Source organism: Balaenoptera ricei, chromosome 4, assembly GCF_028023285.1.
Source record: "Balaenoptera ricei isolate mBalRic1 chromosome 4, mBalRic1.hap2, whole genome shotgun sequence".
In the NCBI taxonomy this organism is placed as follows: Eukaryota; Metazoa; Chordata; class Mammalia; order Artiodactyla; family Balaenopteridae; genus Balaenoptera; species Balaenoptera ricei.
Genome location: NC_082642.1, coordinates 149011184 through 149262954, shown reverse-complemented (window position 1 = coordinate 149262954; position 251771 = coordinate 149011184). Strand labels below are relative to the sequence as shown.

The 251771-nt window shown below is 47.1% G+C and overlaps 4 protein-coding genes and 1 pseudogene across 13 annotated transcripts in view; 2 read left to right on the top strand and 3 right to left on the bottom strand.

Moving 5' to 3' along the window:
• Positions 1 to 37292: 37292 nt before the first annotated feature.
• Positions 37293 to 120932, bottom strand: EVA1C (eva-1 homolog C). 7 transcript variants are annotated; one of them, XM_059922266.1, is made up of 9 exons: positions 120319 to 120932; positions 85646 to 85842; positions 82573 to 82696; positions 74375 to 74527; positions 57118 to 57261; positions 48239 to 48319; positions 46437 to 46526; positions 45778 to 45896; positions 37516 to 37864 (listed from the first exon to the last, which is right to left on the bottom strand). In XM_059922266.1, the coding sequence occupies exons 1-9, from the start codon at positions 120527 to 120529 to the stop codon at positions 37601 to 37603; spliced, it is 1383 nt and encodes a 460-aa protein (XP_059778249.1). In that variant the 5' UTR covers positions 120530 to 120932; the 3' UTR covers positions 37516 to 37600. The 7 variants fall into 7 exon arrangements, with proteins under 7 accessions (XP_059778252.1, XP_059778254.1, XP_059778256.1 ...); XM_059922268.1 differs by having other exon boundaries at positions 74375 to 74524; XM_059922270.1 differs by having other exon boundaries at positions 120370 to 120931.
• A 10667-nt stretch (positions 120933 to 131599) lies between these two features.
• On the bottom strand, positions 131600 to 133032 carry LOC132364453 (elongation factor 1-alpha 1-like; annotated as a pseudogene).
• A 7668-nt stretch (positions 133033 to 140700) lies between these two features.
• URB1 (URB1 ribosome biogenesis homolog) lies at positions 140701 to 206495 on the top strand. Of its 4 annotated transcripts, none has more exons than XM_059921440.1 (39): positions 140701 to 140942; positions 143262 to 143401; positions 144124 to 144275; positions 145189 to 145321; positions 150472 to 150568; positions 152600 to 152685; positions 154242 to 154367; positions 156637 to 156761; positions 160302 to 160497; positions 161996 to 162133; positions 164642 to 164815; positions 165376 to 165505; positions 166218 to 166334; positions 167503 to 167615; positions 169486 to 169605; positions 171010 to 171126; positions 171590 to 171728; positions 172505 to 172675; positions 174019 to 174212; positions 175947 to 176201; positions 177786 to 177965; positions 179408 to 180263; positions 181175 to 181376; positions 182064 to 182247; positions 184117 to 184175; positions 185772 to 185965; positions 186890 to 187000; positions 187095 to 187158; positions 188972 to 189143; positions 189524 to 189626; positions 196396 to 196556; positions 197005 to 197116; positions 198885 to 198991; positions 199513 to 199653; positions 200630 to 200739; positions 202142 to 202339; positions 203526 to 203767; positions 204190 to 204759; positions 205805 to 206495. In XM_059921440.1, the coding sequence occupies exons 1-39, from the start codon at positions 140801 to 140803 to the stop codon at positions 205984 to 205986; spliced, it is 6813 nt and encodes a 2270-aa protein (XP_059777423.1). In that variant the 5' UTR covers positions 140701 to 140800; the 3' UTR covers positions 205987 to 206495. The 4 variants fall into 4 exon arrangements, with proteins under 4 accessions (XP_059777423.1, XP_059777422.1, XP_059777424.1 ...); XM_059921439.1 differs by having other exon boundaries at positions 199510 to 199653; XM_059921441.1 differs by lacking the exon at positions 205805 to 206495 and having other exon boundaries at positions 199510 to 199653; positions 204186 to 204301.
• Positions 206496 to 207805: 1310 nt separating this feature from the next.
• MRAP (melanocortin 2 receptor accessory protein) lies at positions 207806 to 224747 on the bottom strand. Its single transcript, XM_059922265.1, is given in 4 exon segments — positions 207806 to 208349; positions 208351 to 208453; positions 210703 to 210802; positions 224568 to 224747. Coding segments are annotated over 4 exon segments (588 nt in total). The 5' UTR covers positions 224674 to 224747; the 3' UTR covers positions 207806 to 208070.
• Positions 224748 to 246086: 21339 nt separating this feature from the next.
• MIS18A (MIS18 kinetochore protein A) overlaps positions 246087 to 251771 on the top strand; it is a 12681-nt gene continuing 6996 nt past the window's right edge. The window contains exons 1-2 of the mRNA XM_059922264.1: positions 246087 to 246438; positions 250252 to 250318. Of these exons, the coding sequence (XP_059778247.1) occupies positions 246096 to 246438; positions 250252 to 250318 (410 nt within the window). The 5' untranslated portion in view covers positions 246087 to 246095. The remainder of the gene's footprint in view (positions 246439 to 250251; positions 250319 to 251771) is intronic.

Genomic DNA, 251771 nt, shown 5'->3' with positions numbered 1-251771 from the left:
CAATTCTCAATCTTGTTTCAGAGACTGACAGGGGGTCTAACTGTAGCCTTGCGTCTCCCAGCTTCAAAGGTGAAGTTCACCCCTTGGCTGAGACCTGGCTGGTCTTGTCTTCCAGGTGTAAAGGCTGCACCTGTGATGGAACTTGGGTGGCCAAACTAGACTAACCTTGAAACTGGACAAATTCTTGTGTAGTTTCTGGGCTTTTCCTGAAAACTAATGCAGATCCTGGTAACCGATGGTTCTCCCCGTGGGCTCACAAGAGCCTGCAGCTCTTGTCCTGCTGAGGTCGGTACCGAGGCTGACAGATGCAAACGTTGTTGGCTCGGTGGCCATCTGGCCACAGGACACACTGGCTCACCTGTCGTCCTGACTGGTTTTCTAGGACATCTTTGATTTTAAATTCTCCAACTCATCATCTCTGCAAATGCTGACGTTTCAGCAGCTCAAGTACATCTCAGATTGTGCAGCGAGAAGTGGCCTAGATGTCTCATCCAGCTACATTTGGTCTGTAGAAGACTCTTCCCCTAGTTGGAGGAAACGCATCACGCTCACTCTGAGGAAAAGTGAAGTGACAAGGACGCTCCCTGCCCTGGTCCCCCTGTGCCCACTTCTCCTCACCCACCACGGTGCTGGAGCCCCCCTGTACTCACACAGCCACAGGAATGGGGCTGGGGGCGGGGCCGGGACCCTGGGTTCCCAGACCCGATTCCACTGTGGAGGGTGAGGACCGTCCACGTCTCCCCCAGCCCTTCACACATCAGCGAGACCCCCTCAGAGTGCCCTCACCTCGAGCGGAGGCCTTGGCTCCTGGCAGAAACTAGTCCCCCTGGAGAGCATCCTGCACAGATTCTTCTCCCAGAACCTTCTGCAGCCTGTCCTCATCGCCCCGCAATCTCCAAGTTACTTAGGGCCCCTGCACTGACTACCTACTAACATTTCTGCTGTCCTCAAAACAGCATTTTTCTAAAGTGGCTTGTAACCGACTATACGTCTTGATTGTGCCTTACTCTTTTGATTGTCAAATTTTGTAAAATCAAGTTTGCATCTGTTTTCTTTTTGACTTTCATTCTTATTTTTAGCGAAGTAGAGTTATTATATTAGTTTCAGGTGTAACTTTCATTGTGATTTTATTTTTTTTCGTTATAATTTTAAATGTCTCTGTGGAAAGCTTCTGTCCTTGGATGATACAAAGTTTGCAATAAGACCCTGTGATTTTATGTGAGGAGCACCCGCTCTTGTCAGTGCATAGTTTATGTGCGTGCATGACGGCCATACTGGACTTGCAGAAAATGGTAAGCCGCATGATCGCAGTAGATCTGCTTAAGAATCACTATTTCCATATCATTAGGAATTCTTCTTGACTCAGTGGGATTTCAATGCTTTCTGTGGCCATGACGGTTACTCTGTTGCTTCGCATAATCACCGGAAATTGTTAACCAAAGGGCCACTGGCTTTTTTTTTTTTTTTAGATTTATTGATTGATTGCTATGTTCGTTTCTGTGCAAGGGCTTTCTCTAGTTGCGGCAAGCGGGGGCCACTCTTCATCGCGGTGCGCGGGCCTCTCATTATCGCGGCCTCTCTTGTTGCGGAGCACAGGCTCCAGATGCGCAGGCTCAGTAGTTGTGGCTCACGGGCCCAGTTGCTCCGCGGCATGTGGGATCTTCCCAGACCAGGGCTCGAACCCGTGTCCCCTGCATTAGCAGGCAGATTCTCAACCACTGCGCCACCAGGGAAGCCCAGGGCCACTGGCTTTTGAGTACAGAAATCACTACATTACTAACATCACACTACAGCCCTTTATTGAATAATCAAGTAAAACGCACAGTCCTATCCTCATAACCCCTGAGCTCTATCCGTTCTGACATAGCGGCTCCTTAGAAGGGCAGTACGGGAGCTGCCCCTTCACGGCCGTCTGTCTATAAGGAAGGGGGGCAGGCAGTCCCTGGGTGACTCTGTGCTAATGTGGGTTGATTCACTTCGCATCCACCCCCTGAGAAAGGTGGTGGTGACCTCAGATGGGTGGCCTGGCTCATCCGTGGTCGCCTGGCTAGTGAGGGTAGAGCCAAGGGCCACTCCCAGGGCTTCCCGAGAAATCAACTTTTCAGCAAAAGTCATCTTGCCAAATGGCAGGCTATGGATCAGCTTAAGTATGCAGGCTTGGGCTTGGTGTGACTTTTTTTTTTTTAATCCCATACATCTGTGGATCAACATCAAGGAAACGCAGTGCATGTTGTCTGTTGCCAGGCTGGGTCTGCGGTTTTGTCCTGCATAACTTGTCTTCTCACACGGTTGTTTCAGGGAGACCAGGAATGCTCGTAATAAAACTTGTCACCACCCAAAACCCTTTCCACCGGCAAACCGAAACCCCGGGCAGTATTTCTGTCACAGGATTACTTTGTTCCTTGGCAACCGCTCTGCGAAGACTGTGCCGTCAGGCTTGAAATCAGCCGCCACAAGCTGAGGGCATGGTGGCCTTGAGCAGTTCTCCATGAAGCCTCAGGAAACCACCTCCACCGCCCACCCTTCGTCACAAGATCCCAGGGGTCATCACTCTGTTCCTCCAAGTCCACTGGCCCCAGAGAGAGTGCCAGGAGAGATGTCATTGGTTCCCAAGAAAAGTTCAATACTGGATGTCAGAGTACGGAGCTGTTTCCCAACTACCAACGTGCCAAGTGCTTTACGTGTATTTTCTCATTTACATCCTCTCGACAGCCAAATCAGGAAGAAACTAGTGTTATCATTTCACCAATAAGGAAGCCAAAGCCCAGAAAGGTTCTTTTGCCCAAGGTGAAGCATCTAAAAGCCCACCTGCTTGCCCCAGAATCTGCCACGAACTGTACGGTAAGTTTCCACGTATACCTCGTGTAGATGCTAAACCACGTGCTAGGGAACATCGGGGAGGGAGCGTCCACGGAACACACCCCTGTGAAGGGCCCCAAGCAGGAGTGCTCTCTCCAGGGTGGGCACACGGCAGCCTTTGGTTATTTTACTTAGTCTGAGGCCGATAGTGATGGGATTACGGGTCCTAAGATGGCTTCAGTTCACCAACCACTGAAAAGGGGGAAAGCTGTGTGAGCCCACCCATGAGATGCTTTAAGCAAATAGACACTTGGCTTGATCTGAAAGCACTGCCCAGAGCGAAGAAAAGAGTCTGGGGTCGTGTCCCAGCTAGAGAAGGGACCCCAACCTGCTCTCAGGCCCAGCACACGCGGGTCGTAGGACACTTTGCCGTAGGGTTCTGGGCCACACTAGCATGGATTCAGAGGTTATTGGCTGAACAGATTCCCACAGGCTAAGTCCCAAGCTATCATTACTTTGAATAGATTGAACTCGCTGCATTCAGACCAAGAAAATGACAGCCACAGCTGTCTTGCTGTTCCAGCCATGGGACAGGATTCCAGCATCGTCATGAAATGCAGAATGGGAAGTGCCAGCAACTCCGTTTGCAGTTTTGTCACCTAAATCCCTGATCCTACAACCGTCTGTGTTGGGTGGCAGCCCTGCTCGGCAGCCCCATGACCACAGCTGTGTCCCTGCCGTTCCCCTGACCCCACCCCAGTGCGCTTGGTACATCCGCCCAAGGTATCCAATGCGTTCTGTTGCTTTTCCTCGGCTCGTTGAGAGAGGCCATCGCACTGCAGGTGCCCTGGTGGCCTCAGCACAGGCCTAATGAAGGTGAGGATGGTACCTGCCCCTTCATTCTGCCCCTTCACCTGTCACATCATTTTTTGTTGTTGTTTTTGATGTTGTTTAATATTTATTTATTTATTTGGTTGTGCCGGGTCTTAGTTGCAGCAGGTGGGCTCCTTAGTTGCGGCTCACCAGCTCCTTAGTTGTGGCACTCAGGCTCCTCAGTTGTGTCATGCAAACTCTTAGTTGCGGCATGCGGGTGGGATCTAGTTCCCTGACCAGGGATCAAGCCTGGGCCTCCTGCACTGGGAGCACGGAGTCTTCTCCACTGCGCCGCCAGGGAAGTCCCTGTTGCATCGTTATGAAACAAGACAAACCCTGCCTACGAGTGGGTGACGGGACTACAGGGCAATAAATGCCCACGGGTCTCCTCTGTCCCCTCCTCCCTGCCTGCTTACTCTCCCCTCCCCCAGCCCCACCCCCAGACAAAGTAGGCAGGTATAATAGCAGCATTATCCTTCCGTTCTCATTTCTCATTTTGCGTCTCTGTTTGCATTGCGCTGGACCAGGTCCCATAGGCTCAGAGCAACTGTATGTTTCAGTGGTAAGTAAGCAAAATACAAGCTGCACTCAAAGCTCCTACTGGGAATTCCCTGGTGGTCCAGTGGTTAGGACTCCCCTGGTCGGGGAACTAGGATCCCACAAGCCTTGTGGAGGTGGGGAGTGGCTCCTGCTATCAGAATCCTGTGTTGTAACTAAATCACTTATTGTAAAATAAAAGAGATGGAGATAAAACGACTAAGGGCATTAATATGCAAATCAGAACCCCCAAACTGAGAGCTGCTCTGAGTTTAACTCTTAGACCTTCACAAAAGGAGCTCAGCTCACGTGAACAGGTGTCCACCTTTTCTTGCAACTATTTTCAGGTCTGAAAACGCTTGGCATTTCTAGAGGTAACTTAGCATTGAACTGAGGAGAGAGTTTTCCAGTGGCACAGCTGTTGATTTTTCCCTGGGAGGTAAATCTGATTTAAGTTATTGAATATAGGATTTTAGTAGCTTTACACTAAAGGAAGTCAAAAATTGGTGCACATGTCTAGAAAATAAATGTCACAAATTGACTGTTAGCAAGTATAATTTAATCTAATAAAGTTCAACTGAAGCTGTCTGTATTAGAAAATTCACCCTGAGCTGAGATGGAGGAAAAAGGAAACATTACCTGGCCTAAAATAGCAATTTGTTAAAAACAGAGAAAGAAAGGGAGAGAGAGAGAATTTCGGAGTGTGTGGACATCCCATGCTTGTTGAAACAATTAAGACCGAGGAATTGGGCATTTTTCTTTTTCTCAAAGCAATACGTTTCCTATAATGCTTCAGAACGGACTACCATGGTTAGAATCTATCCCTCTGAGCGACTTGTAACTCAGTATTTTTTTTTTAACATCTTTATTGGCGTATAATTGCTTTACAATGGTGTGTTAGTTTCTACTTTATAACAAAGTGAATCAGTTATACATATACATATGTTCCCATATCTCTTCCCTCTTGCATCTCCCTCCCTCCCACCCTCCCCATCCCACCCCTCTAGGTGGTCACAAAGCACCGAGCTGATCTCCTTGTGCTATGCGGTTGCTTCCCACTAGCTATCTATTTTACGTTTGGTAGTGTATATATGTCCATGCCAAGTAAGTCAGAAAGAGAAAAACAAATACAGTATGCTAACACATATATATGGAATCTAAGGAAAAAAAAAAAAAAAAAGGTCATGAAGAACCTAGTGGTAAGACGGGAATAAAGACACAGACCTGCTAGAGAATGGATTTAAGCTGTGTAACTCAGTCTTTATTTGCATGTCTGTCCCCTGAACGGACTGTGAGCTCTTGGCGGCAGAGACGCTGTTTTACTAGATTTTGACTCTTTCCCCGAAAAAGCAAGTATTCTGACACTTCCCCCGACCTTTCTAAAGAAGGTGAGGCAGATGTGGAGTGAACAGACAGCACTCCCATCTTAATTCAAGAGCTGCTTTGCCTTTTTGCTCGTGGATTATCGAAAGGGGCGATGGGGCCAGAGTCGGGCAAGGCGGGGGAGGGGGGAGGTTAATTCTTTGCAAGTCTGCGCCTCGGCGTCAGTGGTAAGGTTCCACAGCCCTCCGCCGGGAGCTCTGGTTTTGGCTGGAAGACGCTCCTGCTCCCGCACGCTGTGGCTGGATGTGGACTTTCCTGGTACAGGATGCAGTTTGGGGATAGCGCTAGGTTTACAACCTACCGTGTGTGCCTCTGTCACCACCCAATTTTCGGCCTGGGGAAAGTCCTCCGTGAAGGTCAGCCTTACAGCTTTTGTGACTGGGGAAGCAATGACAGGATCAGACTTTCACTTTCGGAGAGGGGTCTTCAGCAGAGCGCGGGACGTTCTGTCATCACACAGAGCGCACCGTATGTAATCGATCATCTACATTTTTTTAATGAAAACATTTTAGGGACAAACATTTATAATGGATCTGTTCCACCCAGCACCGCTTGCAATGGGGCACACAGGTTCTTTTTGTTCCTGGAGGCCTCCTCCAGGCCTGTGTTTCTCCAAAGGGCCGTAGAACTGCTACCAAATAGAAAATTCACCGAATATTTGTAGAACATTTTCAGATAGAAGAGAAATGTCTCTGGGAAGCTTCCTGCTGCGTATGTGGAGCTGAGGTGTGTAGACACCCACCCTACCCTCAACCCAGGGATGTATCTTCCAAAAGGGGGATGAGGCACCCTTCCCCCGGAGACGGTTTGGGGGCCTGGACCCTCCTTTGACCCAACAGTGTCAGATATGCTGCAGGACAATTGTTCCTTTAGAGCTTTCCTCACTCCGGCTGAAATTTGGTCCTGTCTTCCTAAGGCCACATCACCCATCTCACCCACCTCACATCTCTGCACTGTCCCTCCCTGAGGTCAAGTGGCCACTTCCGGTTACCTGTCATAGCTCCTGGTGAGGGGAAGCCCTACCAGCCAAGGCCCAGGGAACCCAAAGTGGCTTCCAATCAGCACCCAATTATCAGGTTTTCTTTACTTTTTAAAATGCATATTTAACTCTAAAAATAGTATGTGCTTAGTTTTTAAAATTTGGGGGAAAAAGAGGGAAAGAGTAAAGAAGGAAATTTAAAATAATACCACCCTCCAGGGAGAGGCTGTTAACTTTTTTTATCATGAAAATTGAAATTTATCATGAAAGTACAAAAAATAAAAATTAAGATAACCCCCCAAGTACACAACCACTCAACTTCAAAAGTGATCAATGTTTTGCTAATCTTGTTTCCTCCATCCTCCCAATGCCCCCCTACTCAGGTCCTTCAAAGAAACTTCCAGACGTCATTTCACTTCATCTGTAACTTTCACTGCATCTAACAGATTTGCACATAGAAGATTCACAAAGAAAATTTTTAAATTTCCTGAAATATACAAATACAAACAGCATTGTCTGATCACAGTGCCAAAAACAAAAACAAAAACAACTAGAAATTAACATCAACACCACCAAAAGGCCCTCATCCTGTAAATTAAACGCATACTATTAAGCTACTCTTGGGAGAAAGAAGATTTTTCAAAACAAAGTTGCATAATTTGTAGAAAGCAATTATAATGAAAGAAGAACATTACAGAATTTATGGGATTCTACTAAAACAGAATCTAGAAAAATACACAGAATTAAATACCAGAAACCATAAAAATGAAAATAAATCAATTACACATCTAAATAAGGAACTAGTAAAGGAGCAACAGAGTAAACCAAAGAAAGCAGGAGGAAGGAATTAATGAAGTTCAAACCAGAAATTTAATGAGTTGTAAAAGAGTGTAACTAATAAGTCAAAAAAGTGGTAGTTTGAAAAATCAACAAAATTGGAACACCATTAGCTGGCATAATTTAGAAAAGGAAAACCACAAATACACAATGTAAGAATGACAAGAGGGACTTCCCTGTCAGTCCAGCAGTTAAGATTCCTTGCTTCCACTGCAGGGGGAGGGGGGTGGGCGAGGGGTGGGGGTGGGCACGGGTTTGATCCCTCGTCCGGGAACTAGGATCCTGCATACTGTGCGGTGCGGCAAAAGAAAAAAGAAAAAAAGAAATGACAAAAATAACCGAACAGAAGAATTTTTTAAATTAAGATAATATTTTGTACTAGTTTCGGCAAATAAATTTGAAAACAGATGAAGTGGATAAATTTTTAGGAAAATAAAATGCACCAAAATCAACCCAAGTAGAGATAGAATATGTACACAGACAACTTCTATAGAAGACAGAAAACTCTAAATTCACACATACAGAATCACCAAGGTATGAAACCTTTAAAGACCAATTAATTGCAAATTTGCATAAACCTTTACAGAGCATAGAAAAAGAATGTAAGCTTCTAAGTTACTTTTATGAAGCTAATATAATATTACTATCACAACTGACAAAGACAGTCCTATATCAATAATAAATATTAAGGCAAATTTTATTTATTTATTTATTTATTTTTAAAAGTATTTGTTTATTTATTTATTTATGGCTGTGTTGGGTCTTCGTTTCTGTGCGAGGGCTTTCTCTAGTTGCGGCAAGCGGGGACCACTCTTCATCGCGGTGCGCGGGCCTCTCACTGTCGCGGCCTCTCTTGTTGCGGAGCACAGGCTCCAGACGTGCAGGCTCAGTAGTTGTGGCTCACAGGCTTAGTTGCTCCGCGGCATGTGGGATCTTCCCAGACCAGGGCCTGAACCCGTGTCCCCTGCATTGGCAGGCAGACTCTCAACCACTGCGCCACCAGGTAAGCCCTATTTATTTATTTATTGGCTGCATCAGGTCTCAGTTGTGGCACGTGGGATCTTTCGTTGTGGGGTGCGGGCTCTTTGTTGCAGTGTGTTGGCTTCTCTCTAGTGGTGGCGTGCGGACTCCAGAGCGCATGGGCTCTGTAGTTGTGGTTGCGGGCTCAGTAGTTGCGGCACGCGGGCTTAGTTGCCCCACGGCATGTGGGATCTTAGTTCCCCAACCAGGGGTTGAACCGGCGTCCCCTGCATTGCAAGCGGATTCTTAACCACTGGACCACCAGGGAAGTCCCAAGACAAAATTTTAAAATAAAAATATAAGGCAATTGAATCCAAAAATGCATTAAATATGATATTTCACAACCCAGTGGGATTTATTCCAGAATTGCAAGGATGGTTTAATGTTAGGAAATCTATCATATTAACGGAGCGAGGACAAAAATCATATGATCATGTCCATAGATGCCTACAAGGCATTTGACAAAATTCAACTCCCAGTTGACTCCGGCTGTAAACCACAAACCACACTGTACAGATGATTTGCGTCCTGCCACACTTCATCATGCTCTTAGACATTCTAACGAAACATGACAAGGATGAGGTTCCACGGGGGTGCTCTGGAGGCCCCTCTCCCTGGGGAGGCTGAGTATGGAGGGTGAGGTGGAGGAGCTCAGGTCAGACAAGGAAGCAGGGTTGACCGCAAATGTGCAAGCAGTTGAGGAGGAAACAAAGACCCACAGTCCAATATCAAGCTGGCAGATTTGGTGTCTTCCAAGGCCTCTGCGCTGGGCTTGCACGTGGCCACCTTCTCTCTGTGTCCTCATGGTCTTTCCGCTGTGTGTGCACATCCCTCACAACTCTTCCTCTTCCTATAAGGACACGAGTCCTATTGGATTAGGGCCTCACCCTTATGACTGTGGTGTAAGCCCTGAAAACTAGGTTTTCTCTTTTTTGTAATGCAAGTGCCAGATTTAAGCTTTGATTGAATAAACACATTGCCAGCCACAGGACTAGTTAAAGAGCCAGGCCACCTTCCCCCACTAAGGCTCCTTTGTTTTAGAGATCTTGATTGACTTCAATAACTGACGACTTTGGGCCACTTGTTTTTTCTTTTCCCTTCCTTTAAATTCCTGCTCTTATGTTTTGAACTCGGCAGTAGTGAGCCCATGAAACCCTAGGCCCCCACCCTCACCCCTATAAAAGGAGAACCCCGGGCCTGTGCTCACGCACTCTCTACCCACAATCTTGCGGTGTGACCCCAGTTGTGCCATGTAATTTCCGGGTCCTGTAAGTAATACATATTTTTTTTCAGAGTTTCCTGATGGTTATTGCAGTTTGATCTCACACCGATTGTGTTAAATGTTTACAAGGACCGGAGGACTGAAGCCTGTTCTCTGGAGGAAATAAAGAAAATATGTTTGGAGGAAAAAAAAAAAAAAGATTATGATTGTGTCTTGCAATCATAATAACCACAAGGGCTTGTCCAGCCACAACATTGGTTATTAGCAGGCTGAGACTGGCACACAACAATGACCTCATTTAACCTTGTCTCCAAATGCAGTCACATTCTAAGACGCTGAGGGTTAGGGCTTCACCATATGAGTTCTGGGAGGACACAGTTCAGTCCATAGAGGCTCTGTCATTTCAGAGCCACCAGGCTTTGGATAATTTTATTAACATTATACGCTTCAGTCTCCTCCTCTATAAAAGGGAATAATAACATTGCCTATTTCATCCATTAGGACTACAGTTGGCTGCGTGTACCAGAGACATAATCACAGTAACTTAGCCAAATAGAGGTTACATTTTTCTCAGTATCCAACTACTTGATCCAAATCTGTCCTGGTCAAAATTGAGATCTGGCATCTCCATGTGTTTCTGATGCTTTGACTTTGGGCCTTTTCTGGCCCTGGAGGGACTGCCCCTCCCAGGGTTAGCTGATTCCTAGAGACAGCAAAGAGCTCACCTGGGAGCACACCTCTTGTATACAAACCAACCAATCCAGAGGCAGACAGTTCAGGGTTGGGGCAGCTGAAGACCCAGGCTCCTTCTGGCTTCCTGCTCCATTATCCATGGCTTGAAGCTTTCTTCTTCATGCTTGGAAGTTGGCTCTCATGCCTCTAAGCACCCAACTTTTATATTAGGCAGGAGGACAGGGGAGGGGCAAGAGGCAAGAAGCTGCAATGTGGATGCCACTTGTGTCTTCTCCCTCCTGAAGAGGTTCCTAGGGCCTCTTTCCTTTATATCACATTGGCTAGAACTGGTTGTTTCAACAATGTTAGCTATTAAGGAGTATGAAGTGGTCAGTGTTTTAGCCAGGGTCATTGCTACCTTGAACAAAATTGGAGTTCTGCTAGTAAGGAAGAAAGGGAAAGTGAATATTAGATAGTTAACTACTCATATCTGCCGTACCTAACCTCCGGGTTGTTGAAGGATTAATTGAGATAATTTGTTTGAAGCAAGACAAATGAATAGTGGTGATGATATAAAACTTAGCCATGAATTCAACATGTGAGGTCCAAAAGCATCAAATGTGTAAAATGTAGGATTGCATTACTGCAAGACCAAGGAAAGGAAAATGACAAGGCTGGGCAGCCAACTGGCTGAGCATCTCAGGGTCCAACTACTTGATCCAAGTCTGTCCTGGTCAAAATTGAGATCTGGCATCTCCATGTGTTTCTGATGTTTTGACTTTGGGCCTTTGCTGGCCCTGGAGGGACTGCCCCTCCCAGGGTTAGCTGATTCCTAGAGACAGCAAACAGCTCACCTGGGAGCACACCTTTTGTATACAAACCAATCCATCCAGAGCCCACCCAAGTGACCTCCTTTACTGAACTCTCACAGGACGCTCACACTCAAGGCCACTTATCTCCCTGCCCTAATCACCCAGGGCTAGGTACCAGACAGCCCTACCCTCCAGAGCGTGCTGGAATTATTCAAACTAGCCAGTCTCAAGCCTGCTTACCCTGCCTAGCCCATTCCTTCCAGTTAAATCACAGTAAAGGCTCTGTTCACGTTTCCCCTGCACTCCCTCCATCTCCTGACCGACCCTCGTGCTTCCCCGTGTGGCCCTGCATGGGGTGGTGTGCCCCCTCCTCTTAGGAACTGTGAGTAACAAGCTGTCTTTTCAGCAGCAGTTGTCTCCTGATCTGCTGCCTTCACTACCCCCAAATAATAATACAACCGATGTTTTAACAGGAAGAGGATAACACAAAAATATAGGCAAGTACAGGCAGTTTAGAGAACTGCTCATGCCTGGGGGCGTGGCTGAGATCCTGGTGTGCAACTCGGCCTCAGGTGGGCTACCTGCCTCTGCCCAGCTCTGAAGGCGCCACTTCTCCCCTCGATACAGGATGCACAGGAAGCACGCGGACGCCGGCCCCTGCCTCCGGGCGTGGCCCTTCTTGGCAGTTCTTCCCCACATCACTATCTGACCCCTGCCCCACTGCCCGGTCCCCACGCACCCCACCCTGGTCACGAGGCTGTGGGGTGCAGCGACTGGACCTTTGGATTCCCAGAGTGTATGCTCTATCTGAACCCATATTTGGGGAACAGAGGGGGAAAAAAGGCTGCTAAGTTTAGAATCTCAAAGAAAGGTTCACAGCTTGTGAACCCAGATGCGTTCGGGCTGTTTCAGTAAAAGGAAGTTTATATAAAGCTGTGGGAAATATAGCACTTCCTTGGATACAGACACAGCCCAGTTACATGTGAGCTCAAGATTTTGCCATCGTGAGAAAGAGTTTCAATAGCTGGAGACCAAGCAGACTCCCAACAGGAACATGTGGTGGCCAAGTGAAGTCAGAGGAATGGGCTGGTTCTCAGCGGCCCCAGGTCCTCGGCTTTGGGGAACCAAGTGCTTCCCAGAGTGCTGGAGCTTGGCTGGGTGCGGGGAGGTCATCATAAAGCAGGCCCACAGGGATAACCGGGACAGGCACGTCACACGTGGGGCAGAATCTCCAAAAGTCACCTCTGAAGCGAGACTCTCTGAGTGCCTGGCCAGCTGTCCCGAGAATTGCGAGGTTTTCCGGTCTCGCTGGTGGAACAGGCATCTCTGCTCCTTGGAGGGCTCGGGATGCAGCTTCTGCTAGGTCTTGCCTGTTTTACCCACCCCCCTACCCCAGCCTCGAGTGGTTCCCTCACAAGCACATGTGATGAGCTCTCAGCCGCCTTCTCGAGGGGCCTCTGCTCACCCCTGGGTTCTCTCTCCCTGTGCACCCCTCTCCTCCCCGACACTCTGTCCTGGGGACTCTGGCCACCTTGGTGTCCCTGGATGCTCAGCTCCATATCTTCAGCTCAGGTCAGCCACTGCCCACCCCGCTGCCCCCGGGGCTGCCCCGCCCTACGCTGCCCCCACGGCAGTGAGTGGGGCGAGAACTGCCCCTCCTTGCCTCATGTCCAGTGTCTTGACGACGTTGTTTCACATACTTTTTAAAGTGTTTGATTGTTGCAGGTGGGAGGGTAAATCTAGTCTCTGTTCTCCATTTTGGCCAGTAGCAGAAGTCTCAGGATACTCTTTTTAATCAAATATTATGCTCACTATAGATCTACAGTCATTAAAATACCAATGTTTAAAGAATTAAAATAAAGCACATCAATCACTGGAAACTATACTAAATATGATTTGGTTTGGGGTGATCAAGAAGGTGACTGGGGGCATATAGTGTTCTATGGTCTCTGAATTGGACCACCGCCTCTAATTTCTCTCTGCTCTGATTTTGTCTGAATCCCACCACAAGCCCCTCACTCGTTGGAGTCACCCCTCTAAGGCTCCCCTTTGACTTCACAGTTCAGTTCAAACTCCTCATTCAAGCAGGAAAAACCGCTAGAATGGGTCACTGTGGGTGCTTAAAACCCATCCCGCGACTGGCTGGCGTCACGATCTGGGCCCAGTTGGCCGTTCGTGTTTCCCCGCCCCCGGTGACACAGGGATCACCATCATTCCCTTCTGGGTCCCCACGTTCCAGCTGAATGGAACTGCCCATCCTTCCCTGTGATGGCCACTGCTGAGCACAACTCCCTCCCCCACCATTTGCTTAAGTGGGTTGATGCGCCCATCCCCCCATTGCTGTGAGTTTGGCTGCTAAATTCCCACCACCACCCCATTCCCTGGGGACCTGCTCTCTGCCAATCAGGAGCCACCTTGATGGGGAAGTTGGCCTCTCTCCCCACCAAGTTCCCCACGCCCACGACCGACTGTGGACCACTCCTGTGAACGCGCTTCGCTGCAGGGCTCCAGTGGGGCAGGCTGCATCCACAGCCCTGCTGGGCTCTCTTCCTCTGCTCCATTCCCCTTCCCCCTCCCCTCGGACAGCCCGCCCTTAATGAATCTCTTGAACAGGAATCCCCATCTCAGGTCCTGCTTCTAGGGATCCTGACCTAACACGTTCCCCTAAGAGGCTCGCATCTCTGGTGTCCGCCCCTCAACTCCTGTCGCTCCCTCACCCCCAGAAGACCCTCTTCCCGACACACTTCTACCTGAGCAACTTCTACCTGTACTTCAGGGACCTGCTCAATGACCCCCTCCTCCATGAAGCCTCCCTTCATGTATAATGAGACGAGACAAGAGCAGACGCCCTGGTCGTGCCAGTCTCACTCTTCCGCGATGGAGCTCAAGAAATCCTCACTATTCTGATTACTGGGTATGAGATGGAGATCTGTCCAAAGAACGTTCGAGATTCTGCGCTAAGTGCTTCACGCATCACAGCAGAGGCTGTAGCGGTCCCCCACTATCTCCTCTACTTCTTTAATAATTGAAACCCCAATATTCAGCTGGTAGCAGGACCCTCCCAAATAAAATCTACATTTCCCAGCTTCCCACTGAAGCATAACCTTGTGATTTCTGGGTTACAAACAAAAACTCTGTGTGTGACTTCTGAGACATGTACCTTCTCACCTGCCCACCCCTCTCTTTCCAGCGAGCTGGAATGTGCAGGTTATTTGTCCCTGGAACTCCAACACCATGGACCATAACCTGACCTTGAGAAGGGAGTCACATCTTGGAGATGGATGTACCTGCCGTCTTGAGTAGGGGGAGAAAAGAAACTGGTATTTTTTTAAGCCATCACTCTCTTGGGTTTTTCTGCTTCTCAAAGCTGAGCCTAATTCTAACTAAACCGCATAGGTTATCTCTCCCTGAACTTTCATAAGAATCCTGAGATAGGTGTTATGATTCTCTTTAGAGACAAGGAAACTGAGTCTCAAGAGGGTCGTCATGCTGCCCAAGATCGCCCAACTCATAAGTGCGAAGCCAGGATTTGACCCCAGGTTTATCTAAATCTGAACCTATGTTCTTCACTGCTTTGCTCTATCCTCTCCAGCTTGGCAGGGCGGAGGGAGGGCCCACATCAATGGGGCAGGAGTACAAGGTACTCCTCACACTTGGGAAATAATCAGTAATGGTTGTTTGGGTGACCAGAAAACGTGATGCCAGCCCCTAGTTTATATCCTCTTTATCAGGGCTGCCGTTCACAGCTGTTCAGGTGGTACACAGCACAAATGGTCCTGGCTGTGTGGGTGCTGAGATTGAGCATGGAGCTGCATCTCCCCAGAGAGAGCACCTTTTTCTTATTTTTTTTAATTGTCACAGAGGCAACGTCTGGGCCAGTAGGGGCCCTGAACCTGACCCAGCTGAGACTCCTCCTACATGGGTGGCTTACTGAGCCTGGGGAAGCTGGGCTATGCATGGACACTTGTAATAACTGGTCTGAACTCATGAGAGATGGGCCGAGTCCTGAACTCGACTTTCTGTGACATTGTCAAGGATCCTGCAGTGATTAGCTGGGTGTCAGAATAAAGAGAGACAGACAGGGATCCCATAGTGCTGGGCCCCCATCCCTGGCACGATGAACTAGAGTGGACCCCTGTTGAATTGGCCAGGAGACAAATTTAACATCTTCTTTTTACCGTTTAAATAGCACCTCCCTGTGCCTCCCACCTTCAGGCTGCTCTGGGGGAGGCAGAAATCACCCTTAGACCCACCACCTCTGGGCACTTTGCTTGCATATGCTTACCCAGCATAGCTTGTCCACAGATCCCAGCACCAGACAAATGTATGTCTCCTAGTTCTTCCTGAACCCATGGCCTTGATCTTCTTCCTTATAATACAGCAGAGTAACTATAACAAAGCCAGACATTTGCCTCCCAGTTGCAATTCTTTCCTTTTCTCTTAGCAAAAGAACACTTTTTTTTTTTAAAGCTGGACAAGGTGCTGCCAGCTAAAACACTACATCCCCCAATATTCTTCACATCTAGAGGTAGCCATAGAAGAAAACTTTGGAGAGAGAAATTAAAGCGAAAGGGTGGAGGTAATAGTGGAACATCTCTTTAAAAGTGATTTCTTCCTCTTCTTCTCTTTTCTGTCACCTGGAATGCAGTGGTAATGGCTGGAGCTCCAGCAATCATACTGGACTATGAGATGACCTTGGAAAAGAAAGCCACGTGTGGCAGAGCAACGAGGTAGAAGGAGCCTGCATCTGTAACACCATGGGCCACCGTACCACGCAGGAAGGTCTATGTGTGTTCTTCTCTACAGGTTAAGTCACTGTTTTCAGGATTAGGTTACTTGCAGATGAACCCAATCTAATTGGTATAGCTACACAACCCATCTCCATCTTCCTCTTACCTCATGGTGGCCCCATTCCTGCAGTGCTTAACAATGTAAACAAGAGAAACCAGAGAGGCTTCCCTGGTGGCGCAGTGGTTAAGAATCCGCCTGCCAATGCAGGGGACACGGGTTCGAGCCCTGGTCCGGGAAGATCCCACATGCCTCGCAGCAACTGAGCCTGTGTGCCACAACTACTGAGCACGCGTGCCACAACTGCTGAAGCCTGCGCGTCTAGACCCCGTGCTCCGCAACAAGAGAAGCCCTGCTTGCTGCATCTAGAGAGGGCCCACGCACAGCAACGAAGATCCAAGACAGCCAAAAATAATACGTAAATTAAATAAATAAATTAAAAAAAAAAGAGAAACCAGAGCCAGAATTGATGAAGTTGCCTCAGGCTGTGGAAAATCGAGATGCACTGAGCCAATGCTTTGTGCTGGAGTGTTGAAAGACTGAAGGGCACATGCCTGCCAGAGGAAAACAGAGGAACACTTCAAAGAGTCTTCCCTAGTTCCACACTCAAAAGAAGACCCGAGCCAGATGGTTCAGCGCTCGACTGTCAGACAGACAAACGTGGGAATCGCTCATTGCTCCTGAATCAACATCTAATCTGGCAACTTCTCTTTTTCCTCTACTGAGCATTTTCTGCCGGCAGTTTTGAAATGGTAAGTCACCACTGCAAGCACCATTTGGCCATTTAACTGAGAGAGGTAGAAACAATGAGAGCTGATCACTGAGTGGGTGACTATGGGGGGAGGATGGGGAGTAACTTCTGAATCGAAAGAAAAATCTTTTCATCTCCAGAGTTGGGGCAATTGAGCATCGCCCCTCTTCTGCAGACATGTGTCAGTTTAGGCTTTTTTGGTGCTTGCCTGTGCTGGTAGCAGGCAGAGCAGCTTGGGTGAAGATCACAGGCTCATGTTCAAATCCTGACACCACCTCTTGCTGGCTCTGAAATCTAAACAAGTTACTTTACCTTTGTCTGCCTCAGTGTCCTCACCTGTAAAATGGGAATAATAATACACCTAACTTCATAGGGCTGTTATGAAGACTAAATGAAATACTCCCTGTAAAAACACTTAACGTGGCACAGAGAAAGAGTCCCAGAATTTTCAGTTACTGTTCATAGTTTCAGGAGATGTGATTTGAGGACAGTCAAACCCTCCAGAACCAAGTGATAATTGAGTTCTCCTGGATCAAGGGAGGTGACGGACCCAGCATATCACGGTCTCAATCTTCGGACATAGCCTCCCCAGGAAAGAAGTCTGTCAGGTTTGGGTCCAGCTGGGGTTCTCTCATGGTGTCTGCCACAGGGCAAATTTTAATAGAAAGTTGTTGAGTGAGGAACTTCACTAGAATGTAGAGGGTCCCAGGCCCCTGTGATCTGCTTGGGGACCATTCTGGCTGGTCCCATCATGCCCTTTATTCCCATTTTTGATGGTCCCAAGAAGCCCAAGACTCCTGGGTCTCTCATCCCGACCCCTACCATTTGGCTCTGGAGAGCCTGTGGTACATCCACGAAAATCCCTCCTATGCGCAACCTCCCCTTCAGTGTCTCCTTCTCTCTGTCGCATCGAAAGCCTGACTCTCCCCTGAGGACCGCTCTCTGTGCACCCTGTGAAGTGGGGACCAGTTTCTCCCCAATCCCCCGATTCCCAGATGGGTGTGGATCGATGTCCTCCTGGCTGTTCTAGATCATAATCCTCTCTCCTCCCTCAAAACCCTGCCTCTGACACTTCTTCAACCCCTCTGGGTCTTTGTACAGTTCTGCTTGCTGCCCCTTCACCACCCCTGCATCTGAACCCCCCCTCACAGACCTCAGGGCGCCTTTAAACCCCCCCAGCAGGCCCAGTCAGCTCCCACACTCGGCCCTCTCCCTTGGGAACTTTGTTTGGCAAAACCCCAACCGCTGTTAAAAACAACATTCCAAAACAGCGTGATGGAGAGAACACCACGGTCATGGTCATAGGGAGGGCACCCCTGGTCCTTAGATTCTCCCCTTAGGCACCCATGTCACGTCTCCTCTCTCGCCAGATCTCTGCCCTCCTCCCATCCTCTCTTGCCTCCTAATTCACAGAGAAGACAGAAGCCCCTATCAGAGAGACGGTCCACACGCTACTGCCACCCCTTTGCCTCCACCTGGCATCTGTCCCCATTTCCGTGGACAAACTGTCCGGGCTCCCGCCAAGGCCAGGGCCTTGTCCCCCGCCCAGGACACAGCTCTGGCCGACCCCCCTCTCTCCTCCACATCACCATACTCCCTACAGCATCGTCCATCCCATTAATCTATAATTACATAATGGTCCCCATCTTAAAACAAATCCTCTCTGTCCGCACAACGAATTTGGTGTCAGAAGCGTCTCTTCTCTTTTTTGCTTCCTCAATTGAAAAAAAAAATTTTTTTTAAAATTTTTCCTTCCATTTCTGTTTTTATTTTTTGACTATCTGATTCTAGGTTTTCTTTTTGTTATTTGTCCGAATGAGTCTTGTGCTTTGTAGTTGGTTTTAGGGGAAGAATTTTCATCTACCGAAATGTTTTAATTTGCATTTTCTGTTTACTTTTTTTTTTTAATATTTATTTATTTGGCTGCGTTGGGTCTTAGTTGCGGCATGCAGGGTCTTTTGTCATGGCGCGTGGGCTTCTCTCTAGTTGTGGCGTGTGGACTTAGTTGCCCTGCCGCATGTGGGATCTTAGTTCCCCGACCAGGGATTGAAACCGCATCCCCCGAATTGGAAGACAATTGGTAATCCATGAAATGAAGGATACATTCTCATCATGATAAAGAATAAAGAGCAGCTAATGCCATTTATTTATTTATTTATGGCTGTGTTGGGTCTTCGTCGCTGCGCGCGGGCTTTCTCTAGTTGAGGCGAGCGGGGGCAACTCTTTGTTGGGGTGTGCAGGCTTCTCATTGCAGTGGCTTCTCTTGTTGTGGCACACAGGCTTCAGTAGTGTGGCACGCAGGCTCAGTAGTTGTGGCTCGCGGGCTCCAGAGTGTAGGCTCAGCAGTCGTGGCACACGGGCTTAGTTGCTCCGCGGCATGTGGCATCTTCTTGGACCAAGGATCGAACCCGTGTCCCCTGCATTGGCAGGAGGATTCTTAACCACTATGCCACCAGGGAAGTCCCAGCAGCTAATGTCATTCTTTTTTTTTTTAACATCTTTATTGAAGTATAATTGCTTCACATCTAATGTCATTCTTAACCTTGACATATGTGACCAACACTTCCCAAGTGAGTCCTCAGAAAAGGGGATCTGGTGTTTTTATTTAAAAAATAGTATCATGGCGTATTAGGGTAATGTGACAAAAGCCAACATTTCAGAGTCTTAATACAATAGAAATGCATTTTTTGCTTCTGTAATAGTCCCGTGTGGATGTTTCTAGTTGGTGGACAGTATTTTTCCACTTGGTGGTTCAGTGACTCATTGATGGATTCCTTCCACCATGTGGGCTCTACCATTTCCCAGGGCCTTGAAATTGACTTCTAGCTGGTGGAGAGGAAAAGAGAAAGTGGAGAATGCACACCCTCTTCTCACTTCCCCTGGATGCACACATCACTTCTGTTCACATTCCGACAGCCAGAGCTAGATTTACAGGCTTCACCTGCTGGTGAAATGTGCATGCGTGAGACCAGGTGGGGGATGGGAAGTCGCCCCAAGTGGGGGATAGGCATTCTTGTTTATAGCTGGCAGGAGCTGAAATTAGGACCACCCTGCTGAAGGGCATTTTGGTAAACATCTATCAAATTTTAAAGTATACTTATCCTTTTAAATCGTAATTCCACTTCTAGCAATTTTCCTACAGATATAGTCACAAATGTGTGTAGATTTACGTTTTGAGGATATATTTATTGTATTTGTTTCTTGTGGCTGCTATAAATTACCACAAACTTGGTGGCTTAAACAACAGAAATTTATTATCTCACATTTAGGAGATAAAGTCCAAAACTGGTGTCACTGAGCCAAAATCAAGGTGTCAGCTGGTCCACACTCTCTGAAGACAAGTCCTTCCTTGCCTCTTCCAGTTTCTCATGGCTGCCAGCATCCCAGTTTCTTCTTCGGTCTTCACATCACCTTCTTTCTGTGTGTGCCTTCTTCTCTTCTGTCTGTACCAAATCTCCCTCTGCCTCTCTAAGGACACATATGATTTCGCTCAGATACAGGTTTCCCCCCATCATCCAAAAGTAGAGCATTGCTATGAAATCTTCCGTAAGCCGAACTGGCATAAAGTAAAGAAGCAATTACCTTAGGACACATCTTGTTAATGAATGCACAAAGTAAATTGAGCACAGATGCTCAGACAGTTCAAAGCTCTGGCGGCTTGGTGCTGAGATGCTGAGTGGAGTTCCTAGGGAAGGAGCTCGGTGGTACCACTCTAGCTGCTCAGGATGACTACCTCTATAACAGCTCGCTGCAAAACAAATGCTGAATGCTATTTTTCAATTTTTGCCTTTTTTCATATGAAAATCCTCTTCGAAATTCTTTCGGTTAGCAAAAACAGGTACTAACGTAGGTCTTTAGTAAAAGCGAAGTGGCCTAAAATGAACTTTCAAAAAGTGGGAGATAGATGTAATCTAGGATCATCTCTTCATCTTGAGTCTTTTTTTTTTAAATTATTTATTTATTTATTTATTTATTTATTTATTTATTTATGGCTGTGTTGGGTCTTCGTTTCTGTGCGAGGGCTTTCTCTAGTTGCGGCGAGTGGGGGCCACTCTTCATCGCGGTGCGCAGGCCTCTCACTGTCGCGGCCTCTCTTGTTGTGGAGCACAGGCTCCAGACGCGCAGGCTCAGCAATTGTGGCTCACGGGCCTAGTTGCTCCGCAGCATGTGGGATCTTCCCAGACCAGGGCTCGAACCCGTGTTCCCTGCATTGGCAGGCAGACTCTCAACCACTGTGCCACCAGGGAAGCCCCATCTTGAGTCTTAATCACATCTTTAATCACATCTTCACATTTTTCCCACATAAAGTAACACTCCCAGGTTCCAGGAATTAGGACTTGATATGTTTGGGTGGCCACCATTCAGTCTACTACACCTAACAACACTGTAATAGCAAAAGATTAGAAGCATCTTGAATGTCCATCAAAAAGGAATGGATGGATAAATTATTGTACATCCACATCGTGGAACACCTGCAGCCATTGTTAGGAGCAAGGACGTGATATGTGTACTGACTGGGGATAGAAAAATCAAGATACAAAACTATGTGTATGCACTCAACCATTTGTTTAAAAAGAAAAATAAATACATAAATGCTCATATACTCATAGACTGTTTGTGGAAAAATCACAAGAAACTGGTAACTGTGACCACTTGTGGTTAAAACTGTAACGAGGAGGGGGATGGGATGGGAGGAGTCACGCTTTCGCTACGTGCTCATTTGTACCTGTTGAAGTCACCTATCCAAATAAACACGAAAGCCAACTGTAGTAGTACACCATGCTCGTAGCATCAGCCTTCACAGCAGCCAAAAGGCAGAGGCAACCCAAGTGTCCATCAAGGAATGAATGGATAAACAAAATGTGGTCTATCCATACGATGGAATATTATTCAGCCTTAAAAAGGAAGCAAACTCTGACACAGGCTACAACATGGATGAAACTTGAGGACATTCTGCCAAGAGACATGACTCAGACACAAAAGGACAAATACTGCATAATTCCACTTATATGAGTTTCCCAAAGTAGTCAGAGTCAGAGGCAGAAAGCAGAGTCGTGGTTGCCAGGGGGCTGGGCAGGGGAGGAATGCAGAGTTAGTCTTTAACGGATACCGAGTTTCAGTTTTGCAAGATGAAAAGAGTTCTGGTGGTGGATGGTGGTGATGATTGCACAAAAATGTACTTTATACTCCTGAACTGTACACTTGAAAGTGGTTAAAATGGAAAATTTTGTGTTATATATATATATATATATTTTTTTTTTTTTTTTTTAACTTTGGGTTTATTTATTTATTTATTTTTATGGCTGTGTTGGGTCTTCGTTTCTGTGCGAGGGCTTTCTCCAGCTGCGGCAAGCGGGGGCCACTCTTCATCGCGGTGCGCGGGCCTCTCATTATCGCGGCCCCTCTTGTTGCGGAGCACAGGCTCCAGAGGCGCAGGCTCAGTAGTTGTGGCTCACGGGCTTAGTTGCTCCGCGGCATGTGGGATCTTCCCAGACCAGGGCTCGAACCCGTATCCCCTGCATTAGCAGGCAGATTCTCAACCACTGCGCCACCAGGGAAGCCCTGTTATATATATTTTACCACAATAAAAAATAAAGAAAAAAATTTAAAAGTCAGTTGTAGAAGTACAGTAAATAACATGGGAAGATAGTTGTAATGTATTGTTGCCACAAAGTGGCTTACCGAAATTACATATAAATGTGACTGCATTTATGTAATAAATAAATTAAATAAAAAATTTAAACAACATATTAAAAAATCCCCTCTTGACCTCCCATCCTTCTCTAGCTATTGTCTCCTTTCTCTGCTTTCCTTTATAGCGAAGCACCTTAAAACCATCGTCCACACCTGCTGTTCCCTCGCATTTTCTCTTGAACCTACTCCAGGTGGGCTCTAGTCCACACAGCATCACGGAAGTGGCTCTTGTCACACCACCGTTGACCTCCATGCTGTTGGAAATAGGGTCTTTGCAGATATAATCTAAATTAAGGACCTCGAGACAAGATCATCGTGGGTTATCCAGGAGGGCCCTAAATCCAATGACGTGTCCTTTTAGAGACACACAGAGAAGGAGACACCGAGAGAAGGGAAGGGCATGTGCAGAGGGAGACAGAGACTGGAGTGATGCAGCCACAAGCCAAGACCACCTGGAGCCACCAGAGGCTGGAGGAGGCCAGGGAGGATCCTCCCCTAGAGCCTTCAGAGAACACACCCCTTGCGACCCCTGGATTTCTGGCTTCTAGGGTGCAGAACTGTCAGAGACTAATTTCTGTTGTTTTAAGCCACTTAGTTTGTGGTATTTGTTACAGCAGCTGCAGGAAATGGATCCACAACCCAAAGCCAAAGTCCTTCTCAGGGGCCTACATGGCCCTAAATGACCAGCCCCTGCCCTCCCCCAACCCGACTCCACCACCCTGACCTCCTGCTCTCCTTCAAACAGGCTGAGCATGTTCTCTTCCTCGGGGCCTTTGCACTCACTCTGCCTCTTCCGGGAGCCCTCTTCCCTCTGCTTTGTGGCTTGTTCCTTCACTTCCTTCTGGTTTGTGCTCAAATGCAACCTTATTAGCGAGACCTTCCCTGACCATTCTTGTAAAATAGCATCCCAAGGTCTCTTCCTCCACCTTACTCTGTTTTATTTGTCCCCATAGCATTTATCACAAGATGGCCTACTGTGTGTTACTTAGAACATAAGATCCATGCGGGTGGGGTGTTTTCTGTTTTGTTCAATCCCTAGAACAGTGCTTGGCACAGAGTAAGCCCTCATATTTTTTAAAAGTCCTTATCTGACCAAGATCTAACATCCGAAATATATAAAGAGCTCTTAAAACTCAACAATAAGAAAATAAGTTTATTTTGCCAACTAAAAATAGGCAAGAAATCTGAACAGACACCTCACCAAAGAAGAGATGGCAAATAAAAAAAAATTATTGAATGAAGAAATGAATGGAATTTAATAAACTGGGACATTTTCTAATTTCTCAAGGAAATTGTCTGGGTCCTTTTTTTAAAAAGTAGTCAGCCTTTATTTACCCGTATTTTTTTTTTTTCCTTTTAAATAGATTTTATTTTTTTGAACTGTGTTTGGTTCACAACAAAACTGAATGGAAAGTACAGAGAGGCCCCATAACTACCTGCCACCACACATGCACAGCCTTTCCCATTATTGAGACCCCAGACCAGAGGCGTACATTTGTCACAATCAGTGAACCTACATTGACACGTTATTATTACCCGAAGTCCATAGTTTACATTAAGGTCCACTCTTTGTGTTGTACATCCTATGGGTCTGGGCAAATGTATGACATGTATCTACATTACAGTATCATACAGAGTATTTTCACTGCCCTAAAAATCCTTTGAGCGCCATCTATTCATCCCTCCCTCTCGCCTAACCCTGGCCACCACTGATGCTTTCACTGTCTCTGTAGTCTTGCCTTTTCTAGAATGTCATATGGTTGGAATGATAGCATAGGCAGCCTTTTGAGATTGGCTTCTTTCACTTTGTAATACACATTTAAGTTTCCTTCATATCTTTTCATGGCTTGAAAAGCTCATTTCATTTTAGCACTGAATAATATCCCGTTGTCTGGATGGACCACAGTTTATCCATTCACCTACTGAAAGTCTTCTTGGTTGCTTCCAAGTTTTGGTGATTATGAATAAAGCTGCTCTAAACATTCGTGTGTGGGTTTTTGTGTGGAGATAAGTTTTCAACTCCTTTGAGTAAATACGGAGAAGCGTGGTTGCTGGAATGTCTGGTGAGGTTGTCTGGGCCCCTTTAGACTCCAATTTCCTACCTATCCCGCTTGTCCTGCCACACTCCCCTGTGTCCCTGCACAGCCAACACCCTGAGACTCCTTTCATTTGTCTGTTTCTCATGGTGGGCCTGAATATGGGGTTTTCCCACCATGGCTTCACCACAGGGTAGAAAGAGCTGCAGCCTTCATTCTAGAAGGATGTACTCCGGCTGTGAAACGCAGGCTGAGCTTGGCTGAGGAGCCCTGAACCAACCACTGGCAGAGTCACACAAGTATTTGGTTTCATAATGTTAGCTTTTCATTTTTAAGTATGAATATCAATGTTTACGTATACTTTTTGACTTGTGGTAAGATACACATAACCCAAGACTTACCATCTTAAACACGTCCAAGGGCACAGTTCAGTGGTGTCAAATACATTCAGATTGTTATGAAACCCATCTCCAGAGCGCCTTTCATCTTGCAAAACTGAAACTCTATACCCATTAAATAACAACTCCCTCGTTCCTCCCACCCCCAGCCCCCGGCAACCACCATTCTACTTTGTCTCCATGGATTTGACTACTCCTATAAGTGAAATTACACAGTGTTGGTCCTTTTGTGTCTGGCTTACGTCACTTAGCATAATGTCCTCAAGGTTCACACGCTGTAGCCTGTGTCAGAATGTCCTTCCTTTTTAAGACTGAATAATATTCCATTGTGTGGATAGACTACATTTTGCTTATCATCTGTCAGTGGACACTTGGGTTGCTTCCCCCTTTTGGCTCTTGTGAATGACACTGCTATGTCAATGTTTATGTTTTTATATGTAGGAATGACACTGCCTAGCACATTCTAGTAGATGTTTTTTCTATACACTAATGTGTTACTTTCACTGTTTTCCTAGATGAGCCTTAGAACACAGGATTTTTCAAAGACTTTCTCCATCCTGTGATCTCCCTGAAGGGCTCTGGAGGGCTGGGCGGGGCCGGGTGATGGGCTGTGGTCTTGGGGATGGTGGGTGGGCTCCAGCGCTGACCAAAAGGGAATCATTCTTGGGGCACAAGATGACATGAGCCGGGCCTTCTCCAGGGAAACAGCCCAGGTGGCCGAGAGGGCCCCTGAGCCCAGGGCCTGGCCAGCTGTGCAGGGACAGGGATCCTTCCAGCCTTTATCTCCTCTCTGTTTTCCTTTTCATTAAAGACAAACTTCCTAGGAATTCTGTGTGAATAAACTTCCCACTTTCTTGACCAAAGCCAGGCTTTTCAACAAGCAGTGAGGTTGGAGGGTTGCCTGTGAGGGTGGGAACACCTGGAGAATCCTCAGGACAGGGGCTCCCGGCTACCGTTCCCCGAGCACTCTGACATCTGGGCCCTGTGCAAGCCGTTGGCGCTCCCAACCTCATTTACTTCCCGCCACAGCACTCTGTGGTTGTACTACCGTAATCTCTATTTTCCAGAGGAGGAAACAGAGGCACAGAGGGGCCAAGCAAGCCACCCAAGGTCACGCAGCTACCGAGTGGCAGAGATGGGGTTTGATCCCAGGTCAGCAGAAACCGGCACCCACCCTACTGACCTCTACGCCAGCCGGCCGCTAATCAAACTTATATATGAAGACCCGCAAAGTGGAAACGACACCTCATGCCCTGGCCACTTGGCAACGTGCTTTTAAGGGCAGAGGGAGAAAAGACACACATGCATGCACACACATGCATGCACACACACATGCACACACCTACAGACATACATGCACGTGCACACATGTGCATACAGATACACCCATGCACGCGCACCATGTTCTCTTTGTCCTTCAAACAGCTAGTGATTCTGATGGAAAGAACAACTGAGCAAATGAAGATCTGAGAGGATGAAAGCCTGGTTTCTGCAGCTCTGGGGCTGGGGAGCCTTTGTGACGGGCGGGCGGGATGCGGTGCTCTGTGCCTGGGTTGATGGGGCTGGAATTTGAAGGTGCTGATGGATCCTCCTGGCCCCGCCCACACGAGGGCACCTTGTGTGAGACCCAGACACACTTTCACGCTGGAATCGGGGTGAGGGGCTGAAGCTGAAACGAATGACGCTCGTGTGTGAAAGGAGTTTGAACAGACCCCATGAGCAGGAAGGGTCACAAGGGGGTAAGATGGGAGCAGCCCCAGGGCAAGGCCGCTGGACCGGACCCTCCCAGAACCCAAGTCCGCCAACCAGCCTGGGCAGCCTCGCAGGCCCCAAGGAGCCCACGACTTTAGAAGCACCGCATTCTCCTTTCTTGTTTTCTAGGGTCACATTCCTGGGATCGCCGAATATGTCAACCTGACATTTCATGATTCAGGCATCCAAGCGCAGAAAAGGGCATTATTTTAGACTGAAAAGGTGCATTTTATATTCACACACTTGACTTTCAAGACCCTGAATAAATTTTGCTGAAATAAATATTCACCTTTGGGTCTAGTCCAAGTATGTGAAGTTTTAGTCCCAATGGCCTTCTCTCTTTCTTTCTTTCTTTTAAAAAGAATATTAAAAGTGACTGAAAAGAAGGATTTAGAAATGAATGGCAGTTTTTCAACATGTCTTATAAAATGAAAAAGAGCAAATGCTATAATATTTCTTTGGGACATGGATTTAAGGAAAATGAGATTTAGAACCCAGTGGCTGTTCGTTGCAATGTGAGATTTCTATCCTTGCACTGCCTGGTCAGAAGGAAGGTGAGAATTAGGGTGACCACCCGTGTGTGTCCACCCATCACGACTGCCCAGGATGACGACCCTGGCTTTAGCACTGAGACTCCCGCATTGCAGAAGACCCCTTGGTCCCCAGCAAACCAGGATGGTGGGTCACCCTAGCTGAAATTACTACAGATATGAGAAGTGCTTGTAAAACCCCACTCACCTGAGCTTCTCACCAGCCCTGTAGGCAGACACCCAAGGATACCCACTGGGTCAGTGGGAGCTTTTAGACAGGCTTACAGGAGGGTTTGGGATTTCTGGAGGTGTGAAGTTGACCTGTCTTCACCTGCTTGGCTTCCTGCCCCCTGCCTTTCCCAGGTCAAGGACCTCTTGACCCGGGGACCAGTCCTGGTCCTCAGCCCAGGCCATCTGCAGCCCCCGCCCAGGGCTCTTCACGTTGCCTAAGAGGATAGATTCCAAATCCCCACCCAAGAGCCACTGAGTCTCAGGGGGCGGGGCCCGGGAATCTTCATTCTTATCACAAGCTCCCCTGCGTTTCTTTCTTTTTTTTTTGGCCGTGCTGCACGGCTTGTGGGATCTTAGTTCCCCGACCAGGCATCAAGCCCGGGCAGTGAAAGCGTAGAGTCCTAACCACTGGACCGCCAGGGAATTCCCTCCCCCGGGATTCCGACGGGCAGGCGGCTGAGAGGCCCGGCCTGGCCTCTGCCTGGGCTTCCTGAGCCCTGCCATCTACCTGCTTATCTCTTGCAGCGCAGGTCCCCCCCATATTTGGGCTTTCTGTTTGCCCTTGTACAGAATCCCTTCCCTTTGCTCTGACCCACCTGCTCTCCACTCTCTTCCAGCCTTCTCCACCCTGTTTCACCACAGTGCCTTGTCAACCATCCTGACTTCCTATAGGGCTGGGCCCCCAGCAGGAGATCACATACTTAAGGCTGTTGGGAGCATGCGTGGAACAAAGAATGCACACAGGAGCCGTGTCGTCCACACTTAAGTATGTGAGGCCCCTCCCAGGGAGGGACAGAAGGGAGGTGGGACGCGAGAGGTGGGTCAGGGGCCAGAGTCTGAGACCAGCCCCCTCCTCCCCATGCAGCTGTGTTGCCACATCAAACCCTGAAAAGCCTGAGAATTCTAAGTTTGAACCTGGGCTTCAAAGTCGTTTTAAAGGTATACTCGTCAAGGAAGGCAAGAGAACATTTTTTTATATAACTTTATATTTTCGGCCTGATGTCTATAACATTTTAACGCTTGGCTGTTTGGTATGTAACACTTGTTCCTTCTCTCCGACCTGCAAATGTGAGAGGCAGACCTATAGATTTCTATGCATACACAGAAAAATATAGTTTTATGTGGGAGTCTTTTTCCTTTACATAATGATATCATAATCTATGCATTATTTTCCAGTTTGCCCTTTTCACTGAATAAGACTTCAAGAAATTTTCACGTCTGTATATACAGATCTACCTCATTTAAAAACACAGTACAACACGTCTTTATTCTAATTTTTTCCGAACAGTTGGAATTCTTCCCAAGACATCTTCCATAAGAAAAGAAGTTTTCCACGTGCCTGAGCTGAGTGATGTAGGCAAGTCTGATTTAACAGAAGCCTCGGAGGAGGCGAGCCTGGCTAGCTCCTGTGATTTCCCCCTCTGCTGACAGCACATGCCTTGGTCTCCCAGGGTCCAGAGGCTTTACAATCAGAGGTCAAGTTCTAAGGAAGGAAGTTCGGGAGCTCAGAGCTGGGAGGCAACTCACTGGGTTTGCAAATGCTTTGTAGATTCCTAACACATTCTCTTGCTAGTTCATGGTTAGTGGGTTGGGAACATTTTGCTTTTTCTCCTTGAGGGAGGTAATATCATGATTCTACACATCCCTCTAATTGCTACTCCCTCCCTTCCTCGGAAACTAATCAAGCATTTTCCAGGTCAGATTGCTGTTTAGTCATCTGAACACGAGTCCCCTTCCTCTTGCCTTAATCTTTCCCAGGCTGGATTTTGTCTTTGAAACAATAGGAAATGACAAGGTCTATTTTTCTTTTCTTGAAAGAACTCCATCCATGGAGTCATGAGTTGCAACAAAGTACGGGGAATTAATATGCACCCCCGATCGGAAGTGACCAGCTTTCCTGTCTTTGTTCTACCGAGTCCTGCAGTCTGAGCTCATGATATCGTGGGCAGTTTGCTTACAAGCAGGAAGGCTGCATTTTCACCTCAAGATAAATCCCCAATTGGATTTTCTGTCGGACCCATCTGAAAGAAGTGCAATTAGGCCGTAAGCAATCTTCAAGCAAAGATTGGGAACGTTCCAAAGAAGGGCTCTGCTACAGATCATCTGTCGGGTCTTGGACATATATTTGTACCATTGGAGAAGTTCATTGCATCTTTTTTTTTTTTTTTTTAAGATTTTTTTTTGATGTGAACCATTCTCAAAGTCTTCAATGAATCTGCTACAATATTGCCTCCGTCTATGTCTTGGCTTCTTGGCTGTGAGGCATGTGGGATCCCAGCTCCTCCACCAGGGATCAAACCCACACGCCCTGCACTGGAAGGCAAAGTCTCAACCGCTGGACCACCAAGGAAGTCGCTGGACCGCCAGGGAAGTCGCTGGACCACCAGGGAAGTCCCCGCTGCATCTTCAAGCACCCTTGCGAGTCAGTCCCTGGAACAGCTTTCTAAGAACGTTGTTTAATTTCTCCAACAGAAAATTAAGCTGTAATTTGGTAACTTATAAGGTAGAAGACTAACTAGATAGTGATCCGCAACGTTAAACTCAGGAGCAATTACTATTCCAAGAGTTCGAGGCCCAGGTTTGAGGCCAGGCCCAGCCCGTTGCTGGCTGTGGGTGCGCTAAACAGGCAAGTCCCTTACGTGCTCTGAACACTGGCTTTTGTTTCTTGGAGACGGAGCGATCCTGCCCAAAGTGGGTGGTGCCACCCCTACAGCCAGTCCTGCAGCCTGGAGACCAGACCCAGCTCGTGGTGTTCTGTACCCCGTCAGCCTGACTTCCCATGGCGCCCCTCACCCTGGCTGCTCCCCATTCCCAAACATCCCCTTCCCGTTCCCACCTCCTGGCCCACCTGCTGCGGCTCCCCTCTCCCCCTCTGGTGTCCCCACCTTCACCTTTTAAAATTCTGCTCGTTCCTGAGGACCCTGTTGAGCACCGTCTCCATTAAGCATCTCCAGCCCATTAGGTAGAATCGTTCTCTCTGGGCTCCCATGGCCATTTGGTTTGACCATTTAATGTCATTCTTTTTTTCTTTTTTCTTTTTGGTCCCGCCCTGAGGCTCGCAGGATCTGAGTTCCCCGACCAGGGATTGAACCCAGGCCTCAGCAGTGAACTGGACCGCCAGGGAATCGGGCTAATGTCATTCTTATACTCTGTCTTGTGAAGCTAAAACCTCCAAAGGGTAAAGAAAAGGGCCTCTGCTGACTCCACTCACAGGTTTAGCAAAAAGATGGAAGATCCTGAAGGTTAAGAGGAAGAGGAGGGCAGGAGGTACGGGCCTGGTGGACTAGCCGCTGTTGCCTGGGAAACGGGGAGACAGGGCCTTGGTGTGAAGAGGGCTTGGCCTGAGGTTTCTCTGGACCGTTCCTGGGGGGGCCGCTAGCCTGCTGGGCCAGGAGGAAAGGGGGCTGGCTCTTCTCGGAAGGCACGCTCTTCTCAGGAGGCAATAATACAAGGTGAATTGATAGCAGCAGCGGTGCCCAGAGGAGTGCTGGTGGCAGCAGCTGCGGCAGGACAGGTGGTCAGAGCAAAAGGGCGCCATGAGCTGTGTGCAGCTGGGGCAGCAAAGGTGGACACGACGGCTGCGGGTGCGGATCTGCAGGGGTTGGCGCCCGCAAAGGCTGGGCCGCACCAAGGTCTCCCGGCAGGACTGAGCCCTGAGGGCTCGGAGACTAGGGACGTGTGAGGGCATCCCCAGGAAGGTGAGCCAGGATGGGCGTAGGCGGTACTTTATCCCATGTTTCTGTGCCTGGGATTTTGATCCGATTTCACCCTCGGTTGGCAATAAAATATCCACTCCGTTTCATTGCAGTGAGTTGGGCTTTTGTCTCCGAGTCTGACTTAACACGCTAGCTCAGCATCGCCTAACAGAACTCTCTGCACCGTCCAAGACGGGAGCCACTGGTCACGTGGCCACTGAGTGACTAGCGTGACTGAGGAGCTGACTTTTAAATTTTATTAACTGGACTTCCCTGGTGGCGCAGCAGTTAAGAATCTGCCTGCCAATGCAGGGGACACGGGTTTGAGCCCTGGTCTGGGAAGATCCCACATGCCGCGGAGCAACTAAGCCTGTGAGCCACAGTTACTGAGCCTGCGCTCTAGAGCCCGCAAGCCACAACTACTGAGCCCACGAGCCACAAATACTGAAGCCCACACGCCTAGAGCCTGTGCTCCGCAATAAGAGAAGCCACGACAATGAGAAGCCCGGGCACCGCAACAAAGAGTAGCCCCTGCTCGCCGCAACTGGAGAAAGCCTGCACGCAGCAACGAAGACCCAATGCAGCCAAAATTAAAAAAATTAAAAATAAATAAATAAATAAATGTTATTAACTGGTTTCAGTTTAAGATTAGCTAAGCACACGTGGCTGCTGGCTCCGCACTAGATGATCAGCATCGTGATTAGATACCGTCTCATTCATTCTCCAGGGAGCCCAGCACTGCCCCCACGGGGAGGTGCCTGTTAATTTGAAATTCCTACAAAGAATGTGATGGCCTTGGACAATTATTAGCTGGCTTCCTGAATTTTCTCTTATCTGGTTGATGTTATCGTGCTTCTTTCTTGCCTTATTTCCAGCTATAGGCCAATGTGGCTTCCAACTGACAGGGCATTTTGTTGGAGTATTTATTTAGGATTTAATCTCTGAGGCTACCGTCCAGTCATGGGATGGAGTTTGGCCAACTCTGCATTGGTGGTCAGGCTTACAATGGGCTTCTGAAAACCCAGTGACCATAGTTCCGGGTTTACAACTATCCTGCCAAAACTGGGCCTGGCCGTTCAAGTCCAAGTGTGGGAAACTTCACAATGGACTTGGCTGAAGACTCCAAGGAAGGTCAGGCCTTGACACTTTCCTTGGAGCTCTGCAGACAGTCATTCCTCCTCCAAACTCCCCTCTGTGGCAGGGCTGGAGGGGCTGCCTTGTTCTCCCCCTCAGCAGCTTGTTCTTACCTTGCCCTTGAGCTCTGGCTGATGCCCTGAATGCGGTATAACGGGTGAAGTTTTGGCCCTGCTGGATGCTGACCCTCAAGAGGAAGAAATAATTGAAGATAAAAAAGCTTTCATTTATGGTGGTTCTTATTAGGTGTGAAGCATGGTCACTCTCCACACCACTAGGGAGGAGTTACTATTATTGTGCCCATTTTACAGATGAGGAAACTGAAGCACAGATAGATCTTCCTGAGACCAAGCTAAGACCAAGTCAGACAGAAGCTGGGAAACAAGAGGGCAGTACAGCGGGAGGGGGACCCTGAGTCCGGGGCTGGTGCAGAGTCATGTCCAGTCTGGTTGACATCGGTGTTCCAGGGTCTGGGTGGGGCAGGGAGTGGGGTGAAAGCTTCAGGGCAGTGATGTTTTCCAGGAGGCCGCCACTAGACAATATGGGCTGCCGAGAGTGGACCAGTCCCGGGGAAAGTGGATGCGAAGGCTCATGCAGCTCCCGCACCTGCCAGAGAGGACTCAGCGTCAGGCCTTAGTTCCCCAGGTAACTTGGAGCAGGAACAAGGGGTCACCACCCATGGAGAAGGACAGGGACAGATTGAAAGGGGGCCCTTGTGGGCATCACTTTTCTGAGACTCACCAGATGCCAGATGTATATACCAATGGCTGACTCTTCCCTGACATCACTTGCTAATGGGGAGGCTCCCCGATGGTCCTTCCACTCTGGCTCCCCCAGAGGCTGCGGGTGACATTGTGCCAGCAGTGTGGGCCGACAGGGACCAATATGTACCCCCAGGCCCCTCACACTGGATGTCTCAGGTCAGTTTCCGAGACTCTTGAATGAGTGGTTTATTGAAACAGTACTCTCAGGAGAAATACTTGTAAGAAAAGTGCTGTGGTCTGAGTGTTTGTGTCCCTCCGAATTCACACGTTCACATCCTAACTCCCAAAGGTGATGGTATTAGGAAGTGAGGCCTTTGGGAGGCTTTTAGATCAAAAACATCATGAGTGAGATTAGTGCCCTATAAAAGAGAGCTCCCCTTGTGCCTTCCATCACGTGAGGACACAGCGGGAAGTCCGCAACCCAGAAGAGGGCCCTCACGCCACCATGCTGGCACCCTGAGCTTGGACGTCCATTTCCATAACTGAGAAAAAAAATTCTGTTGTTTATAAGCTACCCTGTGTGTGGTATTTTTGTTATAGCAGCCCACGCAGACTAAGACAAAAATGGTGAGGGGGCAATTCTCTGCAAAAGAGGGCAGCTGCGGGCCGTTCAGTCACCCTCGCAGCAGCTGGGGCAGGTAGCAGGCCTGGTGCAGGGATCTGGGCGGGCACAGCACCGCGCACTGCCCATCTGCGGGGTCGGCAGTGGGGCTGCTCACGGCCTCCCAGGAACTGCTTGGTCCCTGGGTAGGCACTGCTTTTTCGTGAAGCGGCAGCAAATGCCCCAGCATCAACAAAGCAGGAGCGGCCCTGCTAACAAGCTCCGTGAATCCAGAAGGGCTGAATTTTACAGCAGGCGGCTTGCATTTTGAAAGTCAGCATTTGCAGCAAGTAACCGAGGTAGTGACATGTGCAAACCTCCCACCGAGAGCTGGCCTCTTGGCACAGGACTTCCGGAACCCCACAGCTTGGAAACAGTGGGGTGCCTGTGGCCCAGAGAAACGCAAAGCTTAGAAGCATCAGCCACGTGTGCCTCACACTCCCCGGGTGGAACTCCACCTGGGAGCGTCCACCAGCCACCGTGCTCCGCCAGCAGCCCTTCATCCAAATCTGCTTTGGTCCTTTGCCTCCTGGGCGTGGTGCCCATCCAAACACATTCTCAGCAGGACCGCTCAGGCTCCTTCCATGAGAAGAACGTGGCATTCTTCTCTTGGGCTCAGAAAATGCAAATAAACAACTCGTTGCTTTTGCTCAGGCCAAAGACTGCCCCTCGCTTTGGGCGGCCTGTCTTCCAGCTGCCTCCTCGGGGTTCCTGGGAGGACTGTGCACGTGGGTGGGTGTTGGGGGGAGACACAGATAAGGGGAGACCCTTCGTGGCATTCAACAAGAGCTTTGAGACTGAGGTCAGTGTGGGCACAGCTCTTCCTCCAACTGGAAAAGTGAAAACCTTCAGCTGGCCTGTTCTCTTTAGCGCCACAAGGTCATCAGAAGGACAGCGGTTATGTTCATGGAGCCAAAGAAGATGCTGCTTGGGGATTAGAACCAGAGACCGTGGCGGAGGCTGTTCTGGGACCTGAGACAGTTTCAAAGTGCTTCTTGCTGAGCTCAGGAAATAAAAGGACAAGGATTCTCTTTGATGAGAACAAAATCCTCATGAAGAAGTTAGACAGTGGAGCCATATGTTCATTCTCTGCTATGACCTACAACAGATTTATCTCTAATGACAGATTGAAGGCGAGTCATCTTTGCCCTGTCAACTTCTCCCAATTCCCTACATTATAGATGGAGGACTCGGGGTTCCTGGAGGTGCTGAGGCATTTCAGCTCTGCCCACACGACCCCAGCCTGTCCGTATGGCACCTCTCTGGACCAGTCTCTACTCTCCCACCTTCGCAGGTAAGTGTAAGCGAAGCACACTCTGAAATTGGCAGAAGCGGGGGTGAGAGAGGGGGTTTCACTCTGACTCACCTTCACTCCCTCTTCCCTCTGTTGAATGGAATCCACGAGGTATCTCATCAACTTTATCTGCGGTTGCCATTTTATGTGTAGTTTCGCTGCTGTTAAAATACCACACGAGGGACTACCCTGGTGGTCCAGTGGTTAAGACTCTGTGCTGCCAATGTAGGGGGCACAGGTTCGATTCCTAGTCAGGGAACTAAGATCCCACATGCTGCGCAGTGTGGCCAAAACATAAAAAAGAAAAAAAACCCACACATGAATGTTTACAGCAGCACTATTCACAGCAGCCTAAAGTGGAAGCAACCCAGATGTCTACCAATGGATGAATTAATGAACTCAATGTGGCCTATACATATAGTGGAATATTATTCAGCCATAAAAAGGAAGAAAGTACTGATTGATGCTACAACATGGATGACCTTGAGGACATTATGCTACATGAAAGAAGCCAGTGACAAAAGATTACATTTATATGTGTGATTCCCTTTATATGAACTATCCAGAATAAGTGAATGCGTAGAGACAGAAAGCAGAGAGGTAGTTGCCAGGGGCTGGAGGGAAGGGGGAATGGGGGAGTGACTGCTTAATGGGTAGGGGGTTTTATTTTCTGATGTTGAAAATGTTTTGGAACTAGATAGAAGTGGTGGTCCCATGACACTGTGAATGTACTAAAAGCCACTGAATTGTGTGCTTTAAAATGGTTAATCTTACTTCATGTGAATTTCAACTCTGGTGTAGACCAAATGTTTGTGTTCCCCCCAAACTCATAGTAAATCCTAACGCCCATTGTATTTGGAGGTGGGGCCTTTGGGAGGTGATCAGGTCACGAGGGCAGAGCCTCCTTGGATAAGATTAGTGCCCTTATAAAGGAGACCCCAGAGAGCTCCCGGCCTTTCTGCCACGTGGGGACCCAGCAAGATGGCCGGCTATGAGCCAGGAAGCCAGGCTCTCACCAGACCCTGGCCCCTTGATCTTGGACTTCCAGCCTCCAAAACCGTGAGAAATAAATTTCTGTGGTTTATAAGCCACTCAGTCTATGGTGTTCTCGTTATAGCAGAATGAATGAACTAAGACAAACTGAATTTTAAAAAACAAACAAAACTGCAGCCCCTCCGCCCTCCAGGCAGCTGGGCTAGTTGAGAGACAGGCCCCTCCCTCCACACCACCCCCTCCTCTGGATTCCTCAGATGGGCCCTTCGCCCTCAGCATCTGGAGACTGAAAGAGAAATGCCTTCTGTCCTACCTGTCATTCCTGGGGTTCCTGAGGGAACAGCTAGTATTTCCTGATCACCTTACAACTGAGCCAGGCTCCAGCACTTTGTACCGTGTGACTTGGCCCCAATACTGTCAGCCTTCAGCTTCCTCATCTACATATGCCTGCTTGCAGGGCTGATGATGAGGGAGACCTCATTCGTAGCCGACACCATCATTTTAATGCTCTAAGTCCCCTAGGACAAGAAAGAGAAAAAAATTCTTTTCTTATTCTACTCCACAGCTATAAGCCTCCTGTCCACCAGGGGGGGCCTTCTAAAAGAAACCATCACCAGTTCTCCCACCAGGAATCTGTTTCCTTAACTTCTTTTTCTTTTACTTCTTCACCTGCCCCTCCCCCTATTATGGTAGGACCTATTTTTTTGCAATAATTTGAAAGGTAGCTCTACTTGATCCTTGCCCACAGGCTGCTGGGGAATCTGGTCGACTGTTTTTTACCACTAGAAACTCTGTAGTTTTAATCTAAGTCAGGGGTCAGCAAGCTTTTCCTGCAAGGGTAAATGTTTTAGGCGTTATAAACCATAGTTTATTTACAAAATCAAGAGGCAGGCCAAATCCGGTCTACTGCCTGTAGGCTACTGGGCAGCCCATGAGCTAAGAATGGCTTTTACATTTAAAAATAATTGATTAAAAAAAGAGAAATATGTGACATACGAAAGTTAATTTCAGATTGCAGTTTCCACAAATAAAGTTTTATTGAAACACAGCCATGTTCATTCATTACCTATTAGCTGTGGCTGCTTTTGAGCTCCAGTGTCAGAGGTGAGTAGTTGTGGCAGACCTATCTGACCTACGATGCCTAAAATATTTATTATCTTTCCCTTAAAAAAAAAAAAACAAACTTTGCCAATCCCTTCTCTAAACAAATTATGTTAGTGATTAAAGTCTACCACCAGTGAACATGGAGTGACTGAACTCACGCTTGCCATTGTGAATATTAGTATAATTCTTTTACGGATAGATAGGGATCTTCTGTTTACCCATCTGTAAAACGATAATGACAGCACCATCTCACAAAGTTGTCGTGAGCATTAAATGACTTAATACATGAAAAGCAGCTAGAACAGTGCCTGGCATTATAAGTGCTCAATAAATGTGAACTCTAGTTCTGTTAGAATATAGACATGAATTTAAATAAATACAGAAAACCAAGACTTCTTCCCTCCATATTTATTTTGAAATGTGCTGTAAACAGTTTGAAATGTCCCTTTAAGAGCTTTCTGGCTTCCCCAGTATTGGACGACATGACAAATTCTCCTTCATAGAAGGTACGAGTGAAACAGAACTGGAGGGGCATTTTCAACCCTTCCCTCTTCAGAAAGTGTGATCACATCAAGATGCATCTGGTTTTCAGTAGAACTGGCCCATGTTTCTTGGGAGTGAAGTGTCCAAACCACTGTTCATCCATATTTCCTGGATGATTTGCTCCCTGCGCTCAATCCTTTCTGCCAGCTCTGCAGCCTCTATGGAACTGCAGACAGGATATGTAGTCCTACGAAACTCCGACAGTTCCCCTGGAAAATCGGAGTCAGAGGAGTCCTCCTCCCCCTCCTCATCCTGGCTGTCCTCCTCGGCTTTGTCGCTTCCTGGCACCAGGTGCTCCCTCGCCAGCTGCAGCTCCTGGAAGTCCTTGGTGCAGGACACTCTGATGACCAAGGCACACAGTGTGAGTGCCAGACCAATGCAAACACTGGACACGAACAGCAGGGCAGCTCTTTCAGGGTGGGCTGTAAGGGAAAGAGAACACGTCAGGACATGGAAGGGCTGTCAGTCTTCACCAGGCCAAAGTCCCATAGAAGCAGATATATGCAGTCCTGGACAGCATCTCTGAGACCATCCACACCTAACTGATCATATACCCCCACTAATAAAAAAGAAAAAAAGGTTTGGAGCATATATAGTCAATATATGTATGTTTATAAGAGGACACATAGCAAAGGACCTGAGAAGCTGGGCCCTCCTGAGACCAAATGCAGATCTGTCATTCACTAGTAGTGTGACTTTTGGCAAATTACATCACCTCTCTGTGCCTCAGTTCCTTCGCCTGTAAAATGGAGCCAAAAGCCCCTTTCTGTCAGAGTTAATTCCTGTGAAGCTCTCAGAACACTCAATGACATGTAACAAATGTTCAATAAACTGTTAGCTATTATTAATAGTAGTAAATTTTGAAAAATTAATTTACATATAAAATATATATATGAATGTAAGTACTAATATAGTAAATGTTACAAAGCTTAATTTCTTTTAGATTAAAAAATAAATATAAATAAAAGTTCTGGTAGTAAAAGTTCAACCTCCAAATGACTGTACAATAGAAATAGAAATAATGCTAATTTGTACTATGTACCCTGGTCTAAATCTTTACATATGTTTAATCCTTACATTAACCCTGAGTGGAAAGGACTATTACTTTTCAGCTGTGTACCCCTTGAGGTGTGAGCACTCCCATTTTGGGAAGTAATGATCCAGCTAACTTCCTCATAATATAGGTCGGGAGTTGACAGATTTTTCTGACTCTTCTGTCAAAAGGTCAGATAGTACATATTTTAAGTCTTTGTGGGCCATACAGTCTGTGTTGCAACTACTCAGCTGTGCTGTTGTAACATGAAAGCTGATACAGGTGTGGCTGTGTTCTAATAAAACTTTATTTACAAAATCAGCCCGTGGGCCGTACTTTGTGGATCACTGATACAGAGACTCAAGCTGAGGTGTAGCGGAGCCACTGTCTGAGCTCAGCTGGCCTCTTTAGGTGGAGCCAGGACAGAAATCCAGCTCCTAAGCTGCGAGCAGCTTGTGAGATGTGCACTGGCATTTGCTCCTACGTCTCGATGGAACCAGCCTCCTCCAAGGCACGTGGCCTCCTCGTTCACTAGACTTGAATATAATGATGACTGTTGTCTTCACTGCCTCGGTCCTTCCCCAGAGGTGCAGACTGGAGGTTCAGAACTTGACAGTTGTTAAGTTTCATGTACAGTCAAGGGATCCAGCCGCTGTGATCTGACGGGAGAGATCTAAGTGGGACACGTTATCTTCTTGAAACATGCAACTTCCCCATTCGGCTTCCTTCACTCGCAGCTCAAGTCACTGGACTCAAATGTCCTTTGTTGCCGTCGCCCCTACGAGCACCATCTCATCACTCTCTCTAAGACACAGAAGTCTGAATGCAGAACTGATTTTGGCCAGGGGAGGGGCAGTGAGCTGTGTCTGTAGTGCTATTAATAACGATATATTTTTCCTAAGGGTCAAGGTATTTTGAAGATTTGGTCAGATAGAGACACACATCCTTTGTGTCGTGTTCATTTCTGCGAGTGGTGGTAGAACAGGGAATGGGAGACTGGCATTTGGGACACAGTCATTAAACGGTAAAGCACAAAATGATGCTAATACCCGAGGCCCTGATCTGATGGGGCAAATCGTTTCTCCTTCTCCCCCTGCACATCAAAGCCTCTGCTGGGAGTGGACTCATCACTCCCAGCTTCACTCTCACCTCCCTTTCCTTTGAATCCTCCTTTCCTCTCCCCGCTGCCTCCGCCCCCCACCCCCTTCCCAAGCCTCCTGGCCACGGTCCTCTCCAGCCCTTCCTGTCCTCATGGACTCGGATACGGGCTTTCTGTGCAGCACAACTCATCTCCTCCTCCTCCCGGGAAAGCGTAAGCCTTGAGCCCACTGACAGCCACGCCTGTAGCCATCACCTCCTGCAGTGCCTGTAGGGAGCGCTGCCGATGGGCGAATGGAGTCCCATCCACTTGTAACCGTTTCCAGCCATCCCCGTTCAGGACAGGGCCAGCTCCAGGCAGAAAGATTCCACGCTGGTCAAGCTTCTGGGAGACAATGATCACCCACAGCCCCCTTCTCTCCTCGCCCACGAGACCATCACTCCCAGCGGTGGTCTCATGGGTGAATCAGGTACTCAGGCCAGGATCGAGGAGGATTCAAGGTCTGGCTCTGCCCCAGACAGGTGGGTAACTATGGGCTAGTTACTGCCCCCCGCTCCTTTCCCATCTCTACTTCTTTTTAAAGACTCCAGGTGGACAGAATTAAACTCACCATAATCCTCAGGATATGACACATTCTCTTTATCCATCAATATGTGGCCTTCCTTTATGTTTATTTATTTAATGAATTACTTGAAATTCTGTAATCAGCACCCGCGCTGTGAATAAGCCCCCCACGTGGGAGTTAGAGCCTTGACAATAACCCTGTCTAACCTGTGGGTTCCCCTCCCCCCCAGCCTCCTCCCATCAAGGTAGCTACCACCTGAATTCCATGCTCATTACTCCTCCACTGGTCTTTTTACATAGCTTATCACATCTCTATGTATTCCTAAAAACTTTATGAAAAAGGTGTAACGTTACAGTGTTGGGAGTTTGGTGTTTGTTTTTAACTTAACAGTATACTGCTGCATGTTATTCCGCTATCTTGACTACACTGTGGTTTATTCACTCACTCTCCTGCTGATGGGCATCTGGGGGGCTGCCAGGTTTCTGTATGTGGGCTTTGTAGCTGTGACCATTCCTGTAAATGTCCCTGGTGAATACCTGCAAGTGTCTGTCTCGGGTACTGACCTAGGAGGGCAATTGGATGAGTTGTAAGGCATGTGAATTGGGGAAATACTGCCAACGCGGTTTCCAAAGTGGCTGCAATGCACGAGGAATCCTGCAAATCCTCATCTTCTCCAGCACTGAGTATGGACAGGCTTCTAACATTCTTCCAGTCATATGAGTATAAAATTGTATCTCACTACGGCTTGACTTGTATTTCCCTGATCCCCAATTACGTATACATCTCTTCAGATACTTACCTAGTCCCTCTTCGCAAAATGCTGTCTCATGTCATGTGCCCACTTTTAAATGGGGTTGTGTGTGCTTTTCTTCTTACACATAAAATATATCTCTATCTATCTATAGTTTCTATATATTCTTGATATTGATCATTAGACAGTATATACATTGTGAATATCTCTGGGTAAGTGGCTTGTATTTTCCTTTCATTAAGGTGTCTTTTGATCTAGTGAATTTATCTGAAAAACAGGAATGATAACACTTCTCTTCTCCATCCTCCCCAACCCCAGCTGGTCTCCCCTCTCCTCTCTTGCCCCTCTCATCCATCTTCCCCACTGTGGCCACTGTAATCTTTTTAAAAATGCACATCAGATCACATCATTGCCCTACTTAAAACCTATAAACGGTCCCCCTCCTCCCGTAAGGTAAAAATCAAACCCAGACCACTGCCTACGAAGCTTGCTAGGACCTGGTCCATGGAACTACCCTCCCCAAGTTCAACTCCAAAGACTCATCCCTCTGCTTTCTGCTTTCCCACCCACGGGCCTCTCTCCATCCCTCACAGGGGCCAGACGGCTTCGCACCTTGGTGCTTTTGCACGTGCTGTTCCTTCTGCCTGGAATGTTCTTTCTCCCTTCTTCATCCAGCCCTCCGTGACCCCACCCCCAGTCTGGACCAGGTCTCCCCTGTCATTAGGTCTCATAGCCTCTGGAATGTCACTAAGTTGCTGAGTGTGTTTTGTCCTCCCCGCCCCCCCCCCCTCCCCCCACCATAGAATGCAAGCTCCGTGAGGACTGGGACTGAACTGCCTTGTTCTTCACCAAATCCCCAGTGCCTGGCCCAAAGCAGGGGTGACACAGCTATCTGCTGAGTGCTTGCAGGGAGGGGTCGTGGGTCTACGGCACTAGGCTTGGTGCCCTGTGGGTCAGGGGCTCCATAATGCTAGTTGCCTTTCTTCCTCTCTCCCTCTGCTCTCGGGGAGGGAGGGTCTGGATTCTATTGCCAGGAGCACTTCTCACTCATCAGACCCTAGGTGCCTCTTGGCTCAGGTGTACCTCCTGCCAAGTGATCACTCTTCAGGCCATGTTTACACCAAGTCTGCTAAGATCCAATAATCAAAGATGGAGAATATGGCAACTCTTGGAAAGCCCGTTGGAAACAAGGCTTCCTAGTCACCTGAACCAACTAGTCTGATGTCACAGAATCACCAGATCTTAGTTAGATGGAGCCCTGGTGGTGAGCTGGCTCAACTCCTCCTGTCACAGCCATTTAATCCGTCCACAGCCGCTGCTTGGCTGGGACCCCAAGCTCGGGCCAGGGTTCTCTCCAAAGCCCCAGGCTTTAAACTAAGGGGATACCACCTGTTTTCTAAAATCAATTGGACCACTTTAGGCTATTATACTGAATGTGTTCTGTTAAAATAAAGGCATTAGTCTCCTTGTCAAACAGAATCTTCACACTGTGCTATTGTTGGTCTTATTCTCATTTTAGTCTTAGTTCATCACAGGCTCAAGTGAATGGCTTTAATTTCATCAGCGGTAGCAAGCCCTCGGGAATCTCACCATGGTGGCCCGTGGCCTTTAAGGCCCCTTGACCCTTAGATCCCTGGTCTGGAGCCAACACAAGCTCCAGTTCAAACTTATTTGTGTCCAAATAAGACACCGAGAGGCTGGGGCGAGGGTTCCACCCCTTGGGGCCCTGCTACCGTCAGGTGAAAGCACAAAGAGTATTGGGCCTGGTCTGACAGCACTTAGGGACGTGATAATAACTTTCTGTCATGGAACCAAAGATTAGAGGCCGTGGGAACACTTCAGAATCCACACCTATGTGACAAGGTGGCGCTGATTTCCCATCGTCCTCCCTGACAGGGGATCGTGTAACTTCAACTTTGGAATGTGTTATGATACTTCTATTTCAATGGGGGTTTGCCTGATAGCCTGGAGTTTCTTTCATATGAAACAATGATGCCCTCCCAACTCAGGAGAAGCACTGCTTTCTCACCCACGGCCCCAGTTACCCCATGCACCCCGCAAGTCCACAGTGAGCGCTTCCAGAGGCCGAAGACACACACAGGCCCAAGCCCAAGGCAGGGGCTGAAATATTGGGCCACTAGGGCACTCAATAAAACACTAACTAGGTGGAATGGAGGACATCAAGTTCTGAACCAGGCTGTCTAAATAAGTCTCCTTCAGAACAATCTGCAGAGGTACGACGGCTGAGCCAGCTAACTGCCTTCTGCAAACCTCCAACACACACACACACACACACACACACACACACACACACACACACAGGCACCTCTTTCCATTTCCCTAATATCAAAAATTCTCTATGAGTTTCTTCAGACCCATGATCTAAATTCTAGAATGAATTCAAGGAGTAGGTCTATATTATTGAGAGGAGGGTAAATTCTAACACTCCTAAGAAAATGTCTCACAGATCATTTAAATGGCCCAAAGCAAAATCGTTCATCAGGGACCCTTGGATATCCTTGTGTCCGTTCCACCAGCCTCTGTGTCTCAACATCCCAGGACAGGCCCCTTGATTCTGGGTTCTGCTCTGCTGGTCCTCCATGTGAACTTGGCTGCACTAATGCAGCAAAGCTACCTACAGCCTGACCTGGGGAAACGTCCTTCTGGATTTGCTCAATCTACTGTCTATTTAGCTGATTTTGCCAGAATCTTCCCAGCTCACTCTTGGCGGCTCCTGTTGGAGTCCCTCCTGTAGGAGGGTCTCCTCCCTTTGGTGGGTGCCCAGGGACCCCAGTCCAGCCTTCAGGTCATATCCCTGCAACAAGGATAAGGATGCCACTGAGAGTTGGCTGGGGCACCGCTTTCTAACGACGATGAGGGTGACGCTCTCAATGTGTGACGCTCGTGTTGAAACAGCTCAGCCTGACGTCCTGCCCTTCACTGCAGTGTGCTGGCCTGCCCCGTGAGGAGGACGAGGTGGGCTGGGGACCTCTAGAGTGACCACCCAGAGAGTGACATGCCCAGGAAATGCACCAGCAAGTGCAGATGTCCCTGTTTCCCTAAGACTTCGTGAACCTCTGTGATTTGACAAATGAACTTCTATAGCAACTTCATTTCACTAACACATGACACCACACATTCAGAGCCTCTTTCTCTTTGACATGAAATTTCGGCTTGGTTGCGGCTTGCTGAGTTGAACGTGCTTAAACATCCCTCTATAAAACCAAATAACAACCCACCAAGTCCTTATATGCTTTAAAAATTGAATACCTACAAACAGCGAATACAGGGTGATGATTAGGTACAGGATAGCTCATGACACCAGAGGAGGACTCTTCATATGGTCATTTATTAACTACTTACTGTGCATCTACTCTGTGCCAGCTCTGTCCCAGGCAGTAGGATATGACAATGACTAAGGTGACAAACATCTGTACTTGAAATAGTTAATGTCTAGTGGAGAGATGGGTGTTTAACAAATAAATCTCTCCAACAACTTCTGGGAGTGGTGAGTGTGTAAAAGGTTAGACAGGGATGGAGGCAATCTAATTTAGATCACTCGAGGTCATGAGTCATGTCCATCCTTCAAAATTCTGAAAGGCATACGTCTCTCTTGGAGAAGCTGGAGGGCAGGTTTTATATCTGCTGAGTCTGAATCCTGCCCTGTCGCCAGCCACTTGGTGTCCTCAGGCACCTGGCTCAACTCCTCTGAGCCTCGGCTTCCCTGTGTGCAGAATAGGGGATGAGAGTCCCTCTCTCAGGGTCACTACTATGGACTGTATTGTGTCCCGCCCAGATTCATGTGTTGAATCAATGTGACTATATTTGGAGACAGAACCTATAAGGAGGTAATTACAGTTCAATGGGGTCATACGGGTGGGGCCCTGATCCAAAAGGATTAGTGTCCTTATAAGGAGAGACACCAAGGGGAACCTAAAATATGACATAAATGAACATATCTATGAAACAGCAACAGACTCATAGGCATAGAGAACAGACTTTTAGTTGCCAAGGGTGAGGGAGGGTGGGGGAGGGATGGACTGGGAGTTTGGGATTAGCAGATGCAAACTATTATATATAGAATGGATAAACAACAAGGTCCTACTGTATAGCACAGGGAACTATATTCAGTAGCCTGTGATAAACCATAATGGAAAAGAATATGAAAAAGAATGTATATATATGTAGAACTAAATCACTTTGCTGTACAGCAGAAATTAACACAACATTGTAAATCAACTATACTTCAATTAAAAAAAAAAGAGAGAGACACCTAGAGCTCTCTCTCTCTTTCCCTCCCTGCTGTGTGAAGACATAGGGGGAAGGCAGTTGTTTACAAGCCGTGAAGAGAGCCCTCACCAGAAACCAAGCCTGCCAGCCCCTTGATCATGGCCTTCCAGCCTGGAAGAAAATACAGTTCTGTTGTTTAAGCCACCGGGCCCATGGTATCTTGTTATGGTTGCCTGAGCTGACCAAGACAGTTGTTGAGAGGAACTGACAGGGTCCAGAATGGCCGCATCACATAAGCAGCCTCCTAGTTCCTCCTCTGTGTGAAGGATTTTCATGATGTCTTTCCTCCAAGGGGCTCTCCGGGGACTTTGAAAATATGTGATATTTTCAACAATAAAAATCCTTACATCTCTTAACTTTGACAATTGTCCGGAACAGCAAGAAACAGAAATGGGAGGGTGGTTAGAAAAGAGAAGATCCTCAACAACCACACAACCACCACACAGGGAGGATATTGGTAAGAAGGTCCCAAGACTGTTCTATCTCCTGTGTTGAGATGTTTCCTTAAGCCTTTATTTTCTTCTGAGGAAGGCTTACTCCAAACAGCCCCAGCTCTGGCAGGTCTTGAGTAAGTAATGCCGTAATGCATTGTATTACCATGTATTTTACAAAAGTCTTCAGAGGTTTTGGCTCTCTGAACAGAGTCAGGCAGGCATTGTCGAAAGTTGCAGAGTTGACATTCCAAAATACGGTCTCTCCAGAGGTGAGCAGCGAGGCTGGTGAGGAAAGGTAGCATGCACCATGAGCAATTTGGGCTCTGCTAATTAAGGAGGGCTGAGTCTGATTGATCCTTAAGGGGAAGATTATCAAGGGAAACCTTGGAACCGTGAGAAGTAATGCTGGTCACTCAGAAAGGGGCTCTCCTTTCACAGAGCATGACCTGTTTTGTTCACTAAGTCATCTTTCAGCCCAATTTTCTTCCAGCCAAGGGTGGAATTCAATAATCCTATGCCCTTCCCAAATTTTAGAGCTGGAAAATGCATTCCTCAGCTTCCTACTTTGCAAAGCAGAAAATTCCCATGGAGCCCAACTGCTACATAGTGTGACTTTAGCCTTTGCTACTTCCCTATGTGGTTCTCTTGTTGGTTGCCAGTGGCAACCATACCTAAATTCGGGCCTCTGTTTCTGGATTGTAGAAGATTGCAGTTGCTGTGTCAAACTTAAAGTCCTTTTTCTTTAGCCATCCAAGTGTTGTAATTAAACAGAGCATTTGTGAGTAAGAATACAGTAAATCCATTATTAATTCACTGACCTACCTCGAAGGTAAGCAAATGCTGCCAGGGAGTGGCTGACAATAATTCCATCTTTCCTCAGAACTCTTGGTTTCCTCGGGTCAAAGTTTATACCTGTTTCGTAAAAAATGCAAGACCGATTAATCACAACTGTTCACAGTATGCGTTTTTTCCTAATCCAGGACTGCCATCATAAATAAAAAGTCATAGAGATCCAATAAGTGGGCCTCTGACAAAATTGGGGAAGACTAAGCCAGGAAGAGCATTTAGTAAGCAGTCTCTGAAAATATTAAGTGATAAAAGGGATTCAGAAATTCTAAAATGTGTTGGTTCCAACTTCATTCATCTACTCTACTGCAGAAGGGAACACATTTATTTTCCCATTTTAAAGGCAATGGCATACATCATGCCTCTGGGAGATTTAATAATGTCCCACTTAACCACAGAGCTGCTGTCTGCTCTGTTGACCACAGATAAGAAGGCCTGGAATTATGGAGGTAGGTTGTGTTGGGCTACTTTTTTGGAAATGAAGCAAAATACAGGGCAGATCTGGCTTCGGACGCCTGGTTAAGTTGCTGTGATGGAGCTTAGGGAGCCCCTGATGGGGTAGCCTAAGGGCCCTGGGGACCCCTGGGAATGTCAGACATGGCTCTCAGGCCTCCACTCCAGGGGGACCAGGATATTCATGGGATCTGGGTGGGAGCCCTGTTAGAAAGAGCAGAGGGGCTGGGAGAGGCTGGGAGAAGCAGAGCCTGGCGGAGAGCTGGAGGGCTGGAACTAGAAGAACATAGGATACTAACAATAGTTATCTCTAAGCTTTGAGACTAAGGGTGAGTTCTATTTCTTGGTGCTTTCCTGTGTGCTCCATAACAAGCACACTTTAGTTTTTTTCTTAGGGGGAAAAACTTCATAAATGTAATTAAAGTAACACAAGACAAATTCTCAACCTGCAAAGTGCAATATCTTATATAGATTGTCTTGGGGGGCCTCTGTAATTTCTATCAAGAGCCCCAAGGGTCTGAACTCCATTCTAGATTTGATAAGAAAACCAAAACGTTCATCCCCTTATTTACAAAAGTCCGGTGAAAACCTCAAGAAGAAGGGCACATGTGGATGGAGGCCCGCAGGTCCAGCCTGGGTGTGGCCCACCCAGGTTCCCTATGGCAGAGGTCCCCACCCCCTGGGCCACAGACTGGTATCAGTCTGTGGCCTGTTAGGAACTGGACCGCACAGCAGGAGGTGAGCGGAGGTGAGCAAGTGAAGCTTCATCTGTATTTACAGCCGCTCCCCATCACTTGCATTACCGCCTGAGCTCCGCCTCCTGTCAGCATTATGGTGAGTTGTATAATTATTGTATTATATATTACAATGTAATAATAATAGAAATAAAGTGCGCAATAAATGCAATGCGCTTGAATCATCCCGAAACCATCCTCCCCCAAGCCCCGGTCTGTGGAAAAATTGTCTTCCACGAAATCGGTCCCAGGTGCCAAAAAAAGGTTGGGGACCACTGCCCTATGTGATCCTCTTTCCAACGAGCTTACTGGATAATCCAGGAACCCCAGATTTATTTCTGAGCAGATCTTTTTTCAAGGTGATTTTTCTTTTAGGAAATAAGAGAGGGAATGGAAGGGGGATTTATCCTACTTATAATTTAAAACACAAAATGTTGGTCACCATTTGCAACCATCTGCCACAGCACTGCCATTCTCAGAGCTGGCAGCTCACACACCTTCCATCCTAACCAGTATGCACCCACCTGCTGTCACATGGGTCTGTTCACCTTTACTTAAAGAGAAATGCTGGTAGTAAGCCATAAACCTTACCATAGTCACCGTCTTTCTGTTTCACAGAAGGTTTTAGATTAGCAACGGCTGGATCGATCGCTGTGAGTATATTCTTGGGAACTAAAAACCAAAAAGAAATATTTTAAATACTTTGTACACATAATACAACTTTAAAATGCAATGTAGATAAGACAAAAAAAGATCAATTTTCAAATCAGTACATAAATCACTCTGCTTGTCCAATACACTCACATACATACACCAACGGTACCCATGTGATCATCAAATGTCCCAGAAAGGTTAAACTTTAGGCCTATCTTGCAGTATTAAAAAAAAAAAACATGGAGAACAAATAAACAAGATATGGCATATCTATCCAATAGAATGATATTTAGCAATAACAAGGAATGAAGTACAATCATCTTTCGGTATCCTTGGGGGATTGGTTCCAGGACCCACCTTGGATACCAAAATCCAGACACTCAAGTCCCTTATATACATGGCATATGATTTGCATGTAACCTACGCACATCCTCCCGTGTACTTTAAATCATCTCTAGATTCCTTACAATACCTAATACACTGTAAATGCTATGTAAATAGTTGTAAATACAATGTAAATGCTATGTAAATAATCGTCAGTGTGCAGGAAATTCAAGTTGTGCTTTTTGGAACATTCTGGAATTTTTTTCCCGAGTATTTTCAGTCTGTGGTTGGTTGAATCCACAGATGTGCAACCCACAGATACAGAGGACCGACTGCACTGACACCTGCTACGACACGGATGAACCTCAAAAACATTATGCTCAGTGAAAGAAGCCAGACACAGAAGACCACATATGGTATGATTCCATTCATAGGAAATCTCCAGAAAAAGGTAAATTTATAGAGACAGAAAGTAAATTCGTGGCTGCTGAGGACAGGGGTGGGGATGGGGACTGACCGCAAATGGGCGTGAGAGAACTTTGGGGATCTTGGAAATGTTTTAAAATCGGAGTGTGGTGAAGGCTGCACATCTCTGTCAATCTACCAGAAATCACTGGATTGTTTTTACTTAAAACGGGTGAATTTTAAGGTATGTAAATCACACCTCAATAACGCTGTTCACTCTGAACATCAACTTCCCTGAGATACAGTGAAACAAAATGAATGGAACCAACTCCAAACCCATCACTGACCTCTCCCAGCTGCGATTCCACTTTTTGTTCACCCTCTCTAACTCACTGCTTCCTTAATAAGCCTGCAGAGAATTAGAAGTCTCTGTGCTAGAATGCAGCTCTCAGTATTATAAGAAAGGATGACAGAAAGATGAAGACAGAGGGCAGTGAAATAGACTCCTTTGGAAGATGGTTAAAGATTCTTCCAAACGGACCCTGAGAATAAACCATCCGGATCTCAAGACCCTCCAGGCAAAGCGGACGAGATGGTAGCAGGAGCCGAGCAGGGGGGCAAAGCAAGAATTCTGAAGGCCCAGCGCACTGCAGCCAGCTGGGAGAAGGGAGAGGAAACCAAATGTTTTTGCTGCGGAAAACTATTTTTGTTTGTTCTTCGGCTCAGCTGGTATCTGGGAGAAGTGGCAACAGGAAATAGAAGTGAAGCCAATACAAACCGGGCAAGTTGAACTGCACTGATTTTTTGGAAAAGAGCTGGTAAGCCATCTTCAGCAGCAAGAAAACCTCATTTCCTTTCTCAAAGTGCTTAACAGAAGTCTTTTGGGGATGTCCCAGGATCAACAACCAGAGGACGTTCCTAAATTGTGAATTTTCCACGTGCAGGAGGCCCTGGTGCCTTTGTGACCATCAGCAGCGAGGGTTACTTTCCAGGGCGGCACAGTGATGGTGACAGAGGTGGTGGAAGCTGTCCACTCCTCCCCCCAGGAATGCCCCGTGGCCGACCAAGGGGCAGGCACAATGCTGCTCCTGGGACGCCGGCGGTGCCCCAGACAGCTGGGCTGTGCTGCCCCAGGTGCTTTCTGATAAGCAACCTCTCCATCACTTCTGCGCCCTGATTCCCCGGCAGGAGTAAGTCCTCTCTGCAGGAGTGGTGCTTCTTTCCCACGTCTGCCTCTTGGCTTGTAGTCAAGATACAGCCGGAGGAGGGCTGGTCTCCCTACAAATGCCAGGGGCTTTCCAGCGCGAGAAGGAGGAATTGCTTGGAGAGGAATGAGCTTTGCAGGATAAAACATTAAATCGCCTGTGTATGCCGTAGGCTCACGTCAGGGAACTTGCTGATTTACTATGTGAAAATGGCTCTCGTACTGGGAGAATCTTTTAGGATCTTTAAGGTAACAACAGGTGTCAACACACCTGTCAGATTCTCGTATCTCCTGTTTCAAACTGATTCCGAACGAGGACAGGGAGTGGGTGTCATTTACTACCACCCCTAAACCCGTCCCTCTCTGCTTGAGGTCCATTTGTGAAAATGCCAGCAAACCCCTTTTCACGGAGCTCCCACCACGTGCTGGACCCCGTGCTCAGCGTTTAAACAGTGCCTCTCGTGCAGTCCTCTTAGTGACCCATGAAGATGCGTGTCATTCCCATTCCTGCAGATGGGAAAACTGAGGCTCAGAGATGAACCAATCACCTAGCAAAGGGCGAAGCTTCAACCCCTGGTCTCACTCACATATGCCCTTACTCTTTTCTGTGATGTTGGGACGTTCGGCCTTTGGGAATCGGATAAAGGATTGTTTTAAAGGATTATAAAGATGGCAAAACAATTCCCACTCAGATAGTCCCTCTCAAGCCTGTTAGGTGAAACCAGAGATGATGATTCTAATGGGCTCCAAAGGTTCGCTAAATTTAGGCATGCCCCCTTCCTGAAAATTTTTTTCCTGAATAAATCCGTGTCAAGCCTGGATCCGGGTAGACTTTAAGAAAGAAGCCTCCACAGGTTGAAATTCGAGCCGCAAATAATTTTTCACATCAGAGACAAAAAAGATCTCTGCTTTACTGTTCCTCCCTCTCAATAGGTACCCAGATTGCATGAGCACCTCCGAATCCTGTCACTCCCCCCATCCCGCCTGTCCCAAACCTGCAGCACCTATTCCTCCTGTCCCCAGTTCTGGCACCTTCTATTCTTCCTGTTCCCCAATCCTAGCACCTACAGAGGGGGGTACCCCAAATTCTGGTACCACCATCCCTCTTGTCCCCAGATCCTGGCATCCATTCCTTTTACACACAACCCTGGTACTGAAACAGAGCAGGACCTTATGGTCTTTGTCCCCTGTGTCCTCTGCCTGTCCTTTGTCTGTGGAAAAACTTCAGGCAAAGAATAAGTTTAATCAGAGAAGTGAGAAAATGCAGAAAGAAAGGAAAACAGTCAAAGGAGACCAAATAATAATAGTTTAGTCATTAAGCATAGTCAAGGACTTTTAGTTCCTTCTCAAGGGCTATAGATGATATTCTGAGCCATATCCTGTGAGCTGTCTTATGGATACTGAAACCCCCGCCAGGCGGGAGAAGTTAACTACGTGATGACCAGACTGTAGCCATGACGTAAGGTGTCATAATTCCGAGAATTGGCCTCAAGGAAATGGGAACAAACCGACCCTGGAAGTGAAGATTAATTGTACTTAAAACAATCAAGATGACGCTGGTCAGACCATCGATGACCAAGTTCAAGATGACCGTCAGAGCTGCCTGTGCTGTTTCTGCATGGAGCTCTCTCCTTCAGCCTATTAAAGCTCTTGCCCCCTGATTGTCATTTGTGGGGGGAGTCGGCCTTTGGACCGGCATCCCCTCCCTCCCGCCCCGCGTAGGTTGCCGGCATCCAAAAGAAAGCACGCTTCCCTTTCCACCAACCTGGCCTCTTGACTGGCTTTTAAGCAGCAAGCAGCCGGACCCCACTTTCGGTTACAGTACCACCATCGCTCCTGCCCCCAAATCCTGGCACCCATCTCCTGGGAGGAGCTGCAGGCCCCCGGCTGAGGCCCACGTGTTTCCTGTCCCTCTCAGGAACTGTCAGGGCGGGGATGCTGGCTGTGCCTCTGTCTTGGTGACCCTCAAGGACCAGTGGCTGTGGACCCAGCGAGAAGCCCTCCCCGTGGGGATGAGGGGAGAGCGGGCCGTTCTCCAGGTCTGCCTCCTCCTAATAGGAGGAAAGTCTGCAATCTATCCTGTCCAAGGAATGCGGCTAATAATAAAACCTGGATAAAAATTGAGAGCGAGGACCTCGTCTAGCCATGCATTAAAGAAGAGAGCTCCAGCCATGCATCTCCCAGCCCAGTCAAAGACGAGTGCTCCGCTCTCCGAGGGGTTTGACATCAGCCAGATGCACCGCCTACAGTTCAAAAAGCAAAAGGCCCACAGCCTGAATCATTCCCCTGAGGGTACACCAAGATGCGGAAGTTCTCCACCCAGCCTACGAGCAATGAGGGAGGGAAAGGCAGGATTAAAGGAAGCTATAAAATAGGGAGGAGTGTTCCTATCAAAATGCAAATGACTTATGTCCCCAGAGAACACCCTCCAAGGCTCCCTGCTGCCCTGAGGTACAAGCCAATCCTTAGTCGCCCATCCCCCAAGGTCCCTCTGTCCTGCTCCTGTGCTCACTTCCCAGCCTTTGCCTGCCCTTCACCTTGCTGACTCCTTACACACCTGGTCTCACTTGCCTCAGACGCCACTCCCCTGGGAAGCCCTCCTGGTCCCCCAAGTCACCAGGGCCTGGAATAACCACATAGCTCGTGAGGGCAGGGACCACATTGCTCACAGCACTGATGCACCCTCCCCCCAACCCAAGGGGTTGGGTATTTCCTGGGTGGGCACAGCAAGATTGCTGGGCAGAACAGCAAAGCCCGGTTGGACACTGCAGTTAGAAGCCAGGTGGTGGAACAGACGTCCATGGAGGTGGATCTTCCATGAACCTCTTAGGTAAGAGCATCTTGATTTGAGTAGGGGGCTGGCTGGGCCCCTCTCTAGCAGCCATGTTTATAATCACATCACATGGTCTCTGGCCAAGGCAGATCAAAGGAGGGGGCTACTGGACCCCAGCCCAGCCAATTAAATAGCTCTCTGTTAGAAATTTGGAATTAAGTTGCCAGATTGCCAGTCTTCATACTGTTCGAACATAAAAATCTAACAGAAGAATCACTCGGGCTGTGGGGATGGCTGTATGGCATTCAGCCCAGGGTCAGAGGGCTGTCTGCAGAGGGGAGGGGGGGAGAGAGAGGGAGGGAGGGAGGGGGAGAGAGAGAGAGGGAGAGGGAGGGGGAGAGAGAGAGAGAGAGAGAGAGAGGGAGAGAGAGAGGAAGAGAGGGAGGGAGAGAGAGAGAGAGAGAGAGGGAGAGAGAGAGGAAGAGAGGGAGGGAGAGAGAGAGAGAGAGAGGGAGAGAGAGAGGAAGAGAGGGAGGGAGAGAGAGAGAGAGAGAGGGAGAGAGAGAGGAAGAGAGGGAGGGAGAGAGAGAGAGAGAGAGAGGGAGGGAGGGAGAGACAGAGACAGAGACAGAGAGGGAGAGGGAGAGAGAGAGGAAGAGAGGGAGGGAGAGAGAGAGGGAGAGAGAGAAGGAGAGAGAGGGAGAGAGAGAGAGCTGTGAGGGATGGCTGCCATCGCCATGAAGTCTCCAGCTTCAGCCCACCCTGAGGCCTTGCTTTCCTGCCCTGGCTTCTGGAGATGGCCTTCTAGCCACAGGGTACCTCCCCAACCTCAACCCCCTTTCAGCTTAAACCAGCTCAACTTGGTTTCTTCATTCATATCCAGAGAGTCCCAAGTAAGACAGATTCGCTTAGAAATTAATTTCTGACATCCTCTGTTTTTGTATCAACTCCCACATCAGTAGAACTCATTTTTTTAAAATGTAAAACCTTTCATGCCCATTTGGTAATCTAAAAAATATGCAGACATTGCAAATCATGTTTTAATGATTCAGGTTTCACAGTGAAGGGCCATCTGTCAGGGGGAGAAATAATTTTAAAATGTCAGCCACTTAGAAGGTGGTTAGCAGTTGCCTTAAAAGGCGTCTGCTTGGACGGTCGGGGCTGGGCTGGGAACATTAAGTTGCCTCTGACTGAGAGTCACCACCGCCCTTTGCGATAACTCCTGGGGAACCACGCTGACGACAGGGGGCCACTGTCCACGGTCCCACACCCGAAACCAAGACGCAAAGCCCCCTCTCCGACCTCGGCTTCCCATCCTCAAGCGGACTCACTTGGATGCCTCCCTGTGCCATCCTTCGACTTCATCCAGACCCTTCCCTGTTGCCCAGCGAGGCTGGAGGAGCCCTCTCTCCCGTGCCGGCCCTCAAGCAGCTGGTCCTGAGGGAGGGACCCACCACCGGGCAGACCAGGGTCCCCCAGAACGCTGACCGCTAACCCCCCGGGCTCTCAACGCACCCAACACCGTCACCACCGCCCTTTCTGAAGTCAGCCTGCCCTCTGGTCCCCACGGCCCTTACTTCAGACCTTCTCCCATCTCCTCAAACCCCTCTCCCTTCCCCCCAGTCCTCACAGCGGACCACCTCAGCTCACACTTATTCTGAGAAGGTTGAGAAGACAGGGGCCATGCGGTTGGAACCCCAAGCCCTCCCTCCATCCATTCCCAGAGCCTCTGCCCCACCCCGCTGTGACAAGGGACAAATCTTTCCCGCCCTTGTCACCTTCTCTGGACCCCAATCTTTCCCAAATAGGTCAGGTCTCTCCAGCACCTCGAATGTCTTCCTACTTTCCCAAACCTCTCAAATCCACCCAGTTTTGACCACGTCCTCTGGCGCCATTCGGGTCCGAGTCATTGCCTGCTGCCTTCTAACTGGTCTCTGCTTCCATCCCGCTCTAGCCCACCCTCCACCCTACAGCCAGAGTGGTCCTCTAAGGGTCTAATCATCACCAAATGACTCCCTTACGTAAAACCCTCCAGTGGCACCTCCTCCCAGGACCCTGTGGGATCTGGTCCTGGCCCCTCCCGTGCCACCTCATCTACCTTCCTCCTCACCCACCGCCCTCCTCTCTCCCACTCAGCATCTGCCAGCTCACACCTGCCCACCCCTCAGGGGACAGGGGCAAATTCACCCCAGAGGAAAGTTCTCTTTGGAAGACTTCTCCGTTCCCCCACCTCCCACCAGCTAAAAGGGCCCCTCCACTGTTATCCTTCCACATGACATCCTGTCCTTGTCAGAAGCATCATTTATCACAGTGGGTAACGACACATTTCTCTGGTTATTTGTTTAATGCCCATCTCTCTCCCCCAGCTGGTAATTCCATGAGGACACGGACAACGTCTCCTTTTCTTTTTTAACTAAAACACGCCCACAATGTGCTGAACGAGTGAATGAGGGAGAGGAAGCTTGGACTGGAACACGTGACCCCCCAGGCTCTGAAAGCCCACCTTCTCTTAGCGAAGAGGAGCCCCAGCCTGGGAACTGCTCTGGCCTCGCCTGTGAATGCACACCAGAAAATCCACCTTATTTGCAGGTTAATGTCCTGCCTTTCCTTCAACGCTCAGCTGGAGAGGCCTGAACTTACTAGAACTTCAGAGTGATCCGTCTGGTATCTTGGGGAAACTCAGCCAGAATGGGCTCCATGCTCCCCAGAGCTGCTTTCCATGGGAGCCAGAATATAGACTGGAGAGCAAGTCAAACCAGGCTTCCTGGGATGTGAGTGTGGGTGCTATTATTTTGGGAATACAATCATGTAGTCACTTGACTGTGCCTATTACAGCTTTAATACTGCAGAGGACAACGGTTTGAGCTCAGGATAGAAAAGGCTGGGGATGTAACAAAATATTATTGGGCCATAAAAAGGAATGAAGTACTGACACATACTCCAAATAGATGAACCCTGAAAACATATACTAGGTCAAGAAGCCAGTCACAAAGAACCACATATTGTCCGATTCCATTTATATGAAATGTCCAGAAGAGGCAAATCAGTAAAGACAGAAAGTGGTGGTTGCTTAGGGTGGGACTGCAGGGTGAGGGGTGGGTCGGGAGGTGACTGCTAAAGGGTCCAGGGTTTCTTTGGGGGAGTGACGAGAAGGTTGTTAAATTAATTATGGTGGGAGTCGCACAATTCTGTGACTCTACTAAGATCACTGATTTGTATGATTAATGGGTGAATTGCATAGTTTGTGATTTATCGCTCAATAAAGCTGTTACCCAAAAAAAAAAAAAGAAAGGCTAGGGGTATCTGGCAGGGTGAAAGGGGTTTCCATGAGCAAAAGTACTGGGTTCTTCAGTTATGATGTTCTTTGCTTTTCCTTTGCTTCTATACTTATTTCAAAAAAAAAAAAAAAAAAACCTCTAAAAACCAGTTCACATGTCAGGATTACAAACCAGAAATCCACGGCACCCTGTGAGGGTAATTAACACCTGATTTTTAAAGGCAGCTTTATAAAATTGGAATCGAATGAATGAGCAATTTCATTTTATTATTTGAAGACACTAGGAAAACAAAGTGATGCTGTCATGTAACATATTTAATGGCTGTGGGGTAAGCATTTGATCTGTTGGCTTAACCCCGGGGGTACGTCGATAAAACGGCTGTCAGCAGTATGGAGAATTAGTCATTTTACAGCCTAAAGGCTGGGATGGAAGATTAACTAGGAGTCAAGCAATACTGAGTGAACTTGTGTGACGTACCCATAAATTTCAGAGCCTCCTAAGAACCCAGATTAAAATCATTCTTCTCAGTGACATCCATTTTATCCCATTTGCTTGTTCTTTTCCTGCCCACCCCGCTTGCTGCCAATCTGATTGCTAAAAGCACTTTTAAAACAAATGTGGACCAGAGACAATTCGATCGCTTATCTGAGGCGAGTGTCATAAACAAGGATAAAGGATAGGAGAAAAGGCTCGCGCATATCTGGGATGACAACACAGTTTCAGGGTAGAGTGAATGCAATGGTTTGTTGCTGGAAAACTCCTTCTGTTCACATGCTCACCACCTCCGCAAGAGGCAGGGTCTCCAAGCAGCTTGTGGAGGGTGGGTTCTTACCACATGCGTAGGCGACGGTGAGGTATTTCTTCACTCCTGGAAGACAGGGGCTCCCGAAATGGTGATTGTTGACGAGGATTTTGCATCTCTGCTTCCCATAACACCTCCTGGATAATACTTGCAAAGCCGAGTAAGACAAGCAATCTGAGAGGCAAAGAACATCAAGAACTTCATGTTCGTTGGATTCCATGTATGACCACCATGTAGCTTCTGTTATTTTCTGTAAATAAGTGTACTGAGCTGGATTTCACATCTCATGCAGATTGTTTCTCTGATTCTTTTCTGTCTCATCAAAGCACCCCGCATGGGCTAAGTATCAATACTACACAGGCAGGCCTGGAAGGGCTTACTTTAATCAGACTGCTCTAATGCTCTGCTGTCACTGGCCGGAAATCCTCACGTATTTTTGAACAAGGGGCCCTGTATTTGCATCTTGCACTGGGCACTGCCCCTGTCCCCCCGGCCAGGTAACGGGCCCTGCATACAGAAGAGGCAAAACATGTAGAACGTTGAATAAAGATTCGTATTTCTTTTATGAGCGTTACCTCTCTGAAATATTTTAGTTATTGGGTTAATTTTGAGAATCCTTCTCCCCTGTTTGAACATAAGCTCCATGAGGACAGGGACTCTTTCTATTTTGTTCCTTATCTAATTCCCACAGCCTGGTCCACTGTGGAAATCCAATAATAACGAATGAATGAATGAACAAAAGGACAGAGGGATGAATAAACATAAGGACATGGTTTTCAGCACCCTGGCACGATGCCATCACAATTAGTAAATATTAATTGAACACGTACGGAGGACAAGGCACTGGTCTAGGTACCGTCTGAAAAACAAGTCAGAAGAAGCCTGCCTTGCATTCGCAGGATGTCGGATGGGGCTGGAGAGACAAAACCCACATTAACCTGACGGCTAATAAAGTGAAACACGGAGTGAGCGTCAGCAGTGATTGGTCCAGACAAGAGGTGATGGGGTCGGAGGCAGGAGAGATTGCTGGGGACCGGAGTGGTCAAGACAGGCTTTATGGAGGAGAGGGGCTTGGTCACGGGAGAAGGAGCATGAATTGGACAGAGGCAGGCAAAGAGAGAAAGGTAGAAACACCAAGGCAAGTGGGCCAGAAGCACTTAGTGGGAGTCTAGGGGCTGAGCGTGAGCTGGAATAGCGGGCGTGGGCAAGGCAGATGCAGTAGATGAGCCGGAAAAGCAAAATGGAGCAGGACCAAGCTACCTCTGAACGCTGAGCTAAAGACTTTCAACTTTATTCTGCAAGCCACAGGGAGCCTAAAAAATGCCCTGATGCTACTTCCTTGGGGGACAGTGTATGAGATGCCCTGGGAGAGAAAAGGAACCAAAGGCAGGGAGACGAGTTTGGAAGCAATTTTAATAACACACGTTGGCAGGAGTTAAGGGCTTGAAGAGAAGGGAATGGACAAGAGAATTCTAGAGACCTTGCAAAGTGCAGCTCACTATAACAGCTGACATTCTGCCAGGCTCTGCTCTCAGCACTCGTATGTGAACTGATACAATGTTTCAACAACCCCATGAGATAGGTTGTTTATTATAATATCTTATGTTTTAGAGAGACTATATATAGGATATGATATATTAATATGTATCATAAGTTGCTTATATAATCTATAATAGGTTAGTTAATATCTAATAGGTTGTTTATATTACATATATGTTTATAGATATATATATATAGAGAGAGAGAGTGTGGGTGTGTATATATATAAAATATCAATTTTGTGAATGGAGACACAGATGTGTGAGAGGTTACGGAACCTCATACAGCTAAAGAATGAGGACAGCAGGGTCTGGACGTGAACGCCGGGGAAAGGCCCCCAAGTCTGCAGGTTTAACCTTTTAACCTCTGAGCTCTACTCTTCAGGCCTCCAGTGGAGGGGGGGGTGAGGGCCCCACTGAGGATGAGTCAGAACTTCAGCCTGGGGACAGAGGAGATGGCGGTGCCATTGCCATGGACAGGGGAGACCAGTAGGAGTAGGCAGTTTGGAGGACGAGATGGTAAATCCATTAAAATAAAACAAAACAAAATAAAAAACTATTCTGCATTTCAGAGGGGAAGGACCATTCAAGAAAGTTTTCAGACCCTGAAATGCCCGTGGGATGTGCATGCCTGCAGAGCCCAAGGGCTGATGTTATGAAGCTGGTCTCAGGGACAGCACAGGGGCCCAGCGGCAGGAACCCCAGTCACAGGACTTTTCTGTTTTGGGCTACACCACGTAGCTTGCGGGATCTTAGTTCCCCGACCAGGGACTGAACCCGGGCCATGGCAGTGAAAGCGTGGAGTCCTAACCACTGGAGCGCCAGGGAAGTCCCCTCACAGGACTTTTCTTGTGCTGTCTGTTCATGTCTTACAGAGGACAAACTCCTCTGCCCTGTAAAAACAAAACCCCTGCAGTCCAATCCCAGAACCTCTCTCCAGCCTTATCGCTTTCCTTCACAGTCGGGATTCTGGAAAGGTCCTCCATGCCCCCCACCTCCGCTGTGTCTCCCTCCACCCATGTCCCAGCCATTCCTCAATGTGTCTCTGCCCTCCACATACCCTGACAAGGGTCCCTTCCCTCAGATCACGGGGACCTACTACTGTCCTAGCAGAGAGATGTGGCGGGTCCTAATCCTTGCCCATCTCCGTAACTCTGGGTGCCTGAACACTCTTGCTGGACGGTTCCCCCCTGACCTTGGCTGCCTGGTGCCCTTCACCCCCATCTGTCTGACTGTTCCATCCCAGAGCCCCCTGCAGGCCTGCTCGCCCCACAGGAGGCCCCTCCTCAGCCTGGGCTCTCTTCTTGCACCTGCACACGCCATCTGGGCCCACGTCCACCTGGACCATCGGAAAACTGAGGACCCGCCCGCCTCCAGCTCCCGTAATGGACTGCCTTCACTGTTCCCTCAGGAACCTCTCGCTCCTCACGTGACATTCATCATGTCCCCCGCCCCCACCAACACCCAAGCGACCCAGCACGAGCTTGCTTTTCCCCCACATCCTGCTCTCAGTCACGCTGCGACATCCTCCAGGCAGACCAGCCAGAAGCCCCGGCTCCCTCCTCCGGGTCTGACGCTCGGTCCTAGAATCATCCCTCCTCAGTTCCCAGCCACAGCTTCAGCTTCGACCCTGTCACTTCTGCAGGAAATCTTTTAACTGCTCTCCCTCCCTCGTTGTCTTCCACTTCCCATGCTTCTCTTCTTTGCCCTCAGAATGTTCTTCCCAATCCTATCACTCGCCTGCTTAAGATCTGGTCCCCACCCGCCCGACCAAGAGATCAAGTCCAACTCCTTAGAACCCAGTGTGACTCACCTCCTCTCCCCTCGTTTAGCTTCCTTGGCTGCCATTCTCCCGCCGCAGCCTGGGTCCCCAGCCCGCAGAGCACCCTGCCTCTCCAGAAGGCCAGACTGTGACCCTCCTTGTCTCTGCACCTTTGCATATGCTCTCTTGCCTGCTCGCAATACCCCTGTCCCCTGTGTCTGCTCAGCGGTCACTTCGCCATGGCTCCCACCCCTCAGGCTGCAGTTAGCAGTTTCCTTCTCTCTGCTTCTACTTCTCCTTGTATAGCTCTCATCACACAGCTCTACTTATTTGCTCCTTAGTCTGTCTCCAGACTAGATGGGCACCTCCTGCTCCCGGCACCTTCCACGGAGCCTGATGCTCAAAGAATTACAGAACAAAAGAACAAAGGTAAGGTTACAACCTCCATCCCTTCTGAAACTCCCCCTGGGCTCTGGAGACCTGCTTCAGATGTCCTCACCACCAGGTGCTCAGAGGAAGAAAGTCTTGAAATAGATTACTCAGGAAGAGAAGGGAAGGGGTCAGTCAGCAGTGGGGTACAGGGGTGCACAAAGGCCAGTGGAAACGGGGTGCAAGAAGGACTCAGAGGGAACCAGAAGCAAGAGAAACCATATATTGGGTTGGCCAAAAAGTCCGTTCAGTTAGTGACTATGTTGTTCAATAAAGTTCTTGGTGAAAATGAAAAATGTATCTCTTATTGCTACTTAAAACCGAATGAAATTTTTGGAAGCAAATGAAATTTCTGGCCAACCCAATACATACATATATTCACACATATGTACATATATATATACACATACATATATGTTTATATGGCCCATATATATATGCTTCGTATATTTTTATATGTGTAGATATGCAAAGATGAGGTGTGAGCTTTCCCACCTTTCGCTAGCTGCTCGTCCCTGGGGTGCCTCCTCAGAATCCGGGGTTCTCTGGAACACAGTTCGAGTGTCAGTGCTCTCAGAAGAGGAACTAGCATTTACTTATTTGAGAGCTGTTTGGGTCAGATGCTCTGCTAGCCCATTTGACTCACGTGTTTAGCCCTTGTCTACAGGTGTCGGCCTTTCAGGTTATCTGGGCCGTGAATTTGTCTCTTACTAGAGGCGCTCGCTTCTCTTTTTCTGACCCTTTTCTCTCGGAGACTCATCGGTCTATGGTTTTGGCCCCGAACTGTCTTCCGTGAAGGCATCTTAGGTCCTCATTTCCCCTCCATCAGGCCTGCTGGGCATCGCCCTGACTCTTCGCCACCCACCGCGTGTGCCTCTATCCACAACCGGCCGGAGGTACCACCGGGACACGCACCTAGAGAAAGGTGGGAAAGCTCACATCTCAGGGAAGCTCCACCTCCATCTCTTATGTTAACTAGAGATCCGTGAAAGAGTCCAGTTGAAAGGAAGGATCTGTTTGGAAATTCCCTGGAGGTCCAGTGGTTAGGACTCAGCACTTTCACTGTTGAGGGCGCGGGTTCAATCCCTGATTGGGGAACTAAGATCCCATAAGCATCACGGTATGGCTAAACCAAAAAAAAGGAAGAAAAAAAAAGAAAGGAAAGATCTGTGGTAAACACCACGAAGCTGGAAAGACAATGATCTTGAGGAAAGGACAATTAATGAAATAAATACACACACACACACACACACACACATACATATACATGCACACACATATATAAAATATATAAATTATATTTGTTTATGTAATATGTGTGTATTATATATTCACACATATAAAAATATATGGACCCTATAAACATATATGTATATATGTATGTGTGTATGTGTGAATATATATGTGATATATCTAAATGTATGTAATATGTATATCTCAACAAATGGTGAGGAACATTATTATAAAAGCACTTGATCTGAATATATTCATGAAGGTTCTGATTTATTTTGCTAAGTCCAATTCCATGATGCCCGATCACTGGTGTGTCGGGCACACAGCAGGCACCCAACAACGATATATTTAATGAATGAATTAGTGGACTGGCATGGATACGAGGGAATACAAACATCCCATCTATCTGGCTTTAGAATGTGTTTGGTACGTGTGTGTGTGGGGGGCAGGGCGGGGTGTGATCCGTGAGTTCAAATCTGTGCTGAGAAAAGCTGCCTGGAGGGGCTTCAGGAAGCTGTCATCCTCCTGTTGGTCCCTGGGTCAGTTCTTCTCTGCAGCTCGCTCTGCCCTGGAATAGATCCATCTTTTTTCTGACTGCTTCTGAACACTCCAGTCTAAAGGAGGCATCTTGCTGGACCTAATTTGGTGCGTTCTTATGAATGAAAGAAAAGTAAACAGCAAGTCAAGCAGCCAATGAAGACGGAATGAAATGTTTTAAGCGCCTGAGCATCAAGTACGTCTTCGTGAAGAGTAAAGAATAGTAACGTGAGCAGTGGGTATCATCAGGGTTCTGGCAGGCCACGCAGCGCTCAAATCGGACAATGTAAAGCAAGCTTGATACAGAGACTTTACAAAGGTGTGATGTGAATGGGATGTGAACACCTCGAAGGATGGTGCAGCACCCCGGGGCAAGGAAGAGCAGTGAGATGCTACCACCCCAAGCCTAAGGGGCAAGGGCGATGGCGTCCAGAGCACAGAGGGGGATGCCCCATGGAGAGGGCTGCTGAATGGAGCTGGGGTCTGCGGTGGGCAGTCGTGTTGCTTACGGTGTGTTGTGTTGTGTTAGGTCAGCTGCTTTTGTGCCTGGATCTCTCGCTGGATGAGAGCTCCTGGAGGGCACGGGAGTTTCTCTGCTGTTTGCCCAGCACCTGGCATCTGCTTAACTCACTGAGACTCTGTGTCCCTCCTGCGTAGCACGAGGAACATCTTTTTCACTGTCTCTCTGTGAGGTTTGTATGAAGCAACTGCAGAAGTCAAAGCCCACATAAACGTGAACTGTCCTCACCAGCTGTCTCTAAGGTTGAATGGAATACCTCCTGTGGTTAAGAGTCCAGAAGACCCTCTCTCTGTGGCAGCTGCGAGGAGGAGGATGGGGCAGTGGGTACCTCAGCCCCCTTGCTAGTCCTGTTTCCTCAGCTGGACAGTGAAGATACAGGGCTGACTTACTGGTTGGCGTGACCATTCCACAAATGCTACGTTTAGAGGGTCCAATGCCAGCACACAATGTATGTCAGTTACCATCACTGACATCACGCCGCTTACGTTAGATGGGAAAATGGTACTTCTGCAAAAGGCCTTTGGGACTTAATTTATAGTCTAAATTATATGCCTTCTTTGGTCCTGTTAAGTGAAAACAAGCATATGGTACAATCAGACCTAAATATTAAAGTTTAACCTGCAAATAAGCAAAAATTTAAAAACATTGTAAGGAGAATCACCAAGATGGTAACAGGGGATGTTTTTGGCTGATGGGAAAGTTTTGTTTTTTTTCCCCTATCGATTTTAAGATACTTTCCAAGTTTTTGAGTTTACATTGCTTTGAAATGAAAGCGTACAAAATGAACTTTCTTAAAAAGAAAAATAAAATTCATGTCTGGATAGAAGACAGCTTTTGAATACGAGGGTCTCTGGGGCGATTATTTTCAGAAATGTAAATTTTTCTGCAAATGTAATGATAAACTATTCTTTTGTATAACTCAGTTTGCCCCAGAAGCCATGAAAAGTTTACCTAGGAGTAAAGATGTGTCCTTTGAATTTTCTTCCAGTTTATTTAAAAAGTTTTTTATTGAAGTACGATTAATTTACAATGTTGTGTTAGTTTCAAGTGTATAGCAAAATGATTCAGTTATACATATATACATATATATTCTTTTTCAGATTCTTTTCCATTATCGGTTATTATAATACAAGATGTTGAGTATAGTTCCCTGTGCTATACAGTAGGTCCTTGTTGTTTACTTACTTTATATATAGTAGTGTGTATCTGTTAATCCCAAACTCTTAATTTATCTCTCCCCAGTCCCCCGCAGTTTATTTTTATTATTATTTTTCATTGCTTTGTGGATGCACAGGGTTGATTGTGAATATTTTTGCTGTCTTTAGGAGCCTCATTATTATCTGAGGTTCTTCTCTGAGCACATTTATCAGTTGAAAAAAAAAAAAACCCTTAAATCTCAAGAGATTTGAGAATGCACTGTATGATTTCTGTATAAGCCACCTACATTGGGAATAAGTAACAGTATGAATTATGAAGTTATTCTTAGAAGTCCTATAATAACTATTATTGTTTTTTTCTGTAAACTATTATTTTCTTCTGTTTCAAAATAAAAACATGTTTGTAGTTGAAAACTTGAAAATCACAAATATGCCTAAACCAGGAAAATAAAAATCCTCAGTAAATCCCACTAATAAGAAAAAAATGGTTAACCTTTAAAGAACATCCTTCTAGCCACTTTTCTATGTTTAAATGTCCTTCCCCCTCAATGGGATCATGTACATATTACTCTGTATGCTATTTTTTCTCATTTATTAATATATTTGTGAAAATTGTAACATAAGCATCATTTTAAAGAGCTGTAGAGATTCTCACTTTATGGATGTATCAGCTCTATTTACAATACCCTATTGGTGGACATTCTGATGTTTTCCATTGTTTAATGCTATAAAGAATTCTATGTGAAACATCCTTAGAGATAAATACTTGCACACAGGCATGATAGTTTCCAATTCTTGGAAGTAGACTGCTTTGTCAAAGGGCATTCAAAATGTTAAAGTTTTTGATACACACTGCCAAACCGTTATCCAGAAGAGTTGTACCAATTCATGCTCTTGCCAGAATTGTATGAGAGCCCTGGAAACTTTATATTTTCTTAGGACATGTGCCTGACCATACTCTTTAAGGCTAACAGAGGAAGGGCGGGGGGAAGAGACTCCCATTTATAAGACTACAATCCTCTTGGACCCAGGAGGTCTTGTGACCAGTGTGATTTACAGAGCCATGTTTCTACACTCATAGCTACCCTGGGAGTGAAAGAATTTATCTTGGTGAGAAGGAAAGAACCCACAGTGTGTTTTTAGGAGGAGGCCCAAGGTAATTCAGGTCCGATTCAGGTCTGACCATTTCCTTGTTGATACTGAGCTCTGAACCATTGGCAGGATTCTTTTTTTAAAGTGGTTATTTCCCTCCCAGGCTGATTCTGTTTGCACCTCTCTGCCTGGCAAACTACCCTCCACCCCAATACACGTGATAACAAGATATTCAACTTTTTTTGTGGGGGGGGGGGCTACTGTTTAACACTGAAACTGAAGTTAATCACTCTTTACAACCTGTGTTTATTCAGATAATTAGGCTGGTTGCTCTTAAGAGACTTTCTTGGTAGTGGGAACCCCTGGCACCTTGATCTTTGGCTGAAAAGTCCAGGCCTGCCCACACTTGGCCTTGGGGTGGCCTTAGCCCAGCCTTTGACATCCATTGTGTCGTTTTTCTCATTCTCTTCTTAGGGAAATAGAATCCCTGGAGCCCACCCAGAAAATGTAGCTGCAGCAGGAAATGACGTCCCATAGTGGAGGCCCAGCCAAGACAGCTTTCTGGAGGCCTGCCTTCCTAAGTTCATGCCCGGGTCTGTGGGAAGGTTCAGTCCTTTCTGTGTTAGGATGCTGCTTCACTGGTGTTTCTCTGGAACCAACGCTGATCAATCACTTCCATACCTTTCTTTCAGTTTCTCTTCCACTAGAGGAGCTGTAAGTTTTTTTCCAAATTTTTTGGCCATGCCGCGCGGCATGTGGGATCTTAGTTCTCCGACCAGGGGTTGAACCCACGGCCCCTGCGTTGGAAGCACGGGGAGTCTTAACCACTGGACCACCAGGGAAGTCCCAAGAGGAGCCGTAAGTTCTGAGGGATCTGACTTGCTTTAAGATCTTTCAGAAATGTCTTTTGGGTCACCACCCTCAAGAAGAGACACCAGATCTATCTGTGTTTGAACCTGTGTGACAGTAAAATGTCACTTTTTGACAGCTGGCATGGCCATCAGCCTTGCTGCTCTGGTTTTCTTTGCTTGACAGCTGTGACGATCAGCCTCTGTAGTAGTTTATAGGGCTGTGGTAGTGAGTACCACAAACTGGGTGGCTTCAACAACAGAACTTTGTTTCCTCTTGGTTCTGGAGGCCGGAAGTCCAAGATGTCAGGACGGTTGGCTCCTTCTGAGGTTTCTCTCCTTAGCTTGCAAATGGCTGACCTCTCCCTGCGTCCTCACATGGTCTTCCCTCTGTGTGTGTCCCTGTCCTGACTTCCCCTTCTTATACGCAGTCATGTTGGATTAAGGCCCTCCCATGTGACCTCGGTTTAACTTAGTCACCTCTTTAAAGGCCCCATCTTCCCAAACAGTCACAATTCTGAGGTACTGGAGGTTAGGACGTCAACGCAGGAATTTTACGAGGACACAGTTCAGCCCATAACAGCCTTCAAGATGGCCCCCAATGGTCTCCACCTCCTGGAATTCACACCCTTGTGTAGCCTCCTCCCTCAAAGAATCAGCTGGTCTGTGTGACCCATAGAGTTGGGTGGAGGTGACGGTGTGTGGCTTCCATTTGCTCTTCTGCATCTTGGGCTCTGAGAGAAGCCAGCTGCCATGTCTCAAGGACACTCAAGAGACCTATGTGGGGAGAACCAAGGTCTCCCACCAACAACCTGCACCAACTTGCCCGCCATATGAGCGAGTCACCTCAGTCACTTCCCTTCCTGAGGGAAGTCCAGCCCTCAGGTGACTGCAGCCCAAGCCAACATGCTGGCTGCAACCATGAGGCACCATGAGGCCCTAAGCAAGAACTTCCCTACTAGGGTACCCCAGAATCCCTGTCCCACAGAAACTGTGTGGTAATAAATGTTCATTTTTGTTTTAAGCCATTAAATTTGGGAATATTTCATTACTCTGCAATAGAAAACAAATACAGTAGATGCAAACTATTACATTTAGAATGGGTAAACAACAAGGTCCTACTGTATAGTACACAAAAGTATATTCAACATCCGTGATAAACCATAATGGAAAAGAATATAAAAAAGAATGTCTACATGTGTATAACTGAGTCACTTTGCTGTACAGCAGAGACTGGCACAACATTGTAAATCAACTATACTTCAATTTAAAAAAATTAAAAAAAAAACAAATACACATTTAGATACTTGGAAGTGGGTTGCTGGGGAAAGAAAATCCTAAAACTATAGGAGTAGCTTTCGGACTGGGCAGTGGGCATAGTTGGGAGGACCTTGAGGAGATGGTTAAAGTCTAAAGGCCTTGAAGAGAATCCCAGCATCAGTAACCTTTGCACCCTGAGCCAAGTGCATCTTCAAGGCAGAGCTTCCCAACTTCAACAGTGAATGCAGGGACTTCCCTGGTGGCTCAGTGGTTAAGAATCAACCTGCCAATGCAGGGGACACAGGTTCGAGCCCTGGTCCGGGAAGATCCCACATGCCGCGGAGCAACTAAGCCCGTGCGCCACAACTACTGAGCCTGTGCTCTAGAGCCCGCGAGCCACAACTACTGAGCCCACGTGCCACAACTACTGAAGCCTGTGCACCTAGAGCCTGTGCTCCACAACAAGAGAAGCCACCGCAATGAGAAGCACGTGCGCTGTAACAAAGAGTAGCCCTTGCTCGCCGCAACTAGAGAAAGCCCACACGTAGCAACGAAGACCCAACGCAGCCAAAAATAAATAAATTAATTAATTAAAAAAAAACAAACAGTGAATGCACACAGGTACGCTGAATGTTTCTCCTCAGGCCTCCAGGCTTCCCTTTGACTCTTGATTCTGGGAATGGGCAGTGCCTCCCTTTACCCCTCTGTGTCATACAAATATAATTTTCTGTGTGTGATGATGTGGGAAGACTGGGAAGCCCTGTTCAAGGCCAGGGTGTGGTGTGTGACCAATGCCTCACCATGGCTGCGCCTGCCTTGATACATTCCAGATGGGACCAGCTTAGAGTATCACCCATAGAACATGGAGGCTCTGCCCGCCCTCCTCCCAGCCCAGACCCGGAGGCCTTGCCGAGGACAGCACGAGTACCCTCATATCCTTGGGAATGTCCAGGAGAAGCTTGGGTCCCACTATGGCAGGTACTGACAGCCAGGCCTTGGGCAGCCCTGAGGACGCTTGTGGGAGCATGATGGTGTCACACCATGACTCGGGGGCCACGTGTACCTGCCCGACTCCCACCAGGGGCGTCCCCCTCTCCACCACCACTCAACCCATTCCCCTTGAACTTATCCTACGTATGAAGTACACAGACGCAACCAGCCCTATATAGCAAACCCAGACTACAAGTTCAGAAAAAACTATACTGTGGCATGGGAAACTTCCAGCAGAAAAAAATGTATAAAGGGTTCATATCTTTACTCTGTCTTGAGCTCCTCAAAATTAATGGAAAAAATAAAGATCTCAACAACAACAACAGAAGGACAAAGGCTAGAGACACAGTGTGTGCAAGCACAAATACAATAACCACAAAAACAAGGGGAAAGGTTCAAGGTCATTCATAAACAAAGAAAAGCAAATAAAAAATATACAGAAAGGCCATTTTATACCTATTAACTTGGAAACATGAAGAAAAATCATACAGAATGCTGCCAAAATTGCAGGGAAACCCACAGTTCTACGTCGCTGTTTACGCATATAAATTGGTACGAAAAGGTTTTGGAAAGACCTCTGGTGGTACATGGGAAGAACTGTAAACATGCCCATGCTCTTTTGGAATAAAACTTCTGGGAATTTATCCCAAGGAAATAATCCAGAGGAAAGAAAAAGCTACAAGCACAGGTTCCTTACACATTGTTTATGATATTTAAAAATCAGAAACAATGAAATAGGGACTTCCCTGGTGGTGCAGTGGTTAAGAATCCGCCTGCCAATGCAGGGGACACGGGTTCGAGCCCTGGTCAGGGAAGATCCCACATGCCGTGGAGCAACTAAGCCCGAGCGCCACAACTACTGAGCCTGCGCTCTAGAGCCCGTGCTCCGCAACAAGAGAAGCCACCGCAATGAGAAGCCCTCACACCCCAATGAAGAGTAGCCCCTGTTCGCCGCAACTAGAGAAAGCCCTCACGTAGCAACAAAGACCCAATGCAGCCAGAAAATAAATTAATTAATTAAAAAAAAAAAACAATGAAACAGCCACCAAGGAATGGGTAAGTAAGGTATATACTGTATCCCTTTAACAAGAGAGTGATTGACTTTGTCAGGATTTTGTTGGTCAGGTGGAAAACCACACATGATATAAAGTTAAATTTCAAAGCAGAATTCAAATGTATCTACTTCAGAATTGCCATTATGTAAAAGTTGTTTTCTGCTCATCATACACCAGGACTTGGAAGAGATCCTGAAAAGAAAAATCTTTTCATTTGATGGGAAAAATCTGTGACTGAATCTTTTTCTTATTTCTGTTCAATACAATGACGGTGCTTGTGCAGAACAACAATCATCACAACGATTATCTTTTAGAAAGAACTGGAAATGCTCTTGCTGGGTATCTGAGTGCTAAAGCCCCGCTCCGCTCTGCTTTCTGACCGAGTATGGGGAGCTGCCCTCGGTACCCAGACTCTGAGCTTGTGGGGCTGCACCAGACTTTAGCTTACATGCAAGAGTAAAAGCACACACATCCCGTTTCAGAGGCCCAAGGTGAGACCCGACCACTTGGCCTTTAGGCAACCATCCTCCCAAGCTCACGCCAGGTTCCGGGGTTAAAAATAAACAGCCCTTTCTCCTTCTTCAAAGTGCTGAGGCCCAGCTGCAGTAATAACTTGGAACTGAGAGCAGGGATCACACACCGGCGGCCCATGGACCGGATGTGGCCTGTAGGCATGTTTTGTTTGGCTCGCACGGTGTTTTAAAAGTTGAAAAATTTCACATTAAAAAAAAATTCAGATTCCCAGCATCTCACGAGAGGTTGGAAGCTGTGACAACACCAGGCCCACATTCCAGGCCGGCAACCATCCACCTGCCAGAGGCCAGTGTGGGCGCCTCACTTAGGAAGGGGGGGCTCTGATTCATTCACGGGGCTCGAGATTCACATGGGCACCTGCTCTGTGCCAGGCTCTGCTCTGCTTGCTGGGAATTCCACAGGAAAAAAAAAGACACATCTCCTCTGCAGTGCTGGCTTTCTCCAGGGGAGAGAGACCATATGCACATAAGTGACTATTTCCATGTTATGAAGACAATCAAATGGGGACAGCTCGAGTGGGATGGCAGGGACAAGGTTCCGTGTTGGCAAGCTGCTTCGGAAAACCTCTCTGAAATGACGCCTGAGTTGATTCCCGAATGACGAGACGGAGCTGGCCATGCAAAGATGTGGGGTGAGATCATTCTAGGCCAAAGGAAGAGCTTGTGCAAAGGCCCTGGGGTATGAATGAGTGTGGAGTGCTCCAGAGGTAGTGAAGGAAGGAGAGAGAGAGGCGGACCACAGCTGGGAGACTGGGTTTATCCTACAGTAGACAGAGTGAAGGGCTTTAAGTGGGGTGGGGGGATGTGATCTGATTTGATTTAAATAAAATCCCTCTGACTGCTAAGTGAAGAAGGGGCTAAGGAGGGTATGGAATCGAGAAGCGAGGCCGGAGACCAGTCAAGAGGCAGCCCAGATGGTCCAGGTGAGAGAAGCCCTGAGTGGGCTGGGAGCAAACAGTCTGGATACTGGGTACGGGGAGAGCCCACAGGACTTGCAGATGCAGTGGATGGGAGACAGGGGGTCAAAAGAGGGTGCTTTTTAAAGTGGGTGATATTAAAGTGTGTTTATACCAGAGGGAAAACTGATGATTTTTGTGGGGCGAACACGCCAAATTCAGTTTAAAACCCTTACGTACAGTTTACCTGGGCCTAGGAGTGGAGTATTTCTTAGCATTCAGTTAGATCAAGAAAATTCATCAGCACAGGCAGCCTGGGGTTCATATTTCGGCACACATGCACGGTTCTGCCCTTAAGTGCTAACCCGAAAGGTGAAACCAGAGGCCTCCACGTAAGGCTGGGGGACAAGATGAACGGGGACCCGAGACGGTGAGGTGAAGGGGGACCCGAGACAGTGAGATGAAGGGCACACGAGATGGTGAGATGAAGGGGGACCCTCAAGGACCCCTTCCCTTTCCCTTGGACCCCTTCACACTGCAGAGCCTAGGGCCAGAGGCCCTCTGGCATTAGGGTGGTGGTTCATGAATGCAGTGAAAAGCTTGATCCTCGGCCTCTCGGGTACTCAAGGGGCCGTGGGCAGAAGCACGCGGCTGTGAGGGGAGGGAGGGGAGGGGGAGAGGGTGAACAGGCTGTTTCTGCCATGTGACTGGCCAGGGCTCAGGATTTTGAAACTGAACAGCCAAGCAAGGGCCACAGTCTCCCGTTCACAGACCTTTCCTGAGTCAACAAGGCTTATTTACGGCTGACCTGAGGATTCCTTGAACTCTCTATGGAAACCTGTCTTTGAACCACGGGGTCTGCTAACGTTTTCTCTGGCTGATGACTTTTCCCTTTAAACCAAACTCCCATCCAACCTCCCAGGAACCTAAGGCAGTGACGTACGGAACGTCAGTCATTCAGCCTGCACACAGATCTACCTACCTGGCTGACCAAGTTCTGCTCAAAAGCACTCCTAAAATAGATGTTACTTACTGCTGTCTCCCAAAACACACATGGCTAAGCTAGACTCAGTGAGAAAGGGGATGTCCCACACTGATATTAAGAAGTGGAGTCCCTTTCTGTCGAAAGAGGTCAGATCACCAAGGGTGCCTTGTCCAGCTAAGCAAACCAGATAATACAGGAAGCCCCTGCAGGATGGCCAGGAGGGCAGGGATCAGATTTGCCTTTTAGAAGGTACCTCCGGCCAGCCAGGGGAGAAAGCCATGCCTAGGGACAGGGGGACTCCTGCGATGACCAGGCAATGGTCCTTTGACCTAACGCAGCAGCAGGAACAAAGGAGAAGGGGGTGGAGACATTGTGAACACGGGCAGATGTTATATGGGAGGGAGAATGGAGTTTCCAAACTCACAAGTCACTTGCTGGAGCACCGGGCCCTACGGACAGACAGCAGGAGCCACCCTCACGAGGGTCTCTCTGCCCACGTGGCAGGCAAGCCTGTTAAGACGGGAGCTGATTAAGAGCGGCCGGATGCCCACTTGGGCCTGCTTCTGCTGTCTGCCTCAGCTGCCCTGCAGACGACCTTCTACCTTCCCGACGCAAGGGCCTTCCTTCCCTGAACGCTGGGCGAGGGGCCTCGGAGACACATGTGACACGTGTTCCTTGTGAATTGCTTTTTGGTTCTCTCTCCAGCCTTGCCTGAGAGTGTGCCTGTGTAGCTAGGTCACTTTACGTTCTTCTTCTTCTTTTTTTTTTTTTTTTTTCAGATCCAAGATATTAGTTATGTATAAACTTCTTTCTTAAATTAATGTTTAATTTCACATGTGATCCAGGAATCAATTGTAGCAATTTAACACATTAAGGAGCTCATTTCAGGTTTGATGAATAAAGTGCAACTTCTTGGGCCATTTCACAACCGGTCTGTTCTCTCTGGTAACACGGCGGGTGGAGCTGAGGCCGTTTCACCGCCGCAGATCGGGGCGTGTGATGGTTAATTTCATGTGTCATTTTGGCTAGGCTACAGTGCCCCGTGGTTTGGTCAGACACCAGTCTAGATGTCATTCTGAAGGTATTTTTAAGATATGACTAACATTAGACATAGAAAATAAACTTATGGTTACTAAAGGGGAAAGGGGAGGAGGGATAAATTAGGAGCTTGGGATTAACAGATACACACTACTATATACAAAATAGACAAACATCAAGGACCTACTGTATAGCACAGGGAACTATTCAATATCTTGTAATAATCTATAATGGGAAAGAATTTGAAAAAGAATACACACACACACACACACACACACACACATATACATGTATAACTGAATCACTTTGCTGTACACCTGAAACATTGTAAATCAACTATACTTCAATTTAAAAAAAAAGGTATGACTAACAGTAAATCAGCAGACTTTGAGTGACGCAGATCACCCTCCATAACGTGGGTGGACCTCAGCCAACCCATGGAAGGCCTTAAGAGCAAAGACTGGGGTCACCTGAAAGAGGAGTTTTTCTCCAGGCCGCAACATAGAACTTCTGCCGGGGTTTCCAGCCTGCTGTCCTGCGGAATTCAAACTCTAGACTGAACATCAAATCTTACCTGAGTTTTCAGACTGCCAGCCTGCCCTGCAGGTTTCAAACTTGCCAACCTCCACAAATATGTGAGCCAATTCTTTAAAATCAGTCTATCTTTCTATCTATCTATCTATCTATCTATCTATCCATCTCTCTATCTCCTATTGGTTCCGTTTCTCTGGAGAACCCTAATAATAATACAGGGCGACTTTGAAGGGTGGGGCTCTCAGGTGTGTCAGGCCATCATCTTAGCTCCGAACTGTGGACTTCTAAGAATGACTCGCTGAGCTCTTCTCCACCCTGAACATAGCCTCAGGGCCTTAGCATGGGCTCTTCTCCCCACCTGGACGCCGCCCCCAGGACCTGCAGGCTCCCCCCCCCCCCCCCCGAGTCTCTGCTCAGCACACCCATCACTCCACAACGCTGTGCCTTCCTGCAGCACCTTCCGCGTGCTCACCGGCCTTCCCTCCCTCCCTTCCTCGTGTGCTTTTCCCTTTAATGCTTATGTGCACCTGAAGTGCGACACATTAGCTCATTTATTATCTGCTTTCTCATGGCCTCCTCGTCCACTGCTGGAAGGTCAGCTCCAGGTAGACTCTGTGCTGGTCACTGATGACTCCCCCATGCCTAGAACAGGCCCTGCATACAGCAGGTGCTCAGTAAATACTCGGTGTAGACTAACTGAACAACAGACGGATTCCAGAATGTGGGGCAGAGGGAGATAGGACCCTGGGGGGTGGTTTCCCCCTGCCCTTGACTTTCCCTCTAGTCCTGGTACCAGCCAGCGCGTGGCCTCCTTCCTTAGGGACCGGAGCCCTAATCGCCTCCGACAGCACCCTGAGAACAGCCACATAAAGACACATACCAAAGGGGGGGAGCCACGTGGCTTCCGAGGAGCAGACGTCCCTCTCCTGGGTCTTCCTGCCATAGGTCGCTGAGTAGATGTTGAGAAACTTGGATTCGTGGCAGTGCAGCTTCAGCTCGTGGTCTTCACACACAGTTTTGTTTTTTAATTCATCTGAAGCAGAAACAAAAATCGGTGGCACCATCAGCTTCCTCAGAAGGAATCAGCAAGCACTGCCCGCGTCCCGGCCAGGTCCCATCCCCCGTGGGGCTGCACCCCAGGAAGGGGAGAGTCGGGATGGCCCTGCCTGCCATGGGCTCTCTGACCCCGCAAAATCCTCTGCAGGAAGAGGGTCAACAAGTGCAAAGACCCAGGAATTACACTAAGGACCAAACGGAGGAGGAGAGATGCCAGGGTGAAGACAGCAGTGCTCCCTGGGACAGGCCATAAAGGGAGTTTCTCTCTCTCCCCGCTTGAGGTCCCACGTTCCTTAATTGAAGGGAGCCTTTTCTCAAATGCCATACTGGGACTCACACAGGTAAAGACCAGGAATTACCTGATGGAAGATTAAGTTCAGGAGAGAGTCCAGCTAAACCTCACCACCCAACTTCATAACGTTCTAGTATTCCGTTTGTGTATTTACAAAGAGAAAGAGAAATGATAGGAAAGTAAATTATTTCCTTGTCTAGGAAAGGAAAAAAAAACAAGGCACAGTGTCTGTGAAGGATCACTCTTTGAAACAACAAGGTCCTACTGTATAGCACAGGGAACTATATTCAATATCATGTAATAAACCATAATGCAAAAGAATATGAAAAACAATATTTAAAAAAAAAGAATCCCTCTTTGAAGAGGTGTGAAGAGTTGGCCCCAAGTCAGGAACAACGGGCCCTTGGGCTGGCGTGGGTCCTAGGAGAGGACGATTCCAGCTTATAGTTTGTTCCCAAAGAATTTAGGAAAAGTTTGTTTATTTATTTGTTTATTTGTTTATTCTGTGTACCACAGTGAAATTTCCCTTTGCAACGTCATACAGAGTTGACATTATAAATGCGCCCTGGAGAAAATATAGTTCATTGGTTTTTTTTTAAAAGAGTGTCCCCCAAAACCATTCAATTGACTAAAATGTTTAATAATGATTTGATTTTTTAAAGTAATAATAGTTAACACTGCAGACACAGCAGACTACCTAACGTATGATTCTATTTCTGTGAGCTATCCAGAAAAGGCAAATCTCTACAGACAGAATGAAGATTAGTGGTCTTCTGAGACTGAGAGTTGGGGACATGAAGTGACAATGGCAAATGGACACAAGGAAATATTTTCAGATGGTGGAAATGTTCTATTGCTGGACTCTTGCGGCTGCACAACTCAGTACATTTACTAAAAACCATTGAATTGTACAGTTAAAATGGGTGAATGTTTTGCTATGTAAATGATACCTCAACAAAGATATTTTTAAAATAACAATAGCTGATGTTTACTGAGCACAGTCTCTGAACTTAGGCCTTGTTCTAGGATCTTTAAATGTATCAGTGAATTTACTACTCAAAACAGCCCTTCCGTGAGCCACCTCTTCACATCCTTTGCATGTTGTGTTTCAGATTTTTAGAAATCATTTGTAGGAGTGATTCATAGATTCTGGATGCTAACTTTTGAACTTTTGTCTCTTAAACGTTATAAATGTCCTTTCCTAGCCTCCCACTTATTTTACACCTTGCAAAATAAAAGCAAAGCAAAACATAAAGGGGACCATGGTTATTTCTTTGCATGTGTGGTTCTCTCCCTCCCTCACCCAAATGTTTGTATAAGAAAAATCATGAAAAAATGCTAGCCCCACTCTATCACCCCAGTCCTACTTTTTTCTACTTTGAGGCACATCTTTCAGCCAGACAAGCATTGGTGTCAACAGCAAACAAGAGCTAAATTCCAGGAGCTGCTCAGGGTGTCATGGGCTGCCTAGGATGGGGAGAAAGAGGAAGGAAAACTAGCCCACACCCTCCATCACCCTCACAGGCAACCTGTCTTTCACTTCTCTCTCCCATTCATGTTTTTGTTCCACTTTTCTTTCCTGGATTGGAGGTGCAGCCTGATTCCCTGAAACCAAAGTTTTCCAATTGTCATTTGAGGCCCATTAATAAGTCATGAAATTAATTTGCTGAGTTGTGATTAGAAATTTAAAAAAATAAAGAATAGTTCAGAAAACATCAAAGTGCATCACGCAAAGTAAGGATAAACACTAGTTTATAAAAGATTTTTTCAGTCGACTGTGCATTATGTAGGGCCAAAATGTAAAATGTTTTTCTCACTCGGGGTTGTGATCAAACCAATCTGAAATTCCCTGAAGAAGAAGAAGGCGTGAGCAGTAAACATCAGGGCAACGGTGGCCAGTGGGACCTTCACATCCTGGAATTGCTGATGCTTAAGTCCCAAACTTAAAACATGAAAGAAAATAATGTCCTAATAGAAATGCCACCTTTCGGTAACTTGTAAATTCCCATGCCTTTCTCCTGAAAACAGAGAAGTAGCAGTGAGGCCAAACTTTTGAACTGCTTGAAGGAAAAATTTTAGGATCTCAAGATTACCATCAGCTCTGGTGCTGGAAAACTTGGGCAATGGTTCTTTAAAACATGATGATGGGAAGATTCATGAATGAAAGGTGCACAGCAGAAGCCAGGTTTCAGATGCTCACAGAATCGTCATCCTCTCTAGTATGTGAACATAGCTGAGGACCCATCAGAGGAAGGAAATGTCAGGTGATGACTAAGCAAATGTTTAGGAGGCCCTTTACCCACTCACTGGAATCTTAATATAACAGTTTAAACTTAGAGCCAAGAAAAGTTTTGTTTTCTTTTTCTAAATAAAAAGAACACTGTGTCTGACCTTGACATTGGAGGGTTTGATTTCGGTGAGTCATATCCTCACTGGTATGAGTTTTTCAGTGCTTTTGATGAGTAAACACTAAATCCCACCAACACCCGAAATATTGCCTGACTTCAAAGGTCCAGCGTGAGCAATGGCCTTTGATGCAGAACAGAGGGCCTAGTAGACACACCAAAAGAGCTCAAGTACCCTTCCAACTAGAAGAATACCAAAAATGCTAAGAATTTTTGGTGAACCGCCTTCCATCGGCAGAGCTTGCCAAAAAGGAGAAGGGGGAAAACAGGACGAAAAGCAAGCCTTATCTCTGTAATCCGGAAACTTTTTAACACGAATGGTTTCTTTCTTTTTTTATCAGAATTTTTATAAATTAGATGAGCTTTTTTAAGGCATGTCATGAAATGCATTTAGTAGCCCCCATCTCTCTGATTTATTAAGACACGTTCATGAAAGGTTCCAGCCTCGGTACCAGCCAAACTCACCCAGTAACATGACACTCCCATGTTAAGGCCTCCAGTGATTTCTGTCCCCAGAATATGGGCAAATCATCTCCTGGAATGGAGGGGCCTGGGAGTGTCACATTATGTGCTTGGAGGTTACCGCTGTCTGATGTTGAGTCCCTTGGTTCCTTGGGAATGTACTAATTCACTGTCACCTGAGAGTGACATTTCTGGGTTCTAAAAACAATGGGACCATTAACATAATTGCTGCTTTTCTCAGAGAACTAGAATCTGTGTTAGAGCTGGGTTAGAGTGTGGGCAGCCTTCCAGAAATGGGTTGCCAACATCTCTGTGGGTTTGGATGGTTCACCCAGAAGCCTGGGTAGAGGTAGAACCATGACTCTGCTTAAAGGACAACAGAAACAAATTTTCTCTCCTAATTAGAGGTCTTTGTGTGCGATGCATTCCTCTTTAACAATGCATATGGACTTCCCAGGTAACGCAGTGGTTAAGAATCCGCCTGCCAACGCAGGGGACACAGGTTCGAGCCCTGATATGGGAAGATCCCACATGCCGCGGTACAATTAAGCCCGTGTGCCACAACTACTGAGCCTGTGCTCTAGAGCCCGTGCTCCGCAACAAGAGAAGCCACCGCAATGAGAAGTCCGCGCACCGCAACGAAGAGTAGCCCCCGCTCGCCGCAACTAGAGAAAGCCCGCGTGCACAGCAACGAAGACCCAATGCAGCCAAAAATAAATAAATAAATAAATGTATAAAAACAAACAAAAAACAATGCATAGACACATCTGCATATCAGCAGTGGCCTTTCAAAGATGGGCATGTGGGGTCATCTGCCATGATGCGAACATGTTATTATTGACATTATTTACGACTGCCAGTGCATGGCAATGTTAACATGCAGACAGATACTTGGTCTCTTTTATTGTGTTTTTAAATTCTCAGCAGACAGTGCACCCTGCTATTGCCTGAACTCAGGGCAGACCGCACCCCCCCACCCTGCACCCCCAGCCATTGGTATATCACTGCCTTTCAGTCATTCACACCTTTAGCAAGAATTACTTTAATCTGCCTCTTGGAATAATAGCTACCAATCCCTGAGCTCAACTCCACGACAGGTGCTGTGCTAAGCATTTTACATACAGCACTGTATTTTTAGCCTTTACAACAGCCCTAGGTAGACGGTGCTTTATCTTCATTTTATAATTGAGTTAGGGAGCCTCAGAAAGTTTCCCTCCTCTGCCCAAGGTCACACAGCAGCTCCACAGCAGACAGGAACATGAACCCTGAATTCAAAGACTCACTGAAACCAAAATTCTCTGAAGGGATGATATTTAGGGAGGAAGTGAAGCATGGCACACGATCGGGGAAAAGAAGATTCTAATGAGGATTGTTGGTAAAATACTCTCCAAGAAACATACAAGCAAGCCCTGATTTGTAGCCTTAGCCAATTTCCCTGGTGTAAGTACTTCCATCAGGGCAGATTTCACTGCACAGAGGCACAGGTGGGAAGAGATGGGTATAACTGGCTCTCACGGTAACTGCTGGCTCCATGCGTACCTGGGTGCAGCCGTGGGGCCTTTGGACCGTCAGAGTGTTAGGCGGGGGCTGGAACTGGGGCCGTGGAGAAGAGCCTCAGGAGGTGACAGGGTTGCAGAAGAAGAGGCAGGAGGGTGTGGGGACCTCACGTCCACCCCTACTTCACAGCAGCAACAGGTGCTGCCACCTAAACGGCAGTGCTTCAGGTCACCAATGTCCAGGTCACACGAGGGGCTCTGGTTTCTTTTATTTATTTATTTATTTATTTATTTATTTATTTATTTATTTATGGCTGCGTTGGGTCTTCGTTGCTGCGCGCAGGCTTTCTCTAGTTGCGATGAGCGGGGGCTACTCTTTGTTGCGGTGCGCGGGCTTCTCATTGCGGTGGGTTCTAGGTTCACGGGCTCAGTAGTTGTGGCTCACGGGCTCAGTAGTTGTGACACGTGGGCTCAGTAGTTGTGGCACGCGGGCTCAGTAGTTGTGGCTTGCGGGCTCAGTAGCTGTGGCTCACGGGCTCTAGAGCGCAGGCTTCAGTAGTTGTGGCTCACGGGCTCTAGAGCGCAGGCTTCAGTAGTTGTGGCACATGGGCTTAGTAGCTCTGCGGCATGTGGGATCTTCCCGGACCAGGCCTCGAACCCGTGTCCCCTGCACTGGCAGGCAGATTCTTAACCACTGTACCACCAGCGAAGCCCAGGGGCTCTGGTCTGAATGTTTGTGTCCTCGTACAATTCATATGCTGAAATCCTAATGCCCATGTGATGGTATCAGGAGGTGGGGCTTTTGGGGCGTGATGAGGTCATGAGTGCACAGCCCCCATGAATGGGATCCATGCTCTGGTACACGAGACCCCAGAGAGATTCCCCTCCGCCATGTGGTTAGAGCAAAAAGGACAGCCGCCTATGAGGAAGCAGGCCCTCAGCAGGTACCAAATCTGCACCTTGATCCTGGCCTTCCCAGCCTCCAGAATTGAGAGAAATGAATTTCTGTTGATTATAAGCCACTTAATTTATGGCATTGTGTTGTAGCAATTCAAACGGACTAAGATGCAAGGGCTCTGCCCCTCAAATCCGTTACACACAGGGAAGCCAGAGGGGCCTCTACCACCCCAGCTGAGGAGCCTCCCTGCTTCAATGCTGCCCTACAGGAAGACTCCACCCCCTTCCTGGCCATCAGGGCCCTGGATCGTGCTCCAGCTCTCTGCCTAGGGCTCCTTTTGCTCCTTCCGGCCCCTGCACCACCCTGTACCACCCCTGCCACAGGCCTCTGCAATGAGTCAGCTTTCTGTGCCCTGACTCCACCACAGAAGGTCGTCACCATCTGCCGGGAAAGCCTTCCCTGAGTTCCTGCCGAGGTCAATTCCTCCTGTGAGCTTCTTGCACAGTACCAAGGGCGCAGGGGTCTTCTTTAGGTATTTTTTTGGACAGAGAAGGTCCTTCTGGAGAAAGGAGCTCTTTGGCCTAGAATCTAAAGGATGAGAATCAACTGGCTATGTGAAGATCTCAATAAATGCTCGCTTTATGAAGGGACATTGGAAACCACCCAAGACAGAACCACCATCCAGGAATCCTCTGTGAGATGTGAGTTCTCTTCATAACCAAAACGTGGCCCACACCTGTGCAGAGCAGGTGCTTAATAAGTGTTTGAGGAAATGAAATTAGCAAACAGACCTAACTGCCCACTGTAGAAACAAGGCTGTGGCCCAGCACTGGCTTATCCAGGGTCCTGCCAATTTCATAAGGGTCTTTTCACTTCTTCTAAAGGCTGTTCCTGCCCATCTTTTTATTATGAACTATTTCCAACATATAGAAAATGTGAGAGACTATCACAATAAACGGGCAGAAGAGAAAAAGAAGGCAAAGCTAAAGCAGTCAAGGGTGCGGCCAAGGGCATGGCCAGGGCGTGGTCAAGGGTGTGGTCATTTTTTGAGATTCAGCAGAGGGAGGAAGCCACTAAAAACGTGGGGATCTAGAAGTGATTTTCCTGAGTCTACGGGGTGGGGCAGGAGTTGGTGAGAATTCCTGGGTGGGGAGCAGGGGAGTTTAGGCTGTTCTGCAAACTTTGGGCCTGCTTGTGAGAGCTTGTGATTGTGTGTACTTGTGAGTGAGTGTGTGTATGTGGTATGACTACATGTGTGACAGTGCATACGTGTATAACAGTGTGTATGGGCGTGACAGTGTATACGTGGGAGAGTCCAGGTGTGTGCATTGTGTGTGATAGCGTGTGCATTGTGAGTGTGTGATAGCGTGTACACGGGTGCACGTGTGAGTATGAGTGTGTGTTTGGAGGCACAGTAGGGGCGCTGAGCCATGGGGCCGTTCTAAGGTATCTGGGTCCCAGCAAGGAAAGGATTTGAGACAGAAGCCTGGATATTTGCCAAAGCATCCAGGGCTTTCTCTGAAGATGTGTGCCTGAGACCGTTCCATGCATATGGCTGATGCCTCACCCACCACAGGAACCCAGGCCACCAGTGTCTTGGGAGATGCTGGGCTCCAGAGGCAGAAACCAACACAGAACAAGATGCAAAAAAATGAGAACCATTGCATTGTTGTGGCAGTACAGAATTTTACAAATTATTATCCCTGATGTTTGGCTAAATGTTGTTGCTAGAACACTGCTGTCTTTCAACAAGTTTTCCAAGTATTACCAGGAACCTGTAATTACCTATGGCTTCTCTCAGGCAGACCCTCCAAGCCTGGAGGTGTGACCTCCTCATGGAAGAGCAATTATTTTTAGCCTGCAATGGGTTAACCACAAAACTGGTGTGCGTTAGAAATGGCGAGAGTTAGTGGAGAGAAGTGCAAGAATCAGAATAGAAGAGCTTGCTCCCGCCAAGTCCTCTTCCTCTTGCTTTCTGCTTAGGAAACACGCTGCTTCAGGAGCCCCCACTGAAGGTGAAAGTGGGAAGAAGCCAGTCTGTAAAGATCTGGAATCGTGGGCTCAGGTGGCAGCTGTGCCAGCAGCCCCCTCAGAAGAAAAAGTCGCCCTGCAGCCGGGGGAGGCGGAGCCTCATAACAAGCCTTTCTCTGAAAAGGACAGCCAGCTCCTCATGTTGGGGAAAAGCCATCGCAGTCTCTTGTCACCTGGCATCTTTAGCATCAGTACAACCAAGTTTTACATATTAGGAAGGATTTTTTAAAATTCAGGGATTTGCAACAATGCACACAGATCGGTGCGCGTGGGCACACAACACGCACACAAATACACACAAACTAAAAAACCAGGTGGGATGGGGCCCCGACATTCCTATGAACAAGAGTTTCAAAGCTGGACGAATGTCAGCTGGCGGAGCATTTTTGTCAGGGAACCCACCCCCTGCACACGCTGTGCCCCTCGCAAGTTACTTACTAGGTTGGCATTTAAAGGAGACCAGGAGGTATTTACTGCTTCCTGGACAAAGGTCAGGTCCAAAAACACGGCTATTGACCAGGAGGTGGCAGGTCCGCTGGTTCTGGCATTCGTCCAGCACCTTCTAAAATGAGGGGGTAGAAAAGGGATAGGCTTGAGAACCACACACAGTGTCTGCGAGACTCCACACCTGGGCTGCTCTGGGCTCTCAGGAGGAAGGGCACCTGCCTGCCTGGCCTGGGGCTCACGTTTTAAAACCTTCTCGCTGGTACCAGCTGTGTCTAAGATGGAAGCACCCACACGCGCCTGATCAGGTCGGCTGCGTGTCTCCCCATGTCTCCCCCAAGACGAAACCTGCTCCAAGAGCGCCAGGCCTCCCTCAGAAAACCAGCCTCCTATTTGGCTCACCTGGCACCATCGCTGACAGTTTTGGCAAGAGTGCCGCATCACGGAGGCTCCCAGGGCCGGGGGCAAGATCAGGGTACCGCAGAGTGCGGACCGGAGGGGACTCGGAGGCCCCCTTCCGGGAAGGCTCCCTGATTTTAAGGCTGACAGAGGGCTCTGGGGAGCGGGAATCGTAACCACAGATCCTCGTCCTTAGAAACACCTGACGCTGGCCACAGGGGAGCTCAGCATTTGGGGGACGCCTCGGAGACCCCAACCCAAAAGCAGGCCAACCAATGAAAATTAAAAAGCTGATTCCCACCCTCGCTAACCTCAAGGACGTGGGACCCACTTTTCCTGGTGGAGCAATTTTCTGGGTGGAATAGGCAGGCTTTCTGTTGAGCATTTGGCTTAAAACTTTTCCTTCTTAAAAAAAAAAAAAAAAAAAGCTTTCCTTCAAATCTCCCCCGACCTCTTCCAGGCAGATCACACCTTGGAGAGTGAGTCTGCTCTGTGGAAGCTCGGGGAACGCCCAGTACTGGGTCGCAGGTGGGCCAGCGTCGCGCTGCTGCCCTGCCAGCTCCCAGACGGATCAGGCCCTGCTGACGACAGACACAGAGGTCCTCCACAACAAGTACAGTAAAAATGTTCCCAAGAATCTACTTATTACCATTGGACGGAATTTAGTGCAGATTCCCGAGCCTGTCTGAGTCGCCATGTTCTCATAGTGGCTCGTGGAGTATCTCTGCGAAGGATGCTGGCCCTACCAGCTATCCCCCGTCACCTCAGGGGCCCCGCGGATGCGCATAAGATCAGGAAAAATGCCCAGGGAAACCCCAAGGACCCCCAGATGATGGTGCATATTCCATGGCTGAGGGTATCGTGAAATAACTCAGCCCTCGGATGGCTCTTGGTGTTACAGCCATGGAATGGGACCCAAGGGCAGAGCTCTTTCCAAACTGTATTACAGCTGGAGATTGCAGAGAGGGGACTTCCTATAGCCATTTAGTCGTGGGCTAGATCAGGTGAGGTGCTCCGGTGTGGACATCAACCTGTTCTCTCCTACGTTAAGCAACTGCCCCCTGAGGAAGCACCTTGCCTCAGCTCCCACACACAGGTTAAAAGACAAAGTACAGGATCTCTCAGCACGCGGGGATGTTTCTGGCAAACAAACCCTCCGCACAACATCAGAATCGTGTTCACAAATTCTGACTTGTCTGCCCGGTTATGGCAACATCCTCTACCCTCGGGGATGCCTGGCACAGACAGGTGCCCGTGTTGGAGGGTGAGGTGGCCGTGTTTTGGAAACGCAGGATGCCAGGAGTTCATACTTTCACAAAGCAGGCACTATCGCCCTGGTGGCACTGGCCACGTTCTTTTTATGCCCCTAGGAGGGCAGCGGAAAGCCTGGGTACCAGGGATAGGCGGGCAAGAGTGTTGGGGGGAGGAAAGGGAACATTCTCAAGGTACAGGGAAGGACTGGGGGTAGGGCGGGGCACACAAGGAAAGTAACTGCTTGCCTCCCGAAGACACACGTGGTCTCTCCTGGGGGTGGGGGGTGTGGAAACCAGGGGATTCATTCAAACACATTCTTTTGGCTCCTCAGTTGGTGTCTTTACCAATCACATGACCACCCAGGTACTACAATGCTTAGCTTGGAAGCAGTAAATAGTAGACAAAATAGAAAAATCCTTACATGATCATTTTATGTTTGCTTCTCCTCTTCCGGCCTTAGGGAGAGCTGCACAGCATTAGAGCTAATTCCATCTCTCCTCAGTCCTCCTAGGAAATTTACCATTACCCACATTTCCCACAACTGACAAAATCAAGCTGACATCTAATTTGCCACCTATCTGCTCTAACCACCGTGACTTCAACGGATTCATAGGGAACTTTGGAGGCATTAAAAAAATCCAAGGCCAAGTGACTCCATAATTTTAGCTAACTAGTTATAAATGTTGAGGGGCCTGGGAGAGCAGAATAGAGGTTGTCTGGATAATTGAAAGCCAGAATAGTCTAAAATCATCATTGTTATATTAGTTTTGACCTCCCCGTAGACCACATATTTCCCCAATGCCGACTGAAAAAAGAATGAGTCAGCCACCCCCCACCCCTAATTCCTGGTACTATCAAGGACGAACCAGCAGAAACTGCCCAAAATAGCTCCAAACGAGAATAACATGATTATCTACCACTGGAGAAGCAAACCATAAAAAAAAAAAAAAAAAAAGATAATTAGTGATATTCCCCTTCCTTGAGTGCATTCTCTAAGAATTTGATCATGACTTCTGATGTCTGCCTTGTGGTTTCCACTAAAGAATGCACAGCCTTTCCTCTCTCCCGGGGTACTGATGGGCAACGTAGGTCTGGAGGTTAAAGCCCAACATGATGATACTTTACTTTATTGCAGGGAAGAGTGTGCCTATGAATAAATTCATTCTGCAAGTGTATTAAGGGAGCTCTCCTATAAGCAGGAATTCTATTTAGACTCGTTTGGTAAAGAATCCTTCTGAGAAGCAAAGAATAGCTCGCCTGCAAAATTCGTGATTTGTCTACATTGAGATTTTCATGGAGCGGGTTTGCTTTGAGTACACTACAGAATCACAAGTATATACACAGAGAGAGGGACAGAGAGGGAGAGAGAGAGGAACCCATTTTGTCATCTTAAACCATCTATGAAAGGCAATACCTGCAGGGTGGTGGGCGCCACACAGGTTAAGCTGTCTTCTCTCTGGGAGGCAGGCTGCTGTGCGCTACACGTTTGGTAATCTTGCCCATAAAACGCCGACTGGACACTTATCGTCGAATGCCGAGGGCACTGCAGATCCAGATGGTCCCCATCACAGGCATAGGCGGTGTGGTTTTGCAGGAGTTTGGTTAGGTAACCTGGAAAATATTCAGCCGGGTTACAAGAGGCCCAGGAGCTCAGCACTCCTTCATGGATTTTGGAGCAGGAGGACCTCGGTTCCCCGGAGGGAGGAGCTGGTCAGTGAGGAAGGTGTGGGCGGGGCCTCCTCAGCAGCTCCCTGGACAGGACACCAGACAGGCCCGGAGCTGGGGCGGAGGGAGCGGATGCTCGTTTTTCCATCTGGGCTGGAAACCTTGGTCTGGAATGGCCCGTTGCAAGCCTCCAAGGGCTCCTTCCCTCCAGGAAGCACTAAAGGACGGGCCAGGAGCCAAGAAGTCCTGAAGCATCTCTATAAAGCAGGAAAAAAATGCAAGTAGGTGTCCCTTGGGCATGTAGATGCCTGTCCTGGAGGAGACTCGGGTTCTCTGATCTCCCACTAGCTGGGCCAGGCCTTCCTGGGGCGAGGGGATCCCGTTTTATTTTAGGAAACCACTCCTGGGCCTGCCTCAGTCCTGGAGAAGAAAGCAAGGCAAGCTCCCTGCATGGGATAAGGGCCTTCTCTGAAGGGAAGGGAAGGGGAGGATGGTGGGGCTCTGTTATGGGCCGAATAGTGTCCCATCCCCCCAAATTCATGTTCACCCGGAACCTCAGAATGTGACCTTATTTGGGCAGAGGGTCGTTGCAGACATAATTAGTTAAGATGAGGTCAGACTGGAGTAAGAAAGGCCCTTAATCCTGTATGACCCGTGTCCTGATGAGAAGAGAAGAGACACGGAGGGAGACAGCCATGGAAAGACTAGAGTGATGTTCCTACAAGCCAAGAACACCAAGGACTGTCGGGAGCCATCAGGAGCTGGAAGAGGCAAGGAAAGACTCTTCCTTAGAAACTCCAGAGACAGCACGGCCCTCCGGACACCTTGATCTCAGACTTCTGGCCTCTGGAACTCTGAGAGAATGTATTTCTGTTGTTTTCAGTCACTCAGGTTAGTGGTCATTTGTTACAGCAGCCCCGCAGACTCATACAGGCTCCCGAGCCCTGCGTCTCCAGCTGGCCGGCTGCGCTGAGCAGGGCCTCGGGCTCGGAGGAGCTGAGCGGACCGCCTGACAGGCGCTGGCGGCCTGGACTTTTTTTCAGAAAGGAGGAGGGAAGGTTCATCTGAAACTCAGATTCCTTTCCTCCTTCTCACACCTCACGAGGTCAATCGCAAGGCGGCTGGGAGGGAAGCCAGGGACTTTCTGGTGAGGTGTGTGGGAGACGGTTTGGCAGCCTTCGGCCTCCGAGGGGAAGGAGGGGGAGTGGAGGAGGGCAGCCTTAGAGCTCCCCAGTTCCCACACGGCCAGGCCGTGTTCTAGCTAGTCCTGCTTAGGTTTCAAAATCCTCTCCGGGCCGTAATGCTCTGCAAAAGGCACCCAGTCCAGCTCCCTGGGCTTCCCTGACAGTCACAGAGAAGGGACTGAGATGCTCTGCTGTAGGGTGGGCACACCGGTCAATCCACATCTGCCCGCCTGAAGACGGACACCGGGCGCCCTCGACAGCACACTGCATCCAGACTGTAGGTCTTTCACTGCAACTCCTTTTTTTTCTTCCCGCCCATGACAATCATCATAAGAAAGGCCAAGACATCAGCTACCCTGATTTAACTTTGCTTAGAGAAGCAAAGTCTAGCTTGAGCAGCAAAACTGCCATCAGGCAGCAGGCATGTGAGTCAAGGTCCTGCTTGGTGGAATGCTGTCACTCATAAGGTGAACCCCTCAGGCCACCAAGAGGGGCCAGGAAGAGGCCCCTTGGTGGTCCTAGGGCCCCAGGTCAGTGTCATCCTGTAGGATACACAGGTGAGCCCTGTTTAAGCCATGATTTGATTTGTACAAGATCATTTGTGGGGGTGTGTTATGAGCCACACCAGGGAACTCACAGTGGCCCTTAGGCTGCTCCCAGGCCAGCACCCACCCTGAGGCTTCCCAGACTGGTACCCCCATGCTTTAGCTTTGTCATTAAAACTTTCTTGTCCATCACCCATCATTCATGGAGATGATCAGCTGACTGAAATGTTAAATTAATTCTGGGAGCATGACTTCAGCTTCATGTTTATGGTTTGTTCAAAAGGCCATGTGTTACTCTGGCTAAATGAAGGTGATGATAAGGCCTTGGGGCAGGTGGAGCCACAAGATGGAAGGGGCCTGGGTCCTGGATTCATGGAGGGAATCGCTGCCTGCTCCACAGATTGTCACATGAGTGAGAAAGAAACTTCTGCTGTGTTCAGGCCATCATCTTTCTTCATCCTATTTGTCATGTACTCTGTACCCGGTAAACAAACTTGATCTCCGTGGGACCATTTACATCAAAACACAACACCATGCAGCACAGTGGCCCGAGCCCCCCTGCATACCGTATTCATATTCTGAGTGATATTCTGGAGGCAGAAGCTCAATGCACAGAATTGACTAACTCGAGGTCTTTCAGGCCCTTCTGCACTTTGAGGCGGAAGGGGAGCCTCCTTCCCGGTACATCAGTCCTAACACTAATACAAGTTCCAAGAAGATACTTCAGCAGTAAAACTTGCTCTAGACTCGGTCCAATTCCTTCTTCAAAAACCTATGCCTAGGTCCAGCAATGGAATACTATTCAGCACTAAATGAAACGAGCTATGAAGCCACAAAAGACACAGAGGAAACAAACGCATATGACTAAGTGAAACAAGCCAATTTGAAAAGGATCCATACTGTGTGATTCCAACTATACGGCATTCAGGAAAAGCCGAAACTATGGAGACAGTGAAAACATTAGTGGTTGCCAGAGGTCTGGGGGGAGAGAGGGGTGAATAGGTGGAGCACAGGGGAATTTTAGGGCAATGAAACCATCCTGTCTGATACTATACTGGGGGATACATATCATTATATATTTGTCAAAACCCAAAGAATGTATAACATCAAGAGTGAATTGAACCCTAGTGTAAACTATGGACTCTGGGTGATAAACAGGTGTCAAAGTAGGTTCACTGATTGTAACAGATGCACTGCTGGTGTGGGATGCTGATAGTGGGGAAGGCTGTGTGTGCGGCGGGGACAGGGATATACGGGAAATCTCTGAACTTTCTGCTCAATTTTGCTGTGAACCTAAAACTTTTCAGAAAGAAAGTCTATTTAAAAGGGCAAAAATTTAAAAACCACCCATGCCTCCCCAGGATAGCATGACCTTTGGGAAGAGAGGGGTTAGGTGACAGGGAGGGGACGTGACAGGGAGTGCGTGTGAGCTGGCAAAGCTTTGTTTCTTGACCTGAAGGGTGGATACGTGTTTTACTTTGTGAAAGTTCACCCAGCTACACACTTAGGATCTGTGTACTTTTTTGTTGGTAGATAAATGTTTGTTTAGAAAACCTTTACCTGCAGTTTTGTGACCAATACTTTACACTAATAAAGAAAGTCTAGATACTGTGGAGCCTGTGGTTGATTTATAGGGCACGGAGAGCCATGGAACCCCGTCTTCTGCAGCTGACCCCATCCACAGTAGATCCTCCTCCATAGTGACAGAGGAAACCCTCATGAGGACAAGTCATTGGCCCGCCCACCTTATGGCCCCCATAGGTGCCTTCCATGCCCCATTCTGATTGGCCGACTAAGTCAGGAGCTGCTAAGAGGTCCAAAGAAGGACAACTAGAACTACCCACTGCTTTCAGCAACATGGAGGGCATCAAGGACCATTTGGAGAGGCATTAGGGATGGTGAGTGGGGAACAGAAGCCTGTTTAGAAAAGGTTGAAAGTGAATGGAAGTTAAGAAAATCTAAGATAGTTCACCTGGTAGACAGAATAATGGCCCCCCCCAAATGTCCACAGGGACCAGTCCCCAGAACCTATAAATATGTTGCTTTACATTACAAAAGGGACTTTGCAGTTATAATTAAGTTAAAGATCTTGAGATGGCAAGATGATCCTGGCTGATCTGGGAGGGACCAGTATAATTCCAAGGGTCCTTATACGAGGGAGGCAAGAAGGTCAAAGTCAGAAGAAGGAGGCGTGGCAACAGAACCAGAGGTTGGAATGGGGCAGCCAGGAGCCAAAAAATGTAGGCGGTTTCTAGAAACTAGAAAAGACAAGGAAACAGATTGTGCCCTGAAGCCTCCAGAAGGAATGCAGGCCTGCCAACACCTTGATTTTAGACTTCTGACCTCCAGAACTGTAAGAGAATAAGCCTGTGCTGGGTAATCATTTATTAAAGCAGCCATAGGAAACCAAGAGTTTATACAGATGACCTTTACAACAACTTGATGAAGATAAGGAGAGAAATAGGGCTATAGTCATAAGAACTGATGTCCAGGGAGAGATTTTTAAATAATTATGATTGTTTTAAAGTTGGGATAGGTCTATGCATGTTTGTATGTATGTGTAAAAATATATGTACATAAGAGTCTGAGGTCATATGTAAATTATACTCCTTACTGTAGATTAAGGTTCAAAAAATATGAAAGCGGGTGCTAGCAAGAGAGAGCTTGAAATGATGGACTGTGGGCTCCAAGCTAAATACAGGGAAGGAGACGATCACGGGAGAGGCCCAAGGGAACACAGAGGTCCTGCTGAGATCCAGCAAGGTCAGAGTGGAGGCAAGCACACCAGCAAGCTGGAGAGGGAGGAGCTCGTGCCCAAAATTTGTTTGAACAGATTTCAAGACGGAGCAGTTGCAGGTGATGAAGTGGCCACGGAAGTGGCCATGGAAGAGTGTGCAAGAGGTCAGCGGAGGAGAAGATTCTTGGAAATGAGGATGCCAGGAGCTGGGAAGATGCCCTCTGGATCAGGCATCTCCCAGGATGAAGGCAGGAACTGGGGTAGAGTAAGAGCCTTCAGCCAAGGTTGACCTTGAACAAAGGGCAGATGACAGATGACCCGCTCCCAGTCCAAAGCCCCTTCCAGCGTGCTACCCGGCTTCCCCAATGAACACGTGCGCTCTTTCCAATGTGTTGTGTAGAGTCAACACGTTACTTAGTGTCTTAGTCCATTCAGGCTGCTCTAACAAAACACCACAGACGGGGTGGCTTATAAGCGATGGAAATTCGTTTCTCACAGTTCTGGGGGCTGGAAGTCCAAGATCAAGGCACCAGCATGGTCACGTTCTGGTGAGAGCCATCTTCCTGCTTCATAGCTGGCCTCTTCTCACTGTGTCCTCATATGGTGGAAGGCGCAGGGGAACTCTGTCGGGTCTCTTTTGTAAGAGATTAATGGGATTAGTGAATCCCATTCATGAAGGCTCAACCCTCATGACTTAAGCACCTGCCAAAGGCCCTACCTCTTCCCTTTGGGAGTTAGGATTTCAATACATAAATTTAGTTGTACAAATACATTCAGACCACAGCACTTAGCTTCCCCACACCTTGGTTTCTTGGCTGGTTCAAACGGGATCTTTTTTTTTTAATCAACATATGGCCAATTTTATTTCATTTATGCCCTCACCAACTTTCAAATGGGATCCTTTTTAAAGATGTAGCTTTTTGTTAACAGTTCTCTCTGGATCAAATGCCCCATTGCGTTGGATCAGTCAAAAATGCTTTATGTGTTAATACTCTCTGCCAGCATTTTCACAGTCTAACTGTATATTTGGGGGCAAATATTTGCTACCCTGAAAGAAGGCAGAAGTACACACTCTGTTAAGAAATCACCTCTCAGAATCTGGCATGGCCTGTAAATGCTCCGTAGATCCTTGTTTAAACTGGGGGAGAGGGGGGAGTGGGAGGGTGTAGATGCTTCATCAGCTGCACACAGCCCAGAGGCCTTGGAACAGCTTCTGTTTAACTCCAGGATACTCTCTTCCCTGGTGAACCCTCCACTGTGTATCAGCAGAAACTCCGGCAGCCACCGCCATGGCTCAAACCTTCCTCAAAGGCACATCCCGAGAGGCTTGGGTTGGGCAAATCTTAGAGTAATTTAGATAAAGGCTTTTATGCTTCCCTGTTTCTAAAGGTAGGTGAAAAGTTCATGGGAAATGAACCCCTAAGAGGGGCAGAAGCTCTTCTCTGTCTTCAGAAAGATATTCTTGGGATCATAACCCCCATCGCATTTACAAGGAAAACCCATTTATACACAAATAATCCAGGGACCACTGAAGGACCAGAGTGTAAATGACTGATTTTCAAAGAATGGGGATGGGAGGAGGCAAAGCATTCTATGGGAGGAACAGGTATTACGCAGGGGAAAAAGAAGGGTCTATCCGAAATAAGCCTGGAATGTATGGGTTCAACCAAGGCAAACAGTTCTTGCCCTGCAGGACTCCACAGAACCACAGAGAAGCCACTGTGCACTGGGGCGTGAGGAGGGACACAGGAGGTAGAATCTCTCGCACATATTTGACCAGACTGCCCCGTTTTTTTTTGCATGAAGTATCTGAGGGTTACTGTTAAGCACATCATTCTGAAGGGAATGTTCACTGAGTCTGTAAAACACGGTCAGTGCTAAGAGCTGCATCTAACTTGGATGATTTCAGAAGGCATTTCAGAATCCCATACTGCTGAGGAATCCTCATCCTGAAACAGGGGGACGGACAGGGAGGAAGTGGGGGGAGCAGAGGATTAAAAGCCCTGAGACCAGGGTTCAACCTGGGATTAAAGTGTGTGACTGTGACCATCACCTCTCAGAACTGATGTCCTCATGTTTTACTGTGAGGATCAAATGACATAATGGGCAGAGTATCTTCTATCAACCATAAACCATTGCACAACACTAAGGTATTGCTATTATAAGGTAAATCTTGAAGGACATGAACTTACTCATTGATGCAATGCAAATCACACCCCCAGTCGCCCCTCTCTGCTCTGAGCACCAATGGTTAGACGGTCAAGTCAGAGACAAGCACACAGCCCAGTAGATGTCGTCATGGTCCAGAAATGTCACTGCTGAGCTTGAAGGGAAAAGAAAATTTTCCTCCCTTCCTTTCTCCCTTCCTCCCTCTCCCTCCTTCTCTTCCTTCCTTCTTTCCTCCCTTCCCTTCTCTCTTTCCTTCTCTCTCTCTCTCTCTCCGGTTTTTAAATCAATAAGGTTTAAAAACTACTAATATTTAGAAGATGCCAAACGGGCTGCAAATTCTTCCTCTTTCTTTTCTGAAGCCAGAAGCCGTCCACAAAAGTCCAAGTTTCCCAAGGGCTGAGGTCGCGGGAGTCACCCCAAGTGCAGGATGTAAGTACATCAGTCCCCGGTCCCACACCCGTGTGCTCAAGTCCCCTGTCACCAGGGGCCAATTTCACAACCTTACTTCTGGGAAGAGAATGGAATTCAATTGTGCTGTTCTTGCTACCCCACACCCCCATTTTCTTAAAATAAAGCAGCACCCTCCAGTCGGTTAATACTTTAGATAAGAGACCACACCCTTTTACTCACAAATACTCAAAGGTGTTTCTACATGTTTGAAGTTCTTTTCCAGAAAAGGGTACTTTTCCTTTTGTGTTTGTCAGTGTGTTTGGAAAACTGGCTAAAGCGTGAGGAGGGGCAGCCCACGTGGCTTTAGAGCAATGAGTCAGTGAGTCTAAGGATGCAGGAAAGGCCCTACAATGGATAACGGGCTCATGACTGGGGACCACACACCCAAGAGCACTAAGATCAAAAAGTCTATTTAGACTTTAAGTCTCTTCTCTAGTCCCAGGTTTGGCATGAAGAAGTTGACTCTGGAGGTTAATTATGAGAAGAACTAGAGCCATCGGACTGTTTCTTAGATGTCTGGGGGGGAATCACAATGACAGGGATGACCAAGGTAGCTGTGCTGCTCTTACATGATGCATTCAGATCCTGGTCCCAAAACAAACCAGCAGAGGACAGAGGTAAAGTGAGAGTCCAGATGGGGCCGAGACAATACATTTCTTCCTGAGTCCATGGAGGAGCAGGTTTTCCAGGCCTCCTGACAACATAGTGGACCAGTGGCAAGTTCTGGCCAATGGAAAAAGGGCAGAAGTGATGCTTGCCTCTTGCAGGTCTGGCCCTTGAGACCCTGTGTGACTCTCTACTCCCTCTGTCTCCCCATCTGCTGTCACATGTGGAAGAGAGAAGGGACAAGGACAGATTCTGAGGACCCAGAAGATGGGGGAGGCACAAGACAGAAGGAACCTGGGTCCCTGAATGACCTCATGGAGCACAGCCTCGTTATCCCAGCGAGATTTGGGAGTTGTTGGTTTCAGCAGCTAGCCTACCCTAATACTCCAGCATTCTGTCAACAGGTACTTGTGTTAAGTAGGAAGCTGGTAGGTCTTTGAGGAGTATCAAAAACTTTCACCAAACACATCTCACTGATTTGTGACGGTGTTGTTGACACCATTTCACATGACCTTCAATCCTCATTGGGATAATCATTTCTTTGAGCTGAGACCTTGCTGCCATTGAAGTGAGTTAAATTACTAAGGAGCTAAAAAGAATTAGAGGTCTCATTACTCAGCCTACTAGTCACCACTCTTCACAATGCCACTGACTTTTTAAAACTTTAAAAAACGGCATTAGCAAAAGAGGAAAGCATAGACTAAGTGGGCTTTTATGGACTGCTCACAGGTAGGCAAGTTTCCATGTCCTGATGAGTGTGGGAAGGGGATGGGACTGTGGGCAGACTGGTGTGGTGCTCCAGAGAGCACTGGCCCAGGATAAAAGTGCCAACGCACAGGTGTGGAGGCCACAGGTTATGATGCAGGGAATTCAGGCTTTGAAACCCCTCAGATCAGATGCTTTTCAGGCACGTTAAATATAACCCCTTTAGATCTCAGTTTTCTCATCTGTAATATCAGAGACTTATACCTACTTTACAGAGTTGTTGTGCAGCCCATAAAAAATAGCATAAGTAGAGCAGCTTACACAGTGGCTGGGCATGTCAGTTTCATTCCTTAAGAACTGCATGGGGGCTTCCCTGGTGGCGCAGTGGTTGAGAATCTGCCTGCCAATGCAGGGGACACGGGTTCGAGCCCTGGTCTGGGAGGATCCCACATGCCACAGAGCAACTAGGCCCGTGAGCCACAACTACTGAGCCTGCGCGTCTGGAGCCTGTGCTCCGCAACAAGAGAGGCCGCGATGGTGAGAGGCCTGCGCACCGCGATGAAGAGTGGTCCCCGCTTGCCGCAACTGGAGAAAGCCCTCGCACAGAAACGAAGACCCAACACAGCCATAAATTAATTAATTAATTAAAAAAAAAAAAAAAAGAACTGCATGAGTGTACTAGGAGGAAAAGAGATTGGGAGTCCAAGCTCTATGGAAAAGGGAGCCCCAAAACAAGCAAGGACAAGCAGCCCCAAATCCACTGCTTCCTAGCTGAGCCTTGGTTTGGATTTAGGATTAAGATATCTGGTAAAACAGTAGATGATATTCGCTTTCACATTCTATAAAAATGCCCCAAGGACAGGCTCATATTCATGATGGGGATTATACCATTAATCATTTGTCCCCAGGTTTGAGGGTGCCATGGAAGCATTTTTTACAGAAATGAGCACAACACTCCCCAAAAAGAACCAGCTGAGTGCAAATTTGGAAAAGTTTGCTGGCTTCTGATATGTTACTTTTGAACCTACAAATTCCAAAAATCCAGTTTCTGACCCCTTTTTCTCAACAAACTCAAGCTATTCTCTTTGACAATAAAGCTGCTTGATTTTCTTAAAGCCAAATAAAAATACTATTTCTAAAGGCACAAAACCTGCAAAATTTTCCATGCCTGCCATTGTTTCAAGAGCATTTAAAGGAACCCCAAAGTGTATGGGATTAAAATACTTTCAAATTTCTGATCAACAATAATGGAAAAAATAACCCTGGAAGTTGGCTGCTAACATTTGACAAGAAAAGTGACAGCCGCCCGGCTCTTCTCTGTGACTTTTCTGCCTAAGGAGTGAACATTTTTTCATCTTTCATGAGTGACACGTGGCATCCAGGTCCCATTTTTCCACTTCCCCTGGGCTTTGAATTCTTGTATTTAACTCTGGTTTCTGACAATCACTTAGTCAATGATCTCTTATCTTGTTAGTTTTTCTCCCAACATCTCCTTCTTTTCCCTTTCTGCACACTGACCCTCTGATTCACCAAACCCCATACTTTCCCCTATATATTCATATATATTAAGCGGATTTTTCTGTGTGGATGACCAGGTGTGTATTTATACAGATGGATCAGATCCTTGTGCCTGTCTAAGCATTTGTTTACACGTGCCAATCCATTATTTGGCTTTTGACTCATTCAAACAAAAAAATCTTAAGTCTTTATGAGATCGAGCCCCCTTCCACTACCCACCTGACCTCATCCTTATAACTCTCCTCCTCAGCTCCAGCCACAGTGATCTTGTTTCCCAAAAATGCCACACAGGGACTTCCCTGGTGGTGCAGTGGTTAAGAATCCGCCTGCCAATGCAGGGGACATGGGTTCGAGCCCTGGTCCGGGAAGATCCCACATGCCCTGGAGCAACTAAGCCCGTGCGTCACGACTACTGAGCCTGCGCTCTAGAGCCCGCGAGCCACAACTACTGAGCCTGCGTGCCACAACTACTGAAGCCCGCATGCCTAGACCCATGCTCCGCAACAAGAGAAGCCACCGCAATGAGAAGCCTGCGCACCGCAACGAAGAGTAGCCCCCACTTGGTGCAACTAGAGAAAGCCCGAGCACAGCAACGAAGACCCAATGCAGCCAAAAATAAATTAATTAATTCATTAAAAAAAAAAAAAAGCCACACATACTCCCACCTCAGGACCTTTGCTTCGGCTGTTCTGTTCACCAGAAAGCTTCTTCCTTCGAGTGTCTACTTTCTCCCTCCCTCCCTGCATCCTGACCTTTGTTCAAATGTAACCTTATCAGACAGGCTTTCCCTAGCTGCTCTGAGAAACATGCACTTCCTGCCCCACTACCCCTGATTCTGCTGTATTTCTCTACATGGAGACACTGTCAGTCTGGTAGGAGCTCCTTTGTGCCTTTTCAACCCAAGATGTCACATCCTATAAAAATGAACACCTTATTCGGTAACGAGGTACCCACCCCAGAAAGTTACTCAGCCAACACCACCTGGATTAGAGCTGTTTAAAAGTAACTGGATCAATCCCCATTTGCCTGAAGCCTTTACACGGAATACTTTTTCTTTTCTTCGGGATGCAGAGTTACCCCCAAACTACAGAGCCACTTGGCGATTAAGGCAGGATGGAGGTGCATTTGATAACTTAATGCAACTTTTAATCCGCACTTAAAACTCAGATGTGAAATCTACACTTGATCTTTCCTGCTTGGAATTGGCCAGATTAGTGGCTCTATCCCCACGTACAACAAAAGGCTCTCAGAAACACTCAGGGAGGCCGACCAACCAGAGGGCCCAACACAGCCCAACACATGGATGTGGGGGCAGAGAGGTGCTGCCTCTCCAAGAAGCCCCTGAAACAGCCTTTCAACTCCAGACTGTTAATTTCCCGACAGCCCACGCTCAGGATGTGTAGGATGATCAAGGTGGCTTGATGCGCTCAAGGTAGAAAGACTTCTGGGCGTGCATTTTGAGCTTTATTCAGTTAACTGGAAAATTACATAGTGATTTCACTGCTCATAATAATAAAACTTTTTCCTTAAAGATGATGACTGGTGAGCAGTACTGTAAACCTCAGAAAGCTATTTGGGAGGTTAAAATGATTGGATTTAGGGGCAGGACAGATTTGCTGTACTTTTGACTAAACACGCTTTGTTCCCTAGGCAGTTAACAAAACCAGAGCAGGGAATTTTCTAAAACTTGCAACAGATGTAACCTTCATATCCAAGAGGCTGTGCTGAACAGGCCAGGTGACCGACTGTATCTGTTACAGCCTCCTCGTGGGTTTAACAGGATTTTGGGCAGGTCATTTCGCTTCCCCCTTCTTTGGTTTCACCTTAGAATTAGGGGAAGTAGCAGCATTTCTTCTTTTGTATTTTGCAGAAACAGGGGAGGCTGGCAAATGTAAAGAAATACGGGCGCCCGCATGGTAATCAGGCCGGCCTGGCCTTAATCATTATATTCATCCTTAATTGAGTCCCTGGCACGCTGGCCCCTGGTGTAAACCTTCTCCAGTGGACTCAGCTTCACTCAGTGGCCCCAGGGACCCACGCTTTCTTCATTCTCCTCTGAGCTCTCTATTTACTTTTCTGTATCCTTCCCTGGCTGACACCTGTTACTTCTGACGGCCCTCAGCTTACACTTGCTATTCTGGGTCTGTTGCCTTCTTTTATACACAACTGTTTGGCTGACAGTTGAGCGATTACATCCCGTTATGTCTACTTTATTCACCACCATGCTGGAGTCTTAATCTACCGATTGGCTTCTGGCCATCTTCTGGATGGCTAAGTAGAGGAAAATCCAACCCTGGTTCATTGGTATATACAGCTGACCCTCATGATAATTCGCAATGTTTTTTGCAAACTTGCCTACTAATATTTATTTGAAACCCCCCCAAATCAATCCTCCCAGGGCTTTCCTAGCCATTCTTGGGAGAATTTGAGTCACCCAGTGTGCGTGGTCCCAGCCGAAGTGGAACCAGGTGACGCTCTGCCTTCTGGTTTCAGCTCCCATACCATAAACATGTGTCCTTTTCATAGTCTACCTAGTGCCAGGCTTTTCACATTTTTGTGCTTTGTGCTGGTGATTTTGCTGTGTCAAATAGCCCCAAGCACGGTGGTGCAGCACTGTCTCATGTTCTCAAGTGCAAGAAGCTGGGATGGGCCTTACAGAGAAAATACATGTGTTAGGGGGGCTGTGTCCAGGCATAAATCACAGTGCTGTTGGCCGTGAGTTCAACGTTAATGAATCAACAATGGGTATTAAATAAGGTGTCTTTCATGGAAGCAACCTAAATGCCCATCAATAGAGGAATGGATAAAGAAGATGTGGTACATATATACAATGGAATATTACTCAGCCATGAAAAAGAACAAAATAATGCCATTTGCAGTAACATGGATGGACCTAGAAATTGTCATACAGAATGAAGTCAGACAGAGAACGACAAATATCATATGATATCGCTTATATGTATAGTCTAAAAAAGGGTACAAATGAACTTATCTACAAAACAGAAATAGAGTCACAGATGTAGAAAACAAACTTATGGCTACCACGGGGTAAGGGAAGGGAGGGATAAATTGGGAGATTGGGATCGACATATACACACTAATATATATAAAATAGATAACTAATAAGGACCTACTGTATAGCACAGGGAACTCTTCTCAATGCTCTGTAATGGCCTACATGGGAAAAGAAGCTACAAAGAGTGGATATATGTATATGTATAACTGATTCACTTTGCTGTACACCTGAAACTAATGCAACATTGTAAGTCAACTATACTCCAATAAAAATTTTTATAAAATAAGGTGTCATTAAGCAGAAACATGTATAAAATTAGGTTGTGCATTCTCAGAGGAACAATGTCTCAATATTTGCTAATTCAGTGCTATACATCAGGACTCTATAGAACATACCACCTCGAATAATGACAACCCAGTGTATTTCTATATTAAGGATAGAGTGGGATTTACACTGCGACAAAAGCGCTAACCTTTATGGGTAATTCAAACATGCAGAACTGGGATTGCCTTCAGAACAAGTCTCCATGTGGCAGAACTTGGTCTTTGCTTCAAAATATATATATAATTATTCATTCTTCCTTTTTATAAAATGTTCAACCTTTAATAAAAGCCTTGTCATCTCCTAGCTCAGGATGGTCCTCACGACAGCCCTCTGAGATGTCAGGGAAGTATTCCACTTTCGGCGGCACAAAAGATCTCACGCCCCACTGGTGATGGGGACCAGGGTGAGTCCCTGCTCTGACTCTGGGCCTGGGTCTCTACTCCAGGTTCAAGGGCCCCTCATTACCCCTGCCTGAGTCCAGGACGCCGAATAAAGGAGGAACTGCTCACCACTTCTCTCTCTACACTTTGTCATAGTATTATGCTCAGAGTGATATTAAATGCTGTGGTAGAGGAGCACAAGGGGTGTCCGGTGGGCAGGGGGCAATAACAAGAGACATCTGACCCACCCGAGAAGGAGGCGAGGAGGGTTTCCAGGTTGGAGGTGATGCCTGAAGAAAAAGCAGGAGGTAACCAGGTGAAAATGAGCCTCAGGCAGCAGGGGCAGATGTGCAAAGGCTCAAAGGGAGCTAGACATTCGGCGTGGCCAGTGTACAGGCTATGAAGTCAGGAGGGAAGGCTGACGAAGTCAGCAAGGTCTTCTTACGGAGTTTGCATTTAACCTGAAGTCAGATGGGAGCCACTGCAGGCTCGAAGGCAGGCAAGTGATGCTGGTCAGATTGGCAATTCCTGAATCCAGTGGCCTGTGTTAGATGGACTGCAGAGACCTATGAAGAAATTAGGGTGGCTGCAGTCCTCTGGGGGACAAGGATGAAGGCTTGAGCTAAGACAGTGGCAGGGGGACGGGGAGGGAGGGATGGAGATCAAGAGTCGACATCGTGGGTCTACGACCCGCGCTGGTGCACAGAGCCAGCCCCAGGCTCAGAAAAGCCCAGCTCTTGGTTTATTGCTCTGCTGTGACCACCTTGAAACTCTTTAATAATTTAATCTTTGAACTTGTGTTTTGTAAACGAAGCTCCATAGGCCAACGGGGCATGTGCTTGGGCAGAGGAGACCCCCGTAACCTAGGTTCCCACTGTTGTTTCCCACCACATTGCCAGGTAGTGTTTGACATGCCCCGAGCATAGAATTCTGGCAGAAGTGCGATCCGACCAGCAAATCTCAAAGTGAGCATCAGGAAAGCGCGTTACATCTCCAACTGGATAAGCAGAGAGACGGACAGCTCTGAGAGGCCACGCCCTCTGTTAGAACAGGAATCTGCTTTGAATGAGGAAGGATGGCAAGGGCATCGTAAGAAATAGGGACAACCAAGAAACCCACCGAATCTTTTTTCACTTGTGTTTACATTAGCCAGATACTTACACTGAAAACGATGACATAGAAGGAAAGGGAAAGACAGAGGAACCCACAGCTTCTTTTCCTTTCAATCATTCCTTACACATCAGTAAGAGACAAGGTAGACAGCAGTAGCAGGAAGGGCACTACATACACAAAATAAGGACGTGTCATTTCTGTAATTCCATATACCTGCTCGACGCTCTTATATTTGTATTTAAAACTGGCATAGCCTAATATGAAGATGATCGATAAAATCCATGCTAATAATTTAAAGTGTCCACTTTTTTTTTCACTTAGAACATTGAAGAGCAAATAAAAACCAGCGTGACAAGAAAACTTCATATTTTAGTGCCTTTAACAGCTCTTTCCCCCTGATTTTTGAACAAGGGGGTCCCTATTTTCATTTGGCATTTGGGTCCTGCTGATTATGCAGATGGGTCCAGACTGAAATGACAGTGATTTAGCCCTAGCATCGGTGGGAACGGGGGATGGGGGTGAGGGGCACAGGGACAAGGGAGACTTAGGGATGCCTCCCAAGTTTTGAACTGGTGATGCTGTCCTCTTGGGAAATCCAGCATCAAAAGCAGGGTTTGTGACTCTGTTCTGAGTGCCCGTGGGGCGTCCCAGCGGAGTGTCCAGAGTCAGAAGCTCCAGAGAGGGACCTGGGAGGAGGGAAACCAGGAAGTGATCAGCACACAGGTGAAACCTGAGGGAACGGCTAGTGTGAGAAGAGTCGAGGGCAGGGACGTTGGGGAATGCAGACCTTCAAGAGGTAGAACAACAGAGAAGGCCCCTTAGAGGAGACCGAGAGGGAAGGAGGACGGGAGGGAGGAAGAGGTACAGGGTGGCTGTGGAGGAGAGGTGAGAAGTAAGATGACAGCCAGAGGTGGATATTACAGGGTTGAGTAAAGCGGGGTTTTACCAGCTCAAGGGACCTTGAGCAAACTGCCCGACCTCTCTGAGCCTCAGACAGGCATCTATAAAATGAAGGTAACAATAATAACTCCTATCTCAGGGGACCGTTGTCAAGATTAACCGAGCTATTATGTGCGTAGTGCTCAGAACTCTGCTGTATTAATTTCCTGTGGCTTCTGTAACAAGGTACCACAAATTCGGTGGCTTAGAAGAACAGAAATGTATTGCCTCACAGTTCTGGAGGCCGGAGATCCAAAATCAAGGTGTCGACAGGGCCACGCTCCCTCCGAAGGCTCTAGGGAAGGCTGTGCTCCAGGCCTCTCCCCTAGCTATGGTAGTTCCTTGACTTATGGCAGCATAACTGTACTCTTCACATGGCCTTCTCCCTGTGGGTCTCTCTGTGTCCAAATTTCCCCTTTTTAAAAAATTTTTAATTTATTTATTTTTGGCTGTGTTGGGTCTTCGTTTCTGTGCGAGGGCTTTCTCTAGTTGTGGCAAGCGGGGGCCACTCTTCATCGCGGTGCGTGGGCCTCTCACATCGCGGCCTCTCTTGTTGCGGAGCACAGGCTCCAGGTGCGCAGGCTCAGTAGTTGTGGCTCACGGGCCTAGTTGCTCCGCGGCATGTGGAATCTTCCCCGACCAGGGCTCGAACCTGTGTCCCCTGCATTGGCAGGCAGATTCTCAACCACTGTGCCACCAGGGAAGCCCAAATTTCCCCTTTTTTAAGGACACCAGTCATATTGGATTAGGGGACACTGTAATAACCTCATCTTAACTTGATTACTTCTATATAGACTCTATCTCCAAATAAGGTCACAGGTACCAGGTTAAGACTCCAATATCTTTTTTGGGGGGGACATCCAGAGTCAGCTGTGCATAAACATTCATCTTTATTATTATTATTACCTCCATTAGTTGTTGTTTGGTTCAACGGTATGAGGAAGTGACCGAGGGACAGCGTGAGTTTGGGGAACTTAAATTTGTTGTGGCCACTATCTCCATGACAATGTGACGTTTCTCCAACAGCCCAGGTGAAGGTAAATATATGAAGTAAGGAGAGGGAACAAAGAAAAGGGAATGACACATTCTGATAATGAGCCAAAGACAACCATGAGCAGAAATACTGACAGCAGTGCAGGAGGGAAACTGCTTGCTACTCAGGGGCCCTCGGGAGGCCTGGTATACCAGATGGACAGAAATAAACACCATCTCCTGCTCCACCTCAGTCAATACACTGTTCCCTACATGTACACACAAGGAAAACCAAGTTTTGATAATTTATTAAAACAAGTAATAGGCTTCATCTGTGGAATAAGAAGGTCTTCTGAGCCAGAAGCAAAATGGATGCATTCCATCAGTTGAAGTTCTAGTGCTCTTTGAAGTGGTAAAAACCACATCTGATCTGAAGATATGCAACAGATAATAAACAGGTTGAGTTACCAGAAGTGTCAAGCTGGTCATGATCTTAACAGGAATTATATCTGGGGCTAAACTGGAAGCTATCGATCCCAAAGGAAAAGACAGATGGAGCTGCGAGGTGCACCAAAGCTTAGAAATAGTGAGTTGCTCTGATTTAGATGGAGGATTAAAAAGGAACATTTCAGTCCTCACCAAAGCCACAAGTAAGCAGTCTCTCCTCTTGCCTCTCTCCCTAATCCGAAGCCCCTTCCAGAACAAATGCTGTCCTGTCACTTCATCCCAACGCCAGCAGCAACATTGGCAGTGCCTTTCCTGGACCAGTTCCCCTTGCCAAAGCTCCAGGTTCCAGAACCTTTTTATTCTTTCCCCTCTTCTGCTTTAAGACTTGCTTCTCCTGAGTTCAAGACCCTAACAGCTTTGCTAGATATATTGCTACCTACAGTAACTCAATTTGTGTGAGGATGGCTGATGATGGCGTCTGTCATCCCAAAGACACCTTCACCAAACATCAAAGTCACTTCAGAGTAATGGGGTGACCGACATCCCATTCCTCCCCATGCAATGCACAGAAAAGAACACAGCTTCATTGCTGTAACGTCCTGCCCAAATGCATAAGAATAAAACATCAGACAAATCCAAACTAAGGGACAGGCTATAAAATGACCGTCTCATAATATTCAAAAATGCCAATGTCGTGAAAGATACAGACTGGGAGCCATTCTAGGTTGCAAGGAGACTAAAGAGACATGACAACTGAAAATAATGCATGAGCTGAGGTTTTCTTTTGCTCTAAAGCACATTATTGGGACAACTGGTGAAATCTGAATGAGGTCTGTAGATTAGAAAACAGTATTGCGGCAGGTTCATTTCCTGATTTTGATCATTGCTCTTGGTTATGTAAGAGACTGTCCTTGTTCTTAAGGAACACATGGGAGTACTTGGGAGTAAAGGACATCTTACCTGCAACTTAGAAAAGAATAAGGCGAATGTGATAAAATGGAAACGTTTAAGGAATCTGAGTGAAGAGTATTAAGGAATCTGAGTGAAGCGTATAAAGGAAGTCTTTGGACTAATATTATAAATTTTCTGTGTCTGGAAAAATAATAATAAATATTTAATATTGAATAAATATATGGACAGATTTAAAAGTGTGCCATGCTTTCCAGCAAGTGCCAACCCTGACTGAATATCAGAACCACCTCGGGAGATTTAAAAATATCAATGCCCAGGTCCCAGCCCAGAGATTCCAATTCAATTAGCCTGGGGAGGAGCTCCAGACATCAGTATATTTGAAAACACCCCCAAGGTGATTCTAGCATGAGCCCAGAGGAATAATAAACAGCCAGTTCAGCCCGTGGTATTATCAGGGCAGGGGAGAGTTCTGGGCTGGGGTCTTTCTGAACCCCTCATGTCTGCTCCTTTTTATTTTATTATTATCGTTTTTTTGTATCGAACCTGGTCCCCAGCAATGAGAGCACTGAGTCCTAACCACTGGACCACCAGGGAATTCCCTCCTCTGCTCCTTTTGAGAGCTGATCCTGTGGGCAGCACGGTGACTCCAAACAGGAGCCGAGTCCTGAGTCCAATCTTGGTCCTGCCTCTAATAAGCTGGGAGACATCCTGGCAGATCCCTTACTGGTACCTAGCCTGTGTTCTCTCCGCTGTGGGCTAAGGTTAACCAAGAGCAGCCTCTGGGAGAAATAAGCTTTCCAGGAGAAGGATGCACAGTTCAAAAACTCTTGCACCCCTGAGCCCCGATGCCTCGCGGTGGGTTTGCACAGGATGACAGCCTGAAATCCTTGTGATGTCCACGTGGCAAAAAGGGATTAAGGCGAGTAGGGCTGATCAATTTCTGGTATTGCTGGAAGGTTCTGTTACAGTTTGGTGACTCCCGGCAGCCCTCTCCCTGTCCAAGGACAGAAATCTAGGAGGATTCTCGGGAAAGGGCTTGGAGGAAGCATGAGGACACCAATCCTCCTCCACGCGGCAAGGAGGCAAGCTGGGGAGGCCAAGCTCCCAGGGAGAAATTGGGGCAGCTGGCACTGGCCCCTTCACGAGGCAGCCTGACGGGGGCTCTGTGAGAAGAAGATGCCCTCACCAAGAGCTGAGGCCTGAGGCTCTGCGCTGACCCCCGACCTCAACTCTGCCCAGCTCTAGACATCTATAGACTTCCATGCCCTGCTCAACCTTCTACCACTGTGCTGCTCAGTATGGCGGCCCTGGGCCACACGTGGCTACTGAGGACTTGAGATGCAGCCAGTCTGAATTGAGATGTGCTGTAAGTATAAAATACATACAGCATTTCCAAGTCTTCATAAGCAAAAAAGAACATAAACTATCTCATTAATAATTTTAAAAATACTTATTAAGGTGGAAATGATACTTTGGGTACATTGGCTTAAATAAAATTTCCTGTGGAAATTCATTTCACCTCTTTTACTTTTTCTAATGTGGCTACTGGAATATTTAATATTACCTACATGGATTACATCATATTTCTGTTGGACAGCTCTGTTTCTAAAGTCTGCATATTGTCCTTTCGTGACTTAATTCCTTGGTGATAATTGTATTAAAATCCAATCGAGGAAGGATTTAGTATGCAATGGCATCAGCCCTGGGCCCCGAATGCCCTGCAGTGAGAAACGCTTAACCCTTTCCCCTGGTTCTCAGGCTTTGGTGATTCCAGCAAATTCACTCTTCCCCACAGCCCGCGGAAGTGCAGATATGGTCAGGTAAAGTCCATACCTCACAGCTTGCTGGAATAATAATAATGATGATGATGTAAATTTAAAACTAGTACTTAGCCCTGCAGTTTTAACCCAATCTGTGAGACTGAATCACAAACATTTGACATTCTTAACGTTAAGACTCTCAGTATATCAGACTGCGTATACTCCACCTAATAATTTACCTTGCCAAAGAAAGAGAATACATAAGTGGGTAATGAAGATGAATGGTGCAGACTCTCACGAAAGACCCTGAGGCAGTAGCAAGTCACATTCCAGAAGGTTCCAGAAGGTTCCATGGAAGACTGTAGTTTGAGTTTGGTTCACATGTCACTGTCTGACTGCATTCTGAGAATGAAAGGCCCCTCACCTGTGTGTGTGTGTGCGCACACACACGCATTTAGCTACACACACAGGAGCAAGTAACTAAGACATTCCCTTTGGCCAGACCTTCCTCACAGTAACAACCTGGGGCTGTGGAGAGTCATGGTGGGTTTATCTGTGTTCGGTTTCCCGGGACTGATCTTCTTGTCCATGATCTGATTTTATCTTGGACCCAGCCTGGGGCAATCCATGTTGCATATGGGGTCTACATGTTAAATTTCCCATTATTAAAAAAAAAAAAACACCTTAATTTCAGTGACTGTCCAGGTCTTTAAGGGAGTTTTCTAGAAACCAGGAAGAAGGAAATAGAGGCTGTTTTGCTGAGGACCGGTGGCGTTGGAAGCAGGGAAAGTCACTCCCGTAACATGGACTGATGCTTGGCAACATTGTGAGAAATTTTCCCAGCCTAGAAGCTTACAACCTACTCATGGTTCAGCTGAATCCAATGGTTGAATAGAATCCCTTGGTTCTTTGTTTAAAAACACAGTATATAATCTTTATTAACACAGAGACATAGAGGATAAATGTGTACTCTATATTAACATGTCTATGTGATGAAAAAAACACTGTTCACTGTTTAATATCCTGGGAAGAAAACAACTAGGAAAGAGCATCTTCATAAAATGTTTTTTTCTGCTTATTTTTATAACATCTGTATCTGGAAGTAAATACCAAATGCATGGAGCATTTGGGAAAATCAATAATGTCTCTAGGCCTACATTTTCAAAAGTGCATTGTTAAAACAGAGACTCACAGACACAGAAAACAAACTTATGGTTACCAAAGGGGAAAGGGAAGGGGAGGGAAAAATTGGGAATTTGGGATGAACAGATACACACTACTATATATAAAACAGATAAACAACAAGGACCTACTGTATAGTGCAGGGAACTATATTCAATATCTTGTAATAACGTATAATGGAAAAGAATCTGAAAAAGAATATATATATATACACACATATATACATATATATACATAACTGAATCATTTTGCTGTACACCTGAAACAGCGTAAATCAACTATACTTCAATTAAAAAAGAAAAAAGTTATAATTTTTAAAAAGTGTATTAAAAAAAGAGATCTGGCAAGAAGATGCTCTGTATATGTGCATAAATATATATACACACATAGAGAGACAGTCAAAAAATCAAATATACACATATAGTCAAATATGTTTTTACTTTTATTGCAGGAAGTCATATTCATTTTAAAGACATACTGTACTTTGCTTAGGAATGTGGTGCCTTTTTATTAACATGGTGTCAAGGGAAGATGCTTCAATTTCTTAATATAAACGGATTCTGAACACTCAAGTTCTCTCACACCAAAATGGGCGGAAATGAGAAAAAGCAGCAAAGCCCTCCCGTTGGATGGCATTCTTACATCACCCACTTTAAAATTAAATCTGAAACAGAGTTCTGACAGGCCTGCTATTTTCTTCAGTGCCAAGAGCCACACAATAGACCTTTTTTTGGACAAAGCTCTTAAAATGCTTGGAGATTCAGAGTTACTGAGTCACGAAACTTTACAAATATTGCACACCCATTCCTGCTGGTGCCCCTGCCTGCTCTTTTGGAAACAATACTATATTTTCTCTGTGTTTGGCAGAAGGAAAGAAATATTTTAACTAGTGTTGCAACCTCTTTGAAAGAAGGGTGACAGAGAAAGGCAAGCTCTGACAGTGGGTGCCTGTCCTCCAGTCTGGTGGCCTCTGGGCACGGGTTGTATCTATCATTTCAGAGGGATCTGTTTGATTCTCCTTCTACTCAGTGTGGGCCCTACAATGATGCCCGGTCCCATGATCACAGAAGCTTCAAATGTGGCCTGATAAGGTGATAACATTCAGCACAGAGGGGTGGGGAGGGTTGCACTGAAATAGCACTAGATGATTCATCCATGCAATTAACACTCTTAGAACCATCTCTGAACAGGTCTCTTTAGAGAGTATATAACAGGCGGCACAGATGGGGACACGACTTTGCACAGAAATGTCAGCGGGTATATGTGCTGCCGGTCTGTGGGTGCAAAGGTTGGGGGGGGGTGGTTAGACAGGGTGCAGGAAGAAGGGAAGCAGGAACAGAGGAGGAAGAAAGTAGGGGGAGGCAGTGAGAGGAGCCAAGGAAAAGCAGATCTGAGCATGGTTTTCAAGACTTGCTCTCTTCCTTTTAAAAATTCAAATCAAATTGCCCCCCCCCATCCTGCCCCGCGCCTAGGATTGTTTCAGTGAAGTTGTGAAATAATTGAGAGGTGTTGCAAACGCATCCTCACGCTGCGAGCGAGCAAGCGACTTCAAGTCTAAACACCTCTGCATCCAGAGGGCTATTTTAGATTGACATTAACGATGGCGAGTATTTGAGCTTGAAATGAGGAGGACAAAAGGGCCAAAGACATAGGCAAGTTCCATAGAGGAAGCTGGGGGTGAGGGGAGCCTGAATAAAAATTTCCTGGATGAGAGCAGTGCCTGGATTGCCATGTCCTTGGCTTTGAGGAACTGAAGACTTTTGGGTGGCTGCAGAAGGCAAGCTGGCCTTGAGAAAAGCATCGTGGAGCCATCTCTAGGTTTTCCAGACTCAACCTTGGTTTTTAAAAAATTTTCCCACCTTCTTAAGATTCCAAACTTGTAGAACATAAAGCCATGGCATGTTGTCTTGTCTGGCCCAGCATTCCTCAACCTCAGCATGAGGACCGAGGACCTGATCATTCCCTGCTGTAGTGGCTATCCTGTGCCACTACACATGTATGTGTACTATCCTGTGTCAGACAGTGACATGTGAACCAAACTCAAACTACAGTCTTCCATGGAACCTTCTGGAACCTTCTGGAATGTGACTTGCTACTGCCTCAGGGTCTTTCGTGAGAGTCTGCACCATTCATCTTCATTACCCACTTATGTATTCTCTTTCTTTGGCAAGGTAAATTATTAGGTGGAGTATACGCAGTCTGATACACTGAGAGTCTTACGTTAAGAATGTCAAATGTTTGTGATTCAGTCTCACAGATTGGGTTAAAATTGCAGGGCTAAGTACTAGTTTTAAATTTACGTCATCATCATTATTATTATTCCAGCAAGCTGTGAGGTATGGACTTTACCTGACCATATCTGAACTTCTGAGGGCTGTGGGGAAGAGTGAATTTGCTGGAATCACCAAAGCCTGATGTAAGGATGTTTAGCAGCATACCTGGTTTCTACTCGCTAGATGCCAATAGCACCCCTAGTTGTGAAGAATCAAATTGCCTCCAGACATTGCCAAATATTCCTGGGGGGACAAAGTCTCCCTGGGTTGAGAATCATTGGTTTATTTCTTTATTTTTTTATTGAGATATAGCTGATGTACAATATTGTGTTAGCTTCAGGTGTGCAGCACAGTGATTCAGTATTTTTGCCGACTATAATCCATTACAACTTATTACAAGATAATGGGTATAATTCCCAGTGCTATACAGTAACTGCTTGTTGCTTATCTATTTTATATATAGTAGTTTGCATCTATTAATCCCATGCCCCTAACTTATCCCTCCCCTGCTTCCTTCTGCTTTTTGGTAACCATTAGTTTGTTTTCTAAGTCTGTGAGTCTGTTTCTGTTTTGTATATACGTTCATTTGTATTATTTTTTAGACTCCATGTATAAGTAAATATCATATAGCATTTGTCTTTCTCTGTCTTATTTCACTAAGCATTGAGAATCACTGGTTTAGATTAAACATTAGGACAAGCTATATTTTCCTTGAGTGAAGATAGCCATCTACTATAAGGACCACATGGCATTTTTGGTGAAGACTGACAACCCAAATAACCGGGCTTGAACAGCCAGAAAGAAATGCAGAAGTCTGAGACAAGAGGAGACCTTTTTCCTCAAAGCACTGGTTTATGGCTTTAGGGATCCATAACACTGTTTACACATAATCCTGGGGACAAAAATCTTGGAGCCCTTTGCTTAAAAAAAAAAAAAAGTAAATCAGAAGAAAGGGACCTTCACGCTTAAACGGAGGTTTAAAGAGGCAAAACAGAGAAGACCACAGGCTCCGTTCTGTAGAATTCTCCACAGCCTGCAGGAGAGACGCCACACAGCAGGTCCTGCAGCACCGGGGCCTTTGAGGCCCGTTTTCATCCTGAGGCTGCAGATGGCACCTGAGTCTTTATATCCGGTCTGACTTGTCCACAAAGCATTTGGCATTGTTAGCTTTGGGAGGTGTGTTTAGGCCTCACAAAATAGAAGAAGGTGTTTAAAAACGACTGTCCCTTAACTTCACCATCAAATGGACAGAAAAGAGGTGTGTGAGCCTGAACTTGACTCAGTGTACATTTTTATAATAGAAAGGAGACTATAATTGCATGCACTCCTTAAAGTGTATCCCTCAAAAGCTGTACAAATTGGCCTTCTAGATAAGATCGTGCGTTCTCATCTCCACCTGTCTCCCGCTGAACAAACAGAGAGGAGAAAGGGCTCCGTGACCCAGGTCCCTCTCGTTCCAGAGTACAGTACTACGATTGATTTATGATTTCTAAGCCTGAGACCTTTGGAAGCTGCCAAACATGAAAAGAGGGAAAAATCTTCTAAGTCAAGAGAAAAAAGGGAAGGACTTGGTAGCAGAGCGCCCTTCTCAGACTCTGAAACACTACTCTGAAGGCTGTCATGAGTATGCGTCGTTCAGGCTCTCACAGACAAAAAGGGTTATTTTATCCAGATTATTCCCCCACATTGCAGGGGAAAAAGGGACTCATTTGTAATCATCAAAGGAATGCTGACAGACTTGAAATGGGATTACATTCTATTATCCTCATCCAAATTAAAGATTTGTTTTGGAGATCATTCTTAGGTTTCTTCCTCCCTGCTCCTCCAACCCCAAATGAGGTGATTTGTATTCATGGGACATCTGAGGCAGACATGAAATCAGACAGTTTGCAAACATACATTTCAGAGTCAGTGGCCTGAGTTTTGAATTTTAATGTTGCTTGCTTCTCTGTGTATAGAAAACTTGACTCTCAGGTCCAAACTAACCCCAAGCATCGCTTCGTTCCCTAATTTGTTAATGCAGAAGAAATTCATCTTCAGGAGCCTGAGTGAGCAAGTGATACAGGTGTCCTGAAATGCAGGTGTGGAAATGTAAAACCTATACATGGGCAGTGTCAGCTGGTAGGTCTATGGATACACTACTAAACCCTCAATTCCAAGCTCTGTGCTTTGGATACCATTTGGAGAATGTGACCTGCCAAATCTATTCTTCATCCCTCAAACTGCTTTGTTATCTGTGTGACTATGAAACCACTGAGAAAGAAGCTTTCTCAGGACAGAACTGACTCTTTAGAGTAGGCCTATATGATACCTAGCACAGCATCTGATACCTGCAAGACTTGAGAACATTTCTTGTTCTTTCATACAGACCTTCCCCTGTGTACTCACAAGGGAACTGATGCCCACCTGGGAAGGGGTCTTGGGTACCCTCAGGATGAAAGTCATAAGTCAGTGGAAGAGTTCAACTGGGTCAAAAAGCTATCTCTTGATTTTAGCTGCCAAAAGGACAAGATATCCTAGAGAACATCTCTCTCAAGGCAAGGAAATGACACTCTCTAAGCAGACAGACAGCAAAAAATATAGGTAAAGTGCATTAGAAGTTATACCATTTCTTTGCTCATCATTTCTTTTCTTTATATCTCAAGCCTTCCTTCTAGACTCAGTGTCCTTCTTCAGGAAGTATATTCTTTAGTAGTTCTTTCAGTAAGGATTTATTAGTGGTAAACATGCCCTTATTTCATACTCACTCTTGAAGATAGTTTAGCTGGGTATATAGCTCTGCACTGACAGTTCTTTTCCCCCAGAACCTGGAAAATATTTGACTGGCTTCTGGCTCTCACTGTTATGGGAAAGCCTTTATAGATGAAAATTATTTTCTCTCTGATCATTTAAAAACTGTCCCTTTGTTTTAGTATTTTGTAGTTTTAATATGCTAGGCATAAATTTATTTTTATTTATCTTGCTTGGGATGCTTGAATCTGAATCATTCATCAACTCTTGAAAATTGACTCTAAGGTATTATCACTTTGAGTGTTGCCTTTCCCTCACTTTCCCTATTCTCCATTTCTGGAATACTGATCAGCTGTATGTTGAACCTTCATTCCATTTTCCATGTCTTATAAACTTTTTTCCATGTCTTTATCTCTTTTGTGGCATTCTGGATAATTTTCCCAGCTTTATTTTCCAGTTCACTATTTCTCTCTTCAGCTGCATCTAATCTACCCATCAAGCTTTGAACTTCAATGAATATATTTTTCATGTTAGTACATATATTTGATTCCTTAAAAAAATACGCCTTATCTTTCTTGATAGCCTTTCATTCTTTCTTCATGTTTTGGATTCTCTCTTTTATTTTTTTTATGTTTTATATTCCCTATTTTATTTATTAAAAACTCTGTTGTTTTTGCTGCTGACTATTATTCATATAGTGTAATTTTGGATACTGTGTTCATAATCAGAATTTTATCTATCAGAATCTGTGGGGCCTGTGTTGATGTTTCTATGCAGGGAGTATTTGTGTGTTTTTCCCAGGCACCCTGGGGCACTACTAACCTGGGATAACTTTTTTAGTTTCTCAGCTTGGGTTTCCTGGTAAAGGCAATGTGAATTCAAAACCCAGACTCTTGAAAAGGCAGACCTGTGGTTACATAGTCTCAACAGATTATTTTTTTCCTCCAATCCTGAACCTAAGCTGAGATGTTTCCTTGTCATCTTTCTTTACAAGAAGGCTGATTTGTTTTTCATGCATCTTTTTATGAGTGTTTAGCCCTTCCATGTCCTGGCCTTATAAGGAGATCTTTATTCCAATTTCTCACTTGACATTGGTCTAATGTCTTGCCTCTTACCCTCATGTACCTATTAAATACTGGTTGTAAAGCTCATCAAAGGCCCCAGTGTAGCCATAGGGTTGGTGCCAGCTAACTTCTTCAGTTCTCTGATCCCTCTTCATTTTTGTTCCCTGGCTACTCCTTGCATTTAGTCACTCACTCATGCATTTAAAGGATGTTTGTTATGTTTTATTCAGCAGCCCTAAGTGTTTTGTTGGGGAAATAATTCCAGAACACCAGTTCCACCATATTTCCAGAAATAGATTATAGATCCTATCCTGTAATCAGTTATTTGGGGCTGGACGGTGCTATCTCTAGACACGACATGGAATGAACAATACCTGTAAGTCCTGGGAAAGATTTGGATCTGGTATATTAAGAGATATACATTACAGAAGTGGCACTGTTTTAAACAACTTGTAATTTATTTGTTTTAGTATTAGAGAAGCTGCCTGCATTCAAATCCCCAAAAGTTACTTAGCCTCTCTTGATGCTATTTCTTCAACTTATCATAGCAGTATTCCCTTCGTAGGTGAGGATTAAATGAGTTAATAAACATGAAGTTCTTAAAGCACTGTGTGCCACACAGTGCTTTATGTTCTTGATACACTACAGTATTTTTTTTTAGTAAATTTATTTATTTATTTATTTATTTTTGGCTGTGTTGGGTCTTTGTTGCTGTGCGCAGGCTTTCTGTAGTTGCGGTGAGTGGGGGCTACTCTTCGTTGCTGTGTGCGGGCTTCTCATTGTCGTGGCTTCTCTTGTTGTGGAGCACGGGCTCTAGGAGTGCAGACTTCAGTAGTTGTGGCACGTGGTTTCAGCAGTTGTGGCTTGCAGGCTCTAGAGCTCAGGCTCAGTAGTTGTGGCACACGGGCTTAGTTGCTCCACGCATGTGGGATCTTCCCGGGCCAGGGCTCGAACCCATGTCCCTTGTATTGGCAGGCAAATTTTTAACCACTGCGCCACCAGGGAAGCCCTACACTACAGTATTTTTAACTAACTTCTCTTACTTGTGCTAAGGGAACCAAGTAAAGAATATACCCCTTACGATGGGTCAGAGCTTAAACTGAGATGGTGCACACATAGGGGCCAGCTAAGGGGTGGCAGAATTAGAGACCCCACAGGGAAAGAGAGAAGCTCAGAGAAAGAGATTAGAATCACTTGGTCGGCCACCCTCCCATCTGAGAGTCTCCTTCTATCGCTAAAATCTATGTGACTCTAGGACTGATGTTATTCAGGAAAGCTATTTCCTTCCAGAAAGATACAAACACACCAGCCTCATTGAAATAGTGGCTGAGGGCTTCCCTGGTGGCACAGTAGTTAAGAATCCACTTCCCAATGCAAGGGACATGGGTTCGAGCCCTGGCCTGGGAAGATCCCACATGCCATGGAGCAACAAAGCCTGTGCACCACAACTACTGAGCCTGAGCTCTAGAACCCGCAAGCCACAACTACTGAGCCCAAGTGCCACAAATACTGAAGCCTGCGTGCCTAGAGCTCCTGCTCTGCAACAAGAGAAGCCACGACAATGAGAAGCTCGCGCACCGCAACGAAGAGTAGCCCCCGCTCATCGCAACTAAAGAAAGCTCGTGCACAGCAACGAAGACCCAACACAGCCATAAATAAATAAATAAATAAATTTTAAAAATAAAATAAAATAGTGGCCAAGTATCATAAAAGTTCAGAATGCCTCGCCCCTAGCTTCTACGTCCATTACTTAGCTTGAATGACAAGAGTATGGATTTTTGAAACAAGACAGTTACGGGATTCACATCCTGCCTCTAAATTTTACTAGCAGTTGTTAAGTGGGGTAGTGGGCATGGTAGGGGTAGGGCTGGGTCACATGGGAGCAGTTGTTCTTTCAGTGTATGTTATTTCCAAAATGGTGCCTTTTCAAGAATTTTAAAGGTGCTGACAGGATGGCTGAGAAGACCAGTGGTCTCCAAATTTTTAAAATCATGAACCCCATCAGTAAAAATATTTTGAGAACACATCTCCAATATATTACATTTAGAAATTATGTTATAAATCAGCTATACCTCAATAAAATAAATTTTTTAAAAGAGATTATGTATTGTTCTACTGTCAACTTGTATGTTGTTTGTTGTTTTTTGTTGTTTTTGGCCACATGGCATGGCTTATGGGATCTTAGTTCCCTGACCAGGGATTGAACATGGGCCAAGGCAGTGAAAGCATCAAGTCCTAACCACTGGACAGCCAGGGAACTCCCTCAACTTTATGTTAATTATAAGCAAACCATAACTTCTTTTTTAAAGATAGAAAAGAAACAAATAGAAAAGAACAGAAGTTCTAACATTTTTCTCCTGTATCCGCTAATCACCTTGTGCCTGTACCTACTATGGATGAATTGTGATGAGAAGATGCGGAAGGAAGGAATGGGAAAAGGTCAGTCTACTCAGAGGGCAACTGAAACCACCACGGTCAATCCAAGGACTACATAGAAAGGTTAAGCAAACTGTGGCACTTTTTCTCTGGCTTTGTCCCCCACTCGGCACCCACACGGGCCAAGCCCCCCCAGCATGGCTCTACTCCTGGGCTGGAGTTAGGCTCTGCCTCTGCTCTGCTTCCTAGCTGGGGGGTCTTGGGCAAGTCACTTAACCTCTCTGAGGCTGGGTAAAGTGAGACTACTACTTACCTCACAGTGTTGCTATGAGGATGAAATCAGATAACCCTGTGCTCAATTAATTTTTACTCCCTTCCTTTCTGTTCCTTCCTTGAAACGGCAACTAGGCTGCCCTTTCCAATAAAGCGCCTGGGAGACCAAAGCCATCAATAGCAGGATCACTCCCTTACCCAGACTCCTCTTCTCGGCTACAGAAAGAGCTGGGAGAACACTTTTCAAACGTTGTTACTTTCCATGGAAACAGACTAGCCCTTTGAGACACTTACTCTTCATCCCTCTTCTTCTGTGACAGCTGGACAACTCCTTCAGATATTTGCTTTGTTTTTTCTTTCATTATGAGCTGGCTTTTCGCTCCATAAAAGTTTTGAAAATGAAGACAATCCTGAATAAAAGGATGATGTGACCAAGGCATAATAAAAAGCAGAGCTGTGTGTGTGCACATAGGCACACGTGCATGTATGTATAAGTGTGTGCATACGTGTGTGCTGTGATGCAGTGGCAAACTGAGAGCTGGGAAAATACATCCTGGTCTCCCTGGTGGTGAGCCCTGGGGTGGGGGGATGGGGGTGAAGGGAGACCCCGTCATGCTCGTGTCCCCCTGGATGAACTGACACAAAGACAGGAGGCAGCCCTGCCCTCTGACACCAGAGCAGTGGTTCTCAACTCTGGCTGTGCACTAGAATTGCCTGAGGGCTTTGAAAAAGAGACCAATGCCTGGATATCCCAGATCAATTAAATCAGAAGCCTTGAGTTGCTGCTAGAGCATCCATACATTTGTTTGGACTCAAGCGGTTCTAGTGTGCAGCCAGGGTTGAGACCCACTGCCTCTCTGAACAGAACAGGAAGATTCAATCTCTGCTAAATGGGCAACTCCATCAGGACCAAATTCCCACCCCCGAGCCCCCAAGATCAACTGAATGACCATTTTTCTACATTCTGAAATTCTTGACCAATGAAATAAGGAGCTAGGATGGGGCTTATTTGCTGGGCTGCAAATGATCTGATAACAAGCCCCACACCTTGTTTGCTTGGGCTACTGATGCCCGGGGCAGGAGGTAGGACGTCAGCCCAGAGACCCACTTCTCTCGTGCAGTGCCCTTTCTTTGAGGTCTGAGGACATTTGGGTACAAGGAAGGCTTTAAAAGCTGCTCCACTCCCCTTGTTTCTCACCTCCTTTCCTTTCTGCTTCCCACATTTACCACTACATGCTCTAGGGTAAAACCAAACGTGTGAACATGTGGTCGTGACGACTTTGTCAAAAGTCAAGAGTTTTCTAGGAATCCAAGTGGGAACTTGATGAATTTTCCATCCTTTCCTTCCCTCTCTGCCCATCAGCCCATCCATCACTTCGAACCTCTTTGAGAAGAAAAGAAAGAAAAAAAAGAGAAAACACAGAACAAAACAGAAGAGGGAGAAAGGGAAGAGCAGAAGACTGTGCCTGCTCTCGGCAAAGAGTAACACCGCCAAAAAAATGAACGAGACCTGAGGGACATGGCAAACTAAGTTCAGGGATGCACTGAAACATCACGCTTTAAAGCAGGACCAAATGTAGAGGATCCTTAGCGTGTTATGGCTGGAACCAAAATGGCACCCCTCCCGCCCCTCTGCCCTCATCCTGCCTTGTTCTTTGAACAAAGATGATGCTGACATTATATTTCTATTAAAAAAAAAAAAGCAGTGATCAGTTTGGACCTCTCAGGCTAAATCCTCAATTTGGGAATCCAGTCAAAAGAACAGAAGACCATCCCAGAGGAAAGTGGATGAAAGCCAAGCGCATTTGAGTTTGGGATTAAGGATCAGAGGCAGTAATTTTGCATGAACTGTTCTTGCCTTCCTGGGATGTGTTTTTAATGCAGTGATGATAGCCTTCCAGTGGCCGCTGGCAGCATCTCAATGTCTTCAGGGAGGAGAGGGAAGGGGGTGTTTAGGGAGCCTGTTTCCTAGCAGGCTTGGAGGTGATTAGCACAAGTCACGAGCATGGAGGGGGAGGAGGAGGCCCCGATGCAGCCTCTGGCTTATTAAGAGTGAGATCCGATGCTGGAATCCCTGGGGCAAAAAAAATCAATGACCCAGGAAAACTACACCAGCTGACAGCCTCAGGAAAAAGCTCAAGGAAGAGTTGCAAAGAAGAGAAAGGCTTAAGTAACTTTCCAAAACTCTGCACTGTTAATCTCCCGGGAGGCCCTATACTATACAGACAATAGCTGGGACCCCTTTCATTTTGGCACTTTCTTTCACCTGGATTCACCATCCTTCTTCCATCCCCTTCTTTTCCAAGGTTGAAGGGGTCCCAAGTTCCCTCCACCCTCCCTCGGTCTGGCTTTTTGATGTTTCCTTGTTTAGAAGAACAAGCAAGTAACTACATTGTCAAATGCTGCTCTCCAGCTCTCAGCTATTGCTGTCAGGCTCCGACAGGGAGGGTCCACTGTCCTTTTTCAGGCACTGGTTTGTACACACCCCTCCAAGTGCGGGAATAGGACCTCCTGTCCCCAGGAAAGCAGACATCAGGCTTTGAGGCCACAGTGGGGGGTGGCAGGGGCGGGGGTGTGTGTTGGAGTCACGTGATCAGGATCCACTGCTTGAACGAAAACATTCAACTGAAGCCTCAGACTGTCATCTTTGGAGCTTAGGAGTTTTCCTCGATGCCGTATGTCACATGGTTAGGAGGTCCCTAAAGGTTCATTAAGTTTCAAATCAAATGAATCAACTTTGAAGACTTCATCCTTCTCCCTGAGTCTTTTCTAATATTTCCCTGATGCCACATAAGATAGAATTTAGATCTAAACCTGAGTGTGTCTGTGGTTTCAGAGAAGCTTACTTTTCTTTTCTTCTTCCCAAAAGGCTCCCGGGCACTTTCTCCCTGGTCTTCACATCACTGAAGAGCAAGGCTGACCAGAGGAAACATGGGAACTCCTTGTGGATGCACCTGGAAATATCACCGCCGACCCAACGCTGGCTCAGGGAGTCTTAAACCCTGGAATTTAGGTTCCCATCAAAAGCAGGAGAAAATTCCTTTTATTGTTTAGTCATTTAGAAAAACATGTATGAAAACATCCATTTCCCAGGGCAGAGCATCCCTGCTTGATAGCTCAAGTTCACCCTCTGGAACAGTTGCTCCTTACAGACAATTCCAAACTTGGGTGGTAACCTACAGACTGCATCAAGGCTTGTAACTGCTTCACTAAAGAAACCAACTCTAAGTGTCTTTAATCTATGAAAACAATCTAATGGTTACACCGCCGATTTACCTAAAGCAATATTTGTTCAGTTACAATGATGTCACAAAAGAAGGGCTTGTTGGCTTTCAGTTCTTTCCTTAACAATATTCAGAGCTTGATGGTGGCTGAATTCAGAACTGCTTTCCATAGCTTAAACCAGCAAAGAGAGAACTTTTCTAGCAGCCAAGAAAGTTCTATTACCAAAAAAAAAAGTCAATAGCACTTGATATTCAGCATTTTCCCAGCACATTTACCATAGCGCTCTGACCCTGTGGTGCTGGATTTTAAGGACCACAGTTTCCTTGCCAAATAGACATATCTTGGCTTCCTTTGCTAGGTGGAAACACTGCCTTGATATTAAATATTCAAAGCAAAGAAACTCTGACCCAAGGGCTCTCAGCTAACAATGACATTCTCTGTAAGTAAACTAGAAACCCAACTCAGCTTCTGGTTTGCCAGTGTCCCCTGCCATGTACTAGTCTAGTGCACAAATAGGGTTGAGGAACGACTCCTGTTTACCATGATTATACCGCAAAAGACCCTCAGGCAGGGATGCGGGAAGCCTGGACTTGGCAGAAGATGTTGGAGAAGAGGAAGAGTAGGATTCAGAGCTGCTTCCTGGGCAGGGCAGGGGCGAGGAAAGGGTGAAAGGCCTCCAACCTCGCCAGACGGAGACCCAGGTCCGATACAATTGCAAGGACGTTGTTACTCTAAGCAAGCGTAACGTAAGAATGCAGCTCCTATAGCCCTCGTCAACCCAGAAACTTCTCTCACTTTGCTGCGCCACACCTACAGCGCCAGAACTATCTGAGATCAGCTGAGGAAGCCTTGGTCGCAATCCCCCCAAAGAAAAGCCTCATCCTTTACTGGGAGGGGGAAGTCGTTATTTTTTTGTTAAGGCAATGGGGGATGGGCAATGGGGGATGGAGATGGGAGACGCTGGTGGTCAAGACCACCTTTTGGTGGTCAAGTCCTACCCCTCAGTCTCCTCTCTGTTCTGTAAGCTTCTACTCATCTTCTTACTGCGTCTCCACCAGACCTCCCATCCCCTTGGGCTTCCCTCGTGCCTGTCGGCGCAGACTTCAGGTCAAGTGTCCTCTGGGCTGGATTCCTTACGTGGGCACCTGAGAGGCTGGCTGGGGCACACCCGGACTATGCGGAGAGCAAACCAAGTGCAAAGTGGACCACAACACGTGTTCCAACAGCGCTGAGCGCGGCACAGGGCTCAGTTTAAGGTATTTTAAGCCGGCCCGCATCCATCGGAGTCGGGTCCCTGACCCTGGGAAATTGACGAGGAAGTCAACTCACTGAGGGAAAAACTCCAAATACCCTACCCATCCTTCCTTCTCGGGGGGCTCCCCTGCCACCACCCCACATGCGCAGCTACTGAATATGCTAAGGGCTCCTATTATCAGGCAAGAAAACTGGCTCTGAGCGCGCTCCAACTTTAAACCAACCCGGCCTTGCCCCCTCGGGCGCCTGCCCCCAACCGAGGGCTCACCTGGGCGCCCCGCGGCGCCGGGGGCGCACAGCGAGGGAGGTCGCTTCTTACCGGAGAAGTCCGTGAGCGCTGCGATCTCTTTGGAGCAAACCAGGACGGTGCAGTAGAAGAGGCGCAGGAGCTGCCCAGGAGGCTCCGCCTGCCTGCGGAGGCCGGGATGCTGTGCTGGCTGGGGCGCTGGCGGTGGGCGCGCGTGTCCCGGCAGGAGCATGGTGCGCGGCGCCACAGAGCGCGGGCGCGGGCCCGGGGCGCGGGGGGTCGCTGGGCGGCGGGCGGCGTCACATGGCAGGGCGAGTTGGTAGCCAGCGGCTCCGCGGCCCCCTGCCACCTCCTGGCCCAGGCTGCCAGAGCCTCCTCCCCGCCGCGGGCTAGCACCGGCTCCCCAGCAAAGAGGAGGGGGCGGAGAACTGGGGCGGGGCGAGGAGCCCCGGGAAGAGTCCGCGTGGTTTCCCCGAGAGGAAATCTCCGCTGCGGCCGCGCGGGAGGAAGCGAGGGCGGGGGGCGAAGGGAAAGTGTAGCCTCTCGCGCCCCGAGCTGCGGAGGCCGGTCCCTGGCGCGCTGCCCGCCGCGGAGGGCGCCCCCAACAGCGCGCCGAGGGTCGCGCAACTTTAGCGCCTTCCACGCCCGGGTCCCCGCCCCGGAGACGGCTCAGCGCCCCTGGCCTGGCCCGCGCTGGCCCCGTGCCAGCCTCGCCCTGGCCGTCTGTGGAGTGCGGCCGGTGCCCGTGACGCACTTAGGAGCCAGAGCCGCGCTTGGAGCCTGGGAGCCGGGGTGGGGGCCGCGGGAAGGTGGGGTACTGGAGGTGTGGGACCGCAGCACTGACGTCTCTGCGACCCAGCGCGCTCCACGTGCAGAATCACCAAGCACGCACAGTTAGCCCCATTTCACAGAAGGGAAGACCGAGACCCGGAGCATTGCCCGACGCCAAAGCTTACACAGCCAGGAGGGGAACCATCGCGGGGCTGGGGGGAGTGGGGGAGGCGGGGAGGAGGGATGTGCATTGTGCTGAAAACGGATCAGATGGCTCCAGAGCCGGTTTCTTCTCGCTGCGACTACGTTTCCTTTGGGTACTGGTTGTCCGCCGGGCTCAGAGGATCTGACACTGGACCGGCACAAACAGCCGCCGAACGCAATAAATGGGCTTTGTTTTAAAATGGGCCACAGCATCTTTCTGAACCTCTCGATTACGCGCGGTGTAACCTACGTTTGGACGCCCAGCCCGTGGGCGAGGAGCGGGCTGCACGGCCCGGGCTCGGGGGAACCGAGGACAAGTACTTGGGGGCTCCGTGGCTGCGCGCCGGGTGGGGTACCTGGGGTCCAGGAACCCAAATCCCGCGGACTGCGCGGGGCGTCCGGGCCAGGCGGCGCCGGCGGGAAGGAGGAGGGCCGGGCGGGCGGGCTCTCGGCACAAAGTGTTCCCGAACACCGCGGGAGGGCATGCCAAGTTCGCGGCGGGCCTGACGCGGAAATGTAGATCATGAGGCCCAAGGGCGGGCCCGGGCGCCCTGCGCCGGCCGGCTCTGAACTGCACCGCGCACGCCGCAGAGTGCGGCGGGGAGGCCTGGACGGAGACAACCGAGCCTCGCTGGCCTACCTGGGGGAACCTCTTAGAGGTGGGCCGCAAGGATCCCGGAGAGCTGGATGTCACTGCGTCTCACACCGTGCTCCAGCAGGCGCAGGGGCAGGAGAACTGGGATTCCGGCCATTACCTCCCTGTCTTGGGCTAGGGGTGGGAGGGGCAAATGCAAACATCAATATTTGTTAGTGGGACCCAGTCTGCCAGACACAATGACTTTTAAAATTTACATTAAAATATTCAACCTTCTCAATAACCCTGGGACCTAAGTATTCTTGTGCACGGTCTAGGCTGGGGAAACTGAGGCAGGGAGGGTGGGTAAGGATGCCCTGCACTTCGCAGCCATTCAGTAAGTGACATTCGCTTAAAACTCGGTTCCCTGATGTTCTTTCCATTCCATTCATCCATCTACTTTAGATATGAATTAGGTACCTATGTATACCGGATCCTCTGCGAGGAGCTGGGGACCCTCCTAACACAGGAAGGGAACCATGCTCCCTCAGGGCTGGTGGCTGCCACCACTGTCCCGTAGGGATGCGCTGGTTTCCAGTTGCCAGTGTGGACACTGCTACTGGTGTGATGGCATCCCCAGGCCTCCTTACCCGTAAAGGCGTCAGGCTTATTGTGAGAATTGAATGAGTTGAAACAGGTGACATGGGTAGGACAAGGCCTGGAACGAGTAAGTACTCAGTCAGTATTAGTCATTGGTACAGTGAGGAAGACAGACATTGAACAGGTAATGCCAAGGGAATGCCAAGGAGCCATGGGAACGAGACCCAGGTAGGGAAGGAGGTGTTAGGGACCTTTTTAAGACAAGATGTGTGAGAAAGACGGGAAGAGTTGGCCAAGCAAAAGCTAGGTATCAATATCTGGGGAGGATGAACATCTTAGGAAAAGGGATCAGCATATGTGAAATCCCGAAGAAGCATGGCTCCAGAAATGCATGCAGGACATGGAGCAGAGAGAAAAGGGCAGGGCAGGGTGACATGGAGAGGTCAGCTGCCAGAGCTCAGGGACCCAGAGACCTTGGTGAATGCTTCCATCTTTTTTTTTTTTGGCCACACTGCACAGCTTGTGGGATTTTAGTTCCCCAACCAGGGATTGAACCCGGGCCCTTGGCAGTGAAAGCGAGGAGTCCTACCCACTGGACCGCCAGGGAAGTCCCAGAACACTTCCATCTTTATCCTAAGCCCTTGTGAGCACTTCCGTCTTAAGCCAGCAAAGGGTTGTAAGCAGATGAGTGATGCAATCAGGTGTGTGTTGGTAAAAGGTGACTCTGACTTCTGAATGCAGCTGTACTGAAGGGGTCAACAGTGGGTCCAGGGATTATACTCCTAAGAATTGGAAACAGGGACGCCAAGAGATATTTGTACACTCATGTTCATAGCAGCATTATTCATAATAGCCAAAAGGTGGAAGCAACCCGAGTGTCCATCAGTGGATGATTGGATAAACAAGATGTGGAATATTATCCAGTCATAGAAAGGAATGAACTTCTGATACATGCTACAGCATGGATGCACCTTAAAAACATTATGCTAGGTGAAGTAAGAAAATGATAAATATTGCATAGTTCCACTTACATGAAGTATCTAGAATACACAAACTTATAGAAACAGAAAATAGATTAGAGGTTTCCAAGAGCTGAGAAATAGATGGTGGCGATGGCTGTATAACACTGTGGATGTAATTAATGCCACTTAATTGTACACTTAAAATGGCAATTTTTATGTCATGTAGTTACCACAACTTCAAAAAAATTAATAATGTAATATGCCAAAACCCACTAAACTGTAAATGGGTGAGTTGTGTGGTATGTGGATTATATCTCCATAAAGCTGGGGTGTTTTTTTTGTGTTTGTTTGGCTGCACCGAGCGGCATGCAGGATCTTAGCTCCTTAACCAAGGACCGAACCTGTGCCCCCTGCAGTGGAAGCGCAGAATCTTAACCACTGGACCGCCAGGGAATTCCCCCATAAAACTGTTTTTTCGTTTAAATGTTTTTTTTTAAATTTTTTATTGAAGTATAGTCGATTTACAATGTTGTGTTAATTACTGCTGTACAGCAAAGTGACTCAGTTACATATATATGTATATATACTATATATATATATTCTTTTAAAAAAATTCTTTTCTTTTTCATATACTTTTCCATTATGATTTATTACAGGTTATTGAATATAGTTCCCTGTGCTATACAATAGAACCTTGTTGTTTATAAAGCCATTTTTTTAAAAGATCAAACAAAGACCACAAAGTGGGTCCAGGGAGATGGTCAGGAGGGGAGGGTAGCCTGAAGGGTGTGACTGAGCATTGGGCTGGCGCTTTGCAGACCCAGAGAGGAGGAAGGAGTGGCCAGATTGGAAGTGTTCGGGAAGGATGGAGAGCGCAGTGTGCCTGGGCGCTTGTGGGATGTGAGTGACGAGGCTGGAGGACCAGTCCCTGCCTGCCCTCTGCTGTGCCCCTCGGCTGCTCCCTGTTAAATCAACTTACTCCTAATCTGATGTCTTTAAGAATTTTGGAATCTTGCAAGAAAATTAAAGAATTCCATTTATTTTCCCCTCTGGTCCTCATACTTTGTGTGCCCCCGACAAAATGGAAGCCAGTTACTTCCCGCCCCCATTTCCCTCTCTGAAAATATTATACAATCAAATACCTAAACAATGGGGTACTAACCAGGACCAGCTACAGAATTCACTGGCCCAGTGCAAAATGAAAACGCATAGCTCCTTGTTGAAAAATTATCCCGAATTTCAAGATAGTGATAGCAGGGCATTAAACCCAGTGTGGGCTCTGAGCACAGGGTCCTGAGATACTACACAGGCCACATGCCCATGAAGCTGGCCCAGGCACTATCAGTATCTCCTGTCTCAGATATGGAAACCGACATCACGACCCTCACAGATCATCTGTGGCAGAATTTGAAGTCCTCTTAAACTGCAAAGGTACAGAAATTAGGGGATGGATGTCAACATGGAGTAAACTAAAAGTGTTCCTTTCTATGTGATGGCACCATTGGCCATCTTGCCGCTTCTCGCATGTGAGTTTGAGAAGTGCCTCTGTACCTGGAGCATTCATTCTGTGTGTAAGAGGTATCCTTGCAGGATACTGTAAATTACACACCTTGATTCCTGCCTTTTTTTCCCTTCCTTTTGAAGCAACTCTGTTCCTTCTTTCCAGCTCTAAGTTACATCCCTATTTTCCTCCTTCCTTGAGATCCTGGCTACTTCCCTCCCCACACAGCCAAACCTGCTTTGAAGGATGTTTGTGTGCTGTGCACTTGAACTCCAGCCTGAACCTGTGCTCTCACTGGGCTATCAAAGTAAGGCTTTGGGGCTTTCAACAAAGATGGGCTGCAGCCGTTCTGAGAAGACATAAGCCATCATTTGTCAGCTGCAAAGAAACCAACCTTTCAGCTCAGGATACTGAGGCCGAATGTTGTCCAGAGCTAAAAAGGCTTATTTTTAAAAAGCAACAAACGGTGGTTTGTTCATAGAGCTGGCACCAAAGAGCCACATCAATAGCAAAGAGCTGCTCACTGAAGATTGTGAAAGCTGGGGATGCACTTGAGAGGCCGTGAGGGGAATGTTTGGCCCAAAAGCCTATGGAAGGAAACCTTTAAGAATATGAGCTCAAAACTGGTGTCCGTCCAAGGTCAAAGGCATCAAGTGCAATAGCCTGTCCTCTGCCCCTGACAGACAGCCACTGACGGAGGCATTGGACCTCCCTGACTTTCATCTGCAAAATGAAAATGGTGGACTCAAAAAGTCCATTTTGGCTCTAAAAGCCCACAGCCTATTTAAATTAGATGTAGGATTTCAGGAAATTGGGCTAAATCTCTACTGGTTCCAAGACATTCCTTAATGTTTTCTTAAATACGTATTTTCATTTCTTTTTTGCTCTCAGTTTGTTTTTATGTTGTTCATATTTTTCTCTTTATAGAAGAAGAATGTAGCATGAGCAAACTTGGGGGGGGGGATTCCTGGAGCATTGTGAATGATTGAATTCTGATTCTTGGGCGTTTTCAGCGTAAGCATTCCCAAGTATTCAAGGTGGTAAACTCAGTTTCTGGAGGAGAGCATGACTGCATCCTGGAAGGAACAGACACCGTTTTCCCCTCTGAGGCTGGAAAGTGCTGTTCCCACAGAAGCCCTGAGGCTGCTCCCTGCTGCCAGTGACACAGCAAATGCCGCAGGGAATCCAGCCTGCCTGGACCGCACCTGAGAGCAGGGACGTTTTCTCCGGAGATCACAACCCCCTACTCTTCCTACCTCGTTCTGTGCCATCAGAAGGGAAAGTGTGCTGATGGAAGGATGTTCCCTAGTGGGTTGGAAAGAAACACATCTAGCTCTGAACTACCAAGATTGCCCTGCCAGATGACATAGCGTATGGCAGTGGGTAATTGTATGGCCTCCATGGTCAGAGCTCAAAGGTTCGAATCCCAGCTCTGCCACTGTCGGTACTTGAGTTGTGGATGGTGGTACAGTTTAGAGTGGACATAGCTGAGAGGCAAGTCAGAGCAGAAGCCCCATACACGGTAATAAACATAACCATCTCATGGCCTTAGTGTATTATTATTGCTCGAGCATAAGACAGTGTTTGGTTTCCATTCAAACTCCTAGGGATGTCTTTGTGATCAAATGCCCTTTGCCTTGTTAGGTAATGATGGAAATGTAATAGTTTCCGACTTGTTCCTCTGGACGACAGTGGCCCTGGTCCCCTGTCAGGAAACCGGGCTGGGTTTTTACACCAGAATTTTGTTTTTTTCTTTTTGTGAACTCTCCCTGACCCTGGTTTCTGAATACCCCGTTTTCTCCCCACCTCTGGCCCACTCTGTCAGCCTCCTCACCCTCTTCCTCTGCCCGGAAGCATTCCTGTCCCCCAGCCCTCTGTGACATACCTGAGTTCTTGGGATCTCGTTTCCCTACAAAATGTTGGTTGAATCTGGCATCAGCTCTTCCAGTCCTCAAAGGCCTGACACTATATAACCTTTCTTTTCTTTTAAAATTAGTTTTTACTGTGGTAAAATATACATAACATACAATGTAGCAGCTTCACCATTTTTTTTTTAACATATTGGAGTATAATTGCTTTGCAATGGTGTGTTAGTTTCGGCTTTATAACAAAGTGAATCAGTTACACATATACATATGTCCCCATATCTCTTCCCTCTTGCATCTCCCTCCCTCCCACCCTCCCCATCCCAACCCTCTAGGTGGACACAAAGCACCAAGCTGATCCCCCTGTGCTATGCATCTGCTTCCCACTAGCCATCTATTTTACGTTTGGTAGTGTATATATGTCCATGCCACTCTCTCACTTTGTCCCAGCTTACCCTTCCCCCTCCCTGTATCCTCAAGTCCATTCTCTAGTAGGTCTGTGTCTTTATTCCTGTCTTGCCCCTAGGTTCTTCATGACCATTTTTTTTTTTTTTAGATTCCATATATATGTGTTAGCATACGGTATTTGTTTTTCTCTTTCTGACTTGCTTCACTCTGTATGACAGACTCTAGGTCCATCCACCTCACTACAAATAACTCAGTTTCGTTCCTTTTTATGGCTGAGTAATATTCCATTGTATATATGTGCCACATCTTCTTTATCCATTCATCTGTTGATGGACACTTAGGTTGCTTCCATGTCCTGGCTATTGTAAATAGAGCTGCAATGAACACTGTGGTACATGACTCTTTTTGAATTATGATTTTCTCAGGGTATATGCCCAGTCGTGGGATTGCTGGGTCGTATGGTAGTTCTATTTTTAGTTTTTTAAGGAACCTCCATACTGTTCTTCATAGTGGCTGTATCAATTTACATTCCCACCAACAGTGCAAGAGGGTTCCCTTTTCTCCACACCCTCTCTAGCATTTATTGTTTGTAGACTTTTTGATGATGGCCATTCTGACCGGTGCATCTTCACCATTTTTAAGTGGTGAATATATAGACCATATTGGCGCCTCTCATAACTGTGTCTCTCCGAGAAGGAAGAAAAGAGAAGGGTGGTCATGTATAAGCCAAGTCTGTTTCCCTTTGGTCAACAGCAGTAAAAATCCTTTAGCAAAAGCCTCAGAAGGGTGAGGGAGAGGCTGGGAGGGGGAGGACTGCTGCACAGGTGCTGGGAGAGGAGAAACCTGCAGCTTCAGACAGTACAGTTTCTGCAACCCACCAAGGAAAGGTACTAGGAACTGACAAGGGCGCCCTCTGTAGGTGAGAATCTTAATTTGTCTTAGGACTAATAACTGCGGTCCATGAATTTCATAAATCATTTTTTTTTTTATTGTGGTGAAACACACATAACCTAAAATTTACCGTTTCAACCATTTTTAAGTGTGCAGTTTAATGGTATTCAGTACATTCACATTGTTGTACAACAATTACTTCCGTCCATCTCCAGAACATTCTTCATCTTCAAAAACTGAAACTCTGTCCCCATTAAACAAGAACACTCCATTCTCCTCTTTCTCTCGGCCCTGGCAACCAACATTCTACCTTCTGTCTCTATGAATCTAAGTACTCTAGGTCCCTCATCTAAGTGTAATCGTACAGCATTTGTCCTTTTGTGTCTGGCTTCTTTCACGGAGCCTGATGTCTTCAAGTTTCATCCATGTTGTAGCATGTCACAGAATTTCCTTCCTTTTTAAGGCTGGATAATATTCCATTGCATGTATACACCACATTTTGTTTATCCATTTATCTTTGGATGGACACTTGGGTTGCGTCCACGCCTTGGCTATTGTGAATGATACAGCTATAAACATGGGTAAACAAAAAAAAGAAAATTTTAATTTAAATGATCATTCCCAAGGGGAAGCTTAACGCTACCAAAAACAAAAAACAAACAAAAAAAAAACAAATTAAAGTCCATTAACAGGAATTCAGAACCAATGAAAGTGAATTCCATTTAAGGGTATAGAGCAGAGGTTCCCAGACTTTCTCAGTTCATGGTGCCCTTATTGTCCCAGTGATTTTGTGCAGGGCCCCTAGGCCAAAAAAAATTATTGAACTGTTAAAAATTTATTAAATAGCTAGATCCAAACAACTTAGCAAGTATTTATGTTCTAACAATTAATTAAGTAGCTATTTGGGGGAAATGTATATTATGTAAAAGAAAAAATATTTTTTATTTTATTCTTAAATAACCGCAATTCTTTACTAAGGGGGTATGCACTCCCATTAGGCACATCGCTATGTCTCCAACCTTGAAATCAGATTGGACACTGCCACCCTTATTTTCTGTTTCATGTAGATTTTTCTTGGTACTTACTTTTTATTACAGTAACCACTGAAATCCCAGCTTTGTGAAGCTCTGACATCTTTGATAGAAAAATAGCACAAAAAAAAAAAGAAGAAGAAGAAGAAAAGAAAAAGAAAGAAAGAAAAGTAGCACAGGGACTTCCCTGGTGGCACAGTGGTTAAGAATCCGCCTGCCAATGCAGGGGGACATGGGTTTGATCCCTGGTCCGGGAAGATGCCACATGCCGCGGAGCAGCTAAGCCCGTGTGCCACAACTACTGAGAACGCGCTGTAGAGCCCGCGAGCCACAAATACGGAGTCCATGTGCCACAGCTACTGAAGCCCTTGCACCTAGAGACCGTGCTCCGCAACAAGAGAAGCCACCGCAATGAGAAGCCCGCACACTGCAGCAAAGAGTAGCCCCCACTCGCCGCAACTAGAGAAAGCCCGCATGCAGCATCGAAGACCCAACGCAGCCAAAAATAAGTAAATAAATAAATAAAAATTAAAAAAGGGGCTTCCCTGGTGGTGCAGTAGTTGAGAATCTGCCTGCCAATGCAGGGCACACGGGTTCGAGCCCTGGTCTGGGAAGATCCCACATGCCGCAGAGCAACTGGGCCCGTGAGCCACAATTACTGAGCCTGTGCGTCTGGAGCCTGTGCTCCGCAACAAGAGAGGCCGCGATAGTGAGAGGCCCGCGCACCGTGATGAAGAGTGGCCCACACTTGCCGCAACTAGAGAAAGCCCTGGCACAGAAACGAAGACCCAACACAGCCATAAATTTAAAAAAAAAAAAAAAAAAAGATCTTCTTTAAAAAAAAAAAAAAATTAAAAAAGAGAACACAATGTGACTGCAGAGGCAGAAAAAAAAAAAAAGAAAAGTAGCACAATCTAATGCTGAAATTATGAACTACCTCGACTTCATGGTTTGCAATAGATGTCAGGAATTGCTGTATTTCCCTCAACTTATAAAAATCTTCCAGTATGTGAGTTTCTTGCGGTACTCTGGGCAGTTTGGTGCCCAGTTTGGGAACTGCAAATCTAGACAATCCAAATATTATGAAGACCTTACTTTGTCAACAAGAACTGCATAAACTGTGTCTGGCTGACTCTCCAACTGACCTCATTTTTACCACTCTGGCCCTCCCTCCCTTGCAGACAAAATGGCCCTTTTGCTGTTTCCTGACCTCTCTGATTACCTTGCTACCTCAGTGCCTTTGCATTAAATATATATATATATATATATATATATATATATATATATATATATATATATATATATATATATATACATATATATATATTTATTTATTTGGTTGCGTTAGGTCTTAGCTGTAGCCATGCGGATCTTTTCGTTGCAGCATGTGGGCGTCTCTCTAGTTGTGGTGCACAGGCTCCAGAGAGCCGGGGCTCAGTAGTTGCGGCTCGGGTTTAGTTGCCCTGTGGCGTGTGGGATCTTTGGGATCTTGGGATCTTTGGGATCTTAGTTACCCGACCAGGGATCGAACCCTTGTCCTCTGCATTGGAAGGGGCATTCTTAACCACTGGACCACCAGGGAAGTCCCCTCAGTGCCTTTGCATTTGCTGTAGCTCCTACTTGGAATGCTCTTCCCCCATGGGTTGCTGCCCTAACTCACTCAGGGCTGTCCGCTGGTCCCTGTGTACACCAGTCACAACCCGCCCCCCCCCACCACCGCCCCAAGCCTTTACTCATCTCCAGAGCGCTCAAGTTGACCTGCCTACCATTCTGCACTTTCAGGGGTGATTTGCCCCACACAAAACCTCTTTGAAAATATAATTACATTTGGAATTAGTGGTCCAGGATTACTTCAATAGCAGCAAAGTAAAATTGCAGTGTTGATGTAGTTAAAATGTTAACAAACACCAAAAAAAGTAAACTGAATAATAAAGACCAAAGAAAGTAAAGGAAATAATGAAAATGCACAGAACTGTCATAATTTGAACTAGCAAGCCAGGAATACTCTGTGGTGGCAGTGGTACTTGGCTGCTGAGACCTCTAAATCCAAACTGTTCCTGGATGGGTGAAGAAACATCTCCCCCTCCGGAGGAAGGAACTGCAAAGTCTCATTGCCAAGAGGCTTGCGTTCTAGGCTGGGAGGGATTTGTGGATGAGCTTTGCAATGCACCACACCATCTTTTTCCCATTGATCTTTGGTGCCATTGTTGGGTTTTTTTTTTCTTTTTTCTCATTAAACTTTGTTTTAAGGGGTCTCAAAATTCTGTGCCAGATGTTTGGTCAAGTTGTTTCCATTAAAAAGTGCTGATTTTAAAAACTAATAACTTAAAACTGACACACACACACACATGCACACAAGCCAAACATTCTCTTTCCTTCTGAAGGCTTTTATGATACACTGATATTATTAACCAGTTTAAATGGCCAATTGAGACAAACAGTGCTGAGATCATTCTTTCACCACTGGTTAAGATGGGGGTGGCAGGTATTGGGGATCATATTAATTTAGCCTTCTGAGCTTTCTGGGCAGACTTGGTGACCTTGCTAGCTCTAGCAGCCTTCTTGGCCACTGTTTTGATGACATCCATAGCAACTGTGTGTCTCATGTCAAGAACAGTAAACGACCCAAAGAGGGATCAGAGAAGCTCTCAACACACATGGGCTTATAGGAACCATATCAACCATGGCAGCCTCACAAGATTTCAAGGATCTGGGGCCATCTTCTGGCTTCTTCTCAGAACGGCAATCAACCTCCTTCAGCTCAGCAAATTTGCAAGCAATGTGAGCTGGGTGACAATCCCACACAGGTGCATAGCCAGCACTGATTTGGCCTGGATGGTTTGGGATAGTCCGGAAGTCAGCTGCTTCCATTGGTGGGTCATTTTTGCTGACACCACCCACATTGCCATGGTGAATATCTTTGACAGACACCTTTTCGATGTTGAAGCCCACATAATCCCCCGGAAGAGCTTCACTCAGAGCTTCATGGTGCATTTCATCAGACTTGGCTTCAATTATAACGTTGACTGCAGCCAAGGTGACCACCATGCTGGGTTTGAGAACACCCGGCTCCACAGGGACAGTATCAATTCCGTCAATTTTGTAGATGTCCTGGAGGGGCAGACAAATGAGTTTGTCAGTTGGATGAGTTGGTGGCAGAATGCAATCCAGAGCTTCAAGCGGTGTGGTTCCACTGGCATTGCCATCTTTATGGATGACTTTCCATGGCTCCAGCATGTTGTCACCATTCCAACCAGAATTGGCACAGATGCTACTGTGTCAGGGTTATAGCCGATTTTCTTAATGTAGGTGCTGACTTCCTTAATGATTTCCTTGTATCTCTTTCTGGCTGTAGGAATCCCTTTTGTTAACACCAACAATGAATTGCTTCACACCCAGTGTGTAAGCCAGAAGGGCACACTCATGGGTCTGCTTGTTCTTGGAACACTTGCTGCAAATTCACCAACACCATCAGCAACAATGAAGACAGCACAGTCTGGCTGAGAAGTGCCTGTGATCATGTTTTTGATAAAGTCTCTGTGTCCTGTGGCATCAATGATGGTCACATAATACTTGGTGGTCTTGAATTTCCACAGGGAGATATTGACGGTGATACAACATATCAATGGTGATGCCACACTTACATTCATCTTTCACTTTGTCCAAGACCCAGGTATCCTTGAATGAGCTCTTTCCCATCTCAGCAGCCTCCTTCTCAAATTTTTCGGTGGTTTTTTGGTCAGTCCCACCATATTTGTAGATCAGATGGCCATTAATGGTAGACTTGCCTGAATCTAAGTGTCCAGTGATGACAATGTTGATATGAGTCTTTTCCTTCCCATTTTGGCTTAGATTCAGCCGTGGGTTTCATGACAGCTGTGTTCTGGTGGAAAACCCGTTGTGAAAAAAGTAGTGCTACCTTTACCATATGTCAAGTTCCTGTATATGCAAAGGTCTTTGTTTTCTTTTGAATCAAGTTTTAATTTTGGAATAATTCTAGATTTGCAGAAAAGTTGAAAAGAGGAATTCCATACACCCTCATCCAGTTTCATCTAATATCCATATTTTTCATGCTTATTTGGGACTTTTGTTAAAACTAAGAAACCAACTTTGGTACATTGCTATTAACTAAACTCCAGACTTTATTCGTATTTTACCAACTTTTCCCCTAGTGTCCTTCTCCTGTCCCAGGATCGAGTCCAGGGCATCACAGAGCATTTAGTTGTTATGTCTCCCCACTCTCATCTGCTCTTTGACAGTTTCCCAGTTTTTCCTTGTTTTTCATGATCTTGACAGTTTTAAAGAGTACAGGTGATGTATTTCTTAGACTCCCTCAATTTAGATTTGTCTGACGTCTTTCACATGATTGGGCTGGGGTTATGGGTTTGGGGAAGGATGCTATAGACGTGAAATGCCCTTCTCATCACATCACGTCAAGGGTAACTGATAGCAACAGCACTTATCACTGGTGATGTTAACCTTGATCACTTGGTTAAGGTAGTGTTTGTCATGTTTCTCCACTCTGAAGTTATAATTTTCCTTTTCCATACTCTAATCTTTGGAAGTTGGTCACTAAGCCTACACTGGAGGAGGTGGGGAGGGAGTGTTTGATCTAAGCTCCACCTCTTGGAGCAGGAAGTAACTACATATATTACTTGGATTACTTTTGTAAGAAGATTTGTAAGGAATCTTACCTTGTAAGGAAGATCTTCTCCCCATTTATTTATTTATACAATCATTTAATATCTGTATAGACATGTACATTTATTTTATACCTGGGATTATAATCCAATACTATGTTAATTATTTTGTCACTCAAATTGTTCCATTGGGAATTATTTCAAGTTGGTTCCTGTGTCCCTTTGACATATCCTCCATTTTTCGGGAAACATTTCTTACTTTCTGGTACTACAAGATGCTCAGGGCTTGTTTAATATGTGCTCTGTCCCAGCCTTAGAATTTGCCATTTCTCCAAAGAGTCCTGGCTCCTTTTATTTGGTAATGGTATTAGAAATCAAGATGTGGGCACTGGGTGTGCTCATTGCCACTGGGGTGTCACTGCTTCTAGGTTCTGTCAGTGAAAAGAGCTAGGAAATATATACACGTGTACAAACCCAGGTATAATACATATCTATACTTATTTCTGTATCAATCTATCTCTGTTTATATTAAGTTAAATATGCGATCACAGTGATATCTCCAACTCTTATCAGCCTCACAGGGTTCATTCTAGCCTTACCTTCTTGTTTATAAGTAACTGCCCTCTTCAACAGTGAGAAACCTGACCCCCACCATTTTCCATCCATTTGCTTGTTTGTTTAATTCCAGGATGCATAAAAGCAGTTTCAGAGTTGTTAACCTATACCTCCACGACACAGGTCTGTTTTTGAGTCTATATTCTGTTACACCGCTCTATTTGTCTTTTTTTTTTTTTACCACTACCATTCTAATTTGACTATTATAATTTTAAGATATGTCTTCATGCATGATAAGGAAGTATTTTTGACTCAGCTACTCATAGACCTTTATTTTTCCACACAAATTTATCATGATTTTTTTTTGAGTTTCTTAATTTTGACTGGAATGGCAATAATTTGTTTTATAGCTTAATTTAGGAAGAATTAACTAACAAATATACACTGTGAAGACATTCTTCCTTGAAACATTTTATTGTCTATTTAGTCAGATCTTCTTTTACAATTTTCTCCTTAAAGATGTTGTGCAGTCATTTTAGTTTAATTCTGAAATAATTTACAGGTTTTTTTTCCTTTGTGATGGTGTCTTGTTTTCTGCTACATTTTTAAATTAGTTATTGCTAGTGCAGAGGTAATGATACCAATTTTGGTGACGTGATCCTATATCTGACAACCTGGCTAAACTTTTATTTAGTTTGTATTTCTGTTGAATTTTATAAGTAGATGACAGTTTTGTCTCTTCTAATTCTTCCATATCTTGTTTCTTTGTCTTACCTTATCTCATTAACCAGGACCTCTATTAATAGACAGCAGCATAGTGTGAATTCATCTGTGTCTTTCCTATTGTTCCCAGGCATAATTCAAATGCATCTACAATCTTTCCATTATGTAAAATGGTTACTGTAGGTTTTAGGTACATATAATCTTTATTAAGTTAAAGAAGCTCCTTCTATTCCTAGTTTTATGAGAATTTAAAAAATCATGACTAGGTATTTTTTCAAATGCATTTTTCCATCTATTGAGATAATTTATTTTTCTCCTTTAATCTATTAATGTGGTGAATTACATAGACATGACATCAAACCATCCTTGTATTTCATGTCTTTTTTTCAAGTGCAGTGTTGGATTAGGTTAGTTAATATTTTATTTACACACATCTATGTCCATAAGTGAAATAAGCCCATCATTTTCTTACTTTGTATTATCTATAGTTAGTTTTGTATTTAAGGTTATATTAACCTCATAAAAGATGTTGGGAATCTTTCCTTCTTTTTTGTTTTATGAAGCAAACTGAATAAGGTAGGGATTATCTGTTTCTTAAAAGATTTCAAGAACTTACCTGAAAATCACCTGTACCTTGGGAAAGGTTTGGTTATCATATCATTTTATTTAACAATTATTGGTCTATCCAAATTTTCTAGTGTTTTTTGTGTCAATTTTGGGATTTTCACCCTTTTCCAGAAGGGTAATTTGTTAACTTATTTTTGTTTTGAAAGTTTTTGTGAATAGTTGTTTCTAAATACATTTATAAATATATTTAAATATTTACTATTTAAAATCTATGTTTGTATACTGTTTTCCCCCTTTACTCCTGTGTCTTGTTGTTTTGCAGTTTTTCTTTTTCCTTCCTCATTTATCTTGCCACAGGTTTGTTTACTTAATCTAAAAAACAAAAACAATCAGCTTTTGGTTTGTGAATATTCTTTATTGTTTTTCTCATTTTCTTTATAACTGGGTTCTCTCCTTATCTTTGCTACTTTTTTCTTCTTACTTCTTTGGGTTGATTCTATTGTACTTTTTCCAATTTCTTGATTTGAATATGTATTATCAGTTCATTTGTTTTCAACCTTTCTTGCTTTCTGATAAATGTACTTAAAGCTACAAATTTTCCTCTAAGACCTGTGTCCCACAGACTAAGCAATGTAAAGTGTTTGTTTTATTACATTCCAAGTCTTTCATAATTTCCCTAATGCTTCCCAAGGATTATTTAGAAGTTTTGTTTTTGTTTTTGTTTTCCCTCTCCCAGGCTTTTTTATTACATTACTTTTTTTGACTGTGTTGGGTCTTCGCTGCTGCACACGGGCTTTCTCTAGTTGTGGCGAGTCCGGGGGCTACTCTTCGTTGCGGTGCGCGAGCGTCTCATTGCGGTGGCTTCTCTTGATGTGGAGCACGGGCTCTAGGTGCAAGGGCTTCAGTAGTTATGGCACGTGGGTTCAGTAGTTGTGGCTCTCGGGCTCTAGAGCGCAGGCTCAGTAGTTGTGGCTCACGGGCCTAGTCGCTCCGCGGCATGTGGGATCTTCTCAGACCAGGGCTTGAACCTGTGTCCCCTGCGTTGGCAGGCGGATTCTTAACCACTGCGCCACCAGGGAAGCCCTTTAAGGGATTTTTAAAAACCTATCCTCTTATTATCAAGGTCAAATTTTATTGCCTGATGGTCAGAGAACATGGTCTGTATGATGTTGATTTTTTTTTTTTTGGAATTTATTAGGGCCTCCTTTGTGGCCTAGGAGGTAGTCAATCTTTATGACTGTTCCCTGTTATTTAAGAACATGTATTCTGTTTGTGTGCATAAAGTTCTCATACCAGCTATTAATTTGAATACATTGTTATTCAAATTTTCTATATTTTCTCATATTTCTGTCCAATGACTAAGATGTTAGACTAGTTTTCACAATAGCTTTGAAATTTATCATTGATATTTTAATCTCTTAATTGGGTATGGATTTTGCTACATTTCACTGTTCAAAGATTAGGGCCATCAACTCAATAACCTAGTATTTTTGAGCAGTCTGATCTGAGACCCTGGTCTTCAACACAATACATATTTTTTGTGGATATGACTCTTATGGGAATTGTCCTAGTAGGATGAGTGCATACTTCCCGAATGGATTTGAAAGTATATTTTTAAACACAGGGGCATACCCCCCCCCAACTATAAAATATGGGATAATGTCTGGAATTCACAGGCAGATTCACGCAGAATGTTCAGAAGCTCTTTGCCTCCTGGCCCGTGACCTGCCTGTTCGTACCCCCACTCCAGTTCCCATTCAATGTCACAGTGACTAAAATGCAACTACTAGAAATTCATTGGGGGAGCTGTGATCTCCAAATGCCCTCTTTTAAAGTGTAAAAATATTCATGGGTTGGCTGCAAGTTGATATTATTCTCCAACACCTTATGGTAAATTCACCAAATTTCTCTATTTTCTGATAGCTAGCTTAAAACAGCTTTCGTAAGGAAACAGGTTAAGGAGAAAGTGTGGGGAAGAAGGGGGACTTAGCATAGGGAGGGAGGCAGAAAAATGAATAATTCTGGAGGAAGCATTGTCCCGGGATATAAGTTCTGGGAAAGCTGCAACAACTGGGGCTTTGGGAAGATGGGGGCAGCGAGAAGGTGCTGTGTGTGGATGTGTGGGGAGGTGAGCAGAGAGTGGACTTGGGGAAATTTAAGAAGACAAGCATCATCTATGTTATGATTTTTATCGACTGGCCTCACACTTTGGCTAGTTCCATATTGGACAAGAGGGGAACATTTTCTGCTCTTCTTCAATTTTGTCTCAGAGGAGAAAAAAAAGACAAATATGATGCTTCCGTTTTCTTTGATTTACTATCATTTCGGTAAGAAACTCACAACAACCTAGCCTGGATCATACTAATGTGATGTATTTATTGCTCAAATAATTCATTTGATAATTATTACATGGCCTTGTAGCATCTCATATCATCTTGGGTTCTTGGTTAAATTCTTTATTGTGATTGAACTTATCAGGTTATCACAATGATACTTATCATCCCAGTGATACTGTAAATCTCTTGAGGGTAAGTCTACCATGTAATACTTTTTGGAATCTATTATGGCTGGTTGTATAATGCAATGCACACAGTAAATATTGCTGTAGGTTTACTTATCTCTTCTAGCCTATGGACACTGTCTTTCACTGGAGTTCACAGTGACTGTTTTTGAGAGAATGTTTCATTCTTCCCACTGCTAAATAAGCAGATAATGGAACAGTTTTGAACTCGGGTAAGTGTCATACTAAAACATTCATCACTAAAGAGACTAAAACTTGTATCAGAATAGAGAAAGGAATTCCATACCTCTCCTCTCTATAATGTGATTGCATTAACAAGCATTTAACCAGATGAAATAATGCAGTGTAAACTGTCAGCTTGTGTACAGCAATATATCATTCTCACATCCTGAGAGTCCATGATAAACATGCTTTAATATGAACTTGGTATGGTCTTTGATTGAGCTTCTCCTTTTACCCATTTCCAGAACTTGAACTTAACCTTGTAAGATTGAAATGGGAATAAATAAACACACTCACTTAACATGTGCCAGATGTGAATGAGAAATATGGCCAGTGGAGATGAACTGGTTGGCTATTAGAGGCTGGACTCTTCCCTTGGCTAATTCACCACAGTCCAGGGGCCAGTTCATAAGCTTGTAGATTTGAAAACCTGCATCCTGAGGCTTTTTGACAGCATACTTAGTCAACTTGCCTTTTAGGATAGATTGACATTAACCAAGCTCAAGACCCAGGTCTCTGTATTCATTTATATAGACACTTATTTTATTTTTTTGACTGCGTTGGGTCTTCGTTGCTGCACGTGGGCTTTCTCTAGTTGCAGCGAGCAGGGGCTACTCTTCATTGTGGTGCACAGGCTTCTCATCGTGGTGGCTTCTCTTGTTGCAGAGCACGGGCTCTAGGTGCATGCGTTCAGTAGTTGCGGTGCACAGGCTTAGTTGCTCCACGGCATGTGGGATCTTCCCGGGCTCAAACCCGTGTACCCTGCATTGGCAGGCGGATTCTTAACCACTTCGCCACCGTGGAAGTCCCGTTTCTTTGTTTTTAAATTGGGGTTAGGACACACGGGGTGAGTGGTCCACCACTTATCAGCTGGGTAGTACTGCCAAGTTCTCCCACTCTGTCTTTGTTTGCCCAAGGCCACACAGGCAGAAACTGAATAGTTTTTGACTGTTTCCTACCTCTCCCTGCTGTCTCTTTGGTCAGGTCCACCCTGGTTGAAAACAAACCTGGTGGTTGGCAATTAACCACAGAAGAGAACCCGTGTGGACAATTAGTCAGAATTAAGTCTGTCTTTGCTAACAAGAGTATTGCCCTTTACAGCCATTTTGGGCATATCCCTTTCTCTTAGTACCGCTCCAAGAGCTCAGATCTTTTCAGGCCACTCCCTCTGACCTGCCTACAAGGTAGACATTTCCACAGGCACAACAGTCCTGTCAGGTGAGGGACTCAGGGTCAACCCCATAGACTTTTTCTATAAGAGACTCTGAAACTCCAACAGGCCACAAAAAATCCATGGTCTCAGATGCTCACTACAGATCTGCTTACAGAACACAGGAGGGTACTTCCTGAAACTAAAGGACAAGCTGACAGACAATTCCTGCAATCACCAAATTACTCATCTAATGGTTCATGATTTATTTGAACACATAACCAAGTATTGATGAAGTTGTATTAAAAAATGCACTAGCCTGTTTTTACTTATTTATTTATGCCTCCATTTTATTTCAGAACATTTAATGTGACTCTCAAGTCAATTAATAACATCTTACAAAAACACACAGTACTTTTTTCCCGTCAGAGCAGTTTTTCTTGCATTGCATCATTTTCTCCGCTCAGGACAGCTGGCTTTGCTGTCTCCATTTTAATGACGGTGGCTTAGATGTGGAGGCCGATGTGCTGTCCATGAAGGATTTTCACAGACGTTACTTCATTTGATCCTTTCCTCCCACCCTGCACGGCCGGAAGGTTGCCCCTCCTCCCATTAGTTTGGGGGAAGTGGAGGTCAGTCTGGGGCGACATCCCACCAAACAAGCTGGTCTTGGTCCGAGATGTGAGATACGCTAGGGGTCAGGGTTAGGGGAATCCACACGACTTCGGACCGGGTGTCTGACCAAGGACCTCCCCGCAGAAGCCCGCCTGGCATTTAGCCAGGGGCATCCACCCTCCCGGCCAACCCGCAGGGCCTCGAATAGGCAAAGCATCGAATCCCGCTGCATGTCAATCAAGTTCAAGAGGCTTCATCAGAGCGCCCTCAGGTCAAGAACTGATCTGACTGTGCTGCTACCACGCGTCTAGGCTCGGGCCCTCCGGGAGCGAAGGACCTGGGGGTTCTTCCTTCCAAGAACGCTCGAGAAGGCCGCCGATGGGCCTCTCCCCGCCGCGGCCGAGCGGGGCTGTCGTGGAGTGTCGGCTTGCCCCGGGCCGCCAGCAAGCCAGCTGGACCATTAGCACCAAAAGGGAACCCAGGACGCCGGGTTCCCGCACCTTCACTACCTGCTTCCCGTCGGACCGCCCTTCTCACAGGTCCCGCCCCTTCCGCCGACCTCCCTCCGGAGGTCCTGCCTCTTCCGCCAGCCCCGCCCTTTTCAGCCCACGTGTGGGCCTGAGACACGCGTCGGTTGTCCGCGCGTGTCCTGTTGTCAGGCCCCCGGCTGTGTGGATCCCGGCGCGCCCCCGCCCTCCCGGCCATGGGGGCCCCCAAGAGGAAGGCCCCGGGCGGCCCGGACGGCTCGGCTCCCCCAGCGGGCGCAGCCAAGCGGGCCCGCACCGAAGAGCTCACGGGCGTGCGCTTCAAGGCTCAGCTGAGGGACCCGCAGGGCGCTGGGCCGGGTGAGTGTGGGGCTCGGAGGAGAGAGTGCGAGCGTGCGAGGCTGTCTCCCGGCTTCGGTCTGGGTGGGGCCTCCGTGTGCAGACACAGCCGCTCCTTTCTGCAGAGCCCGGTCTCCCGATTTGCAGTCGGGAAACCGAGACCCGGGTGCTTTCGAGTCCAGGGCCCCGACTTGCTTGATTGTGACAGTTCCCTGCGACTGTATGCTTCCCTCTCCTGGGCAGCATCCCTCAGCAAGCTCTAAAATTCTTTACTGCAACCGCTAGGAAAGTGAATAACTGTACTACTCGTTCACGCCACAAATTATTTGTCGAGTCCTGCCTGTGAGTCAGCTCGGGGCTGTTCAGTGAGCAGGTTTGCTACTACCGTGGCTGTCAGCTCTGTTTTCCGTAGCTCTGATTCTCCAACGCTCACACTGACCCGATAAGAGGTAATAAGCTATCACATGAAGCCACCACAGGACTTGTCAGTTGACCCGGATTAGACTAGTGACTGATATGAAGCAGATTCTATAATTTCACTTTTTGAAAAGTGTGACCACCCGTCACAACTCCTTGTAATCCATTAGAAAGTATTTAGGTTACAAGGACAAAACACAATTGAATATGCTAGTATGTGGAAACACTGGCAGTGTGTCAAAATGAAACAGTGACAGTGTTTCTGTCAACTGAAAAATTATTAAGTTAATGGCCAGAATATCCTCAGTTTCCAGTTTGTCGTCCACAGATTTTGTTTTTAAACGTTTGGTACCTGCAACTTCTAGCCAGTGCTAGGAAGATGATACCTACTGTAGCTCAGAATTATACATTTCATACATTCATTTGTTCATTATTTACAAGGGCTTGTTATTTGCTAGGGTAGAGGTAAAATGGTGAGTAAGAATCACGTGGGCCCTGCCATCGTGAAGCTTATGAATAATCAAGTGGGAAGGCAGATATCAATCCGTAAAATCACGTACAGACTGTTCCAGCACAAGTCCTCTAAAGGACAGGGATAGGAAACTTTCTGGTGGAAGAAAGAGCATGTTTAATTATTTGAAGGATTGTAACCTTAGACACGTTCGTGGTTTTGCCCAGAGCTCTGTACTTTTGGGAGCTGCATTTGAACTGATTTCAGAAGGAAACCAGGGTTGACAGGCGCTGGGTGCAGATGAAGGAGTTGGGAGGTGTGGCAGGGCTGAAGGCAGTGGGTGAAAGTGTGAATCCCTTGTGTGAGGCTCTGTTGGATTTGTGTTTGAATCTGGTCTCGGGTTCTCCCTCCCTTTTGATATGTTCTTGTAACTTTCTGTGGTAGGATCACCTCACTGGACCCATCAGAGAGGTGGATCTGATCAATGTTAGGGGGTTTTGTTTTCATCCAGGTGTTAGGGAAGGTTTTTTTTCTGTTGTGTTTTGTTTTTCCAGCTTTATTGAGATATTATTAACATATAGCATATGTAAGTTTCAGGTGTACAATGCGGTGATTTGATATACATGTATAGCGTGAAATCATTACCCAAATAAGGTTAGTCAACACTTCCATCCCCTCATATAATTACCACGTTTTTGGGGTGACAGCATTTAAGATCTGCTCTCTTAATAACTTTGAAGTATATGATACAGTATTGTTAACTATAGTCACAATGCTGTACATTAGATTCCTTGGAACTTATGCATCTTATTGCTATAAGTTTATACCCTTTGACCAACATCTCCTCATTTTACCCATCCGCCGGTCCCTGGCAACCTCCATTCTACTCTCTGTTTCTATGAGTTTGGCTTTTTTAGATTCCACATATAAGTGAGAACATAACAGTATTCGTCTTTCCCTGTCTGACTTATTTCACTTAATGCCCTCAAGGTCCATACATGTTGTCTCAAAAGGCAGAGTTTCCTTCTTTTTTAGAGGCTGCATAATATTCTGTTGTATACATTTCTGTATATAGGTATAGATAGACCACATTTTCTTTATCCATTATAGTCCCTTCATGGTAGTGGGGGAGGGGTGGGTAGGAGGGGAGAGCAGGGTTAGATTGATAAAGACCCAGAGGGTGCTCAGGAGTGGGTGAGTATCAACATCGGGGAGGATACCTGCATCAGGAAGCGTTCTGCTCTAAACCAGTGCCCTTGAAAGATGTTGCCTATGACTTAGTGGTGATGGAGGAAAGACCGTGTCCTAACTCTTGGTCTCCCCATCTCCTCCCTGCTACTCTGTTCTCCATCTCAGTAAGTGGCACTTCCAGTCACCTGGATGTTCCTGCTGAAATCTCCCTCTGTTGCAGTAGCGGCTGAGATTGTTTCTAGACTGTCCTCGTTCACATTTGATCGTAACTCTCATTTCAGCCTTGGAAGCCTTTGTTTCTGCGGCCAAGAAGCTGCCACGAGAAGATGTGTATGATGTCGTGGAGGGGTACATAAAGATTTCTGTTGAGTGTGCAGAGATTTTCCAGCTCCTGAGTGGGGAGAAGCACCCTGAAAGTGAAGTATGCTATTTCTTACCTGGCCTGATGGAGAGAAGAAAAAGTTAATGCTACTGTTGTGTTAAGCTTGATGAAGAGAAATGTGATATAAATTTCCAAGACATTACCAGCTTTCTACAGAAAATGATGCTCTGTGCCTGTGCTGTAGGGATACGTTCATTTTTGCATTATAACCTTTGAAAGCATTTTAGTGGAAAATAGTAACTTGTTATTGGTGAATAATACCAGAAGGAAAGATCATAGATTCTTAATCTAAATCCACTTAGTCTCACCATGGTTTGCTTTAACAAAAGGGAAATAGGTAAAGACTGTGTGTCACAGGTACAGACATATATTGAGTTGACTGTTGTTTTCTGGTTCCAAAGAGGTTCAAAATTTAGGATATTTATGAACCTGTTGAAATCTCAGGATTATTGCCGTAAGGCTGTAGACCTGAATATCGCCAAAGCAGTGAGGCTGAATCGATAGCAGAAATTTCTCTTTTAATATCATTTGGTTTAATTGTAAGCAAGCTTATGTCTATTTAGCTAGACTATTGGGACAAGACTAATTCCAGAGCCTGGGGCCTGGCAGATCCCTGTGTTTGGCTTGGGATCTGGGTAGGCGTCATCCTGCAAGTTGAAGGTTTTAAACCTGCAGGTGGCTGTGGCTAAGACTAGAGGAGAACATGTAGAAGAGGAAAAGAAAGGAGATGGTTAGTAAGCATTTCAGTTCTGTCTTTGCAGATGCTTTTAATATTTCAAGTTTTCGAGGCCATATTATTGCGGACAGCCAGTGACCTTTCCCATTTTCGTGTGGTGGGAACCAACATCGTGAAAAAGCTAATGAATAACCACATGAAGCTCATCTGTGAGTCCCTGTATGCTTCGGGTTACAGGTAAGTTGCCCGCCTTTCCGTGGCAGGACTAGCCTTGGGCTTGGTCTGCCTTCAGCGCTCCACAAGTGCACTTGACCTTTCCTCCACTCACAAACAGAGCGGAGCAGTTTCCGAGGCCGTCAAGACTGTGGCTCTGCCCCTCCTGTTGACCGGCCCCTCACCGAATCCTCTGCCACCAGGTGTCCCTCTCCTCCCGCCCTGCTGCTCTCCCTGCTGTCTTGGGAACGCTTCAGACCTCCTTCAAGCTGCCTGTCCTTTTGTCCCGACAGCTCTTCCCCGAGGTCCTCACGGGCACCCTCCCTCTCCGCCTTCAGGGCTTTGCAGAGGTGTCATCTCAGGGAGGCCCTCTCTGGCCGCCGCATCCACAGCTATACGTGTGACATAATATCCGTATCGACGTCTTGACTCGCTGTCTCCCTCCCCTAGAATTCAGGGTACCTGCAGGTGGAGGCCTTGACCGTCCTGTAAAACGCCATCCTCCCAGCACCTAAACGGTGCCTAGTATGTAGTAGGTGCTCAGTAACCGTGAATTTTGGGTAACTGCAGGATGGGAAGGCAGCCAGGAGCTCGCATTTGGAGACGCCCACCGTGCAGAAGTGTTCCTCGTGCCCTGCAAAGGCAGGGGTGGTGTGGGCCCAGATACATGACCATTTACTGGCCACAGACACGGCCATCTTCTTCTGACCTTGCCTTTTGTGTTCTTGGATCCTACTCAAACTCAGATTTTTAGCTTTCTTTGAAGATTTCCTGAGGGTTTTTTTTTAAAGAAAGAGCGTGTCTGCATGTCTCCTTCCTTCCGTTTTCTGGTTTGGGGGTAGCAGACCACACAGCCGAGTGTGCAGCTGCTTCTCGGGGGGTGGCTTTGTGTTTCTGCTGTCCTGACACACCTGGTTTCCTTCTTGTCTCTGAACAGGATGGCTCGAGCCTGCCTGAACCTGATGGCCGCCATGGTGACCCAGGGTCCCGAGGCTGCCAGGGACGTCTGCAGCCATTTCGATTTGAATAAAAAGACCTTGTACACGCTGGTGACCAAGAGGGATTCAAAGGTGAGGCGCGCCGAGCGTCCTTTCCCTTTGAGGGGGCAAAGTGTTTGACGTGTCCTCCTCTGTCTGGCCTCGGTCCTCGCGTAGATGGGGCGGGAGGCCCCTGTGTGGAGAGACGTGTGCCTCGGCGGCCGCTGGAGCCTGTGAGGAAGGGAGACCTCACTCCCGGCTGGCGGTGAGGGTCCGGTCGCCTGCGGGGCCCGAGTGCCAGGGACGTCTGAGGCCAGCCTCCCTGGGGGCTCTGCATCGCAGTGCCTTCCTGGCCTGTGAGGGTGATGTAGCTTGCGAGCGTCTTCACAGAGCACTGGAAACGGTCTCCGTGTGCCTCGTGGCGAGGCCCTGCTGGTGGCCTGGTCCTCCTGTGCGGGGTCCGTCCACTTTGTAGGAGAGCCTTGGGAGGCCAAGCCAGTGACCTCCTCAAAGAGGACATTTATGGCTTTTTACCATGCTTCTTGCGCCTCCCAATTATAAGGCTTACAATGAGTAGGGGCTGGCTTGTGCCAAAGAGAATGGACATGTAAATGCTTGGTTTTCAGGAGAGCTGTTAAAAAAAAAAGTTTCCTGGTGGCTCCAGAAGTTTCACTTGGGTTTGGAAAGGTTCTTGAGGAAAGAATACGAGTTTCAGGACTTGTAGGCTGGAGCAAGGGCACCCTCCCGACACGTGTGCCAGCTGCAGGCTGCCGAAGCGCCTCTTCCCGTTCGTGCGTCCACTCTCCCAGCCGGTGCCCCGGTGCCAGTGCCACAGCCGCCCGGGCTCCGTGCTCCGCGCCCCCGTCCTGGGTGCCGGGACCAGGCCGCAGAGGCCCAGCCCTGTCTGCCCACGTGGAGGAGCCACGCTAGAGTAAGTGACTTCTGCAGCCAGGCGTCACCTTGTTCTCCAGCGCTTCCCAGGGCTTAAGAGTTTCTGCGTTGCCAGGTAATAGATGAAGGTTAATCACAGTCACAACAGTGTTGAGGGTTTTCCTCAGTTATGAATAAGGTTTTCTCTGAGGAAAAAATTCCAGGTCTTAGTGTTTCATGGATACTATGATTAACGTGTCAGAAATTCCATTTAGTGAGTGATGGCTCCTGGCGTCTAAGTGCGTATCTAATAAAAGGAATGTGTGTGCTGTTTGCACACTAGGGCACATATCATGGCTCTTTGGTCTTCCCTGGCAATCAGCCTGGCAGTAATTACCTGTCAGAATCCCTTCCCTTTCCCACCCCGTGTCTTGACCTCAGCCAGCCCAGCCATCTAAGTAAAGTACACGTCAGTGGACAGGCCAGTCGCCAGGACACAATGTGGGAAAACCCAAGCTGGGCTTCCCGGCCTGGATCCGGCTGCAGGCCGGCACATGTGCTGCTTCATCTCAGGGCCTCGCAAGTTATTTTACATCTCTCTTGATCTGTAAAACGGCAGTTGTTGAAATGAAAGTATATTTACTTTCTTTAATCATCTATATCAAGTATCTTAAATACTCTGTATATTGTAGGAAATGGTTTCTAGACATTAAAAAATTTTTCTAGTATGAGAAATATCAGGGACATTCAAAGATATAGAATGGGGCTTCCCTGGTGGCGCAGTGGTTGAGAATCTACCTGCCAATGCAGGGGACACGGGTTCGAGCCCTGGTCTGGGAAGATCCCACATGCCACGGAGCAACTGGGCCCATGAGCCACAACTACTGAGCCTGCGCGTCTGGAGCCTGTGCTCCGCAACAAGAGAGGCCGCGATAATGAGAGACCTGCACACCGCAATGAAGGGTGGCCCCCACTTGCCCCAACTAGAGAAAGCCCTCGCACAGAAACGAAGACCCAACACAGCCAAAAATAAATAAATTAATTAAAAAAACAAAAAAAGAAAACAAAAAAAAACAGCCCATCTCAAAAATCTTAAAAAAAAAAAAAATATAGAACGGCACAATGAATTCCCACGTACCTGTCATCCAGCCTCGGACCCTGTCACCCCTCCCACCTTTTGGGTTGTTTTGGGGCAGTCTGTTACAGCACATCCCACATATATTTCACCATCAGTATTTCAGTGTGTATCTCTAACAGAAAGAACATTTTAGAAAACAAAACCATGGTGCCATCATTGTACCTAACACCATTAATAATTTCTCAACATCATCTAATGCCCAGGGTGGCCTCAGCTTTTCCCTGACTATCTCAAAAACGTCTATACACTTCGTGGTTCAAATCAGGGTCCAAAGAAGAGCTGCACATTGTGTTGGTTGATACCTTTCTTAAATCTCTTCGTTTCTTTGAGTTTTCTGCCTCTCCCCCACTTTTTTTTTTTTTAATGCCATTTAGTTATTGAAGAAGCTGGGAGATAAATTTTTTTGACATTTTAACATTGTTTTTATGTTAACATTTTATGTTTTTATTGTTTTTATGTTTTTATGTTAACATTGTTTTTATGACATTTTAACAAATGTTTTTAGCATTTCGGAGGGACTTATTAAAGCTTCATGAAGAAAGAGGATTATGAATATTTTTTCATCCCAAGAAAGCATTGTTAAAAATCCTGTGCCAAAGAACAGTTTCACCAAATATGTTTTGGTCTATTTTAGACAGTGTTTTGCAGAACAAGCCATAGAGTTCAGGATGTTTTCTTCCTGGGATAATAACCCTGTGAATTCACGGGGTAGGAACGAAGAGTAGGCGTGTGGCCTTCTTGCCTCTGATGGCGTTTGCTGGAGGTGGAAGGTGGAGGCGCCGGGGCAGCGAGGGGCTGTGGTCAGGTGGAGAGGCCTGGTGGTGGCTGCTGGAGAGGGGCAGGGGCTACGTCTCGGGGGTTTTGTTCTCCACAGTGTCAGGAATCTGAAACTTGGGGTTCTCTGGGATAAACAAGATGGATGCCAGCAGGTGAGAGCTAACCTCTGTTTCAGTTCAGAATCCATTGCTGGCACCCCTGAGAGAATCTAGTCCAACTCTGCTGTGTTCGCGCAGGATAGAAAGACCTGCAAGGACAGGTTGGGGCCAACATTCCAGGGCCCTGACTCCCAGTACTTCAGTGGAGGAAAAAACCCTAAAACTTGTGGAGCATTTCCTACTCTCTGGGAAAGGATAAAACCTAATTTAATTTTATAAGGCAAGTTTTAGCATTTTGCCAGAATTCTTTTGAAATGTAAGGTGTACGTAGACCAGGATAACAAGTTAACTGTGCTTGAATTAGGTGACACGTTTGTTTGAACAGTGAGACGTCTGGATGGCTTGGGAGCAGTTGTTACTTTAAGCTTCCTAAGGACAGGGGCAGTATCTGAGTCACCTTTGCATCCTCTCAGCCTGAGTTTATGGCATCTTGAGTGTAATTGGTGTTTTATTAACATCGAGTTGGTGAATGAAGCACTGGAGCGTTGCTGACAGTCTAAGGAGTGCAGCTCACTTTCAAGACTTTAGCCATCATTGTACCCAAACTCCATATTGTGAAGAGGCCCACAGGTTGGTCCCCAGAACAAGAGGGTAGTTTGGGGCTCTTAGTGTATTTGGAGTAAAGCAGCATTGATCTTGTAAGGTCTTGCTGACGTGTGTTCTGTGGTGTGGATGGAGTGTGGTGTGGATGGATAAACTCCATCAGTACGAGGAACGAGCAAGGCCTCCACCCAGATGTTACAGACCAGGGGTTGGGTGCTTGTTCTTTTCTGCAGAAGAAACATATCCAATAAAACAAGACAGAATTAATTAAATACATAGAGGCCTAAATGGTGCCAACTACGGTCCTTGCACCTTCAGAAAAAGTGGAACGAAGATGCCATGGTACCCCCGAGAAGAAGGAACTTCTCTGTAGGCAGATGTGAAGTTGGGCATGAAGCAGTGTGTTTGTACAGGTATTTCGTATCATTCCAGTTCCAGTACTTACTCACTTAGTAGTTACGTCACCTTAAGTGAGGTTTTTAAAACCTCAGTTTCCCCAACTGTAAAATGGGTATTGTGGGCATCTGTACCTCAGATCGTTATAAGGAGTAAATGAGATAACAGATGTGTAGCATCTGACATAGTGTCTGGCACATAGTAAGTGCTCAGTGAACGTTATTGATACCATCACCATCATCACCATCACCATCATCACCATCATCACCATCACCATCATCACCACCATCATCACCATCATCACCATCATCATCATCATCATCATCATCATCATCATCATCATCATCACCATCATCACCATCATCACTACCATCACCATCATCACCATCATCACCACCATCATCATCATCATCACTACTGCCCCCACTAAGTGGAACGGGACTCTTGGAAGGCGGAGACTCCTTAGTTTTTTCAGGCATTCAGGGCAATGATTCTCTGTGATGTTAACTTACTTCTTGTCATCAAATTAGAGTACCTTTGGAATAACTGAAATAGGGAAAAGTTTTCGGTGTAAGCAGTGGAGGATCTGAGCATATGTGCTAGTTCTGGTCCAACTGACGAGTGACCTGCGTGATCATATGCCGTGGGTTCTTTGGATGTAAAAAGGGAATGTGAGACACGGGTTTGTCTTAAAGTTACTGGGAGGAAAAACTGATCAGGTGGCCCTAGTGGTTTCCCCTGAGGTGCTGGCTGTTGGTCATGGCCTTTGGGCTGTCACTGAGGATGCTCTCCTGGGTAATGGCCGATGCCTGCGGGACAGTGTAGATTGCAGTCCTGGGAAGACCATGGTGGGTTTGTAATGAGACAGCATCTGTACTTTGGTGTCTGATGTAAATTTATAATATAAAAGCCAGACGTCACCTCATTGATGTCTCATCAGAATCAGCACAAGCCTTTCCATTATCTCTGGATTTTCAAAAACAGATGTATTATTTCATTACACAAGAGTAGGTCATATCTAGACAGGCTGAGAGTCTTCTGCTCTAAACCAAAGTGGTCCGTGAACTAAAAATGTGTATATATTCCAGTCGGGGAAGGGGAGACCTATACTTTTGTATTTAGAGAGAGTTTGAAAGAGAAGGAGAAATAGAGTAGAAGATTGAGGGGAAAGAGCAAAGAAAAAAACCCTTCATTTACATGAAGAGATGACCAGTGCTTTTAGACTTAGACCTGCTAATGGCACAAGCCTGGGAGGCCTCTGTGATACTGGGACGGGCGGGGCGTGCCTGCTGCGTGTTCCTGCTTCCCCGGGGGTGCGTGTGTGGATACGCACGTGACATGCGGGTCTCCTTTGCCCCCAGGGAGTGCATGACGTCCGGCTGGCCTACATTCAGTTCGCTCTTTCCTTCTTGATCGCAGGCGATGACAGCACAGTCGCACAAGTGCTGGAGTTGAAAGGTAGGTGTGTCTCTTTGTCTCGGGGCAAAGCCTGCTTGTGACTGTTTTGAAAAACCTACCACAGAGCATTTTGCAGGTTAGTAAAAGTCTGCAGCCTTTGCAGCTGCCGTGTACCCTAGGGTAAAGGGTGTGTGTGGCGCGAGACTTTGGTCAGTGCGGTTTTGATACCGCTGGTCAGTGCGGACAGAGGTATCCCTGTTTCGCTAGCTGGATGCTGAGCGGGCCTAACAAAGGAGAAGTGCAAACTTCAGAGACTCATGCAGACAAAGGAGGCTTTATGGTTCGAGAAAGCACATGGATTCATAGCCGTGGCTACCTTGCTTTTCTTAGTAATTGTGTTTTAGAAAAATGCCTAGTGTTACCAGAATATTAGTAGTAGAGCTTCAGAGAATTCCAGCAGTACCACCTTCGGGTGCCAGTGTCTCTAGAGCAAGGCTTGGCATAGTTTAATCTATTAGGGCTACTTGTGTTTTATCAAGACTGTGAATGGCAGTGCGGAGAGGGCAGTTGTCCAGTAAGATCCCCCAGGATCAAGGCCCGTCTGGGGTGAGGAGCTGGTGTCCCAGCTGGGGCCCAGGGACTTGTCGGGGGAGGGACAGCACGGGGCCGCCAGCCTTTCCCACACCTCCCCCAGCGTGGGAGCCCAGAGCCCCCTCCAGAACGAGCTGCAGAGACCGTTTACGAGCAGGTGCGGGTACTGTCCCTGTGTGTTGTCAGCCTGGTCTGTGTAGCAGCCCCTTGGAGGCGATGCTTCCTTCGCGTGGTGCAGTGGGCACGTCCTGCTCGTTGCCGGGCCCGTGCGGGACGCCCTCTGCAACCGGGGCTGGGCGTTTCTTCAGAATCCTTCTGGGTCTTCTCGGCGTCTGGCCATTTATTAAATAAAGGACACTGATTTGGGGTTATCCATCCATGCTGCTGAAGGGGCGGGGATGCACTTCTGTTAAAGTTTCTGCAGGGCGGTTGGGCTGGTCCAGACATTCCACATCGCGTCATTTATACTAAGGGAATAATTAAGGATGTGAGCAGAGGTTTTGTTAGGGGACGTTTTTTCCTATTAGCTGAAAATTGGACTCCTCCTAACTACCCACCAGCATGGGATTGAGCAAATTGAGGGCTGGTCGTAAGGAGGAATGCAGCTATTAACAATGATGTAGAAATATGTATATAGATGTCAAATTTTTTAAGTATATAGGATTGGGTGTAAACTCAGTTATAAAACTGGTAAAGTATGATCCCATTTTACTAAAAGTTAAATTTAACAGAATATGGATATATCAGAAGGTTAACAGTTAACTGGTAACCCAGACATTAACAGTGTTAACTTTTGGGTAGTGGAGTTATGGTTGATTTTAAATTTCTGTCTGGTATTTTCTGATTTTTTTTTTTTTTTTAAGAGTAATGAATTTGCTTTTGTAGAAATTATGTGTGCCCATTAAGCATGTATGGAGGAAGAGAAATTGTAATTGCTTTGCTGCTTTTTACCAGTGTCACCAGTATGTTAGTAATGATACAGCTTCAAGCTGTGGAGGCTGAGTCCTTGGTGATCCCAAAAGTATGAAGAGAAAGCAAATAAATAAATCGGTCCAAGTTCTACCACCAATCAATAAAGTGACGACCATCACTTTAAATACATCTCTGAGCAAGTCTAAGTGAAGAGAGAAACTTTGGAAAACTGTAATCGTACCATACATTCTCTTTCAAACCGTCAGTATTAAATTAATTTTACTGAAGTTAATGAGAAAAGCAAAGTAAAACAGAACTAAAGGAACTATGGAACTTTAATGGTTCAGTCACTGTTTTGCCTTTAGATATTTATTTCCTATGTCACAAAAATAGTTTTTCCTACTGTGAACTTGTATAATTAAAAAAGACAAGACTTAAAAAACAACAAAAAAAGGCAAGTAAATGGCATTGTTTGCTGTACCATTTTAAGAATGGTACAGCAAACGAACATTTTAAGAAGTAATGTTCTCTCATCGGTTCTCATTCAAAGTATTTTTGAGTCTAATGCTTTGAAACTTTTACTTTCAGAATTTATTCCTTGCATTTTTAGCTCAGGCATGAAGGAAGATAGGATCTCTACCATCAATATTTTGTTATCCACACTGAAAACAAAGGTACGTATTTGGTGATCAATGTTCCTGTCATTTGTTTGCTCCAGTGTTTTACAGGACTTTAGAGCTATGACATCGTAGGTTATATGGGTTGTTGTATAGGTTGAATGGGAAACTGTTTCTTAAGCAGAAGCTTGGCGGTGCTGAGCCAGTCCTGAAGGTGACAGGCACTGAAGCCACCACTTCAGTTCAGGTGAGGCTGCTGTTTCGTCACAGCAGGAGAAAAGCTGCTCCCTGCTCCCCGCTACTTCACAGGAGGCCACCGGGGTAACTGAGCTGTAAATACCACTCTTTTTCATTTACACACCTGGCAAAATGTTATTTTGTGTCATCTTGCATGTTTTGCCTTTTACATGCATCTGACAGAAATTTTAAAACTCGCTGAAAGGATAACTTTCTTTGATACAGAAGCCCCTTAAATGATCAGTTAGAAAAACTCCATGAGCCTCCCAACATAAATAGTTGTCAAAAGGCCTTGAACTGGCAGCCCACGTAAAAATGGCTGATTAGCGTAGTATTTAGTGCTTCTCGACCGGCGCAGTTCTGCCCTCCACGGGCCATTTGGCAGTGTTTGGTTGCCATAACTGGAGAAATGCAGCTGACGTCTGGTGAGTACAGACCAGGAATGCTGCTCAGCATCCTACAGTGCACAGGACAGCCCCTCACAACAGTTATTCGGCCCAAAATGTCAGTAGTGCCGAGGTTGAGAAACCCTGATTCAAAGCAGTGCAAGTGATGAGGTACAGGTCTTTTCACCTACCAAATTGGCATTGACTTTTCAAAACAATGAGATTCAGTGCCAGCAAAGATGCTTTGAGTCAGGTACTTTCCTGGAGGAAGTGTTGCAACCCCTCTGGAAGACAGCAAGTCTAGCAGTATGTGTCAGAGGTTTTAAAAACGTTTGTACACCTGGAGTGAGGGATGGGATTGCCACACAATCACCCGGGGAACGTATTTGAAATACATAAACCCTCAGAGATAGGAGCTAGGGAAGGGTAGGTTTGTGTGGAGCTGAGAACTGATGCCACAATTCCAAGTCCAGAGTCAGGGACGCAGGGCAGGCTTTGTACAAGGATGCTGCTAATGATAGCCAGAGTTTGGAAGCAACCTAATTACACACACCTGGGAAATGGTTACATAAGTTATAGTTGCTCATAGGATAGAATGATGTTCAGCCCTCCAAAATGATGTTCTAAAGGAACTTTTAATGATGTGGAGACAGCTCATGCTGCATTAAGTAAAAGCAGGCACAAAACAATAATTAAATATATTCTCAAAGAAGCCAAAAAAAAAGAAACCCCAACAAAAACCTAATACATACACATGTATATTTTGTGTGGTTGATGGGGGCAGGGAGGCTGAAAGGAAACATACCAAAATGTGAGCTGTGAGTATCCTAGGGTGGTGGCAATATTGGTGAATTTTTTCTCTTTACTTTTTTTCTTTTTTTGGCTAAATATTTTGCCGCAGGCCTACATTATTTTTATAATGACGAAAGCCAATAAACACGATTTTAAAAAATCAACTTCCTTGAAATTCATTTGTTTTATTGTTTTTAGGTAGTTCACAATAAAAATATCACAAAAACCCAGAAGGTGCGTTTCTTTACTGGGCAAGTGCTGAACCACATAGCGTCTCTGTACAGCTGGAAGGGGATTGTCGACGTGAGCCTGGAGAATGTCGAGGTACAGTCGTTTTTGGCTTTCTCTTGGCCTCACTGTTAGTGTGTGATACCCAGAGCCGGGAGACTGAAGAATCTACACATATGCCTGCCTTCAAAAAAGTCCCCCCATTTGATGTTTCTTTTGGCTTGTGGTTATGTTAATTCCCAACTTAGATGCAATATGATTTAAAAAAATTTTTTTTTTTTACAATAAGATTTTTTTCTAACCTCTGAGGTATCATGATATTAAACTTTTTTTTTAAATGAGAAAACCGTCATTCCCTTTAGCTGTGTGGCATCTGAGTTTTCCCTGCAGCTTGCGCAGTAGACTTACAGGGTTGATCCCTGCTACCTCTCCCGCCTCACTTACCTCTCCTCTCCCATCCATTCTTTTCACACTTTTCCAGCAGTTGGAGTTTCAAGGCCTGTTGCTTCTACTTCAGGATCCTAAGTACCTAGGGAGCGTCAATTTCCTCACCTCCTGACATGTAGAGTTTACTTTGCAACAAGTGCTAAATTAGAACAGTTGCTTTCACATGGACCCAAAGCCAGTGTACTTTTTAATTCTCCTCATTTTGATTTTCCTCAAGGTGTTTCTTTCTTTCTTATTTATTTATTTATTTATTTATTTATTTATTTATTTATTTATTTATTTATTTATTTATGGCTGTGTTGGGTCTTCGTTTCTCTGCGAGGGCTTTCTCTAGTTGCGGCAAGTGGGGGCCACTCTTCATCGCGGTGCGCGGGCCTCTCACTGTCGCGGCCTCTCTTGTTGCGGAGCACAGGCTCCAGACGTGCAGGCTCAGTAATTGTGGCTCACAGGCCTAGTTGCTCCGCGGCATGTGGGATCTTCCCAGACCAGAGCTCGAACCCGTGTCCCCTGCATTGGCAGGCAGATTCTCAACCACTGCGCCACCAGGGAAGCCCCCTCTCAGGGTGTTTCTGAACATGGACTTGGCCAGAATCATGAAGGCTCAGACTTCCTGTTAACTCTATGATAATTTACCTCTCAAGAGCCCACTACTTTACTTCCTTTTATCTCCACGACTTGCCTATGTCCTCTTGTTTTGGATACGTTTTGTATGTTCTATAACCAGGAAGCCTCAGGGGCTTAATAAAAACACTCCCCAAAGTGGAATTTTATTCAAAAGAGCAAGAGAAATTAAGTCATTCATAAGCTTGTTTAAAAATACAGGTTTAAACTTGCCCCTCTTAAGAGTTTTTTTTTTTTTTTTTGGCCATGCCGCATGGCTTGTGGGATCTTAGTTCCCTGACCAGGGATGGAAGCCGGGCCCAAGGCAGTGAAAGCGCCGAGTCCTAACCACTGGACCGCCAGGGAAGTCCCGAGTTTTTTGTTTTTTTTTTTTTAATGGTTCTATTTTATAGGTGAGGACATTCAGAATCAGGGAATTAAGTGATGCTCTCATTACCGGTTACACTCTGGCGTCCAGACCCCATCCTGAAGCTCTCCTGGGGCCCATTAAGAGTTGCCTCATTAGAATGAAAGATGCCCCTATCACCTAGGAGATTCTGAGGGATTTAGGAGCTCTTTGCCAGGAACTGGAGATGATGACCAAATATTTATTTCTTCTGTCGCAGTATCACAATGCAGAAGCAAGAAAAAGCTTAGAAAAAATGTTCTATTTAAAGCATATGCTGTAAACAGAGAATCTTTAGTGCTGGGGATCCTAATACTGATGTGCTGTGCACTTCCTAACTCAGTGACGACTTCAGCTGTCTCATCCACAGTTTGCTCATTCGTGAGATGGGTGTCATCTTGTCTGCCCTGCCAGACTCACAGGGCTGCTATAAGAATTATTGTGAAGTGCTCGGAAACAATAACAAATGACATAAAACCTCAAGTTATCTGTAGTTTCTTGTTGTTCCAGCAACTCCCTGTTTGTTCAACTTTAAAAAGAACATTTTAAATTCAATTTATTTGAAGTAAAAAACAAACAAACAGAAAACCACAGTTGGCCCGTTTTTCCCACCCCCTTGACCCCCACTTCTGGCAGCCACTAATCTGCTCTCTGCATCTGTGAGCTTTTTAAAAAAATTGTTCTTGTGTTATTTATTTTGTTTAGATTCCACATATAAGAGTATTTTTAAATTTTGATTGGTGTTTCTGTTTTTCTGTGGGGTTTTTTGTTTTTGAATTACACCAAATGTTCAATTTAAAATGTTTTCTAAGTTGCCATTAGGCATGTGATATTGTCCAGTTTTTACCCTGTAGTTGTTCGTAAGACTTCTGAACTTGGGATTTTCACTGAATTTCTTTGAAACCCTCGTAGACTTCTGCTGAAGACGCAGGGAAAACCATGGTGAGGGAGCTTGTTCATAACTTCCTGATGGATCTCTGCTGTTCGCTCAAGCATGGGATTAATTTTTATGACGCGTCTCTTGGTACCTTCGGCAGGTAAAGTGTAACGCCCGTGTGAATCCTGAGTGTGAGTTCTCAGAGATCATCACATATGTGACTTACAGTGGAAATCTGTTAAATAACGGAACTGTAGTGTGTTAGAACTAGCATTTTAGGCATTATCTGACTCATTTTAGGGATGAACTCAGAATAGGACCCAGAGGGCTCCTGTTCGTTGTGTGCCCTCGGGGCAGAGTCTCAGGGTAGCAGTTGACTCAGACACACAGTGTGAGGTATCTCACCCAGGAAGGTGCTTTGTGTGTTCACTCGGCAACTATGTGCCGGCTGGATCTGAGAATAATTCTGTTACATCCTCCTTCCCAGAGATGGGGTGCCCTCTCATGCCTCGCCGCAGTCCTAGGTGGGTGCCATTGTTACCCCAGTTTTGCAGATGAGGAAAATGGGCCCACAGAGGGCAGGTCACTCACCCTGAAAGTGGCAGAGCTCAGACTGGAACCTAGGAGATCTGGTTCCCAGCCCACACTCGTGACAGCTACACAACCCTTGTCTCCTCGGGCACAGCTGCTGATGAGTTGGGATTTCAAAGTTTTGTTTTTACGTTTTATTTCATATTTCACCATTATGATAACATTTCATCAGTAAGGAAACAAAGTCCACAGCTAATGATTTAGATTATATTCTTTTGGACTTTCTCTTTAGAGTCATAGACCTATAATACATATCCATGTTATTAATTTTTAAACCAGAACGGCCTACTGTTAGATATATTGTTCATTAACCTGCTCTTTTCCCATTTGACAATTAAAAACACTGGACATATTTTCTGGTCATTGTGAATGACCCTTAGTTTTACCCCCTTGACATTTTATTATAAGGACAGAGATGGTTTGATTTGGTTTCAACCAGTCAGGAAATGACTGATCCCTCATAATGGGATTAATTCGGTGGGGATTTTTTTCCCTGCTTGTGGCTTTGAACTTGTTTTGATTCTGTGATTATTATGAATTAACTTGCCATGTCATTCCTTTTAATTTTGTTTTGGTGATATTGTAGCTTTTCTCTCATCAGTGAGAGTAAGCTTGTTTTCTTGCTGAAATGTAAGAGCAGACTTCTTGAGTCTTAATATAACACCATGCTAAAAAGACTTTTTTTCCCTATTAAGGAGACCCATAAAATAGATGATCATTTAATGAGCATATTGAATCAACTAGTGGTTGTGGGTGTGTTTAAATAAGCTATGGTTTATGTAAAATTTTTCAGCCGTGGGCAAAAGACAAATGTTTGTGCTTAGGAGAGAGGAAGGGAGTTTTGTTTGTGGGGTGTTAATGGAAAGCTTTGAGAAAATTGAAATGCCTCCTTTCCCAGTGGTCGTAAAGCTCCCTCATTTCCTGCAGGTCTCCGTGCAGATGTTGCCACGTCAGAGAGGCCTTCCCTGGCAGCCCTCTTCTGAGATAGTCCTTCCACTGTCACTGCCCTTTCGCCTGGCCCTTGCTTCTGATGGTGACTTATCACCATCTTGCATATTTATTTATTTGCTTGTTCATTACCCAATAGGCAAGAATTGGTGAGAACAGAGACTAGTCTGTTTTGAATCCCCAGAGCCTACGACAGTGCCTGGCACATAGTAGGCATTGAAAGTGAGGCATGACAGTGTAGGCAAGGGTTGGCAAACTTTTCTCTAAAGGTCCAGATAGTAAGTATTTTAGGGTTGGTGTGCCATGCAGTCCCTACTGTGGCCACTCAGCCGTGCCATTGTGGCACCCAAGCAGCCATGCTGTAAGTAAACAAATGGTGTAACTGTGTTCCAATAAAGCTTTATTGACAAAGGCAGGTGGTGGGCCAGAGCTTGCTGAGCCTTACTGTGGAGGTTCCGAGAACAGTTTCTGGAGTGCCTCTGAGACCTCAGCGGTTACTACTCCTCTCTGCCAATGTTGCCTCATCTGTAAAAAGGAAATACAATTAGTGCCCACCTCAGAGAGAGGCAGTGTGTGGTAACTGCCTCGAGCAGTGTCTGGCACGTGTTGCAAACTCTAAATTAAATGCTATTCATTTTATTACATCATTGATTAAAATTGTGTGTGTGTGTAGTATTTTTGGCACTCTCCACAAATTTTTTTTTTTTAAGTTTCTAGGTAAACCTTTTTTTTTTAAATTTTTTAAATTTATTTTTGGCTGCGTCAGGTCTTAGTTGCGGCACGCAGGATCTTTCATTGCGGCACACGGGCTTTTCTCTAGTTGCGGCGTGCAGGTTTTCTCTTCTCTAGTTGTGGTGCGGGCTCCAGGGCACATGGACTCTGTAGTTTGCGACACGTGAGCCCTCTAGTTGAGGCATGCGAGCTCAGTAGTTGTGGCACGTGGGCTTAGTTGCCCCGTTACATGTGGGATCTAAGTTCCCTGACCAGGGATCGAACCCACGTCCACTGCATTGTAAGGCAGATTCTTTACCACTGGACCCCCAGGGAAGTCCCACTCTTTGCAAATTTAACATTCCATGCATATGAAAGCACAAACTATGTTTTGCTCATGATATTTTCCTATTAAGAATTCTAAGCTTTTTAAAGGATAGCTTTCTGATCAAAATTAATACTCTTTCTAATTCGAGTTTTGAAAAATTTTTATTGTCTGTAAAGTGTCATATTGCATCTTAGTTTTGGTCAGTTTATAAGGGGCTACAAAACGTGGTGATCCCAGAAGCCATCAACATGACACGCCAATGAGGCAAATTTTGATTTTTTTCTGGATATTATGACTTCCCAGGGACAAGCAGATATGAAAAGGCGTCTTTTCTTAAAAGGTATCTGGGGGTAAAACCTACTTGGCCATGTAGATCCTGGGCCAGGTGCTCCCTTTCTCCGAGTTTTAATGTCTACGTTTTCCTGTTTTTATCATCTTCTTATATTTTTGAAAACTGCCCACTTTGGGACAAGTTTTGACTCTTTTCATACAGTAGATTATTCCCCCTATAATAGCTTCTTCCGGCTGTGAAGTGAAAGCGTAGGAGTTTGAAATTAGCTAGAAACAGAGGAAGCAGAAACCCGTAGAAGGACTCTGTGCCATCTGGTTGAGTTTTAGAAATAATTTTGTGGCACTCTGGACTGTGGCAATTTGTGAGCACTTCATGGGGAAAAAAACAATCTTTTTAAAAGAAAAATGCGTTCTCTGTATTTTTATACTTAGCGCACACATACATCTTTACATATGTGCTTTTTTGTGTGTGGTTGGAGGAAAGCGGTCAGTAAAATCACAAAAGAAAATTTTAAAATTTCCTCTTCTTTAAAAGTCAGCTGGAACTCAAGGGAGGGAAGGAGAGGTGGGGAACAGGACAAGGCAGAGACTTTTTCAGCCACTCAGAAGTTGAGGAGTGAAGTTCAGGCCCTTTGGTGGAGAGTGGGAGCCCTACAGACCATGAAAACATCTCACTTTCTGCTGTGAGGGAAATTCACGAGAAATGGAATTTTCCCATCACTGTGTCACAGCCGTGTGTTCACTGAGCGGAGCTACCCCTGTCATCCTGAGCTCTCAGTGCTTTGTGAAAACTCCCTGCTCACCCCTCTCTGTTCTCTCTCTCCCTGGCAGAGGAGGAAACCTGACTCTCCTGCACTTCCTGCTGGGTTTGAAAACTGCAGCAGACGATGAGCTGGTCGCTGAACTTGTGGTGAACATCCTGAAAGTGTGCCCGGACTTACTGAACAAGTACTTCAAGGAAGTGACGTTCTCCTTTCTCCCAAGGGTGCAGTCCACTTGGTCCAGTAACATCAAGCTGCTAAACAAGGTGAAGGCCATGGGCGTTTCGACGTCTGCTAGATGGGGTTTTGGGCGGGTGGGTGTGAGGAGTTGGTAGTGGTGAGGGGTGAGGGGTGAGTGACGTTCTGATAAACTCTGCAGGATGAGGCACTTCTTTCAGCCGTTCTGCAGGGCATATTTTAGATGATGTTAATTTGGTGTCTTTATCCTCTAAGGACGTTGTACTTTTCACTGAGCTGAATTTTGAGGTTTATGCTTTTGAATCTGTTGAGCCAGTTTCATCTTCTTCAACCAGATTTTGCTCAGAGTGAGATCTTGATGAGTTTCGGCACATTGGGCTGGAATTAGTGAAATGTCTGAACTGTACAATAGTTTTTAAAGATTGCCATTTCAAGTACTTAGAACAACTTGAAGTAAGCTGTGAATTGGTGGTCTGTTCAAGTGGATATGAGTTAATTTCCATCTGATCATGGGTGTCAACCTCCCCTCATCTACCAAAGGAAGTGCCTGCTTCAGATTCTTAGGCAGTACTGCCCGGCTCGCTTCACCTCTCTCTGTCTCTCTCTCTCTCTCTCTCTCTCTGTCTCTCTGATTTATGGACTGCCTAATGGTGACACACCTGGGATTATTTTCTTGTGCCTTGACCTGGGCATGGGGTTACCTGTAAAACAAACTTTCATTCACGTATTCCCTCATTTTCCTTGAATGCCTGTGTGTGCGGTGGTCCCAGCGTGTATTTGGGTGTTTGCTTTTTATTTCTTTTTATGGCCACACCACGTGACTTGCGGGATCTTAATTCCCTACCAGGGAGCGAACCTGCACCCTTGGCAGTGAAAGCTCTTGAGTCCTAACCATTGGACCACCGGGGAATTCCCTCCCAGCGTGTATTTGGGACAAGAAGGAGGCACTCTGCCCCCCACTTTGGTGACGGTATCCCTGTGGCCACCACCCCTGTCGGGAGCGGCCCTGATGCTGCTCTCCGGAGGGGCAGGGGCAGGTGCGCGGCCGTCGCAGGGCAGGATGGGAGCCCTTGCTTCTCTGCCTTCCAGCCTCATGGCCCTAGAGAAATTACTTAGCCTCATCGAGGTCCAGTTTTGTCATCTGTAAACATGTTTTATCTTGATATAAAATATCCCTACCCCAAAGAGTTGTCATGAAGTGTTGAAAAGATGACATACTTTGTTAGGTGCCTGCCAAGTGCAGTAACTGGTGAGTAAATAATCCGGTTATGAGTTCTAGCAGTGACTTGTTTGCCATCAGAGGTTTTAAGAGGCTCCCCAGACCACAGACCAGGCTCTGCTTTGAAGGTCGCCGTCCCCAGTAACAGTCTCATGACCCGACTTGTCTCTAACAAGTGGATTTAGGGGTTAATATTCCAGACCTTGTTCCTTGTGGCGAGCCTTGGACCTTTATTACTGTAGTTGTTTCACTGCAGCGGCTTTACTGTTGGGTGCCTACAATCAGACAGACTCAGACTTGAAAGCTAACCTCCGCCACCAGCTCATTCTCTGTTCTCCCTTCCCTAGATCTACGCTGCCCAGCCAGACATCTCCCGGGCGTTTCAGACCAGAGAGTTCATCCCGCTGCCTCGGCTCCTGGCAATGGTGATGGTGACCACCGTGCCCCTGGTGTGCAATAAGATCATGTTCACCCAAGCACTGAACGTGAGTGGGGACCCTGCTTCCAGACTCTCTCCCGCTCGCCCCACTGGCCGTGCTGGGGACTGTGCCGAGAATACCGGCCTGCATGTATTGGTTCGTGTTTTGTCAGAGCCTCTGCGGCTTTCCATGTGTCCACTCGCCCGCGGACGGTGCCCTGGGGCCGAGGCACATGCCTGCCCTGCTCCAGCACAGAGCCGGGACGGCAGGACCCCTCCATGGCTCTGGGCCTTCGCAAGGGAGGGAGGGGAAGTGTGCTCAGCTGCAGCCTAATGTCATGTGTTCGAGTCTCATTACTTTAGGAACTCTGGATAGGGCAGGACTGAGGCTTGCCTAGCAAATCCTTTCTTTTGTGGTTTAAATGAATAGTGGTAAGTTTTCTGGGGAACATTTACTTTGAGGACCAGCTGTTTCAGGAGTTTGGGGAGGACATGTCCAAGGAAAAGATAGATACTTCAAGTCCATGTCATTATTTATTATAAAGGTTCCCAAGTCCCGTGAGAAACCACACTGTGAGGGACCCATGCATTTTTCACCATAACTCATGGCCTTAGGTGGACAGCCATGAATTGTTGGCATACACGGGTCCTAGGCCAGCCCGCCCCTCCGAAACCCAGGTTGCCTCAAGACCCACCTGGGGAGGCCAGGTGTTCAGGGGAGTGCAGGGCCTGGGGTTTCCTCGGTGTGGGTGGAGTCCCCATCCTTCAGGCAGGCTGGGTCGTTATCTGAACACAGCAGGACCAGGGTCTGCCGTAGTGGGTCGGCTCCGGTGGTGATGGGGCAGTTACTGTAAATTGGCGAAGACTCGTTGGCCTGTGCGGTGGGATTGAGCATTTCTTGATACCCGTCCAGGGATTGTGCTGAGAGTGGCCAGGGGCCCGGGGGGAGGCGCTGGAGTGAAGAGGAAGAGGCCTGGGTGGGACCGGCCAGGAAGGCCTTTTGCTGTGGTTGCCAAATCATAGAATCAAGGTTAGGACCCAGCTAGCTTGCCCATCTGTTTTGTGAGAGACACAAGATCTCTTATTCCAGGGACTTGCAAAGTAGAATTGAAAGGAAGGTGTCTGATGCCGCCTCTTCACGGGTAGAAGATAGTTTCAGTCTGGCCGGCTGCATTTACACTGCCCTTTGAGCCGACCCCGGTACATACCCCAGTCTGGATATAAAAGGCTGTCTCGCTCCCTGTCACGCTGTTTCAGGAGAGAGGGGTTGTGCCCCTAGCGGGTGTTCCATCCGCTGGGCGGGGCGGCCATGGGGCGGGGAGAGCACGTGGCCTCCTCTCCTGCCGAGGCTGCCGTCCTGTGCAGGCCCAGGGCCAGCGGAGGGGAGGCCACAGCTTCGCCTTCTCGTCAACGGCCCTTTCTGAGCTGCGACAGTGTGTTCGTACAAGTGACACCAGAGACAGGTGTGTCTGGGGGGTGGACTTAGGAGTGCGTGGGGTTTTTTAATGACGTTTTTCTTGTATTCTTTACGGTGTTATCTGCAGAATTTTAATGGCGTACATTTTAGATCAGAAGGAAAAGAGTGAGCTTGTTTTAGAAACAGGAAACAGGAACGTGTTTAGAGACAGGGTCTCAGGCTGTTGACCGAGCTTTGCACTCCAAGCTGGTGGGTGTACGTGTTTACACTCGTTCGGGTCCTGCCTTTGAAGTGATGATGGGGTGGGAGTGGTTATTGGTTTAAGACATTTAATGTAGCGCTACTTTAGTGTACAACGTCCATGTAAAATGAGACGCCAGCCAGCTGGAGTGCTGGGGGCCTGGGGTGTTATTAAACTGAAGGCCCATCAGAAAACCTTCTTGTTTCTACCTGACTGTAAAGCTGCAGCATCCCAGCTGGTGCTCCCTGGACTTCTCTGTACTTGGGAGTCACCCGGGGCTGATGGCATTGGGCTGGGCTCGGCTGGGCCTGAGATCGAACTTGTCTCCCGAGTCCCAGGAGACGTCCTCGCTGCTGCTGGCCCAGGGACATACTGCCACCGGCCGGGGCCTAGCCTTTCCCCCTTTGTGGTAATAGCACAGGTTCTTGAACCTCTTCAGCGAGTGAGGATTTTGAAGGCCCTCCTGGCTGTCTGAATCCAGGTAGAGAGTATGGATGTGGGAGGCCTGGGGTGGAGGCTGTGCGCCTAGAGGTGGCTGGCCGGACTCGGGTGCCTGGTGCCCTGGCCCGTCATCTCTCCACCTGATGATAAGTGGAGAGGCCGGTCGGGTCCCGGTGGGATCTCGGCTGTTGTCGAGGCAGGTAATCTGTGGAGCCGAGTGGTGGTCAGGGAAGACTTTACCAAAAACAGACTGTGGAACAGCAGTTAAGAATAACCGTCGGACGCCACCTTTAGTAACCGCGCTCCCGGCAACTGCTGAGGTCACATCTGCAGGAGGTGAAGCGGGCAGGGTCCCCGGGCCACCAATGCACAGCGCAGAGGTCCGGCGGGCTCCTGGGGAGGGCCAGGGCCTGGGCGCTCTGTGTCCACCAGTGCGGCCCAAAGACACTTGTGGATTTACCTCTTTTTCTTCCCAGCTGGACAGCAAATCAGTGAAACACACAGCTTTATCCCTTATTTCCGTCATTTTGAAAAGAGCCTCAAAGACTGTCGACTACTGCCTGAATAAGGGGGCCTGGCAGGAGTCGGGCGTGTACACGGCCGCGATGATGGAGGACTTTGTGCGGCTCTTCAGAGAAGCCCTGAGCAAGGTAGGCCCGGGAGCCAGGCTTGGCCTTTGCTTACAGGGGTCACAGGCGAGCACACCAGAGGGGCCCAGAGGGCGGGTGCGAAGGAAGGGAAGGGGTTGGGGTGCTCCTGGGACTCCGGTCTCATCAGGACTGGGGCTGCAGTGACGGGTGGCCTGCTCCTTTCCTCCCTGGGGCTCGGTCTGGTGAGCAGGGAGGCCAGGCGTCCGCGGACTGGGTGGGTGCCCGGGAGAGCCAAGGGCTTGCTGGGCTGGGTGCCCCCAGCCGGCCGTGAGGATGAGTTTCTTGGTTCCCAGTGTCTGGCTCCGGTGAACAAGTCTTCAGGGGTTTGTTTTAATGATCGGTGCTTGTGTTTCCACCAAATCCTTACAGTGTTCAGTTCTGGGAATTATACCCCAAAACAGAGCTCCCAGAGGCCGGGACCTCTTTCGGTCACACGCACACACTCTCACATGCTGGCCCCTCTCCTCTGTTCTTTGCTTCTCCTTGTTAGTAGGTTCAGTTCATTTGTTTCTCTTCCTTTCAACGTGACTGATTTTTTGTTTCTTTGTTTTCCCTTTTAGATTTTACCAGACCTGAATGCCATCGTGTGGGTCTGGCAGTCACTTAGGAAGCAGGAGACAGAACAGGATGATGAGAAAGCGAAGAAAAGGGGCAACAGGGCCCCTGCCACCTGCGTGGCTCTCCAGAGCGGTGAGGGGCCTCTTCTGTTTGCAGAAACCACTGACACAGGCAGCCGGGGCGCCTCCTGTCCAGAGGGGCTGGTCTAGGGGGCTTGTGAAGGCCTCTCTGGCTCTGAATGGATCCTGTGTCCTTCTGGGCTTAGGGAGAAGAATGAGCATGGCATTGTACACTGAGTTTTAACATCTGTTAGAAATGTGCCCAAGATTTATGCAAACACTGTGTCTCTCTAAAAACTTGTATGATGAGTGCCGCATGCTCTGGCCTTTCCGTGAGGGAGGTGGCCTCTCTTTTGTTCTGCGGATAGCGGTGGGCTACACGGTCCCCCTGGAAATAAGATGTGTTGACTCAGACCTTGTCACTGGTGAGGCGGTGGGCTTCACGTCTCATCTCTCTGTCCTCTTTCATCCTTGCGCGGCCCTGTAGGGTAGGCACTGCCGCGTGTCCCCATTTTTCAGACGAGGACGCTAAAGCACGGAGAGGCAGAGTAGCTTTACCCTGTCCGAGATCACAGCGGTGAAATCGGGATTTAGACCCAGCCTGTTTGAGCACTTTTGACTTTTACCACGTTGACTCCTTAAATCTCGCTCCACGGGGATCTGTCTGCAGCCTCAGTGTTCCACATACAGTTGACTGTGATGGGTCACGGGTGGTTCGATGGCTCACTGATTGAGGACAGAGAGCAAGTGTGTTTCCTGATTCAAGCTGTTTAATTCTGGTTCAGATGATGCAGAAACCATTCTTCTGAAAGCCGTCCTGCTCCAGGTCATCTGCCTCTACCAGAAGGTGGTCCCGCACGTGGTCATGCAGTACAACTTTGACTTCAGCAAGCTCCTGAAAGGTGCGTCTCGAGGGATGGTGGGCGCCCCTCTCCTGGTGCTGCCAGTGGGGGTGAAGGAAGTGTGGGTAAACTGGAGCAGAGGCTCCGGAGCCGAGGACTGGGAAGGCTGCTGGGCATTGTGGCCGGCGCGTGTGATCCGCCAGCCGGGCTGTTTTCATCTGGACCAATGTTTTGTAAATAGCTGGTCTTCCTTAAGGAGATATCAGATGAACACTTGGCAGCATCAAGAGAGAAGGGAGAAGCCAGCCAGGCTGCGTTGCCTGCCGTGGGTGATCGACAGATGAGATTATGTGATGTTAATTCTAAGGCCTCTTTGCAAAGGAAGAGGGGTGCAGAAATGAGAGCCCCTTAGAAGGAGGTCCCGGTCATGCAAGGCACTTCTGACATAGTTACTCATATTTTACCCAGTGAAGTTCAAACCACATCTTGTAAAAGTAACATTATGCTTGTCTGGCCACGTTTCCTTGATGGAAAAGTTTGTCTAATAAAACTGACTTTATAATTGGGCCTACGGAGGAAGACTTGCGGAAATATCATTCTTGGAATTTATATAAGCTACTGAAATAATCCTGTTCAAAAAGCTGTAATTAACTTTTTGATGGTTTAAAGGCAAAAAGTTCTCTTGCTGTAAGAATATGAGATTTACTATAAAGTGGCCATTTAACATTTGGTACCACGTCCTTCCCAAGCAAAGGATTAACCCAGAAATCAGGCCAGAGGCTGAGGACCCCGTCTCAGACCCAGGCAGCCGCAGGCTGTGCACAAGATGCTTGCCGTCTAGGGAGCAAGGCCTGTGCCCCGCACCAGGGGTCACACTCACGAGAGACTGTACCTGGAGGGCAGTGTGCACTGGGGGCTTTGAGCTGTAGGAGGAGGTCACTGTGGGCCGAGTGCAGGGACGGGCAGACAGCACCCCCGCTCTTTGGTGAAGGACTTGGATAGACCTTGGGACGGGGGGATGTGTCAGTGAGGTGTGTGGGCAGGAGAGCGGGCACAGCCTGTGTGAGGGTGACCGCAGGACAAGGACAGGCGGAACCCCACGTCTTCCTGCCTAGTTCCCTGGACAGTTCCCTGTCGCGTCCTCGTGGCCAGGGCAGCAGTAGCTGGGCCCCCGCGCCCGCCCCCCACCCCCCGATGTCTCATCTGTCTTCCTCTTTCCCACCCGCAGGCGTCATCTCGGAGGAGGGCCTGCGTGAGGAGGTGCCTCTCACCCTGCAGCACCTTGTTCTCAAGGTGGCCCTGGCACTGCCCGCCAGCAAGTTTCTGTGGTTAAAGGCCCAGGTAGGAGGCCGTGACCCCGCCTCTGTTGTTAGCTCACCTGCAGGCTTGTCGGCTTTCTGGCCTGGGAATTTCTAGCTGCATCAGAACCCTGACTGCTGGTTGCGAAGGAAGACGTTGACGGTTCTCCTTTTAGAGAGAAGCCTCTAGAGCAGAGGCCAGGTCCTGATTTGTGAACCAGGAATCTCTTTGCTTTGCAAAAGTAAGGTGCTTAGCTATCCTTACTGAAAATATATTATTGCTGGGTGTTGGGAGTTTTTGTACTTTTTTTCTCTTGACTCTTTTACATTTTTCTTGTCCTTTAAAAACCTTTTTGGAAATAAACAAAATACATTTCCTTCTCCTTTGTCCTCATCCTGGAAGAACTTAAGACAGAGATGGGAATAGACACCAAGCCAGGAGAGGGTTGAGGCTGGTGGAAAAATCAGTAAAGATTGCTGGCGTTGTTTTCTGTGTCTTTGATAATGTCTTCTAGGATTTCTGGAGAACATAATGTTGAATCGTAAAGGGAACTCAAGGTGCAACAGATATTTACCTCTGTATTTAAACACAGGATGCCATGTCACTTCTATCCAAAGAGGGAAAACGACCAGGCCAAATTAAGCGTTGTCTGAATGTGTTTCTCAGTGGCTCAGATGACTTGTTTTAATGACTTACATCTTCTATGAGCTCTTGTATGGAACCACTAGTGCGGAAACGTACACTGGCACTTTCAGAGGTGATATTTCCAGAAAGGGAAAAGAACACCGTGGCACTGGGATCTCTGTGTTCCCCTAAGTCCTCTTTCTAAGGTTCACCTGCCTCATAGTTGAGGATAGTTCTCACTGAGAACTTACTGAATGCCAGGCTCGGCACGAGTGTGCTATGTATCTCATTTATCACCACTTAACAGACGAGACAGCTGGAGCTGAGTGGTTAGGAGGCTTCCGTGGGGTCCCAGCCATAAGTAGGGGATCCAGGATTGGACCCAGGCAGTGTTGCCCAGACCCTGCTCTCAACTTGACAGCCCCCGTGAGGTCGCTGCCAGGACCCCAGTGAGATGACGGCTGAGTCTGGGGTGTTTAGTTTTTACCCCAGCTGAACTGGGCCACTGGGGTCTTGACGATTTAGTTGGAAAGGGAACAGAGGCCTCTTACCTTGAAAGAACTGGTATTAACATATTAGTTTATATCGCATGCTTCATTTTTTGCTCATAAGGTGGGTCTGCTGGGCTTTGTGAACAATAGCCCTCATGTGCTCAGACCAGGGCTGTGGGGACGCTCCAGGGAGACACAGATGCATCGGAGTCTGGGCTGGGAATCTGGAGCTCCATGTGTTCAAAGCCCAGAAGCCTTTGTTAAGAGGCTTGCTTATGTGTAAGGAACCGATTATATCAGCGCCGGCATCTTGCTGAAATGCAGCAAGCGTGGCGTTGGACGGAGTCAGGCGGCCCTGGGTGGTGTGTTTCCCCGCCAGCCACCCGCCACCAGCCAGTGCCGTGTCTGCGCCAGGGCTCCTGGGCTTGAGTCCCACCTCGGTCATTAAACAGCCGTTACCTCCTTGTGCCTCAGTGTCTGCACATGTGAAACGGGGGTGACGGTTGTCCCCACCGCAGGCTTGTTGGGAGGACAAAGTGAGTCAGCATATGTGAAGCACCTGAAGGGCCCCCGTGCTTCCTGCTGTGACTGATGTTAACTACAGCTGCTTTCGGGGGTGTGGGAGGAGCTCCTAACTCCTGAGGTTCCTCGTGTAGAGCCTCCCGGCAGGCTTGCCGAGTGGTGGTTAAAATGAGATGAGATGAGAGGCCGGGAAGAACACTGGGCATGCAGTACCTGTTTGCTCAGCAAGCAGTGGCCTTTGTTACATTTATAATATTCTATTGTTCAAACTCCAGGAAGGCCCAGATGCAGAAATTATTGGAGGAAAGCGATCCGTGTTTTACTTACTGATGAAGATGTTTGTGACCAGTAGCCATTCGCATCTCAAGTCATCAACCAAACTTCTGATCGTGAAGGTGAGCCTTTTCTACCAGTTCCTAGTTCTAGAAGCGTTTTGTACAATCTTCCTTATAGTAGATGCTTAGTCAACAGTTGTTGAATTAAGGATGTATTAGGACTGTTACAATTTAAAAACAGAAGGTTTTATGGCAATTTTAATGTATTCTGTATTAACCTGGCTGTGTTCCCAAGAGGCAACCTGGTGAAATGGGAAAAGCGGGCACTTTAAAGTCCTGTTCCAAGATTTGAGTCCTGGTTCTGCCGTTCCTGGGTGGCACTGGACAAATTGCTTAACCTCTCTGAACTTAGTTTTCTCGTGGTGAACGGGAATAACAAAACCGTAGGATTGCAAGGGAGGTTACGTGTGATCAAATAGTAGGCCATGCCTGGCACATTCTAGACTCAGTAAACATTAGATTTCAGCCCTCTGGGGAACAATTTAATAGGCGACGCCTCTTCCCTCAGCCCCAGACTCAGCCTTCTCCAGGGCCCTGGCGATTGACCGCGGCCGTCACCCACAGCACAGGTGTCACCAGAGTCAGCGGAAGGGAACGAGGAGTTTGTTGGCGTCTCTTCTTTCTTACACTTGAACTCATTTTCCAGGGCTACGTCAGGTCTTGCTGCAGCGCTAGGAAATCTAGTTCCTTGGTTCCACTGGGCAGCAGACATCCTGGTCAGGGCCGGGGCCGGGCGGGTTGCTAGAAAAATTACATTCATTGTATTTAGGGTACAGAGATTTTACCTTTGAAGTGCCAGTAGTCTTCTTGCCACCCTTCAACCTCGCCTGAGCTGCTTGGAGGACGCGAAAGGTCCTCCTCTACAGGGTTGCGCACGTGTGATTTCATGATCACTCCCTGCGTGTGGGTGGAATGGCACGTCGGGCTCTCCCTCAGAGCGCTCTGTGCGGGGCTCGTGCCGAGGGGCTGCTGAGACCCCGAGTTCTGTCGTCGGGCCACTTGGGGATGTCATTTAACCAAGTCCTGCCTCGTAACAAGTTCTGCTCCCTTAGAACAGAACTAAGGTGGTGCTTCTGGCCCAGGCCTGGGTCTTGAGAAGCCACATTGAGATGATTCAGCCTGACTGGGTCCCTGTCTTGGAGAATTTCATGCAGGCTGAGGGTTGAGTGGCTGGGAGGAGTCAAGTCCCAGGTTGAAAAGCAGACTTTCAAGTAGCAGCGGGATATTTTCCCTTTTTATCATTCAGGAGTTGAAGGAGAGGAATAAGCAGCAGCAAGACGAGGGACCGTGTTCTCCTTGACCGAGCCCAGAGCGACCTCTTGTCCTCGTTGCCCTCAACACTGGGTGTTGTTCTGAAGCGTAGCTTTTAGAGTAAAACTGGATGGAACTTTTACCCGCTCTGTGCTCCGTGGGTCTCAGAGGACCGGAGGACCACGGAAAGCGGGTTCTTCCCTGACTTTTCAGATCCTGCGGGACACAGGGTTGTTTGAGCACACGTGGCAGGAGCTGGAGCTGTGGCTGGAGCACCTGGATGACACCGCGGAGGAGAACAAGGAGGCCGTGATTCAGTTTTTGGAACGCGTGAGCACGTATTTCCCACGTAAAGAAGCATGTTCAGGACGACGTACTGAGTGATCCTCAGTATAATTAAGGCATTTCTGATGTGCCAGAGCCCAGAGGCCTCTCCTCCTGACTCACTTCCTAATTCTTGCTGAGATGTCAGAACTATTTAGTTTTAGAATCTGTAAAATGGGACTATATTACTGTGTGCTGTTAACTTCCTTTTGGGCGTTTGTTTTTGTAGGAGGGATTAGTGGTATACTAAGAGCGGTATTAAAAGCAGTAGTCTGATGCGAAAAGGAGATATTTTTAAAAATTCTACAACAAAAAGTTTTTTTTAAAAAACTTTGCAGAAAAACTATTGTTCTTTGAAGGCCTGTTAAGATTTTTGCTCTTGCCTTTATTTTACCTGCGACATTTGGGGGCATTTTTCATTTCACGTGTGACCATCTAAATACTTCCCACTTGACTCTTTAATGCTCAGGTTCTCCTGACATTGGTGGCGAATCCCTATTCATACACGGACAAAGCGTCCGACTTTGTCCAGGAAGCCAGCGCCCTGCAGGCCTCCGTGACGCGGCAGGACGCCGATGATGTCAGCATTCCCATCTCCCACATTGACGGTGGGTGCCGCTCCCCGCGCTCCTCGGGCTTCTGAAGAGCCAGCCACGGTGGCGTATCAGAGGCAAAACAGAATTGCACTGAAGCCTTGTGCGGAGGACAGACGTCCCATTTCTTTGCATCAGAGATCAGCCGCATCTGGAATTGGAAATCCCCTTATTTGTTTATGTAACAGGAAATATGTACAGGGCTTATTTGCTGCGTTGTTTTTATTTGTGCAGTGTTTACTTTGTGCCAGGTGATGCTCTAAGCTCTTAATAAATCCTAACTCATGTAACCTCATAAACAACCCCAAGTTGAGGGGGATTATCCTCATTTTATGTATTGACAAGGCAGCTGAGGCACAGAGAGGTTAAGCAATCTGCTCAGCCTCACACAGCGAGGATGTAGCAAAGTCAGGATTTGACTTCAGACACTCTGGCCCTAGTCTGTGTGTTAACCCTTATGCTCTGTTGCTTCTCAGATTTTGGCTTATTTCTGTGACTATCCAGGTTAAAGTTTCTGGGCTTCTCAGTGTCACCCGAGGAAACTTCAACGTGTTATCACCTGAGCTGGATAGTCCTGCATTTTGTCTGGCAGATATCTTAAGATTTTATAGATAATGCCCTTATTTGTTTAGAATCAAACATTACGCTAAGCATTTTCCCCCAAGAGAAGTTTAGCTTTTATTTTTTCCTCTTTCTGCAAATGTTCTCTTGCTTGCCCTACCTGTGGGGTTCTTGCAGTAGACTCCTTTGGCACCTCTTGCCTGGCCTTGATTCCCATCTTTCTGCCTCAGATGTTCTCGACATGGTGGATGTCCTGGTGGAGGGCAGCGAAGGCTTGGATGAGGAGGTTGGATTCTTACTGAATGAAGACATGATCCTGCTCACATTCCCGTTCAGTGCTGTGGTCCCCGCTGCCCTGGAAGCCAGGAATAAGTTGCTCCTTGGAACAGAAAGTGAAGCAGGTACCTGTGTGTAGTGAGGGTGTTCTGGCTGCATCAGGCCAGCTGGGTCTCTGTGGGGTAGGAGGTGGGATTCCAAGGGCTTTGGAAATAATTGCTGAAAACCCAAGGCAGCAAGGGTTCAGACCCACCAAAGTGATAGCTACACAGCTGGTAGAACTAAGTGTACAGCGGTAGGAATCCAGAGGCTGGCTAGGCCATGGGGAAATGGTTCGTTTGACGGCTGAGTCTGAAATAATGTGTTTGCATGGCTGCACAGACACCTGCTGTAACACCGGTATTTTCTCGTCAGTATTTATTCTTTTTTTTTTTTTAATTAATTAAATAATTTATTTATTTTTAAATTTTTGGCTGTGTTGGGTCTTCGTTTCTGTGTGAGGGCTTTCTCTAGTTGCGGCAAGTGGGGGACGCTCTTCATCGCGGTGCGCGGGCCTCTCACTATCGCGGCCTCTCTTGTTGCGGAGCACAGGCTCCAGACGCGCAGGCTCAGTAATTGTGGCTCACGGGCCCAGTTGCTCCATGGCATGTGGGATCTTCCCAGACCAGGGCTCGAACCCGTGTCCCCTGCATCGGCAGGCAGATTCTCAACCACTGCGCCACCAGGGAAGCCCCAGTATTTATTCTTGATATCTTGATGCTAAGGTACAAGTCCTTCATCCTTACTGGGTGTCCAGGCAACATAGACCCAAGACAGCACTCACAGATCGCAATGGTGTAGTCAGTCAGGATTGCTCAGGCTTTGCTGCAGTAACACATGCGCCCCAGTGCGTCAGTGGTTTACGGAATAAAGGTCTCTCTCTCGACCTTGTCATAGTCCAGGACGGCTCAGGTGCTCTCCTGGGTGGCTGTTGTCCAGGAGGTAGCTCGGGGATCCTGGCTGCTCCCATCCTGTAGCTGTGCCATCTCAACATACGGCTTCCAAGGTCACTGTGGAAGAGGAAGAGAGAGTGGACAGTCAAGCAGAGGTGTTCTGGCCAGGCCTGGAAGTGGCTAAGCGAGTCGTGTGGTCCCAGCCTAACTGCAAGGGAGGCTTGTGTGCCAAGGAAGTGGAAATGGATTGGTTTGCACCAAGCAGGTCCCTGTCCCGGGTGGCCTTGGCCTCACCTCTTCAGTGCCTGGGTCTCCACTTCTGGGCCTCAGCACCCAAAGTCTGACTGTGTGCTCTGTGTTTAATAAAAGTCTGGCATGGTCTGCAGTGGTAGCATCTGCCTTCCAGCATGGTTGTGTGATCGCTTGCAGAATGGTTATGACTCTTTCTGGGTCTTGAATAGGGGTGGGAGTTGGTGTTACTGATGGGTCACAGAAGGGCGGTCCCAGCAAGCCCGCTGTGTCTCCCTCCTTTGCAGGAGAAAGCATCGTGGCGTATCTGACACGGGTGCTGACGGACCTCCTCCATACCCAGAGAGACCCGCTGGCTCTGTGTCTTCTGCTTCAGTCTTACGACAAGTTGGAGCCTCCGCTGCCACCTTGCTGCCGTCAGCTGTCCAGGTTCAACAGATACTACAGCCTCTGGATCCCGGAGCCAGCCCGAGAGGCCTTGGTGAGCTGCGGCGACCACCACGCCTGCGGAAACCTAGGAAACCCCGGAGGTTCCTCCCTGTGGGCCGCAGCGGGCTGTACCCCAGCTGTGTAGCTTTCACAGCTTAACAGGGTGAACGGTCTTCACCTTCTCGTTTCCCCAGAGTAGGAGAGGAAGGCACGTGGTGTCTCTGCCGCTCAGCTAACGTGACGAGACCCCGAGGGGCTCCGCGATGCAGCAGAACTGAATTCCCCGCTGGCTGCACGTTTGGGCTTTGAGGCTGGGGTTGGGGGCGGGGTCTCCTCCCTTCCCAAGTGGTGCGTGCGCGCTCGCCTCACGGCCCCCGTCTGCACACCTCAGCGGCCCCTAGACTTGGCGTGCTCAGCGGTTGGACCTGAAGGCCGCTAGCAGGCTACGCTCTGCTAGACGGGAAAGTGAAAAAAGAAAGAAAGAAATGGTTTTCTTTTGGTGGGGACTGCATTCTTAAAAGGGGTGCTGCAGGTCTGGCTCTGATGCAGCATGCTTAGGATTTCTGGGTGGAGCAAGAAATTCACCTTGTGTGTGTGCTTTTGTGTATTCACTCAGTTGTGGCTGCGCTTGACAAAGCAGGCAGCTCAGGAGGACCTCTTCCTCTTATGAACTTGGTAGCAGGAGCCTGTGTTGATTGCACGTTCACGGTTTGTTAGGGCCTCATCCCTAAGTGCATCACACGTATTTTACGCCATTTAATCCTCACAACGCAGAGAGGGGTCTGGACTTAACTATCCTCCTGGTACACGTGGGGAAACTGAGGTTCAGAGCAGTTCCGCCCCCAGGCAGTGGTGGACTCAGGATTCAGGCAGGCCTCTGGGCTCCGGAGCCCAGGCCCATCACGGCTATCGCCGCCTTCCCCGCCTGACGGGCCGCGGTCAGGAGGTGGTCAGGGGCACACAGCCGCTTCCTTGGGTGTTAGCAGTCCGTGCTGTGCTGCACGGTGCTCCAAGTGTAGGCGTCCACTCCGTGGGGTCAGGCACTCGGCGGTTCTCACCCGTGAGGGCGCGTCAGGATTCCCCAGACGCTCGTTCAGACGTGGTCGCTGGGCGTGTGATTCAGCAGGTCTGGGGCGGGCCCGGGAATTTGCATTTCTAGCAAGTTCCCGGGTCATGCTGTTGCTGGTCCAGGGTCGAACCCCGCTGAGTTTCAGGGCACCATACAGCCTAGTTGTATTGGCCTTAGGAAACAGTGTTTGGAGTTATAACAAGAAAAGCCACGTGGGGTGAATAAAGAAGGCAGTTTGGGAATTAAGTTAGAAGAAACGACCCACTTGGAGACGGAATGACTTCAGGAACTTATCTTCCGTCCGGCCATGTCCTCTCATCCTCCCGTCCTCCCGGGGGAGGCCTTTGGAAGGCGTGCAGCTCACCCAGCCGGCTCCTTCCCAGGGTGGCATTTCCCAGTTTCCAGGGATTAATCACAGTGACTCCTGTGAGTAAAATCCTGTCTGTGTGCCGCGTGGCTCCTGTTCTCCAGAGTGTGTAAATACCTCCCCGGCTCAGTGCCCTCACGTGGACACACGCTAGGAAAATACGTGTGACTGAGCGTGTTGGGACTTGACTTGAATAAAATGCCGCAGGCTCACGTAGATTTTAGTGTCAGTAGGTGACTTCTGTGAAACGTCCCTCTGTGTGCGTGTCGCCCTGTCCCTGTTGTAGCACCCTGTGCCCTTTGCCCTGGTGCTGAGCTGTCTTTTCTCTTCCCTCCTCTGCTGTCTCCCAGGCGCTGCAGACGTCGGGCAGCCCTGCCCCGCCGGACCCCCCAGCCCCCTCCTTCAGTGCCCTGCTGCAGATGGCCTATGCCGGCCAGGGCCAAGGTCAGGGCCAGGGCCAGGGCCAGGGCGCACTCCCGCTCCTGGACGAGGGGGTCCAGGGGCAGCTGCGGGCTGCCCTCCTGCAGCTCCCGATGCACCAGGCCCTGCGCTCCGCCAAACACCTGCTGCTGTACGTCAGGAGCACCGTGGAGAACTTCGGCCAGGTCAGCGCTGCCCCCGCTCCCTGGCTTTGCCACCTGCAGAGAGTGTGGCCTTCTGCCGGTCGGGTCCACACTGAGTGACGGTGTGGATGGAGTCCTGGGGCCCCGCTGTCGCCCCGTTTGTCCTCACACGGGGAGGGCAGTGGCCAGCGTGCAGGGCCCCGAGCGGGCCGCGGCGTGGGAGCCTCGGCTGCTGGTGCTGTGCCCTCTCCCTGGAGCAGAGGCGCAGATCTCAGACTGGGAGCCACGCGCAGCTGAACGTGGTCGCTGGGGCAGCTGAGGCCGGGTGGGGCCCTTCGCACGGCTGAGCGGGTCCGCGGCACGACCAGGCCTCCCCTCTTCCTTTATGAGTTTTAATTCGGCGGCTCATTGTTGGGCCTTCTGTCCCTGAGGTGGTTTACAGATTTTTAGTTTAGGTTTGTTTTTTTTTGTTTGTTTGTTTTTTTAATATTTATTTATTTGGCTGCTCCGGGTCTTAGTTGCCGCGTGCGGGATCTTTTTTTTTTTTTTTTTTTTTTTTTAATTTTATTTATTTATGGCTGTGTTGGGTCTTCGTTTCTGTGTGAGGGCTTTCTCTAGTTGCGGCAAGCGGGGGCCACTCTTCATCGCGGTGCGCGGGCCTCTCACCATCGCGGCCTCTCTTGTTGCGGAGCACAGGCTCCAGATGCGCAGGCTCAGTAATTGTGGCTCACGGGCCCAGCTGCTCCGCGGCATGTGGGATCTTCCCAGACCAGGGCTCGAACCCGTGTGCCCTGCATTGGCAGGCAGATTCTCAACCACTGTGCCACCAGGGAAGCCCCGGGATCTTTTTTAGTTGCGGCATGCAAACTCTTAGTTGCGGCACGTGGGATCTAGTTCCCTGACCAGGGATTGAACCCGGGACCCCTGCATTGGGAGTGCAGAGTCTTAGCCTCTGGACCACCAGGGAAGTCCCTTAGTTTAGGTTCTGAGGTGGGCCTTTCCCCCTCATCTTGGTCCAAATAAATCTGTGTGTTTCAACAAGATTTAGGAGGACATGTCTTATTAAGAAATAACTTTGAGGGCTTCCCTGGTGGCGCAGTGATTAGGAATCTGCCTGCCAATGCAGGGGACATGGGTTCGAGCCCTGGTCTGGGAAGATCCCACATGCCGCAGAGCAACTAAGCCCGTGCGCCACAACTACTGAGCCTGTGCTCTAGAGCCTGCGAGCCACAACTACTGAGCCCATGTGCCACAACTACTGAGCCCATGCGCCTAGAGCCTGTCCTCCGGAACAAGAGAAGCCAGTGCAATGAGAGGCCCGCGCGCTGCAACAAAGAGTAGCCCCCGCTCGCTGCAACTAGAGAAAGCCCACGCGCAGCAACGAAGGCCCAATGCAGCCAAAAATAAATAAATAAAATTTAAAAACTTTTATAAGAAAAGAAAAAAAAGAAATGACTTTGAGGTTGTTGGCAGTTTACGGGGAGTTGCCATTGTAGCCTGCTACCCTCCTTGATTCTTGTTTCTTGCAACTCGCCCCTTCTGGCCCTGGCGTGACCCGACAGTCTCTGTTCTGGTGACTGTTAGCCCTTCCTGGGCCTGAGGGTCGTGTGTCTCTCGTCCTCACAGCTGGGCAGGAGGACGGGGCCTCCCCTGCTGCAGTTCCTCCTGGACCTCCTCAGGCGCCTGGTCATCCATTGTCAGCAGCTGGACGCCCAGAACCAGCAGAAGTACCAGGCCGCCCAGGCTGAGTCCGACCTCTTTTTGGACGTGGAGTCCATGGCCTCGCTGGAGTTGGCCAATGACAAGGTACCGCCGCCCTTCCTCCCTGGGTCTCCTTCCGGTTCGCCTTTTCCTGTGAGGTCACAGCCACTGGCTTTCCCTCCATTCTGGTTAAAAGCGAGTACATGTTCACTGCAGGGAAGCAGGGAGGTGCAGAGAAGTCCAGAGGAGGCACTAAGCACCATCCCCCCACCCCGCGAGAAGCACGGTTTACTTGGGGCGTCCATCTTTCCAGTCACTTCTGTGCCCACACTTGCCCTGCTGTGATCACTTTCCCTCCCGCTGTGCCGTGAGCATCCTGAGAACTCGGACTGCGTATTTTCCTCTTAAAGGGTTGCAGCCTGTGTTGAGTAAAGGCTGGGCAGTGGGTGGGGCCCTTCATCGTGAGTACACACAGCGACCACACTGCCTGGGGAAGAGTGAGCCTTCCCTCCTGCTGGCAGTCTCGGGAGTCAGCTTTTTAACTGGGGCCAGGCTGAATCTCTCACCATTTGCCATTTGACCTGTTGTACTGGGTTTGGGTGCAGGCATGTTCCTCAGTTCACAGTCGAACGCATGGCTCCCTTCCTTTGATCTCCAAGGGGGCTTTCTTGGGGGGGAGGCATTTGTTGGTGCAAGACCACCTGTTAGCCAGTTGTTGGGCAAAGCACTCCTGATGTGTGCTTTTCTGTTTTTCTTTCTATTTGGGAGAGCTCAGTTGGAAAGTGTGATAGGCTCCTCTTTCCTTCCTGAAGAGTAAATAAGGAAAAAAATGTATTTCTGTCCCCGGGGACTGGGTGACTTCATTGGCTAGGAATCGTGTTCAGCGAGGCTGCATCAAATCATCATCTAATCCAGCAAAGCACACTCAGCTGCTCTCTGCTCGGTGGTTTAAACTAGTCTCGGGGTCAGAGCTAGTTCCTCAGGGGGTCACTGGAGGCCCAGTCTCCTTCTGAAAGTGGACGCAGGCTCACCTTCAGTTCTGGATCGTTTAACCCCTACCCATCTTCCCCAGCCACGGACTCTCTCCGGAGCCAGGGTAGCCCTGCCCTGGTTGTCGGGTGGTACCCACGTCCCTCAACCAGATTTATTTAGGAGGGCAGGGCTGCTAGGGAGGAACCAGGAGACGATTGATCGTCCTCCCACTTTGGCATTTCTGCGTGGCCCAGCCCTGCCTGAGTGACTGTGGAGAGAGTTTTACTGCACAGTAAATTCATTCAGGCTGCGTTCATCAGATTCCTGCCGGTCTGGGGGGTCACTGACTGAGTCACAGTCTGGGCCCCATCGTTGTACAGGGGAGGAGGTGCGTTACGATGGGGTAAGCGCTTTGGGCTTGGGTTGGGGTGCTGCGGGCACCCCTGAGAGGGGCACTGGGACTTGAGCTTGAGGGTGGAGTGGCTTAGGGAAGCTGCTTTCTGCTCTCCGTCCTCCTCAGTGGCAGCTGCTGGCTGGGCCGTGGGTGAGGTCTGGGCCCTGTCCCTGTGTTTCAGACGCTGGAGGAGGTGCTCGTGGCCATCCTCACGCATCCCACGCTGGAGGCCTGGTACCTGGCCCTGGAGCAGCAGGCGCTTCCCCCGCACACCCTCAGTCCCGTCCTCGTGAAGCTCCTGGCGGCCCACCTCAGCGCGGGCATCCTTCCGCTGCTGGTGGCAAGTGCCCCAGTCCTCCAGAGCCTTGGTCAGCTGGGCCTCCTGGCCAGGTACTCGGAGGCCGTCACCCAGAGTGTCCTGAAAGAGCTGCGGAACCGGAGGGCCCGCACAGCCACGCCGATGCCAAAGACCCTTCCTCAACTCGAAGCCCTGCAGGGGCTGCACCCGTACATGGAGGGCGCCCAGCTCCGGGAGGTCACCCTGGCCCTGCTGAGCCTGCCCGAGGCCCACCTGGTGGCCCAACGACCCACTGAGTCCCGCCAGAAGGAGAGGCACCTGAACGCTCTCGGGGAGACCCTGGTCCAGCTGCTGACCAGCCGCGCCCAGGAGCAGCTGCAGAGCGGCGAGCTCCTCTGGGCCTCCGAGTACGTGAGAGGCCTGGGGGCTCTGCTGCCCACGCTGGCCGTGGACGAGCTGGACGCCGTGCTCCTCCAGGCTCTGCAGAGAGAGCCGGCTCTGGCCCCCGCCGTCGGGGTCGCTCTGCTCGACTACTGCCTGGCCCGGCGGACGCCGGCGGCCCTGGGCACCGCGGCCCTGCTCCTGCAGCACAGCTGTCCCCATGTGCTGCGGTTTGAGCGGTGGTGCGGGCGGGCCAGCCTGGGGCTCTGCCTGCAGGAGGCCCTGGACGACTTCCTCCCTGTCGTCCGCACGTACCTCCAGCGCGGGACCCGGAAGCACTTCACGCGCCCCGCAGGAGGTACAGGAAGGGGGGCTTTGGGCAGCCGGGAGGGCTGAGAACTGTGTGTCCGCCCTTAAGCCCTGGGACTCCACATTCTGGGGGTGTCGTTTAGTTCTGTTTCTCCTCCGATATCTGACCCAGCTCTGAGGATGGAGCTCCCATTGACCCTGAGTTACCCACGGGAAGCTGGGGCCGGCGGTGGGCGGTAGCTATGGCCGTTGGGGGCCAAGGAAGGAGCGACCCCGGCTGAGTCTTGTTAGGTTGACGGAGTGGCTCGGGTGATGGTCCTTTGCCCTGTCCCCCTCTCCCCACTGTTGGGAGCGTTGGTGAGTCCGTGCTGAGCCAGGGCACTCAGCTGGGCCCAGCTCTCTCTTCTCTCTCCACCCATTGGGTTTCAGATCCAAGGCACTTTCTGATCACCTCCAATTTAATTTAATTCATTTTTGTCGTGTGTATGAATGATTTTTTGCTCACTGCTTTACCTCTGTGCTGCATAGCTTCATATCATTGATAACAGATGTTTTTAAAAAGTAAGAGCGCCCCTGCAGGAGGGCGTCTTCCGGCCAGTGGTTCTCAGTGCTCTTCTTGTTCCCAAGTGAGTTCAGGACCTGGGTGCTCACCGTCTCGTCACGACCCTCGAGCTGGGGCTGTACCCAGGGCCTGCGGGACTGAACAGTCCCTGTCAGGGTTGAGTGATGAGAGGTGACCAGTGGCGTGTTGATAAATGTTTTAACCGCTGGCTCTTGGGGGAGACTGATTTGTAGCATTTGCTGATTTCCGTGGCGTCACAGCTCTTGCAATGGTCAGTCTCGTGCTACCAGTGTGACATCACGCAGGTCACAGGTTCCCTGAGATAGAGCCGTCAGCCCTTGTGAGCGGGTTGTACTGCTCCGCGGTGTTCACCTCCCTCTCCTGTTTGTCTGCCCCAGTATCCTCTGCTGTCATTCCTGTCTTGAGGAAGGCCCTGTGGAGGCCGCTGCAGACCAGGCTTCTCAGTGCTGATGGGCCCCTAGAGTCTGGGCTGCATCAGGAGATCCTGGCCCAGCTGGTCCCATTTGCAAGAGCCAAGGACCTCCATGTCCTCATGGACCGATTGCCCCGCTTGCTTCAGACTCCAGGTGGTCACAAGAGGTATGAAGGCTCAGATTGTTTAATGGCTCTCCCTGTCTCAGCTTCCCTTTTCCCTGTAGTGGTTATAAAGCAGTGGAAATTGCTGCATTGCTGTTGTGCAGTTGGGGAGAACGCAGTTCCTCCGAGACCTCTACTTCCATCCTGGCTGGAGCAAGTTTGTCTCCATAAGTGGGTGGTTCTGTTTCCCTTAGAGCCGTGGTTATCAACCAGGGGTGATTTTGCCCACTCCAGGGAACATTTGGCAACGCCTGACATCTTTTACTGTCACGATATGGGTATGGGGGCTTGTTGCTTCTGGCTGCTAGAGGGTGGAGGCCAAGGGTGCTGCTAAATATCCTGTAACGCATAGGACAGGCCCCCTCCCCTCCCCCCAAAGAGAGAATTCTCCGGCCCAGAATGTCAGTAGCGCTGAGGCTGAGAGAGCCTGATCTAGACAAAGTCTGGACAATATATCCTTTTCCTGGTGTGCTAATAGTGTTTCCCCTAGTCGTAAAAGTTCTGGTACGTCTTTGAAGTTTGCGTAAGGGACAGGGGAAGCCTGTGATCTCTGTGCTTGGGTAGTTAGTGTAGGGACCAGGGCTCAGGGCATCTGCCTTATATGGCCCACTGTGATGTTGGATTATATATACTTAAAGCTAGAGGGATTTGGGCCATGCCTGTAACTCTGACTTTTGTCTTCTGCCGCAGTTGGGTTGTGGCTGACTCTGTCTTGGCTGTCCTGGAAGGGTCGGCGGAAGAGCTGCGTGCTTGGAAAAAGACTCTGCTGGAGGCCTGTGTACAGTGGCTGATCGCGTCCTTTAGCGGCGGCCAGCAAGATGATGGTACCCAGGATCGAGAGGAGCAGATGCTGCTAAGATTAAACGAACTGTTGGTCGGTGTCTCTTATTAGAGCCCCTGGTTAAATTTTTAAGGGAAAGAGTGAGATAGACAAACCCAGGTTTGCAGATACATTCAAGCCAGGTGGCGTGAATTCGACCTGGTGGGGGATGAGAGGAGCCATGTCTAGGAGGCGAAGGGCAGGTGGAGGGCAAACTTTGCAATGATGAGCCATCTTTTATCAGGAACGGTTGCAGGAATTTGTCGGAATGCTTTTTTGTTGCACCTACTGAGATGGTTATATGGTATTGTTTTTTGTTTTGACTGTTAATGGGGTGAATTATATTAACTGATTTTTGAATGTTAAACCACCCTTGCATTCCTAGAATAAACCTACTTGGTCATGATATGTTGTCATTTTTATATAGTGTTGGATTTGATTTGTTGACATTTTACCAAGAAATTTTGTATCTGTGTGCATGAGGAGTATTAGCTTATAATTTTATTTTCTTGCAGTGTCCTTGTCTGGCTTTAGGGTCAGGTAATACTGGCCTCAGGTTGAGTTAGGAAGAGTTTCACTGGATACAAAATTCCAGGTTAACAGCTTTTATTTTCTTCAGGCATTTTAAAGATGTTGCTTTACTGTCTTCTGGTGTGCATTGTTTCTGATAAGAAATCTCTCATTCTTATCTGTATTTCTCTTTACATGATGCCTTTTTTCTCCAGCTGCTTTGAGGATTTTTTTCTTTACGTTGCTTAAACAATATGATTACGATATGCCCGAGAGTTGTTGCTACAGGTTTTCTGTGCTTTGGGTTCAACGAGCTTCCTGGCTCTGTGAGTTTAGAGCTTTCATAAAATTTGGAAATATTTAGCTGTTTTGGGCCTTTATTTTCTTTTATTTTTAATGTTACATTTTTGCACAGAGATAATTAGCATCCGGAAGAACTTAATGTGTTGTGTTACAAGATTGTGAACTTAAGGCATGTAGGAACCTGACCCAGTAGAGCTAGGAAAGAGGAGGAGGAGCATTCCTGAGATGTAAGGGAACCGAGCTGTGGAGCTGGGGGTGCTGGACTGTGCTCTTCAAGGGATTTGTGTTCTCGGGACAGGCCTCCCTCCTTACCCCACTTTGCTGTTTTCTTTCTCTCTCTCTCTTGCTTCCCCCCACCCCCTTTTTTAACAGACTTAATTTTTTAGAGCAGTTTTAGGTTCACAGCAAAATTGGGTGGAAACTCAGAGTTGCCACGTGCCCCCTTCTCCCACACGTGCACAGCCTCCCCGCTATCAGCATCTCCAACAGCCCTTTCCTTGTAATTGAGGTGTGGTTTTCATCTCGTGCAATATGAGGTCTTAAGTGTGTAGTTTAGTGCTGACAGATACACGACCCCTGTGCCCACACTGCTATCCAAGATTTTCATCATTCCAGAAAACTCTCTTGTGCTTTCTCCCAGGTGGTCCCCTTCCCTCCAGAGCAGCCACTCTTCCGATGTAACATAATGCACCATGTGTGGAGATTTTTCTCCACGTCAGGGACTGTGCATCTACGTTGGCCCTGTTAGGGCGCAGTGGTCTTGCTCTGGGTAGACGTTCTCTCATGTGTTTAAACAGTCACATGTGGCTGCACCTCTGTGTGTCGCAGATCAGTCAGTGCTATTCAGAGTGGTGGACAGGGGAAAGTTACACAGCTACTTGGGAATTTTCTTGTGGTCATTTGGTGATCATAGGTATGCTAAGACAGAGCTACTAATGGAAATAACAAAACAATTTAAAAAATCACAGTAAGAAGCAACTACAAGCTTTTGCGAATTACTTAGATAACTATATTCCATATTTACTATAGGGCTGTAATTTAAATTCTGTGTCCTCTATTTTAAATTAATTCAGATATTCCACATGTATTTCTTGCTTACTTTATTCCTAGAATTCACTTAATGAAATTGATCCTGGTGACTGGCAGAAATTTGTGAAGACTGGACTCAAGTAAGTTGAATTTATCTTCTTGGTGCTGTTCAGTAAGGCGGTGAGTGTCTTTGCTGGTGCAGGGCCGGTGGTGTAGCTTGTTATTAGTGTAAAGGACGTGGTGGAGCAGATACTGCTCCCATTTTGGGCAGACGAGACGAGACAGCAATGTTGGGGAGAGAAAATGATTTGCCCGTTGACATGTGTGTCCTTCTAACAGCGATGAGAGAAACAGCCTTTAAAAAATGAAATATTTTTTGGGAATTCCCTGGTGGTCCAGTGGTTAGGACTCCGCGCTCCCACTGCCATGGACTCGGGTTCGACCCCTGGTCAAGGAACTAAGATCCCACAAGCCACGCAGCACGGCCGAAAAAAATAATAAATAAATTTTTTTACTGAAATATTTTTTAAAAGCCAGAAATGTGCAGAGAACAATACAAGAGCACCCAGATTTAATAAATGCTGACAGTTTTCTCTATTTGCCCTAATTGTGTCTTTTCCCTCCCTTGACCCAAAGTGTCACTCTTCTGAGGTTGAGTTTTGTCATGGCCCTGTGTGTTTAACACTTTGGTTGCATGTCAGTATGTCTCTAAACAATAAACAACAGTGTTTATTGAGTTTGACATTGTATACAGATGTATCACTTTATTGTCCCTTTTTTGCACTCAGAAGTTTTTGAGTTACCCATGTTGATACATGGAGATCCAAGTCATTGCTTTTTGCTGCTGTGGGGCATTCTGTCTTACGACCGTACCCCAGTTCATGTAGCCAGCGTCCTACTCACGGACAGGACCTCCCTTCTTTCCTTCCCTCCTCCCTCCCGACCCTACAGTGAACGTTGCATGTCTCTTTGTGCCCAGGTGCCAGATTTTCTGGGAGAGGGGTCACTTGCTGGCTCTTAATGTGGGCACAGCTCTAGTTTTACAAGATTTTTTGATTTGTTCTCCAAGCTAACGTAACATGGTGTGGAAGTTCGTTTTGTCCTCACTTCCTCACCAGCAGTTGATGTGGTCAGACTCTTTCTTTTTGGCAGTCAGGTAGTCATGAAACGGTATTTCATTGCACCTGTAATTTTCATTTCCCTGATTATTCATCAATTTGAAACAGAGAAAAACACCCAAGAGAGAGAAATAAATGAAGGTGAGTCAGAGGTTAATGGCAACCGAGGATTACCTTCATGACATGACATTTCTTGGAGTCTTTGGTTAATTTGCGTTTCTAGAATGCTTCCTGTGTGCTAAGTGATTCTTAACAATATTCACATATGACTAAAAACTTTTTTCTCCAGAGCATGATGCTTTCATTTCTTTAGTGGGTTCTAAAGGGATTTAAGATGAGAAGGCTTCTGAACCGTTAGAGGGGTGTTTTGAGTAGCTGAAAGGAAGGAAGGAGGGAAGCTGAGCCGGCAGGTAGGCCAGGTCAGAAGTGCTCGCTGGGACGGGTGGGCGACTAGGTGTGTGCTGCCGCAGCAGCATGGGTGGTGTGGGTGACGGGTGTATGTGCACTCTAGGATTCTCACCTTGGTGGCATGTTGGAAGTTTTCCTTAATAAAATGTCGAGAGGAAAGGTTTTCTATTGTTTATGAAGCTAGTTTTCCCTTTGGTTCTTGCCTCCTAGATTTCGGTATCAGGACCATGCATTTTTAAAGGCCCTTCGTGCTGCCGTACAGCTCCTGTACCTCCCGGAAAGCGCCGCGTGCTCGCGGCTCACCCAGCTCTCGGTGGTCCACATGATGCTCACCCAGCATTCCCTGTTCCTGCCCACTTTGCTGGCGGCTGGAGAGGAGGAAACCCCGGGCAGTCCCATCAGAGGTGATTCCTCACCCCACCTCCCACTTCAGACGCGGAGCTTATTCCTGGATTTCATGTGTTCTCAGAGCTAAGGAAGCATTACCCAAACGGGATCCGAATATTTCATGTCTGTCAAATCCAAGCTCAAGAAGTGTCTCCTCTGACTTGGGGTCACGCAGCAAACGCAGACCACCTCTCTTCAGAGCCTATTCTGGCCTGCGGAAGCCAGATTTAAGGTTTTCTGCTGTATCGTGGGCGAGCGTTAAAACCTGGGAGTTAAGGGGAGTTAGGGGGGGTTTCTCACCTGGGAGAAATTGTTTAGTTGCGCTAAATGTCTTAATGGGGTGATTGAAACTTTTATCAAGGGCGAAGGGTTCGAAGGTCCCTGTTGGTGGGTCCCTGCTAGGGACTCATACAGCCCAGGCTTCTTCCTTAGTCGGTTTGGTGAGCGTTTACGTTAGCATGGCGAAGGCTGTGGGAGATGGCAGAGGTCTGAGGGGTCCTGCCCTCCCGAAGCCATGCCCTGTTTAGAGACAAAATTGACATCCCCAAACTGTTAGGAATCACTGCAGAGCTGGTCTGTAATAAACTGCTAAACTGGAGAGAACCCTTACCCAAGTTCCTGGTACAGGCAGTAGAAAAAGTAGAAAGGCTCCCCGCTTTCAGGCAGGAGTAGAAATATTAGAGATTTTGGTAACATAATCATGGAGAAAAATGCTTAAAGTTTGGGAGGGGGCTTGGAGAGGCTGATGGCAGCCTCGTCAAAGATGTGTTTATTTTAAAAAAGGAAAAAGCAGGGAAGGGACCAGGTACAGTCCTTGGACCAGTGTTGTCTAGAAAAGGATATCTCAAGCATTTGTTTGCTGAAGTGCTTCCTTCTCCACTTTTACTCTGCATGTGCCCATCCCCCGTATCGCTGGGCATCTCAGTGTTCTTTTCTTCCAGAAGCGCTGGTGGACCTGATGTCGGTGGCAGTGAGGCTGTGTCCTTCTGTCTGCGAGAGCAGCCACTTCGCCGTGCTCCTCGGGGCCTACGGAGCCTCTCTCAGCGTCCTGGGTGAGGGTGCGGGGACCGGGCGGTATGATCAGAGCGTATAAGGTCTCGGGGGGTCACCAGGAAGCTTTCTAAACCGACCCTCAACTGACTTTAGACCAGAAGATCTTACTTCTCCTGCGGGCCTACGAACAGAACAACCATAGCCTGGTCAACTTCAGGTGAGCGCTGGGCCTGGAGGTGAGAACGGCAGGCCTTGAAGGCCCCACCCAGTGAGCTCCCCCAGGGAAAAGGGGGGCTGGGTGGACCCCTCGGCTCACACACCATTGCCAGCGTGGGCTGCTCTGGCCCCTCACTGGGAGGATGGTCCCCGATGGCCGGGCCTGTCTGGGCTGGGCCACCTCACTGGTTGACAGTGTGTGTCTGTCACAGACCTGCCCTCGGACTCACTCCTGACCTGGGGGTCATTTAGTTGATTCTTCTGAAAACCTTTCTCTTGGTGCCTTCCTTTAGGTGGGAGTGACTTAGGTGGGTATCTGGGAAAAGACTTAGGAGCGCTGGCTGGATGTTAATTCCTCCCTCTTCCTTGTCTGCGTGCGTGCGTGCGTGCATGTGTGTGTGTGTGCACGTGCACGCACGCGGTGTCTGTCCCTGGATTTGTCTCTTTCCTGTCTGTCTGTCTCTGTGTCTGTCTGTCTGTCTCTCCTGGGTTCCCAGGGGCCGCTTGCTCCTTGGCCGGCGCAGCTTTGGGCCCTGAGGGGCTGGGCTGATTCCTCTCCCTTTGGGCCCTGCCTGAGCTCTGCAAGGGCCGGGGTTAAGCTATTCATAGACAGCATCTGAGATTCTCTTTGCTGCCCTAGTTTCTTTTCTCCTTAATTTGGGACCAGCACCCCAGCATCTGCCCGGTATGTAAGAAGAGCTCTGTGTGCTGAGACAGGAAGTAAGCTCACTGGGCCAAGAAAAATAGTTCAGGAGAACTCTGCAGGGAAGGGAAAAAAATATTTCCCTTGTAGAATTCTTTTTTTTTTTTTTAAAGATTAAAGATGTATTAGCCTAGAAGCCCCCCGCCCCCGCCGGAAAAAAACAGTAAAGAGAACCATTTTCTGCCTCTTAAAAGAGCCCAGGTCATGAATAAACACTGTCTCTCCCTTTCCCTCGTGGCCTCACCCACTTACTGCCTCGGAGGTGGTGCTGCGTCAGTTGTATTCTTTCTGGAATAAACAGCCCCTGTGTACATGAGGGAGAGGAGAGAAAACAGAAGCAGTCTCCCTCACGGTGAATAGCGAGCCGTCCTACCCACCCCCCGCGGCCTCAGAACCCCCTCTCAGGTTAATGGAAGTCACACGAGGGTGCCCTGGGCACGGACGGGTTCAGTCGCTTTCCAGGAGGAAGGCAAGGTGACCTCTCTGGGCGGCTGCCATGGGGACTGGTGGCGCGGAAGGTAGAGCTGGGGGCGGCGCAAAGGCTGTGCAGGTGGACCTGGTGCGCTCACGGCCCCGTGGCAGCGAGGAAAGGTTTGTATCAGTAGAGCATCGCTGAGCTGCCAGGGTTCTGCCGCTGTGTCCAGCACAGACTGGAGCCAGACTCCCCAAATTTGAATTCCTGCTCTGCCACTTACCAGCTGGGCAGGGGACCAGCAGAGCAACATTCCAGATCCTCTCTGTGTCTCTCTTCCCACATTTGCAAAATAGGGATGATAATAGTACCTACGTTATGGGATAGCTGTGCAGATAAAGTGAAATGAATACACCTGAAAGGGTTAGAATAATGCCTGGCACATCATAAACTCTCCGTAAGTGTTGGCCTCTATCATCCCCGACACTATCACACCACCCTCATCATTGTCAACCTCTCCATCACTCCCACCTTCCCCCTAAGTCATGATGGGGATTAAATGATACAACACACAGGACATGTACTGAGTGCCTGGCGTGCTAGCTGCTCGACAAAGCTACCTGCGGTGCCATCATCACCATCGGCACCGCTGTTCCCGATGGGGCCCTGTGACCAGTCTGCTCTCCCGTCCGGCTCTAGGCTGCTGCCCTGGGGCCCAGCGGCCGTGGAGCATCAGAAGACGTGCCAGAGCCTGGGCAAGTCACTGTGGCAGCAGCCGAGCGTCGGGGACATCCTCCGCCTGCTGGATCCGGACCGCATGATGAAGACTGTCCTCCACTTCCCCCAGAACCGGAGGCTGCTGCCCCCCGAGGTGCGGGGGGCCCAGGGGGAAGCCATCAGGTTTTAGCCGCTGTAAAATACAAGCACTGCTTTTCTTGTGATTTGTTAACTTTTTATAAGTAAAATTCCAACCATCTGCAAAGGTACAGAGACAGGACCCATATACCCACCACCCAGCTTCAGAACTTTTCAACACTGGCCATACTTGTTTCTTTTATAACTTCTTTCCACAAAGGCAATATCAAAGGTATAATTTCATGTACATGCACTGTTGTTTTTTTTTAATAGAACCATTTTTTAATGGGCTTGAATATTCAAAATAATTTGAACTCTAGGTAACGGTAAACATTCACATGGTGTTACACTTATGCAGTCGAATCACACGTTTCTGTTTGTCTCGGGCTATTTCAGGACGCACAGGAACCGATATTTAAAGACAGGAGCACGATGGATCTCAGTGACCTTTATGACCCCTGTTTCCTCCTCCATCTCTTCAGTGAATTGACCAGGCCAGGTAATTGCAGCCTTCGGGGTGCGTTGAGGGGGCATGATTATTACCATAATTACCAAATTAGGACCTTAATCTTGAAAATAATTCTTGAAGGGTCTTCAGCTGCCTTCTCACCTTTCCATTCCAGTGATTTTCAGCAAAGTAACAGTTAATGTTTTGAATACACAGTGATTTTTTTTTTTAATTATAATTTTAACATCTGGGAGTGTCCCTTTGATGTCTTCCTAATTTTAATGACAAGAGCCTTTTCTGAATTTTCACTGAATAGTGGTCACATACCAGCAGAAATGAGAGATTTTGTCTTTGACAATGAGTGAGAGCCTGCTAAGGTTGGCTTTTTCTTGGTTTAAGTATATTTTTGAAATTGCATTTTGTGTCTGCTACCCTGAGGGTGGGAATCTTTGTGGGTGAATGCTTCGGAGAGACAGAAAGAACGGAAACGTGTATCAGTACACACTGGTAAAGACCAGCGTCTGATTCCCAGGCCGGTCAGGTCTGTTGGTTTGGGGCATTTTGTCGGGGATTGGTGTATAGTGCTATCTCACTGTGGTTTGAATTTGCATTTCCTTAATGGCTAATGATGGTGAACATCTTGTGGCTTATTTACCATCTGTAATCCTCTTTGGTAAAACGTCAGTTCACGTCTTTTGCCCATTTATTCTAATGGGTTTTGTTTGTTTGTTTTTACTGTTGAGTTTTCTTTATATATTGTACCTATTAGTCCTTTGTTTGATATGTGATTTTCAAATATTTTCTCCCACTGTGTAGCTTATCTTTTCACCTTCTTTTTTTTTTTTTTTTTTTAAATTATTTATTTATTTATTTATTTATTTGGCTGTGTTGGGTCTTCGTTTCTGTGCGAGGGCTTCCTCTAGCTGCGGCAAGCGGGGGCCACTCTTCATCGCGGTGCGCGGGCCTCTCACTATCGCGGCCTCTCTTGTTGCGGAGCACAGGCTCCAGACGCACAGGCTCAGTAGTTGTGGCTCACGGGCCTAGTTGCTCCGCGGCATGTGGGATCCTCCCAGACCAGGACTCGAACCCGTGTGCCCTGCATTAGCAGGCAGACTCTCAACCACTGCGCCACCAGGGAAGCCCTCTTTTCACCTTCTTAACAGAGTTTTTCAAAGAGCAGCAGTTTTCAATTTTGATGAAGTCCAGTTTATCAGTTTTTCCTTTTATGGGTCATGCTTTGGTGTCAGGTCTTAAGAACTCTTTGCCCATCGCTCCATCCTAAAGAATTTCTCCCATGTTTATTTCTGAAAGTTTTATAGTTGTAGGTTTTACATTTAAGTCTGTGACCTATTTTGAGTTAATTTTTGTATAAGGTGTGATGTTTAGGTCCGGCTTCATTTTTTCGCCTATGGATGTTCTGATCCCGTCCCCATTTGTCGATCCTCCATCTCTCCTCCTCGTCCTTCCTCCTGGTTACCGCTGGGCTGGGGAGTCCCGGCGCCCCTGCGCTGACGCTTCCTGGCTGGGAGGGCAGGAGTGGCCATTACTGCTCCTCACGTGGCCTCCACTGGCACCAAGCAGGAGCCTCGTCCTTCCTCTGTATTAGGGTCCCTCTGATGCCCAGTGGGGACCAGCCAGCGTGATGCCTGAGGGGCTCCCTAACTCCTCCTCCCTCCTGGTCGTGCTGGCCGTGTAGGTTAGGTGCACCAGGAAACCGTGCCTCACTGATTGCCCTGTTTTCTCCCCTTTTAAACTTGATGGTCTTTTTATACTCATGCTCTACCTTATGGACTTGCTGACCCTCCAGCACTGCCCTTAGTCCCTAACAGAGAGGTGAGAGGGCTGTGTTCTCAGAGACTAGCCTCTCCACGAACACTGGGTTCTGTGGCTGAGCCCAAGTTTCTTTGCAGGAGAGCAGGGGCATTTCATTTCATGCAAATGTCAGATGACGATGGCCAGCAGATATCGTAACTGCCCTGGTGGCTATTAGCAGCGGCTAAGTGAGGCACATCTACTGCGCTCTTTGATTCCCCCCCAGGTCTTGGCAGTGCTGGCTAAGTCTGTTTCTCATCAAACATGAAAATAGATTTTCCACAGTCTAAAAATATGATGCAACTTTAGTGAATTATAACAAATCATTTAGTCTGTTGCTCTTTCAGTAGAGCTTTTAGGAGACAGAAGGCAAAGGCTTGGAAAACAGTAGAGAAATAGTAAAATCATGACAGTGTTTTTCCCAGAATCTTGAATAGTGGGGGTAAGGGGGAAGGACAGGATCTGGAAGGCCTTTTGTGAAGAGAGGTAACTAGTAAATGCTCTTTCAAGTTAGGGAAATCTCCAAATACCACCGCTTTTACATTTTATTGGTATAATACAGGTAGAAAAATTTGCAGAGCATGTCTACCCAGAAAGGATTTGCAGTAGCTTAAAATACTGGTTACACCAAAATCATTCATGGTGAAGTAGAAAATTTTAAAAAGCATATAAGTGGATAGGGAAATAGATATGCAAAGCAAACAAGCAAACCAAGAAAAACTAGGTTCATTAAATTTTGCTCTGGGCTACTTATAATCCAGAACAAAAAAAAAATGGAAGCATAATATTTTAAACAAATTTCATCATCTGATAAAAGGAAGTATACCAGTTCAACAGGAGAGGAAAATTCCTAGCAGTAAAATGATAAGTTGAACAGAACAGAAATCTGTGAACAGCATAATGGCCAAAGGTTTACTGTGGTTGAATTAAGACACGAATCTTTTTCCTCGTTTTATTATTTTTTAAAAAGTTACTATTCCATTTACTGTTGCCCTGGTGGATAGCTAAACATGAACAATGTTTTAAGTAAACTTTTATTGAAGTGTGATGTATAGAAACCAGTGCAAATCATATATGTATGGCTCAAGTTCTGGTGAAACCACCGGCCAGATAGGAACAGAACATAATCGGCAGCTCCTCCTCAGGCCCCTTCCTCCCCAGTAGGGACCAGTGTCCTGTATTTGAACTTTATGTAAATGGCATTAAACACTTCATATTCTTTGTATCAGCTTCATTTATCCGCATTATATATGTGAGATTTCATCCATGCTGTGTGTAGCAGAAGGTCTCCACAGCATGTTTTTACTTCCTGCAGTGGCACCTGGGTCCAAGTATTGCTAAACATTCTGCAGTCGTAAATTGGGTGTGTGATTAGTTTGTATGTGTGGTGGCCAGGCTTCAGAGAAACTAGTCTCACTGCTCCATGTCAACCCTTTTCTGAAAATGGAACCTGTTTTCTTAACCTTACTGCTTCTTTTCTTTGAGTCCTTGGCTGAAAAGCAGGGCCAGCCAAGGCTGTTAGCAATGGCAGTGACAAATGCTTTTTCCACAGCAAATTCTTGTCCTCAAGAGAACTGGGCTGAACTCTTTGGCTCCTAGCTCACAGAACAGGGAGGCCCATGTGCGGTTCTCACCAGACCACTGGACACAGGCTCCACGGACCCCTCCCTGTGACGAGCCTCCCTGGCCAGGCCGCCTCCAGGAGATGGTGTGAGAGGAGGCGTGACGAACAGCTCTTCATGCTCCAGCAGCACAGCTGCACTGCCGCCAAAGCCCGTAAAACGTGGGGTGCTTTTTCTCTTAATCCTTGATAATTGTCCTGGTTAAGCCATTTTGGTTTGAAAATCTGTTATCACAAGGCCGAATTTCTATTTATGAGGTTCTTAAAACAAAGAGAATGGTATTTATAACTATTTTTTGATAGCCTATTATGTTTTCAACACTCAAGGGCAGCTCTTTTCCATACACGTTACAAAGCCAAGACTTCCGGAGAATAACAGAGATGACCACAGAACATGAAATTGACTTTTCCTCATGGGCATGTGGAAAATCCTTTTGTCTTAGAGAGTGTCAGTGATTACTAAAAATATCCCTGCTAAGTACTAGCTATTTTTAGTGAGTGTAATAGTAAATGTTTAGAGTGTTCTCTTTTCCAGATTTATTCCATTTATGTGTGTTTGTTATGTAGGTATGTAGGTGTATCTTAAACGTATCTCATCTTTTCCAAAACAATATAATTTTATCCCTCAGTTTGATGCTTTGTAAAGCATTTGGAATTTTTTCCCCCTCCCATCAAAAGTAGTCACTTGTTAGAAACGAGAAAATTTAGTCCATAAGCTGTTAGAGCCCAAGAGTCTTCTAATTATTCTTTTTCCATCCTTTTACTTTTTTTTCCCTTCCAGTTTTATTGAGATATAATTGGCATACAGCACTGTATAAGTTTAAGATATCATTGGCATACATAGTGATTTGACTTAACATACATCATGCAATGATTACAACAGTAAGTTTACTGGACATCCATCATCTCATATACATATAAAATTAAAGAAATATAAAAATTTTTTTTCCTTGTGATGAGAACTCAGCATTTACTCTCTTAACAACTTTCATATACAACATACGGCAGTGTTAGTTATATTTACCATGTTGTACATTACATCCCTCGTACTTATTTATCTTATAATTGGAAGTTTGTGCCTTTTGACCGCCTTCATCCATTTTCCCTCCTCCTACCTCCTGCCTCTGGTGACCACAAATCTGATCTCTTTTCCTATGGCTTTGTTTGTTTGTTGTTTTCAAGTATAGTTGACCTACAACACTGTTAGTTCCTGGTGCATAACATAGTGATTACCTATTTCTCTACATTTCAAAATGATCACCACTCCATCCTTTTACTTAAAATCTGCATCTTGAGGTTAAAAGTGGTTTCTTGTGGACAGCGTATACTTGGGTTTTGTTTTTATATCCAATCTGACCATCTCTGCCTTTTAATTGGAATGTATACACCATTTACATTTAATGTGATTATCGATCTGATTCCACTTTATTTTCTATTTTGGCTTTTAACTATAATTTGTGTGTGTGCTTGTCAGCATATGTACGTGTGTGTGTGTGTGTGTATATATGTGTTTTTGTGTGCATGTGTGTGTTGGTTGCTTTAGGGTTTATGGTATACGTCTTCAATTTATTGTGGTTTACTTTCAAGTGAGATTATACCACTTCGTGGATAGTAGAAGCACCTTACAATAGTATATATCTCTCCCCTCCTGGCTTTGCTTTATAATTATCATACATTTTCCATCTATTGATAAATGTTAAAAAGCCTACAATATGTGGTTGTTTTGGCTTCAGACTGTCAATTACCTTTTAAAGGGATTTAAATATTTTGTTTACCCCATAGTTATCATTCCTTGTTCTCTTCATTCCTTTGTGTAGATCCAGATTTCCATCTTCTATCATTTTCCTTCTCCTCAAAATACTTTTAAGAATTCTTATAGTTCAAGGCTGTTGGTGATCAATTCTTTCAGCTTTTAGTCTTAACTTTTGAAAGATTTTCATGGGGTAGGAAATTCTCGGTTGACAGGTTTTTTTCTTATTGTACTTTAAAGATGTTGCCACCTTGATTCTGGATTGCATTGTTTCTGACAAACAGTGTTCTTATCTTTGTTCCGCTCTATGTTTTTTGACCACTTTTAAGATTTTTTTAATCACTAGTTTCAAGCAATTGGATTATGATAAGCTTGGGTGTAATTTTCTTTATATTTTTTGTGTTTGGGGTGTTCATTGAGCTTCTTGGGCTTGTAGGTTTGTGGTTTTGTCAAATTTGGAAAAGTTTTGGCCATTATTTCTTCATTTTTAGGGACTCTAGTTATACATGTATTAGCCTGCTTGAAATTGTCCCACAGCTCACTGATGCTCATGTTTTTAAAGTTCTTTTTTCTCTCTGTGTTTCAGTTTGGTTAGATCTGTTGCTGTCTTCAGGTTCACTGTTCTTTTTTTCTTCAATGTCTAATCTGCTGATCAGCCCATCTAGTGCATTTTTCTTTTTGTTTGTTTGGTTTTTTGTTTGTTTTATTGAAGTATAGTTGATTTACAATGTATGTCAAACCTAATCTCCCAATTCATCTCACCCTCCCCAGGTGACCTATCCCTGTTCTGAGGTTTTTCTTGACAGTGTTTATATTGTAAAAAGGCCTGGGTTTTTGTTAAAGAGGATTTGAAGTGTCCTGAATTGCAGGTGTGATCAAGTGGGTCCCCTCATGTATCTGACCTTCTCTCCCATCACATCCTCTCCTGGAGTAATGTGAGTTTTTCAGGGCCTCACAGGTGATGAGAGAATATCAGCCAGCAAGCTCTGGGCTGTAGCTTTTGTTCAGGCTTGGTGAGCCACTCTTCTGTGAGATTTCTGTCATTTGTTTGAAGAAAGAACTAGGGTTGCAGAGTGGATATAAGTTAATCCTTCGTAAAATCTATATGCCAGCTCAGACCAGTTCGCATTGGCTGTATCTCCCAGCATCGCCGCCTTACGTATTTTCCTTGGCCGTGTTTGTAGGTAGGAACTCAGAGGCCGAGGGCTGAACAGGGTAGACCCGAGAGCCGGCTTTCTCTGCTGACCCTCTGGTTGTGTCCCCCAGGCCTCTGCATGCTGGGATCTCAGTGGTGGGTCTGAATGTCACCTCTGATCTCTGGCTCACTGGGTATTTGTGAGAAGTAATGAAAGATTCCTGGGATTCTTGGGATTAACAAGCATCTTAGAAACTGAAGGCATGTGATTATTGCCATGGAAGGGGAGATAGTCTTTTATCCGGCTTTAGCAGAAGTTAAGGGGAGCAGGAGGAAGACTTGCATTTCTTGTACCTAGCACGCACATGTAGCTGATGGTGGTAAGATGCAAGAGCAAATGGAATTCTCTGTGTTGCACACGCATCATGGAATCATAGCGTGTGTGTGTGTGTGTGTGTGTGTGTGTGTGTGTGTAGTTAATGCTGTATTTTATTTCCCTCAGAATTTGTGGTGGATTGTCGGAAATTTGTGGATTCAAATGCTCTGGGCCTAACTGTCACAGCCCTCAGCAGCTACGACCCCCCGATGCGAGCTGCGGCCTACTCCGTGCTGGCAGCCTACTACTCACAGCTGGAGGGGGCACGCTTCCGGGAGCAGCCCCAGGTGAGCGGGGCTGAGGGGACGGCTCTCCGCCCGGCCTGGTGGAAGGATTTCCTAAGGAGATCGGAGGTGTTGCCGGGAGACTGATAGAGGACAAAGTCTGTCCCCTGCTGGGGGAGTGGGGGTGATGCCTGAGGCTGTTTCGGGTCCTCAGCCCCGGGAGATGGAGAGAGGTCTCCCCTTACAAGTGGTCTTCTTGTGTCATGGTGAGCAGAGCAGTTCTAATTTCTGTTGAACTCAGGGGTGACGGCAGCTGTCACCCAGGACACACAGAGCCTCGGAAACTGTGCCCTGAGGTGGTGGGGACAGGCGTCACCTTGGGTGGTCCCTGGGGTGTGAGGAGCCGGCCAGTCTGCGAAGCCGTGGTCTAGGCTGTACAAGGTAAGGCTGATTACAGCCGTTCTGCAGATTCTCTCTTTTTTTTGTTTTCCCCCTTTTTCCTGGTTTGAAGGTGCTGTACCTGTTGGACGTGGTCCGGAACGGCATCCGAACTAAGAACATGAGACTCACCTTCACCTTGACTCTCTTCATCGCCAAAGCAGCCTTGCAAATTTTGAGACCAGGTGCCACTGACAGAATCAGGTTGGGGTGAGGTGGAAATTTTGAGGCTGAGCGAGGCCACTTGGAGGCGTTCATCCCGCAGGCATAACCAGCCCACCACACACGTGAGGGAGACGGATCAGGGTCACATGTGCAAGGCGCAGCACAGTGTGTATGATGGGGGAAGATTATTTATTCGTATTTGCCTGTAGGGGTATAAAGCTGTGGTAAAAGCAGGTCACAGCTCCCACCAAAGGGACTGCTCGAGGGCGTCACGGATCCCTACGTGAGCACTTAGGGGGACCTGACACAGAGGCCCGTCCGTGCTGGCAGCTGCCACTCTGAGCTCGGGGGTCAGCGTCAGTGTAGCTCACCAGCTAGAGGACAAGCGGCCTGTGGGTCCCAGTGCAGGTGTCACCCAGGGCGTGGAACATGGCTCTGCTTTGTTCCTCACAGCAGGGCACTGCCGAGGTAGTGTGAGCACAAGTCAGTCTATCATAGGACCTTTTTTTTTTTTTGGTAATTAGTGAAAAGTCATAGAATGTTGATAACGTTAGGGACCACAGGGTTCTTCGGAGGTAACATGGTTGTTTTTAGATGAGGAAACAGCCTCCCAGCTGGGGCCCCCAAGGTTAAATAGCTTGTTCAAGGCCCCACGGTCAATCTGTAGTCAAGTTGCTGTTAGAATTCAGATTTGATTTTCATCTGCTCCGTATCTTTTTTTTTGGCCACGTTGGGTCTTTGTTGCTGCGCGTGGGCTTTTTCTAGTTGTGGCTAGCGGGGGCTACTCTTCATTGCTGTGCGAGGGCTTCTCATTGTTGTGGCTTCTCTTGTTGCGGAGCACGGGCTCTAGGTGCGGGGGCTTCAGTAGTTGTAGCTCGCGGGCTCTAGAGCTCAGGCTCAGTAGTTGTGGCTCACGGGCTCTAGAGCGCAGGCTCAGTAGTTGCGGCGCATGGGCTTAGTTGCTCCGCGGCATGTGGGATCTTCCCGGACCAGGGCTCGAACCCGTGTCCCCTGCATTAGCAGGTGGATTCTCAACCACTGCGCCACCAGGGAAGCCCCGGCAGGCGGATTCTTAAACCACTGCACCACCAGGGAAGTCCCCCCGTATCATTTTTATTACATGGTTTTTTCTTTACCTTAGAGATTACGGGAGGAAAGAAGGTAATTAGCCATTTAGACTCCAAAGAAACAAACTCTTCTGTGAAAATACCCCAGCAGAGGTCACGGTGGATGGTCTTGGCCTCCCATCCAGTCTGTGCCCCCCAGGCAAGCTGCCCCACATCAGACCTCATGTTGGGGTTGGCGCACAGGGCAGCATCAGTGGTCCAGGGTTGGGACCAGGGGACGAGGTGTCGGCCCCGTTGCATTCGAGAGCCAAGTGACTCAGGGCACATGTGAGCCCCCTTTGCTGTGGCAGTTTGCTCAGTGGGAGGCCGATGGGCTGGGTGTTAGCCCTGTGCTGTCTGACGTGTGGCCAGGCCCCACTCTCCCCACCAGCTGATTAGAGTTTAGGCAGTGGGCTGATGCCTGGGGAGGGGTGACGTCTCCAAAGGACTGGACATCCTCACGTGGTTCCTGGGCCGCAAGAGAAGCCCGTATGCTGTGTAGAACTAAGGTGTCTTAACTGCGTTTTAATTCTTGAGAACTAATAACCTGGATAAGGATTGGAAAGCCCCGAGGGGGCAGGGATTTATGTGTGACCGCCCCCAGGGCCCTGCCCCCCTACTCCAGCCGGCCACGGGTGTCCTGTTGGCGCTACGGTGAGTGACTGACTGCTTGCGTTCACAGAGGAGCACATGTATTTGAAGGTCAACAAGTTCCTGCTGTCCCATGAGTACCTGAACATGAACAAAGTTCCAGGCTTCTACCAGTTCTTCTACAGCTCGGACTTCGAGGTAATGCTCTGAGGTCCTCGGGGTCCTGGAAAGACTCCTAAATGGGATGCTCCGCCACTGCGCTGACGTTTCCCCGAGGAGACTGTCAGCTACAGAGCACGGGCTGCGGTGGAGCTGGGGCCAGGCGGGCCTGTGTGTGGAAACGCTTCCCATTCCACACCTTGATTCTTGGGTGGCTTCTCAGACCTCACAGACTACTCCAGAGGCCTCGAGTCATGGCATCCTCGTTGTATTTTCTTGGTGAATCACTGGGTTGAATACTAATGTGCTTTAACAGAACACCCCCTGTGAGCTAGCACAGTTCACTGTGTAAACTTGACCTGGTGCCTTATTCCTGACCTGGAGAAACGGAAGCAGAGAGGAGATGGAGGATTTTTAATAACCTACCCAGAAACGGAGGGTGGGGGTAGCCGTGCTGCAGCCTTTGCCCCCAGTTGAAAGTACCGGCGTTTGAAGAGTTTTCAAGGGGAAAAGCCTTCACTTATTTAACGATAGTTTCCTGGTTGCTTGGGTTACAGCAGAAGACGGAGCGGGAGTGGATGTTCGGGCTTCTGCGCCAGGGGATGCGGGACAAGTACTGCTACAAGCTCTGTGCCCGGCGGGGCGTCCTTCACATCGTCCTGTCCTTCTTCAGCAGCCCGCTCTGCGACGACGTGGCCCAGGTCGGCGGCCAGCGCTCCTGGGGGGCTGAGGCCGGGACCCTTGCTCGGGGTTCCATCTGCCGGTCAAGTCCCCGTGGAGTCTCACCCAGCCTGGCCTCCCGATTCTACATTAGCTTCCGGGGCCCTGGCCTGGGGGCAGGGCCTGTGGAGAGGGAGGGAGGCAATGAGTACCCAGGTGGCTCTGGAACGGCTGAGAGCTCTAGAAACAACGTCACCCCATACATGACTGAGGTGCTTGGAGACACGCCCGAGCCACCAGGTTGTCTCATGATGCAGAGAAGCTGCAGGTTATCAAAACTCGGCTGGGAAAATGAGTCGGGAGTCGAAACTGCCTGCCTCACAGCTGACGAGGGAGTCTGCCCATTAGCTCTGCCCCTGGAGCCGGAGCTCACGTCGCGTGAGACGTAACTAGGAGAATTCATCAGTATTTTGGTTAACTTCTAGCCTGGTCAGCTTCTGCTTCTGGTATCATGTAAAACGTGGGTAAATAGGAGTGAGTCTGAATAAACGGAATTCGAGTACGGTAGATTTCTATTTTCTACAGCACGTGAGAACTCTAAAGCACCCAGTTACCAGTTCCAGCAGGAGTCCCAGCTTTCTGTCCTCTCCAGGTGGTCAAATCAAGGCAATGGATGAGCCGCCAGCAGTTCATGGCTGGGCTAGAAATGGGTCCGCCCTCCTCCCCACTCAGGCTGCCCCAGATAAGGGCCGTGTGGCTTCCATGCTGTGTCTCTGTTTGTGACGGGTTAGCGGGTGGGCGTCCCCGGGCCCGAGCTCGCCGTGGCCGTCTGTGTCCTCTGGCTGTCATTGTGGGGAATGGTGGTCCCACATGGCCACCACTCTTATAGACTTAGCAGACGTCACGTGCAGCTACCGCCTGTAATTGGAACATACCATTCTATTTTTTAAAGTGTCCCCTGGATCAAGTCAGTCAGGTTTTCCCACTGAAGAGTAACTTTTTGTTTCGGGTTTGCAGAATTGGATTTTGGAAATTCTGCAGAATGCTGCCCGGGATGCCAAATCTGCCTATGAGATCCTGCGGGATTACAGCCTCTTAACATGGATCCTACACATCCTGGAGAGCAAGTAAGCACCGTGTCTGTGTGTGTGTCTGTGTGTGTGTGTGTGTGTGTGTGTGTGTGTGAGAGAGAGAGAGCAAGAGACTGTGTGTGCTGTGCGTCAAGCAGAAGGAGGTGACGCGGAGACCGTGGCGCCTCCTGCCGTCTCTCGTGTCTGCTGGAAGTGTCCCGGAGAATCTGTTCCCGAAACAGCATCCTCTGCACCACCTTTCCGTCTCTTGTGCCAGGTCCAGGCTCCTCCCCTGGAGTGGGGTCCCCCATCTGAGGTTTCAAGGTCTCTGCCCTTCCTGAGGCAGAAACAGGGAGCTCCTGTTTCAGGAACGCTCGTGCGGTCATGTGGGTTCGCACTCCACTCCCGCCCAGGGTCAAGGTGCTCGGCGAAGAGCCGGTGCCGGAGCGGCGTCGAGGACTGGAGTGGGTGTTTGTCTTGTTACTGGGGCTGCTGTCACCGGGTGCCTCAAACGACAGTTTCATTTTCTCGCCTTCTGGAGGCTGGAAGTCCGAGATCAGGGGGCCAGCATGGTTGGGTTTGGCGAGAGCTCGTTTCCTGGCGTACACACTGCCGACTGTGTCCTCACATGACCAGGGAGAGAATGAGAGAGCTCTGGTCTCTTTCTCTTACAGGACATTAATCCCATCATGGGGGCTCCATCCTCATGACTTCTAAACCTAATGGCTTCCCAAAGGCCCCACCTCCAAATATAGTCCCATTGGTGTTAGGGCTTCAGCCATCTGAATGGGGCGGGGGACACAGTTCAGTCCATAGTGCGATCGGTTTTGATTCCTAACACTCTCTTAAGTTTGAGGCTGTGTGAAAAGATGAAGACCTTGTCTCAGCAGACAGCCCTTGGTGGCAGGGATCTTTCTTTCAAACAGCTACCTATGATGATAAGCCTGGGGCTATCCAGGCTCTTTCATGCATTTTTTTTTCCTTTTGTGCATTTTTTAAAAAGAATTAAAAGATTTTTCTCTGAAAGAAAGTAATGTCTTATATCTAAAGGCAGCATTGGCTGATTATCTGTTCCTGGCTGTTACCTTTATGCTTTAGGGTTGGGTTGTTCTCGTGGGCGGGAAGGCTCTTCTTACGGTGCCACAGCGGCTCCCGAATGTCCCTTAGTGGGGACTGAGGTGGTTGGCTGTCTAGAAAGGAGGGTTGGGGCCTCGCCCTGGGTTGGAGCTGCATTTCTGTAGCAGACATCCTGTGTTCGCTTAGATGCTGTGTCCCCCTCTTTGGGGGCTGCAGCGGGAGGTGCGAGGATAGAATGGTTGGGGGAGAGGGGAGAAGTCTGCCGCTTGGGATGGTCACCACCGTCGCAGGCTCTTCCATGGTTGCCACCCACCCCCTCCAGGAGATGTCACTGGGAGGAGAGGGTGTGACAGACAGTGGACTTGCCCACATTTGGTTTCAGGTTCCTGGAGACTCAGCTGCTGTCCAACCTCATCTCCCTGCTGCGCACGCTGTGGGTGACCACCCTGGGGGACAGAGGCGCGGAGGCAGGACAGCAGCCTCCTTGCAAGCCTGGGTCCCAGGAGCCCCCGAAGCTGCTCGCCCTGCACTTGGTCGACGAGTTCCTCTACGTTCTCCTTGTGCTCACGAAGCACCTGAGGTAAGCCCCTCCCCACTGGCCATGACCCCTTGCAGGTCACCTGTCGGCCCCCCCTTAGTCCCGGCTCCACAGGTAGGCTCTGGGCCGGGGCTGCCATCCCTTCGGTGACGTCAGGAAACCTACTTCAGCTGCTCCTCTTTCCACGTCAACTTCAGGAGGTTCCTTTCAAGACCGTGAGAACTTAGCACACTCGAAAAACCTAAAGCCTGTCATGCCAGATCATTTTTAGCAGGCAAACCATCTATTGGACTTTTGGATTCAAGCACTCAAAATGTTTTATAGAAAGAACATATTTTCCATGATCTAAGCCTAGGAAAGTTAAGCTGTTCCCAAACTCGCCTCCGCCTTCATTAGGCTACGGGCTCCCTTATCCATGAATTTCCTTGAAAATTTCAGTATTTTCCCCTTAGAATTACACTCTTGGTTTCCTCAGGAGAGCTCAGTTCTTCTCAGATTCTACTGTGTTAGAGAAAATACACCGTGTGCCCTCAGATTTCTGATCTGGGAACAGGGGTATGCTGATTGAAACCAGAGGATCGATAGCAAATGGACTGTCATCTCAGAATGAAACTGTCTTGATAAAGAACAGGGCATTTGGTTTTCTGTTGTTCGGAATTCAATTGTTGGATTCATGCCAGAGCGCCCGTTTCTTATTTTGGGGTTGTCCAAAGACACATTGGTCTCTGAGAACCGATTGTTATTCAGAATACTGATCGTAAATGTTAAAATTGTGGAAGGCAGATGGTTTTGAATTTTAAATTCCTTAGAACTCGGAGGGATGTGCGTCCCCGCAGTGCCCACCGTCAGGTTTGGCCGTGGGTGGTGCCGGCCCCGGGCTTTGCCGAGCCTTTTCCCTCGAGGCTGAGCGTTCCTGAGACGGAGAGGAGCTGGCGGTCCTGGAGCTGTTCAGCGTGGCCGCTGGCGCCCTCACCGCAGGCTCTGCCCAGCTCTCCCGGTTTCCAGAGCGCTTTCTGTGCCTCCAGGGTGGAGCTCAGACTCCGGTCCCCGTTCTGCCTCCGCTGGAGGGGCTCCCTGTTTCCCGCGCTGGGCGCTGGGCTCCACGCTCTTGTCTGTAGTAAAGGGTCTCCCGGGCTGCGGGTGGACGGTGTGCTGAGCTGCAGGACGAGGTCCTGGGCCGCGGGGGAGGAGGCGGCCCTGGCTCAGTCCGTGGCGTTGGCTCCCGCAGGCCCGCCTTGGCCCCCGCCCAGCTCACCAGCTTCTTCGGGGCGCTCGACTCCGTGCTGAGGTACCGGGCCACCGTGCTGCAGGCCTTCAGGGACATGAACCGCTTCACCGTGAACGAGACTGTGCTGTCCACCAGGGATGCCCTCGTCCTCCTGCACCAGTGGAGCCTCGTCGAGAGAGACGTCAGGCTCCAGGAGGACCTGAGAGCAGCCGCGGAGAGATGCCAAGTCAGGGAGCTGCTGAGTGAGTGTCGGACCCGCCCCCCAAGCTGTGCTCGCTGCCCCGCGGAGCAGCCGGCGTCTTACCGTCCCTGAGCGGCACGTCTGCAGCTTAGAGACAGGGCCCATCCGCCTTCGTAGCCCGGGAGGGAGGCGGGGGCCGGCTTTGAGTCCCAGCTCTGCCGCTAACCAGCGCTCGGCTGCTACGCTAACAGTAACGACGGGTCACAGGGAAGCACCGAGCACTCACTGTGCTCCAAGCGTGGGGACGCATCCCGGGAGAGCACAGCCCGCGGGCCGCCCCACCATCTGCATCTGTGTGTGTGTTTGGGGGTGGGCGGGACACCAGTCTCACCGCCTTTTCTCTTTTCTCTGTGTGTGTGTGTGTGTGTGTGTGTGTGCGTGCGTGTGTGTGTGTGTGTGTGTGTGTGTGTGTGAGAGAGACAGAAATGCTCAAGGATAAGAACAAGCCAGTTGGGCCAGCCCGAGCCAGAGGCCCCCGGGGCCGGAAGCGGAGGCCCGGGGAGGCCGAGGAGGCGGTGGACCCCGAGCTGCCGGCGTCTACCTTGGAGGCGTGCAGGGGCCTCCTGAGGTCCATCCTGACCCACTGGGGGCCCGCGTTTCCTGACCGCGAACCTGAGAGCGAAGGCCCAGGCCCCGTGGGCGCCGTCACCGCCCTGGTGGCCGGCTGGGTGCTGCGCTCCGCGGCCGCGAGCCCGCTCGGCTGGGCGGAGACGGCGGGCCTCCTGGGCTGGCTCAGGAGCCGCATCTTGCCGCGGCCGGCGGTCGTGGCCGACCTCCTTCAGGACAGCGCCGTGGCGAGCGGCGTGTTCAGGCTGTACAGCCGGTTCTGCGGCGCCGAGGGGCTGGCGGGGCCCGAGCAGAGCGCGGCCGGCCTCTTCAACGCCGTCATGCTGCAGCTGGGGGCGGCCCGCGGCCCCGCGGGGAGCCCCTACTGGCCGATGCTCGAGGCCGTCCACCTCTCTTCTCTGAACGCGGAGGATGCGGCCACGCGAGGTAAGACTGGTGCTCAGGTCGGAGGCTGAAGAAATGCGGGAGGGGGCCTGGGGTGGGGAGCACCTCCTGTTCCTTGGAGCCTGTCGTAAGTCTTTGGGGGCCCCTCACCACGGTTCTGGGGATCGGGGAGAGGGCCACGGGGCCCTGAGTGTAGTGGGAGAGGAAGTCTCTGCCTTTGCCTTCAGGTGAAAGGAACCTTTAGTGATGGTTTTGCTTACAGTGGAGAAAGATGCTCTCGTCACAACCTTGTGTCCCACCGGGACGCTCTACTGCAGAGCAGTGGCTCCCCTAAGTTTCTACCGTTATTACCCACATGAAGAGTTATGTTTCATGTCGTGGCCAGGTGTTTGTGTGTGTGTGTACACTCGAGCACACATGTGCACAAGAGCACACACATGTGCGCACACAAACACACAAGTCACACAACGTATGTGCTTGGCGCTTAGCAGGTACTTAATAAAGGTGTGACTGCACAGACGAGGGAACAGCAGAGGCTGTAGGAGGACAGCAGGGAGGCTATGACCATGTGCAGGTGGCTCCTCCGTCCGGGAGGGTGGACCCTGCACTGAGGGATGAGGGACACGAGGGGGAGAGGGAAGGGGGCGGGCCCACATCGCGGCAGGTGAGCTCACCTGGTAGCCAGGGTGCCCTGCCCTCTCCTGTGGCCGCAGTCGGGGACCTGAATCTGGGCCTGTAAACCTTCTCTCCCGTGCCACTGAGGGGATGATGGGAAGTGACTCCGGGCCGCTCCTCCCAAACTGCGGTTGTGGTTCTTGGCCTGGGTGGTCAGCACCAAGGAAGAGGCTTGACTTGTAGTACTTTTTTTTTTACATTTCACACACATTCATTCATCACGTGAAAAGATAATTTTAAAATGAACAAGAAAGGTTAACCTAGAAGTCAAGCGAAGGCGGAATTAATTTACGGCAGTGCACGCTCACTGCCATCTGGGGCTTCGCAGAGCCCCTGGCCCCGGGCATGTGGGCGGGTGACTTGTCTTCCGACCGACCGGATTGCGTTCTGATGGCCTTGTCCCTGTCCTCAGCCACTGCTGCGTTCCTGGTGTCTCTGTACATTAAGGACGTCTGGCTGGGGGCCCAGCGGCCAGACACCCTCCTGACCCACGTCCGGATGGTCCTCGACGCCTCGGAGGACGTGGAAGGTGGTGACGAGGAGGCCGTCGTCAGGCTCTGCAAGGACATCGCGGCCGCGATCCCTGACACTTAACCCCCTGCGGCTGGCGCTTCCGGCTCCAGGCTCCAGGCTCTAGGAGTCAGGTTGAGTCAAGGGTTTCCATGGGAGGCCTGCGAGATGACAAGCTCTGAATATTGACCAGGTGTCCTGACGGGAAAAGTTGGCTTCATTTAACTGACTGATAAATAATAAGCTCAAGGGACCACGTGTGCGAAGCGGTCACCGTTACAGTGGGCTTGGGGACCTTCGGGCCGTGAGCCCCAGTCAGCGAAGACCCTTCCTCTTAGGGGCTCATTGTTCCTCAAAGAAATACCACAAATCGAGGTGGCGCTTCTGAGTGCTTAAGGGATTCATGGACTTTAAAGCTGAAGTGTCCAGAGATATATCAGACAGAAGAGCAAGAAGAGAGACGTTTAAAGTTTGCCTTAAGGCTTTAAAACAAAGCTTTGTGTAACTTTTTGAATAAATAAGCCCTGCCCGTGTTGTGTTAAATTATTTTAGTAAATAAAAAGGATGTTACACTAAATCCTTAAAGTATAAAATTGTTTTGACTTCTGCTTTGGAAAGACAGCCTATATTTTTAAAAATTCTGTTTCAAAGGGGGATTTAGAATTTTATACCTTGTTAATAAATGTCTATTTTTGTTAGGTTTTTGTGTTTTGTTTAATTGATTTAATCACAGGCTATTTTTATTCTACAGAGACCTGCATTTCAGAGGTCAGGATTTGACTTTTAAGATCCACTACATTAATTGATATCGTAGCTGACGAACGTTGAATATGAAGTGTCATGGGTTTCCCAGATGAGGTTTGGTCCTGGGCATTTAAAGCTCTGCACGTAACCCTCCTGCGCGCCCAGGTGCCCGGGGCTCTGCTGGGCCCTCGTGCCATGTCAGCACACGGCATTCCCTGTCTGCCACCTGGGAGGTCGCTGTTTGTTTGCCCATGTGATGTTTCTAGCACTGGCAATGGCTTGGTTCCAGCTTAAACATGTACACTTTTGTCTCCTTCCAGTGTTGTTTAGACTCTTCTCTGGTTTTTTTAATGACTTAAGATTTCTACCAAGACAAGAGTAATGCTTCTGTGCATTTGTCCCCTTCCCACAAGTGGGGCTCACCGTCTAGAAAACAAGGAGCATTTACCTCCCCTATTCCCTCCCCTGCAAAACACCCACGACAGTGTTCTTGGAATATCCTGAAGCCAGAATCCTACGTTTAGATTCAAGTTGGAAAGCCCACGTGGTCCTTTCTGCCCTCTTTCTGCATCTCTGGGGCCCATCAGTCTCCCTTCCCCCATCTTGCCTTCTAACCCACTGTCCCCCAGGCTGGCAAGGCCAGGCCTGGCCCTCACCTTACAGAATTATTTTTCAGTCACCTGGGATGGGGTGGGGTGAGGTTTATGGGCTTTGTGGGATGGTGCTGGCACCCTGCCAGGGGCAGGCTGTCAGGCACTAGAGAACTAGGTCCACCGGGGGTCTCAGATCAGAGGTCACATGAAGTCACACAGCACGGGATCCTCCTGCCACTTGGGCTTAAGCCTTGCCTGCTGGACCCGACTGCCCTGTCCGGGGAGACGCCTCCCTGGGCTCTGTCTGTGAAAGGCCTTGGGGAGGTCGGAGGTGTGGCTCAGGTCCCCTGACTACAGTCAGCGGGTCTGGCCAGGCACACACTGCCCCATCTTAGTAACAGTGGGTGTCAGTGGGGGATGGAGGGGGACCTGGCAGGCACTCCCAGGGCATCCTAAAAGAGGTGCAGATCAGCCAAGAGAACTCAGAGTTGATAAAAAAAAAAAAAACATTGCAGAAGTAATCGCTGAAACTATAAAGTGACATAGTAAAGATCAGTGAATATTTTTTAATCTTAATTCATACATATTTTACTTTTCTATCCTTCCCAAAGCAGGCATAAGCAGTAAGTAGACAGGTTAAGTGCACTAAATAAAATGAGCAATATTTGGGTCTTCCTCCCTCGTCCAGATGGGCTGTTGCCAGCCTTGGGTAAATGCGTACATGCGCCCCCTTGTACAGTCATTCTTGACCTAGTTGCACAACTTGCTACCTGTAAACAGGCTTTCAGAGGGCACGTGTGTGTCCAGGTTGGTTTGAGTTCCCCGGCTCACTCAGCAATGGCCCTGGTTTGGGTTGTTGGTTCTACCATCGAGAGGTTCTGTCTGCGGGGGAGGCTCACTGGGCTTGAAGTTCCGGACGTCAGCTGGTGCCGTGCGGGTCCCCATCGAGGGCCAGTTCCCAGAGGAGAGCAGGGTGGCCCTGGGGGGTGGAGGGGGGCCGAGGTAGAGGGACTCTCCCGCTGCAGCTGCTGGACGGGGCCCGATGCAGCTGCTGGACGGGGCCCGATGCTCTGCCACCTGGTTCCTCGACCGAGCTCGGTAGAGGCGGCGGGGTCCCCTGGGGGGCCCCGTGGTGCTGGGGTTGCTTCCAGACACAGAAGGGGAGGTTGAGGCCGAGACTCCAGGGGCACGTTGGGTGGTGCTGGACATTGTTCCTGCGGACAGAACAGAGGGAAGGAAGCACCCAAGCTGCCCGGAGAACCGTCCTTCCCCGGCTTGGGGAGGGGGCTCCCTGCTGCACCCCCCTGCCTGGCCAAAGCCTGCAGGGGAGAGTCACAGGGCGAGAGCCCCTCCGCCAGGGAAGCAGGCCCAGGAAGGGGGGCAGTCAGCCTGGCTCACCAAGGCCCCCACAGTGGAGAAATGGAAGAGAAGAGGAAGTGCTCGATGGTGACCCTGACCTTGGGGCTTTCCCTCTGACCTCATGTCACAGATTCACAGCTGGCGGAGGCAGGGGTGGGGGGATGGGAGGCGGGGAGGTTGACCTTCCGTCCATCCACGTGCTTGAGTGTAGCTCGTCTCGTGTCCGTACCTCACGCCAACTTGTATCTGAGCCAGAAATCCATCCTCCCTGGATGGAGCCTCCTGCACTCGAGGTGCTGGGGCCACGGGGCACATCCCGCCTGCCTTTGGTTTCATCAGTGAAGTGGGATGGTAACTGCCTTGTGGGTATCAGGATGAGATGAGGCCAGGTACCGATAGCTGTCTAAGCTAGAGAACTCGTTCAAATGTGGTTATAACTGGAACGTGAATGAAGAGGGCCAGGGAGGGAGCACGAGGAAGCCAAGCCCTCCTTCCAGATGACTCAGATGATGCTAGCACAATCTTTTTTTTGTTTTTTTGTTTTCCCAGCATGGAAAGAACGACTCTTTGGGAAGCAACTCAGCATTCTCTTTCCTAAATCTAACTAAGGATCTATTTGGCCGCCCTGAGCATTCCTTGTCACAGAGTTCCTGGAGAGCATTTTCTGTAGTAAGCCATGCGGCCACGCAGGGCAAAGAGCGTCATTATTTTGCCCTGTTGTAAAACTGTAGCCCAGAAGATGCGCAAAACCCCTGTGTGCCCACCAGACTGGGGAACCTTCCGCTGGGAGGGTAGCTGAGTATCCTCGCAAGCTGTCCCTAGCACAGGGCTTGCTCCAAGTCACCTCAGAAGAGTAGAAAAGAAAGTCAGTTTCATTAGTTTGTCCCTCGGGGAGCTCTTGGGGGTAAAAAATCTGCTGAGCTTCAACGTCAGTTCTGAAAACTGAAAGAATGGATTTCTTCATTGCTCGAAAGCTGGTCCCCGCCTCCCACATGTGACCAAGGGAACCAGAATGACCTGGTGTGTGTAGAGCCGGTGCATGAGACACTGTGGACAGGGCAGCTGGACGAGGGGGTAGGAGAGTCAGAAGCTCCTCCAGGCAGGTCTGTGAATCCGCAGATCCACAGGTCCTCGGGGAACTGGCACGGGGACCCCATCAGGCAGGGGGCTGCCCTCTGGTTCTTTCAGGGGCTTGGAGGCGCCTCTTCCCCTCCTCTCAGAACAGCTCTGCTCTCCTCCGCTGCTCCCAGCTGCCTGTGCTAGATCACGGTTCCCACGCCCCAGGACCTCTTGGTCCATAATGGCACCCAGCTACCGTCCTCCTCTGGCCCCCTCAGTGCCTCGTGGCCCCAGCTCCCCTGCCAGGCCGTATGTTTCCAGGGGCAGTGGCCAGCCCTGGACCAGCCCTCTCCAGGTTGGTTGCCCACCCCTGGTCCCATGAGCTATGGCAGGGAGGGAGGTGGTATAGGGCCCCTTGTAAGCGTTGTCCTTAGGACAGCGGTGGCTGTGTTGGGCGGATTCAGCTGGAAGGGAAAGAAAGTTGGATGCGGGAGGCCAATTGCGTAGCATGGGAGAATTAACATACAACGAGCTCGGCTCTAGTTACTACTTGGAACGCGTGGATTGTACCTCCGATTTAACTTCCGCTTCATGGTCTGCAACAGCTTAACTGAGTTATAGTCTACACACCACAAAGTTCACCCGTTTAAAGTTTATAATTCAATGGTCTTTAGTATGTTCCCTGAGTTGTGCGACCATCACCACAATCTATGTTGGAATAGTTACCTCGTGCCCCAAAGAAACCCTGTGCCCCTTAGCAGTCAGCCCCGCTTACTCTGCCTTCTCCCAGCCCTGGGCAACCGCTAATCTGCTTCCTGTCTGTGGATTTGCCTCTTCTAGACATTTCACATCCAGGGAATCACACCACGTGTGGTCTTCGGTGCCTCACCTCTTTCACGTAGCACAGTGTTATCCACGTTGTGGCATGAATCAGGGCTTTATTCCTTTTTATGGCCAAATAATATTCCACCTCGGACATACGGGTTCCCACTATTTAGCCCCTCACGTGGCCACTTACCACATACCTCCGCCTCTCCTCACTTACCTTGTCTGCGGGGAGGCTGACCAGGACATGGAAAGCAGCAGGAGGAGAAGGAGCACCACGAAAGCTGCCAGGCTCACCCAGAAGGCGATGACGATCGAATCTGTGGGAGGTGGACATGCGTCTCCACGTCAGCATGATGTCACAGAGCCCACGGGCGGGAAGCGAGGGCCCCCGTGTGCTGTGGGGATGGGGCTCTGGGGCTTAAGTCTTCTCGGCTGTGATGGGGGGCAGAGGTACAGGGGCAGATGTTTCCATTAATGATAAGCTTGGGAAGGAAACAGGCAGCAGCAGGGACCTGGCGTTTTCCCAGAGCCACGGGCCTCTGGGTGAGTTTAGGGGGCTTACTGAGGGGAAAAGACAGTAAATGAAGTTGGGTGACACCTATGGATTTGCTTTTTCAGCTGCTACTAATGCTCAGAGAATGGATTTCCCCTCCTCCCTTCCTCTCAGGAGGCAGAAGAAAGAGCTGCGAGCAACTTCACGTGGCAAGACGGCCTCCCCTCCCCTGTGAGGGCTGCAGCCCCTACCAGCCTGGTTAGGGACAACTTCAAAGATCCCAAGATCAGAGACTTAGAAAAAAAAGATGTGCGCTAGGCAACAGTGCCAGCCTGCCGCATGAAGGGCCAGGCCCTTCCCGCTGTGGAGTTGTCACCCGAGGCCTGCCACGGCCAGCCTGCTAGACGTGGAAAGAGCCGGTCCCTTTCTTTCCGAGGGACAGGCCCAGCTGCGGGGCAGTGGCAGGAGGAAAAAGCACTATCGCAGCCGCTACTCTGGCTGTATCTGTGGCCGGACGTGAAAGGACACAGGGAAAGCAGGAAAGATGCTTAGTCTCTTCCGGGCCCTGGGTAGATCCTGGCAGGTCAGGAGGTTCCTTTCTCTGAGAGTCCGGGTCTGGAACTTTCGGCAAGTTGCTAGGGAACTTCAGGGGTATAGTTTCTCTTGGGATTTGTCTTTGGCTCTGGGCACAGAGTACCAGGCTCATAATTAGTGTCTGCAAGTACCTTATCCCAGACACACTCATGCCCCCAGGACAAGATGCCCCAGACCAGGATATGCTAGGCACCTACATGTGTGACCAAAGGAAGCCACTGAAGGATGGTAATCAACAGGCATGTATTAAGCACCTACATGAGCCAGGCTTTGCTGGGGGCTGTTAAGGATTCAGAGGGGGCCAACCTAGCCCACCAGAAATCGCTGACCCCCTTCAGGATGCTGCATCTCTCCCCCAGCATCCTCCTCGGCACTCCTGCTGCACTGCCTGTGCTAGCCCTGCCCTGCCTTCTGTTGGGTTCTGTTCAAACAAAAGATGTTTCTGTGGTGGATTCAAATGAAAAGACGTTTATAAATGGGTGAACAAATGAACAAATAACTGAATGAATGAATGGAGGATTAGAGATCTATGAGTCATTTGTGGGGTAAAAAATAGTAATTTAGTAAAGATCGTTACCTCTGCCCTCTATGATCCAAGACAGGTAGAGGGAGAAACTGAGACCTTGTAAGAGTTGATTTTAGGTCCTAAAAGTGTCAAAAACAGGTAATAAGGAAAAGATGCAGTATCTGCAAAAGGAATCATGGACCTCCACCACCTAGTAATGCATCAGCCACTTGGCACTCACACCGAAGAGAGGCGAGGACAGCAAAGCCCCCCAGGCTGACTCTCACATCCTCTCTGCTTTCTGTCCCTGACCTGAGAAACCGCTGGGGGTGCCCTAGAGCCACAAACTGTTGAAGGGGACGCATGGGCTCCTGGGAAATAGGTAATGAGGTTGTTGCCATCTGTCTTAAGCTTAAGGACTTTTTAAAAAAAATTTTTATTAGAGGGCTTCCGTGGTGGCGCAGTGGTTGAGAATCTGCCTGCCGATGCAGGGGACACGGGTTCGAGCCCTGGTCTGAGAAGATCCCACATGCCGCGGAGCGACTAGGCCCGTGAGCCACAACTACTGAGCCTGCGCGTCTGGAGCCTGTGCTCCGCAACAAGAGAGGCCGCGATGGTGAGAGGCGCGCGCACCGCGATGAAGAGTGGCCCCCACTTGCCGCAACTAGGGAAAGCCCTAGCACAGAAACGAAGACCCAACACAGCCATTAATTAATTAATTAATTAATTAATTAATTAATTTTTAAAAAAAAGAAAAAGTTAACTCTTTCATTAAACCATCTTTAAAAAAAAATTTTTTTTTATTGGAGTAAAGTTGATTTACAATGTTGTGTTAGTTTCAGGTGTACAACAAAGTGAATCAGTTATACATATACATATATCCACTCTTTTTTTAGATTCTTTTCCCATATAGGCCATTACAGAGTATTGAGTAGAGTTTCCTGTGCTGTACGGTAGGTTCTTATTAGACATCAATTTTATATACAGTAGTGTGTATACGTCAATCAAAAGAAGCCTCTGACTTTCTTAGCGTTCCTTGCCTGCTCACTGTGTATTATTCCACAATACCTGCTTCGGTTCAACTCTGTCCCAAAGAGTCACAATTTATTGTATAACCCTCAAAGTATAAGAGTATGTATGTTTTCAGAAAATATGGTTTGGGATTTCTATTGTATAAGGAAGTTTCAGATTTCTGCAGACACTAACGCTCTTTTACTTTCATAAAAGTAGTGCAGGATTTGAGGTCTCTGGCACCTACGTAAGTTCCGTCAGAGCCTCTAAGAAAACAGCTTCCAAACCTGAGCAGTTGAGACACCCCCTCCCCTCTCCCAGGCTCACACTGTCTCTCCCAGCCCTTGGTCATTATCTGCTGAGCAGGAAATGAGATGTTACCACTCCCAGAACACAGCGTCTTCAGAGAAGTGAAATTTTAATTTCGCCAGACCAAAAAGGCGAACAGTAGCCACTAGCCGTTTCCTGTACTATATTCTATTTCATCGTGTTCTGTTGAAAAAGGCAGACAAGAAAATAGGGTTTTTTCCTCTTCTTCCTGAAGGTTCAGCCTAAGTGCTTGAGAGAACGTTTTGTACCAAGGGTGAGAGCTGTCATTCCCCAGTGTTGGAAATGTTTAAACATCCGTGGGCTTGTCTTTACAACAAGGAACACCAGGCTGGCTTGACAATGAAACTGGTCCAGCCACGGAAAACTCTCCTTCCCTTCCCTCTTCTCCAAGGTCCTAGAATAAAATTAACCCCAAGATTTTTCCCTTCTTGGGGAATAATAACGGGGTTAAGGGCCTAGGCTCTGGAGGCCATCAAATTCTGACTTGGTCATTTCCTAGCTGTTTGATCTCAGGCAATCTGAGACTTTTACATCTCTAAATTTATTAACAGATAAACTCCTTATCTGTTAAACGGGTATAATAGTATGTGTTTTTTGGCTGTTAGGCAAATTAAATAAAATAATATGTATATGCAATATACATGGCACAATTCCTTGTTTAATGGTCGTGAACCAATGTATAAATAGAACTAATATTATTTCAGTTAAGAGGGCTTTGTGGCAAGTAATATCACAGCATCCTTCAAGCTCACTAAAATGTAAGCTACGAGTAAAGGTAATTGTAGCATAGACTGCTGGCTGTCAATCCTAATGTTTGCTTTCACATGATTCCATAGTAATAGAACCCCTCCTTTAGCAGGTCACATGGCTTCCTGGAATGAAGACTACATTTCCCAGCCTCCCTATCAGTTAGTAGGGTCATGAGACAAGGTTCTGGCCAATGAGATGTGAGTGGAGCAGTTACAGGACAGCTTCTAGGAGTCCTTCTGCAGAGATGGCTGGATTTCTAAAACCCATGTCCCTTCTTATGCCCTTACTCCATTTTGTTGCCCAGAACATGGATGTGATGGCTAGATCCAGGCTTGGATGGCAGGGATGGCAGAGATATGAGCTAGAACAAAGCCATTTCTTGAAGATTTCATGGAGCTGACCTACCATCCCATCCTTCAAACTTGTACATGAAAGAGAAATCAACATCTGTTTTATCTGGAACTCTGTTAATTCAACCAATTTTCTCGATTGAATCTGTAAAAAAATTGACTTTTTAAATGAACATATCAAAACTGACAAATCCAAATGAATGCGGACCTTCAAAATAATCATCCGCTCTCTACCACGGAGTCATCTAAATTTTCCTAAAATACATACTATGATCAAACATTTATAAATTCTTCTTTTGCAATCACCTTGAAGGACACACACACACACACACACCAATTTTGCTACTTTATGAGATATTTTATTTTTGACACCCAGCTGGTATCAAGCAGCTTAAGTCCATCCACCTGATTAGTTTCTGGGTGATTCTTAACTATTTCCCAGAAGCAAATCCACTCTCCAAAGAAATACATAATTTATCACTGTGGACATTTCATAGAATGTGTCATGGCCACCAAAGTCATTTCCGAAGTAAGAGTTCCAAGCGGTTTTTGAGCAATGACAGACTCATTCAAGTTTGGCAGCTCCACATGGGGCTAGCTTGATGGGAAATTTGTTCCAAGGTAAACATGCTCATATCTTTGTTTAAAAATCACTTTCACTGCTTACGTCATGTCCACGGGACTGACAATTTGCTGAAGACTTAAACATCATAATTAAAGTTGTAACCTGAACTAGATCCCTCTGACCAAAAGAGAAGAGTTATATATAGGTCCTTTGTTCACTCTTTACCCTGAAGTCTATGCATTGTGTTCAGAACAGTTTGGTTAGCGGTGTGTTTTTGTTCTTCCTCTCCTAGCTGTCAGAGAAGCAGATGAATAGACTGCCTTATTATTATTTATTTTTTAACATCTTTATTGGAGTATAATTGCTTTACAATGGTGTGTTAGTTTCTGCTGTATAACAAAGTGAATCAGCTATACATATACATATATCCCCATATCTCGTCCCTCTTGCGTCTCCCTCCCTCCCACTCTCCCTATCCCACCCCTCTAGGTGGACACAAAGCACTGAGCTGATCTCCCTGTGCTATGCAGCTGCTTCCCACTAGCTATTGGCTTTACATTCGGTAGTGTATATATGTCCATGCCACTCTCTCACTTCATCCCAGCTTACCAGACTGCCTTATTATTGAAGCCGCCAGAGGCAGTGCATCAGCAGAAGTCAATATGGGCTATGACAAATTCTTCCTAACCCCTAATTAAAGGAAGAAGACATATTGACCTGAGAGGTAAATAATACAGCAGTAAAGCCAGACACTACCCAAGGAAAATCAATTCATCTCACTACTCCCTGCAAGGGAGTACTTGAGTAGTATCTGGAGACTCATCGTATTAAAATAATCTGTATGGTTGCTATAAGATTGGAATATGGGACTGTTTTTTTCTCCTAAGCTTAGCCTCTGAAAAGGGAACAAACAGAAGATCAAACGTGTAATCAGTCTGTTCAGGCAGGGTCTCAGGAAACAGATTTGCATTTTCCACCTCTCTGACAGTGTTGGGAAGATTCTTAACCTTTCCGTGAAACATAAGCCACATCTGAAAAATCATAAGGGTAACAATCCTTGTGACGTTCCTGTAACAGAATCACACCAGATTTTAAGCCATCCCTGGGAAAGGGCAACCCACAGCCTTCAAGTCAGCACTGAATGCTCATAAAAATATATCTAAATCCCTAGATGTTTCCAATTATCTGCCCAACCATGATGGAATAAATTGCACTGCCTGGGCATGAACACAAAAATCTTAAAATCCTTCCTGCTTGTTAGGTTAACACATGAGCTCGGGGATTTTTTCTTCTATTTTTGTCTTCTCTACTTGACATAGGAGTTGAACCCAGCCTGGGTGAGACGATCTGAGCGAGAGCTTTGCCTCTTTGCCCAAAGCATTCCCAGCATCTTTCTGTCTTTGATGTGCACCCCTGCAGAGACCTGCGATACGATGCTTTCTGATTTGTTTGACTGGGTTGGCGATCCAGCCCAGAGGAACTGGCAGGGAGAGAAAGTCACCTTTGTCAGTAAAGGAGGTCACCTGCTTGCCGTGGTTGACCTCTGTCCACCCTCACCTGGACTCACGCTTACCTTACCGTACCTTTGAAGCCAAGTAACAGAGCATCCCTGAAACTGCCCAATGCTGCCTTTTGCTGATCATCACAGAAAACAAGAGTGACACAGTGATACCAGGAGCACAGAGATTGGATGAGGGAGATTTCTGCTTTTGCATTTTTTAGGCTTTTTCTTTTTTAGTGAACTTTTTTGAATTCAAATACTAAGGACAAAAATAGGCGAGACATCTTTACTTAACACACAGCAGTGGAAGAAGTTCTTCTCTCCCCAAGGCCACTGCTTATAAGAGCAAAATTCTGGAAACATTCTATATGTTCAAAGATACATATTTCTAGAACACCATGCAGCTATTTGCAAAATTTTTGTGAAAGAATATTTAACAACACGGGAAAACAAAATACTGTGAGGTCAGTAAGAGCAGGGTACAAAATAGCATACACAGCCAGATCTGATTTGAAATATATCTAGCAGACAGGATGTGCATAGTGAATTCTGTCTGCTTCAGCTGATGGCCAAGACAAAGGTGCCACTATAGACTGAATGTTTGTGTCTCCTCCCCACCATTCATATGTGGAAGCCCTACTCCCCAGTGTGATGATTTCTGGACGTGGGGCCTTTGAGAGGTAATTAGGGTTAGATGAGGTCATGAGGGTGGAGCCCCCATTAGGATTAGTGACCTCATAAGAAGAGAAAGAGACACACATACACTCTTTCACCATTTGCACCAAGGAAAGGCCCTGTGAGCACACAAAGAGAAGGTGGCCTTCTACAAGCCAGGAAGCAAGTCCTCACCAGACAGAGAATCTACTGCCACCTTGATCTTGGACTTCCAGCCTCCAGAACTGTGAGAAAGAAATGTCTGTTATTTAAGCCACCCAGCCTGTGATATTTTGTTATAGCAGCCCAAGGAGACTAAGACAGGGCTTGACTACTTAAAATCTGACTTGGCGATGCTTAGCTCTAAGGAATTTTCTTTAGGGATAGTAGATAGTATTCAGAGTCCCCCACGACCCTCATCTTGTAGGAGAGGGTGCCCTGCCCTTGAGTCCATGGGGACAATCCAGGGCATTCCCTATGTGTCTGTTGCATACTTCCCAGCCTGCAGACCTGTGGGAAATAAATTTCTGTTGTTTATAATACACCCAGTCACTAGTATTTTGTTATAGCAGCCTGAAAGGACTAATACAGGCTGCTGTAACAAAGTACCCTGTCTGGGGTAACTTAAACAACAGAAATTAATATTCTCACAGTTCCGGAAGTTGGAGGTCCAAGACCAAAGTGTCCGCAGGGTCGGTTTCTTCTGAGGCCTCTCTCCTTGGCCTGTCTTTCACCGGGTCCTCCCACGGCCATCCCCCTGTGTGTGTCTGTGTTCTAATCTCTTCTTACAAGGGCACCAGTCGCTTTGGATTACGGCCCAGCCTAATGACCTCATTTTAACTTAATCACCTCTGTAAAGGTCTTATCTCCAAATACAGTCACCTTCTGGTGTACTGGGAGTTAGAACCTCAACATAAGAATTTGGCGGGGGGCCGGGGGACACAATTCAGCCTATAACACCAAGGAAGGACAAACTTGGAAGGGGTTCAGACCTCCCTGGAGGAGATGTGGTTTGGCCACTGGATGGCAGAGGGGTTGGGTCGTTCAGCCAGGCCTGAGCTTGCCTGGAGCTTCTGGACAAACCATGGAGAGCCCTCTGGAGGCCTGGTGGGTGGATGGGGGTCGTTGAGGGGGAAGGGAGGGAGATGGAGGAGTTGGCCGGCAGGGGCTCTGGAGGCACAGCCCCTCCTCGACCGACCACAGGTTCCCCGGGGGCTTTGGTTTCTTTGTCTATATGGCTGCAGAGAGGTTATTGCCACATTGAGGCTGCAAGATCTCAGGGAGACGGTGTTCTGGGCCAGGGACCGGAGCTAGTTCCCCCAGACATCCCCACGCCCTCACTGCTGAACCCTCAACCCCGGTGCTCCAGCAGTGCCCTCCAGAGCCCTCTCCTGAGAAATCCTAACATGTGCTTACTTTAAAGAAATTCCATCGTTGATCACAGAGCCTATTTTGAAGGGCACATTCAGAGCTGAGAGACAATAAATTGATAATTGATGCAAATATTCATCGTAAAAATTAATAATGTGTGCAAGAGCTGCCTACTTCACATTAGTTTATTCATTCATTCAGCAAACAGCTATTGTGTGCCTACTGTGTGCTAGGCACTATTTAGGAGCTCGAGGGGGAGAGAGAGAGAGAGAGAGAGAGAGGTGGACAAAGGTTCCTGCTCTGCTGGATCTGACATCCTGGTGAGAATCTGCCCCCTGATCATGACGAGTGTCCTGGGAAGAGTCCTGAGGCATCAGAGCTGGAATTTAGGTCCTGGCTCTGTGACAGTCAGCTGGGTGACATTAAGTAAGTCACTTGGCCTCTCTGAGCCTCACACACGTCTATTCCCGTGGCTGTAACACCGGAGCACGCTCATTCGTTCATTTATGCGGCCGCTCCCTCCTATACTGTGAACTCCTAAGGGTAGGGATCTTTTCAACTTTATGCTTCCAGCCCCCGCACATGGCTGTTTCCTGCCCACGTGTCACCACTACCCTACTGACCCTCACATTTATATGTTTACCAGAGCCATTTTCTTAGCAAGCAAATCGGCCCTTGTCTCTTCCCTGCTTACAATTTTAAATGACTCCCTGCAGTTTACAGGGATCCTCCTAGGCTGGCCTGCAAGAATCTGGCCCCCGGGGATCTGGAGCTCATCCTTTGCCACTCTTCCCAAAACACCCTCCCGGAAGCACATCTTTTATATACAGGAGTGTAACTGTTCTCTACCCTGCGCCAGCCCCCTGAGTAGCAGGCAAATTCCCATCGATTTTTTGGACTCAGCTTTGCCACATCTTCCCTGGGAAGCCTTCCTTCACCTCTTACTTCTCCCCAGGGGTGTCCTTCTCTGTGCTCTGTGGGCAACTTTCGCAAATCTCCAGCCTAACACCATTAACTGAATAACTGTTTATTACTGATCAGTATCTCCCACTTGACAGGACAGTTGAGGATAAACAGTGTGACCTGCTTGATCTCTTCCTCGAGCCAGTGTCATCTGCAAAAAGGGTCTGGTCTAGACTAAGAGGGACTCCAGGGACCACACTCAGCTCATTCTCATGGAGTGCACAAAATAGCTCTCATGCACATTTGGGGGGAACTGGGAAAATCTGAATATAGACCGGAGATTAGATGATACTAAGAAACTGTTGAAGAGTTTAGACGTACTGTGATGTCCTAACTTTTAATAGTTTCCTAAATTTGCTGGAGGAGTGTCATGAGGTCTGTAACCTACTTGGAAATACATCATCACAAAATAGATCATCATGGTAATAAAATAAAATAGTTGTTGAAAAAAAAATCGAGGACGTGGATTTAGTCCATTTGCTTTTATACCTCCAGCTCCCAGTGCAACTGTCTGACACGTAATGGATAGTTACAGAATTTTGATTGTTGAATTAATCATGAGCGATGGCCAGAAGGTGGGAAACGGTATGGAGTGTTTCTGGTCTGGTGTGGAAGTGGGTGTCTTTGAAAAGACTGAAAACAAAATTGACAGTGCCTAATTTCAGAGGGACTACCAGGAGGAAAAGGGGGCTTAGACCTATTGGGGAGAGCAGGGGCAGGGAAATGAGCAAAGGGCACATGGTTGAGCCTGGAGTCCCTCCTATGCAGGGACGCCGTGAACAGTTACACAGGCTGCACACTGCTCAAGGGACCCCACCTGAATGGGTTGTGATTAGCTGTGTGCCCAAAGGAGGAGGCTTTTTTCCAATTTTCTCTACCATGGGGGTTAGTGGCAGCCCTGTTCTTATGTTTGTGGGGCTTGAGGAAGGAGAGGAGAATTAAGGTGACCATCCGATGTGCCTGGGTTTCTCAATATGCATCCATGGGACAGTCCTGGGCAAACCTGGAAGGTTGGTCGCCCTCAGGAGAGTGCAGCAAGAGGAAGAAGAGGTTGAGGAGATGGAAGTGAAGATGGAGAGAGACTGAGACCAGGGGGAAGAAGGAGATAAGCTTGTAGGTTGATGTTTTCCGAAGGGACCAGAAAATGGAGTCACTGTCACCAGCTGATAATACAACTTCCCGCAAGCTCAGCGGCCTGTCCTCCCCACCTGAGATCTGCTGAGCATCTATAGGAGAGGATGTCCACTTTCCCACCCACTGGACCCAGCCTCATACAGTTACAGACAGGCCCAGGGAGGAGAGAGGGGACCCAAGGGAGTTCTCAGTTTCCCCTCAGCAGCTCCAGGCAGGAGTTATTACAAAACAGCACACAAAGTAGGAGTGCAATTGCATGTGGGTGTATAGGTGTGTGTGTATGTCCATGCACGCACGTGTGTATGTGCCTGTGTGCACATGGGGATACAGACACAGAACAACCCTAATTGGCTAGGCATCGAAACGTTAACACTGATTTTTTTTCTGACTGGTAGAGTGAAGTAATTGACTAAGGAGCATATCAACCTTTAAAAAATATATTTAAAAAATGTGGTCATAGTAACACACCATCATTTATTTACCCCATCTCCTGTTGATGGATATGAGGTCGTTTCCTGTTTCTGCCTATGACATACAGTGCTGCAGTGAACATCGAAATACATGTATCCTTGTGGACACGTGCAAGCATTTCCCGAGGTGGTTGCCTGGGAGAGGGACGCTGAATGATGCCTTGTGAACATCTGCAACTTTTCTGATCCTTGCCAAGTTGCTCTCCCAAACAGTGAAACCAGATTTCATCCCATCAGAGCGGCATTTGACAGCACTAATTTCTGTACTTCTTACCTCAACACTTGAAATACCAACCTTTTAATTTTTGCTGATCCAGTGGGTGGGAAATGGTATCTGATTGTTCTTTCCCAGTGCATTTCCCTGATGACTTTTGACATTGAGCATTTTCTCATGTTCCTTGGCCATCTGAGTTCCTTCTGTTATTGTCTTTACATATTGACTGCCCATATATTTCTATTATTTTTGTTCTTGTTGATGGATGGGTTGTGTTGACTTATGAAATAATAAAGTGGTTTCCATTTTAAGAGAAAAACGATATTTCCAAAGTAGTTTCCAAAAATATAAGGGAATAGTCAGTGCAGTCTCTTTGTCATTCCTGGAATACACCAGGCGCTCCCCTGCCTCAGAGCCTTTGCCCTCGGTATTCCTGCTGCTTAAAAGACTCCTTCCCAAGACATCCTCAAGGCTTGATCTCTCACCTCTTCACAGGTCACCTTGGAGAGGCCTTTACCAACCACCCTAGTCAGGGTGTCAACCCTTCCTTGGGCCCCAGCTCTCCTAGCCACCCTTCCTATTTGACTTTTCTGTGGAGCACATCTTGCCATCTGCCATATTTTTCTTGTTTATTGTGAATTGAAGAGTGCCTCCAATTTTTAATGCTTCTCCCACTAGAACCCATCTAATTCCCTTCTCCTGAATCTGGCCTGGCCTTGCTAACTTATTTGCCCAAGATCACGGAGCTAGTAAGTAGCAGAGCTCAGATGTGAATTACAGCGGACAGGCTTGGGAGTCCATGCACCTAGCCCTGACGTAGCCACGGCCCCATGGCTGGTCACCCAGAAAAAAACAAGACAATTAATCTATTCAGGGCATAAACACCCTGGTGGGGGAGGGATTTTTGCCTAGCCCCAAAATTCTTTTCCAGAGACATTAGAAATTAAATTCAGATAAGACATGAAGCCTGGGATACGTGAGACACAAACAGGAATAAAGGATCCCAGAAGGAACACCTCTCCCTGTGGGTGTCAAAGATTCCTGATATCTAGGGGTTGGGTATAAAGTGGTATCTGATATCCATTGTAATAAATCTGGAGTTAACTTTCTAAGACACTAGGACACTTTTGAGACAGAATATTTTTTTAAGATGGATTTTTTTTTTAATAAATGAGATTTTAAAAATTTTTAATTTTTTTAATTAGTTAATTAATTTTTGGCCACACCCCCACGTGGCTTGTGGGATCTTAGTTCCCCCGCCAGGGATCGAACCTGGGACCTCGGCAGTGAAAGCGCCGAGTCCTAACCACTGGATCACCAGGGAATTTCCTTAAGATGGATTTCTTGATAGAGTTTAATTTATTTGTTTGGGGTTCCAATAAGCTGGGTGAGTTTCTTCAAATTGTAGATATCATGTTTTCTATTGTCTGTATGCAGATATGGGAGAGTTATTTTGTCAGTCCCCTAAGATGCATAACTTGAATCCTTGCTATGAAAATACCAATCGATGTTTACTCTTCATGGGAGGGATGACCCAGCAACTGGCTTCCCCCTGTAGGAGTCAAAAGCCCCCAACATCTAGCTTGTCTGGGGGGTGGCAGGGCAGTGACTTGTGTCTCTGGTAAGATTCCTCACTGAGATAATCTTTACTGGGTTTGGGAGTTTGAGGAGGAATTTCTTATTTGACCTCATTTCTAGCTCCCCAGGTTGTAAACTTCCAACTCCAGTTCAAGTGTGCAAGAAAGAACATCTCAAACCTCATACACAATTTACAGAACACCAGCCGTTTTCGCCAGAAATGGAAGCTGTTTGTGGGGAAGGGGGGAAGGGCAGAGGACTGACATCATGGGTTCTAAGATTCTAAAGTTGCAAACGGTCCTCCCACCCAAAGCAGCTGGGAGACTCTTTGGAGCCCAGGTGGTGGCTGAAAAGGGTGTCTGAAGCTGAGCCAGAATTTTATTTAATTCGTGTTAATTTTAAAAACTCTTTCCTGAATGCAGAGCTACATGTTGTCCAGATCAATATGTATCCCGAAGTTCTGAACTTTTGATAATATACTTATGTGGGCTTTTATTTCAAATCTGCCACTTTCTCCCTATTACTATATGTCTTCCTTACTGGGAGTCGTATGTGAAAAAAAATCTGCATTTTAATGTCATGATTATATACCTTGTATCAGAAAACACACGCCAAATCTATTGTGCCCCCAAAGGTTTTGCTACAGGGCCAGGGATACAGGAAGTCCTCAGCAAACATGAAACAGAAGTCGTCAGCTTCTGCAAGTTGTAAATGAAACAGGAAACAGAACACTTCCTAACCAGACATTCTGTAGGACTTTCCCCAAGGGCCCTGCCGGGGATCTGCCTCCTTTTATTAAATGATACCATCCGAGTGAATTTCAGTTTTGAGCTGGTGTGTAACAGACTTTCTTTCTTTCTTTTCTTTCTTTTCATACGAGAAGCATCCGGTTCCTTCTAAGGACTGCGTTCATTTTTTGAAGGACATAGTGTGTGATGGTAGTGAAATCCCAAGGAACCCAGGGGACTTCAGAATAGGCAGAGAGGATGGGCTCCTGAAACTGAGACTTTGTTTTTGTTTTGTTTTGTTTTTCATGTTCATTCCCTCAGTTAACTCATTATCTTGACTGACTAGCTGGGATAATCAGAGGAGATTGCTGACAAAGTACCAAGTTATTCAAGAGATAAAGACTGGGCAGGGGCAAGGAGGAAAAGGATGTTTACTTGTCTGGTTGTCCTTCCTGAGACTGTGAAGATGAAACACTGGTGGGTATTTTAATAAGAATTAGTAAGTCACACATCTGAGGAGTGGACACAGTAACTCTCTCCCACATGTGTATAGAGACAACAGAAAACGTGAAATCTGCAATTTGAAGAAACTCTTCTAGCTTATTGGAACCCTAGACAAATCTAACTCTATGCAGAAATCTATCTTACCAGTAGATTCTGCTCCCAAAGTGTCTTAGTTTCTCAGGAGGTTAGTTCCAAACTTATTACAGAAGATAACAGATACACCCCCCCCCATTCCCTTATTTCCACGAGTTCAAGTCATGTTCTGGCTTCCCGGTGACATCTGTTGTAGTTCTTAAGTGAATGGAGAAAAGTCATTTGGGCCAACCCCCAGCCTCTGCCCGGCCAGCTTTCCCAGTTCAGGACTCACGTTTGTTGGCTTTCAGCTTATTCTCATCCACGGGAATGAGGTCCAAGTAGTCCAGGTAGTATTCGTAGCTGTAGTATGCGGTGGAGGCATTGGTCCTGTTGGCCATGCCTGCGGCACGGGCAGGTGGCCCCCTCCGGAGCTGCTCAGAGCTCTACCAGGAGGTTGCCCAGCTGATTTCTGTAAAATCATCCAAGTGTGTCTGTGGGTCTCCAGGCTCAAGGCCTGCCCACTTATCAGAGCCATTGGGCTCAGAGGAAGGTCAGAGGGGTGGGCCTGACATCTTCAGTGTTCAAGTAGAGCGTTCCATCCTGCCCTGCTTGACGGAACTCCAAAACAAACAGAGCTACAAGGCTGGAGCCTGCAGTCCCAGGGCAGTTCCAGGTTGGCCCTCAGCATCAGGACAGGAAAACAGATTCCCCCAGGGCCCCTTGAAAGGCAAGATGTGGGCTAGGATTGGAAAGGACAGTCACTTTTTACCTTAAATACTTAAAAAGTTAATCAACAAATCAAAAGCCTGGCCATGCCCTTGACTTGCATTAAGGCAGTGCTTGGTGCTATTAAGCAACCAGCAAATCACTGGCTTAGATACCTTATCCGAGGGCCTGAGTGATGTCAGCCCTGAACTTGCAACCTCTCGTGTACACATCAGCAATTAATTAAACCAAAAGAACACCCCACTCCAACTGAGCACACATCCCAGCTTTCATCTGAGCCCCCAAGAAACAATCAGTCAGTCGCCTCTGTTCAGACGGGCTGTTTTTCCTGTCAAGATCCCACGTGGATTGTGCTCTTGGGAAACAGGGCCCCAGGGTGAATAGGGTTCACCAGCCCTCTGCTGACGACAAATGGGACAAGGATTCTGCCGGTCAGGGCCTGACTCCAAGTTGTACGCTCACTTTTCTAAGAGCACAGATGCAATCAAGAGGAGCATTGCAAGTACTGGGAGTGAGCAGGACTAAATGTGAGAGGATCCCTAGAATTAGTTATGAAATCGAAATGCACAGAATGATGGGGACTTTTCCCTCCAGTGTATGAACTTTCCCGTCTTCTTGATTCAGGTCTACACTGCCAGAGGAAAGCTGGGCACTGACGGTGTAGACAGTGAACCCAGATAACTTCAGACCCACCTGGGGGGCCTGCAGCCTTCCATGGGGACCCCTCCTCCTGAACGGAACCTCGGTGGTTCAGTCGATTAGAAAGGGAGAAGTGAGCTCCTGCGTCTCCAAAGTGAGGAGATGAAAGATCCACTTGAAAAGACGCTCCATACAGCATGCACATCCCTGTGCACGCACGTCCAGCTGTGGCTGTGCACATGCGCCCTGGGAGTCCTTGGTTAAGGGACAGTAGAGTGTAGGGGACACAAGCCCGGATTCTGGAACCAGGCTGCCCACTTTGCATCCTGGCTCTAGCTCTTCCCAGCAGTGTGGCCCTGAACAAGTGACTTAACCTCTCTGCAGCTGGCTTTCCTCACCCGTGAAATGGGCATGACCACAGCATGTGTCTCCCGGGCAGCGGGCGGGGGGGCTGGGAAGTACGAATGGGCACAGCCAGGCACGGGACTTACAGCAGCCTTGTCCGTAGGAGGCGCCCGTAAACGTAAGCTGCTGTTGTCACCTGCCAGCAAATGTGGCCTTTCCTCCCACCCCACCATGCTTCTTTTCTCATTTCTCACCCTCCATCGAGTCCATCTCCTCTGCATCTCTACTTTCACCCCCCTCTCTCATAATCCATCCATCTCTTTCTGTGTACAACACCAACCTTGGATACAGATGAACTCCTTCTATTTCTTGCCTTAACTATTCACGTTCTCCAGCTCTCTGCCTGTCCTTTAAGGAGAACCTCTAGTAAAAAGTTTCCCAACCTCAGGTTACCATCATCATCCACCAGCATGCACCCATGTGCGCACACACACACACAGTATTTTCCAGAAAGTTAAGTGACATGTTCAGTCTTACCCAGCCAATTAGTGATTGAGTCCAGATAAGAACCTGAGTCTCCCAACTCCCAGTCTGCTGAGCTCCCCTTGGCACTAGGCAGTCTTCATGGACGTGACTTACAAAAAGCAATTGACAGGGCTTCCCTGGTGGCGCAGTGGTTGAGAATCTGCCTGCCAATGCAGGGGACACAGGTTCGAGCCCTGGTCTGGGAAGATCCCACATGCCACGGAGCAACTGGGCCCGTGAGCCACAATTACTGAGCCTGCGCGTCTGGAGCCTGTGCTCCGCAACAAGAGAGGCCGCGACGGTGAGAGGCCCGCGCACCGCGATGAAGAGTGGCCCCCACTTGCCGCAACTAGAGAAAGCCCTCACACAGAAACGAAGACTCAACACAGTCATAAATAAATAAATAAATTAATTAATTAAAAAAAAAAAAAAAAAAAAAAAGCAATTGACAAAGAACATCATGCTCTTAAGACACAGGCATGGATACAGGGAGGGAGAAGAGACAGGGACTCCTTCTCCGCTGGGAATTGAAGGTCAAATGAGGTGACCTAGGCTATTAGCAGCAAAGAAATGTGACCAAAGAGCGGTTCAATTTCAAGGCTGAGTGAGATCTTGTTGATAAAAAGATAAAGGATCTATGACTTTTTTTAAAATTACTTTTTTATTGGAGTATACTTGCTTTACAATATTGTGCTGGTTTCTACTGTACAGCAAAGTGAATCAGCTATATGTATACATATATCCCCCCTTTTTTGGATTTCATTCTCATTTAGGCCACCACAGAGCACTGAGTAGAGCTCCCTGTGCTATACAGTAGGTTCTCATTAGTGATCTTTTTTTTTGTAAATTTATTTATTTATTTGTTTGTTTGTTTATTTATGGCTGCATTGGGTCTTCGTTGCGGCACGCGGGCTTCTCATTGAGGTGGCTTCTCTTGTTGCGGAGCACGGGCTCTAGGCACACGGGCTTCAGTAGTTGCAGCACGTGGGCTCAGTAGTCGTGGCTCGTGGGCTCTAGAGCGCAGGCTCAGTAGTTGTGGCGCACGGGCTTAGTTGCTCCACGGCATGTGGGATCTTCCCGGACCAGGGCTTGAACCCGTGTCCCCTGCATTGGCAGGCGGATTCTTAACCACTGTGCCACCAGGGAAGTCCAGTGATCTATTTTATACATGGTATCAATAGTGTATATATGTCAATCCCATCTCCCAATTCATCCCACCCCCACCTTTCCCCTTTGGTATCCATACGTTTGTTCTCTATGTCTGTGTCTCTATTTCTGCTTTGTAAATAAGAGGATCTCTGACTTTTAAGGATGTGTTGAAACAAACAATTATGCTACCAGCTCTACCTTAATTGGGGTCGTACATGTGTTTACACTTTTAAGCAATTTAACATGTACCTGTCCAAGTCACTATAATTTTTTTCTTCTCTCATTTTAAACTGAGGAGGTTGGAAGGTTGGAGTCAAGGGGATTTGCAAAATTGGCAGGTGGAGTGATGCAGAGTGTGAGAATAGCTGAGTCAAGAGGGAGTGCTTGCCCCTTTCTCGGCCAATCCCTGGATCTTCCTCCTATTCGGTTCCTTCGAGTGCAAGTTCCCCATGGCCCAAGACAACTTCTCTGATCCTGCCGGGCCCCGGTGACTTTCCCTCCCCTCAACGTTAATCACATGTATTTGGCAACACTACCACCCTTTAAAAAACTATTTTAAAATTGATGTATAACTTACAATTAAATGCAAACACCTTATGGATATATCTTGATGACTATTACACACACAGAAACATACACACACGTGAACATCATCTAGATCAAGATACAGAACGTTTCCGGTGCCCCAGCAGGTTCCCTCGGGATCCTTCCTGTTGGATAACCAGCCTCCACTCTTCATACACACCAAGGAAACTGCTATTCTGATTTCTATCATCACAGATTAGTTTTGCTTAATTTCACACCTCATATAAATCTAATCATGCACTTCAATATGTACTCTTCTGTATCTCACTTCTTTTATTCAACATGTTCTTTTTTTTCCTCTGTGGTATTCCATTATATGAATATTCTGTAATTTATTTATCCATTCTCCTCTTGATGAACATTTGAGTTCTTTTCACTTTTTTGGCTATTATGAACAAATGGGCTATGAACTTTCTTTTTTTAAAAAATATTTTATTTATTTATTTTATTTGGTTGCACCGAGTTTTAGTTGCAGGAGGTGGGCTCCTTAGTTGAAGCTCACTGGCTCCTTAGTTGCGGCATGCAGTCTCCTTGGTTGTGGCAATGGAACTCTTAGTTGCAGCATGCACGTGGGATCTAGTACCCTGACCAGGGATCGAACCTGGGCCCCCTGCATTGGGAGCGTGGAGTCTTATCCACTTCGCCACCCGGGAAGGCCCCGAACACTCTTTTTCACATATGTGGTGGACGTAAGTACTAATTTATATATCAGGTATATATCAGGAGTCGAATTGATGGGGATAGCTTTACTAGGTATAGCTAAACAGTTTTCAAAAGTGTCAATACCAGTTTACACGCTCACAAGTATATATATGGAGCATTGCAGAAATGCCTACAATCCTCTTCCTTATACACCCAGTGACTTTATATCCTCTTCACATCAAAAAATGAAGCACATTTCTCCATTTTTTGATTTTGTGACTTGTTTTGGCTTTGACTAATAAGTAGGACTATTAAGTTTTGTAAGTTTCAGGCCAACATATTAAGGCCTTAAGGCCATGTGCCCACTGTCCCAGACCCCTGCCCAGTTATGCTGTGAATAAGCAGAAGCCAGCCTGTTGGGTGATCAGAGACGTGTTGCCCCAGTCAACAGCCAGCTAATCCCTAGGAGTGGAGCACTCCAGCTGACCAGCAGCTGACTGTAGACCCATGCGTGAGCACAGCCAAAATCCAAAGAACACCCAGGTGAGCCTGACTTAAATGGATGATCAACAGAATCATGAGATTTTGAGCTAGTTGAATGGTTGTTCTTTTTTTTTTTTTAACTTATTTATTTTTGGCTGCATTTGGTCTTCGTTGTTGCTCGTGGGCTTTCTCCGGTTGCGGCGAGCGGGGACCGCTCTTCGTCGCGGTGTGCGAGCCTCTCCTTGCGGTGGCTTCTCTTGTTGTGGAGCACGGGCTCTAGGCGCACGGGCTCAGTAGTTGTGGCTCGCGGGCTCCAGAGCGCAGGCTCAGTAGCCGTGGCACACGGGCCCAGTCGCTCCGTGGCATGTGGGATCCTCCTGGACCAGGGCTCGAACCTGTGTCCCCCGCATTGGCAGGCGGATTCCCAACCACTGAGCCACCAGGGAAGTCCTGGTTGTTCTTTTTTGTTTGTTTGTTTTTAATTTTTTTTTTTTTATTGAAGTATCGTTAATTTACAATGTTGTGTAGTTTCAGGTGTACAGAAAAGTGATTCAGTTATACATATATATATATAACTGTATATAAAAAATACATATATTTTTCAGGTTCTTTTTCATTATAGGTTATCACAAGATATTGAATATAGTTCCCTGTACTATACAGTAGGTCCTTGTTGTTTATCTGTTTTATATAGATAGTGTGTATCTGTTAATCCCAAACTTCTAATTTATCCCTCTCCTCCCACCCCTTTCCCTTTTGGTAACCATAAGTGAATGGTTGTTCTTTTAAGCCTTTAATTTCGGGGTGATTTGTTACACAGAAAAAGGTAATTGATAAAATATGCGATTTCCAGTTGCTCCACATCTTCACCAACCTTTGTTATTGTCAAATGCTTAAATACTCTGGTAAGGACCTACCACGTTTTAAAATTCACTTCCGTACATGTCCTTACTTGCTTAACTGCTTTTTAAAGTTTTTGAAGACAAAGACCATGCTTTACACAATAACTATAATATCAGTATTTGTTGATAGTATCAATCATACTAAAAGCTTTCCATGAGATAAACAAAACTTATTCCTAACAACCAGAAATCTTAAGGCTGCAAAGAATGATGTTAACAGCTGTCAGCTAATTCAGGTTCTTGAGGTACGAAATTATGAAATTAAAATCCAATCAAATAGTTTTCAATAATTGTGGCATGGTGTGTATCACACTAACCAGCCCACAGATAACAATTATAAAATCTGGATAAGATATGATAAAGCAACTATTTGGAGGCACTGGAGAGTGACTGAAAGCAGGCAGAAACTGAAGGGAAGCCAATCCTTGAAAAAGGGAACTGCACTGGGTGACATTTGTATTTATACAGCAGTTTCTCTGCTTGTATGTTTCCTCAGTCCTCCTAGCATGGAACAGCTTGAACTCAAACAGAAAACTAAAGTTTCATTGGCTCGAGGAGTCAGGGGACAGAGCTTGGGGCAACAGACTGAGTAACTGGAAAGTGGGAGGAGGGGAGTCCTGGAAAGTACAGGGTCACAGAAGAATAAACCCTCAAATCGGTGTGTAAATATTGCTCATATCCTTGGCTATGGTACAGAGCCAACCTAAAAGTGATCATGATAACCAAATCTGAAACAACTTGAGCAAAATATATATTTAACAACAGTGTTGGATTATAACCCATAGGATAAACTAAATATCCATGAACCCAACTGATATAAATAAATGACTAAATAAACAAATGGTAGAGAAAGAATGGCCCTTCCTAACAGAAGAGTTATAATAAATAAATGGAGAAGTAAGGATGGAAATAGAAAACCACCACTAGAACACCACAGTAGTAATTGTTGGCAGGCAAGATCCACTGATGGATGCTGAAGTTAGTGGGTGAAAGTATTTGAAGAAAAACTACAGTTGCATAGTTTAAAACATATGTACTCCAAATTATTTATTAGTTACACAGAGAAAAACAATAACGTTACAATGAGAAATCCAGCAGATAACACCTTACACAAGTGATCAAGTTACCATCATCAGTTATAAGATACAGTGACATCATGTACCCACTGAGGAGAGCACATCACCTCTGCAGTATTCTTGCTAAAATGCATAACCTCAATCTAATCATGATAAAACATCAGGAAACACCACATTGAAGGACATTCTACAAAATAACTGACCAGTCTTCTTCAAAACGGTCAAGGTGATGAAAGTCAAGGAAAAATTAAGGAACTATCCCAAATTGGTTCAGACTAAAGAAACGTAACAAGTAATGCGACGAAACATTCTGAATTGGCTCCTGGATCAGAAAAAGGACGTTATTATGTTGTACACCTTAAATGTACACATGTTGTATGTCAAATATATCTTAATAAAACTGGAAAAAATATTTTTTAAAAATAAAAAGGACATTAGTGGGAAATCTGGTGAGATCAATATAAAATCTATAGCTTAGTTAATAGTATTCCACCAATGTTAATTTCTTCGTTTTGCTGATGCTGGGAGCTCTTTGTACTATTTTTGAACACTTCTGTATGTCTTACATTATTTCAAAATATAAATTAACAAAAAATCCTTGGGTCACTCCTGAGCTGTATATGTGCAAGGGGAGAGTCAAAGGAGCCCGGTGAAAGTAACAGCTGAAAGGCTGAAAGAACGGAATGGAGATTTCAACTACCTCTCATTTCAGGAGAAGCAGAGTCTGGAGTCTGAATCCAGCAAAGTTAACTGCCTGTAGATAAAAAAATCAACACTGCACAGTTTGATAATAGAATTCAGAGTCTCCATAACATGTCATCCACAATGTTCAGTATACAATAGAAAAACTAGAATTACAAAGACATAGGAAAGACGTAACTTCTCTCTAGTCTGAAGAAAAGGAAGTCAATTGAAACCAACACTGAGATCATCTAGATATTGGAATTAGCAGGTAAGGACCTTAAAGCAACTATTATAAATATGTCCAAATGTCTAAAAAGAAAATATAACCAAAATGAATGAACAAATGGGGGAATCTGAGCAAAGAAAGGGAAACTGAAAATAAAAACAAAACACAAATGGAAAGTCCAGACCTGAGAAAGTACGGCATGTACAATGAAAAATTCTCTGGATGGGCTTAACACAGAATGGAGATGGTAGTGGGCACGGCTGGGGAACTTGAGGAGTGATAATCAGAACTTATTCTATCTGAAAAACAAAGAGAAAAGAGATTTAGAAAATAGACTCTGTGATATGTGGGATAGTATAAAGCATTCTTGCATATGGGTAAATGGTACCCCAAAGAGCAAGAATGAGAGAATGGGACAGAAAAAAATATTGACAATGTAATGGTTGAAAATTCCCTAAATCAGGTAAAAATCATAAATTTAGGGACTTAAGTTAGGGTCTTTAAAGAGGTAATTAAGTTCAAACGAGGCTGTTAAAATGGGCCCTAGTCCAATATGCTGGTGACCTCATAAGAAGAGGAGACTAGGACAGACACACAAAGAGGAAAGACCACGTGAGGATACAGCGAGAAGGTGGTTGTCTACAGCCAAGGACAGAGGCCCCAGAATGAAACCAACACTACTGACACCTTGATCTCAGATTTCTCGCCTCTGAAATTGTGAGAAAATAAATTTCTGTTGCTTAAGCCACCCAGTCTTTGGTACTTTGTTATGGTAGCCCTAGCAAACTCATACAACAATCAATCATCTAGACCTTATTGTTTGTATAGAACACTATACCCTCCAGTTGCAGAATACACATCTTTTCAAGTATAATTTATGCTTTCTGATACTATTAAAAATGTCTGCTGTTGTGTAAAAAAAAAGCCCTATAACTACATAGGAATAAAATTAACAAAAGATGGGCAAGACTGAAAACTGCAAAATATTGCTGAGAGAAATTAAATAAGACCTAAAACTTAGAGATAGAAGCCATGCTTATGGGTGAAACCATACCCATTGGTGTTATTAAGATGTCAATTGACCCCAAATTGATTTATATATTCAATGCAATCCCAATCATAATCTCAGTAGCTTTTTAAAAAATAGAAATTGGCATAGTGATAAATTGTATTTTGCCAAAATTTAAAAATTCTGCTTATCAAAAAAGACCACTCAGAAAATGAATAGGCAATCCACATACTGGAAGAAAACATTTACAAGTTATATATCTGATAAAGAATTTATATACAGAATATATAACTCGATAATAAAACCCAACCCAATTAAAAAACTGGCAATAGACTTGAAATGCACAAAGATATGAGAATAGCCAATAAGCACATTAAAAAGTGCTTAATAGAATTAGCTATCAGGGAAATGTGAATAAAACCAGTATATTTCATATATGCGAAATGCTAAAAAAGGGCAAAACTATGCCAAAAAATTTTTTTTAGTTGCTTCTGGGGATGGCAGTTGGGGAGAGACTGGGAAGAGGCAAAAAGGAACTTTCTAGGTGTGATAGAAATGTTTCTATGTCAACACAGATGTGTTACATGAGCATATGCATTTTTCAAAACATTGAATTGTGCACTTAAGATATAATATACGCTTTTTCACTGTACGTAAATTTTACCTGATCTGTAAATAAATTGTCTTTAAAAGGACCATTTCAAAACAACAGCAACAACAAAAAAACCCCACTTAAGTCAATTTCCTCTGTCTAAAGGAATCACATCTGTAAATTACTGGAATTCACACTTCAGATTGTTAAAAATGAATTTATCGGTATGGTAATAATCTTGACTTTTAAACACCCATGAAAGTGCCCTGGTAGAAAAACAGATTAAAAAAAAATTTTTTTCCCCTTTGACATAAGTAAGAACTAATACTCCCATCAAGGTCAGCTCTCCGAGATAATAATGACATGTTTATATTAACAAATACCTCGAAGACCTTGACATTTGGTATTGTTTTTCTTCTCACTTTAATTTATAACCCCAAACTTGAAGGTAAAGTTGTTTTTCCTTCAATGTTTTCTCTTACAGGAAACGCGCATGCTTGTTGGCTATCTTGTGATTACAGATCGAGTACAGGGGAGAAGGTAAAGGAAGAGAAGAAAGGAGGGAACAAACATTTACTGGACAATGACCTGAGCTGGCCACTGTGTTCCGTGTTTTCTGCGATTCTCACAATACACTACTCAGGTGTTGGGAGCCCCATTTTCTGGGATACAGGCAGTTAGGGCAGCCTGCCAGCTCAGCCCAGGACACCTTGGACTTGCAAACTGGGTGTATTCATGCCCTATGGCTGCCATGACAAATTACCACAGACATGGTGGTTGAAAACAACACAGATTTGTTATCTTACAGTCCTGGGAGTCAGAAATTCAAAATGAGTTCTGGGGCTAAAATCAAGGTGTTGCCAAGACTGGTTCCTTCTGGTGGCCTTTCTGGAGAAATCTGTTTCCTTGCCTTTTTCAGCTTCTGGAGGCTGCTCTCATTCCTCAGCTTGCGTTCCCGCCATACATTTTTTCCTCTTGATTCCTTTGTCACATCACCTTCTTCTTATGTAGTCAAATCTCTCTTTTCCTACTTATGACATTGTATCCACCCAGACAATCCAGGATAATCTCTCCATCTCAAAATCCTTAATTCAGTCACATCTGCAAAGTCCCCTTTGCCATAAAGAGTACTATTCACACGGTTCCAGGCATTAGATGTGGATGTGTTCGGGGGCTATTATTCAGCCTGCCACATGGGGCAGAGAATGTCATGTTGTGGGTATACAAATCCTTAAGGTAGACACAGCACTTCTCTCTGGGGTATCCATTGCTGTCAAAGATTTCTGGTAAAAAGTTACTTTTTTTCTTAAAAATTAATTAATTAATTAATTTATATTTTTGGCTGTGATGGGTCTTCGTTTCTGTGCGAGGGCTTTCTCTAGTTGCAGCAAACGGGGGCCACTCTTCATCGCGGTGTGCGGGCCTCTCACTATCGCGGCCTCTCTTGTTGCGGAGCACAGGCTCCAGACGTGCAGGCTCAGTAGTTGTGGCTCACGGGCCTAGTTGCTCCGCGGCATGTGGGATCTTCCCAGACCAGGGCTCGAACCCGTGTCCCCTGCATTGGCAGGCAGATTCTCAACCACTGCGCCACCAGGGAAGCCCAAAAAAGTTACATTTTAATATTGAAACAAGCATAGATATATAACAGAGTAAATACAAACTTTGCATGACTTTTTTGAAGAAATAAATTTTTATCATAGACAATTTCAAACTTTTGCAAAAGCGGCAAGAATAGTATTATAAAACTCCATGGAACCATCACTCAACTTCAACAACCATCAGGTCGTGGGTAATTTAGTTTCATCTGTAGCTCCATCCACTCCCCCGATTCTGGACTATTGTGCAGCAAATCCTAAATACATCATTTCATCTGTAAATATTTTAGTATGTATCTCTGAAGGAGGATTTTTGTTTAAGTAAAACCATAATACTGTTATCCCACTAAAAATGAATAGTAGTTAATTGCATCAAATATCTAGTCAATGTTAAGATTTTCCCAGTTTGTCTCATAATTTCTTTATAGTTAATTTGTTCAAATCAGGAGCAAATAAGTTGCATGTGTTACAGTTGGTTGAAATGACTCTGAAGTCTTCTTGTTAAATTTGTAGGCTTCCTCTCCCTCCCACTTTTTAAAATTTAATTTGGAATTTATTTGTTGAGGAAATGAGTTATTTGCCCTGAAGTGTTTGCCAGTTGGATCCCATGTGGGGTTAGTCATGTTCCCCATTCCCTGTATTTCCTGGAAAGTGAAGTTAGATCTGGAGGCTGGATCAGATTTACGTTCAATTTTTTTTTTTTTTTTGGCAAGAATACCTCATATGTGGTGTGGTGTACTACACTCAGGAGACACAGTGTCCAGTTGTGTCTTTTTGTGTGATGTTATCAGCCAGTGAGATCCTTTAACGCATTAAGCATTGTAAAAATGGTGATTTCTTTATTCCATCATTCCTTCTTCACTTATTAGCTACCATCCTTCTGAAAAAACAAAACAAAATGAAACAACAACAAAAAAGAAAACAAACAAACAAAGAAACCCTTCCTTTATGAACTATTTGATTACTTGAGGTACAGTTCATATCAAGGTGGGACAAATATTTGATTTACTTGTTTGTTTCCTTCTTTCCCTTTTTTTCTTTTTGCCAGTTTTCAAAATAATAGTTGGGTTTTCTAGCATCTTCTAGCAGTGAACAGTGAGAGGTTTTGTTTGTTTGTTTGTTTTTGTTTTTATTCTGAATCACTGTGAACTCGTGCAATTAAACCTATCTGTGTGTTCCAATCCATTACAGCTATTATCTTTACTGATGCACAAATTACCTCATACAGTATTTGGACAGTGAGAGCCTCTTCATGTTGGTTATATTAGTAGTTTGGTTTGTTTTGGTTTTTATAGCTTCTTTGCTTTCTGGAATGACAAGATGTTCCAGGCTCATTTTGTACATTTCTTACCCCAGACTGTGGATTCAGCCATTTCTGCAAGGACTCCTGGTTTCTTTTAGTAGGAAATATTTAGCTATCATAATCTGGGTGTTAAGGGTGCTTATTGCTACTGAGTTGGTTACAATGTTCAGGCCTAGTCAAGGTAGAGAGCTAGGAAACATTTATTTTTAAAGGTAAAAAAACCATGAGTTCATACTGATATTTTGTTTGTTTTTTGTGCTTGTTTTCCTGTTTTTAATTATTTTCTTTTTTCTCATACTGATACTTTTAAATTCAAAATCATCACCGTGGAGGTTTTAATTAACCTTAACTTTCTTAGCTGCATCTCTTTTTTCCAAAATTTAAAATCCTACTCCCCCAAATAATTATTCAATATACAATACACGTACAATCTCAGAATAATAATATTAATATCAACAACATGATTACTGAAAACAGTTTAAGATCTTTTTTTGGGGGGTTGGGGCAGGGTTTTTTTGCTGTTGCTGTTGTTCTTCGAGTATCTCCTACAAGATATGTATGGTCAACTTCATGTTTTAGTCACTTGAAATTGTTCTTCTGTATGAAGTTATGCTACCACTAAATATATTAAATATTGCAATATTTAGAGATCACTTTAAAATTTTATTTTGTTTTATAATTATGTAATATTTATAATTATAAAATTTTTACCTGATTCCAAAATCAAATATACAAAATAAGGTATATCTACAGAGCTCTAGCTTCTATTCTTCTCTCTTCCTGTTACTTTCCACCCAAGTAAGCACTTTAGAAAAAAAAGTTTTTGGTTTATCCTTCAATTAAAAAAAAAAAAAGTATATATATTCATTCTTTCCTTTTCTCCACTTTTAGATGTGCAGTAGCAAACTACATTTCTTTTTTTTTTTTTTACATCTTGCTTTTTTTCACTTAATTTATTCTGGTGACCTCTCCGTGGCATGTAGAGATACTTTTTCTTTTTTACAGATACATAATGCTGCCCTTGTGTAGATATATGACAACTTACCCATCCAGTTTCCAGTTGGTGGCTGTTTGGGTTGTTTTCAGTCTTTGTTATTGCAGATAGTGCTTTGATACCTTGGGTTCATGTTTTTATCATATTTTTGTCATTGCATTTTTGGAATCGATTCCTGAAAATGAGAATTCTGTGTCAAGGGATACATACATATGGAATTGTGTTAGACGTTGACAATTCCCTTCTGTAGAAGTTATAATATCTTGCATTCTTATCAGGTAGGAAACTACCTGTTTTCCCGGACAATAGTCTGGGCAACTGATTATGTTGTCAAACTTGCGGATTTTATCAAGCTGATAGGTGAGCTGTTGGTTTTCAGTGTAGTTTAAAAATCAGGGTGGTGGAGAATCTCTTCATATGTTAAATATTTGCTTTTCTTTAACTGTGACCTTGCTCTCACATTTCTTGTTGCAACACATTTTTGAATAAGAAAGGATATGTTTAAGAAACATTTTTGAAGTCCAGTTATGTCTGAAAATGTCAACAGTACATGGATCATGATTCAAGTGGGTAATTCCCGTCTAAATATTATTTGCCCTCTGAACTTTGAACTTTCTAGCTTCTGAAATTGAGTTGCTGATGAGAAGTCTAACACCACTCTGATTCTTGCACCTCTTTTTTCTGTGAAACTTTGGAATCTTTTCTGAAGGTTGGAGTTCTGATATTTTACAATGCTAAGTCTTGGTGTGAGATTATTTCATTCTTTGTGCTGGGCAGTTGGTATATCCTTTCTATCTGAAGAGTCATATCTTTTAGCTCTGAGAAATTATATTGTATTATTCCTTTATTTGTTCTCCTTTATTTTGTCTCTCCTGTCTGTTTGAACAACGTGTTAGTCAGATGTTGGAACTCTTGAACTGATTGCTTATGCCTCTTATCTTTTCCCCCCACTTTTTATATTTCTTAGTTATTTTACTATATTTTCTGTGAATTTTCTTCAATGTTATCTTCCAGTGCTTCTACCATGGATGCAACATTGCCTCAAATCTCTTTAAAGATACATAATTTATATCTTTGATACTTAAGGTCTCTCTAGTATTATTCCCGATCCAGGAGTCACAATCTTCACTTTTGGATCAGTCTGTGTTGAGTTTAGGTGTTTGGTACGGGTGTTAAAAACTATTCCCTAATTGAGACCTTCCTCTGGTTATACACAAAAAAAAGATGAAAAGCACTAGGGGGAAACAAAGGGGTGCTTGGAAAGAAAGCAGGGACTGACTTAAGAATTTTATGCTGAAAATATATTCTTCCCTTACATGATATTGTAATTCTCCAGAGTTAGCCCCCTTGAGGGACTATATTTTGAAAACTACAAGGCATTATCAAATGTATGGTGTTGAATTTCAACGATTTGGTGTAGTGGTATGACCACTGTATTTAGGGTCAAGAGTCTGAGGCTCTAGACTGGAATCTGTGTCTTAGTCACGACTCTTGGTACTAAGTGACAGAAACCCGATTCTAACTAGCTTAAACACCAGCGGGTTTTAATGGGAGCGCTTTGTGAGGGGTTAACTAGGAGAGGGAAACAACTATTTAGAGAACATCCTGCCTCTGAGAATTTTTCAGAAGGTGAAGCATATTCCTGTAGTTATTGTTTCACCCCTGGAACACAGATATAAATATCTAACCACCCTTTTCCCACAGTGTATTTTATCGCCCTAAGGAGGCTCTGATTGTGGCAGAAGGTCCCTGGGGGCTGACTACGTGGCATGGCTCTCTCTTGGTGCCAGCTAGTCGGGGAGGGCAGTGCAAGTGCCATTTGACTCCCAGACACCTCTACCGGTAAGAGCTGGACCAAACACTCTTCAAATGCAGCTGCAGCCAGCTCTCTAAATACTAAAGGGGCTAGCTGGCTGACGTGGAGGAACTGTAATCACACCTCTTTGTCATTCTTTTTTTTTTTCTTCTTTTTTCCATGATCATTTCACAATACACACCTCATTGTCATTCTATGTGTAAGTGTAAGGAAGTGCATGCAATTAACATCTAGTTCCTGATTGTAATCAGACGCCATTAATTTCTGATTTTCCCCAATTGCCAGAGCACTTTTAAAAAGTCATAAATTCTTTCCATCAAAACTGTCAAGGTCTCATGCATTTCTTCTCCCACTTTTCCTGTTCCTTCTCTCCCCTAGTTACAGTTTCTTGCTTCACCTCTTTCTCTTTCTCTAATGCTAGCCATAGGTATTAAATTAGACTAGCATTTGTCTGTTAATTACACCAAGTCTTTTAAACCCAGCCAGAAATGAGGGTTGAATCAGATAGTCCAAGTAACTGGTATGTTGGGCAAGATGGACTGAAGGATAGGGACTTCCCTGGTGGCGCAGTGGTTAAGAATCTGCCTGCCAATGCAGGGGACACGGGTTTGAGCCCTGGTCTGGGAAGATCCCACATGCCACGGAGCAACTAAGCCTGTGAGCCACAATTACTGAGCCTGCGCTCTAGAGCCCGCGAGCCACGACTACTGAGCCTGCACGCCACAACTACTGAAGCCTGCGCGCCTAGAGCCCATGCTCTGCAACAACAGAAGGCACCGCAATGAGGAGCCCACACACACTGCAATGAAGAGTAGCCCCCGCTCGCAGCAAAGAGAGGAAGCCCGTGCGCAGCAACGAAGACCCAATGCAGCCAAAAATACAGTATAAATAAATAAATTTATTAAAAAAAAAAAAAAAGATGGACTGAAGGATAGTATCAAGACAGACCCTTATTTTGAATGTTGCTTCCTATTATGCCCTAAGAACTTATTTGGCGAGGATGGACTTCCCGTGCTCCTGGGCAAAGGTGGTCTGTGTGTGGGTTTCCTTCCAATCGCCCCTCCAGATACACTCTCCACCTTGATGTGTACGGATCACATCAATATGCTTCGTGCCCTCTGGGTTCCAGTTGGATTTGGGCAATGGGGAGCTCCAGCAGCAAACTGGAGGGAGGGATGAGAACATGGTCAAGGAATTTAATTTCCAGCCTCCCTCCCTGGGAGGTCAACTCAGCTGGCTGCATCCCTTGATGAAAGGGTGATCCTCTCAAGGTGGTCTGCTCTTCCTAACTCTGTTTCCCTCCCTGCATACATACCTGTGGGTTGAGGGAGGGGTGGTGTCAGTTCCAATGCTATTAACCTAGGTTCCTTCTATCCCTTGAGGTTTTCTCCTGCCTCGCAGTCTCCACCTTTGTTATTTGACACTTTGTAAAGCAACCCTCCCCATGTTGTTGGAATCTGAGTACTCCCCCACCCTCCCACTTAGGGAGTAAACAATTTTGCAGCCACTTTAGTTGCAAACAGAATCTCAATGATGAAATGACAGCATTCAGTCCCAAGATATTAATCAACGCTGCAATCCTCACTCCAGCATAAGAATCATCCCCCTCCCCCAGGTAGGATGTGTTAAGTGGGCTCCTGCCTCTAGTGGGGGAAGGCATGTGGCTGGCTCTGCTCCTTTTTACACCTCCTCTGCCCCCTGCTGATTCCATTCCTAGACTGAAGTGGGGGACAAAGGGGACAGGGCAGTTTCACTTGAACTGGTTCTGTCATAACCCGGTTTTGCACCCTCTGGCCTGGCATGATTAGAACCAGCTCTCTCTGCTGGTCCCTCAGAAACCCCCTGTACCCCAGCCCCCAGCTGCACACCCGTGAGCGGGAAGTCTCCCCTGGGGCTGCTGCTCCCCACAGCCCTGGCTCTCCAGGGGCCCTTTCACACTTGGACGCTCCCTGTTGGAGAATCTTCATCCTTCCAGGTCATCTTCTTGGGCGGAACTTAAAATTCTAGGTGACCTTCCCACCAGCAAAATTCGTATCTAGTTGACAATCTACCTGGCTCACCTTTTTTTTTTTTTTAATGTATACATGTTTAATTAATTAATTTAATTTATTTATTTTTGGCTGCGTTGGGTCTTCGTTGCTGCACGCAGGCTTTCTCTAGTTGCGGCGAGCGGGGGCTACTCTTTGCTGCAGTGCGCGGGCTTCTCATTGCGGTGGCTTCTCTTGTTGTGGAGCACAGGCTCTAGGTGAGCGGGCTTCAGTAGTTGTGGCTCGCGGGCTCTAGAGCGCAGGCTCAGTAGTTGTGGCGCACGGGCTTAGTTGCTCCGCAGCATGTGGGATCTTCCCGGACCAGGGCTCGAACCCGTGTCCCCTGCATTGGCAGGCGGATTCCTAACCACTGTGCCACCAGGGAAGTCCCTATCTGGCCCACCTTTGTTGTGTCCCCCCCCCCCCCCACGTCCCCAAAACAACTCAACAGCCGAATTCTCCTGCGGGCCACTGTGTCTGCAAACACCTGGGGACACACAGGCTCTGGGAATGGTTCCTTGAAGTCTCCTCTCAGCCAGACTGAAGCAAGTGGGCAGATGCCCTTCACCCTATCTGTTGGGGAAGAGGAATGGAACTCACACCCAGCCAGTCTCCAAAGAAACGCTCACGAAGTCATCCCTGTCACCACTTACTCCAGTCTCTAATATTCCCCAAATGTGGGAGGAGGTTTAAGGGCAGGAGGGAATTAGTTCTCCAACATCCGCTCTGAAGATTCCTCCGGGGCGTGGGGTGGGAGAAGCAATGGGTCTCACACACTCTGGTAAGTCATCTTTACCTCGTCTTGGTCTCTCCGTCAAAACCTCAGTTTTAACAGACTGTAACAGACTGTTACATACGCTCTTAATTGCTAGTAAAAAGATACAAAACAAAACAGTTCAGACTGGCTTCCACAATAAAGAGAATTTATTGGTTCACATAATTGAAAAAGTCCAGTCATTAGGTGCTCCATTTCTCTGTAATTCTCTCAGTTCTGCCCATCTCTGTGTTTACAAGGTGGTTGCCATACAACATGGGTATGGGCTTCCTTGTTCACATCCAGCGAACAAAGAGGATATCTCTTCCTTCAACCACTGAACAAGAGTCTTGAGATTTACTCTGGCTGGATAAAATTTGACAATGTAGGTCAAGTTCTTATCCCGAGTCAATTCCTAAAGCCAGGGGAGCACCACGTGCTGATTGGCTTAAGCCTGGGGTAGGAGTCATCCCTGCTCAGTCACTGTGGGAGAGACACGGGTTATCCCCATTGGGTTAAACCTCTGGGGACCCATTCTTGGAATTGGTGGTGATGGTCGTGGTGGTGATGGGGCTTAGACTCAGCCTTATCCACATCTCCTAGTTGTGTAATTAAGAAGAAGGGTGGGAAGGGTTGTTCAGGAAGCAATTACACCCACCCAGTCCAAGGTCATCGTACCCAAGCATCTCTTTTTGTCCCTACATAAAACATGATTTTGTGGGTATCTAAATATTTTATATTCGTAATACAAACATACTCATGACTTTAAAAGGCGTTTATTTTGCCTTGGGGACGACTTTTCCATTAGACACAGCGCTGAGGGCCTGTGATATTTTTAGGGCCCCATGAAGATGTTTTAATTTTGAAGTCAGCAGGAAAAAAATGAACTTTTAGGTCAAAGAAAATATTTTAAAATATAATATTTGTATAGGTATCTTTATAGCAATACTGTTGTAAACTATTATTATTATTATTTATTTTAAAACAATTTTTTAAAATTTAAATGGAGGAATGGGCCCAGCAAGGCACAAGTTCCTAGGACCGCTGAAAGTCGTCAGGCAGCCCTGCTCTGCATCACTTCCTTACTGGGATATCCCACAGTATTTAATGTTGCCAATAGGAATCCAAAGTCTGAGGCAAAGAGATTATCCCTTGAATTCCAAGGTTATTACCCATTTACTTGTACCAGAGATATTGTGCTTGAAAACAGCAGTCCTGCGAGGTCAGGCTTGCCTCCACAAAAGAAGCAGAGGAGGGAAGGCAATTCCATGGGTGAAATAAAAGCCTAAAATATCTTTAGAATTTTCTCCCATTTGGAGACTAATGAACATGGGCACAGTATGCTAAAGTATTTTCATGCATATTATATCACAATCCCCATAACAACCCCACTGTAGTACTGACCCACATAAACCATGAAGAATTAGACTCAGGGAAGGGAAATAGCCTTTCCGATTTCCTACACGGTTATACCTCCTGGAGGGTTAGGTCAACCCAAGGCTTTTTTTTTTTTTTTTAATTTTTATTTATTTATTTATTTATTTATTTTTGGCTGTGTTGGGTCTTCGTTTCTGTGCGAGGGCTTTCTCTAGTTGCGGCGAGCGGGGGCCGCTCTTCATCGCGGTGCGCGGGCCTCTCACTGTTGCGGCCTCTCTTGCTGCGGAGCACAGGCTCCAGACGCGCAGGCTCAGTAGTTGTGGCTCACGGGCCTAGTTGCTCCGCGGCACGTGGGATCTTCCCAGACCAGGGCTCGAACCCGTGTCCCCCGCATTGGCAGGCAGACTCTCAACCACTGCGCCACCAGGGAAGCCCCCAACCCAAGGCTTTTGACTCCAAAGTTTTTGCTTGTTGCTGGTGGCCAGAGGCACTAAAGTTGGAAGCAAATTTTTCTGGTAGATAGTTTACCTGACCAAGCAAAGTGGGCAGTGACTTAGGACACACCCCCAAAGGATTCTAAGAGCAGACATAGGACCTTGGGGGTACCTTTCTTCCCAGATATGCCGCCAGGTTGTCCATGATGCAGCCGGCCCACTTCCCACCATCCTTTCCTGTCCTAACCTGTGGTGCTTTAAAGTCAGAGGCTGGCTTTCTGGGGCAGCTGAGGAAGGCTGTCCTTACCAGCCAGAAGGAATGCTCACTTGGTGCCAGGGGCGAGGGGCTCCCAGATCCAGACAGCGGAGGCACTTCCATGCTTTCCAGCAACACCACTGCGGCCCACACCCACCCTTCCAGCTTGTCCTTGCAGTGCTAGCCTGAGTGATCTGGGGCCCTTTCCGGGGTCTCGTTAGAGCAGTAACAGTGCATAAAAGGAACATGTGACAGGGTGGTTCCCCAACAATCCTTGCTTTCTCCACCTCAAGGACGTTAGGCAGACAAACTAGAGCAGCGGCAACCAAAAGTGGAGGTGCCCCGGCTGACAGCATCTGCGTCACCCAGGAGCCTGTTAAGCAAATTCTCGGGCCCATCGTGACCTACTGATGGAGAATCTGTGAAGGGGGTGTGGACGAAGAATGGTGCCTGCCATATGAGTAAACAAAGGATGTTTTGGCTATCGAGCCATCGGCCACTGTAGCTGCCCTGATTTCAATGAGCCCAGATTCTTGCATCTTCCCATATATAAAAAAGCGCTAAATTCATTAACTTGAGATGTCTGGTTTTCTTTAATTAACAGTGATCATTTGGGACTTCCCTCGTGGTCCAGTGGGTAAGACTTCACGCTCCCAGTTCCAGGGGCCCGGGTTTGATCCCTGGTCAGGGAACCAGATCCCGCATGCATGCCATAACTAAGTGTTTGCATGTCGCAACTTAAGAGTCCGTATGCCACAACTAAAGCCATAACTATGAAGGTCAGTCTCAGGCCACAACTAAAGATCCCACGTGCCGCGTGCCACAACTAAGACCTGGCACAGCCAAAATAAATAATAAATAAATAAATATTTTTAAAAAGGCAACGATCATTTGATGTTCCAACTACCTGTTTTTGTTGTTGATTTGTTTGCTTTTCCAAAAATCTCCTCTGTATCCTGGCTCCTTCCTTACCTCTTTGGAGCAGTCCCTCCCAAATATCTGACAGGCCGCCTCCTGGGCTGAAGTTCTCAGCGAGTCCACCACATAAAACATAATTCTCAACTTTTAAGCTGTGCATTTTTTTTCCAGTCCACAGTGGGACTCAGAAATCTGTGTCCCATCCAGCTCCCAGGTGACTCTCAGGCACGCTAAATTTGAGGGGTTGTAGCCACAGAAACATAGACGGAGGAGGCCGGAGAAAGCGGGACTGCGCCCCAACTCCTCTATCTCTGAGTGGTGTATAGGCGGCATACTCTCTTTCGTAACCATTGCCAAGGTCTCCGTGAGGGGTTGGTAATGTAGTTCGGTAGGAGTAACTTTTTCAAAGACGCCTCCCCTCCTATGTAAGAGGCTGTACTCTCCTCCCCAAGCAGCCTAGCGAGCGGATCTCGGGCAGCCTCAATTTCCTAAGGCTGCAAAGCGCGATGCACGCGCAGTGACTCCCCGCCGCCAGGCCCAGTTCCACCGCGAGAAAGCGCGCTGCTAGGCTGCCTACCGCCCCTCCTCCCTCACCCGACCGCCCCTCCTCCCTCACCCGACCGCCCCTCCTCCCTCACCCGACCGCCCCTCCTCCCTCACCCGACCGCCCCTCCTCCCTCACCCTCCCCCGCCTCGCTCCGCCTCGCGCATGCGCAACGGCGTTTTTCCCGTGACCCTCCGCGGCGCAGGCAATTCGTAGCTAATGGCGGGTCCTTGGTCTCAGGCTTGTTGCAAAAGATGCTCCTCTACTAGCTGTGCGTGTGGCGACAAGGGCAAGTGGAGCAACTCCTCGCTCTTAGGCAAGCGGCTCTCAGAAGACTCGAGCCGCCACCAGCTGCTGCAGAAGTGGGCGAGCATGTGGAGCTGCGTGAGCGGGGACGCGTCGGTGGCCTGCACGGAAAGGACGCGGCGCGAGGAGGCTGCGGAGCCGGCGGAGGAGGAGGACAGGCCGCTGGTGTTTCTGTGCTCTGGTTGCCGGCGGCCGCTGGGCGACTCGCTGAGCTGGGTGACGAGCCAGGAAGACACCAACTGCATCCTGCTGCGCTGTCAGTTCGGGCGGGGGGTTAGGACTTAGGAACGCCTTCTTCCCGGGTGTGCTGCACCTGGGCGGCCCCGGAGGAGGCGGAGGTGTTTTGGGGCCTCCCAGGGTCTTTATTTTTATTTATTTGCTTATTTATTTTTAATAAATTTATTTATTATTTATTTATTTTATTTTTGGCTGCGTTGGGTGCTTCGTTGCTGCACGTGGGCTTTCTCTATTTGCGGCGAGCGGGGTCTACTCTTTGTTGCGGTGCGCGGGCTTCTCACTGCGGTGGCTTCTTTTGTTGCGGAGCACGGGCTCTAGGCGCGCGGGCTTCAGTAGTTGTGGCACATGGGTTCAGTAGTTGTGGCACATGGGTTCAGTAGTTGTGGCTCGTGGGCTCCAGAGCGCAGGCTCAGTAGTTGTGGCACACAGGCTTAGTTGCTCCGCGGCACGTGGGATCACGTGGGATCTTCCAGGACAAGGGCTCGAACCCGAGTCCCCTGCATTGGCAGGCAGATTCTTAACCACTGCGCCACCAGGGAAGCCCCTCCCAGGGTCTTTAAAAGCAGAAAAATCTGAGACGGGGAGCTGTCCCAGAAAAAGGGGAGGAAGAGAGCCATCCCTGCACCTTGGCCTTACGAGTGACAGGTTCTTTTCTGAGGTTCCCCCATCCCAGGAGAGCAGTGGATGAATCAGTGTCGTCGTGAGCATTACTTAGAAAAAAATGACCAACTAGGTTGTAAGCATTTAGGGTGTAGCTATTCTGTGTTACTCCTCATAGAAATTAGCGGGCTGTTAATCGGTAAATCGTATTGTTAATGGTTTAGGAAATTAAGCTTTTCGGCTGCCTGCTTCCCTCGGGGGATGTCAGGGTTGATTTCTCGTCTTCATAGTTGTATCAGCGGACGCCTTTACCGTCTGAAGTGTTAACAACCGTAGAGTTGACAGAACATAGTGGTATCAAAAAAATTAAAGGATACTTGCAATAAAAGCACCAAAAACCCTATCAAAATTGGAGAGGAAGGAGGATGTAGTAAACGTACAGGTAACTGGTAGAGCCAGTATCTTTTGAAACCTGTATGTTTCCCCAACGTTTCCTGGTTTTGTTGTTTTCATAGTATTTATATAGGGGAGTGGTTCACATATTTTTTCTGAGCTGGTGTAAAAATGGCTGTTCTTTTTGGACTTGGGGTATTCAAGATGAAATTTATGCTCTGTTTGAATTCTGTAAATATTTTATGGCAGAAATTCACCACCGATTTGTTGACATTTGTGGAATGTTTTCCTTCTTGGGATACATTGGGAAGAAAGGAGGACAGCAGTGTCCACTTGTTAACCTGAAACTTTTTGGAACCTCTTTTCTTTAAGGATGCAATTAACGATAATTGCTGAGTCCCTTTCAGTTGTTAAAAGCCTAAGAACATACATTTCCCATACAATTCATTGAGATTAACCCTTTGCAGCTATTAAAATCAATGCAGAAGGACTTATCCCCCAATGCTGACACTCTCATGTCCCCAGAGTTCAACATGCTTTATTCTCATTTATACTTCCAGATACTCTCCATGCATGTATGAGCATGTTTGAATATGTAAATTTTTTGGAATTCCCTAAACATGTAAATTTTTAAAAACATACTTGAGATTATATTATTTATACTGTTAAGCACCCTTCCTTTTTTATTCTGCATGTATATTCTGAGTATTTTTCCATATTAGTGCATATAGATATACCTCACATTTTCAATAGCTGCTTGTTGTACCCCCGCTGAGGCAGTATAGATGACGGCCCTCAACTGCATGGGTTTGAATCCTGGCCTGTCACTTACTAGCTGTGTCTTTTTGGGCAAGCTACTTAGTCTCTCTGTGCCTCAGTTTTCTCCTCTGTAAAAATGGGGATAATACTTAATGGGGTGATTAGGAGGATTAAGTGAGTTAATGTGCGTCATGTGCCCAGAAGACATAGGAAGTGCCACATAAGTGATATCTTTAATGGAGATGCCATTCATCCTACCAGTCTGCCCCTGTTGACAGAGGTCTGGGTTTTTTCCCAGTGTTGCCACCATTAGAACAACATGTATGTATTTGGGTTGATTTTGATACAGTAGGAGAAGCTCTTCCTTTTAGTAGGTGAGTTTATGTCATTTACAGCTTTTTAAGGAATAATATTGATATGTTTGGTGTTAAATCTTTACCATCCTTTCTGTTTTTATGTCTTTTCTCTCCTTTATCACGTGGGCGCTTTTGTTTTATATATGAAAACGCTATTCTGTTATTTAGTTTGTCTATACCAGTAGTTTTTAAAATTTAAAAAGTGTATATAAATATCCTTTTTTATCAGCTTTAGACAAATTGATTTAACACCCTCCCCCTCCTTCCTCCCAGTGAAAGATTAGAAAATGAACTGTTGGATTAATTTCCATTCCCCTCCCCGCTCCAATTGGAGTTAGTTTAATTATTTTTACTTTGTCAAGGTTTATAACATTTACATACTGTTCTGTAGCCATAGTCATTTAGCTTTAATATAATGTTTCTATGAGCTTATTTCTCCAGTCCAGGACTCTTATTAATAATGAGAAAGCTTATGAATAGCTTTCTCATTCCTGAGTGGTTTATTTGATTAATCTTCACCAGTGGTTTCCCCATCCCCAAGAAAACTTCAAGTTTGAGTGCTTGAAAATGTCTTTCTGTTGTCTTTATACAGGCATGTCGACGTGGCTGCATGTTCAGTTCTGGTGTCATGCTCTTTGCTTTTTCCAGGCACAGGGAGCAGCTAGTGCAAAGGCCTTGAGGCTAGCGAGGCCGCCGAATAGTAGATTAAAGATAAGATTTAGGGAGGAAGGAAGGGGCCAGAAAATTTAGGGCCTTGTAGGCTGTTCTGTGGAATGAGAATCTATTCTAGTGAATGAGTTGTTTAAGCAGGAGAGTGATATGACCCAGTTTTTTCTTTGGAGGATGCACTGAAGAGAAGAATCAGCATGGACGTGGGCAGGTCAATCAGGAGCTAGTGCAGCCGTCCAAGCAGAGGAGAGGAGGTGGTGGTGGCTTGGGGGCTGGAGTGAGGGTTGTGAGGTAGAACTGACAGGATTTATCTGTGGGGTGTCTGTGCGGGGAGAAGGGTAAGGAGACAGTGAATCAGGGTTGATGCCGGTTTCTGATCTGAGCGATGGGTAGATGGAAGTGGAGTTTACTGAGTTAAGGCAGACTGTAGAGGAGGTGAAAGCAAGAGTCTGTTCTGGCCATTGTGGGTCTGATGTCCTTTCCTCATGTGCCTCTGCTCCCGATTCCCCGCCTTTAGTGTGTTCTGAACTTGGGAAACGGGAATGTTTCCTGCTGCTTCTAGGGTTCAGCTGTGACCCCTGTCCAGGTTGTGGTCTAAAAGGTTTTTGGCTGAGCTCCCGAGGACCCTCTCAGTTACTTGTAGAGAAACAAGCTGTGCGTGTGAGATCTGGAGATGTATGCACAGGCTTTTATCCTCTTCCTTGGGTTGATCCCAGTTTTACTGTGTCTGGCGGGTATTCTTGATAGTCCGTGATTTGAGGTTCTAGTTGTCCCAAATTTTACTGTCAGTTGAATTTTTTCTTCCTAATTTTATTCACTTTGTTAATTTCAGTGTTTTCTGGGAATGAAAGGAAATAACTCTTATTCTGCTATCTTTTTGCAGAAGACCCTGTACCTTTAGTTTTAAACTACCCTGTGTGTGTGACTTTTGGGCCTTTATTTTTTTCTGGGCTTCTGGGTTCTAAAATAAAAGTTGAATTAGAAGTTCTCTCAATGTCTGCGTGTGTATTGTAACAAACTGCATTAATAAATTCTTGTTACTTTCTTCTTTCTAGGTGTTTCCTGTAATGTTTCTGTGGATAAGGAACAGATACTATCCAAACGTAAAAATGAAAATGGTTGGTGAGTAAGGCTATATTTATGTGAATATGTACATTAGAGAAAATGTTTATTTTTCAAATAAAAGTCTTTAAGGAGATCATCAGCAGTAAGATTTGGGATAAAACTTTTTTCATGGTAATCAGTATAAAATCAGTCATTCTAATATACCAATTCTTGAGTGCTGGTGGTCCCCTTTAGATATGAGATGGAAGAGTTTCTAAACCTCTCAGGGCACATTCTGATACTCCCTTTTTGGGTGTTTGCGCTTGGTGTGAAGAAAATCGAAAATAAAAATAGAAAAGGAAAATATCTGTATCATGGAATCTCCAAACCAAAGGATGCTTTAGATGAATGCTCCCTACCTTTTTCATGTCATGGCACCCATAGAAAATGCTAAGGTCATGCATACACACATATATGACCTATTGAGGTAAACAGACAGGGCTGCAGAAACAACAGCATGGGGCCTCCAGCACTCGCAGGCCCTTTGCTGCCACTCCAAGGGTTGAAGTGGTCAGTATCTTGCTATACCTGCCACGCATCTGCTGCAAGTGGCGTCCTCAGCAAACTGAATGGGAAGCTCTGCCTTCTAATATTGTTGCCCGAAACGTGTTGTACTGATGTATATGAATAAGTGGTACACAAGCAGTTAAACAGAAATTAATAATCGTATATATTTTTTATTTTAAAATGTTGGTTTTTAATTTTAGTAACGTTAGATTGTCCCATTCAAATAAAGTGTATTTTAATTGAAAAAATTACTCTATTTAAGGAGAATTAAATTCATAATAGGACAGGTAGTAAGTGGATATAAGGAAAATTGTACTGTTGGCATGCTGGTGATGAAAATTTGGAAAACCCAGCCTTAGATCATTTCTCATTTTGTAGATGAAGAAAGCAAGGCCTGAGGAGGTTACAACTTCACTAAGGACACAGGGCTAATTAGTAAGAGCCAGGATGATGCTTTGTTATTTCTCTTTGTTTCCTGCAGAGTGTTCTCTACTTCCCAACTCTAGTCATTTTGATGTCAGCTTTACCATTTTTGCCATATCCATGTAACAGCTGTGCTATCATGTACTTAATATTTTTCATTAAAGTGACTCCTAATTTTTATTTAAATTTATTTAAAAAGGAATCTTTATATTACTGCCATAAATGTATCATTTGCTGTAACTGGAAAGTAACTGTGAAGATAATTACACTGAAAACACATGTTATTAAATTCTAGCTGAGATAGTATTGCCTGGCTGGTTCTGAGCCTGAGGTCTGTTCTCTTACTATTAAAAGATTTGCAACTGTGAGATACAGGTTAAAGACATTCTAGCACCAGACTGAGACTTTCTTCTCTTTATAATCAGGATTGTTAGAGAATTGAAAAGGGAATTGACTCTCGCTCTGAACCAGTGTTGCTAAGTCCTGTTTACTTGTATCACCTGAACCCATCCTTTATGCCAAACTATGGCCCATGGACTAA

What these genes read in the sequence shown, in the direction of transcription:
- URB1 (XM_059921439.1), top strand. Translation starts at nt 140,801, where the DNA reads ATGGGGGCCCCCAAGAGGAAGGCCCCGGGCGGCCCGGACGGCTCGGCT. An exon ending in TGAGCCTGGAGAATGTCGAG is followed by an intron (nt 154,368 to 156,636) that starts GTACAGTCGTTT and finishes AAACCCTCGTAG; the next exon opens with ACTTCTGCTGAAGACGCAGG. An exon ending in TCTACAGCTCGGACTTCGAG is followed by an intron (nt 198,992 to 199,509) that starts GTAATGCTCTGA and finishes CTTGGGTTACAG; the next exon opens with CAGAAGACGGAGCGGGAGTG.
- EVA1C (XM_059922266.1), bottom strand. Translation starts at nt 120,529, where the DNA reads ATGCTCCTGCCGGGACACGCGCGCCCACCGCCAGCGCCCCAGCCAGCA. An exon ending in CACGTGGCTCCCCCCCTTTG is followed by an intron (nt 57,262 to 74,374) that starts GTATGTGTCTTT and finishes TTTGCCTCTCAG; the next exon opens with ATTGCTTGTCTTACTCGGCT. An exon ending in CACCGTCGCCTACGCATGTG is followed by an intron (nt 48,320 to 57,117) that starts GTAAGAACCCAC and finishes TTTGGTTTTTAG; the next exon opens with TTCCCAAGAATATACTCACA.